At 47.2% G+C, this 261,855-nt stretch overlaps 80 protein-coding genes across 90 annotated transcripts; 36 read left to right on the top strand and 44 right to left on the bottom strand.

Annotated features, from left to right (window-relative positions):
• Positions 1-640: 640 nt before the first annotated feature.
• On the bottom strand, positions 641-4,056 carry ONS95_004935 (uncharacterized protein). Its single transcript, XM_058498321.1, has 3 exons — positions 2,366-4,056; positions 2,015-2,227; positions 641-1,961 (listed from the first exon to the last, which is right to left on the bottom strand). Exons 1-3 carry the CDS (start codon positions 2,624-2,626, stop codon positions 951-953), a joined length of 1,485 nt encoding a protein of 494 aa, XP_058351835.1. The 5' UTR covers positions 2,627-4,056; the 3' UTR covers positions 641-950.
• A 515-nt stretch (positions 4,057-4,571) lies between these two features.
• ONS95_004934 (uncharacterized protein) lies at positions 4,572-5,274 on the top strand (the record flags this gene model as incomplete). The annotated part of the gene is made up of 3 exons (XM_058498320.1): positions 4,572-4,683; positions 4,739-4,815; positions 4,885-5,274. 3 exons carry the CDS (start codon positions 4,572-4,574, stop codon positions 5,272-5,274), a joined length of 579 nt encoding a protein of 192 aa, XP_058351834.1.
• Positions 5,275-6,588: 1,314 nt separating this feature from the next.
• ONS95_004933 (uncharacterized protein) lies at positions 6,589-7,002 on the top strand (the record flags this gene model as incomplete). The annotated part of the gene is made up of 1 exon (XM_058498319.1): positions 6,589-7,002. One exon carries the CDS (start codon positions 6,589-6,591, stop codon positions 7,000-7,002), a length of 414 nt encoding a protein of 137 aa, XP_058351833.1.
• A 212-nt stretch (positions 7,003-7,214) lies between these two features.
• Positions 7,215-7,778, top strand: ONS95_004932 (uncharacterized protein; the record flags this gene model as incomplete). The annotated part of the gene is made up of 1 exon (XM_058498318.1): positions 7,215-7,778. One exon carries the CDS (start codon positions 7,215-7,217, stop codon positions 7,776-7,778), a length of 564 nt encoding a protein of 187 aa, XP_058351832.1.
• Positions 7,779-8,858: 1,080 nt separating this feature from the next.
• ONS95_004931 (uncharacterized protein) lies at positions 8,859-10,476 on the bottom strand. Its single transcript, XM_058498317.1, has 2 exons — positions 10,226-10,476; positions 8,859-10,148 (listed from the first exon to the last, which is right to left on the bottom strand). Exon 2 carries the CDS (start codon positions 10,041-10,043, stop codon positions 8,901-8,903), a length of 1,143 nt encoding a protein of 380 aa, XP_058351831.1. The 5' UTR covers positions 10,044-10,148; positions 10,226-10,476; the 3' UTR covers positions 8,859-8,900.
• A 627-nt stretch (positions 10,477-11,103) lies between these two features.
• On the top strand, positions 11,104-12,390 carry ONS95_004930 (uncharacterized protein; the record flags this gene model as incomplete). The annotated part of the gene is made up of 1 exon (XM_058498316.1): positions 11,104-12,390. The coding sequence occupies one exon, from the start codon at positions 11,104-11,106 to the stop codon at positions 12,388-12,390; it is 1,287 nt and encodes a 428-aa protein (XP_058351830.1).
• Positions 12,391-13,870: 1,480 nt separating this feature from the next.
• On the bottom strand, positions 13,871-16,434 carry IML2_3 (Mitochondrial outer membrane protein iml2; the record flags this gene model as incomplete). Its single annotated transcript, XM_058498315.1, has 6 exons — positions 13,871-14,333; positions 14,381-14,732; positions 14,802-15,015; positions 15,088-15,458; positions 15,509-16,008; positions 16,073-16,434. The coding sequence occupies 6 exons, from the start codon at positions 16,432-16,434 to the stop codon at positions 14,084-14,086; spliced, it is 2,049 nt and encodes a 682-aa protein (XP_058351829.1). The 3' UTR covers positions 13,871-14,083.
• SEM1 (26S proteasome complex subunit) lies at positions 16,077-17,595 on the top strand. The gene is made up of 3 exons (XM_058498314.1): positions 16,077-17,208; positions 17,306-17,408; positions 17,460-17,595. The coding sequence occupies exons 1-3, from the start codon at positions 17,070-17,072 to the stop codon at positions 17,497-17,499; spliced, it is 282 nt and encodes a 93-aa protein (XP_058351828.1). The 5' UTR covers positions 16,077-17,069; the 3' UTR covers positions 17,500-17,595.
• A 24-nt stretch (positions 17,596-17,619) lies between these two features.
• On the bottom strand, positions 17,620-19,201 carry PGK1 (phosphoglycerate kinase). Of its 2 annotated transcripts, XM_058498312.1 has the most exons (4): positions 19,061-19,201; positions 18,569-18,992; positions 17,765-18,523; positions 17,620-17,716 (listed from the first exon to the last, which is right to left on the bottom strand). In XM_058498312.1, exons 1-4 carry the CDS (start codon positions 19,124-19,126, stop codon positions 17,691-17,693), a joined length of 1,275 nt encoding a protein of 424 aa, XP_058351826.1. In that variant the 5' UTR covers positions 19,127-19,201; the 3' UTR covers positions 17,620-17,690. The 2 variants fall into 2 exon arrangements, with proteins under 2 accessions (XP_058351826.1, XP_058351827.1); XM_058498313.1 differs by having other exon boundaries at positions 17,620-18,523.
• On the bottom strand, positions 19,202-21,504 carry ONS95_004926 (uncharacterized protein). 3 transcript variants are annotated; one of them, XM_058498310.1, is made up of 6 exons: positions 20,677-21,504; positions 20,475-20,565; positions 20,048-20,425; positions 19,826-19,992; positions 19,690-19,769; positions 19,202-19,637 (listed from the first exon to the last, which is right to left on the bottom strand). In XM_058498310.1, the coding sequence occupies exons 1-6, from the start codon at positions 20,743-20,745 to the stop codon at positions 19,622-19,624; spliced, it is 801 nt and encodes a 266-aa protein (XP_058351824.1). In that variant the 5' UTR covers positions 20,746-21,504; the 3' UTR covers positions 19,202-19,621. The 3 variants fall into 3 exon arrangements, with proteins under 3 accessions (XP_058351824.1, XP_058351823.1, XP_058351825.1); XM_058498309.1 differs by having other exon boundaries at positions 19,202-19,769; XM_058498311.1 differs by lacking the exon at positions 19,202-19,637 and having other exon boundaries at positions 19,685-19,992.
• On the bottom strand, positions 21,505-24,026 carry ONS95_004925 (uncharacterized protein). Of its 3 annotated transcripts, none has more exons than XM_058498307.1 (6): positions 23,453-24,026; positions 23,110-23,376; positions 23,024-23,054; positions 22,514-22,923; positions 22,117-22,380; positions 21,505-22,004 (listed from the first exon to the last, which is right to left on the bottom strand). In XM_058498307.1, the coding sequence occupies exons 1-6, from the start codon at positions 23,515-23,517 to the stop codon at positions 21,896-21,898; spliced, it is 1,146 nt and encodes a 381-aa protein (XP_058351821.1). In that variant the 5' UTR covers positions 23,518-24,026; the 3' UTR covers positions 21,505-21,895. The 3 variants fall into 3 exon arrangements, with proteins under 3 accessions (XP_058351821.1, XP_058351820.1, XP_058351822.1); XM_058498306.1 differs by having other exon boundaries at positions 22,117-22,923; positions 23,453-23,777; positions 23,838-24,026; XM_058498308.1 differs by having other exon boundaries at positions 21,505-22,380; positions 23,453-23,777; positions 23,838-24,026.
• On the bottom strand, positions 24,027-26,845 carry ONS95_004924 (uncharacterized protein). Its single transcript, XM_058498305.1, has one exon. The coding sequence runs from the start codon at positions 26,577-26,579 to the stop codon at positions 24,852-24,854; it is 1,728 nt and encodes a 575-aa protein (XP_058351819.1). The 5' UTR covers positions 26,580-26,845; the 3' UTR covers positions 24,027-24,851.
• Positions 26,846-32,859: 6,014 nt separating this feature from the next.
• ONS95_004923 (uncharacterized protein) lies at positions 32,860-36,558 on the bottom strand. The gene is made up of 3 exons (XM_058498304.1): positions 35,704-36,558; positions 35,141-35,635; positions 32,860-35,091 (listed from the first exon to the last, which is right to left on the bottom strand). Exons 1-3 carry the CDS (start codon positions 36,382-36,384, stop codon positions 34,453-34,455), a joined length of 1,815 nt encoding a protein of 604 aa, XP_058351818.1. The 5' UTR covers positions 36,385-36,558; the 3' UTR covers positions 32,860-34,452.
• Positions 36,559-40,071, top strand: ONS95_004922 (uncharacterized protein). 2 transcript variants are annotated; one of them, XM_058498302.1, is made up of 4 exons: positions 36,559-38,671; positions 38,720-39,019; positions 39,069-39,724; positions 39,777-40,071. In XM_058498302.1, exons 1-2 carry the CDS (start codon positions 37,165-37,167, stop codon positions 38,929-38,931), a joined length of 1,719 nt encoding a protein of 572 aa, XP_058351816.1. In that variant the 5' UTR covers positions 36,559-37,164; the 3' UTR covers positions 38,932-39,019; positions 39,069-39,724; positions 39,777-40,071. The 2 variants fall into 2 exon arrangements, with proteins under 2 accessions (XP_058351816.1, XP_058351817.1); XM_058498303.1 differs by having other exon boundaries at positions 36,559-38,797; positions 38,847-39,019.
• A 65-nt stretch (positions 40,072-40,136) lies between these two features.
• Positions 40,137-41,326, bottom strand: ONS95_004921 (uncharacterized protein; the record flags this gene model as incomplete). The annotated part of the gene is made up of 4 exons (XM_058498301.1): positions 40,137-40,295; positions 40,427-40,738; positions 40,873-41,090; positions 41,236-41,326. 4 exons carry the CDS (start codon positions 41,324-41,326, stop codon positions 40,137-40,139), a joined length of 780 nt encoding a protein of 259 aa, XP_058351815.1.
• A 482-nt stretch (positions 41,327-41,808) lies between these two features.
• ONS95_004920 (uncharacterized protein) lies at positions 41,809-43,635 on the bottom strand (the record flags this gene model as incomplete). Its single annotated transcript, XM_058498300.1, has 1 exon — positions 41,809-43,635. The coding sequence occupies one exon, from the start codon at positions 43,633-43,635 to the stop codon at positions 41,809-41,811; it is 1,827 nt and encodes a 608-aa protein (XP_058351814.1).
• Positions 43,636-45,027: 1,392 nt separating this feature from the next.
• Positions 45,028-47,597, bottom strand: ONS95_004919 (uncharacterized protein; the record flags this gene model as incomplete). Its single annotated transcript, XM_058498299.1, has 4 exons — positions 45,028-46,015; positions 46,067-46,817; positions 46,887-47,385; positions 47,445-47,597. The coding sequence occupies 4 exons, from the start codon at positions 47,595-47,597 to the stop codon at positions 45,028-45,030; spliced, it is 2,391 nt and encodes a 796-aa protein (XP_058351813.1).
• Positions 47,598-49,261: 1,664 nt separating this feature from the next.
• On the top strand, positions 49,262-53,247 carry ONS95_004918 (uncharacterized protein). The gene is made up of 8 exons (XM_058498298.1): positions 49,262-49,692; positions 49,749-49,765; positions 49,918-50,190; positions 50,243-50,262; positions 50,319-50,419; positions 50,475-50,696; positions 50,754-51,359; positions 51,406-53,247. Exons 3-8 carry the CDS (start codon positions 50,115-50,117, stop codon positions 52,352-52,354), a joined length of 1,974 nt encoding a protein of 657 aa, XP_058351812.1. The 5' UTR covers positions 49,262-49,692; positions 49,749-49,765; positions 49,918-50,114; the 3' UTR covers positions 52,355-53,247.
• ONS95_004917 (uncharacterized protein) lies at positions 52,838-54,738 on the top strand (the record flags this gene model as incomplete). The annotated part of the gene is made up of 3 exons (XM_058498297.1): positions 52,838-53,517; positions 53,577-54,483; positions 54,538-54,738. The coding sequence occupies 3 exons, from the start codon at positions 52,838-52,840 to the stop codon at positions 54,736-54,738; spliced, it is 1,788 nt and encodes a 595-aa protein (XP_058351811.1).
• Positions 54,739-55,453: 715 nt separating this feature from the next.
• Positions 55,454-58,032, top strand: ONS95_004916 (uncharacterized protein; the record flags this gene model as incomplete). The annotated part of the gene is made up of 2 exons (XM_058498296.1): positions 55,454-56,152; positions 56,341-58,032. 2 exons carry the CDS (start codon positions 55,454-55,456, stop codon positions 58,030-58,032), a joined length of 2,391 nt encoding a protein of 796 aa, XP_058351810.1.
• A 312-nt stretch (positions 58,033-58,344) lies between these two features.
• Positions 58,345-59,921, bottom strand: ONS95_004915 (uncharacterized protein; the record flags this gene model as incomplete). Its single annotated transcript, XM_058498295.1, has 3 exons — positions 59,146-59,921; positions 58,678-58,930; positions 58,345-58,598 (listed from the first exon to the last, which is right to left on the bottom strand). The coding sequence occupies exons 1-3, from the start codon at positions 59,335-59,337 to the stop codon at positions 58,345-58,347; spliced, it is 699 nt and encodes a 232-aa protein (XP_058351809.1). The 5' UTR covers positions 59,338-59,921.
• Positions 59,922-61,817: 1,896 nt separating this feature from the next.
• ONS95_004914 (uncharacterized protein) lies at positions 61,818-65,799 on the top strand. Its single transcript, XM_058498294.1, has 3 exons — positions 61,818-61,916; positions 61,968-63,121; positions 63,171-65,799. The coding sequence occupies exons 2-3, from the start codon at positions 62,369-62,371 to the stop codon at positions 65,139-65,141; spliced, it is 2,724 nt and encodes a 907-aa protein (XP_058351808.1). The 5' UTR covers positions 61,818-61,916; positions 61,968-62,368; the 3' UTR covers positions 65,142-65,799.
• ONS95_004913 (uncharacterized protein) lies at positions 65,800-68,138 on the bottom strand. 2 transcript variants are annotated; one of them, XM_058498293.1, is made up of 3 exons: positions 67,771-68,138; positions 67,296-67,721; positions 65,800-67,245 (listed from the first exon to the last, which is right to left on the bottom strand). In XM_058498293.1, the coding sequence occupies exons 1-3, from the start codon at positions 67,825-67,827 to the stop codon at positions 66,070-66,072; spliced, it is 1,659 nt and encodes a 552-aa protein (XP_058351807.1). In that variant the 5' UTR covers positions 67,828-68,138; the 3' UTR covers positions 65,800-66,069. The 2 variants fall into 2 exon arrangements, with proteins under 2 accessions (XP_058351807.1, XP_058351806.1); XM_058498292.1 differs by having other exon boundaries at positions 65,810-67,245; positions 67,296-67,714.
• Positions 68,139-68,265: 127 nt separating this feature from the next.
• PRPF40A (PRP40 pre-mRNA processing factor 40) lies at positions 68,266-71,196 on the top strand. Its single transcript, XM_058498291.1, has 6 exons — positions 68,266-68,472; positions 68,526-68,680; positions 68,733-69,774; positions 69,827-69,943; positions 69,998-70,732; positions 70,938-71,196. Exons 1-6 carry the CDS (start codon positions 68,323-68,325, stop codon positions 71,088-71,090), a joined length of 2,352 nt encoding a protein of 783 aa, XP_058351805.1. The 5' UTR covers positions 68,266-68,322; the 3' UTR covers positions 71,091-71,196.
• A 498-nt stretch (positions 71,197-71,694) lies between these two features.
• On the bottom strand, positions 71,695-74,137 carry RLI1 (Fe-S cluster-binding ribosome biosynthesis protein). Its single transcript, XM_058498290.1, has 7 exons — positions 73,961-74,137; positions 73,854-73,878; positions 73,761-73,772; positions 73,301-73,703; positions 72,990-73,248; positions 71,866-72,937; positions 71,695-71,811 (listed from the first exon to the last, which is right to left on the bottom strand). Exons 1-7 carry the CDS (start codon positions 73,978-73,980, stop codon positions 71,749-71,751), a joined length of 1,854 nt encoding a protein of 617 aa, XP_058351804.1. The 5' UTR covers positions 73,981-74,137; the 3' UTR covers positions 71,695-71,748.
• Positions 74,138-74,366: 229 nt separating this feature from the next.
• Positions 74,367-80,258, top strand: ONS95_004910 (uncharacterized protein). 2 transcript variants are annotated; one of them, XM_058498288.1, is made up of 6 exons: positions 74,367-74,572; positions 75,014-75,435; positions 75,491-75,517; positions 75,569-75,662; positions 75,721-79,636; positions 79,686-80,258. In XM_058498288.1, exons 2-6 carry the CDS (start codon positions 75,055-75,057, stop codon positions 79,861-79,863), a joined length of 4,596 nt encoding a protein of 1,531 aa, XP_058351802.1. In that variant the 5' UTR covers positions 74,367-74,572; positions 75,014-75,054; the 3' UTR covers positions 79,864-80,258. The 2 variants fall into 2 exon arrangements, with proteins under 2 accessions (XP_058351802.1, XP_058351803.1); XM_058498289.1 differs by having other exon boundaries at positions 74,367-75,435.
• Positions 80,259-81,310: 1,052 nt separating this feature from the next.
• Positions 81,311-86,319, bottom strand: ATG11 (oligomeric, coiled-coil, peripheral membrane protein). 3 transcript variants are annotated; one of them, XM_058508718.1, is made up of 4 exons: positions 86,097-86,319; positions 85,934-86,045; positions 81,931-85,884; positions 81,311-81,876 (listed from the first exon to the last, which is right to left on the bottom strand). In XM_058508718.1, exons 1-4 carry the CDS (start codon positions 86,162-86,164, stop codon positions 81,760-81,762), a joined length of 4,251 nt encoding a protein of 1,416 aa, XP_058351801.1. In that variant the 5' UTR covers positions 86,165-86,319; the 3' UTR covers positions 81,311-81,759. The 3 variants fall into 3 exon arrangements, with proteins under 3 accessions (XP_058351801.1, XP_058351799.1, XP_058351800.1); XM_058508716.1 differs by having other exon boundaries at positions 81,311-85,884; XM_058508717.1 differs by having other exon boundaries at positions 81,561-81,876; positions 85,934-86,286.
• A 77-nt stretch (positions 86,320-86,396) lies between these two features.
• On the top strand, positions 86,397-88,847 carry ONS95_004909 (uncharacterized protein). Its single transcript, XM_058498287.1, has 5 exons — positions 86,397-86,613; positions 86,663-86,828; positions 86,876-87,565; positions 87,615-88,025; positions 88,079-88,847. Exons 1-3 carry the CDS (start codon positions 86,448-86,450, stop codon positions 87,249-87,251), a joined length of 708 nt encoding a protein of 235 aa, XP_058351798.1. The 5' UTR covers positions 86,397-86,447; the 3' UTR covers positions 87,252-87,565; positions 87,615-88,025; positions 88,079-88,847.
• Positions 88,848-93,486: 4,639 nt separating this feature from the next.
• On the top strand, positions 93,487-93,969 carry NHP6 (Non-histone chromosomal protein 6; the record flags this gene model as incomplete). The annotated part of the gene is made up of 3 exons (XM_058498286.1): positions 93,487-93,547; positions 93,602-93,697; positions 93,749-93,969. The coding sequence occupies 3 exons, from the start codon at positions 93,487-93,489 to the stop codon at positions 93,967-93,969; spliced, it is 378 nt and encodes a 125-aa protein (XP_058351797.1).
• A 1,597-nt stretch (positions 93,970-95,566) lies between these two features.
• Positions 95,567-97,734, top strand: ONS95_004907 (uncharacterized protein; the record flags this gene model as incomplete). Its single annotated transcript, XM_058498285.1, has 12 exons — positions 95,567-95,822; positions 95,905-95,945; positions 96,002-96,108; positions 96,168-96,247; positions 96,351-96,412; positions 96,472-96,542; positions 96,638-96,712; positions 96,763-96,995; positions 97,073-97,184; positions 97,250-97,377; positions 97,430-97,588; positions 97,640-97,734. The coding sequence occupies 12 exons, from the start codon at positions 95,567-95,569 to the stop codon at positions 97,732-97,734; spliced, it is 1,419 nt and encodes a 472-aa protein (XP_058351796.1).
• A 661-nt stretch (positions 97,735-98,395) lies between these two features.
• DIS3 (exosome catalytic subunit dis3) lies at positions 98,396-101,674 on the top strand. The gene is made up of 2 exons (XM_058498284.1): positions 98,396-98,703; positions 98,762-101,674. The coding sequence occupies exons 1-2, from the start codon at positions 98,508-98,510 to the stop codon at positions 101,548-101,550; spliced, it is 2,985 nt and encodes a 994-aa protein (XP_058351795.1). The 5' UTR covers positions 98,396-98,507; the 3' UTR covers positions 101,551-101,674.
• A 6-nt stretch (positions 101,675-101,680) lies between these two features.
• On the bottom strand, positions 101,681-103,526 carry ONS95_004905 (uncharacterized protein). Its single transcript, XM_058498283.1, has 2 exons — positions 103,460-103,526; positions 101,681-103,409 (listed from the first exon to the last, which is right to left on the bottom strand). Exons 1-2 carry the CDS (start codon positions 103,482-103,484, stop codon positions 101,833-101,835), a joined length of 1,602 nt encoding a protein of 533 aa, XP_058351794.1. The 5' UTR covers positions 103,485-103,526; the 3' UTR covers positions 101,681-101,832.
• A 1,411-nt stretch (positions 103,527-104,937) lies between these two features.
• Positions 104,938-109,687, bottom strand: ONS95_004904 (uncharacterized protein). Its single transcript, XM_058498282.1, has 4 exons — positions 108,900-109,687; positions 108,010-108,759; positions 105,403-107,960; positions 104,938-105,351 (listed from the first exon to the last, which is right to left on the bottom strand). Exons 2-3 carry the CDS (start codon positions 108,295-108,297, stop codon positions 106,233-106,235), a joined length of 2,016 nt encoding a protein of 671 aa, XP_058351793.1. The 5' UTR covers positions 108,298-108,759; positions 108,900-109,687; the 3' UTR covers positions 104,938-105,351; positions 105,403-106,232.
• An 8,360-nt stretch (positions 109,688-118,047) lies between these two features.
• ONS95_004903 (uncharacterized protein) lies at positions 118,048-119,393 on the bottom strand (the record flags this gene model as incomplete). The annotated part of the gene is made up of 6 exons (XM_058498281.1): positions 118,048-118,449; positions 118,586-118,671; positions 118,886-118,995; positions 119,057-119,091; positions 119,148-119,163; positions 119,320-119,393. 6 exons carry the CDS (start codon positions 119,391-119,393, stop codon positions 118,048-118,050), a joined length of 723 nt encoding a protein of 240 aa, XP_058351792.1.
• Positions 119,394-122,447: 3,054 nt separating this feature from the next.
• ONS95_004902 (uncharacterized protein) lies at positions 122,448-123,633 on the top strand (the record flags this gene model as incomplete). The annotated part of the gene is made up of 2 exons (XM_058498280.1): positions 122,448-123,026; positions 123,136-123,633. 2 exons carry the CDS (start codon positions 122,448-122,450, stop codon positions 123,631-123,633), a joined length of 1,077 nt encoding a protein of 358 aa, XP_058351791.1.
• Positions 123,634-125,932: 2,299 nt separating this feature from the next.
• On the top strand, positions 125,933-127,768 carry ONS95_004901 (uncharacterized protein; the record flags this gene model as incomplete). Its single annotated transcript, XM_058498279.1, has 6 exons — positions 125,933-125,995; positions 126,066-126,291; positions 126,405-126,528; positions 126,581-126,791; positions 126,845-127,038; positions 127,084-127,768. The coding sequence occupies 6 exons, from the start codon at positions 125,933-125,935 to the stop codon at positions 127,766-127,768; spliced, it is 1,503 nt and encodes a 500-aa protein (XP_058351790.1).
• A 668-nt stretch (positions 127,769-128,436) lies between these two features.
• Positions 128,437-130,033, bottom strand: ONS95_004900 (uncharacterized protein). Its single transcript, XM_058498278.1, has 2 exons — positions 129,395-130,033; positions 128,437-129,325 (listed from the first exon to the last, which is right to left on the bottom strand). Exons 1-2 carry the CDS (start codon positions 129,972-129,974, stop codon positions 128,844-128,846), a joined length of 1,062 nt encoding a protein of 353 aa, XP_058351789.1. The 5' UTR covers positions 129,975-130,033; the 3' UTR covers positions 128,437-128,843.
• Positions 130,034-131,361: 1,328 nt separating this feature from the next.
• ONS95_004899 (uncharacterized protein) lies at positions 131,362-132,577 on the top strand (the record flags this gene model as incomplete). The annotated part of the gene is made up of 3 exons (XM_058498277.1): positions 131,362-131,567; positions 131,681-131,842; positions 131,913-132,577. Exons 2-3 carry the CDS (start codon positions 131,791-131,793, stop codon positions 132,575-132,577), a joined length of 717 nt encoding a protein of 238 aa, XP_058351788.1. The 5' UTR covers positions 131,362-131,567; positions 131,681-131,790.
• A 236-nt stretch (positions 132,578-132,813) lies between these two features.
• On the bottom strand, positions 132,814-134,547 carry LCB4 (sphinganine kinase lcb4; the record flags this gene model as incomplete). Its single annotated transcript, XM_058498276.1, has 4 exons — positions 132,814-133,146; positions 133,199-134,226; positions 134,285-134,338; positions 134,391-134,547. 4 exons carry the CDS (start codon positions 134,545-134,547, stop codon positions 132,814-132,816), a joined length of 1,572 nt encoding a protein of 523 aa, XP_058351787.1.
• Positions 134,548-136,539: 1,992 nt separating this feature from the next.
• SEC26 (coatomer subunit beta) lies at positions 136,540-139,563 on the bottom strand (the record flags this gene model as incomplete). The annotated part of the gene is made up of 4 exons (XM_058498275.1): positions 136,540-136,688; positions 136,739-138,743; positions 138,789-139,209; positions 139,259-139,563. 4 exons carry the CDS (start codon positions 139,561-139,563, stop codon positions 136,540-136,542), a joined length of 2,880 nt encoding a protein of 959 aa, XP_058351786.1.
• A 390-nt stretch (positions 139,564-139,953) lies between these two features.
• Positions 139,954-141,088, top strand: MNH1 (Protein mago nashi). Its single transcript, XM_058498274.1, has 6 exons — positions 139,954-140,045; positions 140,097-140,134; positions 140,185-140,280; positions 140,343-140,406; positions 140,462-140,549; positions 140,600-141,088. Exons 1-6 carry the CDS (start codon positions 140,008-140,010, stop codon positions 140,738-140,740), a joined length of 465 nt encoding a protein of 154 aa, XP_058351785.1. The 5' UTR covers positions 139,954-140,007; the 3' UTR covers positions 140,741-141,088.
• A 161-nt stretch (positions 141,089-141,249) lies between these two features.
• ONS95_004895 (uncharacterized protein) lies at positions 141,250-142,804 on the top strand. The gene is made up of 4 exons (XM_058498273.1): positions 141,250-141,765; positions 141,824-141,974; positions 142,032-142,389; positions 142,448-142,804. Exons 1-4 carry the CDS (start codon positions 141,382-141,384, stop codon positions 142,512-142,514), a joined length of 960 nt encoding a protein of 319 aa, XP_058351784.1. The 5' UTR covers positions 141,250-141,381; the 3' UTR covers positions 142,515-142,804.
• Positions 142,805-142,989: 185 nt separating this feature from the next.
• Positions 142,990-143,628, top strand: ONS95_004894 (uncharacterized protein; the record flags this gene model as incomplete). Its single annotated transcript, XM_058498272.1, has 2 exons — positions 142,990-143,503; positions 143,558-143,628. The coding sequence occupies 2 exons, from the start codon at positions 142,990-142,992 to the stop codon at positions 143,626-143,628; spliced, it is 585 nt and encodes a 194-aa protein (XP_058351783.1).
• A 151-nt stretch (positions 143,629-143,779) lies between these two features.
• ONS95_004893 (uncharacterized protein) lies at positions 143,780-145,673 on the bottom strand (the record flags this gene model as incomplete). The annotated part of the gene is made up of 5 exons (XM_058498271.1): positions 143,780-144,268; positions 144,330-144,701; positions 144,752-144,781; positions 144,837-145,449; positions 145,558-145,673. The coding sequence occupies 5 exons, from the start codon at positions 145,671-145,673 to the stop codon at positions 143,780-143,782; spliced, it is 1,620 nt and encodes a 539-aa protein (XP_058351782.1).
• Positions 145,674-147,929: 2,256 nt separating this feature from the next.
• ONS95_004892 (uncharacterized protein) lies at positions 147,930-149,023 on the top strand. The gene is made up of 2 exons (XM_058498270.1): positions 147,930-148,027; positions 148,074-149,023. Exon 2 carries the CDS (start codon positions 148,075-148,077, stop codon positions 148,888-148,890), a length of 816 nt encoding a protein of 271 aa, XP_058351781.1. The 5' UTR covers positions 147,930-148,027; position 148,074; the 3' UTR covers positions 148,891-149,023.
• A 206-nt stretch (positions 149,024-149,229) lies between these two features.
• On the bottom strand, positions 149,230-150,301 carry ONS95_004891 (uncharacterized protein; the record flags this gene model as incomplete). Its single annotated transcript, XM_058498269.1, has 3 exons — positions 149,230-149,674; positions 149,825-149,996; positions 150,268-150,301. The coding sequence occupies 3 exons, from the start codon at positions 150,299-150,301 to the stop codon at positions 149,230-149,232; spliced, it is 651 nt and encodes a 216-aa protein (XP_058351780.1).
• Positions 150,302-153,975: 3,674 nt separating this feature from the next.
• On the top strand, positions 153,976-156,611 carry ONS95_004890 (uncharacterized protein; the record flags this gene model as incomplete). Its single annotated transcript, XM_058498268.1, has 7 exons — positions 153,976-154,729; positions 154,779-154,887; positions 154,942-155,015; positions 155,072-155,225; positions 155,290-155,643; positions 155,706-155,950; positions 156,007-156,611. The coding sequence occupies 7 exons, from the start codon at positions 153,976-153,978 to the stop codon at positions 156,609-156,611; spliced, it is 2,295 nt and encodes a 764-aa protein (XP_058351779.1).
• A 439-nt stretch (positions 156,612-157,050) lies between these two features.
• ONS95_004889 (uncharacterized protein) lies at positions 157,051-158,340 on the bottom strand (the record flags this gene model as incomplete). The annotated part of the gene is made up of 1 exon (XM_058498267.1): positions 157,051-158,340. The coding sequence occupies one exon, from the start codon at positions 158,338-158,340 to the stop codon at positions 157,051-157,053; it is 1,290 nt and encodes a 429-aa protein (XP_058351778.1).
• Positions 158,341-159,222: 882 nt separating this feature from the next.
• ONS95_004888 (uncharacterized protein) lies at positions 159,223-162,195 on the top strand (the record flags this gene model as incomplete). The annotated part of the gene is made up of 3 exons (XM_058498266.1): positions 159,223-159,526; positions 159,614-160,130; positions 160,179-162,195. 3 exons carry the CDS (start codon positions 159,223-159,225, stop codon positions 162,193-162,195), a joined length of 2,838 nt encoding a protein of 945 aa, XP_058351777.1.
• A 1,689-nt stretch (positions 162,196-163,884) lies between these two features.
• Positions 163,885-166,147, top strand: ONS95_004887 (uncharacterized protein). Its single transcript, XM_058498265.1, has one exon. The coding sequence runs from the start codon at positions 164,082-164,084 to the stop codon at positions 165,591-165,593; it is 1,512 nt and encodes a 503-aa protein (XP_058351776.1). The 5' UTR covers positions 163,885-164,081; the 3' UTR covers positions 165,594-166,147.
• Positions 166,148-167,177: 1,030 nt separating this feature from the next.
• On the bottom strand, positions 167,178-168,793 carry KES1 (Oxysterol binding protein). Its single transcript, XM_058498264.1, has 2 exons — positions 168,210-168,793; positions 167,178-168,149 (listed from the first exon to the last, which is right to left on the bottom strand). The coding sequence occupies exons 1-2, from the start codon at positions 168,599-168,601 to the stop codon at positions 167,348-167,350; spliced, it is 1,194 nt and encodes a 397-aa protein (XP_058351775.1). The 5' UTR covers positions 168,602-168,793; the 3' UTR covers positions 167,178-167,347.
• A 283-nt stretch (positions 168,794-169,076) lies between these two features.
• On the bottom strand, positions 169,077-171,032 carry FBA1 (Fructose-bisphosphate aldolase 1). Its single transcript, XM_058498263.1, has 7 exons — positions 170,597-171,032; positions 170,435-170,545; positions 170,075-170,377; positions 169,861-170,021; positions 169,555-169,781; positions 169,364-169,450; positions 169,077-169,315 (listed from the first exon to the last, which is right to left on the bottom strand). Exons 1-7 carry the CDS (start codon positions 170,702-170,704, stop codon positions 169,230-169,232), a joined length of 1,083 nt encoding a protein of 360 aa, XP_058351774.1. The 5' UTR covers positions 170,705-171,032; the 3' UTR covers positions 169,077-169,229.
• A 946-nt stretch (positions 171,033-171,978) lies between these two features.
• ONS95_004884 (uncharacterized protein) lies at positions 171,979-172,958 on the bottom strand (the record flags this gene model as incomplete). The annotated part of the gene is made up of 3 exons (XM_058498262.1): positions 171,979-172,383; positions 172,440-172,711; positions 172,769-172,958. 3 exons carry the CDS (start codon positions 172,956-172,958, stop codon positions 171,979-171,981), a joined length of 867 nt encoding a protein of 288 aa, XP_058351773.1.
• A 761-nt stretch (positions 172,959-173,719) lies between these two features.
• On the top strand, positions 173,720-175,720 carry ONS95_004883 (uncharacterized protein; the record flags this gene model as incomplete). The annotated part of the gene is made up of 1 exon (XM_058498261.1): positions 173,720-175,720. One exon carries the CDS (start codon positions 173,720-173,722, stop codon positions 175,718-175,720), a length of 2,001 nt encoding a protein of 666 aa, XP_058351772.1.
• A 2,956-nt stretch (positions 175,721-178,676) lies between these two features.
• On the top strand, positions 178,677-183,085 carry ONS95_004882 (uncharacterized protein). The gene is made up of 2 exons (XM_058498260.1): positions 178,677-179,947; positions 179,998-183,085. The coding sequence occupies exons 1-2, from the start codon at positions 179,255-179,257 to the stop codon at positions 182,329-182,331; spliced, it is 3,027 nt and encodes a 1,008-aa protein (XP_058351771.1). The 5' UTR covers positions 178,677-179,254; the 3' UTR covers positions 182,332-183,085.
• Positions 183,086-185,341: 2,256 nt separating this feature from the next.
• Positions 185,342-185,704, bottom strand: ONS95_004881 (uncharacterized protein; the record flags this gene model as incomplete). The annotated part of the gene is made up of 1 exon (XM_058498259.1): positions 185,342-185,704. The coding sequence occupies one exon, from the start codon at positions 185,702-185,704 to the stop codon at positions 185,342-185,344; it is 363 nt and encodes a 120-aa protein (XP_058351770.1).
• Positions 185,705-189,835: 4,131 nt separating this feature from the next.
• ONS95_004880 (uncharacterized protein) lies at positions 189,836-190,987 on the top strand (the record flags this gene model as incomplete). Its single annotated transcript, XM_058498258.1, has 1 exon — positions 189,836-190,987. One exon carries the CDS (start codon positions 189,836-189,838, stop codon positions 190,985-190,987), a length of 1,152 nt encoding a protein of 383 aa, XP_058351769.1.
• A 2,821-nt stretch (positions 190,988-193,808) lies between these two features.
• Positions 193,809-194,676, bottom strand: ONS95_004879 (uncharacterized protein; the record flags this gene model as incomplete). The annotated part of the gene is made up of 2 exons (XM_058498257.1): positions 193,809-194,302; positions 194,406-194,676. 2 exons carry the CDS (start codon positions 194,674-194,676, stop codon positions 193,809-193,811), a joined length of 765 nt encoding a protein of 254 aa, XP_058351768.1.
• A 1,374-nt stretch (positions 194,677-196,050) lies between these two features.
• ONS95_004878 (uncharacterized protein) lies at positions 196,051-196,509 on the bottom strand (the record flags this gene model as incomplete). The annotated part of the gene is made up of 1 exon (XM_058498256.1): positions 196,051-196,509. One exon carries the CDS (start codon positions 196,507-196,509, stop codon positions 196,051-196,053), a length of 459 nt encoding a protein of 152 aa, XP_058351767.1.
• Positions 196,510-197,435: 926 nt separating this feature from the next.
• Positions 197,436-200,585, top strand: ONS95_004877 (uncharacterized protein). The gene is made up of 5 exons (XM_058498255.1): positions 197,436-198,144; positions 198,215-198,479; positions 198,547-199,072; positions 199,217-199,917; positions 200,002-200,585. Exons 1-4 carry the CDS (start codon positions 197,868-197,870, stop codon positions 199,274-199,276), a joined length of 1,128 nt encoding a protein of 375 aa, XP_058351766.1. The 5' UTR covers positions 197,436-197,867; the 3' UTR covers positions 199,277-199,917; positions 200,002-200,585.
• On the top strand, positions 200,586-201,302 carry ONS95_004876 (uncharacterized protein). The gene has a single exon (XM_058498254.1). The coding sequence runs from the start codon at positions 200,712-200,714 to the stop codon at positions 201,096-201,098; it is 387 nt and encodes a 128-aa protein (XP_058351765.1). The 5' UTR covers positions 200,586-200,711; the 3' UTR covers positions 201,099-201,302.
• ONS95_004875 (uncharacterized protein) lies at positions 201,303-202,852 on the bottom strand. Its single transcript, XM_058498253.1, has 2 exons — positions 202,419-202,852; positions 201,303-202,365 (listed from the first exon to the last, which is right to left on the bottom strand). Exons 1-2 carry the CDS (start codon positions 202,661-202,663, stop codon positions 201,783-201,785), a joined length of 828 nt encoding a protein of 275 aa, XP_058351764.1. The 5' UTR covers positions 202,664-202,852; the 3' UTR covers positions 201,303-201,782.
• Positions 202,853-203,059: 207 nt separating this feature from the next.
• Positions 203,060-205,459, bottom strand: ONS95_004874 (uncharacterized protein; the record flags this gene model as incomplete). Its single annotated transcript, XM_058498252.1, has 9 exons — positions 203,060-203,227; positions 203,283-203,952; positions 204,023-204,180; positions 204,268-204,585; positions 204,643-204,711; positions 204,762-204,811; positions 204,881-204,949; positions 205,035-205,123; positions 205,290-205,459. The coding sequence occupies 9 exons, from the start codon at positions 205,457-205,459 to the stop codon at positions 203,060-203,062; spliced, it is 1,761 nt and encodes a 586-aa protein (XP_058351763.1).
• Positions 205,460-207,011: 1,552 nt separating this feature from the next.
• ONS95_004873 (uncharacterized protein) lies at positions 207,012-207,721 on the bottom strand (the record flags this gene model as incomplete). The annotated part of the gene is made up of 3 exons (XM_058498251.1): positions 207,012-207,128; positions 207,184-207,644; positions 207,706-207,721. The coding sequence occupies 3 exons, from the start codon at positions 207,719-207,721 to the stop codon at positions 207,012-207,014; spliced, it is 594 nt and encodes a 197-aa protein (XP_058351762.1).
• A 1,151-nt stretch (positions 207,722-208,872) lies between these two features.
• On the bottom strand, positions 208,873-209,831 carry ONS95_004872 (uncharacterized protein; the record flags this gene model as incomplete). Its single annotated transcript, XM_058498250.1, has 4 exons — positions 208,873-208,946; positions 209,041-209,360; positions 209,426-209,726; positions 209,780-209,831. The coding sequence occupies 4 exons, from the start codon at positions 209,829-209,831 to the stop codon at positions 208,873-208,875; spliced, it is 747 nt and encodes a 248-aa protein (XP_058351761.1).
• Positions 209,832-210,387: 556 nt separating this feature from the next.
• ONS95_004871 (uncharacterized protein) lies at positions 210,388-211,150 on the bottom strand (the record flags this gene model as incomplete). Its single annotated transcript, XM_058498249.1, has 2 exons — positions 210,388-210,804; positions 210,896-211,150. 2 exons carry the CDS (start codon positions 211,148-211,150, stop codon positions 210,388-210,390), a joined length of 672 nt encoding a protein of 223 aa, XP_058351760.1.
• Positions 211,151-211,729: 579 nt separating this feature from the next.
• DAL81_2 (Fungal specific transcription factor) lies at positions 211,730-215,349 on the bottom strand. Its single transcript, XM_058498248.1, has 2 exons — positions 214,917-215,349; positions 211,730-214,806 (listed from the first exon to the last, which is right to left on the bottom strand). The coding sequence occupies exon 2, from the start codon at positions 213,781-213,783 to the stop codon at positions 211,903-211,905; it is 1,881 nt and encodes a 626-aa protein (XP_058351759.1). The 5' UTR covers positions 213,784-214,806; positions 214,917-215,349; the 3' UTR covers positions 211,730-211,902.
• A 1,717-nt stretch (positions 215,350-217,066) lies between these two features.
• Positions 217,067-219,295, bottom strand: ONS95_004869 (uncharacterized protein; the record flags this gene model as incomplete). The annotated part of the gene is made up of 2 exons (XM_058498247.1): positions 217,067-218,805; positions 218,905-219,295. The coding sequence occupies 2 exons, from the start codon at positions 219,293-219,295 to the stop codon at positions 217,067-217,069; spliced, it is 2,130 nt and encodes a 709-aa protein (XP_058351758.1).
• Positions 219,296-219,829: 534 nt separating this feature from the next.
• On the bottom strand, positions 219,830-220,516 carry ONS95_004868 (uncharacterized protein; the record flags this gene model as incomplete). The annotated part of the gene is made up of 1 exon (XM_058498246.1): positions 219,830-220,516. The coding sequence occupies one exon, from the start codon at positions 220,514-220,516 to the stop codon at positions 219,830-219,832; it is 687 nt and encodes a 228-aa protein (XP_058351757.1).
• An 844-nt stretch (positions 220,517-221,360) lies between these two features.
• On the bottom strand, positions 221,361-221,555 carry ONS95_004867 (uncharacterized protein; the record flags this gene model as incomplete). The annotated part of the gene is made up of 1 exon (XM_058498245.1): positions 221,361-221,555. The coding sequence occupies one exon, from the start codon at positions 221,553-221,555 to the stop codon at positions 221,361-221,363; it is 195 nt and encodes a 64-aa protein (XP_058351756.1).
• A 67-nt stretch (positions 221,556-221,622) lies between these two features.
• Positions 221,623-223,083, top strand: ONS95_004866 (uncharacterized protein; the record flags this gene model as incomplete). Its single annotated transcript, XM_058498244.1, has 1 exon — positions 221,623-223,083. One exon carries the CDS (start codon positions 221,623-221,625, stop codon positions 223,081-223,083), a length of 1,461 nt encoding a protein of 486 aa, XP_058351755.1.
• Positions 223,084-223,217: 134 nt separating this feature from the next.
• Positions 223,218-224,340, bottom strand: ONS95_004865 (uncharacterized protein; the record flags this gene model as incomplete). Its single annotated transcript, XM_058498243.1, has 2 exons — positions 223,218-223,783; positions 223,845-224,340. 2 exons carry the CDS (start codon positions 224,338-224,340, stop codon positions 223,218-223,220), a joined length of 1,062 nt encoding a protein of 353 aa, XP_058351754.1.
• Positions 223,225-227,019, top strand: ONS95_004864 (uncharacterized protein). The gene is made up of 5 exons (XM_058498242.1): positions 223,225-225,171; positions 225,230-225,352; positions 225,398-225,776; positions 225,829-226,471; positions 226,530-227,019. The coding sequence occupies exons 1-5, from the start codon at positions 225,031-225,033 to the stop codon at positions 226,723-226,725; spliced, it is 1,482 nt and encodes a 493-aa protein (XP_058351753.1). The 5' UTR covers positions 223,225-225,030; the 3' UTR covers positions 226,726-227,019.
• A 289-nt stretch (positions 227,020-227,308) lies between these two features.
• Positions 227,309-230,119, bottom strand: ONS95_004863 (uncharacterized protein; the record flags this gene model as incomplete). The annotated part of the gene is made up of 6 exons (XM_058498241.1): positions 227,309-228,084; positions 228,138-228,583; positions 228,648-228,708; positions 228,762-229,153; positions 229,208-229,934; positions 229,993-230,119. 6 exons carry the CDS (start codon positions 230,117-230,119, stop codon positions 227,309-227,311), a joined length of 2,529 nt encoding a protein of 842 aa, XP_058351752.1.
• Positions 230,120-231,061: 942 nt separating this feature from the next.
• Positions 231,062-232,371, bottom strand: ONS95_004862 (uncharacterized protein; the record flags this gene model as incomplete). The annotated part of the gene is made up of 2 exons (XM_058498240.1): positions 231,062-231,361; positions 231,424-232,371. 2 exons carry the CDS (start codon positions 232,369-232,371, stop codon positions 231,062-231,064), a joined length of 1,248 nt encoding a protein of 415 aa, XP_058351751.1.
• Positions 232,372-232,652: 281 nt separating this feature from the next.
• ONS95_004861 (uncharacterized protein) lies at positions 232,653-233,186 on the top strand (the record flags this gene model as incomplete). Its single annotated transcript, XM_058498239.1, has 2 exons — positions 232,653-232,713; positions 232,777-233,186. 2 exons carry the CDS (start codon positions 232,653-232,655, stop codon positions 233,184-233,186), a joined length of 471 nt encoding a protein of 156 aa, XP_058351750.1.
• A 773-nt stretch (positions 233,187-233,959) lies between these two features.
• SIP5 (SNF1-interacting protein) lies at positions 233,960-236,629 on the bottom strand (the record flags this gene model as incomplete). Its single annotated transcript, XM_058498238.1, has 2 exons — positions 233,960-236,200; positions 236,249-236,629. 2 exons carry the CDS (start codon positions 236,627-236,629, stop codon positions 233,960-233,962), a joined length of 2,622 nt encoding a protein of 873 aa, XP_058351749.1.
• Positions 236,630-256,286: 19,657 nt separating this feature from the next.
• On the top strand, positions 256,287-257,937 carry ONS95_004859 (uncharacterized protein). Its single transcript, XM_058498237.1, has 2 exons — positions 256,287-256,391; positions 256,447-257,937. Exon 2 carries the CDS (start codon positions 256,647-256,649, stop codon positions 257,814-257,816), a length of 1,170 nt encoding a protein of 389 aa, XP_058351748.1. The 5' UTR covers positions 256,287-256,391; positions 256,447-256,646; the 3' UTR covers positions 257,817-257,937.
• Positions 257,938-258,520: 583 nt separating this feature from the next.
• On the bottom strand, positions 258,521-259,722 carry ARO4 (3-deoxy-7-phosphoheptulonate synthase; the record flags this gene model as incomplete). Its single annotated transcript, XM_058498236.1, has 3 exons — positions 258,521-258,798; positions 258,852-259,631; positions 259,686-259,722. 3 exons carry the CDS (start codon positions 259,720-259,722, stop codon positions 258,521-258,523), a joined length of 1,095 nt encoding a protein of 364 aa, XP_058351747.1.
• Positions 259,723-260,340: 618 nt separating this feature from the next.
• Positions 260,341-261,276, top strand: ONS95_004857 (uncharacterized protein; the record flags this gene model as incomplete). Its single annotated transcript, XM_058498235.1, has 2 exons — positions 260,341-260,427; positions 260,485-261,276. 2 exons carry the CDS (start codon positions 260,341-260,343, stop codon positions 261,274-261,276), a joined length of 879 nt encoding a protein of 292 aa, XP_058351746.1.
• Between the last annotated feature and the right edge of the window lie 579 nt (positions 261,277-261,855).

Genomic DNA, 261,855 nt, shown 5'->3' with positions numbered 1-261,855 from the left:
CATCAACAATAATGATGCTCTAGCGAGAATTTAAATCTGCAAATTTGGCATGCGAATGACTGGTCTAGGATACCCATCAGTCCTTATTCCTGTTATGGTGTATTTTGTGTTCAAGTTCGGCACTCGCTTAAAAGCCGAGAAATAAACAACCTAACGCCAATGTCAAATTCTCGCATGTAAGCGGAGCAAAAGAGAAAAACGTACGCGTGCCTGGAGAAGAAAATGGACTATTCCTCATAGCATTATGAGAGTTGAAGAGGTCTGAAGCATCAATATTAAGCGTCTGAAAAGACTATACCACCAATCCTCGAAACAGCAGCAGTTAAGTCGCTCAACGAGTCAAATAGGGCGACTTAAATGCCGATTATCATTTCTGCTTATTAATGCCTCTTGGAGCTCTATTTTTATGACGTGTAGGCTTTGCTTAATTGGTAATATGATGTCGCTTATTCGGGTGGTGTTCTTGTTTCCTGTCGTCCCACTAACAGAGAGCCCGCTAGTTGTGCTGAAGTGAATGGTGCTCGGGCGAAGGAGACAGGGACTGCCGATATTCCTTTACTGTCTAGCTTTGAGTTGATATCATTATCAAAATTGGTTGAGCTATCAACCGTCTTTCTTTTCAAAATTTTCAGATGTTTACCAGCAATCTTTGAGGACACATGCTGCCAATGCCAATGGATGATATTCTCTCATTCTTTGGTTTGTCTGCTCAGAACACAGATGTAGAATAGTCCTTCTTTCCTTAAATCCAGCCAGTCTTTCTGTGTAATTCATCGTAACTCGCTCAATCAATATACTGGTATGCTGAACATGATTAACCTGCATCAGTCTTGCTCTATGATGCTTGTATATGCGATGCAGTTTTTGCTCCCTTCTCTTCAGATAGTGCTTCTCTCCCAACACCAGTTCTCTCATCAGAACTTTCCGACTTTGCCTCTTCCGCAGAAACTTCATCCCGATACCTGCTCAACAGCAGGCTCCTCTTTCTGCGGACCTAAATCTCTCCTCCTGATACTCCACCCGCCCTTCCACCCTATCCACCCGGGGTTCCATGGACTCTTTACAAAGCAAATCAGCAACGCTCCGCAAATAAATCCCACACTCGCACTTCCGCTCATCACCCATCCACCTTGCGCATACAATCTATTACCCACCGCAGTGCCCATAAGTTGTCCACAAAACACACAAAGCATGTAAGCTGTGTTGACTCTATTCCGTGCTTTCGGCTCGATGGCGAAGATCCCTGAACGATTGGCAATCTGCGCAGATTGTATGCCAATATCGATGGCGAAGGCCTGAATGATCGGGCCTGCAACGGTGTGTTTCCCCGTATATGTGCCTATGATGGTGCCGATGAGACAATATTTGAGGCCGAGGATGACACTGAAGACGGGCACGAAACGGTCGATGACTGCACGTGAGTAGAATGGTCCTACGCAAATAGCCGCAATACCTATCAGGGCGAAAAGACCGATGATAAGGGAGTCGTAGGAGTATGGTGGTGAGGAGAGGAGGAAGGTAAGTGTTGTCCAGTAGTTGGTGAAGATGCTTGAGGTAAGGAAACCGACTAGACAGGCTTGTACCAGGACGGGATGCTTGAATACCATCTTGACGATGCTGAAGAGCATGCGGAAGTAATTTATGCCTCCAGGATTGGTCGACGGGTAGTCGGGCATGAAGAAGAAGAGGAGGATTAGGATGAGGTATTGGACTCCGAAGGAGAACCAGTAGATACTCCGCCAGGAGGTGTATTGCGTTAATATTCCGGAGAGGAGACGTGCGATGAGCATGCCGAGGAGGAGGCCTGAGACGACGATTGAGAGGGCGGTTGCGCGGCGGTGAGGGGGTGCTAGGTCGCCGACGAGGGGGAGCATCAGTTGTGGAGTCACGGTTGATGTTGCTGTGATAAACGAGATTGCTAGGAAGACGGAGAATGAGTTTGTTAGACATAAGCCTAGCCACTGAGAGTTGTCAATAAAGGTAATATACTAGTGCAAAGTAGAGGAGCTCAAACCATGGTTGCGGTGAAAAATATCAGAATCAAGACAAATGCTCGACGTCTGAATATGTCCCCGAGGGGACACAGGAACAGTAATCCTGCTGCATACCCTCCTTGCATCACCGTCGGAACTTGAGCAGCTTGCTCGTTGGTGACATTGAACTCATCGGCTAAGATATTCAGAATTGGATGGTTGTAGTATAAATTAGCTACAGTGAAAGTTGCTGCCTGCAAATGTAGTTAGCAGGTAGAGCTCAACGGATCCTTCATGTCTGAGTCTCCAGATTCCTGCTAGAAATCCTTATTGTAGCTTCACACGTGTGTTTTCTTGGTTGAGAAGGGTTGCCCAGAAAGTGCCCCACTTACGAATCCAAACAGAAGATTCAAAGCCAGGCTGAATTTAGGAGGTGACTCTGGATCCCATCGACATCGCTTCGGAGTCCAAGAGACAAATTTCCATACTTTGCGAAATTTGTCATTGTCTCTGAGGTGTGCAAATCTCCTCTTCTCGTCATCACTCAGTGCTGATGGGGAGCCATTCAAATCGTCTCCGGCTTTAAGAGATTTTTCGCCGGATTCTGCATTTGCCACAGGAGCTTCGTTAGCAGCGAGCGTGTCCTCGGCCATGGTCTTGGAAGCAATGGACTCCGAAGTTGTCAAGACATTGATGATGCTCTAAAGGTGGGGTAGATATTTGATGCCGGAGAGGCTCTTCCACATTTTCTCGCGCACTTGTTCACATTTGTCCGCGATCATCAGCCGTTCCCCACCATTTGTTGATTTTCGGGTATTGAGTCAAGCCTAAGGCTAGCTTATCGTTAAAGCCGACCAGCGGGCTGAGCCTGAGCCTGAGCAGGAGCGGAAACCAGCGATGGAAGATGGACCCGATCGAAGAGCGGGCCAAAAAGCTTGGCCGCCTGCCTGAAGATGCCCGCCCATAGCGTGTTTCCTCAGAATCTGGATATTTGACTTTTATATTTATATATCCATATCCACCTGAGACGACTGTGAGGTGCGCCCCATGGGTGATCGCTCAGATCAGCTGGCATCGTAGAGACTTGTGAGGTTTCGAAGTCGATATTGGCGAGGGTGTGAAGTCAAGATTTCCTCCATTTCTCGAGTCTCGGGGTTGGAGACCAGAAACGAGGGCTAAGTATATCCATGATACAGCAAATGCCTCGCCTCGCTCGTGACGTTTACTCGGTAAGAAATGCACTAGCACTCCAGACCCGAGTGCTGCCACCCAATGAAAGGGTGGCGGGTTCGACGCTGTTTTTCGTCGTCGTCGTCGTCGTCGTCGTCGTCGTCCTCGTCGTCGTCCTCGTCGTCCTCTGGCCCATTCTAGCTTGGACATCGCCCCCAGTGCCATGCCAGGCCATGCGAGTCCAGAGTCCAGACAGACATGGCGCCAAAAGCACATACTCATCCACATCCACATCCACATTCACATCCACATTCACATCCACAACTCCTGTACTGTACATCCCGACCCCCGTGGCAATCCTGATAAGGGCTTGCTTGCCGTTTTCCACCGTCCAGCAGTCCCCACACGAGTTCGGCTCAGGCTCACGAAGGGAGGCCGAGACGAGATGCAGCAATCTCCTTGGGCAGGGGGCAGGATATTACCTTAACATTGCCCTGGCCCCGTAATAATATCCTCTATCCCTTCAAGAACGGTCCGCACTGCCAGAAAGTCGAGCTCTGAAGAGTGCGCACTCGCAAGCAAGCAAGAAGGTCGAACAATACTGTAGAAGGTGAGGGGAGCTGATGCATCGTCGTACTGTAGTGTAGTGTAGTGTAGTGTAGTGTAGTGTAGTCTCGGGTTGGACGGAAGCACACGCCACGCCACGCCACAGCTAAGTTTACAGTGATTTAAATTTACCTTACCTAGACCTGCCTTGGCTTGGCTACGAGCCTACGACTGAATGTACAGTACTGTTGCAGTATTCATGCATGTCAAGCGCATCCGCAGGTGTTTGAATACGATGCCCTGCCATGCCCTGCCCTGCCCTGCCCTGGTCCAGTAGTACAGTAGCGGTGCTGGACGTGCTACAGACTCTGCTGGCGTGGTGTTGTCTCCAGTCTCCAGTCTCCAGTCTCCAGTAGTAGTAGTTGTCCCAGGCTTGGCCCAGCCCCAGCACCGTGAGAATGGACCCCAGCCGAACAATCTAAGTGAGTGCGCTAGCCTAGTACGGCATAGACCCGCCGGGCCAGCCTATCATTTCTCTCATTCCTTCCTTCAGAGCCCACTAGCGTCTCGTCTTAGCGTTTCGGCCCCTGCAACAGTGCAAGAAGCCTGCGAGGCAGGTGCGTTGCGGTGCGGTGCGGTGCAGGGCCCGCCTCACGATTTATTTACCTTTGCCCTGCCTTAGGTTCCCTTCCCTCATGACCCATTCCACCCCATCTCCTTCCCACATCTTCCGTGAGAGCTTCAGCTTCAGTTTTGTCTCGTCCTCCTCACACACTCAACTCCACCCCACTCCAACATCATCACCTTCATCCCCCCCCCCCCCCCCCCCCCCCCCACTTCAATATCATCAATTGAGTCGCAGTCAATCTCCCGACCGTCAAGATGTTTGTCAAGTCAACTGTCGCCGTTGCGCTGTTCGTCAGCTTCGTTGCTGCACAAAGTACCACGTCCAACTCCACCATCGACCCCGGCACCATCGATCCCACCATGAGATGTGAGGACTTCCCAGTGCTCTTGACTGTGCGATGCATAAACTGACATGTGTGCAGCTCAATGGTGCCTTGGTCAGAAGAACACCTGCGGAACTCTCTGCAGTGGGGATCTCCAAAATAACGACTGCGATGTCGTATGTGTTCCTCTATACTATACTTTCTATCCTTCTCTTCAACCAATTGCTAACAACTGTTCTTCCTAGACCACCCTGACATTCAACTGCACCTGTGGCGCCAACAGCTCCGAGCCAGGTCTCATCTATTACCAGAACACCATGCCAACCTTTATCTGCGAGGAGATCTACAAGCAGTGCATAGCAGCCAATGTCGGTGTTGCGTCTGCTCAGGCAAACTGTGATGCAAACGAGAAGAAGAACTGCGGTCACCTCGATCCTGCCAATTTCACTGCCGAAGTCGTCAGCTCGAGCACAAGTGCCTCCTCCACCCCCACCGGTACTGCCACCCCAGCCGCTTCTGGAACCAATTCTGCTACCAGCTCCTCGACCGCCGCCGCTGCAACCATGATGCCTGCTCAATTCGGTACTGGTGCCATTGCTCTCGGTGTCGCTGCTGCTTTCGGCTACATGCTCTAGGTTGGTTATAGTCAATGGCCTTCCGACTAGCTACGAGAACTGGATCCTTTCCGATAATACGTTCTTGGAGCGTCTGCGGCTGGCTTGTGCATATTGTACTTGTGTTTACAGCGTTCTTTTTTAGCATTGGTGTTGTGGCTCGTCAAACCGCGCTCGTGGCATCTTCTCTGACTTTACACCCGGTGTTTGCGACTGCATACAGATATATGGCGCTGCTACTGAACGGTGGCAGGATTAATGGGACGAGTAGATGATTCATGATTGGTTGGAGATCAAAGGCCGGCGGATGAGGATGGTCTTCGGAGATTTGAGGCTCTGCCAATCGCACAGTTGATTATGATGAACCTAGCATAGGAAATACCATGGTTTCAAATCAGGGCCTACTTGCTACATGACAGTGTGAAGCGAGGTCTGGAGTCTCGACATGAGCGTGCTGACACAATGGAAAAGCGTTGATCATACTAAGTTGGGCAAGTGGGGGATCGACAAGTGGTGCCTGGGACGAAAAAAGAATGTCGAGTGCTCAAACACTCCCTAATGCTTCACAAATTCCATGTCCTAATGGTAACCTTTACGGAGAGTCATTGATGTGCTAGTAAGACTACATTCATTGTGAATATATCCTGGCTCGGCGAAGACCACCAAAGTTCTAGCTGATTGAAGTTCGTTTAGTGTCCTGGTTCGAATTTTGTTCGAGTGAACGCAGCAAAGGTCCTGGTGTTGAAGTGTTCACGCCCCCTTAGTCATCTATGAGCCGTGCAAGTGCACTTAAATGCGCAAAAAAGACGCCGAGGCTTATTTGGATTTCGATTTATTCTGTTGGCCGATATCTGAGTGAACAATCCCAGCTTACAGTCTTGGGTGGAACTCTCAGTGTTCTTCGTTCACATACAAGCTGGAGCTTTCGGGTGGTCGTAGGGTCGTGTCCGCCTCCAGATCTAGCCATCTGCAGCTGGAGCAGGAGGAGGATGAATATTGCTGGTTGCTTAGAACTACTCTCAGGCGGCTCAAGGTGGTGAGATCATTCTTACCTATCCTCTAGAAATCTGGGAGGACCTTTCCAAGTATCCTGCTCAAGCATTTCAAGCGAACTGTGCTGCTTGAGCAGGTGAGCACCATTATTGAGGTCGATCAGCAAAGGTTACTGGTCAACGTGGACCACGCAACAGAGAGTCTCCTCTACGCTGGGATCGAGAACCTCGTCCATGCACCTGCATAGCTACCAGCTGAGTCCGAAAGACATGTCGAATCTCAATTATCAACTACATTTGTCCAGTTCGTTTCTTTGTAGGGCCATTGCTTTCGGATCCCAACATGTCATTGTTGCTTTTAACGACCCACCTCGGGACCCTCGAGGTTCCCAACATTCTCCAATCTTGGCTGGGTGGCACCAAAACATCTAGTGTTATTTACAAGTCAATTACATGTTTCCGCCACCATGGTTTCCGCCCTGACTTTTGGCTCCTGGCGTTCCTGCCAGATGACCACCCACCCACCGATCCCACTGAGACCCGCCTCTTACAATTCTCATATACCCCAGAAGATACCAAGACCTACCACGACCTAATAATCAACATGTCCGAGACGCGAGATACCGACTCAAACGGTGGCCGACTCATCTCTGCAAAGCGACACATCCGCCGTGTCCTCGTCGAGGCTAGGCTCCGCGTCTCTTCCGTCGAGAGAACAGAACATGATGAGATCGATTTTCTGTCTTGGACGTCGTAGAAGATGGCAGTATCGAGAAACCGGACGAGACTACTTACGGCTATTTCCAGATCGAAGTCAGGTCACCAGCATATTATTTCGCTCCTGAGGCATTGTATGAAGTGCGGCTTGCATGTCAGGCATTGACGAATGACTTCTGCCTGCTAGCAGTGTAGACTTCCTCGTTACATGTCCATGTTGAGGACGGCAAGCGCAGTTTCGATGCAGAGGCAATGCGGAGATTGGAGGCATTTATATGGGCTTTTGAACCCCAATTGCAGTCTATACATCCTCCTCATAGGCAGTGGACTTATTATGCCATCAGCTTGCGGGCCTCCGCAAGAAAATCTTGTCACTACCAAGATAAATACGACTGGATTCCTTCCGGGACAACTGGTGCTTTGGATATTTACGATTTTGAAGATATTCTGTGTCTACGCGATCAGGTCATTGATATATCGGGATATCTCAAGAATAGCCATGTGAGTATCTGCGGTATTGCATCTACGGTGATAGATCCTAGCCATGCGAAGAAAACGGTGGAGTGGCGACAGCATAAGGGGACACTTGATGGGGAGCAAGTTGCAAATTGGACATCAATTGCTGTAGGGATTATGTATTTTGTCAGAGACGCTCCAGTGCAGTATTTCATTGACATCATATCTATCGCTCTGTTTGAGACATGGCAGAAAGTTGATGATGGTCGAGACGCCGAGCGAGAAGAAGAAGATGGCCCAATATTCGCCGATGGGCTATTTCCGATCGACAAAGTGCTGAGACTGTTTTTGCCTGATTAACAAGCCGAGTACTATCTCAATAGATGGTATGTTCCCCCGAAGATGCTTCCACAGGACGCAAGAAGCTCAAAGATGGTATGGAATTATGAGAGAGAGCTACATCCTAGATCTGAAGAGTATGAAAGGCGCTACCGCTTTCGTAGGCTTTGGGTAGCTCCATGTGGTCGCCTCATAGTCTCAGGGTGAGGGGAGATTCTCAGAGCGAAGTTGAAAGGACGAATGATGGCGCTACCGAGAGTGGGCATGTGGCAGAAGGATACGTGAGTTAGATTGAACGGGAGTGGAGGGCTTCAATGGAGAAAATGAAAGAGACAGACGAGAACGTGGGGGGAAAATGGATGGCAATGAATATTAATGGACACGCGGTGGTAGTAGCTCTGGGCTGCCGCGTCAGGAACAGGAGTAAAACAAGGACTTGGGCAACATGGCACTTCCCTCAAAACCCCCGGCGAAGACATACGACTCACGACCTATTTCTATCTCACCAATGATAGCTATAGCTACCAGTCCCCATTCCTATTCTTTTCCAAATACAAGAAATGAGAAGTCAAAGATTTCGCCTGCCAAGTCGGAAAGCTCAAAGGTTGCGACAAGAAGCATGGCGAAGCTACTTTAGCGGAATTGAGCGGACAGATCAAGATTCCGGAGGATGGGAGATTAAATTCACTTTTACTTTTGGGGGAGATGGAGTGGATGGAGCTACTTGTGGTTGAACATGACTCCCGGCTGGTATGAATGGTCCGTTGGGGAATAATTTTCGGGGATTTGGAGGATGTGGTCATGAGAGGGACTATGATATAGGGGATATGTCTCCCATCACAGCCGATTGATGTGAGCGGTGGGGATGATGCTGAGGAGTTGGAGTTGTCTTGAAGGTACTGGGGCATGGAGAGTTGTTTTGGAAGCGAATGACAGCCACGGTTTTGCGTTGATGATTTCCGATGTGGACTCAAGCGTCGAGGCGCTGGCAATGTTGACCCACATCATATTCTGAGAGTGTTGTTCGCTTAACACATCTGCTTTAGCTGGAAGTCAACAAACAGATCACTATGTTCTTGGCTTACATGTTCAACCTTGGGATACTCATATGTATAAATATATGATCCCTACTTCATTTCAAACTTATAATGGTGTGAGCATTTTGTCCATGCCCAATTCAATCGAGCAAAGAACCTCCTCCTCATTCGCCATCTCTCTGTCAACCGCAATCTTCTTCGGATAACAGTACGCTAACCACGGCATCCCGAGCTTCTCCAAGACAATTGCTAGTGGGCACTCCTCTACGCTTGTTCCGACATGAGCTCTCAAAAAGTTCGCCAGTTTCGTCTTATCGATACTATCCGCAAACATCATTAGCTGCACACAGAATTTGATCCAGAGCTCCAACTCCTCAAGTTCCAGACTGTCTTTATGCTGTCTGAACTCAACGGTGCGTTTGTACAAGCAAGTGATTGGCCTTTCACCACTGACATCCCCGAGATGATATGCGAGTCTGGTCCCACCTTTTTGGGAAATTGCTGTCCGAGGCTCTGTCATGTGTGCGAAGACTTGAACAGACTTGCCTCTCTGATTCAGAATATCCTCCAGCCCTGCACGAATGTCCAACTTCCCATTCCTCGAATGGCTCCTGGAGAGTTCGGAGTGTCTTTTGAAAGACGGACACATACCTTCATTGTCAATCCTGTGCTTCGGATGAATCGTTTCGATCTGCTCCTCGAACGTCCAAATGGTTGCCAGTAAGTTTTGTACCGCTTCGAACGCGAACCCTTCCATCCCATTGCCAACGTGTACTTGTACTCCGCAGCTCCTATTACACGAGATCCTGTACGTATCTCTCAACACCTGACACACTACCCCAATCTCATGAAAGGCGCTTTCATGCCCATAATAGTACGGCGGAGAGTTTATCTCGATAGGAAGGAAGTGATAACCTTCCAAAGATGGCGCTTTGATAGTGTTGTCATGTTTCACGACCCAGGAGTTCTCGTGACCAGTGGGGAAGGCTTCTCCTATGGACCTTACCGCTATTGCCGGTATTCCAACGGAGAATAGGGTCGAAGCAACGTGTTCGTGGAGATTGGCGACCCAGGAATCATGAGGGCCAGTTACAAACCCGGTTATGCGACGGGGATCGCTGGGGTGAGGATCGATAGAGCCGGATGGGTTGAGAGAGATGGCGATGGCGAATTCGAGTTCGAGGCCAAAAGTCAAGTTAGACTTCTGGGGGTCGGGTGGGCCGTAGAGGTTTACCGGTGTGACACCCATGTTTTGAGGGAGAAGGCGATGTTCTGTTCGGACCAGGTCTGCGTTGTTTCAGGTAATAGCCCGCAAGAGCGCTGTTAGAACTTCCAGAATGGTATATACCTATGACTTGCAAGCTGTGAGAACGTTTTTGAGATAATATAGAGGAGCTAGAAGAGGAAAGAACCCAAGATCCAAACGCATACAGTAAAGATACATGAGCCCCGGGGAAAAGTTTGCCTTATTTGAAGGGAAGCAAACTCCCTTTCCGGATATGCTCGAGCATTAATGGCGTTGTTGAGGATTAATACATCGAGACAAGTCGACAAAGAGTATAACATAGAGCTCTATGTGTGCCAATAAAGAAAGTTAATCAATAATAAGTTAATTGTTTGATTGGACTTTGTTTCTCCTTTGATTTAATGGAAGTAAAACTCGTGGGCTTGCCAGTGACGCCTGCATAGAGAAGAATTGTTTTCATAAAACTCATGCGCCACTGAGTCAAACTACTGTTCTTCTGATTATCTGTATATGAAGCAATCAGGGATCGTCCAAATAAATGGTGTGGCAGATGACATTTAGCGGGGAAAGGTATGCAACAGGCCCAAGCGAGACTCGATACAAGTAAACAGCACAGGGAGTTTGATTCATGCAGGTCATCAACAGAAGCAAGGGCCCCTGCAACGATACATTTCCCAAAAAAATTAAAAAAAATTCCAACGCATGGAAACTTAGTGTGATGGCTAGTGCCTTTATCACAGGTAGCCTTTATGGTAATAGCACCCACACAAAGAACAGGAACAACGTGAATTTGTGAAAGGCTCCAACAATAAAATCATAATAATACACTCAAAGGCTCACACAAAGGGATTAATCAAGAATTATGGAGTAGTTCGTGATGTTTGTCAAAGACTATTATGCTGTTTCTGGATATAACTTGACATAAACTTACAATACGTTGTAAAAACCACGCATCCAGCCGGCAACATCAACACAATTCGCTTCTGTCCATGCTCTACTCTGTCTTCAATTCCTTGGTATAGTACATTTCTGATCCTCCAGCAGCACATTTTCTCCGCGCAGGATGAGTTCCTACAGCGGAACACCCTCGCCTAAGGATAAGCCAGATGGTACTCCAGACTATGAAATCATACCCAGACCAGAACTCACATTTGGCGTAGAACTCGAGTTTGGCATCGCTCTTCTTCCTCGAGGTTACATAGATCCACATCCGGAAGATGCCCGCAAAGTCTACGGTATATTGGAACCTGACCGACCAGAATTCAAACTTGCTGATATTCTCTGCTTAGGGCTCCACGAACCTGAGTGTATCGAAGACGAGATAGAAGAGATTGCACCTATCCAACTACATATCGCAAATACTTTGAGAACACAAGGTGTCTTTATGTGTAGTGATGTAGACGGTGATAAGACGGATTATGACTTGGGTAGTTCATGGCTCGTAAAATCGGATCCCAGTATCAAATTCCCACCTTTGAACTACAAGTTTCGCGATATCGAGGTAGTATCCCCTCCATTCCACTTCTGCAAAGAGGCACTGAACGAAGTGAAAGTTGTTTGCCAGACTTTGCCTACCCACTATCGACTCATCTCAAACACGACATGTTCGACTCATGTTCACGTAGGAAATGGAGTTCAGGGCTTCACAGTAACGCATCTTCGAAGCCTTATGGCTCTACTATGGGCTTTTGAACCTCAACTGGATACCCTGCATCCCCAGCATAGGGTGGGACGGACCAGATATAATGGGTCTCTTCGAGAGCATTCCAAACTGGGACTCAAGCTCCGGGCGAAAGGAATGAAATCGAGAGATGGGTTGCGGCGTATATTTCGAACAGAGGAGATCAACGAAATCGCGGACATACTTAGCGTGCCCAGCTACCAGACACAGATGCCGTACACTATAGCATACAGCATTACCAACCTCATGGAGAAGGGAAGGCCCGACTCATATGAAGACTTCGTTGAAGCGGAACAAACCAAGAAGAAAGTGGAATTTCGCCATCACGAAGGGACATTCGATGCAGAAGCCGTGACGCAGTGGATCAGGCTTTGCGTTCGGCTGGTCGAATTCGCGGAAGAGGTACGACCAGACATGTTGCAAGCCTGGTTGGAAGCATACATCGACACAAACTACAATGTAACACAGATACTCGAAGCTATCAAAGCGCCACAGGCAGCTGAGTATTATGGGAAGAAACTAGCTGAAAGAGCGGCAAGGGGACCGGACACAAGCGAGAGGATCGTCCCTAACTTCCATGTAGACCATCTTGAGGAATCAATGATAAATAATTACCTTCGTGAGCTTGGAGGCTGCTGTCAAGCGCGCGACAAGAGACGATATAATTAGATTATAGATGATTTGTTTAGTAATAGAACTTGACAGTACTGGTATTGAATCGTGCAATCCGACGACAGAATCTGATATGTCCCGCCTTATTCGCTTGCCTTTATTTACATCGATGACAATACCCGCTTAATAGACCCATTTCGACGGAATTTCGCCATAGGATCACATGAATTCCCCAAAAAGATTCAGAACAAGAATTTAAGAACATTACTATACTTAAAAAGGCATTGATAGAACAATCGGAATTGCCAATAGAGGCAAGTAGTTCAGTCTCCAAGCGAAGTTGCACATTTGGGAGTGGTCAAGCTCATTTCGTAAGAAATTCCAGGGAACGATTCCCTTGAAATTGGTAGCACCTGGTAACAATGTAAGCTAAGGACACAAACTCCTCGCATCTCCATCCCTTCTGTTCAATATTTAGGGACATAAGACACATATTAAATCCCGGAAACCACAAGCAAAAGCCCTCTTGCTCGCCACGCCTTTCTAAAATCCATACCTCAGCCACCCCATAACTTCAGTACACTGAATGGCAACCTCCAACGGTGGCTCCTCCGGACACGAAACCTCGTCACTCGGAACCAGACAAGTAATATGCCCACCAGCCTCTGCTGCCTGTCGCGCAGAACGCATCCGACTAACCCGCAGTAGGTCACGTTGGCATCCGTGGTTGTACTCGTCAAATCTGCCACCAGCTGGATTGGTTAACGTAAGGCGTCTGCCGCGCTGGCGAGGAGGGAATTGATTATACAATATATCGTTGATGGTGAAGCGTTGGCGGTGTTGACGAATTGCATCTTCATCATAGGTTGGTCGAACTGCAATTCCAGAACCTGCATGCCTCATGTCGGAAAACGTCCCAACAATCTCTTCGTTTCGCAACTGCGTTGGTGGTGCAGCCTCTTGCCCAGGTATTTCAGCAAACGGACTCTGATTATATATCTCAATCACTGGAGTGTCTTCCGTCAACTGTACAATTCTCGATCAGCTCGAAGGTAAGCTGAATCTTGTGCCTAATGTTTGTAGATTTAGACCAGCTAAGCAGGGTCCGGGATCAGTGTTTTGAGAAGGAGACATGTTTCAGAAGCAGTTCATGATGAATCCTTGACATCGAGAATGGGTTGTTGTCTCTGTTATCTGGCAACACGCGAAAGTGGTAGTGGTGTGGTCGCACATGTTGCAATCTTGTGTGTTTGTTGGAAGAGGCCTGTTGAAGCGCGAGATGAGTCACGTCGCTGACCACAATCTAGGTGAGTGGACAAAATGTATATATATACATGTTGTTGATCACTGTCGCTTTGAAGACCCTTAATTTGATTGATGGTGAAAAGTATGGTGCAAAGGATGGTGCAAAGGATGGTGCAAAGGATGGTGTTGCGTACTCGCCTATTTGCGAGGTAAACAAAGAAATATTACCAGGAAGCTTACGATACAACAGATAAGACAGTTTGAAAGACGACGGAACACTGCATGTCAAAATGTGGAACAAATATCACTTTTTCTTATGGAGTAGAAGATTCCCGTGGCTGCTCTTCAGCACACCTTTCCACGCCACGCAACACCTCGAAGCCCTCCATGAGCAGCCGTCATCATGCGCCTAACTAGATCTCAAGCATATCATAGTTATACCTCTGGGACCTTCATAACTCATGCACCAAAGTAATCTGTCTATATGCACCCCTCGAAGCAAAGTTTAAAACCCCATGATCTTCCTGTGCCTCTCTACAGTAAGTATTGATGTCGTGAGCTTGATGGACATCCGCGAGTCCAACACCCATTCATATGGCCATTTCTGAGTCTTTGTAAGCCATTCCTGGCAGTCAAATACCTTTGATTTATGGTCCGCGCCGTCCAAATCCTTTTCAACCCAAGCCAAAGCAGCCATTTCATAGTGCGCGCTTGGGCATGTCCAGTCATCTTTTAGATTGCCCCTGAATGCGTTTCTGCGGATCATTAGGAACCACAGCTTGTCTAGAAGGGGGGAACTGACTTATCGTGAGGTAATATCTCAGTCGTAAGGATCTGTCGAGCTTCGTCATATCGTCCTAAGTTTCGGATAAGCGCAGCCCGGAGAACCGCCTGGATCGCAGTTTCGTCAAGATCCTCTTTGAACTTTTCTGCGTGGGTTGTCCTGTCCCACGATAAACAATCGAGGGACTGTTGCAGCTGAACATTGTCTTGTTTCTTCATTCCACCCCAGAAGTATACCATTTCCGTCAGTGGACTTGCCCCGATTGCATCGATGAGGTCTACTTTCCAAGTTTTGGATCTCTCTACCCATTTTTGTACTTTGCGAACAATGTATAAATCAAAGGGCAGATTTTGTGCCATGACTTTTTGTTCTGGTTGCATAAACATCAGTATCTATGTCTCGAAAGTTCAATAAATAGCGGCTGTTAGTGTAGACTTACTGCCTGCCATGGTAGGAGCCTTCTTCAGGAACTCGGTTGCTTTCTCTTTGAACGCCTTGGCCGCAGCAGGGTCACTTTCGCGAACGTTGCGGTATGACTCAAGATACGCCACGCCAGTCAAGTAAGCATACAGCGTTGGTGACCAAGTGCTCAACTCTGCTGCTTGTATCCAGCTCCTTGCGGTCAAGTCGTAGTCTTGTGAATACATAGCAGACTGTATTGAAGTAAGTGTTGTTTTTTTGGGAATGAGTTTCATTCAATGAACTGCAGGTCCACCGGTACTTACAAGAGATAGTTCGAAAATGTTGATGAGGGCAATCTGTTTCATCTGGCTGTTGGAGTTTTCGGACAGAATTTTGATAGCAGCACCAAGATTTCTATTGGAAGAGTGCATTCGTGCCTCCTCCATCTTCCATAGCTTTGATTCTGGGTATCTGCGCCGCATGTCTCCCAGAAGAGTATGACACTTGGCTCTTGGATAACCAGAGATGTCATCACTTGCCATTTCGTCCGTAGGAAGAATATCACAGAAGCCGACTAGGCCGTTGTAATATGCAAGGAGTACAATACCAGCGATGGCACTGTTGAAATTATTGAAACGAGCCGCTTGCCAGAGGTACCTAGTCCCCCGTTCTCTATCTCCCTTGAAGCCAACGACTACCAAAACTGGTCAGTGCCTCCCTATTCATAGGACATTCAATACTCACTGTACAAAATTCTATTGAAAACGGGATTCTCAATCATTGAAAAGACAACAAGCAAAATACCGTAACATAGTCTCGTACCCGAATGGATGAAAACATCTGTATGAGATGTGATTCCAACAGATGCCGGATCAATATCCAGAAGTTTGCTCTCAACTCGGGTAGGAATCTGCAACGAACCTGTCGTGGCAGAAGTCTGTGTCCGATGTAATGGCGGGCTTCCTGGACTCCCATTAAGAACAGCAGCACCTGCAATAGCCGCCTTCTCATCATCAGTTGTGGTAGCTCGAAGAGAAGCTCCATCGCTACCACCTGGTAACTTCACATTCTCACGGTCAGCCTCTTTGCGTGAAGCTACAGAGCCCCTCCGAGAAGCAGCTCGTTTCTGCAGATACTTTGACTCGATATCCATGATCCCGTCAAGAGTCATGAAACTCTTCCGTAGTTTGAAAAAGCCCCCCATTGCTCCGGTCACACTCCCAGACAAGACAGCACATATTGCACTCGTCAATTGGGAGACGAAAGATCAGGTCAGTATATACATTATCCAACGTGGAATATGAGGACTTACTGGCATAGCACAAAAGATATTCTGTCCCAGGTGGATATATGTGAGATTGAAATGCTGTGGGAGATTTCTGAGCAGTTTTCATATCCTCCCAAGTCTTATTCTCAGCGGACTGTAGGATAGAAGCCGCATCCTTCATCAACTCCTTTTCAGCAGCCAACATGGAAGATATGAAACTGGATATTCCCCGTCCCAGATGATGGTATGAGGAGTTCTGCTGTTTCAGGATCTTGTCGGCTTCTGCAATGTCATCGTTGAGTAACTTCAACAATGCCTGTTCAACCTGCAATAGATGCCGATCTTCTTCCTCGGCAACCATTGGGGCCGTAGCCTTAGTCGCACCTCTGAACCACCGGCTCATGTTGTACTTGGTATGGCACGTGTGTTGATTCCTTGGGAGATATATTTCCGTAGTCCACCCGGATCAGACGGGAACAATACTCATGGATTTGGGACAATTCAGCCTTTCTAGCTGCACCTTGGTCATAAGATACAATAAGATTACAAGCAGAAGTTTGAAACGGCAGCCTCCGCGGTCGAGGAAGATGTTGAGGAAGGAAATATTTGAACAGTCAGCAACGCGATAGAGCGGCGGCGGCACACTAAACGAGTCAAAAGAGGTGGGATGAATTTGCGTCCGGAGGAATACAGTATCAAAAGAAGACCGATTTCCCCAGAAAAGCAGAACTTCACAAGAAGTAACAGTAAAAGCTAGATCAAATTTCCACTCAGCAAAAGATCCCCACGCCGCCATCGAACAGGCCCCGACGGCGACTTAGATCCATTTTGGTCGCGGCCTAGTGGGGTTTCTTGCTGACTCGTTCGGTTGCAGCATCTCAAGCTCGCTCGCATTCGTTTTCAAGCCGAGCTCTTGACATACAAATCAGCCTCAAACACCACAAGCGCATCACCTTACGAAACCTTCCAAAATCCATATCCACAACTTTCAGCAGTCATCTGTACACATACCGTGCCCTCGTCATACGCGTAATCGATATGTCGGCTGCACCAGCATCAGGCGCTGCGCCGGCCAGCAAGGCTGTTGCCACAGACAAGAGCGACGAGTCAGTAAAGGATAACAAGCCTACTGCTGCGCTGGAGGAGGATGATGAGTTCGAGGATTTCCCAGTTGAGAGTATGTTCATAGTTTCTCCTTGGGATAGCAGAAGAGATGAGTCTGGAGGCCTCGAGCAGAGGTCTGGCTTGGATCGAGACTAATGCTCGTTTGGCAGATTGGACACAAGAAGAGACCGAGGTACCGGGCGACAACACACATCTGTGGGAGGAGAGCTGGGATGACGATGATACGAGCGAGGACTTCTCTGCGCAATTGAAGTAAGCAGCCTCTTGAATAAGTTGTGTTCTACAAGCTAATCATTTGTCTAGGGAGGAGCTTAAGAAGGTTGAGGCGACCAAGAAGCGTTGACGAGATTCGATCATGGGTACGGATATAATGGCTAGATGGAGTTTGGGGCTTTACTAGAGACCACCATAAAAGGGTAGCATACAAATGGCATCACTGGTCTTCCGCATAGGCGTACAGAGTATATGGGATAGTTTCGTTGGGATTGTGATATGAGCTATGTACGAACGTGCACTCATCAACTTTCATTTTCATTATAGGCTGGACTTGCTGGGCCGGTCTTGACTGGAATCAGAGGAAGCCGCTTTGTCTGCATTTGTTTACTTACTCGACAGAGCAGTGACACCTGGGAGTTCCTTGCCTTCGAGCAGCTCGAGAGAAGCTCCACCTCCGGTTGACACATGGCTGAGCTTGTCCTCAACACCGTATTTTGCGGCAACAGTTGCGGTATCACCTCCACCAATGATGACGATCTTGCCATTCTGTGCTGCGTCAACTGCAGCATCGAGGGTAGCCTTGGTTCCCTTCGCAAAAGCATCGAATTCAAAGACTCCTGGAGGACCGTTCCAGAGGATGGTCTTAGCCTTGTTAATAGCATCCTTGTAGAGCTCAATACTCTTAGGACCGCAGTCAAGACCCATCCACCCGTCTGGGATACCCTCCGAATCAGTAGCAGTGCCGGTCTTAGCATCCTTAGCGAAGTTGTCCGCAGTAATGTAGTCGACTGGGAGAACAAGCTCGACATTGTTCTTCTTGGCCTTCTCAACAAGATCCCCGACAGTCTTGCTGCCAGCCTCGTCAAACAGACTGTTTCCAATTTTGACGTTCTCCAAGGTCTTCTTGAATGTGAATGCCATGCCTCCGCAGATGATCAAGCTGTTGACCTTGCCGAGCAAGTTGTCAATTAGCTGGATCTTGTCAGATACCTTAGCCCCTCCGAGGATAGCCAAGAAAGGACGTTGAGGGTTCTCAAGAGCTTTGGCAAAGTACTCGAGCTCCTTCTTCATGAGGAAACCAGAGGCCTTCTGTGGGAGGTCAACTCCGACCATGGAGCTGTGAGCACGATGGGCAGTTCCAAAAGCATCGTCTGCATAGAATTAGCTATTGCCTTTGCCGTGAACGTAAAACTTACTGATGAAAATATCTCCCAAAGCAGTCAAACCTTTTCTGAACTCCTCGACCTTGGACTTATCTGCCTTAACCTTCTTTCCGTCAGCATCCTTAGAGCTTCCCTCCTCCTCGGCGTGGAACCGCAAGTTCTCCAAAAGAACGACTTGTCCGCCACTAGCCTTGTTGACGATATCCTCTACCTCCTTTCCGACGCAGTCGGGTGCGAACTCGACCTTCTTTCCATCCAAGAGCTTCTCGAGCTCTGGAACGACTGGCTTCAGGGAGTATTTGGCTTGCACCTTGCCGTCTGGGCGGCCGAGATGGGACATGAGGACCACGGCCTTTGCGCCATTGTCAATGGCATATTTGATTGTTGGGACGGCTCCGGCAATACGCTGAGTGTTCGTAACTTTCTTATCGGAGTCGAGAGGGACGTTGAAATCGACCTGTATTGCGGAGCAGCTGTCAGTGGCATGCTGATGTCTGTATTTGTTGAAGCAGGGGAGCAACTTACTCTGATCAACACCCGCTTGCCCTTGAGGTCAACATCAGTAATTGAAAGCTTGTTTGAAAGAGACATTTTGGCAATTTTTAACTTTAGAGTCTTCTGAGGTTCTGAAATGAAGTTGGGACTTTGTAGGGGCTTTAATGCCGTTGAGGGGGGATGTGACAAAAAGCAAGAAGGGGTGGGCTGCTGCCCCTCTATCGAATCTTGGTGGGGTGAGTGGCTCTTCCGACGACAAGCACCACCTGGGATCATCCAATGAAATCGATGAGCTGTCCTGGCTGAAGAAACTTCAAGACAACGAGGTATTTATTTACTTCTGTTCTTGAAACTGTTGATATTGCAGTTTTAAAGCAAATTTTTCACTTCAAACGCCTGGCAATATTCCATACTGGTCAAAACAACCCAATTCGCTTCCCAACTCCTCAGGCCCTCATAGCCTGATGCTGGGGTCATAAAATCCTTGTTACTCCCGAATGTCCATCTTAGGTATGCCAAACCTGTTTGGCATTCCCAAGCCATGTTCAGTGTTTCATCTGTAACGCCGTTTCCCAAATGCCTCGTTGTCCTCTATACTCGCCCTGACCTGAACCGAAATCAATCAAAGCAAACGGATATTGGGCGATTGAGGTGCTGACCGAGCATCCAGTGCTTCTTCAGCAGCATTGGATAGAGAGAGATAAGCTGTCCATGCAATACCAACTGTGGATACAAATGGCTGTCATGATAGTCAACATAAACACCATCCTCTGTGAAGAACTAATTTGGACTTACTAGCTGGAACTGGATTGGCATGATGCGGAAGTTGATGATTTGTACAGCGGGCCAGACCATGAAGTTTGCCTTCAAGGTTGGCAGATACATATCACGTAGCTTGTGTGATACTGCTCGGCGCCCTCCGCCTTCTGCAATTGTCATCACAGTGAAGAAAGTCGCGATACCTGGAAACAAAATCAGCATCCCTTGTCTCTGTCCCCCAAAATAGGGACAACATACCAACAGGCGCAAAAATAAGTTGATCGAACGCAACCATCTTGACTGCCGGGCCTAATGCACTTGTCTTCGTGATCGGAAAAGCTCTGGATAAGAATTGGAACCACTTGAACTGCACAGGAGCCATCATAAAGCCGTATGCCATGAATCTCGTCAAACGCTCGAAATCAAATGGTGGCGGTAGGTGTTTGATGTTGGGAATGAGCTCTTGGTCCGTCAGGGGATTCTTCCTGTCCAGCTCGTGGATCTCGATAGCAACAGTGTCATCCTTCGTTATTCCTCCTGGCTTCCGCAGAGCTGAGAGTCGGATTGCGGTGATCGACTGTGCTACGGTATCTGCTATACCCCCCAGTACCGCGTTCGTGATCATCATCGTGAGCACTGCGTTGATGTTAGAATACATCTTCTTTCCGCCATTTCTGAAACATACCTGGACGGTCTGCATAGTAGCTGTTGAACTTGGCTATCAGTCTCGCAACCATGGCGAGTTCTATCAGGAAGATAACGGTGTGTACGAGTGGCTGTTCCCGAGAGTGTCAATCAGCCAATGTGTCGTGCGTGCGAAGCCACGAATGCAGTTGCAACCAGAGCAATGCAAAGGCGAACTCGCACCTCTGAGGGAAATCACTCACCACTCTTCCGTAGATATATTTGCTATTCACGGAGCGCATAAACCGCCTCCTTGGTATTTCTAGGACCATTTTTGCAGGCTTTGTTGGAAGGAGGCGAGGGAGATTGGATCGAAGATGAGCTCAATAAAAGGATGACGACAGTGGTACTGAGCTGCCGATCCGGCTCGTGAGGAGGGTCTCGGACGGGATCGCTGGGCGTGCAAGTTGTACAGGACAGCTCGAGACCGATTCACAGATATGGACGCTTACAGCTGTTATTTGATATCGTGATAAGAACAGCAGAGCAGAGCAGAGCAGAAAGGAAGGAAAGCAAAGCAAAGCAAAACAAAGCAAAGTAAAGCAAAGGGTTGGTGGCGCAAGCCCTTGATGAGAGTGTGGAGAACGCAGCTGTCTCCTTGTCTGGTCTCTCCTTGGGCGGCTCTCGGGAGCCTGATGCGAGGTGCTGATTCTAGCCAATATTGATTGGGCGGAGCCGTCTGTTTTCCAACGACGATCGAGAATCCTTCATGTAACAAACGAGGCACAGTACTTTGGCGGGTGGACGCGATTCTCTATCTGTTTAGTGGCTATTAACCTGTGATATAGGCGCGATGAGTAACAGAACTCAACCTGACGCCAACGTTTGGCTGTTTCAAACTCTCGGCTGGTTTCATTGACAGACGACGAGGATCGAGTGCCTGTGCTTGATTAGGACGATGCCTGCTACTCAAACCCATCCGAGTCATGTGAGAAGTACACGTCAATTTTTATAGCATAAAGTTCGATGTGTAGGGCAAGATATGGATTATTCTCATATATCGAGACCACTCGGAAAATGCGGCTCCGTACAAGTACTACAGAGATGCGTGAACAATCAACTCGCTTCAGTAGATCTACAAAGCCTGGACAATTCAATGCGACTTTCTCTTGCGCTCACTCAGTATTCTTAGGGAATCGTCTGTCACAGGAATAAATCAAATCGAAAATCTCGGTTGTTATTTAGGACTGTTACTTGCATTAGACGCCATCAACAGCATATGTCAACATCTAAGCCAAAATCAGCGTGCTCGCTTAATAGTCTAAGTAGTGCGACCTGAAGACAGTGCGAAAAGGCACTGGCCCATATCAACATGCTGAACTATGTAGCAGCATTTCGAAAAGCCATTTCTTAACTCCTAACGATTTCTGCCCAGGTTTTCTAGTCATCACCAGGACTGTTCCCTGTTAATCCCTGCCCAGATCATCTAAAGATATTGACCGAACTCCTGGAGTATCCCACCATGTTTGGGAAGTTACTATAGTCGGGCGTGAAAAGGATAGCATCATTACAAGCGCTTCCCAACGAGGTACTGTTTCATAAAATTCGTTAGCCTATCCTGCAATTGTGTAGTCCCACTTGAAATCGTATCTCTCTTCCGGCGATTTCAGACAACCAGCAGCCAAGGAAACAAGAAAACTCACTTGTTAAGCCAAGCCGGCTCCCAATAATGCACACCTCTCCCCAGCCCATACGGCACCGCTTTCACGATCTCAATGACCTTCTCCGTCCATGTAATCTGTCCTTGGATGCTGTACGGGATTTTAGGCTCTGAAGACTCCGGGATAGGATTCCATTGGCCATTGCAAACTGCTGGGTAGTCTGTTTCGACGACCTGGAGGGGTTTACGGTATTGCTTTGCGAGGGTATTGAGACTTGTTTTGAGATTGGAGAATGTTGCTGCCGTACTGTAGAAGACTTAGCTTTGCTTCTATGAGGGTATGAGATATTGAATCAGAGTTCACCGATGTCTGATCTGAAGATATGTCGCTGCTACCTGAGATATTGGGTCTTCTAGGACAAAAGAACCGGTATACATACCCATAGAAAGGATAAAACGATACTCCAATAGTATCAAACGCACTTTCAGGAACACCGTTCGCAATAAGCGCTCCATACCACCTCTGCTGCAATGTAATGTTCCATCCGTTGTCGACATGTATCATAACGTCTGGTTTTCTCACACCTGCATGGATCGCATCGTCCACACCGGCTCTCGCAGCTTTATACAGCGTCGCTAGGCTTGAAAAGTTTGCAACCGTAGCAGACCAAGGCTGGATATCGACATCGACGTATCCGATGGGCCAGAGCATGCCGTGCCGGATCTCGTTGCCGAGGGCGACAATGTCGAGGTTGATGCCGGCTTTTTTAAAGGAGATGAGTGTCGATTTGACGTAGGTTCGTAAGGTTGAAGCGAGAGGTCGGAGTGTTTCTGGCCATGCTGCTGGAGGCTTCAAGGAGATTAGCGTTGTAAAAGTCAAGGCCCTCGATCAAGGCGTCGAATTCCTGTGACATGAACCATGGAGATTATAAGTAGAAGAAAATACAAACCGGCTGCTTGTTTGGATCTGCCCAGTAATCGCTGTTCGTAATCCAATTCAGATATCAACTTCGCCAAAACGATACCTGAAACTTACGAAAAGTGAAAATCGAGATATATCTTATACCCCTTCCTCTGGAACCGTTTCGCAAGAGCAATAGTATACTCCAGCCCATTCGTCCCACCAACGGGATTAACCCAGATTCGCAGGCGAACGGTATTCATTCCGCCATCGTCTAAGATATCTTCTACAGGTCTGGTGAGATTGTGCCTGGCTGTATCTTTGAAAGTAGAGCCGCCATCCTCTAGTGTCTTGAGGGAGCTTAGGTCGTGCCCTTTATAGAAAAATGGTTTGTTGTTCGACCTAAAGATTTTAGCATTGAGTCGGTTCAATGTCTGACATGGAATCTGGACATTGGAAGGCAGCATAAGCCACTTACTCGGAAAGAACAGATGCGGCTGAAAAAGCCGGCAGAGCTAGAGCTAGAAGTACGGCAAGGCGCATTTCGAATAACTTTAGGTGGAGCGGTGCTGGGACGCCGGACTGTACAATTAGAAAGGCAATGGCCCAGTCCTGTATTCTTCAGACGGATCAGCGAACAGCAGCTTCTCTTGCTTAAATAGAACCTGATGCTCGGTAGTTGGAGTAGCTCATATCACCAGCATGTTCAAGCAAGCTGCCAGGCACTTAGTTAAAGGGCCTGGTGCGCCTGAGCTCCGAATGACAGCACACCCAGAATATTCCCACCATACAAATTAAGATATCTGGCCAGGCATCAGACTAACGATACGAACCTGCGGGGTCCCGCATTATGGCTAACATACACTGTTGTGGATATCATTTTGTAAATCGCCGCATTTCTTCCGTGAGTCTCGTTGGTATTGGTGCGCATTTAGCTTTTCCAAATAATCGAATGGGGCCATACCACATCTGGCAGGTCGAAATGCCGACTCAATCGCAAATATGTTTGCCGGGAAAGCTGCCAGATCTGCCTGATCCCACGTTCGGCAGATCATCCGAAATGCCATATTCTATTAACGTCTCCATAATACCTGTCATGGCCAGCCTTGGTATTAAAAATGCCGCACAGTCGTACGACGTACACTGCTGAACATATACATAGACTTTGAGGAGAAGAAATCGAGAGTATTATTCCTGTTTCACCCCAACGAGAAAGGAGGAGATATCCTAAGGACCACAACTCCGCCCAGAGTTCAGTAACAAATGAGCCAAGCCACCTGCAAATGCAATGGAATGCAATGCAATGCAGACATGTGTATACCCAAACCCAAACCCCAAAAACACTTTCCAACAAACCTTGCAATGCTCTCAAACAAGCTAAAAGCTCGAATGCCAAATGTGCCGAGTACACGTTATCCTTCCAATGAAGCTAAAATGAAATGGTCAACAGTCCGAAGACGGCCACAGCCTTGGCCCTTACCAGACAGAGCCAGAAGTGAAATGATGTCAAGGAAATAAGAGGTTCCACGTACGACAGCCATTAGAAGCAGAACAGAGGTATATCAACCGCGAAAAACAACAACGAGAAAACGCTGTACTGTACAAGAAAGCAGCAAAGCCGGAGAAGAAAGAAGATCCACCTCGATCAATTACTGGCGCCAACTCCTCTACTGGCTTGATGCAACCAGACGGATACTCGCGGAAACGACAAATTACCATATCCTCCATTATATCCTCCCTCCTGCAGAAGCTGATCACACTTTGTTATTTTGAATGTTCATGATGCCATACACAATACATTTATGTCATGTGTATTTGTACTCATCTCTCGGTCAAGTTCGTAAGACGTAGTGATCGGTAGTTTTCGAGTTTTGTTCTCATTGATAACCCCAATTACCACCAGATCCTCCTGGTGGTTGCTGCCCTGCCCAGCCTTGAGGTCCAGGCTGAGGACCAGATGTGTTTGGTTGCATGAACTGCTGTGAACCTTGGTCAGGCTGGTAAAGGCCACGACCTGGTGCTGGATAGCTCTGGCCCATGCCTTGCATACCTGGATACTGCAAAGCTGGCTGCATCTGAGGGTTGCTTCCAGACTGGCGAAGCTGTGGTGGAGGCTGATGTGGCAATTGTTGAATGTGAGGGGATTGCTGAGAACCATGAGAGGCATATCCAGGGAAATGTTGCGGAGATTGCTGGGGTTGGGAAGGTGGCCACATTTGATTTTGTTGGAAGTTATAAGTGTTTCCTTGTCCAAGTCCGCTTGGTCCGAGTGGGAGGCCTGGTGATCTTCCCATTTGATCCGGTCGCATGGTACTTGGAGGTGCCGTTCTCATCGGGCTCTGGGCTACTGGATTTGGCTGATGCGGAGGCTGTGAATATGATTGAGCTGCTATCATGTGATGAGAAGTTTGCTGAGGCAGACTCGGTTGCTGAACACCAGTCTGCGTGGTGCGTGGGGATTGCAAAGCTTGTGTGGGTGGCAGGCCATCGTTGGTCCCCACTGGTTGTGGTGCAATGTTGGGAGGTGGAGCTTCGTGGCGCTGTCTCCAGCGCTGGTCGAGATACTCACTGCTCCTGTTTCGTTGCAAATTCACCGATTTATTGTACTCAGCAGCATGGTGAGCTTGCGTAAGGAGCTCCTGGGGAGGGCTGGTCTGTGTGCGGTCCTGGTACGCTGGGCCAGTGATCTCCTGGCGGGGCCGTTGAATGTTGCTAAAGTCTCGTTGACGCATGTCAGGCTGCTCCGGTGCCAGCGTGATCATGGGAAGGGGAGCTACTCCGCCTGGAATTCCCATGAGGCCAGGCTGGACAGTTTGTGGTTGGGGATGGACACCGCCAAAATGTCCAGGATTGTTGCTGTAGACTATGTCACCATGGTGGGCTAGCGTCAAAGACGCGCTTGCATTAGCCTCTGCGGCGGCAGCGTCCCTGGCTTTGGCAGCGCCTGGCCTCTTTTCTCCAGCAAGATCTTCTTCGGTGAAGCCTTGCTTCTTGGCTTTGGTCTCCCAGTAGTCATCCCGTACCCTCCGTCCATTGACAATGACTCTGCTTCCAAACTGTCGGAACATGGACCGAGCCGTGACTATAGCAATCTGTCGCGAGCGATAAGAGAATGGTAGGATCTCCTGGTGGATCAGATCCTCCTTCTCCGCCTGAGTAGCAATAATCTTGTACAACGACCTATTCTTGTTGAAAAGCAAGTACGAATCTCGATATCCTAGGACCCTCGCGCACTCAGTGGCTAGCATGAACAGTTTATCTCCTCTATTTGGCACAAAAAATGTCCGGCATCTGTAATCGCGCCCGTCTAGAAGCTGTCCAGTAGCTGTGACCTTCTTCTCGCCCGCCTCATCATATTCTCGCGGGATGTATTCATCTCCTTCCGGTCCCAGCTGGTCAGTTGTATGGTCTCTCACGGTTGGCAGTGCCTTGATGACGGTCTTGGTGGGAGTGGTCTTTGGTGGCGACGCTTGAGTAGGAGTAATGTTCGTTAATTGAGAGGGAAGGGGTACAGTCTGCGACTGAGGGGTTTGCGGGGGAAGCTGTGACAGAGGCATTGAGGATTGTATCGGACTCTCTGGAACACCTGGAGGTCTTGACTTCATCGGCCGCCCTCGTTTTCGCGGCTTTGAGTCACCTAAAATGAAACATCATCAGTAAACTTGTCATAATTTGCAGTCGCACAGCACATGGCAGTCGCAAAGGAATCAGATAGATGTGGAACCCATCAATCACTGGCGACCACATACCGTCATCTCCAACAAGCTGATCGCCTGTATCGTATGTTTCCGGCGAGCGAGAACGCTTGAGGCTCCGCGGGTTCGGGCTGGTATCTGGCGTAATTGTCGCGGTATTGTTCGACAGTTGACCTACATCAGAACCCAGAGTCAGTGGCCATTGATAACTCAACATCATCGCGAGAAACAGTCTGCAACAAAAATCGCAAGCAAGTTGCGATTCCCGGCGAATCGTGCAAGATTATGCGACGAGCATGCGATGTGATGCGCCGCGCTGCGATGCGATAGGAGAGGAGAGAGTAATACCTGAATTCAATACACCGGGGTTGATCGTGCCCAAGCCGTCATTGCCACCGTTTGTTGTTTGCGCCGAGTACATCCCGTCTAACGGACCGCTGCACCGACAAGAGACGTCAAGAGATCTCCTATGCGAGGAGTTTCTGATACTACTCCTCGAGCGCGGTCGCGCCTAGGTAGGTCGAGAGAGCGCTGGCTGGCATAGAACTGGAGCTGGAGCTGCAGCATGCAATGCGCGTGGGCGGAAGGAGGCCTGCCTTGCTTGCACCTACAGTGTGGCCTGCTGCGAGCAGCCGTTGATTGGCGCGAGGGAGAACGGTCGTGTCGGTTGAGTCGAGTCGAGAACCGACCATGAATTGCGGACGAACTGTTCGACAGTCTTGCGAATAGCCGCTGGCGGTTTGTGGGTTGGTTGCAGAGTACAGTCAGGTCGATGTTTGATTGATAGAGTTGCCCCAGACTGCCCAGTCCGCGTGCGGTGCCTAGGTATGATGGGTGGAGTTCCAGCGGCGGGAACAAGGAGGGGCGAGCGGACGACTCGCGACTCGCGAGAGGCTCTGGCAGGCGGCCTAGTGAGGATCGCAGCGCAAACGCAGCGCAGCGCAGCGCAGTAGTTGCAGTACGGTGCAGATGCAGCACGGTGCTGCAGTGGGGACGGTACCGTACGGGAAAATCAGTTCCCTGTCAGCCAGGTTATCTCCTGCAACACAGTTCGACGCGGCGACCGAGGCTGGATGGGAGGGTAGGAGAGGGGAGAGAAGGGCAGGATGGTCTGTTGGAACGAGAACGAGAACGACGCGCAGTAGTATCGACGGTGTACTGTACGTGCTCGGAACGAGATGATTGATCGGTCGCAACGCCGCGAAACACAAGGTGAAAGCTGCCTTGATTGAGTGGCAAAGCCGACAAAATATGGGGAGCGGAGTGTTGCCTCTCGTTCTGTTTCTTGGGAGTCGTTGGCCGCTCCACTGCCTGTGTACCGGATAGGCTGGACACCCGAAGCAATATCAATGGCCAGTGGCCGGCGTAGATGTCCTTCGTCTTTGCACGTTGGCGATATCGAGATCGGTGACCGTGAGAGGCTCGGGAGCTCCAGCGCAAGCAGGCTGAATCCAAGAGGCTTCTTTGCTGACAGACAATAACAAGTGATCCAGGCAAGCCCCGAACTACGACAAGAACCGATTTGACGTTGATCGATGCGATAGATCCCGTTGGTCCCCAAGCCACAGCTCGTTTGTCAACCGGACGTCAGTCAGTAGACTCAGTACTTATGTACCTCGGAGCAAGCAGTACCGTGGGATCTGGGACGGCGAGGGATATGTCTCTACAAGCTTAGTTTCGTTCTTCGAGACACTGTTTTGTAAAGAGCAGATTCGCAACGCGGCTACAGAGCAGAAGCATGCGCCGAGTCTATTCTTGACCTTGCGGGAACTCGGAAGGCTGCCAGTAAGGTCTTCGTATGACCTGAGTGACTGGAAGTAGTCACGACAGACAAATCAAATGTCAATGTCAATGATGAAGAGGCGCTCTCTTGCCCGTGGGATAGGAGGGATCGCTTGGAGTAATAGTACTAAGTGTAATCGAAGAGAGGAGGAGATCAGCCTGCGGACCGCATCCCAGCACGTACAGCTGCTAGTGCAAACAAGATATGAGGGGTCCGAATAGGGCAATAGGGCAATAGGGCAATCGGCGCAATATAAATGTCAGCGAACATTCTGAGGATCCAAAGCGAAAGCGCCCTGACCCGGCGTGGCGTGGCGTGGCCTGGCCTGCCCCGTTCTCTTCTCGGAGAGGAGGAGTAATGGGGAATACTCGGTCGGTCACTTGATATCTCAGTAGCGGCATCGTTTCTGGAAAATATACTGCCCGATGTGGCATAACGTCTCACCCCCCTATTCCGGCCACCCCCCCATTCCGGCCACCTCGCTTAATTGCAATACTTCCTGTTTAAGACTTAATAACTTTATTCAGCGTCAACTTTTATACAAGATATTATAGATTCTGATTCTCCTCCTAATTCTGATTCTTCAGATTTAATTTAACGCTCCCTAGCTACAATTTAAGCCTCTTTAATAGCACAGATTGTTACAAACTTGGAATTTAGACTAGTCTTAACTTTTCTCTTTTTCCTTAGCTTTAATTACTTTAATCTCTCTTCTAGCTCTTTAATCTTTATATTTGCCTTCCTTAATTTGTATTCCTTCTTATTAATCCCTTTTATAACCTTCCTAAAAAGTAAGCGTTATATCGGAAGTTAGTTATATAATATGCTTACTAGAGTACGAATCTATAAGTATAGATCTTTTCATACCTTTAGAGTATATAACTTAATTAAAGTATTAGAAACCTTCAGAGGTTCTATTAGCGTCTCTTAAGGCTTTGAAAGTGTTAGATTTATCGATTTATTACTATTTTCTAATAGTAAAGGGCTTATTAATAGCTTAGCAACAGATACCAGCTATAGACCTATAGTTCTCTACCCTGATTTAATATTAGAAGGTGTAAAACTTTCTTAATATACCTTATAGTAGTAAACAAGAAAATTCCGCTTACCTATTAGTGTAAAATCGATTAAAGAACTTAACTTTTATAGTTCTTTCCGGTAAGCACGCTTAAGTGCAGAGAAAACTATCAAATCGAGAGGTTGTAAGACATATGACATATATATAGGTAAAAATAAGAGGTAGATATTATATTCAAGGCACTTCTAAAGGAATTCTGTAGTCTAGTAGCTCCTATAGCTATCTAGAATAAAGAGTCTTACTGAATAGTCACGTGGTTCTATCTAAGGGATAAACACTTTTTCTAACTACTCTAGAGCCGTAGTATCAGTAGTCTACCTATTTTCAGTAGCTATGAAATACTAATCGTTAAATATTTCCAATTAAGATAGAAACTATTATTATTAGACTAACTTTCCCTTGTAAATTATAAGAGATTTAGTAGAGGCTCTAATTGCAGAGACAGATTCGAGGATTAATATCTAACTATATAAACTAGGCTATTTCTCTTAAATCTTACGCTTTTTAGCGTAGCTTATAATTAGACTATTAAGACTATAACCTTCTATAACACCTATCTCGTTCATATTCTATCGTTAGCTAGGTAGAATAGCTTTAATAGCCGGGATTTCTAATTTTTAGAACTAAGGCTAAATAACTTTAGAATAAGTATTATTAACATATATAGAATCAACGTATATCTACTTTTTAGTCTTAAGAATAGGATTCCGAGCTAAAAATCGTATTATCTAGTGTTTTCCGAGTAGTAAGTGATCCCTTTAGAGAGCTAGAAGCCTCTCTCTAAAAACCCGAATCTATACGTGCGTAACTCTATAGCTAAGAGCCTCTTGATTTAAAATCCAATCGGCTAATTGATTCTCTACTACTATAGGTAATCTTTACAAGTAGCTAGCAGCTTCTTAATATAACTAAGTCGTTACGTTACAGCCTTAAAGAGTAGACCTTAGAATACCCTACTCACATGATACCTTTTATATAAACTTGCTATTTGCTACTTCTTCTAAAGCGCATATAATATTATATTCGGTATATTAAGGCTTTATAATATAAATAAGTTGCATTCTAGATTTCAAGAAAATCGATAAGAGGATTAGAATTTAATTAATTGTTGAAGTTGACAGGTAAGAGTGGCGGTGAGGTTAAGCGAGGTAGCCGGAATAGGGGGGTGGCCGGAATAGGGGGGTGGGACGTTAAACGAGCGAGCGAGCGAGCGAGCGAGACAGACCTCGGGAGGCAAGTAGCAGGGCAGGGCACGGCAGGGCGGGGCGAGGCTGGGCTGGGCTGGATGGATTCCATTATTCGACGTGAAGACTAACCAAACCAAACCAAACCCCGCGACAAGTTCGATGAGCCAGAGCAACTGCACTGCACTGCAATGGACTAGGGAGAGCAAGAGCAGACGAGGAATTTACATGTACCAAGAACCAGCGCGCCCCCGCTGAGCCACTTCCTGCAGTAGCATCCGTTCTTTGGAGACAGCCGGGATCGACCTTCCCTTACTTTACCATACCGATGTCTTTCGGCACGAGCCTGCGGTGCAGATGCACAAGACTTGCTGTGAGTGTGAGGGTGAGAGTGAGCGAGCGATGAACCATTGGGGCGCGCGAAGCGTCCATCCTCAGAAGTAGAAGCAGAAGCAGAAGCAGCAGCAGCACAAGCACGCACGGAACAGGACGGACATGGATCTGCTCAAGGCAGCCGTGCCGAACATCAGATCGCAAGCTGGCTTTGCTCTGGGCTGCCTTCCTGGGCAAGGAGTAATCATGACAAGAGAGCAGGGGACAGGCTTGCAGGGCAAGGATGGAGATGGATGATGTTGACCGGGTGGGCCACAGATGTCGCAACCACCTGGCACCTGGCACCTGGCACCTGGGCACTTGAGCGAGAGACACTCAGAGAGGGCATGGATGAGGGAGTTGGGTTTGTGTTGATGAGCTTCAGCTTTGAGGGGATTGATTGGCTGACTGGCTGATTAGGTAGGTAGGTAGGTAGGTAGGTAGCGTAGCAGGTATTCAGGTTAGGGTCCGGGTAGGTAGGGAGGTAGGGTAGGGTAGGTAGCTGGGGCCCTGGGGGTGGCTCGCAATCATCGCGGGCGGGGGCGGGCGGGCACTGAGCAGCCTGTGGCAGCACCTGCAACTAAATTCCCCTTAGTCCCACCCCCCACCCCACACCACACCATACTTACCACCCGTCCTCCGTCTACTACTACAGTACAGTGACCACCACGACACTATGGCACCATGCCATCCCATCCCATCCTAGCTTCCAGCAGCACAGTAGTAAATTACAGTACAGTAGAATTTCTAGAGCGAGCGCCACGGGCTGGTCATTTTGCAGCTATCATGGCTGGCTAGAGGCGCTATTCAGTGCCGTATCCGGAAAGAAATCGCCATGAGTCGCGGGACTGAGACTGGCTGAGCCTAGCTGGAAGCGAAGCCATATATGAAATGAAATACTGTACAACAACAACAACAACAACAACAACACAGGTACAGTAACTAGGAACTGCGCTCGAGGAGACTGAGGATTTGAGTAGAGTTGTCTTGGAATGTATGGAGGCGGCGATAGCACGCACTCATGCGGATAGGGAGATAACATCATCCTTGGCTGTGCCATGGCGGCCTAGCCCTGCTTGACATGATAACGCGAATGGGTAAGGAAAGCTCGAGCCTGCTACTGGTCCGTTGAAAGGTACTGTCCTGGATTGGACTTTTATCATCTCTATCCAGTCCAGCATCCACTGTATCCAGGTTGTCTTGCTGCCGTGATCGTTGGACACTCCTGACCCGCCATAAAAGGATGACCCACGGTCTTGGGAGACGAGGGAGGATGATGATGGAGGAGATTGTTGATGCTCCTCTGCATCTTTCGCATCTTTCAGAGATCTCATCCGCCTGACCTGCCTGTTCGTTATATTAACCCTGATATACTTCGTGAATATCAAGAATTCCATTGAGAAGACATATGTGTGGCTGGACCCTAAAACCCTCTGCAGATGACTCGCCAGCAGGGGCTAGATCCATCTTCTCTCCCTCTCCTCTCATTGATCAACTAGAGCCGCACTTGCATATCCTCTCAGTCTCTAGCCCATGTGACCGTATGCACGATGTAATGACGGCGGCATTCTCTGGGAATAAGGCCCCTGTAGACTGTTTTCCTGAGGGTGTGGAGCAGCGCCCGTTCTGTCAGATGGCGGAGCGGGGGCTACAGCCCAGGAAGCAAAGACTGCAAAGCCTACGCCTAAAGGGCCAGCTCGGCGCGTAGAAGGCTTGCCAATATGCAGAACATACCCTCTACATCAGCCGTACCGCACCCAGGAAGGAGTTGTAGAAGCACTGCCCACCCACCTGAATCTCTGAATCATTGGATTACTTCCCCAATCGAGTCTGAGCTTCTGAACGATTCCCGTTCTCTTGAGATCCTGTTCATTCCATACCCATACCTGCCGCGGGAGCTATCGAGGCAAGCATGGAGAAAGTTGCAGATGGCCACGGGAGATCTTCTGCATCACCTCCGCACTCACTCACACCTTTCACTTAAGCTATGCTGCCCACCCATCCATGCTTCCAACTTCATTAGTTGCATCGGGAGATGATAAGGAGCTAAGCTATCCTTCGCTTCTCCACATTTCAAGGAAAGTCCTTTCTGAGACATTATGATACGAGATTTGCATTCTCCCTTCGTATCTCGATGATGAGTGAAACAAGTCACTTGTGACTCTTTGGCGCCCGGGATTGACATTAGAGCTATAGAAAACGTCCTGCTTTTGATTATTCATGCATGAGTAGATGGAAAATTCCTTGCTTGGTTACAAACGGTGCAGAGTAAATGTCTCACTGGTGACGAATCGGAGGCTTTTCAGCCAGAATAGACGAGGTCTGGAAGGAATAGGAGACATCGGATGTCATTTTCAATTTGTTGATGTTTGAGGTATGCCTTCAGTTGAGCATGTACTGCATGTCGCAAGTGCACATCAACGATAAAACCTCACCAGATAAGCACCAGCCTTGAAATTCATCATCAAAAGGATACTTTTAGCGAAGTCATTGGTGGAATCTCGACAGGATTTGTCCTGCAGAGTTTTGGCATAAAGTATGACTAAATGTCCGAGAGTGTTCGAGACGACGAGCCGATCCGGTACCAAGATTGAGGTTTGTTTCCATGTAGTCTGTTCGATACGATATGTGGATACCGGGCTTCGACGTCAACCGCATCTTGAAACTTCATCCACATACCCAGGCCTGAATGGTAGTATGGTCATGAGTGGTGGATTGTTCCACAATTTTGCTGGAAACACCTGCAAACTTGCATCTAGATGCCAGTGTTATGCCACTTTCCATTATCACAGGTGGGAACAAATACAGGAACAGATGTCCCTGTTGGCTCAAGATTAGCTGAAAGGTTGTAGCTGCCTCAGCTCATCAATATCCCACGTGAGATACACAATGACTCGGAATAACGGACCGGCCGAGAACCGCAGCTAAGTAAGACGGGATCCTCGGCTTCGACGCGACGAAAAGAACTGAAAGAGAATTCTAAAGAACAGGAGAATATTGATTTCTTCCGTGTCATAACCAGAAGATGGCTTATTTGACGCAACCTTCGAACCAAAACGACAGTCAATATATCGACAACCAAAGGCCACTTTCTCCAAGTTTTTCATGCAAACAAAAGAGTAAACTTGAATAGCTGGATCGTGGAAGTCATGTGGCTCAGACTTGCCTTTACTACTTCATGAGTGCCAGTGCATTATCCAACGGCATCCATTCTGCTGCTTCCAGGTTACTGCTTGCACAGAAACACACGAAAAGCGATAGTAGATGAGCTTCCGCAGGCACACGTAGCATTTCAGTAGTATCTGGTCATCATCATTGCCTGTCTAGAGCCTCGAACAGAGGGATCATGAAATCAGTGTTGTCCCTTTAGTGCTTCCCAACTCCATCTTTGCTGTTCTTGCGCCGAATTGAATCTGGAATGGTCAGACATGGCTGCCAGAGCAATTTGGAACTTACGGCTCTTTTCTTCTCTTTTGCCACAGAGTGCAAACCTAAGTCACAAGCAAGCAGGCGCAAGACTTTTTTTCCAGGCTCAATATTTAGTTCTTGTTTCTCACCGGGTTGTTCTGATTGGAAGCCGCACTTTTTCCATATCGGGCTTTCAACAGCCCACTTAACAAGAGTTTCATCCAGATATGGAAATCGGGCCTCTCGGCCCCAGTGTGATATAACACGATCATCACGACCTAGGTTTCGCTTTCCAAGTCTATCAACATCGAGTTTCAGTTCCTCTAGGAGCCCAATAAAGCCTCTCCTATTGTATGCCGTTGCATGACGAGTGTAACCGCCAAAGAGTTCGTCTGCACCTAGTCCAGAGAGCAGAACACGAGCGGGTGTAGCATATGGGACTGGGGTGGCGTCTAAGCTCGACGTGGCCGTCCCAACACCACGAGCAGCAAAGTACAAAGCATAAGCTATAGAAAGATCCATCTCGGTATTGTGTGGAGAAATGAGACTAATAACTCTTGCCTTGTGCGCGATCGTTTCCGAATATGGCACGTCGACCTCATTTGGTCAGCTGATACCCGCTACAAAGATTGAGCTTCATGCTTACTGCGACAAATCGCCAAGTTCGAGCTGGACATACACACTGCAGTTCTCGAAATGCCTTTCTTCCTGTTTCTCTATCTGGGCAAACCTCGAACGGGGAGACGCCCGACGAGAGCGCCTCCGGAAGAGCAGCCTCAGTGTTACGAGTATCGACCTGCGAATGCTTGTTTGACCCTTTCCTCGGTCTTGCCATACTTTTCGCTGCTTGAACAACTCTTGGATTCTCGAAGGCAACATTTATGAGATCAATGTTCTGGTCGAATGGAAGTATATCGTCTGCCATGCGTGCCAGGACGGTACAATCAAGTCCTCCTGAGAATAGTACAGCCACACGAGCATGAACATCGAGATCATGGTTTAGAGGAAGTGGGATATTCTGAACTCTGAGGTTGAGAGACTCACTTAAGAGATAGCGCAGGTGTCTAACAGAATCAGTTTGACCATCCAGGACAAATTTCTCTTTCGGAACCGCCATATTAAAGACGCCCAAAGACAGTCCCTGAAATGAGTCAGAACGTGGCAGATTTTTAGACTTCCGAGGAGACCGTCTACTGAAGGGATACTTACAGAGACATCGGAATCTGCAGTGGCCCAGTTGTGTTTGTAGGTCGGCGCAATTTTTGTGGACCAGTCCTTGGTCGTAATCTGAGACTCTTCTTGCAGGACGCTTTCGTCACAAGAAAGCCGATAGATTCCGCCGGCTTCAACTTCTTCCCAGGAGCCATTCTCACCTGAGATACTGCACAGTTCAAGAATACTGAGATCAGGGTCATACTTGACAACAAGAGAACGTCGTCCAAGACGATCTCGACCGAAATACAGCTGGCCATGCTTTTTGTCCAGAAAGACAAAAGCAAAGGGCCCTGATATGCTTCGCAACACCTCAAGGATAGCAATAGTACTGTCGGACGCTAGCGTTCTGGAAGAACTTGCTTGAACGAGGAGATTGAACACAGCTTGACCGTCGTTACCTGTAACTGGATCTGGTCCAATCTTCCAAGCCTCGCCGTTCCAGCAAAGCGCTGAACCACTTGATGCATCGACAAACGGCTGAGGCGTGACATGGCCGCCTCTCAATGCCAGCACGGTTGACATGAGCGTGATGCAGTAAGGGGCTGCATCATGAGCATCAATCCGGGAGCGGTGGTCTCCTGTATGATCTGGACCTCTGTTGCAGAGTAAATGCTTCAAATTCTCACTTGGGACGTGGAAGCCTGTTCTCGAGATAACCGCATGAATGCCACACATTTCCGTAGTACTAGGCTGGGGAGACTTCAGTGCTGTTGTGTGGCCATGAGCAAGGCGTATAGGTAGGTAACAGGTCGACCGCGGGCGGTGCTGGAGTGAGGAGGAGAGGAGGCGAGGAGGAGAGGAGGAGAGGAGGAGGAGGAGGCTCGAGGGGAGGACGTCAGTGGAGTGGAGTGGACAAAGGCAGCGGCTCCTCCGCCGTGGCCTGGCGGGAAGAATAAGTACTTTGGAGCTTGGAGCTTGGGGCACTAGCGGCCGCAGCAAGGCGATTGGGTTGGGGTTCACGTGTGGCACGCCTATCTAAGTACCTACCTACCTAAGGTACCTAGGTTTGCACAAAATCAGTGTACTGTAGATAGACTCGTCGTATCACATACAATTAATGCTAGTGACCTTCCCCGTTGCACTGCTCATCCAAGGGCTATTGTGATTGACCCCAGTTTACTGTGCGAGCTTACTCGTACTTGTAGAAGCCCATCTCATCTCCAGTATTCTCTCGCTTCAGAGCAAAGCAATTCGCAAACACACTGCCCAAGATCGTCAAGGCGCGGCAAGCTGCAGAAGACGACCAGACTCGCAGCACCAGCCAGGAAACAGCACCGCAGATTACCAGGTGCCTTATTCATCCCCAATGACTGCGATTTTGCCCTCCGACTAGCTCGAACTCTCCTATGCGTCTTTGTGCAAGAAGCAGCCTAACACCTCTGTGCCCGGACGCAATATACCCCGCCAAAATCACACGTCGAAGCCACACGCCTTTGAAGAGGCGCCCGAGGGTGTATGTCTCCTCCCAGCCAGCCAGCAGAAGCCATCAACAGCAAAGATGAGCATCCAGAGAGGCCACTGTCCGGGGTAGCAGGTGCTTCTGGGCCCGACGAGGTTGGGCAAGAGGCTCAAGACACTGATGGTCTGGATATCTCGAATGCCAATGGCAAGGAAGCTAGTGGCGCAACTTTGTCTGACAGACAAGGCTCTCAAGTCAATATCGAAGGAATCAACAGACGCTCCATAGATGGTAACAAGATCAGCCAGAGGACTAGTGTTGAGTCAAGCGCGTTAGAAGAGGAAACCTCCCAAATCAATGAGGAAGGAAACAGTGTAGGAACGCCACCTATCTACGACCACATGGAATCCTCAACTGCGACTTTAAAGCCCGACATGCTGTCTGGGAACGTTCCTACGATGCAACATCTTTCTCCAGATGATAAGCCGTACCTCGATCCTACCCCCAAAACGCCATATTCGTCTCAGCCCCCCTCGCGCTCACCTTCCAATGCTGCTTCTATACCCCAATACTCCAGGTCGGTGGAACCGCCAGAGAGATCTCCAACAAGATCTGATGCCGGGTTTGACGAGAAAGCATCTACAAGCGGGGACGAGAAAGAGCATAACCCTAGGTCGGAAATACAGACAATAATGGACCAGTTCAGTGAGGAAGGGCAGGGACCTGGGCACGAAGAAGTTATGTCGCCTAGATTGGAGTTCGCTGGACCACTCCTTGGAAGTCCTATCCAGCATCCTCCGCGGAAATCCAGTCTCGAACCCCTGAATGCTAGCATTACTGCTGCCGGGCAGAGCGTGCAAGACCTACGAATATCATCTACTGACCCTGCCAATCAGCAAGATAGAGATCCGACCGACGTTGGACCAGCAGTGCCACCAAAGCCAGGTTCGATCAGTAGTTTTAGGCTTTCGAAGGGTGGGGATGACCGACATCAACATGTAGATTCTCCATTGTCACCTCCTCCACTGCATAGACCCCCACCACCAGAACCGGAGCCAGAACCAGATCTTCCTTTTGACTTTCACCGATTCTTAGAGCAGCTTAGGCATCGAACCGCAGACCCTGTAGCCAAATTTCTACGGTCATTCCTACAGGAATTTGGCAAGAAACAGTGGATGGTTCATGAGCAAGTCAAGATAATAGGGGACTTCCTCTCCTTCATCACAAATAAAATGGCACAATGTGAAGTTTGGCGAGAGGTATCAGATGCGGAATTTGACAATGCTCGGGAAGGTATGGAGAAGCTAGTTATGAACAGGCTATATACGCAGACCTTTTCCCCAGCAATTCCACCGCCACAACCAATTCCTGGCTCCAAGTCAAAGAGGAGGGGAGGTGAGCGTTTGATGGGCCCTGGAAGGAAGGGACAGCATCAAGAAGATGTTGAACGTGATGAGATTCTCGCTCAAAAGGTGAGTATTTATGGCTGGATCAAGGAAGAGCATTTGGACATTCCAGCTGTAGGAGACAGCGGAAAACGATTCTTGATATTGGCTCAGCAAGGCAAGTTACAAGTCTCTCCACATGGGCCAAAAACTGATGCAAGTTCAGAGCTACTCAAGATCAAGACATACCGGGCACCCAGAGACAAAATTATTTGTGTATTGAACTGCTGCAAAGTGATATTTGGTGAGAACCAACTTACCACTTCGTGCTATCACTCGTTAAACTGTCACAGGCCTTCTCAAGCACTCCAGGGCCGATTCATCGGCGGACTCATTCATGCCGCTTCTTATTTATGTTGTGCTCCAAGCCAATCCTGAGCATATGGTGTCCAATGTTCAGTACATCCTACGGTTTAGAAACCAAGATAAGCTTGCTGGAGAAGCAGGGTATTACTTGTCCTCACTGGTAAGCCCTGCTTGGCTGTAAATATAGTATATGAACTAAAGTTGTACAGCTGGGTGCTGTGCAGTTTATCGAGAATCTAGACCGAACAACACTGACTATCTCGGACGAGGAATTCGAGAAGAACGTGGAGGCTGCCGTCTTTGCAATTGCCGAGAAGCACCAAGCCGAAGAGGTCGTTCATCCACCACCAACACAACTATCCGAGAAATCGACATTGAGTCGACCTGAAGTGACGCCACGGCACTCTATGGAAGGCGAATCATCAAATCCTCGGAAATCTACTTCTTCAAACGAGTACGAAAGTGGCGATGGAGGACTGGATGAGAAAGCTGCCATGAGTGGTCTCCTAAGAACAATTCAGCGGCCTCTCTCCTCAATTGGACGAATATTTTCAGAAGAGCCAGGAACGTCTCAAAGTGGACCTGCACGAACACCTCTGCCTGGTAATACTCCTCGAATGACTCCCTCTCCACGAGTCAGCTCAGACATTCCGCAAGGCCTGCCACGAGTGCCAACTACTGGAGACCCTCATCGCAGTCGAATGACTGCGGAAGATGCTGCAGCGAGGCAAGCGAGTGCCGAAGCTGCAGAAGCTTATCGTATCCAGCGAGCCGAACATGCCAATGTCGTGGAGACCTTGGCAGGGATGTTCCCAGATTTGGATAGAGAGATTATCAGTGATGTTGTCACACAAAAGGACGGAAGGTAAGCTCGCGGCTACTGTACACCTGAAGACTCCAATGCTGATTCATCTCAGGGTCGGCCTCGCAGTCGATGCATGTCTCGCACTGAGCTCCTAATTCAGCTACGCCATAAGGAGCGAGCATTCTAGTGCTACCTCAACATAACACTTGGCGGGGGAATCAAGCGTGTTGGTTTTGAGCGTAGCATTGGCGTTTCTGATATCCCATAGCGATCGTTCTGTGTGCTTGATAGGTTCGCGATCCAGGAGACGAGAAGTTCGTAACTAGAGGATATTAACAAGTGTCAAGAAGAGATAGCAAGCATAAATATAACAGCCACAATGAACGTCAAGAGTGGCAGGTCATTCAGGACCGAATTACTATCATTTGACTTCTTTCTCTACATTTGAACTCGGAATTGACCGTGCGGTCCTTCAGGTGAAGAAGGCCTTGTCTTGGAAGGCTATTTCAACGGCTTCGGCCATCTCCCCCAAGGTCTCGAACCTCCAAGTGAAATTCACACCTTCCTTCAAGCTCTTCAGTTTCTCATCCTGCCTATCCCGGTCAATCCACACACTACTCATGCCCATAGTCTGTCCCGATCCAATAAGTTAGCATGCAATTTTTTCTTCCTTTACCTTCTATGCAGCTTGAGAGCAATTCCTCCCAACTGAAATAAGGGGTCATCAGGCAACAAACAAACAAGAAACGCCACGCCCCATACCTTCGCTGGCACACATTCATGCGTCAGACTCTGTGACGTATGCAACACATCCTCCTTTCTCACACCCAACTCCCTCTCCGCTCCCTTCAGCAAGTACTCGAAGTTCTTCAAGTCAGGCTTGTAGCTGCCGATCTGCTGTGCAGTGTACACGGCATCAAAGTCCACGCCCGCCAAAGGACCGGAAACCGTTCTGGCTATGGACGCATCGTCGATGTTGCTAAGAATTACGAGTTTGTAGTATTTCTCAAGGGTTTGCAAGGCAGGAACAGTGTCTGGGAAGGCGGTCCAGGTACCGATTTGAGAGCCGAAGGTCTGAGAGGGTTTGTCAGCGACGGGTTCTGGGGAGGAATCTCGGGATTTCCTAATGATTTTTTTGTCGAAGACTAGTACAGTTTGACAATACTTGTATCACTAGAACCCAAATGACGAGAAAAATGTAGACTCGCCTTAGCCTCTTCAGCAGATGGGACTGCGAGCGAGAGCGACTTGGCGAAGAGCACATAAGCTTGCGAGAGAACCTCGGGGTAAGGAAGTGTAGGATTCTCATGCTGGAGCATCCATTCGAAAGCTTGAAACTCAATGAGCGTATGAGCTCTATCTTGGGTGTATGGCGTTGGGTCTGAGAGCTTTGACAGAAGGGGCAGGAGGCTTTCGAACAATCCCCCTGTAGAATTGTCAGATAGCTCCACAGGACAAGCATTGATGAATCGCACTCTCCAAAAGGAACTTCATCATCTAAACTTGTTGCAGAGAATTCTGACTTGCAACCCAATGGAAGTTGGGCTATACGAGGGATTTGGAGGACTTGCCATGCTCATCGATGAGGGTAGAATAAACGTCGAAAGACAAGAGCTTGAAATCTGTCAGTTGTGCTGGGTCATCATTGCGCACTTTTCCCATCTTAGTCGTTGATAAGTTTCTGAGCCGAGACGGAATAAAGAAGCGGTGCAGTTAAGGAATCAACTACAGCTGATACAGCCAAAAACTTCTGTCGAATGTCTAGAGATGTGAAGTGGCAGTATTTATATCCATTTATTCAATATGACCCTGATCAGCTCGGGTTGCCTCTGGCTCCTTCTGGCTCCCGAGATGCTTCTGTTCTTAAGGCACTTGCCAGGGTGAGAGCTCAACGAGGATATAGGCATAGAATATCACTCATGAATCATTCTCGACAGCATATATAGTAGATTTGTAATTGGTCGATGTCGTCCACGCCCTTTGTACCCCGTCAATGGATGACATTTATCGTCAGGGAGGAAGGGATTGGCTGCGGAGATCATGCAAGTACAAGGTGCAGTTCATACTCAAAGCGACACTGAGTGCAGGATACATTGATTGGCTAGCTGCGACATACAGTAACCAAATCATATCCAAGGGAGCGCTCACTCCACTTCCTCTTCCACCGGCTCAGACTCCTCAGCATCAGCGACATTCAAGTCAGCAATAGAGTCCTCGAGACTAGCATTAGACTTGCCTTTGGCGGACGACTTCGCATTCTTCTTCTTCTTGCGAGTACCACCTGCTTCGCTACCAAGTGGAGCCTCTCTGATCCAGCGGACGATTGCTTGAGCGCGGTCAGTACTGATAGGATATTCCTTCCCATCCTCCTGAGCCCAGCGCTTCGGCAGCTCTCTCCCTTCGGCCTTACGGGCTTCTTCTTCCTGTCGGCGCTGTCTTGCGGCGACTGCGGCGTGGAAACTCGCCTCATCGTGGACTCTGTCGTCTTCCAGAGCCTCCATGATGGCTTGCTGCTTCAGCCGTTCCTTCTTCTCCGCTGGTGTCTCCTTTTGTTGATTTTGAGGGGTCTGACCTGGAAGGGGTGCGGGGGCACAGAGTGATTCCCAAGATTGCTGGAGCTGTATCCAATTATCACTACGGCGTACTACTTCTATCCAATCAGCACGGCTAGGAGAGCGAGCTGCTTGAAAGATGGGGTAGCCATCACAAACTCGTGCTAGGCGAGCTACCATATGAGCGTGACGTTGAAGCTCACGAGCTGAAGTCTGTACGAGACAGTGGCAAAGGAGCAAAGAATGAAGAGCATCTGTCAGAAGTGGATGATATGTCAATGCCTCGTGGCAATCTGTTTGTGCAAGAATTGCTTTAGCTGCTTCGTTCTGAGTGGCTTGCAACTGTTGCTTGGTGGTAAGTGCTGTAGCTGTCTCAGGATATGGCGGAAGATCTGGCGGAGGTGTTGCTGAAAACAACGCCGAGATTTGATGCACAACCGGTGCAGGCAGTGATGGATACTCGGACCGGTTAGGACTGGATTGTTGTCGACTGCGATTGCTGTGTCCATTGTGAGGCACAAGCGCATCCGATAGCTGACCATTACTCAAAGATGAATTGCTCTCCAAATCAAGTCTACTGTGATTCTGATGCTGAGGAATCTTGAAGCCATTCGTATCTTGATTTACCTTTCGAATAAACTCTTCAGTGATTTCGGCTGGAAGACCTGGGGTATAATCGAAATGTGATAAATAGGAGACATAGTCTCTCAAGGCTCTCTTGGCATTGGTCTTGACAATCTTACGAGCATCAAGACGCTTCCGATGTGCCTCTTTTTCTGCTGGGGTCATCTCAGGTGCCTCTGCTGGTTTGGCATTACCATTAGCTTGGCTAGCCTTAACACCGTTGGTGCCATTTCTGGCTGCTCTTGGAGGAAGTGCTTCGCTGACATGCTGACATGCAATGGTTAAATACACGCCAGCTCGGTGAAACAGAAGTTGAGTCTCGAGACTGCTTGGATGATCATCCTCGTCCAACTTGATCTCTTCTTTCCACCTGCTATTGCGCTGTGCCTCGGCCGCTACCTCGCTCGCCAATTGAAGCTGTTGACGTCCAGCTTTATGCTGGTTCTGGTAGTATCTACATACTTGTAAGGCCGCCGTAAGGTCTTGCGCTGCGCCTACAAAATCATCCTTGAAGATCTTGGTAACGGCTCGAGTTCTCAGGATCTCAGGCTCGTTGGGTCTCTCTGCAATGACTTGGTCAAGCGGCTCAAGACTAGTACATTCAGCAAGTTGTCGAGAAGGGATCTTTTCATGGAAAAAATGGACGTATTTGGCATCAGCATCCAGTGGATTTCTTTGTAGAACCAATTGCGCCACATCCTCAAGCGTCGAAGCAGATTGCATGGTAGCAACACTACATGCAATCTCATCAAGGTGGTATGCCTTTGACAACTTCTGTGTAGCCTGTTCTCTCATGCGGTGTTTCCGTTCTCTGCTCAATTTCGCATTGCCTCCTCCGCCACCAAGTCCGAGTCCCAGCGCCGTCCCGCCATTTCCCAGCAATCCATTACCAGCGTTCAAAGAGTTTGTAAGAGATGATGAGGTGACCCCACTCGCAGCGCGCACAGCAAGGTTGGTAGCATCGTCAACTAGCTGTCGGATCTTGAGGAGGTCGAAGAAAACAGCGGGGTCGATTGGACGAGGACGGGGGAGGTTGTAGTTATTGTTTGCAAGACTTTCGAGGACTTCAGGAGGCAATTGAAGCCAGGGCCCATGGAAGGAGGATATATAACGCCAATGTCTAGTATCAAATTAGTCTCTAGAAGCAAGAAATAGTAATGTAATCTGCAATCCCGAAGGTCGTGTATAAATTGCATCAGACTTAGCATGTAGCAGCAACAAGAAACCGAGCGCATATGCAACCAAATGAACAGCCCATGTAGATTCACAGGGTAGTCTGCCTTCACGTAGATCAAAGACGTACTTGTTGCGACAGATTATCAGAGCGGATGTCGAGGGTTGCGATGCCTTCGGCGGCTTGGGAGTTGATTTTGAGGGTGTCGCTGTAGAAATGGGAGGGACTGAAGCTTCCACAGAATCATCATCTGCCTGACTCTTGTTCTTCTTCTTTGCCATTCTTGTTTCAGTACTTCTGTTGAATAGATAAATTGATTTTATGGCGAGGGGTAGTCCATTGTTGTTGTATTAGGTGATTTTGTCCCGAGACAAGCGGCTCAAGAGCTAAAAATTGTGAAAGTGGTTGCATCGGGCAGGGTCCAGTTTGTCCCGCGGTGAATAAGGAACTAGGATCTGGGGAAATGCGAGATATTGCATGATTAACAAAAGTCCCGAGTTTCCATGTTTTCTGTTCATAGTTCTTATGTTCGATCCTGTCTCTCATCCTGTTTTTGTGAGGATCATTGCTCCTGGTCTTGGTGTCTTCAAAACGAGAGGTTATCAGTCAAGGACCTGGACTGTCATGATTCGCAAAGCTATGTTGAATACAATATCATAGCACACCATCTAATATAATTTGACATCAATATCGTTTCAGATATCATGTTCAGCCTCGGATGCACATGCTTCTCAGATCTATGGCTTCGCAGCAACGCCAGTGTTCTTCCCATATAACTCCTATGCTGCCAAGCCCTTCCCATCCTACGTTCCCAAGCAGCATCTGCGAAACGAAACGTAAAAGCCATAACTCCGCCGCAAAACATGCGCTTTTTCTCAGCCAAAGTCGCCAATAATTCTTTGACACAAATTACTCCCGGGCACAGCTTTTCATAAGTGTGTCCTCTCGTCTCACTCCTGAGGCCACACCAACCTAATGGCCCAAAAGGTTAAACCGGATCTCGGCCTTGATTTTCAAATCTTAATGGAATTTTCGTACCCTGCCATGAATTGATCAATTTCTGCCAGACCTTCAGTCTCGAGGCTTTCCATCAATTCAATTTGCTGTTGTTGACTGAGACTTCCATGCCTCATTTCGGTATCGTAACTAGGGTCACCAAACATATGAGATCCAAAATTGTAATGTGTAGACTGCATGAGGTAAGCAGGGTCAGCAATGGCTGGTTGCTGTATTTGTGGCGGCGGAGGTGCGGGCATTTGTTGCTGCTGATTGCCAGCAGTTGGATTCCAAGCATTGGGAAGCCCCTGAGGCTGGGTAAAGTCTGGCGGAAAGTAGCTGAATCGACGGTCCGTTTGCATACTCGAGGGACTAGCAAATATCGAGCCGGAACGGAATGATGGTTGTGGAGGGAAGCTGTTGCCATAGTCAAGATTGCTGACTGGTTCCGGCATTTGGTCGAACACGTAACCAAATTGGGGAGGGGATGATTGGAATTGCTTCTGAGAGTATGCAAATGAGCTTGTGGTGGTGCTGGAATGCTCTGAGGCCGATGGTGAGTTGGCATCTGTAAGGGACGACGGAGATGTCGCTGATAGAGAAGATGGTGCATGTAGGGAATCGTTTGTATCGTAGCTTTTGAGGCACGCTTTTGCCAGTTTCGAGTACAGCTGTGAAGCGGCTCCAGTCCCTGGCCAGCGCTCTCTGCATTTGGAGATGATGTCGAGAGCTATGTCAATGTTTTCTTCTAGCTCCTCCTTTCCATGCATGGCACGAACCTCTGGATAAGAAATCGACCATAGAACTGTATTCACTGCTTGGAAAAGGGTTAAGACAAATATCCAGGTGATATCAACCATCGACGTCTCCATTTGCTTGCTTAGATCTTTGATGTTGGTTGACGCAGCATCATAGCACATAATGGCGGAGCGAACGGACGGTTTTGGGACCTGGGGAGAAGGTCTGAGGAGAGTCACGATCATGGTCCTGTGCCTGCCAATGAACCTGGTCCCAAGCTGTGAGTATAGATCATAGCACGGGAGTAGCAGAGCCTACCAAGGTTTGCTCCAAGATGGACTGGTAGGACAAGCGTCTACCCAGTCCTTGAGCTTTTGTTCCATTTGTGCATACCAAGGATGATCTTCGCTCCTTGGTTCCGGGCGCTTTTTCTGATAAAGTACTCGTCGGATTTCAGCTTGGAGAAGCCTCATGCGTAGGAAATGTATAGCGACAGTTTTTTTCTCAGAAACAGGTCCAGGCAAAATTCCATCAGCAGTGATATACTCGTCGTCAATAGGCTCAAAAAATCCCACGTCAACGTGGTCCTGGCCAGTAGCAAAGGCATTTGGACGGCCCATGCTATGTGCAAGACCAAATTCCATCGAAAGAATAATCCAGGAGAGACGACGTCGCATATCCAGTTGGATCGGATTAACAAGTCCTAAAGATACTCCTTGAGTAATGGTTTTCTCTTCCGTTAATCCAAGTTGCTGGCAAAGCCTAGTTGCCAAGCCTACAACATAGTAGATGGCGGTGCGAGTGGGGGTTAGCAGCGAATAAAGAGCAACCAACACCAAGCACTGAAGTGTTTTGAGGTCCTTTGGGCGAATTACTTCCTCCATGTATGCCATCGCAGCCAGATAGTAACTATCAGCTAGGCCAGCATATTGCGGGTCCAATTTCTGCATAGCGATCGCAAGCACCATTCGAACCACGAAGTTTTTATAAGGATCGGTGTCTCCATCATAGACATCTTGCATGTCCTTTTGCAAGGTTGGCTCGTGCAAAGTAGGCATCAGGTATTGAGCTACAACAAGTAAGACCTCCACTTTTCACAATTGTTCGCCAGAGTGATTACGCTGCAGACTGTACTTACCTTTTTGATTGAACACTTCCAACAGCTTATCCGTCACCAGACGACTAGGTAACGTCAATGCTGGGACAGCACTGATCATCGGGTACGATTTTTTTCGACCAGTTGATGCTTCTGGCGAGGGCAAAGGATTTCGCCTGTAACGGACCTCAGGCACCAGCTCACGGATACTTCTCGAATCTGTATATTTTTTGGCCTCCTCCATAACTAGCCGTGTCATCGCAATACCACTCGATGGCCCCAGAAATCGTGGCGTCTCATCGTCTTCATCCAACCGGACGAGCCCCCCAGGCCGAACAATATCTTCCGTGTTCTTCGGGAAGCCTTCCTCCTCGGTATATTGGCTGAGCTCGTTTTCCAATGCCCTTACCTTGTCTTGAAGTCGTATGACATAGGTTCGAGAAATCTTCTTCCCTTTGGCTGTGTCAAAATACTCGCATATGGCGCCGGCCCGTTCGCAAGGCAGACATCGTGGCAAGTTTGGATCGCATCTTGTTTTCCTCTGCATGGACTTAGTGGCTTGCATTCCCACAGCAACAACTCGATGGATTGGATACGTACCTGGCGACATCGGCAACATGCCGTCAAAGTGTGTGCGATTCGGGGAGAATGATCATCGCTTTCGTGGCTGCTTTCCCTGGCACGTACACTCTTTGCCTCGCGAGCTTTACTGACGGAGCTCTGGGCCTGCCGGATCAAGTCTGCAGCGTCCATCTGCACTATTATACCTCTCTGGGCGAAATGGGAGTGTGTGGTTGGTACGGCGCCTGAGCTCTAAACATCATCGTCGAGGGCAGTCGCTGTGGTGTGTGGCCTTCCCTCTTCAAGATCCCCTGTGCACCTGTTCCGAGAGCAAGAGGGGGAATCAAGTCTGGCGCAGAGCAGCGGCTTCGCTGCATCCAAGGACTGTGACTGTGTTGAACAAGTGCGCTCCGGGTGGATGCCTGAGTTGAGGGTATGCATGTATGTGTATGTCTGTTTCTAAAGATCACCTCCAGTATCTTTCATGGCCGAGGCCGTGTGGAGTACAATACTGTCCTGTACTGTCTTGTCCTGGACCGTACCTACTGTGCAGCACTCCAGTCGTGCAATGCTACCTAAGGTAGGTATGGAGCGTGCAGATGTGGAGAGAAGTGGAATTTGGAAACCTAAAAGCCTTGAGAAGAAACAGCCCCACGCGCCTACGGTGGATTGGACTGGACTGGACTGGCTCGGGTCTGAGGGCTGACGGGACAAGGTCGAGCAGCCTGGAGAAGGGAGCAGAGCAGCTGGTGGTGACCGAGCAGTACGAAGTTCCAGAGGAGAGGAGAGGAGAGGAGGGAAGAGGGGAGAGGAGGGGAGACGGGAGAGAGGAGACGGGAGAGAGGTAGGGGCAGTGAGGACGTGCAGCCAAGCCAAGCCGTGGAAGTTCCCAAACGGTACTCTAAAATTAGGTCTGTGAAGACCAATCATGGAGAACACTCAGCAACAATGGAAGTGGCATCTACTGTATGAGAACCTACCTATAGATGCATACTGAAGACAGACTTAACCCCTACCGACTCGATCCAGGGCTGGATATTGTCAGGGTGCAGTGTATCTTCCAAGGCGCTTCTTGAACTATTGAGGTACCTTACTGAATAGAACTCCGGCGCTGAGATGAGATGAGATGAGATGAATTAGTACAGTACGGAAGTACATAACTGTTCACTACAGTACAAATAATATGCCCACATCAGGATCTGAAACGAACAGGGCGTTGGGGACGCAGAGCAGAGCAGGGCAGGAGGGCAGGGACAACGGAACGAGAAAGATCCCTCAAGGATCCCTAAACTCTTCAAGGAATGATCCCGACCACAAGGGCCGAAGAAGCCACCCTTGTGCCCTGTTGGATTGACGAGTCTTAAGTCTTGAGCGAGAGTGCTCAGCTCAGTACTAGTACTGTACAGTAGCAGTCCAGCGAGTCCAGGTCGGGGTCCAGGTCCGGTACTCTACCTTACTGTAGGTACCTAGTTCCTCTCGTCCCAGTCACCGGTCGAGTGCTTATCAGTGCCCAGGGTGATCAGTGATCACAGACCCTGGGGTACCCCCAAACAGCGCCACTTGGCACAAGTCCTGGGCGGGCGGCTGCTTCTTCTCCCGCTCGCCCCAAAGCCTACGAAGTAAATTACTCCGTCGAGTCCGTCTAGTAGTACAAAAGGTACGAAGGTACCTTGCTGCCTTGGTACCCGATGAGCCGACCTTACAGTACGGCAAGTACTGCTCTGCTCTGCTCTGCTCTGCTCTGCCCGTTGGTTCGTCGATTAAGCGCATCTTCACACCTACCTACCTAGTAATTTACCTACCTTGCCTTGCCTACGCTCCAACTCAGCCTGTGATCCGTTGTGATGCCGATGCCCTTTCCTTTTCCTTTTCCTTTTCCTTTTCCTTTTCCTTATGCTGAATGAGGTGCACATTACATCAAAGAGCCCCCACCTCGACAGTCCAGCACATCAATCTACCTCCGTACTCACGTCCGTCCACAAAACAAAGAGCCTGAGCACTGAGCATCCTGCAACACCCGCGCCATTACTCGTACTCTACAGTACGAGTAGCAATCTCTTCATACCCCACTACCCCGTACGAGGACCTTGACCCCGCTACAGAGCTAAGGCACCTTAGTCAGGCTGGGGCTCCGCTCCCAGATCAATCTTCGGGCGACAACCGGATACTCGAGGCAGCATTCAATCCAGCAGCCTTACTTGACCATATTCCTAGCACTGGTGAACCTCACAATAAAAAACAGGAAGCACTTTGCCCTTCACGAATTTGAGGAGTAAGCCTGCCAATTGTAAGAAAACAATGCGCTACCTGACTGTGAGTAGCAGGACCGCTGACGTTTCACAGGCCCGCCTATCTTTTTGGTGAGTGCTAAAGTCACGCTTTTCTGGACCTCAGACAAGATCTCCTACCTAGGTAGCATACTCAAACGTTTGTCCCTTCTTGCAAGGAGGATAATTGTGAACTGCTAGAGCTAGTGCCGTATGGATGGTGCATGGCTCACTCGTTCTAGCAGCTCGCACAACGTAATCACACGAGGGCTCTGAGTATATCTGCACATGGTCGAACGTTTCACGGTGTCCGACATTGTTACATGGCACCCTGACTGATTCGAGACTATAGTACTGCCAAAGAAGAGAAGATGAATGCTGTGAGCTTAGAAACTTTGCCTAGACAGACCACTTGATCCAAGGACTTGTACTAGTTATAACAATGCATCGTTCTGGAGTCAGTGCTGCGGATACACCGCTGCTGAGAGTCTCCAGGCCAGTCTCGGCTTGTTCAAGATGTAGGTGCTTAAGATACAACTTGAAGTCGCAAATCAGATCTAACTATGGCAGGCCGTGCGGCAAAGATCAAGGCAATTCTCCCACAATTCCCAGTAACGGCGCATACTGTACTGACAACAGCTCAAAGTGTGACGGAAAACTACCGGCTTGTACTGCATGTGAAAAGTCAGGAAGAACAGGAGAATGCTCAAGTGCAAATGATCAGTTTGCGAAAGGAAAAGAGAGAAGGTACACCAGAGTGCCGGCCGTAGGACTTTAGAACGCACAACTAACGAAAAATCAGCTATGTGGCATCACTGGAGTCGCGCGTCGAGAAACTAGAAAGAAGAATCGCCTATGCGCGAAATCGAAAAGCATCAGTAGCGATGCATGATGGTGAGGATCCTGGAGAGGTTCCAGATCGAAAGGATTCGCTTGCAACTATCCGAGCAGCTATACATGGAAAGGCGGCTCGGAGGAGGGAGGCGGCGGACGTTGATGAACTTGTGTCTGATTTTGGCTTTCTGTAAGTCCAAAGTGCTTTTGCTTAACTGTTGATTGAAGAGTTCGCTAACAACCCAAGCTCGGTCAACGCCACCACTCGGGATTTCGAAGCGTCAACAACGAACATGACTTTCGCACGTCTGATCCTTGCTGCCGCAAACAATGATCAAGTGCCGAGCTCTCAACCATTCAATCTGCCTTCGAGGCCAGCAGCCATAGCGCTGGTCCAGTACTATCTGGATAATGTCTTCGCACTCTTTCCTGTGTTCTCCGAAACTGCCTTGTTCAATGCTCTTGATGCCGTCTATCAGGAGAATGGCCGCCAAGTCACCGATTTCGAACACTGGCTCTTGTATATGGTATTTGCTATCGGAGCTACAGGCCAGTCTCGTAGTCATCACGATGCTCTGTATGCTGATGGTGTGCTGTGGGTTGGTCGAGCCTTGCGATACGCTGATCGAGTCCTCATGCCCGGCTACGTCTCTCAGATACAAGCCTTAGTCTTGCTCGTGCAGTATTCCATGCTTGATCCAGCCCATTTCGATAGTTGGCAGCTGATCGGATTTGCGTGCCGGGCAATTGTGGATTTAGGCTTCCACCAGGATCCTCCTAAGGAGCAACAAACAGAGAAGAAAACCCTTGAACTGCGACGTAAAATTTTCTACTGCGTTTATTCACTGGATAGGTATGATTGAATTTCCGACACGATGGATGATGCTAATTGGATACAGGTCCATCAGCATGGTTCATGCCCGATCTTTCTCTTTCACGGATGACTCTACGGCAGTGATGTTGCCCTTGGTCACATCCTCAATGCCTGCCTCAGCGAAGTCACCTACGAACGGACCTCACTCTCTTGAAACAGCTTTCATCTTGTTCCAACTTCGTCAGTTGCAATCGTCCTGGTACCAGGAGCTCTTTCAATCCAGCCGCGACCCGCTTCAGAATTCCTCCACTTACATTTGGCAAATGTGTCAAGAGATGCGAGAGTGGTCGGAATCGTTCCCTGACAGCTTACCACTTGCATTTAAAGAGTTCTTTGACTTGGAACTACTATACAGCTACGTTTACTGCCTTGCTCCATCTTGTCGGGTGCAGACAGTGATTAATTACGGCAAGACCTTGATCTTCGAGTATAGCATTGCATACATGCAAAAGATATTCCCCATCAGCAGGGATCCCATAAATACGGCATTCTATACATACCACGATGCTCTGCGGGTTTATTTCGTGGGTGGCCAGTTCGTATCAGTTCTCCTTGAGAACCAAGATCAGCTTCTGAATGGCGTTCTGCCATTCGCACCGGTACTAGCAGGCGCTCCACCACCTCCCCCACTACCGAACAATGCTGGAATTGACAGTATTGATAGAAGTATCAACTGTGTGACACACATCAAAGAGACTCTCAGGACCTTCGGTCATCGCTGGGAGGATTCGAAAGCGCTACTGTCTAGTTTTGAGCTTCAGGCCGAGCCACTCATAGCTGCTCTGCATCAGAGAAAGCAACACATCGGAGAGATCTCCAGGAATAGCCACAGTCCACCAGTTTATGTATCACAGCCAGGTTTCGATCAGGTGAACACCTTAACCGTTGGAGAGTGGTCAAGCATAGGAAGTGGATTTGGGAGCATGACCACGCTTCAAGGAGGGCATGGCGGAGGACCGCCTCATGTTCCATAGGAAGTTTATCGATGCATTAATAGGTGTCTCAATGTCGGCGCCAAAGCGTTGACAGATTCCTAGGAAGACAGAACCTAGGCACCGGGGTCACTTCATTGCTTCGCCCCCTGATCGCTCCTTCCTTGTGTCCTTGCAGCATTCTTCTCCTATACTATGGAGCTACCATGGCTAGCACCTTCCCAAAGTCATATTATCGGAAAGTAATCGTAGAAGTCCTTCTTTTTCCACGTCAGATTTCTATTTTCCTCTTAGACAACATCCATACATTCACCAGACGTGAATCCTTCAGCCTAAACCTCAATTATCTATGATTTGAATACATCACTAGACAGTAATCAGGCCTATTCTTCTCCTCATCAAGCTCCTTCAAATCGTGACCTTCTTGAAGAGCACCACATCAGTCTTAACAGCAACGTGCGTACCTCTCCTGGATTTCCAATAGGTGTCTCCGACAGTGTATTTACAGCGGATACCGATTTCAAAATGCCTCAGAGGCACAACGTGCGAGAATCTGGTCTCTCACTGGGGAAAACTGTTCTGGCTTTAACGCTACTTGGGCTTGTCGTTGTTTATCATGCCTCTCCGTCGTCTCCTTACAAGATGATTCCGACTCCATCTACCCTGGTTCCCATGCCAAGCTCAATGACTGATCGGCAGAGTAATGGGGTAGTCCTGAAACAGGAACATTCCTCGAGTGGTATAGGAAGATTATTCGTTGATCGTCTTCATCGCCGCCAATGGACCACAGTCATCGAAGCTGAGGGTGTCATTGGAGAAAGAGTCCACAAGACATGTGCCACATCGTCCTCGGACGACAAAAGCCATACGATTAGGTCCCAAATTTGTGGCAAAGACCAGATCCATTATGTTGGTGGGCGTGCTAATACAAAAGACGGCTCAACGTGCGAAGGCAAGTATGGCAAGCGAGATCCTCTGAAGTGGGCTGGACACAGGGGACCCCCTAACAAGTACAACTCTTATACTTCGAAGGATAAATCAGGTGGATCACGTCATTCCAAGCCTGTCCAACAGACTGCAGACAAAAGTCCACACACCAGCATGAACTCTGGCATAGAGAGACCGAAGCCTCCTGCAGATACTCAAAGCTCAGGCAACAGAGCTGTTGAGTCACATCATGCTGGAAACACCCCAGGAAAACCCAGGTACGTTTGTGGACCATAGATCTACAATATCGATCCAGGCTGATATGTACATTTTGGAGCCGGTGGCCCAAGTTGCCCAACAGATCGAACCTGAACAGCCCAGTCGCGAGAACGCCTGGCACCAGAGATATTCGACAGCTCGGAGACAGGAAAGCGCTGCTGGACCACTCTGAATTCACATCCAACGAGAAGCTTCAAAGACGACGGTCAACAGTGTCGCTTTCTTCTAGTAGCAAGCAGATGGAAGCACATCGTGCCGAGCTTGTGCCCAGAAGATTAATATGCAATTGTGGAGTGTACATCTGTACTAACTACCGAAGTATTTGCAAGAAGTGGAAGAAGGTACCCGAAAAGCAGTCATCTGTTGCGAGAGGTTCGGTTGGAACTATCTCCCAGGTACAGGACAAGCACTATATCCCAGCGTATTGGAGAATCAATGACAGCCCAGGCAAAACGACAACGTTGACACCAATTCGTTCCGTTCCCTCCGAAAAAGACATTCAGCAAGTCCAACCAGATCTAAGGAAAAACGACAACACCTACAACAAACCCGCTCATGCTCCTGGGGTAACATTTGCCGATGTTCTTATCCCTAAAAAGTGCAACGCCACGACCGCGACATCACAGCACCAATGTGAATCGACACACCAAGCGACGATCATTTTCTATTCGCTCCTTGGAATATTCCTGACATCCATTCTACTGTTAGTGCTTCTCAAATGCTATATGTGCTTCAGAAAAAGACGCAATGTTGCACGAGCAAAGAACACGAAAGCTCGGTTCTACGATAAAAGTGGTACTTCCACTCGTCCAAGCTTTGCCGGAGATAGTTTGTCTTCGAAACAAGAGAAGACCAGATCCAATGGCGATGATATAAATGGATCTCGTCGCTACATAAACATGGATGGAGTTGACGATGATTGGCCCGAACTCGGGTACAACAAGTGGAACATCTTTAGCCGCAAGGTATGTGAGCCAAACACGCAATAGTTGTGACTGCTATGACTAAGATTCGTGTAGCGGAGATCCCCTAGCCGATTTTCTCCGGTACCTCAGGCTCAAGCACCGCGGATCCCTACTTTGAGGTTACCCAAACCAGTCTTTGCGACGGTTCGCAAAGTTAGCGGGCTGGGTTTGGATGGAATGCTGGCATCCTACAAGAAGGGCTTGAAGGGGAATACCACAGACATAAGCAGGGTTAAGTGGACGTCTACTGTTTGAGAAAGGTTCGCCCCCCTCGTTACAACGTGGAAACTTTTTGGAATGGAGGGTCATGACTTACTATTCCGATGGGTTAGGCTTAAAAAATACGTGGGGTGATAAGAAGCGGCTTTTATTATTACTTGGGCCATAGTCCCATTCATGATGTTGATGACGCTCATTAATCCGAGACTTTTGAGCTTCTGTCAATACGTTATGTTGGTGGTTTAGAATATTCTCCTGCTTTAGGGACTGCCGTGACTTGCTCTGTATGCTTAAGTCTATATGCTCCCTGTCTTTCTCCCTGGAAGACAGATAAAGCAGATTCCTCTTGATCGAAAGCCATCGTTGGCTCCTTTGCTCATCGGATAAGATCTAGTACAATCAGTGGCAGGATAGGACCAAGTGCTCCAGCTTTTAATTTGTCAGAGAGAAGCAACAATGGTACGACTATTAGAATGCGTCCCGATATTATTTGAAATACGACAGGTGAAGTGTACAAACTGGAATCAGCTTGAAGACTGTTGAACCCCTGAAAACATCAAGAAGGATGGTTGAGGTCGGTCGAAATAAGCTCGCCTCGTGACTCTCGCTTCAGTGGTTGCCTGCACAACGGCCAATCAACGTCATCTATCAAATCGTCTTTGTTGCGGACCTCCTAGTCGCTTCACTGGGAAGGATTTCGATTTTCCGTGCTGCCTGCTAACGGTAAGACACATAATGGTAAGTGAATTCGATGGCTGTCCTAGGGTCCTCGTCTCGGCTTACTTGCTGTGCACAGGAGAAAGAAGAGTACTTCAAGCAGCTCTACGCGTTGAACGACAGCTCCGATGATGAAGTAGATGCAAACGACGCCCGAGAATTTTGGAGACAAAGGAGTGAACGTACACCAGGAGTTTTATTCCCAGTATCTTCAGCCTCACGCTCTTCTCAAAGACGGAGTCAGCCATCGCCATCCAGGAAGGCACCCACAATTCAACGGACAACATCGGCGCCAGTTGCGAGTGATCGCGTAGTAAAGGAAACACCAGCTGCACCCCTTCGACGCAAGTCCTCTCTTCTTCGACATGACGTCTCGTTTCAGGATATAGATAGCCGGCTATCTGGAAGTCTCCCACCTAATGATTCTTCAACTTTGAAGCCTGTTCCAGAACGCAGTGCCTCGACTCCGAACATCGGCTCTGTTGTTATGAACAATAGCAAAGGTATCGCAGCCATGCTTGGAAAGAGACCTGGAGAGAGCCTTGCTAAGGGCACTACTAAGAAGAAAGCCTCGAAGGCCGCTGCAATGAAGGGTGCTGTCACGATGGTTGGGAAAGCTGATCGTGTCTTCGATGGGAAGACTATCTACTGGATCCCAGATGACGATATTGATGGCGTTCGTAAGGCGCGCATCGACAAGGCCAGAGAGTATGGGGCTACATGGAGCAAATTTGTAAGTTTTACAGCCCTTGTTCTCAGAATAGGCTCTCTTCTATAGAAGTTGCTCAAGTGGCCACTCTGGTAAGTACCAAACGGAGCGAAGACTTGAGATCTACGCCTAATACTATGTTCAATACTAAGCAAATCTAGCTATATTCCCGGAATTCTATTTACTTCGAAATCTTGCTGACTATAAATCAGTGGACAGCAGATATCACTCATGTCGTCGTTGATAAGAAGTACAGTTACCAACAGGTCATGGATTGGTTTGCTCGGAAAACCAAGTGTAACGAACTACCCAGAGGGGTCATATTGGTCACTGAGCAATGGATTATTGACTGTGCTTCGTTCAAGCGCATTCTTGATCCAGATCAGAGACAGTACATCGTCAAAGGACGTCTGGGAATGTTAGAAAGCAGCTCGATGTCACCATTAAGCTCGCAAAGCTCAGAACAATCTCTCCAATTGAAAGATGCGAAGCCTAGAAAAGGAAAGAATGTTCTTGAAAGCACTCCTTCTCAGAGTCAACCCTCCACGCAAGGCATTGCTAAGCCTCCTAACGATGTTTCCTCACGAGTCTCACTCCTGCAAGATTACCGTCGAGAAACCGAGCTTCCAGCTACTGATACCAACATGGGCAAGCGAGGTGATGTACTTGATGAGTATATTGATCTGATTCGGAAGGTGAAGGATTTGCCTATTGACGACGATGATGATCTTGGAGAGGACGATGAAGATAGCGATCGCCCATCATCCCGAGACGATCCCGAAGAATCTTGTGGCTCAGAAGATGAGCGAGAGTGGAGAAAGCGACAGAAGAACAAGACGAAATATAAGAAGTATCCAGAGGACAAACTTAGCACTTTCACATGCATGTACGGTGGTACTGGAAAGATGAACCAGGACAATCCGAACCGGCATACTATCGACATTCTACAGCAAATGGGCGAATACTACGCTCGAATTGGTGTTCCATGGAAGCCACAAGCTTATCAAAAAGCCATTGGAACTCTGAAGAAGCTAAACGTCAAGATTGACTGCTTTGAAGATGCCATTCGTCTTCCAAACCTCGGGGCCAGAATTTCCAAGAAGATAGAGGAAATCTGCACTACAGGGCATCTGCGGAGACTAGACAATGCTCTTGCTGATCCCACTGATAAGACTCTACAGTTATTCCTCAGAATCTACGGAGTTGGTCTCACTCAAGCACACAAGTGGGTCCAAGCAGGCCACAAGTCCTTGGAAGACCTGCGCGCTCTCCCGGACTTGCAAAAAAATCAACGTATCGGCATTGATCACTACGATGATTTCAATACAAGAATCCCCCGAGATGAAGTCACTGCACTTGGACAAATTGTTAAGAAGGTCGCTCTGGAAATCGACGGCAATGTCGAAGCTATCATAGGAGGGAGCTACAGACGCGGTGCCGACACGTCAGGAGACATTGACTTCATCATCACAAAGCGCAATACCAAATCCAGCTGGGATCTGCTCCACTTCCTCGAAACATTAGTTGCTCGCCTCACACATGATGGCTTCCTAGTCGCTGCCCTCTCAGTCCCAGCATCCACCGGCTCCAAATGGCACGGCGCCTGCGTTCTCCCTGGTAATCCGATCTGGCGACGCATTGACTTCCTGGTCGTTCCGGAGACAGAGTTCGGTGCTGCGCTTCTGTATTTCACGGGTGATGATATATTCAATCGCAGTATTCGCTTGCTGGCTAGTAAGAAGAACATGCGATTGAACCAGAAGGGCTTGTATAAGGATGTTTTACGTACATTTGGCCGCGAGAAGTTGAGCGAGGGAACGCTCATTGGGGGGGCCAATGAGCGAGACATCTTTGATCTTTTGGGTGTGCCGTGGAGACCAGCTCATGAGAGAATTTGCTATTAATAGGGTGCTTGCCTATGGCTGGGGTCGCTGGGTATGGGAGTGGTGTTTGGGCACAGATATGGTATGGACATTGGGACAGGCGTCATGAGCAATGGGAGTCGGACTAGGAACGGCATTAGACATGGGCTGATTCGCATTCTGACTAGGCTGAGGCCAGTCGTGGCGCACATTTAAGGAATACTGCTCACAGAGCCAAAACAAACAATGAATTTGTGCATTGAATCTTTGTTTATCATTGACGTCTAGCTCTGAAAAGCCTTGTGTCTCCCTTCACTCTCCAAGCCTAGTCGACACTCTCTATAATTTCTTAATCTAAGAAACAGGCTGTGGCTCTCTAATCATTAACGTATTATACGCTGCAAAATCACCTCCGCATGGGATCATATCTACCTCTAATACATCAACTTCTCGGAAACCCAACTTGAAGTATACGGGGTAACCTGCTCTCGTGGCTTCGATGTAGCACTTCCGCTTCTCCTGGTCTGCGATGGCCAGAACGTGGTTCAGAAGTCTCGAAGCCAGACCTTTGCGTTGGTAGGAGGGGTCTGTGGCTAGGAGGTGGGCAACTTGGTGGTGTCAGTAGGTCAGAGTTGTCTCTCCCTCTCTTCCAGGAGATTCGAGATTGAGGTAATGGATGCTACATACCATACATATCCGTATCATTCACGTACAGTCCCTTTTTCTCATTCAATCCACCGAAGAAAGCTTCACAAGCTTCTAGGTTAGCACCGAGTGGCCACATTGGGTCAATACCAGTCTTCTCCTTTTCTTGCATCCGCTTCTTTTCCTCGATGGAGCGGGTGGTTTTCTCTTCCTCGGTGAGGGTGTGTGGAAAGCTCCAGCGCAGAAATGCACATATCTTGTTGGTGGAGGTATCGAGGATTTTAAAGGTGTGCATCTGTTGTAGAGTGTTAATGGTAATTTCGCAAGGGATTTATGCAAACGAGGTCTACATTGCCGCTTTTCTTGGTTGGACTTCTGTGTCCAGTAGTGCGATCCAGACATCCTCCCCATAAAGTATAGAATTATGAACTCCTTTGATGATTCGAAGGATTACAATGCAAATATATATATATATATATATATATATCAAAGTCAAAGAGAAGTCCTGACCTCTCGTCTCTCTACAATCAATTTTGTAAAGCGCATCGTCAACCACCTCTTCGTCTCCTCTTTACCGATCTTTTCCCTTGGGAATGCGAATGATGAGAATGCATCTGAGGCGAAAGCTGTCATGTAGACGTCTGCCATTCCTGGCACATCGTCGACTGTCGCAGGTGACAGGACGAACTGATCGTTCGCCATTTCGGGCTCAGATGGTTAAGGAGGAGGGGAACAACTCGCTCGAAGTCGTGAAGAAGGAGTTTGTGGTTTGAAAAATTGATATGGTGAGTTAAGTAGATGTAGTCAGTGGGTAGAAACTACACCGGCGAAAGTCACTGCAGGGTCTCTATATGAGTGCTGAGAAAGGAATGAAGGACGAATCGGCTGACGAAAATCGGTTTGGTCAAAAGCAAAAGTGGATGCCTAGGATTTACTTCAACAACGAAACAAAACGTCATCTTCTCATCGCCCTGTATATTTATACCTAAGCCATCGAGACCCGTTCCGCGGAGTTTAACTCTCAATTTTCAATTGCGAGTTCAACTCCTGGTGCCTGAAGCTATGCCGAGGCGTGAGTCAGTAAAACATGTCGAGCAAGCCGACATTGGCGCACCGGCGAGTCGAATGTGGAAACTATTCGGTAAAGATAGTTCAATCATAGGAATGCAGTCATGCAGTCCGTGGAGTCTCCGGTTGCCAGACATATCCGGGTCCAATCCCATGCTCGACACGTTTCCCGAGCTTCGTCAGAAATTCATTTCCAAGTTGCGACAATTTCTAAAAGATATCAAACCCTATCCACCTCACACATCGTACCTTAGCTTATATTCTAGAGCAACGCCGAATTTGTTCCCGGAGTTCGGAGTTCTTTGGCGATAAGCGAATCTCAGGGGTAGGTTTTTTGTGTCTCAGAGCAATACAAGACAGCGACAAATTTTTTATTAAGACTGCTGTTATCCCAATACAGGAGGATACTTAAGACCATCTTAGGCTGGAGAGAAATGTTGTGACAAATTGCCTATTGGAAATGGGATTCTTGCTTACTCATACGCGAGAAGTTGTGTTGGCATATATATAGGCATATTCAATTCTGATTGAAATCTCATGTTCAACCTGATCAACAATCGATACCTCTCTACAAAACACCCCCCGTCGTGCCCAAGACTTCCGGCATGGGCGAAAGTCATATTTAATGGCACTTCCTATCTTTACTTGGAGAAGTATAACTCTGAGGAGCGAGTGTCTTTTCTATGAGGTGCTTCAGGTCTTCAAGGTGACGAGGAAACATGCCAAACGTTAAAGACATTGATGTGAGAGTGACCTGCAAGTAATAATAACATTGCCATCAAAATTCGAACGAAAGATCTGAAAGAGTTGTACATTTGGATGATTAACGGTCCGCTCGTAATTGAGACATTATTTTTTTACATTGTCTCATCCGATGAATGTCTCGGAGAGATGTGGAACATCATGAGCTTAACCAGTATTCTGCGGATCGGACCATGGCTCTACTAGCGTAGATCGGATTTGGGGAGTGAAGTGAAGCCGACGATGTTTCTGGTGGATAGTGGATAAGGCGAAAGGTGATTGGCCCACTGATAGGTATGTTCCACTCATATGTTCGGTATCCTGATGGGCTTGTGAGATGAAGCTATCTTTCACATTCATATTGCACCACGCCGTCCGACAAGGCCATTCTCGTGTTTGGAAACGTGAAGATGCCGGTGTGTAACAAGGTGGAAGTGACAGATGCAACAGTGAGATTATTGCGAATCTGCGAATGACGAAGCGACACTCCTCAGAAAAGACAAAAGACATCCTCATCAGACATGTAGATCTTGTCTTAGTCTGTGCCCCCATCGCTAATTTTTCGTGGTGAAGGCATTGACAACCATGTGGTCCTGGAGATCCATGACTTCCGGGTTCAAGGAGAGAGCACAGAACTTTTAATCTTCCGGATCCCTGGCCGACGACGGGGAAGTGCATGGCCCTGAGCCTGAGCCCGAATCTGAATCCTGATCCTCAGTTCTCAGTTCGGCTGCCGCGAAAAATACTGTTATCAGCTAGATAGGCATACTGTACGAGTAGGCTTCCAAAAGTTCATGCCTCCTACCGATGTGATTGTGATCTGCCCTTATGCCTTTATCGAACTGGGCTGCTTGAGGACGGGCATTGGACCATTGGTAGAGATGGCGAGCATCTCAGGGGCAGCGGCTGATCCGGCTGACCAGTGACAGTGAAGCATTCTTATGGAAGCTGGGAAGGCGAGGGCGAGGGCGAGTGTCCATCCCGGAAATTTGGTGGTAAGCGACGTGATAGGGTCCCCTGTCTCATCCTACCTACGGAAGTACGAAAGTACCTTACTGTAGGTAGGTAGCCAGCACCGTTGAGCGGAGGTGACTTGTCACTTGGGTGAGTCTAGCTTGAACCGGCCGCACCTTCAGGTCTCAGAGGCGCCGAGCCTGTGAGAAACCGGACTCTGGGGCTTCTGTAAGGGACCTAGATGGCCCCCCTGCCCCCTTCGAAGCCCCCCGTCGCCCCCGAAGCCCCCTAAATCAAGCCCGCCAGTGCTCGGTCCAGGTACCTACAGTAAATTTACCTGCCCACCAGGCTAGCGCCCTGCTGCCCAAGGTTGTCTTGCCTTTTGCCCTCCCCTCCCCTCCCCTCCCCTGCCCTGCCCTGCCCTGCCCTGCCCGGCCAGGCCAGGCCAGGCCAGGCCAGGACATCTCAAAGCAAGCCGAAGCCAAAACCTGCAAGTGCTGGCAGCGCAGCCCTGTACAGTAAGTACAGTAGTACAGTAGTCAGATTTGACTTTTCCTAACTAAATGTAGGCCGACTCTACGCAGTACTCTGTTGGCAGCGCGAGGGTGATTATGTTCTGTTCAGACTGTTCTCCAACGAGCCCGCACATATCTCCTATTATTGTCCAGAATCTCCTTGATCTGGATGTCGCCGTCGTCTTCCATTGCTTGCGTCTACAGTATCAATCTCGTATCTCGCATACATACATCCGTACATAAGATCGACGCGATTGGGACCTCGAAGTCAACATCACCCAAGCTCGTCCTCGGCCACCACATGTGCCGGACTATTCTGGGCCTCAACACCACCGTTACACTTTCTGGTCTAGTGACGACGGCGTACGGTCAGTTGCATCCACCAGTTGCACAACCGCCTGCTCTCTTCCACGCCCATATTTGAGGGCCACTCTCTACCCAGTGCTCGCGGGAAGATGCATCTGCAAACGGGCGGCAGCACGACAACGACCATGGCATACTCAGCAATTCCCCTCCCGGCTTCGCCCACCCTCACGAACCCTGATATGATTCTTCCCTATGGAGAATACGATTCCACCCCCTCACCTCCTCGACGCAAATATCGATCAGAAGCTGCGGGCGGGGATTGGGACGAGAATGGGCAAACCGACATGCATTTCTCAATTGGCCCTCCGCATGCCCATATGGGTCTCATGACCCCAACGACTCCGATAATATATGGCAATGGCACAATGTTGAGTGACATCGGCGAGGTCACTGAGGCAGAGAGTACACCGGGCCGGAGTAAGTTGCCCGGCCCAGCGGAGCGTAGATTGCTCAAAAAACAGCAACTGCAACAAGCGTCAGGAAGTAATACGCCTTTAGGGTCGAGTCCGACGATAGGTTATGCGGCGGTAATGAAACGGGCAAAGACAGGGACTCACCAGAGGAAAATATCTGTCGAATCAACGAGCACGGTCACCTCGGAGGGACAAGCGGCAGAGCTCTTCAAAGATTTTGATGATGGTGTTAGTGTAGATGATAGCGTATTTCAAGGGGACGATGAAGAGAGTGTTGCAGACTCCTATAGCGAGCAAGTAATTGCCTCGGAGACGCAGCGATTAGCTACTACAAATCACAGTGTTGGACAAGATGATGACCGAAATTCAAGCGCGGCTTTGAGCAGGAGGGCAGAACAAATCTTGCTGAACGCAAAGAAGAGATTAAATGTGAGTTGCGATTTTACTGTTGTTTTGGGACAAACTGACACGATTTCAGAACATGGAAGGTAACCTCACTCGTGCGCGAAGCTCTTTGTATACGATCCCTTCTGGGTCCTTATCATCAATTCACAGTAGCAGCCCTTTATCACGATCAACGCCATCTCCCCACGACGAGACAATGGTAACGGCGCTTGGTGTACCACCTTCGAAAATAAGACAATTGCATACCCCTAGAGAATCACCGGCTGCGAGTCCAAGGCATGCAAGGGTTGGTAGCGAAAACTCAGCACTATCTCCTCAACGAGTGGCACCCTTTCCAATTCCGTTCCCAGTTCGATCAGCTAGCGCAGCAGCTCGATATGTAAGAAATGATGGAAGCAAACGGTCACCACCGTTTGTTAAAGCCCCAGAAACACCACGGGAAGATGCCAGGGTGTCATCTCACCCTGGACTTTCAAGCTCCCTGAACAGAAATTCGCCTCCACATGCGCTCTTGGAGCCATTGGGCGAGAACGATGTTCCTGATTTTGAGGCAGACAGAGCCAGCACTAGATCCAGCGTGGACGGCTATCTGACTCCTAACGGGGAGCACCGAGGCTTAACTCGATCAGCATCTTCAATGCAAATGCGGGACCTCAAAGATCAGATGTCTGACTTGAAAGGCAGGCTTTCTGTCTTAAGGGATCGCGCTCGGGATGACACCATGAAACGACGTAGTTTGCAAAGTCTCAGGACGCCAAGTCCCTTCACAGCAGCTGAGCAGTGGTATGCCACCTCTAAGAACTACGGTGAACCGCTCAGTGCTGATGCGGGAATTGCTTCTTCTCCATGGAAAGGGTCACTGAACGGTGACGAGGCAAAGCAGGAAGAGATTGTGCACGCGCTCACGACGGACACACCTCAATATGCAGAATCGGACGTTACCAGCGTCTACGAAGATGTCAATGAGCACAGCTATGCTGTTGAGGTAGACGCAAACAACCACGAGCCTGGAATTCCGGAAGAAGACGAAGCAGCCGTTCCTGCTGAAGAATCACAGAAAGACGAACCTGTGGATGAGTACGAAGACGACTATAGTGAGGACATGGTCGATCATGAAGAAGCCGATGAGTACGAGAGCGATGCATCATTGTACCACGATTCTCTGACTACTCCAATATCGCATGAGGACCGGGAGGATGCGTTTGACTACGAGCATTTCTTTTTGCACAGCGCCATGGGAACCATTAGTCAACAAAGAATGGAGCGACGAGGCAGCACTGGAAGCTTCAGCTCTGAGGGATCTGTGGAGACTGTACAAGGACCGTCAATATCGAGCACAAAATCACCTGCGAGAGCTTCGTTGGGGCATTTCAGATCAGAGAGTACTGATTCCGTGTCTACTGTTGCTACTTTTGAAACAGCAACGGAAGGCAATGGATCAGAAAATGGAGATGAAGATGAGCGGCGTGACACTTTCGCAGTTCAACAAGTGGGAACATTATCAACACCTCGCTCAAATACAGCCACACCTCTCACCGCAAAGCGCTCCACGTTTGGTTCAGACGTCAAAAATTACCAGCCAGTGGACCGACAAGCATCACCAGATCGTCCGAGAAGACCCAGTTCAACCGGCCATGACCAGACTGAGAGAAATGGAAATAATGTCCATCGTCCGTCGATCGGCTCCTTCGAATCTTTCGGGTCAAACGGCACCACGCGAAGCTTCCCCCTGGTCAACAAGCCGAAAACCCAACAACACACAGCTAGCACGCCAGATTTCCGAGCCTCAAAGGAAATCGAGCCTTCGCTTCTAAGTGACTCCATGACATTAACAGATGGTATGAATGGCGAGCGACTCCAGCCGTCACCTGTCCACATGCTAGCTAGGGAGGATCAGATTCTCGTTGAGAGACTCGTGGCAAGTCTCGGCAAATGTGTCCTTGGACTACAAGAATCGGGACGTGCGAGCTACGATGGCAGGGTGTTCAGGCGTCGGTTGGACGCAGCAAGGAGAGTGCTGGAAGGAGATCAGGAACCGGTATAAGTGTTTCTCAAGAGAAGATTCCCAGTCAAACGTATATACGACACTATTCTTTTCTTTTTGTAGGGATATTGGGGACCGGCCAGTGGGTCAGGATCTGGCGTACCGATTTAGCATTTCGATCGATGACGAGAGCATTTCTTTTGTCTTTGGTAGGTCCAGGAGATATTCGACAATAGCACGGCGCATTCGAGGGCTTACCGACATCTCATTATTATGACTGCGCTGTTCAGCACAACACATGTTATTCTTTCGATCGAAATATAGGGACTGAGGCGCATATGGCAGGATTTCGGTGCGCAAAATGCTTGCTTCGTTTCTGGCATGTTTTGGCTTGCTACATATAATTTTTTGTTATGCTTTGATACCCAACTTGCTTTTTTAATTTATACTTAGACCCATGGGTGTATGGGACGGAGAAGGTTTTCCGAGCCTGGGAGGTGAGGAACCGGTACAGGAGAATTGGGGGAAAGGGAGTGGAGGAGCTTTGGATGTGGAAAATACGATATGAATTTAATTGAATGAGAAGGGGATGTGGTGGATTTACTTCGTGGCGGATGACTGTTGCTCGGTCCGTAGCTGAATGATAGTAGATTTCGTGGAGTGGAGATGAAGTCGATATTTAGTAAATGAATATCATTGCACGTACAAGACTTTGGCGATGACTTATTGTACTAATTGATTTTGGTAGAATGCTAATGATGCTATAGAAGAGTTTGATATGGGAAAGCACGCTCTGACTATGCTTGGAGCGTGAAGACGTTCAGGATTCAACATCGCAGATATCGCGGATATCGGGCGGATGGACAAGAATATTGAGTAGGTCAACATGTTCAACACCAAAGCACGAATCATATTCACAAAGGTTATATCTCACAATGGGACTTTGCGTAAAGATCACGCTCGTTCCATTGCAAGACGAATTTGTGCACTATGTCTCCTCTTTTAATGGTGACACAACAATACTCGGCAAGTCTTTGATATCAATATGCTCTTGCGTCCCCAGATCAATGACTCTCACAGCCTCAACGCCCACAATGCCAACCTTCAAAGCCATAAACTTCAGCTCAACATCATAGCAAGCCGAAGGAGCCAATAGTCCCACCCTCGTATCTGTGCTCAGACACACGATCTCCGTATCTTCCACCGCAGAGTTCTTTTGCATAGCGTAGATGATGTTCTCGTCAACAACAGCATCAGCAACTTTTGGGTCTTTTCGTGAGCCGCCGTAGCCTGTAGATGGAGGGCGCGTGATGCGGGTTTCTGTGCGGCGTCGCTTAGGAATGACGAGGAGTGCAAGTTTGCGAGGGCGATCGGACCTATTGACTATGAAGACTGACCAGGTGAAAGGGATACCTGGGTAGACTGGGCTATCGATACCAGGGCCAGTGAAAGTCATTGTAACGCCAAAGTCCGGGATGGAAGAGTTTCGCTGGTGACGAGTAGTAATGTCTATTGATGGGAGGGCATCAGGCCTGCTTACAGCGAGCGAGGAAGCTGTTGCTTCCAAAGTGGAGCCGATGGAGAGTTGGGCTGGGCGATGAGGGCGTTGGATCGGTTGCGTGGGGTTTCCAAAACCTGGATTTACTGGGGGGGTGAAATCTAGGGAGGTGCTCCATTGCATTTTTATGTTTGGTTGGCAGACAGACGAGAGGTTAGCAGTTGCTTGGATGGAGATCTCGAGACTGCGGACTTGGGATCGGTTGGTTGCGTCTAAATCGTCTGGAGAAAGACGGTAGAGGAATGTGATGTCGTCTTGCGGGAGTGACGTTATGGGTAAGGTCATGCATGAAACAGCGTTCAGGTCATCGACATTTCCACCCATGATTTTGAGGTCGACCTTTTCAAGTGTCACTTCGCAGTTGACGAACGGAGTGATATCGACATCGATTGAGGCTATTACTGTTGGGTTGCTGGGCGTGGTGTTCGGCCTAGCATACCTTACTCGGGCATTGATAGCTGGTACGACTTTGATTGACTGCCGCGAGATATTCTTGAGCGGGCGTATCGTGTCTCTGGTAATCTGAGATGTTGGAGCAACTCGAGATACCCTCAGTGCAGACAAGCGGGGTTTGATGCCACCCATAGCTGGGTCATCACTAAAGGCCTAGACTGTGTGAGCAACGGAGTAATAATGATCTCCTGGGTTTGACATACTTCCAATAGATTAATAGCGGACGGAACCTGGCTAGGTAGGTATTCTTCTCTTAAAGTGGAACATTGTACCTGCTGAGCAGGCTTTAAATTTGCTGTTGCCGAGAAAACAATAGATGGATTTTGTAGACGCAGTCTAGGTCTGACTAGGTGTGCTGGCATCTTCCACACGATCAAAATGTGTCCTTCACCAGCATTGGGGTCCGTCTCGTCTGGTCCCTGGACAACAATCAACGGATCCTCACTGTCCTGGACAGAGCCATTGTATATGATTTCCTGGCCAGGTGGGCTAGTGCTGCCATCCACTCTGGAATTGATAACTTGCGCTTCAAGATTTATCACTAGCCTTCCTAGATATGATCGCAGCGTTCTTTCGTCGAAGTATGAAGTTTGAAGAACAACGTAGACGCTGACCGTTTCATCTAGGATCTATGAATGAGTAAGATATATGACTTTGCAAGAGATAGGGATTACTAACCAAAGAATAGAGCTTGCCGTTGTGGAATAGATGCAAGTGGAGAATCGCTCCCCTCATCCAATCGTTCCACCGAACCACTCAAGACCTCCTCGATATTCAGGTTGCTTGCAGCTGGTACTATTGTGTCCAAGATAGAGCTTTCGACAAACTCTAAGCTACCACGAGGCCGGGCCTCCTCGGTATCGAACTCCTCCATCATCTTGTTGGATTAAGGGTACGGAAATCAATTGGTCAGTGCAATTTGGCACCTATAGCGTCGTTTTGCCAGAAATTCCCTCAGCTATTTAATGGTGAAGCAGTGAAGCATGTGACCTGTACCTTCTACATGCTGTTAGGTGAATCAATTTTTGAAGTGATCGAGTAAGCTGCTGGCGCTTGATGGAGTTGAAGTCAACAATTACTCGGAACAACAAAATTCCGGGATCAGCTCGAGAATCGCGCTAGCGAATTTGGAGATCAATCTAGCTCTACTACCTACCTGTTTCCCCCAGACTGCTTCGATTCTCGTCACCACCCTCATTTTGCAAGAATAATATTGCATCACTTCATGCAATGAATGTAACCAATGGTCTCAACGGCCACGCCGTGGCGCCAGTTCTATGGTCAGAGGCCCGAAATGCTGAAGGTCGAGTTTATTATTACAATACAATTACGAAAGCTACGCAATGGACCAAGCCAGAGGAGTTGATGACCCCCGCAGAGGTGAGATCTGTAAAAGGCTCATATAATCATCAAATACTAACATATCAATGTAGCGTGCTCTTGCAAACCAGCCTTGGAAGGAGTATACGGCGGAAGGAGGACGCAAATACTGGTATAACACGGAAACTAAGCAGAGCTCATGGGAGATGCCAGATGTCTATAAGGAAGCTCTTTCCAAAGAAGCTGCTGTACCTACACCCGTTGCACCGTGAGTAGAGCCCTCTCATAATGCGCTGTGGCGTATGCTGATAGTATTCCAGAGCCCCTACATTTGTCGCTGGTGGAGGGTTTTCTGCAGCACAATTTGACAGCCCAAGAGACAGAGAGCCTCTAGGAGAAGCCCGCCAAATTGCGTATGGAAATGATGTTAATGGAAGCCGCGCGCAAGTTTTCGTTCCTGCAAACACTGACCCTGACTACTCTACCTTTGAAGAGGCAGAGGCAGCATTCCTAAAGCTATTGCGCCGGCAAAATGTCGACCCGAATTGGACATGGGAACAAACTATGCGATCCATTATCAAAGACCCCCAATACCGCGCCCTCAAAGATCCGAAAGATCGTAAGACGGCATTCGAGAAGTATGCGGTTGAAGTACGAGCTCAGGAAAAGGATCGAGCAAAGGAGAGAATCGAAAAGCTCCGCAAAGATTTTGCTACTATGCTGAGAAGCCATCCAGAGATCAAGCACTACACCCGCTGGAAGACAGCGCGCCCAATAATCGAAGCAGAGACCATCTTCCGCTCTGCAAAGGATGACGACGAGCGGCGCCAATTATTCGAAGATTATATCATCGAGCTGAAGAAAGCCAATGTCGAGCGAGAAGCCACTTCGCGACGTGCGGCAATGGATGAGCTCGTGGATATTCTGAAGCAACTCGATCTGGAGCCATACACAAGATGGTCGGAGGCACAAGGTATCATCCAATCCAACTCAAGATTCCAAGGTGATCAGAAATTGAAGTCACTCACAAAGTCTGATATGTTGACTGCTTTCGAAAACCACATTAAGTCTCTTGAAAAGGCCTTCAATGATGCTCGCCAACAGGAGAAGAACATGAAGTCTAGGAGGGAGCGCCAGAATCGGGATCGTTTCCTAGCCCTCCTACACGAACTCAAGAACAGTAACAAAATTAAAGCTGGATCAAAGTGGAGTCAAATCCACCCTTTGATTGCCCAGGACGACAGGTATCAAGCCATTCTTGGCCAACCAGGCTCCAAACCAATCGATCTGTTCTGGGACATGGTTGAGGAGGAGGAGCGTGCTCTTCGCAGCACTCGAAATGATGTCTTGGACGTGCTTGATGTAAACATCCCTCACAAATTCCTTGGAACTTACAGGCTAATGGTCATCTCAGGACAAGCGATTTGAGATCCAGACGAAGACTACCTTTGAGGAGTTCCTTGCCTTGATGCAAAATGATCGACGAACTGCTAACATTGATCGAGACGCTTTATCACTGATCTTCGAGCGCGTGAGTCTTACGCCCCTCCACCCGGCAATTTCCTCACGTTCTAATAATCTATAGCTACATGAAAAGGTATCTCGCCGTACTGAAGCTGACAACGTTCAGCTGGAACGTCAGCAGCGTCGTGCTGTTGATGCTCTCAGATCTTTTATCAAGCATCTAGAACCACCTATTCGTATTGATGATACTTTTGAGAGGATTCGACCTAGGGTTGAGAGATCTGAAGAGTATGTTGCACTCCCCTCTGACGAGCTTCGACGCTCTGCATTCGACAAGGTTATCAGGCGCTTGAAGGAGAAGGAAGAAGATGCAGAGAGGGATCGTCTCAAGCGACGAGATCGTACTTCAGTGGACAGACCAACACATCGTGATAGAGACAGAGGTGAGAGATCACATCGTAGAAGAACCCGCAGCCCCGAACCAGATGCCTATGAGGCCGATAGGCGCAAAGCAATTGCCGATCGGGAGAAGAACTATCGAAAGACAAGCGCTGCAGACACTTTACTGTCTCCAGGCCGTCGTGACCGAGGAGAGCGAGATCGCGATCGTGAGCGTGACCGAGACTTTGACCGCGATCTTGACAGACCTCATCGTAGCCGCCGGGAGGAAGCATCCAGTCATTATGATCGAGAGCGGAGGGATCGGGAGAGCGAAAGGGAGAAGCTATATCGAAAGAGAGGAGATCCCAGGGGAAGCATCGATGAGTTGCCGTACGGTGACGAGAGACCGAGTGCAAATCGGCGACGAAGAGCTGATAGTGACGTGGAAAGTGCTGACAGCGCGCGGGTTGCAAAGGTTCGTCGTGTTTCCAATTGTGTCAGCAAGCCATAATGCAATATCTCAGAACTAGGGTGTATCATGGATCGGCTAAGCCCTTTCCCTAATTGATATACCTAAGTCATGGAATCGCTCGTCTTTTGGCACCAGAAAAAAGATGCTATGTCCTTCAACTTAGGGCTGTAATGAGCATTCCTGATTGTGAATCTGACGAGCAAAATAGAGATCGAGAAGAGAGATTACACCCCGTGAGCGAACCCCAATCCCTCCACGTGAACGGCGTCACAGGACTAGGACACCACCGGCTCCTATACCAGTGAAAGAGGAACCGGCTGTTCATTCCGGCAGCGAAGAGGGCGAAATAGAAGAGGAGTGATGAGCGTAATATGAGTAGTGGGAATTCGTATTTAAATCTACTTGTACTGTATGTATCGCGACCACACCATCAAAAACTCTCGAGGCATGATGACTTTGGCAGGCAGGGTTAGTTAGTGAACACGATTCTGGGAGAGCACGTGTTTGCGACCAGGGATGAGAAATCGAGGGTTTGACTTCAAGGTTGTGACTTTTCTCGGTGTGTATTCTACTCTCCTATCAAGTCGTAATATTGGTTATTCTGCGAGCATTTAACCTCGTCGCAAAGAATCTCATGCAATCAATGAATGAATCATCTGAATAAAGTCGTTTCAAAAAATGCCATCGCTCGTTCCGCCATCCTGTTTTCTTTGGGTGTCCACTCATAATACACCTGACGGCAGTTATCCACTTTGCCGTTGCCCCCTCAATCTACCATGATACGCTGCCTACGCGTGATACAATGTTCAAAGAGAAATGTCAGCAAACCATCGTAGGACCAGGACAACAGGGAAATAAACTGCCGTCGCCATCGTTAGCCGTCCGGCTCCTCTTCCTCGGAAGCAGCCTTTTCCTCATCTAATCCCTGACCCGCTTGCCCCTTCTCATTTGATGCTGTTCCTTTGACGCCTGGCAATGCATGATTCGAAGGGAGTATTTGTTCATTTGAGTTGCCGGTTTCAACTAGATTTTGCTGCTGCAGCAGCCGGCTCCTTGGTAGCTGCATCGTCCTCCAAGAAGAACTGAGATATATGTTAGCAAACAACAGATATCTTTCACAAATGGAGAGAACATACATAGTTGCCATTCAACTTTTGCTCTTGGTCCAATTGTGAATTCAACTTGTTGATACGAGGTCTGAAGTTGGTAGGATCACGTCTGAAGGTGACGTCAAGGTTCTTCAAGAACTTGTTGCAACCAGTGAGCAATGACTCTGGTGTGTTAGCACGAGCATTGATTCCAGGTGCACCGTCAAAGACAATAACTCGATCGGCAAGATAGGTAGCCATGATAAAATCGTGCTCAACAACGAAAGCTGTCTTCTTGGAGTGCATGATGAACCTTTTGATAACCCGGGCCGCAATGATACGCTGCTCGGAATCTAGGTAGGCTGAAGGCTCATCGATGAGGTAGATGTCAGCCGGAAGACCAAGAGCAAGGACGATAGCAACGCGTTGCAATTCTCCACCGGAGAGTGTCTTGACTTCTTGATCAATGAACTCATCAAGCTTCAGCGGCTTGACCACATCAGTCTGAAACTGTGGCAGGAGGAAGGCGGTCTTGATCTTCTTGAAAAACAGTTGTCGAACCGTACCCTCAAACTTTGGCGTGATCTTTTGAGGCTTCATGCTGACCTTCATACCTGGGACTTTTTGGTTGCCGTCCGGTTGAATGGCACCAGCGAGGAGTTTACAGAAAGTGGTCTTTCCAGTTCCGTTCTCGCCCATCATAACAATGATCTCGGAATCAGTGAAGTCACCATCCTTGATCTCCAGGTGGAATCCCCCGAGGGTCTTCTCCATAGAGGGGTAGGTGAAAGCACGGGACCGGTCAGCCATAAACTCATCTGCTGCCTCAGCAATTCGGAAAGTGAGAGACTCCTCCCTGAAACGCAAGTTTTCAGTTGGAATGTTGCCATCTAGGAAGATGTTGATACCTTCGCGGACGGAGGCTGGAAGAGTGACAACACCATAGACTGCAGGCTTTCCGTAGAGGACACAGATGAAGTCGGACAGATAATCAAGTACCGAAAGATCGTGCTCAACACAAATAACGTAGTCGTCTGGTCGAAGAAGGGATCGGATGACCTTGGCAGCGCTCAATCGCTGCTTAACATCGAGGTAGGATGAAGGCTCGTCGAACATGTAGCTGCAAATATTTAGTTAGACTTTGCACTTGGGGGACGATCGGCGGAGCTTACACATCAGCTTGCTGCACACAGACAGTTCCAATGGCAAATCTTTGGAGCTCTCCTCCAGAAAGAAGGTTGATATCACGGTCCATGATGTGGTTCAACTCAAGAATGTCTAGTACCTCATCCAAATTGTCCAAACTCGAGTTTGCCTCAATTAAAGTTCGGACGGTCTTGTCGGCGCCTCTGACAGCCTTTGGAATGCGGTCGACATACTGAGGCTTCACGATTGCCTTCAAGTCATCTTCGAGGATTTTGGTGAAGTAATCTGAAACGATATTAGCACGTATGAAAAGCCAAAGATGCTTGCGGGCAAGTACTCTGCAATTCAGAACCACGGAAGTGCTTGATCACATCTTGCCAGTCTGGAGGATTGTCATATCTTCCCAAATTGGGTTTCAGCTTTCCGCTCAAGATCTTAAGAGCCGTACTCTTTCCAATACCGTTGGAACCAACCAGACCCAAAACCTGTCCTGGGCGCGGGGTGGGCAATCGATGGAGCTTGAAGCTGTTGGCCGAGTATCGATGGGTGATCTGGGACTCAAGATTTGTTGGCAGATTGATGATGTTGATGGCACCGAAGGGACATTTCTTCGGGCAGATACCACATCCAATGCAAAGACTCTCCGAAATAAAGGCGATTTTTGATTCTGGAGTGACCTCGATACAGAGACGTCCACTTCGCACAACCGGACAGGATTTCTTGCATTCTTGTCTACATTTCTATTTCGACGCTTAGTTTGTAATTCGTAGTATGTTGAAGACAATAAGAGGCTGTACCTTGGGCTTGCACTATATTGTGAAGGCACTTTGTTAGCATTGGACCTGCTTCATAGCGGGGTTGTGGTGGGGTAGGGCTCGTGGCAATCGTACCTTGTCAGTGCTGATGATGGCAATACTATAATGAATTTTTGTCAGTCTACGGCCTCCAAAGTGCTTCAGCGTCTGCGAGACGATACATCTCTGGGTCTTAGCCGTACCGGGTGAGTTTGTCCGACATCTTGCTGCTTTGGCGCTATGCGCTATGCGCTCGAATTTTGGGATCTCTTTGTGGGATTCGGTTTGAAAGAGGGTGCGTGCTGTTTGGTGACGGGCCAGGCTGTTGCTCCTTTGCAGAGCGGTGTGCGGATAGCCTGCTGGTGGTGGAGAGGCACAACGACGTGTAGCTGGCGACGACTTGTTCCTGTGCAAATTCAAGATTCTCTAAAGACCGTCATTCGAGAGAGTAGGGTAGGTATTTGGGTCGAATGACAAGAGCCAATTTGGTCGTTCCTCATTGGTCCGTCGGCGCACCCAGCACCCCAGCCCCGACCACTAAGCGAGGCTTTGGCTTCGACTGCACTTGCACCGGCCCAACTACTGGACTACTGGTACTGCACCAACTGTCCCGTCCAGCCCAGCCCAGTCCAGTGCCCCGTAGCCCGTAGCCTGTAGTGCCGTACCCTTCACTCGTCAGTCCTGAGCCTCATTCAATGTCACATCTCGAGACCTCCACCACCGCCAAATCCAACGGCCAGCATATTTCCTCATTACTTTCGTTATTCGACTACAATTAACTCTCTGTCTCTCGGGGGGCCACTTTTCACTGGCTTGTAAGTGATTTCCAATTTCTGAACTGTCTCTTGCCCGCAAAGCTGCCCTTCAAGCTGCTGCTCGCCTGCCTTCTCAAGAATACACGTACCGGATGGTATACTTCGAAGAATTCAAACCGGAACGCGGTCCTAACTTGCTCCTGATGTATCTACGACCTCTATAGATGCGATCGACGATTTGCGAAACTTTGTGCGTCCTCGCACATTCCCTAGCATCCCTCAGTCAATCGAAAAGCATCATCAGCCCTATTTCAAATTTATCCCCAAACTCCTCGATATGCGCCGGCGATATTCAGACAATATTTGAAGAAGCCATTGTTATGGTTGATATGGGTTCCGGATCGCCTCCTTGTGCTCTGGGCCGTCTGATGGCTTTTGGGACTCTGGCGTCACAGCAAAAGTCGAGTTTTTGGCATCAAATGCTAACTTCGTCGTCCTCAGCCCCACCGCCGCCGACAACACCCCTCGACAGAACACTTTCAATGTCTTTATCTAATGGGAACGATACTCCGATGGAGGGTCCTGCTCTTACGAACGATGATGCCCCTTACGATAGCACATCAGAGCTCTCTGACGTGGCCAACCCCCCCATAGTCGACGAACTTTCCCCGGCGACCTCCTCGAACCACCAGTCTGAGTTTGGAGCTCAAGACACAGATGCTTCCGATTCTGCTGCAGAGGCCCAAGATGAATCCGATGATGCCGACTTCGACATGGAGGACAGCCCACCAGAAGCTCCCACAACTACTGCACGCGAGGAACGATCCACGTCCACGGAGTCTCGTCGTCCCGCTAAGAGGAAGCTACCGGCAGAAGACGAGCACATATTGGCCAATCCAGAATTGTATGGTCTGCGGAGAAGTGTGAGTTATGTTGGAGGTTGCCAGTGGGGAGAAGTGAACTAATTTCTTCTGCTAGGGTCGCCCTGTCCAACAACGGACCATCGTGAGTATACCACTATGTCAACTGGAAGGTAAATATACTGATTCTCGTCAGATTGAGTCCGATGATGAAAACGATGATGATTCCGAATCTGATGTCGTGCCTGTTCATCGAACCAAGCGAAGGAAACAGGAACGTTCTCAGCCTTGTATGTACTTTCATTGCTGTCCCCTCGCCGGCGCCGATAACTAATTAGCACTTTTCAGCATCGAAACGCGAGACACCAATGCTACGCTCGGCTTCCGTATCCGACTCCGATTCCGATACATATGGAGGCGCGCGAGCTCGAACAGCTACGAAGAAGAATCGTCGTCGCCAGCTAGAATCTGGCAACCTTGCACCTGTGTATCAGGAGAAACGATGGAATAGTCGAAGAGCTGCTCAAGTTACAGCTGGGGCTTATCAAGAAAGTGACGCGGAACTGGAGGACGAGTCTGAGTTGATGACCCCCAACCATTGGCCTGGAGACCAAGTCGAAGACAATACTCCATATATTGACACCGTCCTGAAGCATCGGCTCAAGGACGGTCAGGACATCAACAAAGAAGACTTGGGTCGAGACGACTTTGAATACTTTATCAAGTGGCAGGGCAAGTCTCACTACCATGCAACTTGGGAAACCACCACTTCTTTAACGGGCATGCGCGGCTTCCGTCGACTTGAGAACTATTATCGAAAGATTGTACTCGAAGACATATGGATAGCGCGTGGTACTGATATACCCCCAGAGGAAAGAGAGAAGTGGATGTTAGACCGTGAGCGCGATTCGGATGCTCTTCTTGATTACACCAAAGTCGAGCGTGTCATCGGCACACGAGATGGCGAGGAGGAGACTGAGTACTTCGTCAAGTGGAAAGGCCTCTATTACGAATCCTGTACTTGGGAAGTGTCATCACTCGTCAGTGACATTGCGCAGGATGCTATCGACAAGTTCCTGGACCGTACGTCCCGGACTTTGGTATCCAGCAAGGAGGAAACAAACCCAAATACTCGCGGGCCTCATGTGCCAATTCGAGAGCAGCCACCATACATCAAGAATGGACAACTTCGAGACTTCCAGATTACTGGCCTCAACTTCTTGGCTTACAACTGGTGTAAGAATAAGAATGTCATCCTTGCAGACGAGATGGGATTGGGAAAGACAGTGCAAACAGTATCTTTCATGAACTGGCTCCGACATGATCGGCACCAAGAAGGACCCTTTCTAGTCGTTGTTCCTTTAACAACTATCCCGGCATGGGCGGATACTTTCGAATATTGGTCTCCAGACGTCAACTATGTCATTTACAATGGCAAGGAATCATCTCGAAGCATCATCCGCGAGTATGAGTTGTTCTCTGACGGCAATATCAAGAAGCCCAAATTCAATGTTCTGCTTACATCGTACGAGTATATTCTTACAGATGCGACTATCTTGTCCCAAATCAAATGGCAGTTTATGGCAGTTGATGAAGCACACCGTTTGAAGAACCGAGAATCTCAACTATACCAGAGACTACTCGACTTCAAAGCCCCTAGCCGATTGTTAATTACGGGAACGCCAGTCCAAAATACTCTCGGAGAGTTGTCCGCTCTGATGGACTTTCTCATGCCGGGTGAATTGGACATTGAGGAGGATATGGACTTGACCGAAGAAGCTGCTGGTGAAAAGATCGCTGCCCTCACCAACAAGATCCAACCCTACATTCTGCGCCGTACGAAACAAAAGGTCGAGAATGACTTGCCTCCGAAGAGCGAGAAGATCATTCGAGTTGAGCTGTCCGATGTGCAGTTGGATTACTACAAGAATATTCTTACGAGAAATTACGCTGCACTCAACGAAGGCGGCAAGGGCCAGAAGCAATCCCTTCTGAACATCATGATGGAATTAAAAAAGGCCAGCAATCACCCTTACATGTTTCCCAACGCTGAGGATAAGATTTTGAAAGGAAGTGATCGACGCGAAGACCAGCTGAAGGGATTGATTGCTAGCAGTGGAAAGATGATGCTCCTGGATCAACTCCTTACCAAGCTCAAGCGCGATAATCACCGTGTTTTAATATTCAGCCAAATGGTGCGGATGCTTGATATTCTAGGCGACTACCTGCAACTTCGAGGCTATCAATTCCAACGCCTGGACGGTACCATTGCTGCTGGTCCTCGCCGAATGGCGATTGATCACTTCAATGCCGATAACAGCAACGACTTCTGTTTCCTTCTTTCTACCCGAGCTGGTGGTCTTGGAATCAACCTGATGACCGCTGACACTGTTATCATCTTCGATTCCGATTGGAACCCTCAAGCAGATCTGCAAGCTATGGCTCGTGCCCATCGTATTGGGCAGAAGAAACCTGTCAGTATCTATCGACTGGTCTCGAAAGAGACTGTCGAGGAAGAGGTTCTAGAGCGAGCTCGTAATAAGCTTATGCTCGAATTCATCACAATTCAAAGAGGCGTAACTGACAAAGAAAAGAAGGAACTAAGAGAAAAGGCGGTTAAGGCTGGCAAGATTGATGACCCCAAGTCCTCTGATGACATCTCTAGGATTCTCAAGCGTAGAGGACAGAAGATGTTCGAGCAGTCTGGAAATCAAAAGAAGCTGGAAGAACTCGACATTGACGCAGTACTGGAGAATGCCGAGGAACATAAGACCGAGGTTCCAGAAGGCATGGTTGCTGATGGTGGTGAAGACTTCTTGAAGAGTTTCGAATACACGGATGTTAAGATCGACCTCGAGTGGGATGACATCATCCCCAAAGATCAGCTCGCGGAAATCAAGGCGGACGAGGAGAAACGCAACCACGAAGCATACCTCGCTCGGGTCGTCGAGGAAAATGCGCCTCGCAAAGCCACCAAAAAGAATACTGCTGAGATTGAGAGAGAACAGCGCCTTGCCAAGAAGAGGGAGCGCGACCAAGCAAAGCAGGATGAACTCGATGAGAAGAGAGAGGCACAGGCCAATCGTGCTGATCCTAAGAGAGAATTAAATGAAAAGGAGGCAAGAAATCTGTTCCGAGCATTCCTCCGTTATGGGTCTATTGAGGAACGCAGAGACGAGCTCATAAAAGATGCGCGTCTAGTAGGCCGAGATCTTGACCTTCTTCGAGCAACCATAAAAGCTATCACGGATGAAAGCGATAGAAGATTGAAGGAGGATGCCGCCAGAATCGAAGCTATGGAGCGCGAAACAAACAAGCCTCTCACGAAAAAAGACAAGAAGGCTGTTCTGTTCGATTTTCTTGGGGTGAAAAGACTCAATGCGGAGACCGTTATTGAACGTCCAGGCGAAATGATGATGTTGAAGGAGATCATCAATGCCACCTCAGACTTTAAGAACTTCCGAGTCCCTGACGCATCCAAGGCTGCTCACTATTCCTGTGATTGGGGTGCCAGAGAGGACGGCATGCTACTTGTTGGTATCCACAGACATGGCTATGGTGCGTGGGTTCAAATCAGAGACGATACAGATCTCGGCCTGAAGGATAAGTTCTTCTTGGAAGAGCATCGTGTCGACAAAAAGGAAGAACGAAACAAGGGAGAAGAGAAGGTTGCAAAAGCTCCTGGTGCTGTTCATCTTGTTCGTCGAGCCGACTATCTTCTGTCAGTTTTGAAGGCCAAGTATTCCGACAATCAAGCTGCTAAGCGGGCTGTGGAGAATCACCATCGGAACAACAAGAAGCACGACCGCATCAATGGCCACCGACGCACCGATACCCGCGGCTCTGTTTCTGCGTCACCTGCTCCTTCAGCAAGAAAACCTCATCGTGTCCCCGAGTCTCATCATAGTCGAGACAGAGATAGAGACATCGAATCACGCCGCTATGGTGACTCAAGTACCCCGAAGCCTGATCTCAAAAGAAAGCATAGTGCACCAGAGGATAATCGGCATCATGATCGTCATTCGAAACCTCGAAAGTCCGAGAATGGGCACTCAAAATCCGTCGAAGAGCAAGATTCCATGCTTCGCATGATCTTCAAACCCATCAGGGATAGTTTAAAGCGCGTGCAGTCTGCTACTAAGGATCGCATAAATTCGCAGAAAGAACGTGCCAGTGTCATGAAGGCTGAACTTATAGTGATTGGGAATTTCATTGAGAATTTGGCTCGAGAGGAAGAGGGGAAGAATCTCAAGCAAAGCTTTTGGTAGGTGATTCCTGCAACAATGAAGGGAGCATAGCTAATTAAAACGTAGGGAATATGCTGCTGGCTTTTGGCCTCAACCAGCGGATCCCACGAAAGCTGCTTCTGGGTCGAAATTAGAGGCCATGTATACAAAGATTACTACCACAAAGACTGAAAGCAAGGATGGCAATGGTCTCTCTGCGGCGCCAATCACCAACGGATCAGCTGCTGCAACCATTAAGGGTTAATTTCCTATACGTCGGATTTTTTGGCACCATTGCGTTGGCGTTAATTTGTATTTATTCCCCTCAAAATGGGGACACACTGGGCTGGGACTGCATTGTCGAGCGGCTGGAATCATTGCATCAACCGGGCGTAGCTGTTATCATGCTTTAGAGTGGCGTATCATGCTCTTGGTTGGAGTCTCGGAGGTTTATTGAGCATACGTATGGGGTATTTCTATCAAAAAGTCATGGCTATGACAATATCCATTGGACTAAGAATAAGTCCGGTAGGGCAACGTTGAGATATGTTAACATTGAAAAGCGGTACCTTTGCTTATGACAGGGAGGGAGATACCTATGGAGTCATTCGTCTTATACACAAGCAAATAGGCACCACAACTTATCTACTCTCCTAGATATATCATGGTCCCTACTGCAAACCTTGAGTGAGAAATTACAAATACTGATGAGACTGATTAAATGTTGGATACAGGTACATTGAAGAACTGCTTGGTCCTCAGAGGCCACCATCGCTTCTTCTAGCTCAAAGTGAGCAAAGCTAGTGCATAGTGGCAAATCATTGGCGAGGACCAACTGTCACTTCAAAATTTACAGCTTCCACTAATATGTTCCCGCCTAGTGAGTCGACTTCCAGTTGTTCCCAAGCATGAGAAGAAAACCATAACCACCCTCCATTCTAATTACGCCCTATCATTGCCTCGAATTTCTCCAGTTTCTACATCCAAATACCTTTGTTTGGTTGCACAAATCGCTTTCTACCCACAACATTCACAGCCTCCATAACACTTATGACACTTATGCTACCCTTGGCTCCATCCTTCTCCATCCTTCATCAAGTACCGGTCCAACAAACTCCATGGCTAGCTCGACCAACCTTTTTTTTCGGCCGTTGCAGACCAGTTATGAGAACCATAGCTTGATCACTGCTCCTATTTAGGTACAGGACTATGGCGCACAAGAGGGAACCGATGTTCACTTTGGGGCTTGTGATGCTCTTGCATGGTTTGAGCGAAGCTTCTAGTGAAGGTGAGGTTGACTGACAGACTGGGAAGGTAGGTAAGAAGTGCTTGGAGACGATGATTTGGATTGGCGGAGCCAAGTGGTATTTTTGCTTAGCAATTTAGAATATTGTCCGAGTGACCACAATAGATGACTCCGATGTACGGAAGGACATGATGGAATAAGGGGAAAACAGTGGGATCGGAAGGCTACTGCACTGTAAATTAGCTATCACGCCCAGGTTAGTAAACAAGTATATTTATGATATGAGACTTGGAGGAAGCCTAGAATAAATGATAGAGGCTGAGAAGGGAGACAGAGTACAAGACGGTTCACTAATATCTCACCAGCGACGTAGATTCTTCAAGGATGGACATTAGTCCAATGTGGATTTAAAGCAATTGAGATTGAAATTACTGTGTTTTTTAGAGAGAAGATGTTAGCTACACAACTTCACTGAGAAATTCAACGATGGCCATCCGAGGTGACAGTAGTTTCTAATCCGCTTGGAGAAATTTTGCTCCAAGTAAGCCAATGAGACTATTCAGACCGGCTAGATTATCATGCAGGGTAGCTGATAGTCTACTCCAATACATACGATCAGGTGCAAGCTTGAGGCGTGGGATGTTCTGGATTGCTTCCCTACTTGATCTGTAACTTACCTCGCGGCCAATGCTGCGATCAGAAGAAATCAGTAGCAAATTTGCATTTGTGTTTGTATGGATCTGAATTATAAACTTCTGAAGCAAACAAAGTGGTATCATTCGCAGTGCCAAGAAGCGCAAACACAAGCTATCAACAACTTTCATGCTGCATGATGCCCGTAAACTGTCACATACGCCACCCGCGAAGCCGTGCAACGCCTCCATAATGCAGATACCAAAGCTCTCTATCCAGGCTTTACTTCTTGTTTTTTCCGCTCTCCAGACTCAAGTCCAAAGACCATAAAGAGTCCCATATCATTGATTTCTTAGCAGGGCTTGTTCCAGTGGATGTCACATTTGATTTTGTAATATTCTAAACCCCATCAGCGCTCGTTCAGGGGCCCATCAAGTTGTCAACGCTTCGCACCTCGGGATTGATGAGACCTTTGTCTCCGCTTCCATTACCGTCATGTCGGCTGCTCGGCCTAATCATCTGTGCTTCTGAGCCCTCGTTGGCTGTCTGGGTAGTAGCAGGAGCCTTGAGAGATGCTGTATCCGTAGCTGTGGAGCCCGTCCTGTCAAGTGTGGTGGCCAAAGGGACTGATTTCTTTGAGTTATTGCTACTGCGTCTGCTGTCCAGACTTTTGCTGAGGGTTTTGTTGATTCCATCCATGCCGCTGCTGGATGACTTCTTGCTGCGACGAATGCTACCGGTTGCATCAACGTGTGTGCTTGCTACAGTGCTTTTGCCCAGACCAGGAGTTGACGGTGCACCAGGCTTTTCCTCCGAGGCCTCAATCAGGTACCATCGCAGGCCATCGGAAAGATCAAACGGGTTGTCGTCTTCGAAGGAGTCGCCCCCGTTGCTAGTCAGCGACCTTCGATCAGAGGGCTGCAAGTGAGTTCCCGACATTGATTTGGAGAGATCGACTACTCGATCCTCAATTTTGTGGATTCGGGCCAGAAGCCAATCCCTGGTGCGCAGTTTGTGAGACTCTTGTTCCTTCAAGAAGAAATGAGGGGCCCCGATGTTGAATGCCGCCCAAGCACCAGTAGTCTGGTTGCGTGTTGGCAAGAATAATGCCAGATCGCCCTCTTTAAAGTTCTTGAAAGCAATCTTCTCATGAGCTTCCTTTTGAGCCGCATGGGACTTGTCCCGGTATGCACGAGCATCTTTAGAGTATTTCTTGGCGGTGTACTCCATGTCTTTGACGCGCTTTGTGATCACTTCACAAAAGGCTTCGACGTCAAAGTTGCCAATTGCATGCATGAACGCCTCATACTTCCCGCTCTCAGCCTCTGGGTCATCACTGTTCATCCAATAGAGTAAATCCAGATCTCCACTGTCAGCCATGGACTTTCTAGTGATAGCCCCCGAGATGCTCCGTCTAATTGTCGAACCTGGGTCCGAAGAATCATTCGCATTCGAACGATCAAGTCTTGGTACCCTTTGAATTATCATCGAATCCCCTTCGCGAGTCACAGAGTAACTCAGTCTTTCAAGAAGTCTGCATAATCGATCATTCTGAGAGTAAACTCGGTGAGTGAGATCTTTAGCGCGTGAGCCTCGTGCTTCGAACCTGGTTGTGAGTGTTTCGTGCTTCTCTTGCGCAAAGTGATACTTTTCTTGCACCGATCTCAGCTCTTCCTCAAGGCCACCAAGTCGTGACTGTCGAGCAGCTAGATCCTCGGACATGCTTGTGACCTTTCGTTCTTCCTCCTCCAAGCGAGTTCGAAGGGCCTCCGATCCGGTTTCGCCGTCTGAAATCTTAGTTCTCAAAGTAGATAATTGAAGGCGCTCATCATTCAACTCTGCTTCAAGCGCTGTGAACTTAGCACGCTCCTCGGCCAATCTTTCACGCAAATGTAATGCCTCCGTTTGTTCAGTTGAGAGCTTCGCGTTGACGCTCTCCATCTTCAACTTGATCTCGGCAAGATCTGCTTGAGCAACATCACGATCGGACCTCAAAATGGCAGCATCGCTCTTGACAGAATATAGTTCTGCAACCAGATCTCCGGATAAAGTGACCAAGGTACTTGCCAGCACGCCGAGGTCTCCAGGAACTGCTGAAGTGGGTGAGAGATGCGAGTGCACATCTCCAAGCGTCTTCACCTGCAACTCAACCTCGGCTTCGGCTTTCTCAGCTCGAGTTATAAGACCTCTGTTCTCTTGCCTAAGCTTTTGCAGTTGCTTTTCCAGAGAATCGTTAGTTTCACGCTGCATCTTGGCCTCATCTCTGAGAAAGTCAACCTGGCCCTGGGCTTTTTGCGACTCGGCGATGGCTTCTTTCCGAGCCTTTTCAAGCTCATCCTGCAAGCTACGGACGCGATCGTCAATGGAGGTCCTCTCATTCTCACGAGATCCAAGATATCGATCCATCTCGTCCTCGAGTTCCTCTAGTTTGGCTTTCAAGCGCCTGATCTCGCTTTCAAGAGACATTCGTTCTTCGATAAACTCTCGTTGCTGTGCGTCAAAATTTTCCATGAGATCCTTCTTCAATGAGTTTGCCTCTTCAACTTGTGATTTCATGTCGTCTGCACCTGTCTTGCGAGCAGTAACCTCTCTTTCCAGCCCATCTGCACGTTCCCGCTCAGCAATTAGCTCAGCCTCGAGGGAAAGAAGTTTTTGCTGGAATGCCTTTTCATCAGGGCCTTGGTTGGCAGAAAACCTGCGGGAGGATACTGAAGAGCGCCTCGAAAGGTCATCAACAAGCCGTGGAGATGCGAGCGGGTTGATAACATTTTGGAGGTCAGGGCTGGGGTTTCCAGAAGGAGGAAATATGTTCCCGTTTGAGGGCCTAGTCATTTGTGACTGTCGATGTAACAGGTCTTCAAGCCTTCGAACTCGACTTTCGGCTGTTTTTAGCCTATTCTCGGTTCTTTGTTTATCCTCTTGCAAGACGCGAATGAGATCATCGTCGCCTCTTGTCAAGAGCGTACTTCGTCCAAGCGCTGCCTCATGTATGCTGCCAGCTTTAAAGGCCTTCGCTCGCTTGCTCTGCTGCTTAGTCGGATTGTCGAGTTCCGCAATGATTCTCGTGACGTCTGCTACAACACTGGACTTTGCATCCTGGGATTGTAACATTTCCAAGACTTCCTCAAGGTCTTGCCTACCAACATGAGGCCACTGGTCTTCGGTACCAAGTAACTTGACCTCTAATCCAACGACGTCTCTCTCAGTCTTATCACCCCAAAAGGCAGTCCCCGTAATCTTCTGCCACTTTCTGCGCCGTTTGACTTCTTCATCCTGGAACGAAGCCATCTCATTGGCCAGCGTCGATGAATCTGATCTGACCTTATCGCTCCACTCCTTGCGTCGTATCGCTTCAGCCAAGAAGGAAGCATATGAGACCGGGAGAGAGTTCACTACAGACAACAGGTGGCACGCATCGTAAGCCTCTTCTTCTAAATCCATAGCAGCAAAGGCTGCGTTGGCTTCTGCAACCATGGAAGTCAGAGTCGCGATTTCTCGCATTGCACTTAGAGATTCGGCCGCGATCAAATTCCGTGCTTCTGTAGCATTGAATAAGATGCCATCCATCTCTAGACACCTTTTCGAGAGATTCGGTAAAAAGTTCTTGGTGTGGAGGAGTGCCGACTTGGAAGCTAGCGAGACATTCTTTGGGGTATTTGAATACCCTGAAACATTCTCGTAGTCATTGCTGACCTTCTTTGCTATGGCTTCGATGTCCTCCATCAGCTGGGCTGGCTCGGCAGCTCTGCCGACTAGTGCCTTTTGGACGCCTTGCTCAACGTTCGCATACATATCATCTGCCTTGCTGAAGACTTCATTTACCCTTGCGGATAGGTCTTCACTGTTCTTGGCCAAGCGTGAGGCAACATTTCGTACGAGTTTGCCAGCACTCTTTATCTCGTCAGTATCGACCAAGTCTACCAACGTGTGCCTCTTCTGATTCCTGCGAGGATCATGTCCAGTAATGAACTTAATCATTTCAGTCGTAACAGGTATGGACCGAAGCCGGGACAGAGAATCAATCCAATCTGGTCCCGCCAAATCTTGTTCTTTCTGTACCTCGGCAGCCCAGGTTTGGATGTCCGCATTTTTCTGATCGAGTGCCTTGACGTGCTTATCCAAATTCATTACCGCCGCTTCCACGCCCCTGTGGATGACTTCAACCTCTTCAAAACGTTTCTGTGCCTCTTGTGACATGCTTGAACAATCATCTACCAGTTTCAAAGCCCATGATCTTCGTTGCATGAACAGGTCTCTCCACGCTTGTAAATCATTTTGGTCGGCGATGGTGTCTGGCGGCCTCGAGACATTGTATTTCGGTGGTAAAGCAAGTTCGGATTGCAGCGATTTGGAGGATCCTGGGGAAGAAGGCTGTACTATTCGACGATCGTACACGAAGATTTCTTTCTACTGAAAGTTAGTATTCCCTCGATAAGTAAACAATGTTGTTCCGTACCTCTGTTGATAATCCTTGGAACTTGACCGGTTTTCCAGACGATGTCAGAGTGATCTGATCTTGTATCGCGACTTGACTTTGTTTCGAAACCCAAATCTTGAATGCATCGAGGCTGTTCAAGTGTCAGCAGCTATTTTCGTGCTTCTCAGGAACAGTGACTTACGATGCAAAGGTCCCCGAGTCAACCTCAAGAACTTCGCCTGTATGGGCGAGCAATATTAGGAGTGCCATCCTGCTGCTGCTTCTTCCTGCAGCTATGACAAGCTGCAGAATAGATGGTGGTCGCAGAGGAATTGAAGACGACGCCGGCTCATGACAAGAGATGAAAGATCACAAGGCGATGGGAGTGAGGCGAGGCCGGGGAAGCCTTGTACACGATAGCCGCCACAGTTCACCAGCCACATCATAGTGTAGTCTTACTCATAACGCGTCTTGCCTGACTCGTAACGCGTAGGCAGACAATGAATGTCAATACAAGACAGCGCATATTTCAAGTTCTGATCCATTGACGACTATGGCAAACAACGCATCTCAAGACGGGGCAGATGTTGAGATGAGCGACGCACAAGCCCCACCGCTCATGACGGAGGATGAAAAGCGGATATTGGAAGTCTACGACAGACTTGAAGAACTGCAACTGGAGATCGCTCTACTGAAGGCACAGGGGGTATTATCATCAGGTTGGTGCAGGCTGTATCTTCCCGTTGGAACAAGTTCTCACCTGTCTAGATGAACTATCAGATCCTTCTGAAGAAGACATCTCGGCTGCTGCACAGGAGCTGTTGAAAGCCAAATCCCTCTACTTGCTACGGGGTAATGTCATTGAGAATGTCTTGATCACAAATCCCATCCTCAGGGCTGTCCACGGAAGCAGTAATTCCACAGCTGTCGAACAGTGAGTTGATTCTACAAAGCCGGAGTTGGCTGCTAACCCGGAGTCAGAGACCTGCTTCCTCTGGTTGAGAAACGTGACCAGCTGTCCATCACACTCACCAAGCTAGCAACCCAGGAACGGTCCGTCAGAGATCGATTGACAGAGATTGAAGTAGAGAATGTTGGCCTGGCTCGCAAGAATGCAGAATTAGCAGCGAGAATGCTTGCACTAGCTGATGAAGCAAACGCACAGCGAAAGGAAGACATTGAGGATGTCAAGTTACGGAGTCAGTTTGATGAGCTGGAAAGTGAGATCAAACTCAGTCGGCAGAAATGGAGGATCATGAAGGGAACGGCCAGCGCGACGATTGCGGGGAGTGGAGTTGATTGGACAAGAGATCCGAAACTGAGGGACATTGTGCTGGATAATGATGGATACGAATGATCATGCAGCATGTATGCTTTGCAAGTTGAGCTGGCCCGAAGAAATTGGAAAGCCATCCACCCCTCAACTGTCAAAGGACACGTGGACATGATGCATCAATGAAGCGACGGGAAGCCGTCAGCTCGCTCTGTGGTTCCCAGGATTGGAAAATGGCTTAATCGTAGGGCATGACACTCAAGCCTGTCCACTGTTGCTTTCCTTGTGTATGCCTTCCCGATGAGCAACCTGCAGTCTTGCCTGCGCCTTCAGACACTCTGCCATTGTCCAACCACAGAGTGTCATTTGATACTGCATCACTTAGCAGCAATGACCGCGTAAGCAACTCACGGTCCTGTTACCAGTACATTCTAACAAGTCAATTAGCGCTCGTTCCAATCACCGTGCTCGCAGCAGAGGCTTTTCCTGCCAACCACACCCACCATATCGTGACGACATCAGAAGACCATTGACTGATTATCGCGGTGCCTCATCTTCTTTTGCAGCTACCTTCAAGCCTTCTACAGATCGATTTACAGCTCCACACAATCGGCTTGTGTTCCAAGCCGAAACCAGCCCCCTACAGGTAAATTCTTCAGTGTCGAGAAGACAAGGAAATTGCTGGAGAAAAAGCCAAGTCATGGAGAAGTACGTTTATGGGAAAAGACCGCTCGCTGTTGTTTCAAATCTGGCCAAGAGATCCCAGAGTTCGTTGCAAAGGTCCGTATGACTTTTGGGGAAACTCTTCAGGTCCTTCAGAGTATTACGGATTCAAGAATTCTTAGGTAACATAAAAAGGTGTCGTTATCTTTCAGACAATTCAGAGATACCGATGCTGAGCAAGCGAATAGCACGGCAGCCGTCGAAGACAGTCTGGCTTTGAAGCTCAAATTTTAGAAAGTCAGTTTGAAAAATTCAATGACCGAACGATTCAGTGGAGAGGGAAACGGGCTTGAAGCTGAACGTGGTGATGAGCACAGTTGGCAAGATGTAGATGTGCTGGATATTGTTGAAGACCGCTCATGGTAATTAGGCACAGAATCAGCATACTCAAACAGTCCTTGCTGTCTAGACCTCTAGACTCTGTCCCAAGCCGCTGTCAGTGTAGTCAGAATCCAGCAGTTTCTTATCTGTCCAGCGAGGTCACGGTTGGCGACAGCTGAGGATAAAGAGCTTTGAAATCTTCGGAGTTCCCACGGTAAACGTGTAGCTCTATAATCAAAATGTATTGGTCCATTGTGGCGACCATTCGCTTTTTATGGAGCCGTGCCGTCCCTGCTATCTGAACTTTATACGCCATAGTAAGGTGGCTAGCATTCCGCGTCTTTGGGCCAGCAAGCCTTTCCACCGCCATCCGTCCCCTACAGCGAGACCTCATGGTGCCTCGCGGCGGCCATCGCAATGGGTCTCAGCGCAACACCCCCAGTTATTTACAGGTCCGATATTGGCGACCAATGAGATAAGTTTCCAGTCCGAAGATCCCTTATGAGGTACAGGACACGTGCAACCTTGGTCACCTCCATATCATTGCATTAAATTAGGCTCCAAGCAGTGTGTCTCCACGTCAGATCGATAAGTGCTAGATAACCGCTGAAACTTTAATTTAAATACGGACTGGGCTATTTTGGTCATCTTCCGGGCGCTGTACATGTGACATAGTTGAGTTGCGTCATGTTGCAGGAATTCTTTGGCCATGAGCAAATGATGCCTCCGTAAGCGAGAGCGGAGTAAACACCGCTATCTTCGTGGATTCAATTCATGAAGATGTAGATACAACCAAAAAAAAACATGACACATCTGGCCATAAATTGATTCTATTTTAACCAGAAACCCAAAGAAAGCTGGATACCCCGAGAAATCGAACGGTATGAATGCCCATAATACCCGTCAACACGGCTACAATTTGAAAAGGAACTTCCTGTTAGGGAACCTCTGTCGAGACGAAGAAGGAAGAAGACATACAACGCATCTATAGGTGAAAGCGGAATATCACAAGAAGTTTCCGGTTCCCGTAATATGGGAGACCAGACAGTATACCATATGAGCAATTCTCGAAGTCGCTTTCGGTTTCAAGTAACATGGGGCGATAATATAAAAGTAGCTTGACGTATACGAGCACGAACCATACTTGTTTGTGTGTCTCCACTCAGGCTTTCATTATATAGACCCTTCTACGCTAATATTACATTTGCGTAGTCGTGTACTGAGGATAAAGTGAGCTCCTATTGTATGTGATATAAAATGAAAATCCTATCTAGTAAACTAGAAAAGATATCTCACATCTAATATTGCAGGACAGGATCTGATAATCTCGCTCCATTGCAGGTGTTCTGCATTTAGTCTTTTGCTCCCAATCCCGTCCACCATCTTATCTCCAGGTTTCTGACAAGGCCTGTTAGCTCGTGACGTCTTGCCTCAACGTCATGTCCTCCATCCGTCAACTTGTCCTCAGCCATCTACTGTAAATCTTGAGTAGCGTTATTTCACCCTTCACGAATTCATTGATCTATTCCTTTTATTCTCAGCGTTATTCGCAAGACCTGTCTATCATGCCATCTCCCACCCCATCAGCAAATTATAACCGATCGTTCTTCCGTGCTCAGCCTTGTTAAGTGCACCCAGTGGTTATAGCATCCTCTATCTAGCATATTCAATTTCCCAGTATCAACGTTTGGTCCTGTTATTACCTAGACCCTATGAGACAGGAGTTATTGGTTGTTTTTGCAACTGAATATACGCTTTGCGACCCAGCCCTTGGAGGCCCGTATTTCAGCAGCACAGTTGTACTTTTCGTTACCGAGCCTACCTTCCGCACATGCAACAATGCCTTCGAGCCTCCGTACCCATACACTCTTAAATTGTCTTTAATATGCATAATTAGAGGATCCTAGACATTCCCCATGCTGCTTGTGAGCCAATCCCTCTCAACTACGAACACATTACCTCCAGCTGAAAACATCACTTACAAAGGGAACTCCAATCTTTAATGCTGACACATAGTCGGTCAGTTCTTTGGACAGCGATGATAACCACAGAAGAAGATGGCATCAACTCCTGTGTCGAGATTGCCATGATAAATGAAGGAGATCCTGGAGCAGCCGCGTTCGTAAAACATCGCAGCCAATGATTGTCCCCCTACGTTCATAGCTTGTCGCTGAAGCTCTTAACCTCCGGATTAAGGCCGTACTGGCTCTCATGCCAGCACCAATTCAGAAAGGAACTCCAGATTATGGTCTCTAGACATATACTCGCAGCAACTGGAGACCTCAACACCTTGTCGATAATCTCAGGTTGTATCGCAGTTTTCAGGAGCATCCACTGATGAAATTTGGTGGAATTGCCCTTGATGTGCCGTGAACTTCGTCGTGAACTTCCACTTCGGGCGAGGTGTAAGTCATGTCTTTCCTCCTCAACACGTGTGGGCTTCAACATTCCTCCTGTCAAGTGAGACAAATCGTTGCCTTGGTGGAAGATTCGTCTTGCACAATTCACAGATCATTACCTGTTGATTCGCTGGGCACTCGTGGATCCATTCACTAGGACCGTCAATGGATGATACGTAGCTGCATAGATTCCTGTCTCAATCCGGTGGCTGCGTCGCCGAAATCTCTGTTATGGGCCAGGGTGATCGATTGTTGATGCATCTTGAGATATGGAGCAGGTTCTGATGTGGATGAAGGAAGGGGATGTGGTAAGGACGTAGAGGTCAATAACAGCAAGTGGATCTGGTTGAATGGAAATTTCTGCCTCTCAATTTTGGTTCCAGGAGATGCACTGAGAGACAGCCTGTCAGACTCACCTCTCGATCTCCCGTACACGCCATAACCATTTCTAGATCCTTGCACTGAAATCATTTGGTCGAGGCTACAGATGCCATGATGCCCGTGAAGCTTTACAACATTGGGGTAGAAGGTGTGGTGTCCCCTCGGTTTTCTCCTCCCAGATGTTTGCCATTAAATCCTAGGTACTTCCTGTCTATAAATTAAAGAGCAAGAAAGCAAGATGGTGGATGGAAAGTTATTTTCGGCAGCATCAGATCTCAATACATATGACAGAACTAGAAAAACTTTGCAACAATAGCAGCGTTCGAAAGCGCGTATACTTAGAAACTCAGAGTATCGGAGAAGATCTTAGATTCGGGAGAACAAGAACGTGATCAAATTGTCTTGGGACAACTTCAGTCAGGCATTTCGACATGTTGAAACCGAAATCAAAACGGAGCCGGTTACATCGAGGTGTCTCCTGAGGCAGGATTCAAATCCCTTTGTAGGCAAGAGAAGAGGGGGTGAGATATTTTATCCAAAAGTGAATCTCCTTGAGGTCCCTGGCAATATAATCACCCAAACTTCGTCCGAACTTCATTTCATACCATCCCAAGCCAAGTTCCATCTTCCCAGTCATGTTCAATCAGTTCCAGCTCCACTGCGTTAACACTCTATCTGCCAAGAAGGCCCGGGATCCTGGATGTAAAACAGATCCCCTGAAACCGCCAGGCCCGAAGAGGAAAGGCCCTAGATCGGCTATCTAAGCCGCATGGCACGTGATATCAAAATACTTTCGCTGCATTTAGAGCCTGAAGGGTGTATTTTCAAGCTTCATCCACTTGTGCAATGGAGCTGACGTTGCTTTTTTGAAAAAGCTGGACGTTTTTGTGTCCGTTTGACGGGCTTCCGCGTGACACAGATCGGTAATGAGGATCTGTGCAGTGCCGAAGTGAGCTCAGGCGCGAGAAACTCGTTCCGCGCATGCTTCCACCCACCCACCTCCTGCGAGCTGGCTGCACAGGATCAGCGATCTAGGAAGCGGAGAGAACGCGATGACGACGCGGGCAAAACAGTGCGAGCAAAAGAGGGGAGGGGGACAATGGATGGAGAAATATATATTGCTGTAGCGCAGCATCTGAATGGCAGCATTCCTGTGCGTTCTTGTGCCTCCAGGTTCTCCAAGATACGTAGGTAACGAAGAGCGGATGATATCGCCAAGAGACGTGACTCTGCTTGCTTCTGTCCCCCCTACTTGTCCGCCCTTCATGTCTGTCCTCAACGTCCATCAAGGAGTCCAGGAAAGGTGATGGCATTGGCATGGGCATACCTTACTCCGTTGGTAGGTAGGGTTGGCAGCAGAAAAGTGACCAGACCAGACCAGACCAGCCTCCTCCCTTTGTGTCCCAGTCACAGCCAGCCCAAGCCCATGCAAGCCCAGCCCCAAGCATGGACAGACACCTCGACCTGGGCCATGTACTCGTAAAGCGATGGCTGATGCTGCTAGTCCTCCCATTGTTATGCTCACTGGTGGTGACGGCTTGCCCCAGAGCTGCTGCGGCCAATGAAAGGCGGCCGCTGCGCGTGGTGAGGGGGAAAGGGCGAACGAACGAGCTTAGCCCTGCGGCCCCTGCAGCACAAGCACAAGCACAAGCGAGGCAGGCAAGCAGGCAGGCAGGCAGGCAGGCAGGCAGGCAGGAAGGAAGGAGTGCCCGCCCGCGGTCACTGGTCAGTGGGCACTGGGCAGGCCGTCCCTCGCTCCCTCCCAATTCCCCATCACCCGCCCTCGCCCTCGCCCTCGCCCTCGCCCTCTTCTCTCTGTGCTCGCTCGCTGCGCTCCCTCCCTCTCTTCCCACCCATTTCCTCTCACCACCAAGCTCTCCCTCCCAGCCAAATCGATACATACTGCAAAATACCTACAGTACTGTGAGTCCTCCACTGCCAGCCATATATCACAACATCGCTTCGGCTACTGTCAACTTCAGCTGCGCTTTATTGGCACGAGTTCAGACACAACGACGCGCCATTGCACCGTTTCATTCGTTGATACCGTCGCAATGGCCGTTGTCTTCATGTTGTCGACGCGTTCATCGCCGCGATTCATTTGTCTTGTTGATCAGAAGCACCAGCTAACTCACCTGATCACGCTCCAGGTCAACACTTGACGGTCGCATCCTGATCCAAACCAAAAACAATCCAATGTAAGTCTGATCTTCTGTTTTTGGTGTTCTTCAGCTTCGCAACGACTTCGCGACCAACTTCACCACTTTGCGCCCGCCAGCGCTCTCGCAATTCACCTATGGTCTTCAGCCTTACCTAGCTTGGTAGCTACCAACCAACAAACAAATCCATACCGCATACAAATTCTCGACGATAACTTCCACCCACAACCACCACTTCGAGCAATACCTTACCGCAACCAATTCACCGGTCGCAATATCTGATCGTGCAATTCACTGACATCAATTCTTCAATCAGACCCATCAACAACCCTCACTATGCCTAAGGAGAAGACCACCAAGCGTGCCACCAAGGCCAGAACTGAGAAGAAGAAGAAGGGTAAGCATACTACTTCCTGCCTAATTATGGTGATTTTGCTGACCTTACTGCCAGATCCTAACGCGCCAAAGCGTGGACTTTCGGCTTACATGTTCTTCGCCAACGAGCAACGCGAGAATGTTCGTGACGAGAACCCTGGTATCACCTTCGGTATGTGGTCCCTGGACAGTCATGCTGCTCACTGCTAATGATTGATGATAGGCCAAGTTGGCAAGGTTCTCGGAGAGCGCTGGAAGGCTCTCAACGACAAGCAGCGAACTCCATATGAGGCCAAGGCTGCTCAAGACAAGAAGCGCTATGAGGACGAGAAGGCAAGCTACAACGTAAGTAATGATGAGCCTGTGGGCGTTCGCAAGCGTACTGCAAGAGGTACTAATAAGAACGTCGCACAGGCTGATGCCGAAGAGGAAGAGTCTTCTTAGGCTGTTCAACATCTCTTCTCATATTCGACCACGTTCTCTCGACATCACACACCCCGACAGACACTTTCGGCTCTGGGTTTTCATGGAACATGTTGTCGTTTGAGCCTTGCTTCTGGGTTCTTCATCTTTTTTCTTTCTCTCTCTTTGGGCTGGGGTGTTGCTTCGCACTGGAATCTGGGAACAAGGTGTGCATTTCTTTTGCCATGGAAACGAACGTCGTGATATGACTTTACGGTGCATTTCTCTGGTCGCAGAAGGTGATCAAGGTTCGAGACGATCATTGACGCACTTTTTATGATCTGGACCGCTGACAGTGACCGTGGATCTGTCCATGCACCTCAACGACGTATATCAATGGGGTCTGTGTATTCTAGTTCCTTACCTAACTGTGCCACTATCTGCCTCCCATTCCTGTGAAGTGACTTTTTAATATTTAGTGTGCGATCTAATGTTGATGATACTTGTATCATCAAAGGGCATGCCAGCAACAGGGCAAGGCTGAGACATCAAAACATTTGAGGATGCCTGGATGCCTCATCTGGTTCGACGCGTCTGGAGCAAACACGCTAAAACTGTTGCCTGCCTGTCCATCCGTTGCGAAATAACACATTCTGCTCAATCTATTATTACCATTTCTACGTCCTTAAGCCAGTCTTGAATTAGGAGAGCCCATCTGTTCACCTAGAAACACAAACTGATGCAGCAAGTCCACAACCGTGAGATATTGCTGAGAAGCCCAGTGATCTACGAAAACTTCAGAATTCCGTATGGTCGAGGACTGGATTCTATACCTTCCTACCTGCTGAAGCGAAGAGATGCCCAGCGCATCTGCTTCGTGCCCCGGGTATCGTCTTGGACAAAGACAGCTTGGCCGTGGGAAAGGCCTGAAAAGACGTAAGTCTCGGCCCCCGACATACGCCACGCATATCAAGTGGTATGTTATGTGTGAGACGATACCATTCACAGATTCTGTGGTGGATTTCTTTCGTTTCCTGCTTGTTGGTATCTCATCCATCGCATGATCGCGTCTCCCATCAGGGAGTGGCTAAAACTGCATACGGGAAAGGCTAAGTCAGCACAATCCGAGCAACTCCCATAGTTCTGCGTGGAGGTCTACCAAATTATATCCTCTCTTTAGGGTCAGCCGCGTTGATAGCCTCGCGCGATTCGCCGGGTGCATCTTGAAGGTGCATCGGATGCTTTGCATTCGTGGCTCCACCGAGTCTCCGGTTCTCGCGCGAATGGTTTGGTTCGCGGGACATGCAGGCAAGCATGGTTCTGTATGCACGAGGGGAGGGAAAGCACCGGCTCGCATTGGAAGTTCGAGCAGCTTTGCAGATTGCAGATGCAATTTCTCTACACGGTGGGAAGGAGAAAACCTCTAGCCCGGACACGTCAGAGTCTGGCTGGCGTCCCCCGGATATTTTTCTCAATAATCACCCACCGCAGAGCCTCTGCTTGCCTTTCCTTCCTTGGTCTACGGGGTGTATAGGATCCGGAATTCTTCTCAACAACTCTTCTCCTTTTCGCGGTTTGACGATGCATCGGTCAACGCTTTTTCCAGACGCGCATTGACCTTGATGTCTGCGCTGTACGCATGGAGGAGCTTTTGGGCTGCTGGAGAGAGGCTCAAAGGGCAGACAAAGCCGTGGTCCAGCTCTTGCGAATCCGAGCGGTACTGGATCTGGAGTTCTATGATCATATCACGGCTGTCCTGAGAGAGATCGAATCTACCAGCAGGCTTCTCCGCGACCTTTACGACCTCTTCCCCATCTACCGAAGTCGGGTACCGATTATCATTTATTACCTGGATGTCATTCTCCCTTCTCTTGAGAGGACCATCAAGAACATGAGTAAGTTGGAATGAAATCGGTTCTACAATTTTCACCCCGCAGAAATTATGTCTATTGCAGTTTATTGACATACGGATTTCAGTGGTGTACATTGACAACGATGCCTTTCCCGCACGCACCCAAGTAGGTGGTGATCAAAGTCACATTTTTCTCTACGTACTAATGTGCCGACTACGCAGTGGACATTGACGGTGGAACGGCTCGGCGATCAGGGAGGCATGTCACTACCTACAGTATTTGTGATGTACGTCGAATTTTTGGTGCAAATCGTGAGATTGCTTAGCCGGCAAGTAACTTTCCCACACACCGCTGATTGGACAATGTTGAATCTGACCGGCTTGTCAGCTCCCCCCTCTACGATCCGACGACCTTGGAATTGTTACGTATGAGACATTTGCGATTGCGGCTCTTGCAAGGCATCCCAGGTATGCGCTGAATCTGAAGAGCTGTTTTGTTGCTGCGAGCGAGGAGGATGGTCAATTGAGCACTCAGCGATGGAGCGATCACTCATACCATTTGTTATTGTAGCGCCGCCGTCCCCAGCCATTCCTCACCATGCTCCGATCCAGCCAACGGAGGCCGATCTTGAGGTAAATATTCCTTTCCATCAGTACTATTTACCACGTACTTCAACCTCACATGGCAGAAGCGCCGTCATTGGGCCGAAAAGATATTCGACGACCAACCGCATTCCACTACTGGCTTAAGACACAGACGCGAGTAAGTCAGGCCCCAGATCCACCTGTACGAACACGACCTTCTCAGCCTCGTCTGGGATGGTTGTTGGATTGGCCAATCGAGACTAAGTTCCATAGATCCATGTGCTTTGGGCCGCCAATGGTTGACGTTAAACTGGGCATTACACCCGGCTCGAGCGTACTCTTCAAGTTGTAAGCTGAAGCTCGCCTTGCCAATGTAGAATTGCATGTTGACCTACCAGACCATTTGACAAGAATCGTCTTTCGGTAACTCTCTACTTGCAGCCCGAAGGACCAGACATGACGAGACTTCTCTGTCGATGGCTCGATCGTTACATGAACCCACTCACAGCATGCTACGGCGTTCACGAGCTTTGTGTCCGACGCAAGGGCTCGTCGCTCCAATTTCGTCGTTGGAGTCTTAACAAGATGCATCCCAAGCTATGGATGGCTCTGTTCTTCAAGACGTGGGAAAGCAAGTGACGATTCTGCTATTTCTCTGTTGCATTTGCAGCTTCTCGGTTTTGGATTCGAAACTAATACTAACAACAGAAATGGTTCTCTTCCACTGCGCTTTTGGTGCCTTGAAGTCTCGCTGTCCTCTTACTATCAGTGTCACGTCTGAAGATGTCTGTCTTCCAGGTGAGAAGAGACTTTTCCAAGGGTATGTTCATTTACGTATATGTTATATTCCTTCATGAAGCGATGTTGACTTTGGACGGCTTACAGCAAAATAATCGACGACGGCTTCGAGCATATTCTGACGGTCCTCCAAGATTTGAAATGCGGAGGCATTAGACTCCATGCAGCCGTGAGAAGCGGTGAACTGAGACGTTGTCCTGTGTGGACTGCTTTCAGTAAGTTGTCACTCATGAACGCTCACACCCATCATGCTGATGTAAGGCCCAGTAACACATCAATCCTCATCCCCGCAATGGCTTGACCGCCGAAGCCGTCACCGAATCTGGCTCAGGGACATATATCCCTATGTCTTCTGCCAGAAATACAAGAAGAAGCATCAGATGAAGCGCAATGGGGAATTTGAGTTGTACTTTGTTACCGAGGATGGTACGACTCGCTTCTCATTTCCCCTGTGTCTCTCTTGCTAATAGAAAATAGCTGCAGATGCCTTTCAGGACATGTTCCAAGAGGGCTCTGACACAGGAGGCGGTGACGGAAGAGACATCATCGTAGTCACCCAAGAACGGAGCTGAATCCTGCTATATACGTTTTCGCTCATCGACGCCCACGAAGCTACACTCGGCATGGGTAAACCTTTCGGAAAGCGCTGTCATTTCTATTTTGCAGGAAACGTCGTGGTTCCGCCACTGCTTTCCAGCTTTTGACAACAGACTTTATATCTACTCCGCTTACAGGAGGCTTTTTTGGAGGGAATGTTTTTGTCTTTTGTACGTTCTATTATACCCTTCTTAACTCGTTTTGGCTCGTTTGGGTGAAACTGGATAAGGATATAGCTGCACTTTTGTGATTGGTACTGTAACGGGACATCTCAGTGTGTTTTTAGTAACTACCTTGCATTGCCAATAATTGTTGAACATCAAACTCGGATACGCTGGACTTCGATCGAGTCTTGTCTAACCACCGAAAATGAGGTATTCGCAAGACTTCTTGTTGCTGAGCAATTGGAGACTTCACATGGCTGATTGCCGTGGCTATTCTGGAGTTAACATTGTACTTCAGGCCGTACTTTTTATGAAGGGTCTAAATTTAGGGATTGGCCACCACATTACGAATGTAGCAAATACACCTTTCTGAAGTCTAGCCAATAATCAGATCTGACATGTTCCTTCAATCTATCATGGTCCTTAACAAGGATAGTAATGCCCACTTATTGGAGTAAACACTTTCCAGTGCCGCGGCTGTTTCGCCTCCCCAACAACCGCGTCTAAATTTCAGATCTCCATCTGCAAGCATCTTTTTGCCCCACCATAAAATGCTCACCCAAACAACATAAACACACAACACAATGACGAGTCTCAAAAGATCACTTGCAGCAGATCCTTACGCCTCAAATATATCCAGTAAAGTCTACGTGCGATCTACAAAGAGTGGCAAGGTCCAGAAAATAGTCCGCGAGTTATACCTACGGCAAGATATTCCCTGCTCATCGAAGCTATGTACGAGCTGTCTGGCTACGGCGCCGAGGGATGCTGGTGGTAATTGTAGGTTGGATATCTTTCTCTGTAGCTTCAAGATCTATATACTAACATAACAATCCAGTAACGCCTTTCGTACTCTCTGAAAAGCCTGACGGGACAAAAGTCTACAAACAAGGGCACTACCTCGTCCCTGATACCAATGCACTCCTCAACGCACTCGACCTCTTCGAACAGAACTCCGCCTTTTACGACGTTATAATCCTGCAAACCGTCCTCGAAGAGCTGCGAAATCGCTCCCTACCCCTCTACAACCGGCTCATCGGTCTCACGAAGAGCGAAGAAAAGCGCTTCTATGTCTTCTTCAACGATTTCCGGCTCGAAACATACGTGGTGCGCGAGGTGGGCGAGTCGATCAATGATAGGAATGATCGGGCGGTTAGGAGAGCGGTCAAGTGGTATGGAGAGCACTTGAGGCAAGCTGTTAAGGATGCTGGAGGCAGCGAGAAGAAAGTCCCCGCGGTGGTTATACTAAGTGACGACAAGGAGAATTTGAAGAAGGCGAAGAGGGATGGTATTGATGCCTGCTCGTTAAGCACTTATGTTGAGGGTTTGGAGAATGCAGATCAGTTGCTGGATATGATCAGTGTGGTGAAGGAAGGCCGAGAATTGAGGGATGCGAAGGCGACGGAGAACATCTATGCAGAATACTTCTCGGTCTCAAAGATGCTGACTGGTGTCAAAAATGGAACTCTACATCAGGGTATATTTAATGTCTCGCCGTACAATTACTTGGAAGGATCGATAAATGTTCCGGCTTTCGATAAATCGCTGTTGGTTTTGGGGAGGGAGAATATCAATCGCGCCGTGCAGGGAGATGTTGTGGTTGTGGAGGTACTTCCTAAGGATCAGTGGAAGGAGCCTTCGACAAAGATTATTGAGGAGGACACTGTCAACAAGAATGAAAATGCTGATGCGGAAGATGGAGAGGCTGTGATTACAGAAAAGGAACGGAGAGCGCTGCAGGAAGAGGTTAAGAAGGTTCACAGCAAAACGTCGGAGGGGAAGCCACAGCCTACTGCAAGAGTTGTGGGCGTTGTGAAGAGGAATTGGAGACAGTATGTTGGACATGTCGATGAGTCTTCGGTCAGTCAATCAATCAAACAGAGTCGGAAACAGCAGACTGTGTTCTTGATTCCTATGGATAAGAGGATACCTAAGATCAGAGTCAGAACGAGACAGGCTGGGGAGATTCTTGGCAAGCGGGTTCTGGTCACTATTGATTCCTGGGACAGAGATTCAAGGTATCCAGTCGGCCATTTTGTCCGCTCGTTGGGTGAGCTAGAGACGAAGGGTGCTGAAACAGAGGCTCTCTTACTGGAATATGATGTGCAGTACCGACCATTCCCAAAGACAGTCTTAGACTGTCTACCAAAGGAAGGTCACGATTGGATTGTACCACCTAGTACAGATGATCCTGGATGGAGGGACCGTCGAGATCTTCGTGGCCTACAGATTTGCAGTATCGATCCTATCGGATGCCAGGATATCGACGATGCTCTCCATGCTCGACCACTGCCCAATGGCAATTTCGAAGTTGGAGTACATATCGCAGATGTGTCCCATTTCGTCAAGCCAAACAATGCAATGGATGCCGAAGCAAGTATTCGTGGAACAACCGTCTACTTGGTTGACAAACGTATTGATATGTTGCCAATGCTTCTTGGTACAGATCTTTGCTCTTTGAAGCCTTATGTCGAGAGATATGCCTTTTCAGCCATTTGGGAAATCACCCCCGACGCGGAGATTGTCAAGTCAGACTTCACGAAATCGGTTATCAAATCTCGAGAAGCTTTCAGTTATGAGGCAGCTCAAATCCGGATCGATGATGCTTCAAACAAGGATGAGTTGACGAATGCTATGCGGACTCTCCTGATGCTTTCCAAGAAATTCAAGCAAAAGCGAATGGACGCTGGAGCTCTCAGTCTCTCTTCTCCAGAAGTGAGAGTTGAGACCGAATCTGAGACCTCGGATCCTATCGACATCAAGACCAAGAAGCACCTCGACACGATGTCTCTCGTCGAGGAGTTCATGTTGCTAGCCAACACCAGCGTAGCCGCCAAAATCTACGAGGCCTTCCCACAAACCGCCATGCTCCGCAGTCATGGCGCTCCTCCAAAAACAAATTTCGAAGAGCTCGCCAACCAACTAAAGGTCAAGCGCGGTCTCGAACTACGCACTTCTTCCTCTAAGGAACTAGCAGACTCCCTAGATGCTTGTGTTGATCCCAAGGAGCCCTTCTTCAACACTCTCGTGCGCATCATGGCAACCCGCTGTATGATGTCCGCGGAGTACTTCTGCTCTGGCACACAGGCCTACCCCGAATTCACGCATTACGGTCTTGCGTCTGAGATTTATACGCATTTCACCTCGCCTATCCGCCGCTATGCCGATCTTGTAGCTCACAGACAGCTCGCTGCTGCCATTGAGTACGAACCTCTGGATGCTAGCGTCCGCAGTAAAGGCAAGCTCGAAGCCGTGTGCAAGAATATCAATGTTCGTCATCGCAACGCGCAACAAGCGGGCCGTGCCTCCATCGAGTATTATGTTGGTCAAGCTCTCAAAGGGCGTATCGTTGAAGAGGAGGGCTTCGTCATGAAAGTCTTCTCGAATGGCTTCGTGGTGTTCGTCCCAAGATTCGGTATTGAGAGTTTGATTCGCTTGAGAGATTTGGCGGAGACGGAGCCTGAAAGCACTTTTGATGCTGAAGACTATGTGCTGAGGACTAGTGGGAGTAGAGAGGTTGAGGTGGAGCTTTTTGAGAAGGTTGTTGTTAGGATTAGTGACGTCAAGGAGGAGAGTACAGGGAAGAGAAAAGTCAAGCTTGAGCTTGTCAAGGTCGGTGGAAAATAGGAGGTTGTGCAGCATATAGAGATATCTACCATGAGTACTGTGAAGTAGACTATGATCTGACGCAGGTCTCTTAGATCACTGCTCCTGAAGCCTTGCAATACAATTCACGACGACTATTACGAACAGCTACGTTTTGAAGTGACTGAAAATTGTGCAATTACAGGCAGTACGGACTTCTTACAAGCCAAACTTTTGCCTCCTATCTAACCAGCCCAAGACGCCATAACTCCATCTATGTATCTACGAAATATGGCGAATGCAAGCTACCATCTAACAACGCATTCACTCCTGCATAGCATCATCCACAACCTCTGCTTTGCCATCTCCCCATAACCCTTCAAGTTTGAATTCCGCAGCCCACTCAGTAACAATCTCTTTCTGGTCACCGATCACAGCAGTACCATCGGTAGCATCAGTCACAGCAGGCGCGACAGCTAGGACAGGCGCGTCCATCCAGCCCTGAATACGTCCATCTCTCCAATCAGTAATGACGGTCGTAGCAGCACTGTTCACATTCGGAACTCCACCTTTACCTAGACGTCCTCGCTTGCGGGCAACCTGGATCAAGAAATCGGTTGTGGGATCACCGTTCGTGCGGATCAAAGGTGGGAGACCATAGACATCCATGAGCTTGGTCAACATACCCTGAGAGGCTGAGAGACGCTTTAGTAGTAAAGTGACTGCCGGAACGGGGTCTTCAATTTGCTTGGGTGGAACAGCGTTCAGGAGGACAAGTCTTGCTTGTTCCTCTTTCTTCGAAGATTTAGTTCCATCGCCAGCGCTGGGGAACACGATACCAGGGGAATCAAGCAGCTTCAATTTGCTGTCGATTTTAACTTCGCGGAGAGAAGTGGTAACACCTGCTTCTGCTCCAACTGGACATGCTGCGTTGCCACCTCCCAGGCGGGAAGTTAGGGCATTGATCACGGATGATTTTCCGACGTTGGGGTAGCCGATGACGCCTACTGAGATGGCGCGCTTGAGCTGTTTGGCTGCGGCGAAAGATTTCAGGGCTTTGAAGAGAGTTGCGGATGTGCTTTGCACTGTCAATTGCTTGTGGTTGAAGGTATGTGCGTTTGGGGCTGGGCCAGAGGCGCGAAGAGGAATCGTGGGGAAGTATCGGCGAAGGTGGAGGAGCCAGGATTTGAGGACTGGCGCGGGGATGAGATCGATCTTGTTGAGAATAAGGATGAGTCGTTTCCCACCACTTGCAGCGGCCATGACCATACGTTCGACCTCCTTGGAACGAGTCCCTTCTGGATCGCGGGCATCCAGGACGTAGAGAATGACATCGGCTTGCTCGACGACCTGCTTGAATACCTTGTCGAATGCTTTTCTCGATCCATCTTTTCTTGTAGGCAGGCCTGACAGCTCGACACCTGGCTCGTCATCTTCGGATTCTGATGCGTCGTCCTCGTCCATCTCATCACCGCTCTCGAGATCCTCTTCGTATTCTTGCGCAGCAGCTCGTGCACTAGCAAGTAAAGCGGCCATTGGATTGGCATCCTCGTCGAAATCCTCATCCATATCCTCATCCATGATATCCTCCTCATCTACACCTTCCATCCTGGCCTCGACCTCCCTCTCGACCTGCTCGCCAGTTTTCTCTCCCGTCTTCGTTGCCTTCGCATCTGCTCTGCGCTTCTCTGCATCCTCTGCCTTCCTTCGTCTCCCCTCCTCAATCTCGGCGAGTATCTTATCTTTGTACGGGAATAGATTCGGTATTCCAGGATCTTTCTTCAATTTCGATCGCCATTCTGGGTTCTTCTTTCCAGCTTTGCGGTCTTTCTTTTGCTTCGCAGCTGACGCCTTCTTGATGCTCTCGCGCAGACGAACGGGACGTCTTTTCGACTTTGGCTCTGTAGAATCAATTAGTTTTGTATTTGCGCAGCTTGGGCGGGTAGCATACTGCCTGGTTTGTTAATTCCCGCCATTGTGTTGTGGTGGGATGTATGCTTGTGAGGACGGGAGTTTCCTTATCGATGATAAAATTTATATTTTTTGCCTATCAATCATCTTAGCGTGGGCCAGATCTTGGATTGCCAAGATTTCCTCACGTGTTCTGGGGAAAGTGGGTCTTTGCCGAACTTTAGCCAATCGATGTGCCCAAACATAGAAGTAACAAGAAACGGCTGAAGCTGTGAGAGTTGATAGCTGTCGATGGCCCCAGCTAGTGTATGTTATAAAATTTCTAACTGTTTTTGGAAACTGTGGCAACTTGAAGAACTGGGCATCTGCAGGCTTGGACAGATCACTCTGGAGCCCAGGCCTAAGAACGTGAACTAGCTACTGTACGTTGAGCCAGGAAGGCAGGCACCCCCCGACTCCTGCAAATATTTTGGATGCAGCAGAGAATTTGTGAAATACAAGAAGATGCAAGAAGTTGTAACGATCGACTCATTTGGCGATTATCCATCTCATTATCAATAAGCAGGAAACTAACCCATGTCCCATCCTTCTGCCACCGAGAATCCAGCCTGGAGCCTTTGGTAGCTATTATTTCGCTTTTCGTTTTCTTCTTTAATCTTGAGGTGATACGACAGCTTGAGGGAACTGGAAGTTTCTTTGTGACCTTCTCAGTAATATTGTGGAAGCATTTTTACGTCATCCAATTTTCAATCATCCTGCACCTGTATCGTACGAATGAGGGGGAAATACAGAAAGGTCATCTTTCACACTCGGAGATGATGCGAGTACTGTGATTTCCTGAAGACATGCAGATGCCGAACTCCGCTGTGTTTGTTGCTGCTTCGACGCTGACCGAATAAGCGAAGTGAAAAGAGAAATAAACAGTGTGGGTATATAACCAAATCCGCTCGGTTCGCTAAGATGTGATAAAGAAAACAGAAGTAGGGAGCACATGATTCTTTCAGTCTTGATGTATTAGAGAGTTCGGGAAGACTGATTCTTCATACCTCTCTGACACAAGTGTGAACGCAAGATGGCGTACAGCGAGTTCATTTCACTATTAAATGCGAAGATTCTCTTTATTCAATTTGCCCCAGTTGAACGGTAGTATGGACTTCTTGATTACATCTCAAGTAATCTTAATCATCCTCAGCGTAAGTTGAAAAGAACTCTTCAACTCCTCAACACGGCCAACGAGCAAACAAATCGTTCTCGAATCTCGTGCCGCTAATATAAATCTTCATCGATAGTCTATTCTCTCGATCCATTACTGTAGCTAAGACAGGAGATTGTTGAGCTTTGGAAGATTCAGAGGCGCCGGGAACAAATCTGACATGGCCCGTAAACGGTCTCTTTCATGAAGTAATGATCAGCAGAATGTTCTCACAACACGAAAAGGGTTCCCAAGATTGCTACTATGAGGATCGCTATGCAATCATTATTGTGATTATGAGATAGCAGCAGGCCAAAACCTAGAGATGGAGATTAAAATGAACTTTGAAGGGCAAAAGCAAGCAAATGATCATCCTGCGGGGATCTCGCCTAATTGTTTACGTCCAAATCTCGGATCTTCAGCCCTGGCCAAAATACAAGCCACCAGCCCAACATTCTCGCCGTATCTAGCTCAAAAATTTTCATGCACTGACTAAAACTTCGAAATCATTACATAAAATTGCAAAGCCACAGCAGATATATAATCAATCATACTCTCCCAAGTCGCACCACGCGTATGGAGCACAGCGCAATATGGGGAACGCGGAAAGATGGCTCATTTAATTTAGCGAGGCGTGGATCTCCCGATCTCCCAGCACGCACCGCCGGTACTGGCGCTGGAGCTTCCTTCGCCTTAAGGGAAAGGGGCACGTTCCAATAGTGTCGCCATCGGGTCGTATTCTGTTCCACCTGCATTAGCAGCAACCCTAAATAAGATTATGTGCTTGTCACCTTTTCAGGCAATGTACTTCTGATCTTAAGTGATCTGAGGTATTCTCCATCCTTAGAACTGTAGGAGATTTAATTTAATGTGCCGTGGCTCCGAAATTCTAACCAGGAAGAAGATGAAAGAAGAGAGGAACGGCTCGTGGAACTATTGTCTTGCCTTGCGTGTTTATCTTGTAATAGTGAGAGATAATCTCCGACTGTGTGGAAGTAGAGCGTGTCAGAGCAACTTGAAGCGAGATTCCTAAGGGGATATGTTTTGTCAAGTGATACCTCTGTCAAATGCCTTCGAGGAACTCGATTAAGGACAGAAATACACTATTGACTCAGTAACTTAGCAGAGGGATGATGAGTATTTTAGGACCTTCTATTGTTGAGGCTATACAGACACCCAATGTTCCTTCCCCCAGCATTGAAATGTGAAAGTTACCCAAAACCCATCAACGCGTATTCATTGATCGACACATCCGGTTGCTGCCATTACGCCTGTCTCGAGAAAGTATCAAGACCCCCACAAGCCATCCACCAGCCCGTTCTTTATTGCTTTTGGGTATATATCTCCTTGCTTCTTCTTCCTATTCTCCCCCCCCCCCCCCCCCCCCCCCCCCCCCCCCCCCCCCCCCACCCCACCCCACATAGTTCGTGAACATTGACAGTTGAGACTGCGTCACCATGATTACATTATTTGAGAGACGCCCATATCACAAAGAAAATAAAGCCAAACGCTTGACATGCTACACAAGGTATTGTTGTACAAACAGCAGTAAAGAACCTGCTGAAACTATAGCTCTACAAGAGCAAAAATAAATGAAAACGCCGAATGGCAAGAGCACGCCTCACTTCTCAGAGAAGTCTGCGGCTGTGGTGTGCGAAAATTGAAACGTTTTCTGCTTAGTTGTCGTTGGTGATACACCCAGATAGTGCTGGTTGGACTCTGGGAAGGAGTATTCTGACCCCGACTGGGTGGATAGAGTATACTGAGCTGGCTCGTTTTTGTACCGAGGCGACTCGTGCCCAAACATGAAATTGGGGTTGAATTGCCCGAAGGCAGGAGTAACTGGCTGGCTCATGGAACCGAGATACGATGGCTGTGGCATGTGTATCTCCATTGGAAATGAGTCTTGAGCAGGGGTGTAAAGGGGTTCATCTGGAACATCATATTGCCATGTCTTGTCGGATAAGTCAAGACCATTAGCCCAGTTGTTCGAAGCAGCAGCCAGATGTGCCTGTGGTGTCTCAGGGGGTGATGCCAGGTTTTGGTCTCCGTCCATTGTGGTGAAACATCCAGGGACACCAGCATTAAAGACAAAATTAACACCCCCTTCAATTGGGGATGCAGTTGATCGAGAACTGTCGAATTTGGGGAAAGTCATCTCCCGTTCTCGAGGGGACATGGGAGTTGGAGGAGCCAGGCTCGAGTTCAACGAAGATCCAGCTGTTAGCGACGGGTTGCGAATGTTCTGTTGATTGTACTCGAGGAAGGACCCTGCATCAGCAAAGCCGCCAAGGTTGATAGGAGAACGCTGAGAGGATTCGATGCCAGATTTATAGATGCGGCCACTCAGAACATTTCTGTTGCCGCCGGCAGAAACAATGCGACGCATGGGCGACGAAGCAGGACTTTCATTTCCTCGGCGGAATCCCTCCGCATGAGAAACTGTTCTAGGGCCCATGGAAGGACGTCCTCTCAAGGTGTCGGCAACCAATGCTGCAGGCTTAACTTGGACCTTCTTTCGGCGAGAAGCAATGTCCATTGGAGGGGGCGGAGACTTGAACGCAATTGAAGGTCCTGGTGGTGAAACTGATGACATATCGGACTCTGCAATTTCGTACTTGAAGCCGATTGGAAGGGTTGACTCATGGATGGATTCTGGACTCTGGGTAAAATGCTCGTCGTTTTGCTGGGATGCACCGTCATTTGACTGGGAGGGAAGTAACTGCGAAGGAAAGGTCGTCATCAATTGAGGAATGGAAGCTTCGTGCCTGGAGTTTTGGAAATTGTTGAAAGGCGTTGGAGTGTGATTTGATGGGTCTTCTGGTGATTGAACCTCAACAATTGATTGTGACCGAGATGGATTAATATACAGACTGCTTGAGAAACTCGAAGGGTACGAGTAAGCTTGAGTGTTATTGAAGTGGTCCAGTGAATCGTCCGGAGATGGGAATTGAGCACGGTCAGTGCTCGAGAAGTCATGAATGGACCCGCCGAAAGAAGCCACAGTATCATGCTGATCAACCAAACTATGAAAGTCGTGGTGTCCCTGAGCAGCCTGAGCAGCAGCCATTGTTCGGTGAAGCGATTCCATGCTGGCTATCGACGGGTCAGAGTATTGAGGGTTGCATGGGGCAACAGGAGGTGGAGGCCCATGGACCAAAGAGAACTGTGCTGATGGTTGCTGAATGGGAATGATTTGGCTGTTGTCGCTGTAATATCCACTGCCGTTGTTGAAGAAATCTGGCGATGAGGGTTCCGAGTAGCCCAATGCTTCCTGAGCTTGTCCAGCCTCATAAGCCTCCTGCTTCTTCTCCTGCTTCCTCTTCGCACGTCGATTTTGGAACCAGTTCTACCATTGTTAGTGATGATCCCCTTCAAACCCCTTCGCTAGAACTTACATTTATTCGTGCCAAATCAACACCCATCTCTTCGGCAAATTGACGCTTCGTTTGGGTTGTTGGCTTGGGGTTTTTCTTGAACTCCCGCTCCAAGATGTCCACTTCATCCTTTCCGAGGCGTGGTTTGGTCTCGTTTGCCTTTGCAACGTTTGGCATTGCAATCATCGGTGCAGATTGTGCCATGGCGTACGTCTGATGGGGATCACTGTAATGAGGCATCTGCTCGTGATGGTAGTGAGGGTGCTGGTGGTGGTAGGGCGTCGGCTCGAAGAACTCCATATTTGGCATCGTTCGGAACCAGAGTTGAAGAGTTACGGTCGAATCCACCAGCCAAGAATGCGATCGAGACTCCGCTGTCTGTGAGTGGCCTACTGACCTCAATTGGTCTCCGACGAGGTTGTCCAGAACAAAGACGACTCAACTTATTAATTGAAATCGGGTTAAGGAATATGGCAGATCGGCCGAGACGAGCGAGTGTGAGGGGTCCAAGAATCGAGAGAACAGTCGGGTACGCGGCTCGAGAAGTACGTTCGTATAGCAGACAAAAGATTGAAGTTTATGCGTGGCGTGGCCGTTTTTTGTTGATTCCCTGCAGGTTGGTCGTGTATTATTATATGGTATGGTGGTTGTGGTTTGCTGAACGAGTGATGGTGGTAGGCGTGATTATGATGATGGACAGCCCAGCGATAATTAGTGCAATGCCTCGTCGGAAAGCAGGGCAGGATAGGATGTAAAGAATGAAGGGAGAGACTGTTTGGCAAGAAGAGTTAGAACAGGGCAAGGGCAGAAGACACAAAGAGGGAGGAGAGGAGAGCGCGGAGTTTTGTTGAAGGAACGAGCGAGCGAGCGAGGGAAGGAGGGAAGGAAGGAAGGAAGGGACGAGCACTGACGGTACGGCGGCGGGAAAGCTCGTTGGGTTTGGCGGGCGGCTGACTGACTAGATCTCCTCCTGCGCTGCTCTGCTGTGCTGTGCTGTGCGGTGCGGTGCTGTTGTGCGGTGCTGCGTTGTGTGTGGCTGCTTGTGCGGGAGCCAGGGCGATGAGCAGGGTCGACGCTCTTATCCTGCCGGGAAGAGGTCCCCGTATTTCAGGTGCAGGCAGTGGGGGTTTTATATGACTGCTCCACGAGGAGGTCTGTTCGGGGCGGAGCTCGACCAGAAACGCAGCAAGAGTTGAAGATGTCGAGAGCAGAAGCAGAAGTGCGTAGTGCAGACAAGTGAGGGACGAGTAGAAATGCAAGTAGGAAAAGCAGTAATGTAAGTAAGAAAGAAGCAGCTGCGTCGATTGGGGGTGCTGCGTGAGTGTTTGTATTTCTGTTGCCGACCAGGGGCCTGGAGAGATCTCGACGCTGGCTTCTCGCTTTGCAATGCAGACCGCTGGCGTGGCTTGGCTTGGCCAGCATTGCACACACTGCTGGACTGCTACTCAACTTCTCCTGCTGGTGGTGCTCGGGATTTTGGGATGAGGGGGCCTGGGGCCTGTACTCGTAAGGTGAGGAGGAGTGAGGAGTGAGGAGAGAGGAGAGGAGAGGGGAGAGAGGAGTGTGAACACCGGAGAGCGCGTGGTAACCTTGCAGTCGGTCGCCCCTTCCCTTGACCCTGGCCCTGGCCCTGGCCCTGGCCTTTTGTCGCTGTCTTCCCAGGTTGTTTCTGTTCTGTTCTGTTCTCTGCTGTGTCTCCTTTCTGCCCCTGTAAATACTGGAAGTGGTTGTGAACGGACCTACATCAATTGCCCTTCTCGTCCGCTGTGGTTGGTCAAGACGCTATTACCGCTGTGGGACCCGACGGGGGGGATGTGGAAGTGAGACATCTGAGCATCTCCCAGGCCCTTTGCTCAGCGCTGCAGACCGTGGGCTAAGGGCCTGCTGTTCGCCTCTCCTGCCCCTGCGATGCCCGGCCCTGCCCTGCCCTGGCTTGCTCGCTGGCTGGACAGGGACAAGGACATGGACCTGGACTGCAACACCGCGAACGCCCCTCGACCCCTCTGCCCTCTGCCCTCTGCCCTCTTCTCTCTTGTTTCTCCTCTCCTCCCTCTCCTCTTCCCACTACAGTACTATAGTACTACAGTACGAAAGGGACACTACTTACAGTACAGTACTACTTCGCCTCTGATCGCGCCATGTTAAAGCTTCGAGCTAATTCAACTAGGCTAAGCCCGCACAAGCCAAGCTGCCCAACCCGCACTTGAGGCTTGAGGCTTGAGAGCTCTGAGCAGGCACGCAGGCACGCAGGCACACTACTCACTCTGTTCCTGGCAAGGTTTTGGCCCGTCACGCTCTTCCACCCGCGCTAGCTTGTCATTTCAGCAGCCTTCACTCGCTCCAGCTCCCACTACGGGTTGCAGCAGATGTTCTTAAAATCGTCCCCGACGAATAATAATAATAATAATAATAATAATGGGAGCTGCCAGCAAGACATGCTGTCCTAACTCGGACCTTTGGACAGGCTGGACGCCAGACCAGATCAAATCAAAAACCTCTGCCGTTCAGTAAGAACCTACTGTACTCTCCTCAAGCAGCCGGATCGCCCATCAGCGTTCAACGTTTGTTGGCAGACAGCGGGCGAGCAAGCGCATAGATTGTCATCGTCACTGGCTATCCCAAAGCGAATCGACATCGCTATCGATTCGCGCATCATGATATGATCAGGGCCTATCTTCGCTTCTTCATCCTTAATTTAGGACCCGTGAAACCAATTGCGCATGCACTGCCATTATCAACATGACCAGAACGAGAAGAAGAGAAAGTACTTTGGAGAATGACGGGAAGGTACAAATCATCTTTGTGTGACAATAATGAAGAAGGGAGGTCCTCATCTCAACTCTATTTTTACCATCATTGCCCCTGAAGATGCATATGCGGGTGTGCTGTACCGCCGCACTCGCGGGAACCAATGGGTGATCAGCGCAAAGACTGGAAGTATTTCCATCGCAAAGAATGTCAACTACTAACAATCGACAGGACTGGAGAATACTCGATCGTATCGCCTGGTTTTGCGCAGCACCGTCAGCCATATTGCTCGGGAAAATAATCTGTAAACTGTGATCGCCGAAGGCAGAGCCACAAAGTCCAGCGTCAAAATGTCAAGAATCAAGCAGGCGTCCATCCCTGCCAAAAAGTGGGAAACGCCGTGGTGCTCCCATCATAAGATGTGCAGTTAAGAAAATCCCGTGCCTGTCACTGGGCCGCCAGCGACGGCGCACTGATCAAGTCATGATGACCCCCAAGGCTGGCTCCAAGGAAGCAAGAGTTGTTCCCATCTTATGAGGGGTTTTCCCACGTTTCCATGGAGTCGGTGACAGCCTGGTCCCCGCACTCCACTACCATCACTACAGTACAACCCACTGTTGCTGCCAGCCAGTTCTCTACTCCGTGGGCAACTCAACTTAACTAGCCCTGTCATAGACTGCTCTAGATATTCAGCTGGACGCATGATCGCGAGAAAGACCACATTCGGAAGCGAGAGCCAGAGGGCTGGACCAACCCGACCGAATCTGGCGGAATATGGGGATATGCGCTGACATGTACGCCTATCAGAGGCTTCAGAGTCAGCGGGACACATGCAGAGACTTTTGACATCCAGAAGAGGATCAGTGGGGTTCCAAAAGTGCGTTTTGTTTTGTACTGTATGCTTCAAGTGCGTCAAAACGTTTGACTGCCGATCTAGCCCCGGGCATTTTGATAAGCTCAACGGGAAACGTCCTATATTCCGAGTTGTGACAGCACCGTCTTTGCGACTACGATTACACATGGTGGCTCTTGCCTGCGTGCGTCGAAAATGATGGCGGGAAAGCACTCCGCGAGGCCCTTGAGAGGTGGTTATCGTTTGTCATGAAGTGCTCTACCTTCTCGGGTCGGCTTCACATTGTAATCTCCTCATCTGCGCCGGCGTGCGATTAACTAAGAGTGCAAGCGTGAAAACGAGTCTCATGGTTGAATCATCGCTGGGCCTCTCGCGCGCGCGACTAAGGCCGATCTGACGTGTGCTGTGAATCTGGATTGGGGGCGCGCAACAATTGACGCGGGATAGCGTACCGAGAGACGCCCGGAGCAGATCTCCCAGCACAGTGAACAGAAGTGCAAATCCTGAATCCTAGATCGATGATGATACTGTACTGTACTGTACTGTACTGCTGTAATGATGATGGCGGCAGACGAGATGGTGGTGCAGAGCACTGAACAGAGCAAGGCTCCCTCCGGGAGCGTCAACAGGGATCGACAGGATGGGATGATGGGACGATGGGACGATGGGATGGGATGGGATGGGATGGGATGGGATGCGATGGGATGGGATGGGATGGGGAGGGATGGACCTCGGGACAGCCCTGGCCGGGGACCGCTCGCTCGGATGGCCAATCACCCACCGGCATCACAGCGGTGGACGGGTCGCCAGGTCCCGTCGTAATCGCGCCAATGATGGCCAAGAAGGCGGAAAGGGAGGGGACGTGGTGGAGGTGGAGGGTGGAGGGTGGAGGGTGGAGGTCCTTTTGTGCTGTTTCTGCTTTTTGTGCCTCTGGCGTCTGTTGTGTGGTAGGCTCGTTGGGATGTTGGATGTCCAGAGTCCAGACTGCCACGCCTGTCATGGGCACTGGACAGACAAACACTGGATAGATCAGCAGGACCAGGACCCGGACCCGGACCCGGACCAGGGGTATGGATAGCCCCCTGACAGACAGCTTTCATATCCGTGGCATTGGAAATGAGGCTGGCTTCATTATCTGCTGAGCATCCGGGGAACTCAAGCTTTTGAGAAGATGGCACAGGAAAGAAAAAGAAAGGGAAAGGAAAGAAAAGAAAAGAAAAAAGGGCTTCTGACGCGCGCATTCTTGGGATTGGACTATACTGGACTGGAATGCACGATCACACCTGACTGACATGAAGCACACTTTCTAAGGTAGGGCGGGCTTGAAGGACTGTATCCAGGACTTCTTGTAACTCAGAAGACTTCCAGTCAAGACGATTCAAACCCTCGAACTTCGTATCTAGGCATGCCACCGGCTGCTCTCCTTATCGTAACTTTTCCGGCTCAATAATCATCAATGCTCCCGATCCACCACCACCACGTGCAGCAGGGCAGGGCAAGGAGGCTAGTAATGCTTGGAAAAGGGGAAACGTAAATTAGGTATGTGGTAAAGTAAGGCGAGGGCTACCGTTCTAAACATGCACGCATCAACAACATCAACCAGGGCAACCTCTTCGCCCTTACTCCCTCCCCCCTCAGACCGTGATCTCCTCGATCTCCACAACTTCGTTTCTCGTCTCATCTCTGATCCTACACGGCAGATCGTTCCTGGCAGGCAAGGGACAAATTGGCCTGGCCTGCCTGCCTTTGCACGGACGGCCGGCTTGTTCCTGCATACACCCCTGAAAGAAGCAAAAACATTCCAGTTGTCATTATCTTTCGTACTCTGTCCGAATGTCAAGCTCCAATCGTCATTCAGGCATGAATTTGAACACGGCATAGTTGCTCGACCTTTCTTTAGCTTCGGAGTCCTCCATTCATGAGTCGTACCAAAACCCGCTTTGTTATTGTTTTTCTTAGCCGAAATTTTCTCTTCACGATCCCAGGCACGCGCTCTGGCATCAAATTTAAGATCAGCTCAGGGTGCTTGAGCAATGCGAACAGGGACTTTCTCCACGAAAAACGACGAGTCACCAGCTTCACAAGAGCCGCATTGTTTTCGTAGCGCCACCGTGCCCCTTCGTCAAAATTGCCTGCAAAGGGATGTCGAACCCCTCTCTCATGGGTCCAGGGATAGCATCATCAGTTTTGAGAAGCGAGACTTTGCATCGAACTTGCAATCTATATGATTCTGTCACGTGTTGCTTCACTTATATTGTTATTGTTGGGAGACGAAACGAAACAATTTCCTTTCACGCTTTATTATCTGTATCGTTAATGAATCTATAATTTGCACAGCCTTTGCGCCCTTTCTCTAGACCGGGTACTGCGGAAAGGCTTCTGCCCGATGATCAACCTCAGCGACTTGGCTGATCGCCTGGTTTTGAGGTCATCCGGACCTAGAAATGTATTTTACGAGTTCTTGGCGCAATCGCGAGACGATGATCTGTTTATCTCTTACTCCAAGTAAAGTCGATGATCGCACGATCATCTCTTCGTGCCGTGCGGAATGCAACTCCTCATGGATTGCTAGTTGCGCTTTCAAGGGTCGCGGAAAGTAGCAGACACCAGCCGAAATCATCCGGGAAGCTTGCAGGTGAACGAACAAAATTTCCGGTATCCAGTTCCTCGGAAACCACCTCACGGATGCTCTATGCTGTGCCACTATGCTTTAAAGCAAGTCTTGCATCCAGTGTCCATGCGTCCAACCTCCCACAACAGCAATTGTAACTTACCAGCTGACCTAGGCTACTTGGCTCGATTGCCAGCCAGATTTTGAGTTCGACCGGTTTAGAAATCAGGCTGAGCACAATGAATCCTTTTGATGTTCTTCAGGTACAAATTGAAGCAATCTAAGAGACAGATACACGATCCTTGGCTACACAGCGTGACAACCTCATGTTTAACGAAGTAACTAGGTGCGGCCCGTCCACTGTAACCACATCAACGGCTTCATTGCAAAGAGACTTCCTTTCGGCTTCTCTCTCGTCCTGCCTTACTCAAGCAATGTTCCCCTTCGCGTCTCGGAGAATAGTATATGCAATCGTGCACGAATAGAACATTCGGCGAGGACAAAGTAACCGACATGTCACTTTGTACCTGCAGACGTTGTGTGACCATGGGCTGCTCAAATATGAGGGGATTGCTGCTATATCTGTCATGTGCCACCGTGTTTTCTTCTATGTTTTCTCTCCATTCCTTCTACGGTTCGTCACGTCACAAACATACCGAGATGTAGCACCAGCCCAAACGTTAAATGTGAGTATTATCTTTCCGAATACAAATGTCTCTAACTTCTTATCTTCTCTCCCAGTCACCAAAGTTCTAGCGAAAATACACAAAAGAAATAGACCAGTGTCAACGAAAACTCCTCCAGATCCTTCCACGGAGTCACCGAAGGCGGGCTTTTTGTCACTGACAGGTGAAAAGTGGGCGGTCTAGCGGACAAGTGCAATTCTTAATTTTATTTTGTGACAGAAAACTGTCCTGCAGCTGACTTTGAAGGCGGTAGAAGGAGGGGAGATGTCTCAATTTAATGTGCCGTGGACCTAGCTTTCTCGTCGGGCGCCGTCCAGATCCTCGCTTGGGAAGCTCAACTAGTACGTTGGGGGCAAAGTTTTTCATGGGAATAAGGCCGCGAAGGATGTTATAAAACCCTGGGCCGGTGATTGTGGAAACACAGTTATCAAGTGAAGATACCGACTGAAATCTTTGAGCTTGACACGTTCAAAGGCGACGTAAAACCGATCCCGAATGTCATCAGGCAATAAGTGCAGACGACTGGCTACTTAGACCTACACATGTCGCCAACGCGCTATGCTTTCGCCTGAACTTAGGCAATATCATTGGTATCGTCGATGTAGAGCCTCTTACTGGAGAAGTGCCTGCCAATCGCGTTAGCAAATCCAATCAGTGGGTACAACCGCTTGATGCAGAGTTGCAGCTTTGCTAGAAGATCAATATCAGTCAACACCCAGTGGACTGTCTTCTACCCCACTAGTGCTATCCACAAATCGCAATGGTGCGATGGAAGCAAGTATCATTGTGATTAACCCCTACACATAATCCTAGAATACGAATTTATCAATGTTGCGCCGGAAGAAGGTCTTGGTTCAGCTTTAGGCACTCTGAAAAAAATAAACATGGATAACAGCGCAAAATGTGGCAATCGTGAGATTCAATATTTATTTGAACTTAAACCTACTGAGTGATTGAGTCACTTCTAATAACTGATAACTTAGTACTTACTGTTATGTACCTAACACTATATTGTACCAAGCTTTGCAATAAGGGTCAAGATCCAGAACAATTGATTGAGAAGTATGAATTCTGCTGAATTGAAAAGCTAGGCATCCTGTAGCGGCAATTCAATCTGTGATACCATTCTACAGAGCAGGCATTACAATTGTTATGGGGCACCCGGCACCCAGACAGAACCACTGGTATATCACGCTGAGGTAACGATATAGTTTACAAATATGAGTAGGAACGCTCTACGCTGTCTGGTGTATATAACATTGTCGACTGATTTTGCCGAAAAGATGGTATGTCAATTGTATAATTAAATCCAAGGATAGTCTTGTTGTGATAACAGCTTTATATTAGAGGAGGATTACCAGATCATTTAGTGGAATAAGGGGAACGATTCAAGTGTACAGCGTATGAATACATCAACAAAGTTGCCGAGCAAATGATACACTATGCCGTAGGGCACAGAGCATAGAAAAACATTTGATATATGTTTCGTAGAAAGGTAGCAAGTAATGTTAAGCTGGAGAAGCATTTTCTGCCAATTCATAGAGGGACTGAAGCAGTGAAAGGGTATTAAACGTACCTAGGTAATATGGAGGATGATCGACAACTATGGAGCAGGCTATTGCAGTCAGGTTTGATAACCTCTGTAAGGGCACTGCAAAATCTTCAACTCTATATATCCACTCTTCGCATAAAGGAACATCGCTAACTATTCGAGATGGTTTGAAGCTTGCAACATGGAATGGAAGTACTGGCACCACGTGATCTTCCTTCTCTTCCACTTGTTGAAACTCCATTTAAGTCCCTGAGTGGACAAGTCTGCTTATTTGCATTTGATTAGTTTCCCCCGTGATTTGTCTCGATTCTCAAAGAAAACTTCCTTCCTGTGAATAGGCAGAAGGATAGACACGAGCCAGTGAAACCCTTCCCGCGATGTTCACTTACTCAACTAAAAATCAATAAATGCTGCAGCGAGTCCGCCGCAGGTATTTGAATCCTGTATATACCCCAAATATTTCGATGGTGACATATTGGCACATCTATGAAGCTATTGGCCAAGTCATACTGGAGGATCGATCATGCCTGCTGAACTTTAATGTTTATAGTCAAGGATACGACTTTCACTTGCTGTTCGGGCTATGGTCCACTCTAAGATTGCCATTACATTACCCATCGATAGGCCACGAGCTGATGATGCACTACAATTATCGAATTTATTCCCGCCAAAGTCGTCGGATAAAGTTCGAATCAAAATAAGCCAGAGGCATGATCACCAAGATCAACCATATCAAACCCTTGATTTGACGTCTTGAGCCGCCACAAGTTCACTTGTACCGCTGTACCGGATCATACTCGATCCGCTCGTGGATCGAAACCTCTCATTGCTCTAGCTGTTGAGGCAGCTCCAACTGATCGTCAACCAACCAATTCAAATACCAGACTGATCAATAAATACGAGTCCAAGTTCTCTAAAACAATGCTCAAACCAATCCTCACTCTTCATCCAAGTTCCACAAGGGAAAATTCAGGGTCCACCCGCCGCCTCGCTGCCCGTTAGAAAATATGACGAGTCCTCTTGTCTACTGCACTCCTGGTTGATCATCCCATCCCAACCAACCGGAACCCCACAACGCTACTGCAACATCACGGATTCGCTTGGACGAGCATGCAAAACAAATCCAATACTTCTTTCAAACATCAAAAGCGGAAAATATTGCTTTCTTGAACCCACTTCGGCAGCGCGTCATCTCTGGTGTGTTGCCACTAATTGGTGAAAGTGGTGTGCTGCAATTTTGGTGGCGAGGGGATTGTGGCCAATGAGGGGTTCAGGATGCCTTCCGAGGTGTCGACGAGCAGCCCCAGATCTGGGATATGCGGGAGGAGGGGCCCGAGATGGGACTCGAAAGAATATCAAATAGGAGACGATAAGTGGGTTAAGGCGTTTCTTTGATGGCGGGTCGCTTGCTTGGTGCTTAGTTACTTACGTGCCCGTTACGAGGTTGTTGGGTACGACAAACAGCCTGTGCCAGGATTTCATATGTTGAGATTCCAAGTCAATAAAGTCCATGCTATCTATGCGCCGTCTATCTATTGTTTGTCTATCTGGACAATGCCACTACCAATCTGCACTTTCGGGATTGCCACTATTCTCCTCCAAATCGAGATTAATTGGTTACCAACCCATCCCTGAACTCAAGCTCAACCCCTTTCTCTCCAAAGCCAACAACTTTGACACTGGTCAAGTCTTTGACGATCCAATCCGGTTCTGCGCTGATGACTTGCTCAACTGTATGAGATGTGACCAGACCGAGGACTTTACATCCTGCTGCCTTGCCCGCCTTGATACCCGCGGGACTGTCCTCCAGCACAAGGACTTGACTCGGGTCTGTGGCGCCCAGCTTTTCCATGCCCATCAAATAGCAAGCGGGATCTGGTTTGCCGTTCTCTACATCTTCAGCCACAACGAGGTTTTTAGGTACCGGGAGTTTTAGTACGTTCAGCCAGCCGCTCACGAGAGGGCTAGTCCCAGATGTGACTATTGCCCAAGGAACCTTGTCTGTCTTAATCTTTAGACGAATTAGCCATGACTTTACAGAATGATCATAGCAGTGATTGCTGATAGAAGCGTTATATTCTACTGTGCTCCAGGCTTCTAGAGACTCAGCTCCTACGATATTAGGGGAAGTGAGGTGAGTTGCTGACCTGGTCGAGAAGGGCACGCGCTCCAGGAATTTCAGCGGCATCCTCCCCGTAGTTCTTTGGGAGGAGTCCTTCCATGTGTTTGATGTCTACCTATTGTCAGCTTTGGTAACGTGGCGTTGTTCATTAGTATGAAAAGAGTATGCCAGCAGGGCAAAATAAGCTGAGAGTGTAATCTAGACCATCTCGCTTCGGCGAACTGAAAATAGGGGTAGCAGCAAACTGCGCTTTGAGGTCAAAATCGATGATGGCTTTCATAATCCTTGTGTATATGAAGAAGAGAAGATGGGGAAAAAAACATACATTCCCAGTTCGCCCGCTCGGGGCTCAACACTTTCAATGTGTCGATAGACCTCCTGCCATGAGATGTTTCTAGGATGACTGCTGGATCGACGCCTATCTCTTTTCCGATACTAGCAGTTTACTCATTAGCCAAGAAGTAGCGGGGGAATGGCTAAATTGAGATAAACATACATGTGCCAGTGTTTGATAACTGCATCTGTAGAATCCTGAATTAGACGTGCCAGTTAGTGAAGTATCGCGGCAATCAGGAAAGCATTCCTACTATGATGGTGCCATCCCTATCGACTGTCAGTACACTGTCACCAAAATAAAGAAGAATATGTTGATCTTGGAGATTCTTGCAGGATGGCCAAGAGTGGGTTTTCGAGGAAATCCATATCTTCGTGGCCGGAGAACTGGACGGCATCGTGCAAGTGCGGGGATGAGGTTCTTACATATCAAAAAGAAGTCCTCCCTTGAAGAAGGCCCTTGTCGGGGGGGCATTGAATGTTGGAGATACGGAACCCATGACTCGTTGTCAGTGTAAGATGGACCGGAAGTAGGCGGAGGAGGTTGAATCGAGGAAATAATTGATATCTGCAATTTCGAGGCTATTATATGAAGTCTACCCGATTTAACAATATATAGGCTTGTTGTGTAGCGCGAGGGCTGTCGGAGGCACGTTACTGTGGTGTTCGGAGTGGCCAGATGCGGAAGTTATGCGAAGTGGGAGAAAATCTGTCGAGCCTAGTCTCACGAGATTCTCCAGGCGAATATGCGACGTGCAACAAAACTTTTCGTCGGCAAAACTGCGGACATGGAAACCCACGGCAAGCGAGATCCTAGACTTCAAATTATCATTGCTTCAATTCGCTTTTGAAGATATTCCTATGGCAGGAAGAGTCCGTCTTCATCATCGGTGTATTCTGGACCCTTGTGTGGTCCAGAGCCTTCGCCCCTACTTGGTAGGTAGGGGTTCAAGCGGGCAAACTGCGCTGGCTAGCGCGCCTCGCTTAGCGGTACTTGCGCGCTTACCCGTCTCGATCAGGATCAACCCCTATGCTGACATCCGGATACTGCAACTTCAATTGCATAACGGCTAGCAAAGATAATTCATATCTGCAACGTGTCATTGACTTGAGTCAGTCAAAGACACAATTTTAACATCTCTTAGAGCCTTCTATATAAGCCAGAGTCTTGGAATGCTGAAGTGTTAAATCGCCCACTTGACGGAGACGAGGACGACTGTTTTCACGATACCATGTTTTCTCCTGGGGCAGGTGTCTTGTCCGTACTTGAGTCATATAGTAGTTGTATAGCTATATGCATGTGTTTCAGAGCGATAATAGGTCAGATGAGCAAGACCAAAAAGTAGAAGGTGGATAGCAGGGCACTGACAGAGTCTTGAGTGCCAGATTTTCAGAAAAGAGTCGTAAACCTCAATTTCTCGTATGAAAGCTCGTTTCGCACTACGTCACCTTTTCGTTCCACATTCATTGCTATTCACATTTCATGCTTCGCTATCTTACTTTTCCTCGCATCCCAGCCTTTGTTTTTCAATACAGTTCATCATCTCATGAACCCGAGGGTCAGTGGTGACACTAGTGACTATGCGTCTAAGGCTACACAAAAAGGACAGAGAACTTCAAGTGTGCCGAAGTTTACTACATGAGTTATTTCACACATCAAGGGCTGGTGGGAAGGGTTCAACTCTACTTCGGGACTGCTAAAGCACCCCTGCAAGCCGCCCCTCCGCAATAACCAAGTGATTCCATGGAAACTTGCAGTGGAGAAACTTGTCGAGCAATAGAAATATATTCTTTTCCCAAGAATACAATTTATACACATGATATTGTGTTCATCTTCAGGTAGATGGCCTTGTGCTTTGAGGTCAATGTTTTGCATAGTGGAAATTCCCCAACCATATCCTTTTGAACTCCAGGATGATGTCAAAGTCGACTTGAACTGAGCAGTAGACTTTCTCTCCCATCATAGACTAGTCATAAAATCCTCTTCCACGTACAGCAACAATTTCCATTCGCAACGTTATCCCTAGGAACCTTTGGCAAGGGTGTGGTTTAGTGTCCAAGCAATATCTTCCATCCATGTCACCTCCCCGATTTCGTTGTCTACTTCCTATAAAAGACATTGATTCCTGTTTGAAGTGTTCGGGTTCTGTTGCTTATCATTATGTGTAAATGACAAGATCCAATCATCATAGCCGGGCCTCCTGAATGATTTGATACCCTCCTGTAACGCCCTCACTGATTTGTGAAAGCAGCAAGTGTATTGTCGGCAGGGATAGACAACCCAAAGTAGCTCGCACCATTTGTCAAGTAGAGCAGAAATCGACACAGAAACTCCAGTATAGTATTTACATTTCTCTAAACTACAACTGTTAGTCCGCAGACTTATACAGGGAAAATATAGGTGGCAAGTAGGGGACGAGTAATCACGGTCAGGGTGACGGACCCCTTCTGGAGGCGAACCGGGGACTATTCGGGGAGTGGTATATATTCTCTACCTTAGACACTATTTTGAATACACACTTCTAAACACGTTTGAAACATACTTTTGCACACTACGTATATTCGACATACACTTGTTGTTTGTTTCCCGGTACGATACCAACATTTCCTTTTCTAAGCAATACCCTACTACCCTACTAAGACTGATTTCAAGCCTTACAGGGACATTAATTACGTACTTGAATAGGTTCTACTAGATCTAGTCTTAACCATTGATAACAGGTCTTTACCTCTTATCTTTTCTTCTATTATCTTATCCTAATTGAAAATATTTCAAGTCTAATCTGGTTCTTTATCTAGAGGTTGTAGCCACACAGATATCGAATCATCCTTTTGAGAGAAACGCTTATAGCAGATGTATTAGCTATCTTATTACAGACTATACTTAACTGCATCTGAACACTGACTACTAAGCAACTTAACGACAAAGGTGACTTTTGGAAATCGTTGAAGCGAGGATGAAACAAAATAAAACAGAGAGGACAATGCTCACGTGAGCTGGGCTGGCTGGGGCTGGGCCTACCCGCGCGAAAAGACAAGCTTTCCGGCTCGATTCTCGGGCTGACACGTTCTGAGTCTCCGCTTCTGAGTGGCCGATTCCCTCAACCTCCCCTCGACCTCCCTCCTACCAATCATTCGCAGCACGCGACACTACGAGCACGTCCAGAGGCACCCGGAACGTATATTTTAGTACTGCGGCCAGGATGAAGATTAGCTTTCGAGGTCAGTCGCGGTCGCAGTCGCAGTCGCAGGGGCGGTCGCAATGCCAGGACATCCCACCATGTGAGTGAGTGAGTGAGTGAGTGCGACACTTGAGTTGCCCTGCCCTCCCTTGTTTTCCTACTTCTTGAAGGAGACTGCTCCCATTGCTGTTACTTCCCCAAGAATTCCTTCTTCTTCTGCCTCCCCCTCCATCCTCTCACACGCCAATTGTGGCTTTTTTATCGTCATTTATTCCCGAGCTATTATCATACGTACGTGAAGGAACGGGAAGGACCATCAACAATACCTTAATCGCGCACGAGACCCTTGAGCAGTGCTCCAACGGATACGAGATGCCTCGTCCCCAGCAACCTCCGACACCTGCCTCTTCGACAGAGATCAAGGGCAAGGATGGATCACAATTCTCAACTCTGCAAATGTCTTTCGAACTTCCACCTCCTGCTGTAGCAGGATCCGAGTCCCAACCTTCAAGCGCATCTTCAACGAAGTCCTCCTCAGCCTCCTCATTCCACCCCACCTCTCCGACGTCTCCTGCAATTCCTGCAAGTGAAGTGGTAAAGATTCGTCGCCGTTCCTCTGCCGTACAAGCTTCAGCGACGAAAGATGTCTTTGCTCTGCCACCTCCGCCTACAAGATCGCGAAAGATTATACAGATGAAGCCTCGCGGACAGCAGGAGGAAGAAGAAGCGTACACTGATGCTCAGAAACCTACTGCTGGCAAGGCGGCTGCGACAGCGCCGAAGAAGAAACAACCATCTTCCACGAGTGTTGCTGGCAGAAAGATAGCAAGGAAAACAGCACATAGTCTCATTGAGCGCCGGAGAAGATCCAAGATGAATGAGGAGTTTGGTATCTTGAAGGACATGATACCAGCTTGTACGGGAGAGATGCATAAGCTGGCTATTCTGCAGGTATGTTTTATTTACGATCTAGCTGGTAGACGTCAACTAACACCAACTGTGGGCATCTATCGACTACGTCCGATATCTAGAAGACTGCGTCTCTAAGCTGAAGGCAGAGAATAACCGAACCAATACAACCCCCAATAGCGAGCATTTTGTCCTTCCTACACCCGCGAGTCGAGGTTCTTACGGCAATGCCCGTCAGTACCAGCCATATGAGGAAAACGAGGATGTTGAGATGGAAGGTTCAGTTCAAGCGTCACCAGCTTATTCTACACCAGTCCCGAACTCCAACCGTCCATCGGCATCTCCAGCACTTCTGCCTCAAGATTCCCGCAATCGTCAAGATTCATACTCATCTGTATCAACAGACCACCGTCATTATAGCTTCAGCACATCTAACACAACATCACCAGCTCTTGGTCCAGCGGCCTACGACTACGCTCGTAGTGCTGCTTCCGTCGGATCGGCGTTGACGAGTCCTGCATTGTTGCCACAACGAGATTTGGATCAGGAAGCAACAGCTGCGCTGTTGATGCTCAATACCGATCGTAGAGGAACTCAGGGTAGCCTCAGTGGGCGAGGAATGAGTGTCAAAGATCTTCTCAGTGCTTAAGTTGATGATCGATCATGATTTCCTGTTGCAAACGTAATGTCGGGACATGGGTGATCTATGTCGTTCTTGCGGAGGCTGCCGGGGCTGGGAGGTATATTGAGTATAAACAAATGACTTCTAGGTCTTGTAATGCTGTTCATTCTTGTTGATAAAGCAATACACATGAACATTCAATCCTCAAGACCGGGCAGATCCTGGGAAAGACCCCTCAGCGGGGTCTAGGCTGCTCAGCCCTCTCTGTCTGTAGATCAGACGATTCCGAGCTCTCCGCTGCTCCGTTGTGACAGCTTCTGCAGGAATGAGATGTTCATGCTCGTGCTTACAAAACCCCTAGGAGGATCCATCGAAGCCGCAGAATCATAAGTGGTCACTGCTTGAGACAATGCATGTAAGCAGAAAGCGTTTCAAATCTAGGAATGGCATGCTTGCTCGTACGAGAGCCTCATTATCTGTTTCTTTCTGAATTGTCTTTCCATACATCAAGCACGTGTGGGAAGAGATCTGGGAATAATCTCATCGGGTCCTGAATAGCATTGCCTCTGAAATAATTTCGGTGTTTCTCATCATCTTTTCCCCTTATTTGGCACTTATAAGTTTAGTCAGTAACACTTGAGAGCCGCGAAAGATACTAGCCTTGTCCAATGTCAACTTTCAAGCCCGAGGGCAACAACACAAACACAAAACCAGCACCTAAACACAGCAGCAGCAACAGCCTCCCACTCCGCGCTCTAACTAGAACGGAAATAACAGTAAAGACGCACACCTCTTCTCTCTCCCTTCACAAGTCAGTGCCGGTCAAGGCGACTCGGATATCTTGCCCAAGGCATGCTCTTCGTCATCTAGAATACGGAGGAGGAAGAAAAGGAAGAAAAGGAACATGAATGCGGCTTCTATATCAGGCACAGAAGCTGGACGAACCTCAATGGAAATGCTAACGGGGTGGCAGAAAAGCGAAGGACGACAGATGAGAAGAGACCTATTAGGCTGGGAATCGGGCTTGATCTGGATGTGGAGCTGGGATTGAAGGCAAAGATCAAGGGAAAGGTCACTTTGAGACTGGTGCAGGTATCCCATTCTACCATGTAACCGTGTCCTTCTCGGTTTTCGATGCTTGGAAACAGTTTGGTTCAGAGTGCTAAACGAAAGCCTATCCACAAGCAACAAGTGTTGAGAAAACATCAGAGACAATAAATGCACTACCCGCACATGCGACAGAGAAGCACTTCAAGAGGCTGGGAGAGATAGAAGTTTTCAAGATGTATCTAGTAGGTTCAGGAAATAATCTCTCGAGAGGAGGTGGCTGGACAGAGATGTTTCGGAGGGATTGACTACGGCCGTTGGGGTGGGATCTTGGGATAGGGGATTTTGGGATCGTCGTTAGTGGGGTGGTGTTTGAGGCGGGAGGCTTGGAAGGAGGGGCTGTGGTGGTTCAGGAGTGAGAATGGGAGTGGGATTGAGATTGAGATCGAGGACTAGTGAAAATATGGGCTGGCAGCTTAGGATGAGAAGTACATCATCCTGATGCATGGATATGCTGGGGATCACCACGCTTGAACTAATTGTGCGACGTCGATGTTTTACCACCATGGTTGGATTGGTTGTACAGAACTAGGCCACTGATGCCATCAAAGAGTTGAATCAGTTGCATCGGGTGACGGATGAATAGTGTGTTTGCATGGATTTGCAGTCTCAAGGTATTTCAGAGTAACAGCTCCTCATATCTTACTGGGTCGTTGTCGAATTGGAATAATTGCCATTCGCCCCAGTCCTACGACACGGTTGGCTACTTGGCTGCAAGGGAACACTGGCCGTGGCACATTCATGCCACAGCCCGATGACAAGCCGTTGGCTGTGTGACTTGTCACAAGTCACTCTCTCTTCTCCCAGCTGGAAGAAACTATCTTGTTGACCTTGCTGGTTAATGATAGCGAAATAGTATAACCAGATAAGATACATCTGCCTGCTCTCAAACTTGGACAACTGATCTTGACTTAGATAGTCCACCATCCATTTGAGAGAGGAAAGCACACAATCTAGATGCTATATCCCGCAATGGAACGTAACCACGGTTCCTCATCTTTGCTGATTCAATATCCTCCGCTCCGGTACACAACCTGCTGTCACCAATTTATCCATCCAATGAAGACGACTCACATTTACTTGAAGCCGCCACCTTCAATCTCTTGATCGCCTCCCGCCCCTTACTTATCATAAATAGCCTCCTTTCTGCTTGCTTTCCAATTCGCTCCGTCGTACACTGGTCGAGCTTGACCTTAAACTTGAGGGCAAAAAGATCAAAATGGAACTGCTTCGGGCCACTACTACTGCAGGCAATAGATATGCTTCTACTATTGCAGCCTGTGTGAGCTTTCTCTTCTCAGATACAGGAAAGACTTTCAATTATCGGGTTACATACTTACAGCTGTATTTAGTTCACCCTCTTTCTCGTAGGCGTTACGATATACAGACTTTACATCCATCCTCTCTCCAAGTATCCAGGACCACGTGTCTGGAGCATCACAAGGTTGCCGTCTGCGTACTACTTTGCAATAGGAAAGCTCCCATACAAGATTGCTGAGTTCCACGACCATTATGGGCCGATAGTTCGGATCTCACCAAATGAATTGATATTTAACTTGGAGGATGCTTGGCAAGACAGTGAGCACATTTGTTTTCGAACTAGTCAGCATAATATGACTGTCATGTTAACTCCTCATCATGATCTTCAGCCGTGTAGAAAGGAAATTAAAGCTGACTATAAGTATTTGTAGTTTATGGGAAGCCTGCGTCACGGAATACGCAGCTGCCGAAGGATCCCGATCAGTTCATAGCAAATCCAAATGGACCACGAGGGCTCTTGCTTGAACCAGATGACAATATACATGCACGACACAGGCATGTATTTCTCGAAATGTACGGGGGAAATTTTGCTGACTAACAAACGTAGACGCAATCTTGCCCCCGGCTTCTCAGAGAAGATCCTCCGAGACCAAGAACCACTGATCACAAAATACTTCGATCTTTTGATTCAGAGACTGCGAGAGAATTCTGAAAAGCCAGTGAATCTCGTTGAATACTACGAATTTGCTACTGTGGATATTATCAGCGACTTAGCATTTGGAGAATCGTTTGACTGTCTTGAGAAAACAGAGATTCATGTAAGACAACGAAAGGAGCTCTTCGAGAGTGATTTAACTAATCACCGGATTAGCTCTCCCTGCAGCTCCTCCACCGGGCAGGAAGAGCCATAGCGCTCCTCGGCTTGCTACAGAAGTTCTGGCCACTGGACAAGATCGTATTGACTCTCTTTGCGCGCTATGCTCGAGAAGAAGAGACAAAATTTCGAACGATGATGACGGAGAAGCTCCTCAGACGACTTGAGCTTCCTGATCCTCGTCCAGATATGTAAGTCCATGGAAATATGGTGGGTGCCTCTGCTAACATGAGAAGCATCTGCCATGCACAGAAACGACTCAATACGAAAGAAGGCATGACGTTCAGCGAACTTGCCGAAACAGGGGGGCTCCTCATAGCAGCAGGTGCTGAAACTACAGCCAGTCTCCTTTCCGGAGTTACTTACCATCTACTCATGAATCCATCCATACTTACTAAGCTCAAAGACGAAGTTCGAGGCGCCTTTAGTACAGAATCTGAGATCAACATGATCAGCGTCAACGGCCTCGAATACCTCCTAGCAGTCCTCAATGAAGCTCTACGCATCTTTCCACCCGTTCCAGGCAATCTCAATAGAATCACCCCCAAAGGAGGCTGCATGATTGCTGGTCACTTCCTACCTGAAAAGACATACATAGCCATCAACCACTGGGCTGCCTCACACTCCTCTGCCAACTTCACAAAACCATATGAGTTCATTCCTGAGCGTTGGATGGGAGCTCCAGAATTCAATCAAGATAAACGGAGGGTTGTGAATGCGTTCAGCGTTGGGCCGAGAAATTGCATTGGTAGAAACTTGGCCAATGTTGAGTTGAGAGTGATACTGGCGAGGATGATTTATAATTTTGATATGGAGTTGTGCGAGGAAAGCAGAGGATGGTTGGATGGGAATCGTATCTACTTGCTTTTCGAGGACAAGCCACCATTGATGGTGAAGCTAACTCCAGCTATCAAAGTCTAAGGGCAGGAGTTTGAAATGTTGATTCCTCAGTTATTTGCTCGCTAGGATGACATGACAGGCAATGAGATCCACTAACTTCCCATTAAAACGCATAAATAATGGACCACTATGATTGTCAATGTTCCAGAACATCTAGCACGGGAGCCTCCCTGTCACATCGCAGGCTTTCCACAGCTTCACAAATACTTTATTTACACAAACACCAATCAATCGTGTTATTCAGACTCAACTTCAGTAAGATATTGACCGACCCCAGAAATTATTACATTCGCACAGATAGATGTGACGCGCGTTTGAAGCGAGCGGGAGCAATAACAAACCGAGAAATTAAAAATAGTATGTGTTGGAATCACATTCAAGAACACTTCTGCTGTATTACTCTGCCTTTGAACTAAATGAGAAATGAGTTCAAGAGTTAATCAAAGCCATTCTAGAATACTCCTGTTTATTTGCAAGGTGTAACTAAGTTTGAGCACGTTTTAAAGACTCGACATATCAGCTAAGAGCGCCGCATGATAAAGCTCCTGAGCTTCAGGGAGGAGCCTATCGAAATTATCTTGCTTCTAATACCGGCATTGTATGAAAACTTGATTCTGGTCAAATCAAATTGGTGGATTATTTACAGTTATTGATTCGGAATCTCGGCACCTTAAATTATAGTTGTAACACTTATATTTATTGATATTTTGGAGCTGTCAAAGGTCTGTTTCTCACCTGAGCGGCCTCTTCAGCCTTCAAATTGACCACAGACTAACTGATCTAATCCTGACGCGTGGATCTCATCCACTTCCTGCCTATGGTACAACATGGTCTTCGAATCAAAGATTCATATACAATCTTAAAAAAGTGAAATCTGACGCCATTATTCTGGGTATTGTCTCAAACTCCGGAAACCATCAAGCACATCATATCTCATCGCATTCATCCTGTCATCAAGGAGACCTACCCTTCAACCTAGCACAAGCACGCCATGCTCAGAAGCCACTGTAGATATGCCCACATTGAAAGCACCCGAGTCAAATCCCATCGGGAACTCCCAGATTCCGTGTATCGCGTAAGAATTAGGCTGTTCTATTCACCAGAGATATCCCCGACATTTAGGGGAACCGCAAAGGCACTCTGTCAGACCAGCTCGCTCCTCCTTCGAAAGTTGTTGTAGGGGACGGTCATCCTTCTTGGAGATTCCATCAGTGTAGTCGAAAGTCAATTCTGTATCTTTGTCGACATCCTTCAAGGCAAAAAAGGCAAGTCCGTGGAATGGGGTATTGGCCGAATCAGTTACCACGGCGAAGATCCGAAGGTTAGGGTCGCATGAGTGGTTGATAAAGCGAGTTGGACCTGAATAGAACTCGCCATCGATCTCATAAGGGTCACCGTTGAGTCGAGGATCCGTGCTGTTGTGATTGCTAAACTTGTCCAGGGCGAACAGGTAGACATCCTTGTGTGTCATACTATCGCCAGCTCGCCGACGTCGATGGGCTTCATCTGAGGTGATGAGCTCTCCAACGTAGTTACCAATATACTGACCACGCTTAATATCGTCTGATGAGCGAACTCCTATTATCAGCCAGTCATTAGTCTGGTCAACAATGGCAGTTGAGGCAGGAGGGAAAGGATTATACCTACCCCAGCCACGACCATCCTCAGTGGGGAAGATTTGCAAGCTAATCTTTCTTCCAGCAGTAACAACTCTATTGGCGCAGTTCTCACCACAACCGCACCGGTCGTTGCACTCGTATATTGGCAATCTGGAATCCAACATATGGCCTCGAAGGCATCCCTTACGATTTCCAACAACATGGTAGGCATTGATCTTACCACCATCATGAGCAATATTGGCCATACACTCGCAACCTTCTACCATGCAATTATATTCGTCAATACATGTACAACCCGATAGGAAATTACTCTCCGCGAGTTGAACACCAGGTGTGAGCATAACATCTTCGATGAACTGGAATCCCTTTGGTATCATACGAGTCTCTCCTGGTGCGAAGACAATCGAAACGGCGAACTCCTTGTGTGTTGAAAAGGCCTCGAGTTGGCAATAGTGGCACTTCGCTTCCTCAGCAGCTTGAGCCAGATCCTTCTTTCCGTGGAAGTGAAAGTGGTTATACTGCCGCCGTGCCATGTTTCCAAGGTTTGAAGAAAGGATTGAGGAGGAAATAGAGCTCCCAGAGCTACCCATAGAATGGTTGATGGCCATGGTTGCGATTCTAGTGAGATCGAGGTTAAGAGCGTTGTTTACTACCTATTTTAAGCTAGAATAATAATACCAACGGTGAAGTAAACTACGGAATAAGTAATTTGCCGAACAGATTTTAGCGTGGTCTTATTGGTCGATAGTCACGTGCAATATTCGCATAAGGGCAGTAAAATACCTACCTAGGTACCTTAGGTAATTCAAGGCTTAGAATGAAATAATGTAGTACCTAGAAAAGAACATATCTCAAATTCACGACTTTTTTGTTTGCTTAAGGATTCATATCGATTGCATTTGTATCAATTGCCCTTCACGAAGTGATTTTTGAAGCCCCTTCAATTGTGATTATTAGAAAGCCTCATTGGGCAGCCTAATAATACCATAGACTCTTATTGCAAAGTTCTGTATTCCTTTACTGGCTTAAAGCGTAGATTAATTTCAGATGCATCAAGGTGTATCAATTATGCTGTGGTGCAACATGCAAGGCCCTAGAGCCAATGGTTTCAGCGTATAATATTAGCGATCAAACCCTGGATTAAAAGCTTCCTAGATTTATAAAGATAAGCAGATAGTCTTGAGTATTACAATGGGAAGTGAGTGGTTTGCGGAATCATGTGTGTGATAGCTGCAGTTACAGATTTCGATCACTACCTGTTGGTAATTGGCAACCTCTAGGTTACTTGCTCTTAGAAATACCCTAAGCGAAAAGGTCCTCTTTCAAAGCCACCATTACTTCAACTATCGGCCCTGAACGTCAAGAAAACAGGTCGTTGGTACGACTCGAGTCTGATTGCGACTCTCCTGTGTAATCAATTCTGAATGGCTAGTTAGATGTCTCTATCCAGTATAATGTTTTTTGTGTTAAATAACGTCAATTAGAATTTGTACGCTCTCTCTTTGGCGCGTGAAGGCAGCCTAGACGGTAGACCTGCTTCGTCTCTCAAGCGTACGCTCAGGCTACCCTGTCTCGCCTACTAAGTAGACTATCGTATGGGCATGTCAGGCAGCTTAGCTCACCATTAGAGGGGTTGAACAGACTGAACGGCCATAAGTCGAGTCGCAAACCACCAGAGTGGACAGCTACCGTACACGAGTGCCTTGCTATGGCTAAAATTCTTTCTTCATTAGGGTGCAGTGGCAGTTTTTTCGCTCATCAGCTGACTGCTTGCCCATTCGTAGTCCTTTCAAACCACCTACGCGAAATCTGAAGTTTAATGTACATTGCAAGCTGGTCCTTATATTGCCCTGTGATATTTCTTATTCGATTCTTGTCAATCAAATTGTGGCGGGTACTAAATGTAATTTTGTTATATTCAATTCTATAAACGGCAAGCCGGTCATTCACTTCGAAGCCGAAGCTTCAGAGAAAACCCTCAAGAAAGTGGATCCCAATGGCAGGATCAAATCGGAAAGGGTAAACAGCTCCTCGAACTTTAATTAGCTGTGCGACTTCGATTGCAAAATCCCTCAAAGCAGGTTGTCTTCCCAGGACTAGTTGAAGCTCGCAAAGGCTGCTTCAGAATTATAATAAGCCATCGACCTTACAAAAGTAGAATATCTAGGAAATAGCTCAGGACTCTTAAACTCCGCAGAAAGGTATACAAAGCAACTTGCCCTTTAATTGGCCTGGAAACACTCCCTCCCAGGTGTGGACATGAAAACATGCAAGGCTGTTGCTCAGCCTTCTGCTAATGCAGCCTCGTGCACAGACCAAGCAAAATTATTCCAGCCGTCGCAAAACTTCCAACTCGTTGCCAATCTAATCGGCATCACTTTACAACCCCGCCATCCCCTGCCTCCATCTCTTCTTCTACCAACCATGGCGACAGATATCCAGCAAACGCCTTTCGTCAAGCAGCTTGCTGCCAATGGTATGTTTTCCCACTCATAGTGCAACAACAAAACTATTTTCAAGCACGTAGCTCACAGCATCCATCACAGACCGACCAACCCGCGATGCTGCCCTGGCCTCCCTCCGCACCTACCTCTCTGGACGTCGCGAACTCCCCGCTTTAGAACTGCTCAAGCTCTGGAAAGGTCTATTCTATTGTATGTGGATGTCCGACCGGCCACGCACGCAACAGGCTCTCGCCAACTCGCTCGCCGACCTTGTCTCCGTCCTACCCTACACGAGCGTGATCCCATTCCTCAGAGCATTCTGGCAGACAATGCAGAGGGAGTGGACGAATATTGATGTCTTGAGGATGGAGAAGTTCTTGTTGCTGGTAAGGAGATATCTGGGTGCGACGTTCAAGGTGCTGAAGGAAAGTGGATGGGAGGAGGGGATTGTGAAAATTCATGTGGAGTTGCTGTTGGAGGTGCCGTGTAATGTGACGGATGTCAGGGTTCCTAATGGGATGCGCTTCCATGCTATCGATATTTATGTGGATGAGTTGGAGAGGGTCGGGTTATTGGAGGAGGAAGGGAAAGAGGAGATCCTAGACAGGGTGTTGGAGCCATTGAAGGGATTGCAGAGAGGGAGTCCGACCAAACCAGTCAGAGTGAAGGCTAAAGAGGCTTTGGAGGATGAGCGATTACCTGGGAATGAGAAAGCGGAAGGAGAAACTCCGAAGGAGGATGATGGATGGGGTGGCTTTGAGGATTGAACATCTGCCTGCAAAAGTACTTCACTGATTTCTTCGTCACGCTTTTATGAAAGGTCTCGGCATTGGCAAGGCGTTCAGGTCAAATACATCATTCTACTTTTGCTTCTTTATACAGAATGTACTCCATGCTTACTTAATATCGCGTCAGCGATCCACCTCTTTGGGTATCGAAAGAGAAACAGTTCAGACAAAACGCCCCTATTATCCCAATATGATGAAGAGACTATAAATGAAAATCAGATAGGCCCAGGAGCCTCGTACATATGGCCCGACTTCGAAAGCACTGTGCCAAGTCCTTTGTGAACTTCGGCCTGGAAAGGTTGGAAGGGTACCCTCTCGCCGTCTATACTGATGAACCCATCTTCCTGGTTTTTGGGAATGATACGGTATCCAAGGATTTTGCGGTACCAGACTCCTGGCATGTCGAAGAAGTTGCCGTTTTCGACGGCAAACATCATTTTCATGGCGTGTAAGCGGCTGATGTCGCCGTTAATGCAGACCAGATCCATGAAACCATCGTTAGGTAGCGCAGGCGCGAAAAAGTTGGCATCTGCCGCCATATATGCCATCTAGTATGATCAGTATTTGGCAAAAAGTGGTCAACGGGGATATAAAACTTACATTCCCGCAATAAAAATTTCCCAGTTTGTCATATGGTACCAATTCCCATCCTTCAGGTAGCTTGTCGTTGATGGTTCCATATCTCAAAGGTGGTAAGCTGTCATCGCTGCCACTACCAGTGCTCGCTGAAGCATCATCATCCAAGAGATGGTGTGATCTATACCCCCTTCGCTCACTTGCCGGCTCAAAATTGCTTTGTTCTTTCTTGTAGTGCTCTCTGATAGCCTGCTTATCATCGATAGCCACCTTGATAGCAATGTCACAAGGATACACCATCTTGTTTATCAACCGTACAAGAAACCCGTATGTGAACCTTTGCCCTCCCAAGAATCGCAGATGTTCAGTAGCCAGATCAGACTCTGCTACGATCCCAACAGACTGTGACAGGAAACTCAGTGTTCGAGTGTCTCCTTGAGTGATTGATATTAGATCCAGAGGCGTTGGAATGCCTTTGATGATCGCCAGTGTAGCCAGACTAGGGCTGTCCGTTCCAGTCAAGTTGCAGCTCATGGCGTTTCCACTTCCACCTGGGATGTTGACCACCGCGATCTTGGACAAGGCCTTCTTAGCATCGGCTCTCCGTCCTAAACCATTGAAAACTTCGTGCGGCAGTCCGTCACCAGAAACAGAGGCTATCACATCGAATGCCTCTATATCTAGCTTCTCAGCAATCGAAATGGCTTCCCCTTTGTGTGTTGTCTTTGCCATATCAATTGCACAGTTGGCAGCCTTCAAGAGAGGCTCTGCATCCCGATAGTACCACTTCTCTGCGCTTCCTTTCCCGCTGTGAGGGTTAACCAGCACCTTCACTCGTTTTCTTCGCTGTGACTCGCCGTATGATCGATCTAGAAGCCTGTATATCCACTTATTTACGAATTCGACCATCTGGTATTCCACCGGATACTTCAACGTCGCAGCGCGAACCACTTTCTTCGACACCGGTGACGCATACTGCAGCGTGAGTTCGGAATCCTTCAATTCGGCCCATAGAACGTTATAAAATGGAATCGCGCGAGTGTTGGCAGTGCCTGTAAGCTTATTGTCAGCAAAATAAACATTTCCGGGGCGGATGCTGCGGAGACGGACTCGATGACCAGAGCCCGCAGCAATTATTGCCGGTTCTCTCTTCATTTTCTTCGTCTGCCAGAAGGAATTAGAAAGGATCTCCACTATGTTAAGCTAGAAACCCTACCTAGGACAATGAGAGAGTCGGTCCCCAGAGTGAGAGAGACATTCCGGCCCAGTGCCAAGGTAGCATCCACAGCGAACGAGTTGGCGCGACCTGCATCCTCGAAGGACGTAGCAGGGTCGACAAAAGGGTTGTCGATGGGCTTTGAGGTTGTCGTCATGTCGTTAATGGCCTCGATATCCGAAGCATCCTTGATCGCAGAGGGGGAAATGGTCGTCGTGGTATGTGGGTGCTGTTGTTACAAGTGAGCACAGTAGGTAGGTAGGTAGGTAGGTAGGTAGGAAGTCCAGAGGCGGGAGCGGAGTCTTTTGGTCTGGGTCTGGGGTCTGAGGTGGATGACCGACCAAGTGACGTTCGCCGGCACGCGCTTCCATGACATGCCGAGCTTCGACTGCAGTGCAGCACTCCACTCCACGTCTCGCTCGTCTCGTTTCCCTTTCAGGATGCTGCACCGCCTTCCGCACTCTCAACCGGCACTCAGTCATGCAAGAGGCCTAGGTGTTGATACGGTTGGTGCATCTTGCGATCTGATCAGTGCCGCGGTGAGATAAAAGGGGGCCTTCGTCGAAGTTGGCTACTGCTGGTTGCGAGAGGTAACACGAAAATCCCGTCAAGAATTGGGCCGGGTTCCGTCGTCTACCTCTTGCGAGGAACACATGTGAAATGCTACCTTTGACTCTTGGTTCATGGTCTCTCTATTGCGGGGTAATCACAGTCTTCTTTGGATCCGGTCGACGTAATCATGAGCAGCTACTCTATGTACATTTAGGTTTGTGAATGGGTTTCCTTTCATTGGCGATAGGCTGGAACCGCAGCTGGTGAAAGATCTAAGAAGGTTGTTGCAAAAGCGTCGCTTACCTAATTTCTCAGAATGTAGCACAATAATTTTTATTGAGTGCATTTGTTTGGAAGGCAGGGCATTCCTTGAGGAACTCTTCCTGAGTTACAAGCTTCTCCACGCTTGATCGAGATCTACTCCAGTGATCAAGCACGGAAATAAGCGACGAATGCACCCATGTTTTGAGCCTGCTCGCTTCTGATGAAATAACAACACCCTGTGAAAATTTGACGTCGATATTGATTATATAGCAAATTTTCTTGCACAGTAAAATAGCCTCAGATTCCGTCTATATATGAGACATGCATCTATTTTAGCACGGCCTGTCCCGTGGGAAATCGACATTGAAGCCACACTCTCGTAATACTCGCCAAGGATTCAAGTCCAAGTGTATTTACTATCTGACAAGGAGAGCCTACAGCCTGGCTCCTTGGGAGTGCCATGAGCCTATGACCAGGTACCTCCTACGAAAGCTCTCCCTGGTCTGGAAGAATTCGAATCATGGCGAGATGTTCATGAGCGATAGCTCACCAGAGTATCAGTATGGTAGTCGTATATATTTGTATTCAGGACCAGTCTAGATTGATAGTGACTTCAAGACCCCAGCGACCAATGGGCGAGTCGCAAATTGCCGAATTCTCCAGAGTTATGGAGTGCGTAGGTTGCGTTGTATTTCTGGGCTTCGTAATCGGGGTCGGTGCCGTGCTTGGGCAGGATGGTAGTAACATCGTTGTGCCACTTCCTCACAGGCCATCATTAATGGAGACTCTTGTCCATAATCTTCACTTGGACCGCCACCCCATGATGAACTAGGTGTCTGAATATCCTGGTCGTCGAGATTGTGTGTTTCGAATAGAGGTATATCAGATTCCGCTCGAAAGTCTTGCAGACCTCTCTCAACCTCAAATTTGCGCCGCAACTCAAGACTGCATAGGATAGGATGTCAAATCTCAGTGGGAAGTTTTATGAGATGCTTTGAAAGACTGATGCCAAGTTAGAACAGGCTTCAGCAATCGAGTGGCTCTTCAGCTTCTTGCGGGCGGAACTCAGAATACCACCGGACATTCAAAAATACTTCTTGCAATTCTTCCCTGTGGATCTAGATAACTCCTTTTGCTTTTCAGCGCCACTCAGGAAGATCCACCAAATGCGTGGCTATAACCCGTAACTCGTACCATATTCTACGCCCCACGATCGTGTCCGCTTCGGCCAAAACGTCTCTAGCCTCCGTCTATCATTACGAAGTATACCTGCTCTCGAGGCCAAAACCTGAACCTCTAAATTCAACTTCCATTCACCATGAGTTTGCTCATCTCAAGCAACTTCCCCAACCTTGTTCAAACCTTTAAGCGACCCAAGACTGAGAGCGAGACCTTGTGATCTACTGCGAATACGAACAAATCCAGTCACTGGACCATCCTCTCCCTCCTTTTCGATGCTCAAATTCGCCAGTGCGTCCTCGCCTGTATTGCATTAGTAGATATTCGTGAAGGAAGGGAAGCCAATTATTTACCAAAAACACTTCGAGCATAGAGGTTTGCACTTAAGAACTGGCAATCGCCCTTCAGCGAAGCCTCGGGGGTTAGACAGCTCATATTTGTGCACGCCATAAGTTGTGTGAGGAAATCCCGCAATGACTTGGCCTTGGAGTTGATGTTGACCTTATTCTCCCATTCGAACTCGGTCCACATAGTGCGGAATTGAGTTTCTGTGCAGATTGCAGGTTGGATATAATCCATGATATCGACATGGACATCATTCAAAATGACAACATTGTTCTCGGTAGAGCTGGCACCGTCATAAACAACATTCCCAAAGATAACCCCAGTATCTGTGGAGGAGACTTTGATTGTAGATTGAACATTTTGGAAGTCGTGTGGACCGAGATTTTGAGTAGTTGGTCGTTCGACAACCTTCAGATCGCCCAGAGTAGCGAATTCAACCGAGAGGTTTTGGAGAGTCTCCGTTGTCTGGTTTACTAAGAGAACATCCAGCACAATATCGAATTGGTGGACCTTGACATATGCCTCAGCATAAACTGGGTCTGAGAAGCCGGTCAACTGAACGACTCGGCTAAGTTTTGACGACATATCTTCGACAGCCGAATCTCCGCCTGTAGCTTTTTCAAGATCAAGCTCAATCTCATCAGTACCATCGCCGGCGTTCTTCTTTGCCAATTGCCGAATTGAGACAACATCGTCAACTTGGACTGCAGTCTTAGCTTTCTCAACGGCTTCCTTGGCAGCTCGTTTCTTCTCTTCCACCTGCACCATTGCACGGAAAGCCTTGCGTGTATCATCCAAGAACACGGTCTCGAGATCCTTGTTTTGAGCAAATTCCGCAAGGGATCTGACACAGGTCATGATTCTGTCCACGGAGTCTTCATCAATAGGTGCCTTGACGAACTGCGATTGGCCAACGCGGATAATAGAGATCATGATCAACATGGCTTCGGCGCGTAAGGCATTCGTGCGTGCTTTGTCAGGCGAAATCTCCGAGTGGCGCATGACAAGCTTTGTGAGAGTGGATGAGAGTACGGAAGCGAGGTAATAGTCGCCGTCGAGGATGAGTTGACGAAGAGGTGGTTTTTGTGCTGCCTTGACAGCTTCTAATTTTGCAGCAACTGCCGACTGGCTGGTCAAAGCACTTTCTGTGGCGTAAGTACCATCAGCAAGTACCCTCCTCGAGCCAGTTGGCGCAGTTTTGGAATGTCCGTTGACTTGTTCTGGCTCCTTGGTTGATTCTTGGCCATCCGCAACCTCGTCCAGGAGTCGCTGCTCTGATGCCAAGATTGGAATCTCGCCTAAGCTTGCTCGTATTCTTTTCCAAGCATCTCGAATGTCATTGGCTTCAAGAGAATATTCTCCAACAATCCAAAGGGCACCTCGATAGACCTTTCCGGCTCGTACCTCGCTCAAAGTCGAGACTAAACGCTCGACAATGGAAGGGCGCAATTTGGGAAATTTCTCGACCACCTCCTTCACGAAAGAAATTACATCAACAGCAGAAGTGTTGTTGAAGTCCGCAATGAAATCCATCAAAAGATCTACAACGCTTGCAGCTACCTCGGAAAACTTGATAGCGCATTGATGAATCGAGTGGATGAGCAATTGGCGATACTCATTGTTCTTCTCGAACTCCTGATCCACAGTTTTGGAAAGCTCCTTTTTCAGAAGCAACACAACTTCTTCAACGTTCTTGCTGGAGACCATTTCCATTGCGATTTCCAAGGCCTTCTTTCGCACATCGATGTCCGGACTCGAAAGAACCCGCAGAATTTCCATGATGAGGTCGTCCAAAACACCCTCATTCTTCTGTCTCAGCACATCCACACGATCAAGTACAATCAGCTTGACATTGTTGTCCGCTTCTTTGATGCTCAATTCGATGAACTTTGCGGCGGCAGCTTTTACAGCCACCGGATTGCTCGTCAGTGCAGTCAAGGACGAGGCTGCCTCATAGACCACTGTTGTTGCACCAGCTTCCAAGAGATCAAAAATGAGACGTAAATACCGAGCCTATAATGTCAGTACAAGTTATGGTAAGAGAGAAGATATTCCAACCTTATTCTGCGAGTTCTGAATAGCATCCTTGCGGATGAATTCCAGCTCAACCAATTGTAGAAGTTCGTCTGCATTTGGGATTCCATCGAAAACACTGCTAAGGTATGCCAAAGACTTGTCATGGCTAATACTAACCAAAGCCGCAAATGCATTCCTCTTGCAAGTGTGGTCTGTCTCGGTCTCCAAGAAGGTCGCTATTAACTCTGGTGCGTCGGGCATGAGACTCTCGGAGTGTTGGAATATGGAGGCGACCGCGAACACAGCATTCTTTCGGACATATGCATGTCTATGCTCGAGGCAGGAGCGGGCACACGAGAGGAGTGGTTCGATGAGCTCTGTTTCTCGAAGCTTGCATAGGAAGCGCAAGGTATTACCTCGAATGTATTCGTTGGGGTGCTGAAGGTCGTTCTGAATACCGTTACTACGCAGTTGTCAGTAAAATTAGATACAAGATGTGCTACCATACTTACCACACGAGAATCATCTCTTGCTTCAGCTTCCCACTGGCATCGAGCTTCGGGCATATTTCGTAGTAGAAGTACAATAGTTTCTTGAGAGCCTTGTGCTTTGACGGCATGACGAATCGAATGATGTGCATGAGTAGTTGAGGCATTGGGTCCCCATTCAGCATGATTGTCAAAATGCGCTTCATCGTTTCCACCTTGCTCTCATCAGTTCCCTTTTCCAGCTGCGTCCGCAGCTCGGACATGGTAGGGACATCGGCGGCATTGTCCTGGTGAACCAAACTGTATGAACTCTCCAAGAAAGAAGCCATATTGGCTAGGGATTTGGGGTAATCAGCAGCAGCGTGCTTCGAGTTTTAGTTGAAATAGGTTGACCTAGGTGATATAGGAGTCGGTGGGTGGGAGTTTGTGGGCTGCTGGGAATGCGGCACAGAGTCAAATGGATCGAGACTAGGGGCGAATGGATGGTAGGGAAGAAATTGCCAGAAATCCTTTCGCACAAGGTGAGAGAATCGGTTGAACGTTGCGCATATCAGATCAGCATGGCCGGATTTCAGAACAGTAGCTTTCTGGCGACGACACGCAGAGTGTCCATTCGGGGATTATAGCGTGGGTGCCTGACTTAATTGCGAGGCTGCAAGGCCACCAGCACCCCACCAAACGGAACCAAACTCGCGCTTCACCCAAATCGCTTCCTTCAGCCTCGAGATATCTGCAGTTTGCGAGGAAGCTCCAAATACACTTACATAGTCGACATGGCTGCCTCCAATGAACCGTTCTACATCCGATACTAGTGAGTCTCTCTGAGAGTACTGCCAGAAATATTCTAATAGCCTTTCCACAGTTCGGGACATCAAGGACGACACGGTCATGAATTTCTTGGTGAGCATTGGATAGGGATTTTCCAAGCGCAAGCTTATATATCCGAACAGAATTCGATTTTCGAGTCTTAGGAGATGGAAGAAGTGCGTCTGCGAGATATGCCAACAATTCCAACTACCGCAATGATTCCCTGATTCGGAAAGAGAGTACGTTTACCAACATCCACGATCCTCACATCCGACCGCGACTGATGCAGAGTTGCTTGTAGTGTGCGTCAGCTCTTTGATGGTGGATGAAATCAAGAGGATTATTAAGACTAGCGAGATCATGAAGTAAAGTCTTTTGCGCCAGTAATACGCAAAGTTTAGTTGACTTACAATTGCACAGGGAAGATGACAGCAAATGGCCACAGAAGAACAAGGACGGACGACAAGAGTTGGAAATTCGATTGGGAAGCGAGCATATTTCCTTCGAGGCATGTTGAAACCCCTCCGTGTGCAGCTTTTACTGACACTCCACTTGAAGACCGCCAAAATCGGCTCCCTTGTTGATGTCACAGAGTCTCAGGACCCTGAGGGCTTGCGTGTGTTCTACTACCTCGTCCAAGATCTCAAGGCATTGGTATTCTCTCTGATAGCCTTACACTTCAAGATCAAGCCTATTTGAAGAGCGAATATTGTACGACGAAGAAGGTCATTGTGGCGTACGGCGTTGCTTGTGCACCAAAAAGGGATACCATAGAAATGCGAATGCAAGTCAGTCTGGACAACTGCGGCCATTACTACATCATTTTGTGTATTTTGACGTTCCGAAGGCTTGTGCTGTGGTATTTGTGGCTCATGTACAATACCAATAATCCTGGCTTTGAATGCTTGACAATTCAGCAGGGTTCCATAAGACAAGACACTTACTTTTTCATTTATTGAATCTTCGCTTGTGACGGAGCGTCTGGCTGCAATTCAAGAACGTATTGGTTCTTCAATTAATGGAGATCTATTTATACTCATACTATATCCACTCCGATCTGGTACTCTGGTTGACACCCGGATTACACGCGACTGACGCGGGGAAAAATGGGGTAAGGATGTGCAATTGGCGGCTTGGCGTTCGAGAACCCAGACAAGGTCCTAATCGAGGCCCGCCGCCTCTGTCGTCGTCCATCTCTTCACTATCAATCCGTGATAATGCATTGCGCAACGCCAGCGGTGTCCATGTAACTGCCGGAACAAGTCGTATTCTCTTCACCTCCTGTATTCATTAGACTCATCCCATATCCTTTAAGCCTGGCCGGCGCGGGCGGCGACCAAATGCCCACCCCATCACCGTCCAGCAACGAGACCATCGTTGCAGCGACATCATTACACTCCTCATGCCCACCCGACGATGACAGAGCGAATTGGCGGGTTGCAGATATGGACGTACCTCATGATGAAGCAATCGCTACAGCGCCAGAAGTACTTCAACAGCCAACTCCTCCACCTGCAGAATCGCGGCCAGCCGGTTCAACGGATACGCACATTGCATCACAGCATAACACCAAAGAGATGGATGTCGACGAGGATAATAGTGGGCCAGATATGCTGTCTCCCATGAGTGCAGAGGGAGATAAGCAAGAAGAGAGTGAGCTGCCTGCATTGTCGAATACGGACCTTGGATCTCCTTCTATGGGCTATGATTTTTCAAACATACGAGTATGAGTCCCTTGTTCTGGTGAATTATATGTTCATTCAAATTTAACACCACCTTTAGCTCATCCCCTCCTCGCCTTCTTCTTTTCTGCGCGCCGGAAGCAAGTTCCATGGAACTCAACAATCGGAGCGCCAAGTCTACGATGTGCAGGTCGAGATCAAGCATGTGGATATGAGAGAATCGTTTCTCTGCGGATACTTGCGTATTCAAGGTAAAACAGACACCTTGGACTGGTCAGACGAAGTTGTGCTAAGCTGACATTGTTTAGGATTGACGGAGGATCACCCAACTCTCACTACTTACTTCGAAGGAGAAATAATTGGATCCAAATACAGTTTCCTCACGCAACATCAGGATTGGGGATCCACCGATAAGGTGGACCTACAACATTGGGCCAAGTTCTCGGCCTTCCGACCATTTCACAGTAAGGCCAAGAAAGGCCATTTTCACATCCCGCAACTGGCACAACGAGAGAACATATTCATGAGATGGAAAGAGCATTTCCTCGTCCCAGACCATAGAGTGAGAACGATCAGTGGTGCTAGTTTTGAAGGTTTCTATTACATCTGCTTCAACCAGATACAAGGAACAGTAAGCGGGATATATTTTCACGCCAAAAGCGAGAAGTAAGTCATGTTCACGAGACCAGTGCCCGTTGATCCAAAGACACTAATTGCAACCTAGGTTTCAACAACTAGAGCTGAAGCACGTTGAAGATAGGGGATGTTTCGCAGCAATGGAGTTTCGATGAATGACGATGGCATGAATAGCGTGTGTTGATTTGGAAAATAGTCTGAGGAAAGGCTACTTTCTTAGCAAGAATTAGGGGCTTGTAAATGAGGCATGGCATCTGGGATTAAGGGCGAATGCGTAAGGGCTCCCAAAAGGGGATCTAGCATTCATGGAGTTCGATTTGTTTTTACATCCGTTTGGAGTTATTTTGTATGCACAGTGCAGCTCTTGACTCTGTGAATATTCAAGCCCAAATATTCTGCAAAATATTCGAATCTGAAAAAATATCAGTATATCATCTTGAAGAAACTATTCCGACATATGGCCGGAATTGGTGTTACTCCATTCTGCCTAATAAATTGCAGGAGCACGAGGCATGTGAGAGGTGGATTCGCGTCCCTCGAAGCTAACCTGAGCTCCCCTCTTCAACACCTTACAACGCTTCGCAACGTCAACAATAACACTTTCCACATCTACAACCCACGTCAAGCACAATGGATTTCGCACCCTACCAAGATCAATCACCCGAAACAAATCGAGCCCTCTCACCTCCACCTATCGAAGGCCGACGCTCTTTCTCCCCTCGGCGCTCGTTCTCTCCAGCACTTCCCTCTCCTACCAATGCGCCCAAGGCCACAGCAAACCCATGGCGAGCATCTATAGACGAGACGGTCTCACCACAAGGTTTCGGAAATACTAGTACCGGGGCAGGAGATATTGAGAGCGGTCGGGGGAGACTGAATGAGTTCGAGACAAGTCTTCCTATCCGGCTGGACTTTGAGGCATGTCTGGCATATATACTGCTGCCTCCTGCAGGTGGAGTGCTGCTGCTGGTCATGGAACACAAGAGCGATTATGTTAGATTCCACGCTTGGCAATCTTCGCTGCTTTTCTCGGCCATGTTTGTCCTGCATTTGATATTCTCGTGGTCGTCATTTCTGTCATGGGTCATTTTAATTGCGGATCTGGGAATGATAGGTTACCTGACGATGAGGGCATATCAGGATGGTGAGTCTTCCTCTTGCGGTAAAATTGCTGGAGACAGTGCTAACAATTACACAGCGGATACTCTCGACAGGTGCGAAGTGCCTTTCTTTGGCAGACTTGCGAGCAGTATATTGGACGATGAGTGAGATTCTGGTGGTTGCATTTTACGTTTTGAGATACCCATTCATTGCTTTCTGACATGAGCTGCTACTACTGTACTCGAGATAGACTAATACTTAATCATGATCCAATGGATCATTACATCGGATTCAGCTCCTTCATTCGGAACTCCTTTGTTCAGAAGTATCTCGGCATTGGAGGTGCGTTATTGATGTCCATGGGCCGTGCCATATTGTCACGTCCAGGTTGGGGGAATGGGCGACCCTGCATGGAAGCGTTCGCAAATCGTGGTCTTTCCATTCCAGGATGACCAAAGGTGGGTCTATCAGTTCTCTCTTCCAGGATGTTGTTTAGAGCAGGCCACATTCCGCTCATACCGATGGCTTGCTCATCATCATCGTCCCCGTCCATCTCCTTTCTCAAACTGTCAATTTGCTTCTTCAACTCCTTCCACAGGATATTCCCGCTCAACTCGTCTTCCCGATGCTTGAACTTTGGCTTCTTTTCCTCTGGTCTAGCTACAATGACCAGCAGGGCAGCGACGAAGGCCTCCTTCAAATATGCAAAGCTGAAATCCGCTGTGATATCCGCAACACGAACGGAAAGTTCCTTCGGGAACTCAACCTTCTTGTTGTTGCGGAGCTTGTGCCGCCAGTAATCAGCATACTGTGATCAGTCAGCATGAACTACGAATACCCGAGCTGGCGGAAGTGGGTGTGGTCTGTACCTGGATGCGCTCGTCACGAGACGGGACATCGAAGAAATACTTCCTGTCGAAACGACTCGGACGCTTTGCGATTCCAGGATCAAGTCTTTCAAGATGGTTCGTACTCCCTATCATCAGTATCCCGTGGTTTGACTCGAGGCCATCCACTTCATTCAAGAAGTAACTTCGAACCATTGGGCTAACCAGGGAGTCGACGTCTTCGAAAATAAGAAGACAAGGCGCCATTCGACGAGCCATGACGAAGATTTGGCGAATACCATATTCAGGCCCTGCGTAGCTGTTGAATGTCTTCACATAGAGTGATTCGATGCTGGATTTGGTCCTCTTGGAGATGTCATGCATGAGAGCTTTGGTGGAGATGGTTTTACCATTCTGCGACACTGATTAGCATTTCGAATCAGCTCAGAAATCTGCCGACTCACTCCAGGTGGGCCGTAGAAAATGACACCTCTCTGAATATCCCAAGTCAGCTCCAGACAATCGAATATGCAGCCGAGAATATCAAACCTTCCATGGAACTCCAAACTCAGCATATCGGTCTTCAGCATCAAAGAAGCCAATCACATCGTCGATAATCGTCTCCTTCTTTTCCTTCTCCAGAATAACGTCTTCCCAGTTCGACTTCTGTACGTTCTCCCAGAGCTCTCTATTAGGCTGCCAATATCCTTGGTCAAAGACAAGAACCTCACCGTGTAGCTCCATCTGCCATCGGGCAGCAGCAGCTAGCAAGCCGTCTGCTTTCTTCTGAGCCGAAACCTGGCTCTCAGACTCGTCGACGAGAATGTAGTTGTAAGCTACGGATCCATAGGCGCCATCTTGTCCATTCACAACATAGAGAAGGAAGGCATCGCCCTTGTATACATAGTCGTAGGAAGCAAATGACACGTGCTCGGCGAATGCACCGCCAGTCTCGTCGTTGTATCTTCGAGCTGGTGGGACGAATTGCCGCTCCAACAAAGCCTTGTCAGCATCACGAATGAAGTAAGTGACATCATCACTCGAAGCACCAAATGACAGAAGGTCACTGGTGTAGGTCGGGGCTATGGTAAGGTGGTATTTGGGATGCTGGGTGCGGATGGCAGTAGCAATAACACCCTCCGTGAATTGTCTCTTTCCGGAGCTTTGAGATGTAAGTAATTATGCTTTTAAGCACAAAAGATGAACAAGTCTCGAATTCGATGCCTTGATGCCTCGAAGGTGGTGAACTATAAGAACGATGATGAATTACCTGTTCTTAAAGAACTCATCGGAAACAGACCCTCCCCCTCCTCGGTGAGACGATGATGCTGCGGGGTCGCGAGAACGATGTCCAACATGGACGAAATCATCGAAGGCGGACGACATATTGCTTTGTCAACCGCGGAAATTCAATTGAACAAAGTCCAGACTTTCTCTGAGGCTATTCGGTCACGAATGACAGAATTTGAGAGCTGCAGCAATAGGAATATGGATCAGATGTCGTTGCCTAGACCCCAGCCTCCTCAGCGTCGTACCTCCTCTGCAAACAAGCGGCGCAATGAGACAGCTGACATCACATCCGCCAAGGCATTTTACTTATACGTGACACCAAGTGGAAATGGGCTGTACTGCAGAATGGAACCCTACCGCATATCTGAAAAAGATGCCTTGTGCAACGCACCAACAGAAGTAAACCGACCAAGCAGGCCATGGAGCCCTGTTCTTCACGCGCTCGGGTCTGCTTGCTGCGATTTGGGGCAGACTTTAACCTCACATCCTCTACCATCACTCCCAGAATTGTCGCTGGAGCGATAATTTGGCTCGAGACGCCCCAGTGGAGAGTGCTTATTCTAGCTGCCTCTCTCTTTTCTGGTGCCGTTTTTCTGGCCCGATAAATTTGATTGAAGCTGTCGAATTGTATGAAAATGGCATGATTTTGCTGTGATCAAAGCTTGGAAAATATGTTCAGAAAGAACTTCCTCGAATTATAGGCCGGGCATTTGGAGCTTCAATCATCAATACGTTCAGTTGTAGTTCATCTGAAAAAAATGTGGATTTTGAGTATCAGAAGTTAAAGCACATAGCTCATCCGGCTGTTAAAATGAACGTGGTATGCTTTTTGTGAGGTCATAATAATGCACCGCCTGATATCCGTCGTTATTTTCAGTTTTCCTCATTGTTAATAAAGAAATTTCCTTCCAGCTTTTAATCATTTCTGACACCCTCTTTGCTACTTCCAGCGTCGCCTGTCTACTCTATTTCAAGCATCTCTCTTTGACTTCCATGCTTGGTATCTTCTGACCATTCCTTGGTATGACCAGAGATGAAGTTTCATGTTGCTCATCTCGCGTTAAACCTCTGGCTGCAATGCTCTCTTCGTTTCTTCAAATCGCTGCACGTCATGCTTTCGGTATTTTGCCACGAGGCGGTGCGCATTCAACAGTGATACATCGTTCTAGGTCGCTCAGCCGAAGCGAACTAAAGTTGTAGCTGATACTTGTGACCAGTCAAGAGTTTTTCCGGCGACCTCAAAGTACCCACCCACAATCAATATCTCGGTAATGTCTCTTTAAACTCATGATGTGGTGTGGTTTTTAACGGCTTTGTCGCTTCGCGGTCGACTTCATTTCATTTTCGTCTCATCGCGACAAGTCTCGAAGCTATGCACTTTTGACCCATACCTAAAGAAACACAGTGAAATCTTCAACTTTTAAATCATCTGAAGGAGTATGCGCTGTATCATTGGTTGATAGTGTCTTTCTCCTCCTTCGAGGAGTTTGTTTCTAAGTCTGGTTGGTGCTCCGTCTAAGCGAGCTTTACATTCTCCTTCCTCCATGAATATCTCGTCGGAAAGCAGACAAGTGCTTATTCACCACGGGCGTAACCACCCCGTTTTGGAGTTGAGCTACGAAATTATCGTCTTAGATCGGTTTTCTGAACCTAGCACATTGCTCATGGACAGCGTTTCCAATGCCAAACAAGGGACATTTCATTGTTTTTTCTGCGATTATCTCCTCTCCACCTTCAGGATCAGTTTTCAGCTAATCCCAGTGAAGAATTTATAGTCGTTTCCACCAGAATGACTACTATATTTATTAAGCCGATCATCCAGACACTGCAGAAGTCGTATACCATGCTCTATCTATGTCCGCCTCATTTCTATCCCTGACACATCCTCTTAAAGGGGTCATCAGAAATTCATCCTTGAGCATACATGGCATCAGACCACGTAAGCTTTTGATAACCCCGCGATTTTATCTATCAAGAATCCCCTGGTCCTCCGATCAGCCAAAGTACAAATACGAGTTTCTCAGGGGTATTTAGCCGTCTCATCACCAAACCTCGATATATATCCAAGATACCCGCAAGCGAGCCACAATCTTCTCAAGACCAAACGACCTTCCACGATCCTCACTTCACCAACGATATATATTATCAGCTTGCCTGAGTCGCGTTGTCCCTTTATCCGAGAGATAAGGGGTACGAATCATGGCAGAAAAGCATGTACGGGATATCTGTCTTGGAGGGAGATCCAGGTAGGAGGACGGGGGGACAAATCCTGATGGAGAGATAGACGGCAAAAATGTATTTAGTTTCATCTGGTAAGTGATTGATGGCGAGATAACTGACGGCCCGAGGTAGACAACCAGGTAGTTGTCGTGCCATTAAACGTTACACGAATATGCCAAATGGCTACTTATCCAGGAAGCATCCCATTCGAATCTTAATGGGCAGCATTTGTAAGTTATGGACTTTTGTATCTGAATATCGCTTTCCAACAATCAGCATGGCACCAAATGTATTCTTTCTCTCCACCCTCTTCCTCACCTCACTCTCCGTCGCCGCACCTGCACCCGCCCGGCATGCCGCCGCAATACCACCCTGCTACGAGATCGTAATTACAGCAGGCACGCTCCCGACACCCACGGTATCCCCTCTCTCGCCCCAAACCACGGCCCAAATAATTGCAAGTCGGATCTCAGTTGTGACACCTGCCCCGGAACTCCGTCACCGCCAACTCAAATCGATCACATACGGACCCGGAGGCTGGAGCGTCGATACTCTCCCCACAGAGACCGTAACCAACTACTATTGGGATGGAGAAACTCCATACTCATGGCCTGCCGGAGAACACCCTCCTTGGCTTCCACCAAACGGAGGAACAATCATAAACACTGGCCGCTTGACAGTGACACTCGGTAAGCGAGACGACGGCGAAGGACGCGAGAAAAGACAGTTGAGTCCCATAACTTATGGCCCTGACGGCTGGGGACACAGCGTTCTTCCGGTAGCGACAGAGTCAGGGTGGTGGGGAGAAGGCAAAACATTTACATTCGCGGGACAGACGTTTACGTTGGGTGGGACGGGAGTATTGACTATCACGCTGGGGAAGCCGCCGAGAGACTTGGGAGTCAGGACGATGGGACTGGACGTGGAGGAGAGGCAGGAGTTGAGCTATAACGGGGGGAGTACCAGGGGTGGTGAGGGAGCTGTGACTGCAAGCGAGAGGCCGACGGTCACATATACGGATGTGAACGGCAATGTGAAGACCGTGACAATTGTGGGGACAGATTCTTTGTCTTTCACTCAGCCGCCGTTGTAATCGGATCTCCAGTTTGTCAAGTGCCAGACGCTTTTTGGCGCCACTGGGTAATGATTCAGCAGCTAAGTGCCAGTAGTGAGACGCGAACTTTGTAGTTGGACTGGCAAGTAGATATCTGGAATGGAAAGAATATGGTAAAGCTTTTAGCACGCATGCACTCCTTTTCAGATATGTACAGAGCAGACCAAAGCAAGAATAAGCAATTCGTCCACCCTTGCAGTTCCTCACCACAGTTCCCATCCCATCCCATCCCGAGACCAACCGACTTTGCCAAGTCCCGAATCCAATCGCCGTGACCCAAACAAAGTATTGCCAGCATAAATAGTATAAGAAAAACATCTATTCAGCCTTGCTCTGGCTTCTGGTCTTTCTCTCAGCCCGTCCAGTGGCAGGAACCTTCTTCTCTTTGGCGGGCTTCTTGTCACCGTTTGCCTTAGGGCGACCTGGCTTTTTCTTCTCTTTCTCTCCATTCACGTTTGTTGCCGGGGCTGCAGTTCCATTGCTTGTTTTCTGCTTCTTCGAATCTTCCCCGGATTTGTCTGCTTCGTCCTTCTTCTCATCATTAGCATCGACTTTCTCGTCTGCCTTTCTCTTATCACCAGCTTGAGCTTCCGAGCTCTCGTCCTTCTTTTCTTCTTCTTTCTTCTCTTCGGGCTTCTTCTCCTCAGGCATTTTGTCATCTTTTTTCTCTTCCTCCTGCTGCTTATCTTCTTTCTTCTCGTTGTCTTTCTTGGGCTCTGAGTTTGTGCCATTGGATTGAGGTCCGTGGCTTTCGACATTCAGCCTATACGAACCTTACAGTCAGTTCATCTTCTTATTGGAATATAAAGTTGAAGTCGAAAGAGAATGCGAGCTGCGCCGTGTAAGGTTAATGGTCTGCCAGTGACCTATGCAACAGCGATCAGAATTTCGGCTCAAGAATGGCAGAACTTACTCGCTTGCCTTCTTGACAACATCATTGCCAGGACGCTCAATGTGCACCGCAGGGTTTCCTTCTTCGCCATGCTTGGTGATCTCGTTACCACGGTTAGAGACGACAGTCACATCGCCAGCCTTAACTTCAATAGCAGTTCCGGATGGTTGGCCACTTCCCCAATTCCAGGAAACTAGACCGGGTCGTTAGCCAATGGCTTTGAGTGAAATTGCAGGAGGCACGTTGCATCTCCTTGCAAGACAAAAAAGTGTATGGCTATACTTGCGCAAGCATATAGCTTCGGATTTAGCGAGATAACGCCGATAAATGTGCTTATGGAGCTTGTTTTCCACCTGTCCGCACACCTGGCAGGGACTTGAGGCTTCACAGGAAATACACATGTAGAACTAATATGTAAGAGGCCAATTGAGGTCGTGCAGATAGAAATGAAAGCATCCTCATACCTTTGTCGCCTTCTTGTACTTGGTTCGCAGACATAGTAGGGAGGCTTACACGAACTAGTGAAGCTTTTCAGAAGTAGGAATTGATTCTGTGGATTCAAAGAGGTGGATTCCGCGACTTAAAAATGGTGATTGGAATGGTTGCGCGATGAAAAGTGATGAGTTGCGACTAGAAAGCAGGATGAAGAGGATGAAGTGACGTTCAGAAGAGGAGGTCGCTCCATGACGCTATCCCGGCGAGCGTAATCGAGGTACACAGCAGGGAAGCAGCCGGGCTGAGGTAAGGTCAGGCAAGGCCAGGCCCAATGGGGCGGCAGCGGGCAGCGGAGTGAGCGCGAGCGCGACAGGCGAGATCGAGGCACACTCGCCACAGCTGAAATGTGAGGTGTGGGGAGGTAAGGGGGCAACGGGGCAAGGGCGCGGTCAGCGAATCCCATGTATCCGTGCAAGCAGATTGCGGGGAAGACGCATTCCAGGATTAGAGACTGTACAGTACTGTGCAGTAGGTAGGTATTTATGATCTGCGAAGCACGCACATGAAGCCTCCGAGCTGTCAGCACATCTCTCTGCGGCGTGCCGCGCGAAGCCTTCGTTTCGTTGCCTTTGGACAAGAAAGTATATCCTCACAACTGTTCTTGTTCCCTCTGCCTGGCTGCGCACCGGAGTTGGCGCGCTGCTGATGTTCCGCATGGAGCACAGGTTCCCTGAGCGATTTCGGTACCTGATTTGACATTCCAATTGGTGGATGGGGTTAAAGCGGCTAATGCAGGTCATCACAAAGTGGAGGGCGGCGTGTCGTGAATGAAAAGGGGGCGGTTGGGTAGTGAAGTCAAGATCTTGCTCAAGCGAGAGACTCGTCATCATGGCCGTAAGGTTACGGAGGACTGCAAAGACCAATGAGGCGTATATGTACGGTGAGCTGAAGCTGTTCAGAAATCTCAAACGAAAGGCGGTGTCGATATTTGAGAATGAACTGGTATTGTTTTGGCTTATCGAGAATCATGGAATGCTGGGCCGGAGTTTGTTCGTTCCAAGTTGGACTAGTCTCGCGCATCTAGCACCCTGATCAGTTCGCTGCAGGGCCTTTTGAAAAGTCAGAAAAACCACAAAAGGAAATAGTGAGGGAAATGGTTAAAGAGCTTGTGATTCACACTTTTCAAATCCTCTAAAGCAAGAATAGTTCCCAAGAATCCAGATGTCTGCTTTGTTGCTGTCTCGCAACGTGGGGGTGGACGCTGGTGTTGACAGTTAGCCGAGCCCCTTTTATTATTCTCAGGCGTGTTGTTTTGAAGATTTTGGAAACGATCGCTCAAGTTACAAACGCCACCCAGGCCACCTACTTTTGTTTCACTATGCTGTCGCGAGGGCCATTAATGCAAGTTCCTCGATTTGCCCCTTCTAAAATGGGGCGGGCAAAAGAGCGCGTTTTTGATACAGCTCAAACGGCCATGCCCTGAAACTTTCGAGAGGATTTGAGAGGTTTCGCAGTTGATGGACACGACTGGTCGTACATTCACTGACTGGACAACATCGCAATTGAAATGTTAATACTGAACCTCAGAGCCCTGGCTATCGTATGCGACAAGCATTAAATGCTCATACAATCTCCTAGCAGAACATAAAGCCGCCTACTCTCAAGCCTGTGAAAAATTATAACAACACCGGAGCTATTAAGTGCACACAAAATTCGGATCTTTGAGTACCCAACGCTGTACAATTATGGTATCTTCCTCAATCTCATGGCCGTTGTCCAGTCTATTGTTGGAATAAGGTAGACATACCAAGTTGGTGTGACCGTAACATAGGGTTGCTCTGTCCTTCTGTGCACTTCTTAATGGTTTTCCAGTGCTTAAATATTTTGTAAAGTAACCCCAGTTCCAGACAACCCAGTTGCACTAGATTATTCAGTCCCTTAGCTAAATATGAAACTCTTCCCGATTCTTCTTCTTCTTCTCACCTGTCACAGTCCTGTTGCTCGCGTCGCTGCAACAGCGTGCAACCCATGAATGGCATAAGAGCTGTCAGCGAAACACAACGAATTTTTACAGCTCAGACTACTGTAAAGAATGACTGCTCTAGCTTTTGAAAGCCACTGTATATCCATCTACTACTATATCCACGTGCGTTGGTCATCGTGCCATGTGGAAATAGTTTTCACACCAAATGGTATACATTGTCACCGGTAGAGAACGGGAATGATAGCGGCGCATCATTAATAGCTGGGGCTATATTCGATGGGTTATCAATGGACTCTAACGGGGAGGTCGCATACATTCTAAACCCTGTTGGGGCTTTCAGGCTCAAGGCTACGAGAAGTGGCGACTTCAGGAGCCCTGATCATCACCGTTAGTGCCTGAATGAGATACATGCAAGCAAGGTGAAAGAAGTACTCGCATTCAAACCCTTCCTATCTTCTAGCTATTCTGCCTGGCCTCCTTACTTTCTGGCAATGGCCAGCTCTTTTCACTACGTCGTTCTCAGTTCAAACATTCATTTGGCCTTTGGCCTACACGGTTCGCGTGCTTAAATCTGCGTATGTCAACGGCGTTGGCATATCATATTGTGTTTTCACCGAGCTATTTTGCCTCCAAGGACTTGTAAAGGAGTGGAGATCAGATGGTAAAAATATTGAAGCAAACCCTGCTGCCAAGAACGGTTGTTCTTCGATTACGGGCGACAAAACACACCACGACTTCAATGGGTCGTATGACGAGACAGATGCAGAAAAGCTTACTTAGACCTCCAACTCTCGAGGTATTTCTTAAGAGTGTGACCGTTCATCTTCTTCATTAACATCAACATATTGTTCAAATATAGAAACTCCTTGAGCGCAAGTGAACTCGTGAAAGCAACCCTGTTCTTCCGTACCTTTATCATTTAATAATTGCTTTCGCTATTGCTTTTCAATCTTGATGCCAGACACTCTATCTTTCCTACTTACTCTTCGCAAAGACTTCTGCACTTGCATCATTCTTATCTCTCGACAACTCAAAGCATGATAACCTCTTCGGCAGTGACTTCGAAGTCTTTGATCCAAATCTCCCAAAATATCTGGGAAACAGCTGACCACACGAGCAGACGAGATCCAGGTCAACTCGCTTGCTTACCGAGTATCAAGCTCGACTTTCCGACACCACCAATCGGTTTTTGGATTACGTGCATTAACATCGGATTTCGGTTCTCGGAGTAGGTGTGAATCGAGGGTTGGATGAAGCAGAATATTCAAACCGAGGCTGACAAGATGCTTCGACAAACAAGCTTCATGTTTCAATCGTTATCGCTCCAGTCAAGGCTTTGGATATTGAAAGATTGTCCGGGCAGGCATTCAGGCACCTGTCAGGAATATCATTTTCCACCTTCCCTTTTTGTTTAATAACAAAATGCCAAGACAGCCCATCCCATCTATCAGAACACCCCACCTATGCAGAGCCTCCCATTCTTCGCGAATGAAAGGCAGTTTGTTATCAGCTTGGCACGTCCTCTCTCGTCATCACTGTTCCTTACATACCATCCTCAGTGTTTTCTGAACGGTTCTGGTCAAAGTGCAAAGATGTACAAATATCTGCCGTTCTTAGTTCGATCGAGGTGTCGGCTCCGCCTTTTCCCCCACATACGGCACTATAACTTGTCCTGGGAGCCATTTACGGTACGGTGTTGACAAAGTGTTGAATCAATTGTTGATAAGAGGCCGGGTTTCAAGTGTATTCGGGCATGTTGTGTTGGTGTGAATGCAAGAGGACTTCACCCTATGCCTATCTCAGTAGCGGGCAATCGTGTAAATGTTGGCCGCATGGAGTGAGCCTCCGGATGAGCCGTCAAGAGAAATGGGTAGTATTCCGCACATTTGAGAATGGCTGGATATATAAGATCTGTAGAGCATGGACCACAACTTCTTATTTTTCGTCATTGCCAGCTTCCCGCTATACTTTTAAATTCCTAGGAAGAGTACCAACACTTTTCGGCAACATGGGGTTCCTTTCAATCGCTAGCATTGCTAGCTTGGCAATCGTGGCACTTGCATCTCCTCTCAGCAATGATGCTGGCTTCGGTCACATTCGCTTCCGGTCAACAAAAGCGGTCAACCGGGAATCTCTCCATAATATTCACATCGAGTACATCAAGGCTGACTTCGTTGGCGACTTGTCCGTTCTTTATGGCGACTGCGAATCTTCCACGACAGAGAATCACCATCACTTCATTGGCAGGACCGAGATCAGTGCCGATTCTCGTCCAAAAAGATTTGTCTGGTCGGTCCCAGGAGATGCTTTCAGTGGAGGTTGTATTCATGCGTTCTCTGGCGAGGAACTGATTGGAAGATCTGCTCCAATCACGCTTGGTGCGCCATTGAAGAGAAGACAACTCATTTCTGACGTTGCTGATACGTCTGGACCATGGTTCGATGGAGTTGCTTATATGAAGTCGAAGAATGAGACAAGCGTGTTTGTTGCAGAAGCAAAGAACAAAAGTTAGAATCACTTGAAGCCCAGAGTGTGAGATTGTTAACGCAAAATCAGCAATCGCTATTATTGGAGGGGGCATGTCTGGTCTCCTGACTAGCCATCTCTTGCAGTCTGTCGGTATTGTAAATTGGGAGATCATGGAATCCAGTCAACGTGTTGGAGGGTAAATTTTTCTCATAACTCCCTAAGAGCTTTTCCTAAATTCTGACAACAATAGCCGCATCCGCACCAAGTACCTCAATGGCTCCAAGCCTGGAGACTACCAATACCAGGAGATGGGTCCAATGAGATGTAATATTGGCTTACAGATCCTCCCTCCCTCGAAAAATGTAATTAACATATTCTAGTCCCGGTCAGCTTAACATATGCAGATAGCGGCGAAACACTTGAAATTAAAGACCACGAGATGGTTTTCCAACTTGGCGAAGTCCTAAATGCGATGAACAAGGACAAGCCTGAGCTTGCGGTCAACTTCATCCCATGGATTCAGAGCAGCGCGAAGTATGCCTTTCACATTTCTTCAATATTCCAGCGATGATTAGAACAACAGCTAACCGCAATATAGCACACCCATAAGCTCAAACGGTGTCCGCCTCGCCAACAACCGAATCCCAAGCAAGTCTCAAGTTTCAAAAAATTCGATTCTGGCTGGCGTATCCCAAACTTCCGCCAATGCTACGGAAGAAGCAATTGCTGAAAAGGCCCTGGAAGAATTCGAAGGCTTGGACCGCAACAGGACTAGAGAAATTGCTTCCAATGTTTTCCTTGCTCACAAGCATGCCATCCAAAATGGGCTGTTCGATTTCTCAGTCGCTAATTATCTTCGATACGAGCTTGGTGTCTCTTTGAACGTCACTGATTTTATCGGAGGTGCTGGCGGGGCACCTATGTGGGATTATGATAATGTTTACTTTGCCGCGTAGGTTCACTTGTCCTGTTTCACTCGCTCAGCAGGGCAATACTAACGCTCAATGTCTCTAGGACGACCTGGAGAACAATCGATAAAGGTCTCGAGTCTCTTCCGAAGGCATTCTTGCCTCACGTACAAAATAAAACAACATTCGGGCGCTTTGTCTCTGGACTTACATACATCCCCGAGACCGACAAGATCAGTGTCAATTGGCGAGATGCGGATGACAAATTTTCTATGATGACAAAAAGTGCCGAGTTTGACTATGCCGTAGTCGCGGCTCCATTCTCGAAAGTTAGACTCTGGAGAACTCCTCGTAAGTGGCACTCTCCTGCCGCGATATAGGTGAGCTCTTCCCTGACAGATTTGAAGCTTACTCGTCGCTTCTCTCCCGCGCCATTTCATCGATGCCATATTCTCCCAGCTGTAAACTGAGCCTTCACTACAAAACTCGTTTCTGGGAACATATGGAACCGCCGATCATTGGAGGATGCGGATCAACCGACATCCCTGGTGTAGGATCAGTTTGTTACCCCGCCTACAAGATCAACTCAACTGGCCCAGGTGTCATTCTCGCATCTTACGTCTCAGGCACGCCCGCGATTTCGGTTCAGTCTCTTTCGGAAGAAGATCACGTTGCAATGATCCAGCGCGCCATGGTTGAAGTTCATGGATCCATCGCAGATGAGCAATGGACTGGAAATTATGACAGGCAATGCTGGCAAGTGGATGAACACCAAGCCGGTGCCTGGGCTTCACCTCTTGTAGGCCAGCAGGACTTGTATCTGCCAGCTTACTACAATACGGAGTTCAAGACGGTCTTCATAGGAGAACATACAAGCTACACCCATGCTTGGATCTTTTCGGCACTGGATTCAGCTGTACGCGGGACAGTTCAGGTATTGCTTGATATGGGCCTTGTAGATGAAGCAAAGACTGTGGTGGCTACATGGATGGGCAGATGGATTACTTTGTGATGAAGAGAGTAGTGCTGGGTGGCTGGAACATTGGGGTCGATGACTAATGAGACATGATGTTTACTGCCCCTTTTGACATCTCGCTTAGCTCTGGTTAGAGTGGTACGAGCATGTGCAACCTGAAGTCTAGGTAGTATGTCTAGTACCTGAGCCTTGCTCAAAATGCCCCTAAAAAGTTGTTAGCGGCGATCCGAGCTTGCGCGCTCTATAGATGGCCGGTACACCAATTTCAATGCGTAAACATGACATATGGTTGATCGGCTCCCAACGAACGGAGAGTGGAATCTTGACTCAGGTATTCAGATGATCAGTTTAACGCGTTACCTTTGAAGTACTGGTACTGATTCTGCAGGATATGTACAAAAACGCCCCACATTTCCCCGAATATGCTGATCAACCCCCTTAAACGCCGTTGTAATGCAGTTAGGTAACTTTGAACTCATGTCAGGCCGAGCCTCTCCAACAACTCGAGACTTGATGCCTCGGCTTTGGCCTGCTCAAGCTGCCTCATCTCCTTGATACCTAATTGCTTAGGATAACGAGACCGCAAAAATTCCATTACTTCATCGGCCTCGGTATATCTATGGTACTGGAGCAGAAAATTGGCTGCATCCAGACCAAGCTGGATATTATGGTGATCACTCTCTCTTGCGGGCTTTGATAGGGAAGACTTTTTCTGTCGACTCTTGCTCGCAACAGAGCGGATGTGATCTAGGGCCAGATCTGGATTTGGATTCGTTGGGTGTAACAAGCTTAAATGGGCAAAATATCGTGCCGGGCTCTTTGTTATGACTGGTATCAAGCTGAGAAATGATTCGAAAGCATTCTCGCTTGGTGGTGGCCTGCTAGATTTTGGCATAACAGATGCGCGTATTAAGAACCATCCAGGAGGACCAAGAACCGTAGTAACTTCGGGGGTAGACAAGCCCCCGAGGTAGCCAGCAGCTCTGGACATAGCCATATACGCGGCATCCAGACTCGTAGGACTGCCAGAGTCTGCAGCCTCGGCCCTGACAAGCAACATAAGGGGTCCAACGACCTCCTTTTGAGCTCGTGCGAAGTCTTCGCCAGAGAGAAGGCATAGCTTCGGGAGGTTCTCTAATGACGTCTTCACCCATTTCCAAGCAGCTTCTTGAAGTCCTTCAGCAACCATGTATTCCATCATAATCTTGACGAAAGCATCGTCCTTCAAGAATTCGGTATTGTTTGTTGTGCCACTTGAAACAAGCCACTTCAATACCTTCAGTCCAGCTCCGGAGTCTTTCATTCCATCTCGAACATTTAGAACAGATGACCGTACTATTTGGGCTTTCTTTGCAGTCAAGCAAGCCTTCGCATGACTAGTCGTCATCATACCCTTCGCTACTGCTTGACTGAATATATCCATCGGATCCCGTGAGAAAACAACATTGCTGTTTTTCTTCCCCGGTGAAATATTGAATAAAGGATTTGTCAAGAGTGAGTGCATGTGTCGGGCCGTAGGTGTCTTGTCTTCTGAAAACGACGATCTTCGTGATCGACGTGTTGATAGGTGTTCGTGGAGTACATTTGCGTTACCGTCGGTGCGAAACTGGGGGTGTTCAGTATCGAGTTGTTGTCGGAAGGATGCCGTGAGAAGGTTGAGTAACTGTTTGGATTCGCGAGGACTCAACGGCAGAGGATGATGAATCTTCAGCTTCTTTAAAATAGGCATTGGCCGGAAGAGGAGGGACTGGGAGGGGCGGAACATGGCGGCAGGTTGAAGAGCTGTTTTGATTGAAATAGGTAGTTCTTGCAGATGCAATGCGCACCCTGTTGATATCCACGAGCGCCACTCTGCGAAGCTCGATACTGTACCTCGCGGGGAGTTGCTCAATGGTTTCCTCTCCAATATTCCTCTCCGAGAACGTATCCAAGTTCTTTAGTCCGTACAGCCAATCTGCTTTCTCGACTCCAGTGGCTCGTAGTCTGAACGCTGCAGTCGTTTCTTCGAACCCTCAATGATTCACACCGTGTTCACGGTCCAGCCAAGTCATGTGCTGCTTATCATACGCGTCGCCGTGCTGAATTGGCTTCAGAGCTGCCAGTGTGCTCATGGACTTCGTAAGCTGGCCGCCAGTGTGCAGCGGGAAATGTAAAAGGGCTGGCTTTGTCGTAGGATTGCTCTGAGACCCCTCTTTGGCGTATGGGGAAGCTGTGAGTGTGTGGGGCAGCATTCACGATTTGATCGGGTAGTAGAGAGCATGACTAATCAAAAGCTCGGCATGCTGTTCTTGAGATTGGGACAAAAGGAGTTGTTTTCAACGTGACACAAGACTTCTTGTAGATTTCAGATTTCTCTTCCCCACAAGCTCAAGTTCCTTAATCACTTTCATCACTACAATCATCTCACATATCAATACGTTGTGTTGACGTGCAGCCTCGTGGACAGCACCGTATGACCGCGATTCCACTAGGTCGCCGCTAGTAATTTTGGTGCCTGACGGCCTTTGCTTCGCGAAAGGGCTGAGATCATTCTTCGCATCAACTCAAACCAACCCGACCCCCAAGACCCTCCTAGACTCTCACCACAACCTCTTCCCATCTTCCTTTTTCTGTCTGCTTTTACAAACACACAACCTCACACATTGAAATGTCGGAGGTACAATCTCGACCAGCTGCGCCTCGGGGTAGAGGCTCAGCTCGAGGTGGACGAGGAGGTTTCTCATCCAGAGGGGGCCGCGGTGTTAGAGGTCACGCAACCAACGGAGACAAGGCAGATTCCACAACAACATCAATTGAAGATGATGGCGAAGTTGGCCAGCTGAAGAAGAAGTATGGTAGCAAGGTCACAACCATCAAGGAGATGTTTCCCGATTGGACAGATGAGGACGTCGTATTTGCTCTCCAGGAGACAGATGGAGATCTTGAGACTACGGTTGATCGCATTACTGATGGTATGGCCCCCACGAAAAGGAGTACTTGCTACGAGTATTGCCGTTTGGTCTTCTTTCGAACCGTTTGATGCTGACTTCGTTCTGCAGGCACGATCACTCAATGGGGAGAGGTTTCGAAAGGCAAGAAGGATCGATCCAAGTCCAAGGTCAAAGAGACTTCGACAGTCACATCGTTCGGCGATTCTACCAACCAAGCCAGAGTCTCACGCGGCGGTCGAGCTGGCTTTGATGGTGCTAGAGGAGGCCGTGGTCGTGCTACAGAGCGAGGAGGTAGAGGTGGACGAGGTCGCGCACCCACAAATGGCGTTCGCAAGGAGAACACCATCGAAACTTCTACTCCAACTGTCGAATCAACTGCATGGGAAACAGCTCCATCGGGTGAATCATCCTGGGATATTCCAAAGGCCACTGAGGATAGCTCGGATACCACAAAGCCGGCACAGGATAGTTGGAGCTCAACCGCGACTGGAGCTGCGGCTGCAACTGCCACAGCAGCTGCGAAGGTGACATCGAGCGTCATTCCAGACGGTGTCAAGAAGAGCTGGGCGAGCATTTTTGCACCTGCTCCAACCCCAAAGAAGGCACCAGAGCCAGTCGTTGAGAAGTGTGTTGTCCCTCCATTCCTTTAGTCTTCTGCTAACCATGCTCCAAGGACTGCCGAACCTGCCAAAGTCGAAGAACCTGTCGAAGCCCCTGTACCAGAACCTGAACCGTCGATCGAAGAACCTGCCTCAGTTGAGCCTGTGGAATCTACCCCTGTCGAAGAACCTCTTGCGCCGGAGCCAGAGGTACAAATTCCACCATCAGGAGATAAGTTGACAGAGGATAATCTTGAACAGCTCCCAGACTCTTCGGCCCCTGCCCCTACTGCAACTGTAGCCAGCACTAAAGGTAGCTGGGATCCACGAAGTGCGGCAGCCACTCCATACTCAAACCTACAATCAACCCCACAAGCCATCCGTCCTCCAACTAGTGGTTTCCAAGCTTCTGCATTGAAGGCAACAGGATCATCTGGACGAACTCCCAGCTATCAGCGACGAGTCCTTGATCAAGAGGAAGCTGTCCGCATGCCAGGAAATCGTGAGGTTGAGCGAACTGCTGTCCAATTTGGGGCATTCAACTTGAATGGTTCCGGCGAGGACGATGTTGATGGAGATCGCGAGGAGGCCGAGACCAGAGCTCAACCACCACAACACTCTCCAGTAGCCCCAAGAGCTACTCTCCCCCCTGCCCCTCCTCAGCCAGCTACGGTTCCCGAGAGCGTCCCGACCCCAAAGCAGCCAGCCGGCTTACCAGCAGCTACCCACCCAACCGCTGCACCAGGTCTTCCATCCCCTGCTCCTCATCAAAGCGCTCAAGCTACGGCTCAACAAGGACCTCAAGGAAATGCCCAGTACAGTCAGTATGGTCGATATGGCCAGGCTGGCACACAAGAGTCTTCCTTGCCTCCAAAGCCTTATGACGCATTCAACCAGCAAGCTCCATCGGCCCAAAGTCCTTTCGAAGGCTACCCATCTCAACCATCTCAATCTCAGTCTCAGCCACCATCTGGGGCTTTCTCCTCGGCTCCCAATGAGTTCTCCTCGTACTATACTGCTGATCCTCAGCAGCAACGCAATGCCTACAATAGCTACTACCAGCAACAGTACGGCCAGCAGCAAGGATCTCAAGGCCAAGATGGTCCTGCCTCTCAGCAACGTGGCTATCCAGGATACAATGGTCCACAAGCTGAAAATTCCACGCAGTTCCCCCAGAGCGCTGCACAAACGACCCAGTCTCGCTATGCAACTGCCGGTGAGGGTCAAAACAGCGGCCACACCACTCCAAACCCAGTTGCCCAGAACCAACAACCAGCTGCTTCCCAAGGCGCTCAACCTCAACCAGGCCATCAGCAACAGCCACAGGTGGGTAACTACCCATACGGTCATCCTTACTACCAGAGTCCATACTACGCTGCCGCTGCTTGGAACCAATACCAACAGGGCTACGGCGGTAACTACCCTGGCGGACCATATGGCGCAAAAGGCGGCCACCAACCATATCAAGGCTATGGAATGTCTCCTGCTGCTCCATACGAGCACACTGCATCTCCAGCTGCAGGTGGCTTCGGAGCTTCTTCGCTTCATGGCCGTGACAGTGCCCTTGGAGGTCTTTCTGAATATGGCCGTGCTGGATCAGCTCAAGCGTCCCAAACTCCGCAAGCACTTGGTGGCAGTGGAGCTTTCGGTGGACATGATGCATTCGGCAGGGGTTCTTCCTACCAAGGTCAGGGACAACAGCACTACAACAGCCAACAGGGCGCCCAACCAAGTGCCAGTGATGATCTGAAGCCGTTTGGGGATTCGAAGACTTCCAACGGCCCAAGCCCTTCACTCCAGGCTGGACGACCAGGATCTGCAACAAACGCCAGCTCCGGATCAAGCCTTCCTCCAAGTCAAACTCAGGCAGGTTATGGCGGATACCCAGCTCATCTCCAACAACCCGGGCAAGGTCTTCACGCCAACCAGACTGGCAGTGGATATGGAGGTCTTGGAGGAACCGGTCACCAGGCAGGTGGACAGGGTCATCAAAACAGCCAGTACGGAGGCTACCAAGCTTTCAGCGGCAACTATGGAAACTATGGCAATAGCCAACAGCGCGGTGGATGGGGCGGCAACTACGGACACTAATTGGCCACATTTGTAGCTGCACGTCCTTTGGTACGATGTTGCCGCCTCGTTCAATTGCTGGGGTTGTAATATTTACCAAACCTGTGTTACTACTACAATCAACTTCGTTTTTCTCCTTATTCGTTTTTCTGCTGCATTTCTGCTCGTTTTGTGCGAACTGGGAAACTGGGAACGGGGAAAGAAAGTCAAATGAAACTTGGTCATCACTGGGCGATCTGTAATTGTTTCTCTGGAACTATGCGAAGTCTTTCTCTTTTTACTGCGGTTGCAGGCGGCTGGATGCTTAGGGTCTCTTCAAGACCACTAGCAAGGCAGGCACACTGTATGATGCAACCACCACACTGTTTTCAAATAGTTTTCTATCAAAACCACATTCTCCTTTCTATGTCATCACTTTTCGTCTGTCCAAACAAACCAACTCGCCTCTTATGGGCTGCTCTGTTACTGCTTTGGGGGAATGGACGGATTGAATGGATGGGGAGGGCAAATTGCGAATTCGAGTCCATAACAATGGTACCAAAAGCAATGCATACTTCTTATCTATCTGCGTAACATGATCTGGATGGATAGGTCAATTAAAATCGATTGGAATGAAGTTGATCTGAGACAGTCTCATCGTGTCTTCTGCTGAGTGTGACATTTCTGATGTACTGCCTGCGGCTCTTCTTAAGGTACGTGAGTGACACAACCTCGGTGACAGTCGCGATGCGGCTTGGAGCAAGCAATTAAGCAAAATGCTAAATTCTCGTGTTTCTGATATGGTCTCCAGAAATAAGAGCTCTCCTTGGAAGACGACAGCATTCTCTATCTGCCAACAGCTTCCCAAGCTTGGTAGGTAGCGAAGAGAGAGAATTTAACTGAGATTGGCATCATCATGATCAAGGCTGAAAAACATCATATATCGTCCAAGTTCGCCCTCGCAATCGTACATGCACTTGACGAAGCTTAGTTTCTGTCACCGTATCTCTTGTTAGCAGGCATCAGACTCAGCAGTAAATCACTGAGAAGAATTGGCTTGCTCCAGAGTCTCCCCGTGGAAAAGATCATCCCCGTCAACAAGCTCTGGTGTTGAGAACGTCATCAAGTGTTGCTTTGTTGACTTTTATAAATTGAAACGTCCACCCAAGCAAGCACTGTGGTCCCCAGCGAGATGGTGAATGCGATACCGAGTTGCCGAGAATGAACTTGAGTTGGTTCGATTGAGGTTGGATATGTCACATTGAACAGAGTGTAGATTGTAGCCATGACTTACAGTCTCATGATGAGAAGCCCTGTAAAAGAAGTTCTGCGGTCCAAGCACGCCTACAACAGATTCTGTGGATTTCCAACTTACTAGATGATTCATTTCAAGAATAGTGCACTATCGCAAGTAAGTCCAGAGTGGAGCGTTGAGCTTGATCTGGGCTTTGTGGTCGTGTGATCAACAGAAACCGACCAATGCGAACGACTATTGAGCAATGACATTGGACAGTTCGAAGAGTCGTGGTTGGTCCCCGTGGTCCTCGACTGGTGAGTTGATCGGATAGTTCCGAGTAGCCAATGGGAACACCGAGCCTCGCTGGGCCGGTGCAGATAGTGGACCTAAGGTATAGGTAGGTAAGCTCGGTAAGGTTCAGGCTTAGTGCAGACGATCTGTTGAGCCGCTTGATCTTGCTGACTAAGAAGCCGAGCTCATATTCATACGCGTCTCGCGCAACGCGACTTCCCATCCTCTTCAGACAGCAATCACAACCATCGCAATACAAAAACAACTCAGCAACTCAATTTCAATTTCAGTTTGACGCTCAGACTGGCAATCTCAAACAACAACAGCAGCCACAACCCTCCTCACCTTCGCACTTGCACTTGCACTGGAACCCGCCCGTCTTTTGCAATCACAATCCGCAATGGCAACCATGGAGGCATGGCCAACGCGTCCTAACCGCGGTTGGTTGAACAACAGGCCCAAGGGATTGAAGACTACCGCCGATTTCTTCAGGGAAGCACAAGCAAGAGACCCATATATTCCACCTGCATGGATGCTTCCACCCAAGTTCGAACAACCAAAGCAGGAAACTGTACGTTATGAGCAAAGTGCCGGATACAACGACAACCTGCGACACAGAGAGAGCATAAGATACGGGGAAGTTCTACGACACGAGGAAAGCATACATCAAGAGGAGACCATACTGCCAGAGGATATCCCAGTACAGGAGAAACGCGTACCGAAAGAGGATAGTGCGCCAAATGAGGAAAGCGGATGGGACGTTGACGAAGACTTCACCCACCCCTCTGAGATATCCATGTCGACCAGTCCCAGGATCCGGATCTTCACACGCGCAGTACCGAAGCGGAAGATGAATTTTGTAGAACTGGCTGAGTACTTTGGAAAGACGGATAATTCAAGATTGATGGCGGCGAATAGATGCTGGCCTGAGGAGGGTGAAGAGGAGGACGAAGATGAGGCAGAGGAGGCAGAGGAGGAAGATGACGAGGATAGGAATACCCTACGGAAGCTATCGAGGATTTCGATGTCTCCAAAAGTGGAGAGTATACTGGACATAGCGGCTATTACACCTGAGAGGGCTCCTAAGATTCCAAAGATTTCGCTATCACCGAAAGTGGAGAGGAGATTGGATCTAGCGGAAACAGCGACCAAAAAGTTTCCTCAATTTTCCAGGCCACCAAAAAAGGAGAGTACATTGGACTTGGCGAATACTGGGCCAGAGAAAGTTCCTAAGATTTCCGTCCCACCCAAAGTGGAGAGAACGTTGAATTTGGCGGATACCGCGCCAGAGAGGCTGGAATTAAAGGCGGAGCGGGACAGTACCCTGGATGCTTTTGAGAGTGCTCTATCCACCCAGGAACATAACCCGACCTGTTGCGAGAAATACTACGCCCAGATGACTAAGCTGGATCATGTCAAACATGGGATTCGAGACGTGAAAGAGGGCCTGGGACGACTGATTGAGACTCCCAATGTCCCAAAAACCATTCATGACATAGCATTCGAGGAAAACCGCACTCAAGGACGCTTCGCGGCCTTCGCATTGAACAGATGGATTGGAGTCGTCTGTGCCATTCTCTTCACCCTGTTCCTGCTCGAGTGGCTGCTGTGGGGAATCTATGGCCGCCGCACGGCTTCTAAGAAGGACAACTGGCATCCGCACGATCCATTCTTCGGCCACTGTCTCACTACGAAGTTGAACGAATGGACCTTCAATATTTTCTCTTACTCATGGTATGCCTTCAGGGACTTGGTCGATGGCTACCTTGATCCATACGGAACTCGATTCAGACCAGTGCATCCAAGAACAGCACGTATGGGGGCTAATGACTGGTGGCAAGGAAGGAGTGGGCCTGTCGGCCTCGTTGCACGTATGGATCCAGGTATTATGAGTGACAGGATACAGTATTAAGGAGTCATGCTGATTCAGGATTACGAACGATTTTATGGGGAGTTTGCAACAAAGCGTTGTGCTTGGCGGATGTTGTCATGGTCGGATTGTTCAAAACTGAGACTTTTAAGCACAGAAATGCGGCTTTGGAAGTTTAAAATCGGACGATTACATGGGAGTTATCAGCACAGCCTGGCGTTTATGGGATGATATTGCGGTCGTCACGATTACATTTGGAGTTTTCAGCAGAGCATGATTGTTTTGGATCGAATTATGAGTAAAGAGCAGGACTATACCGCAATGGAGTACAAGAGAAGAACTTGGATACAGAGCACGGCATTGGATTGGGGATTTATATGGCGTTTGTATACAGTGCTGTCTAGCACAGCTACCCGTTGAATCATTTTGAAGTGAAAAACTCGGACTCGATGGAACTGGGCATGGACTTGGGCAAGGATATGGTTGTGGGTATAGCGATTTGGCATAGCACGGATACGGCGTTCTCAAGCATAGATACCCGTTGAGTCACTTTGAAGTGAATAACTCGTGCTCAACAAATGAAACACTTGAACTGCAACTCTCTCCTCTGAACTGTGATCCATATAAGTTCATTGTTGTTTGGTTATATTTGACATTCCAAATTTCTATGGTTGATTATAGATGTAATCAAAATTGGGTTACTCTCCTTGTCGAAAAAAGCTGAGCTCGAATGTACGATAACACCAGCTGTGGGCATGTTTGGTCCACGCCTCGTTAATCGTATTTACAGTGTACACTTCCGATTTTCCAGCCCCAACAGGTTGGATATGGTCCGGTTTCAAGCTAAATACTCTTTGCGAGCTAGTGCTGTAAGATAGCTATGCTGTATCTGGAAAAACGTGCTACTTATTTATCAGACCTGTAGTTTGTGCTTGTCTTGAGCGGCATTCAGCGGGAGGCAGAGCTGACAATATTGGAGTCTCATATGAAAGATAGAGGACGACAATACAGTGCATAGAACGCATAGAGCGCATGCAGCATTGCGTCTGTATCCAGGGAAATGGAGAAGTCAATATCATAACTTGTCCCTCAGAAGTTGAAACCAGTTTCTGCCTTCAGAATTACCAAGTACACAGGCCAAGAGATCTTCAATAGGACATATTAAGGACAAGAGCTGACATGCGACAACGAGATGGGCAGAGCATTTGATGTGGATTCACGATGCCAAACAGGGCCAGAAGATATATTTTCTTGCAGAATAGGCGGATGAAGAGACCAGAAGATGAATATATGTGAGCCGGCGATAATACAAGACTCAACTTCCACATGAAAGCGTTATCTATTCACCGCCTCTTCTACGGTATGGAAGTGTTGCTATTGTACTAGTAAACAAAGAACTGCAGCGAGTAGCGTCTCAACTGTAAAGTCTCGCAATACCAAAGTCAGCGGAACGAGATATTCACATTTGCAAGTGGCTTCTCAAACAAGGGACCAACGCAGATATCGTGGGTTTTCGTGCTCTCAGTAGGTTGTCGAAGGTATGGATGTCGCTGATATGGCGTGTGATACTTTGACTGGGTATCCTATTTTGAGGCCCTGCAATTTCACTAGAATGAGGCGAGATGGTAGCGTGAAAAGAATCGCAATTGCACATTCTATTACCTATGCTTGCCGATTATCTATTAGTACAATGTATTTCGCGTAGAACAAAACAGTCCCATTTCCAAAAGTTTGCTCCACTGCGCCAACGAGCCAATGGCTTTCTCAACTCATCCCGTCTTTCACCCCCACGATGTCTACAGCTCCTTCGCCGGCGCAGCACTCGAAGTCTTCGTGGCCAATGCATTCGCCTTCTCCTCATCAAACCTCCAAATCCCTCCCGTCTTGTCAGCTTCTGGCAAGACACCGATCTGTGGGCCTAATTTCTCCAAGATGGGATCTGTGTCGAGCTTCTTGAAATAGCGTCTCTCCCACTGCCGTCCCTCGGCGGCTTCTTGGCGTCTCAATTCTCTCTGGCTCTCTTCAATTGTTGTCTTCTCAACTCCAGTGGCGTCCATGTCTCCTACAGCGATACCAGCTGCGACCTTTTGCCATGCTCTTCGAGACTCCATGGGGTCTTGCGCCTCGATTGGGGCAATAGTGAGGGGGGTGGTGGGAGAAGCCTCGGCATTGTACGTATCGACAACCTGCTTCTTTCCTTCCGTGATCTCGAACGACTTTGTCCACTGTCCAGTCGCAGTGTAAATAACATCCTTCTCCTTACCAGTAGGGTATAAAGTCGCTGTGAAGCTATTCTTCTTGCCTGACAACCAGCCCTTGCCACTGTAATCAATCTTGGCAGTATAGCCTGAACTGCTGGTAATGTATGTCTTGTCATTCAACTCCACGAATGGTGCGCCAAAAATGAGACCTTCGATGTGCAGGTTTGGTAGGGTGATCAGGTAGGTCTCGTTGAAAGCTGGTATCGTGAAGACTGCATGTCCGATTTGCTTGACGTAGATTGTGCGGGCGAATGACGCCTTTTGCGCATTGTAGCCTTCCAGGTATACGCCGTGCTGCTTATTTGCGATACGGTATGCGGTGACGGGAGGGTGGTGGCTACAGTACATGATTAGCAACTTCGCCTCCTAAGTGATTGGTAGATGTCATATATCATACCTGACTTGCTCTGATACCAACTCTGTTGTACCTGATGCATCTTCCCACTTGCCCAAGAACAGCTCTCCCAGGAAAGGATTCAAGGGCTTCTTCTCATTTCCAAACTTTTCACTACGACTGGCATACTGCTGCTTAAGCGTAGATAAGAACCATTTCAGTACCAGAAGCGCGCGCTTCTGGGGATCCTGCTCTTTCGCAGGTGCAATAAAAAGCGCTGGGTGCTCTGCCCAGTATGAGGAGAACTCGACCAACGAAGTTGAGGAGAGGATAAATGGTGGAGCTGTCAGAGACGACAGATCTCCTGAGAACGAGGCAATCGACTTGAGGAAAGCACTCCAAGACCCCTTGTTCTGGGCAGAAACGCCGCCTCCTTCTTTCTCGCTGGAAGACATAGCTGGATTTGTTCCTTGATGAGGGGTTTGTAAGGTCGATGGGTGGCAGATGAGTAGACTCTTTCGAGCAGAAATGTGGTATTGATCGCTCGATGCTGTTGGTAAAAACTTCTATTTTCAAACAGAGTATCCGGTGAAAGGTTTTGTACTGTAGCGGTGACGTGGGGGAATGGGGAATGGGCAGACCGAATTGAAGCTGGTGCTGGTGCTTGCTGGTCTCCAGCTTAATCTGCTCAGAACAGGTTAGCAGGGGTTCTTGTTGCCCCACGATTGCTGTCGTCATGGCGAATCAACACAGCCACCACCACATGCTCCAGGGCTTGCTCCTACTGATTGGTGCACTTTTACTACTGGTAAAGTCGAAAATCCTCACTCAATCCGCTGCACTCGCCTATTGCACTTGCAACGCTTAACTGTGTTTTCCCATTCAGCATGCCAAGTCACAAAAGATTGAAAATTGACAGCATTCTGAAGTCTCCAGGTTGGTACATTTCGGCATTCTGATTCATTCAACTATACTACGCCATTTTCAGGCAATGCAATCTCATTCCCAAACCCTAGTCAACACCAGACTTATCCTTAATCCATTCACAACGCAAAAAGTTCAACCATCAACCGTGTAAAGAAGCTATAGTTGACCAGCGGTGTTGAAGTCCTTGAGTCCCTCAGCAACACGGGTAGACATGGTCTTCTCTCCCTCACGAACCCAGACACCTGAATGCTATCAGCAATTGCAACGTGAGAAAGACCAGTAGAACTTACGGGGATCGAAGTACTTCTTGTTTGGCTTATCCTCTCCATCAGGGTTGCCGACTTGGGTCATCAAGTAGTCCTTCTTGTTCAAAACGTCTAGATTGATTTCGCAGTCAGTAAGTGTTCATTACAAGCAATCGCACATCCATGTTGTAAAAAAGATACATTGCTAGGAGGAAACACAGATTGGATCAACTCACAGTCTCTGATACCGGTAAGGTAGGCATATTGGAGATCCGTGTCAAGGTTGACCTTGACGACACCATAGCTAATGGCATCCAAGAACTCCTGCTTGGTAGATCCAGATCCACCGTGGAAGACCAAGAAGACTGGCTTGTCCTCCTTGGCTCCAATAGCGTCCTTTACATACTTCTGGTGCTTGCCGAGGAGCTCTGGGTGCAACTTGACGTTTCCGGGCTTGTAGACACTGAAAATTCGGTTAGCACTTATGCTTCACCCTCCCTGGTACCCCAGGCAAAACAGGAACAGTCATATGATGCACCTACCCGTGAACGTTCCCGAAACCAGCGGCAATGGAGAAGTATGGAGAGATAGGGGAGAGGGCCTTGTAGATGGCAAGGATATCCTCTGGCTGGGTGTAAAGAGAGTTGTTGTCGACATCCTCATTGTTGACACCATCCTCCTCACCACCGGTGATGCCGATTTCCTGGTATCGCATTAGACAACTCCTACCACAGCCCGGAAATATCCCAAACTCACCATCTCGAGCCATTGCTTCATTGGGGCAGCACGCTTAAGGTACTCTGCAGTGGTCTTAATGTTCCAGTCAACCTCCTCCTCGCTCAAGTCAATCATGTGGCTGGAGAACAGAGGCTCGCCGTGCTCCTTAAAGTACTTCTCGTCGGCATCCATAAGACCATCCAACCATGGGAGAAGCTTCTTGGCGCAGTGGTCGGTGTGCAAGATAACTGGAATGCCGTAGGCTGGAGCAACGGAGCGGATGTAGTGAGCAGCAGCAATTCCACCGGCGATGGAGGCCTCCTGCTTGCCATTGGCAACACCCTAATAAGTCATGTCAGAACCTCTTCCACACAACTAATAAAACGACTGTATATGTACCTTTCCTGCGAAATAGGCGGCACCACCCTGGGACATCTGGAGGATGATAGGCGATTTGGCATCGCGAGCAGCCTCGAGCGAAGCAACCACGGTGGAGGAGGAGGTGCAGTTCTGCAGAATAATTTAGCGCCCGTTTTGTTCCAGTAAGATCTGACTACTGACAATGGCCGGGATAGCAAAGTTGTGCTCCTGCGCGTAGTTGAAGAGCTTGAGGACATCGTCACCAACAATTACACCGGACTTGCGGCTGAGGACATCGAGAGCACCCATGATGGCGGTTGTCTGTAGTTATTGGGGGTTTCGTTCAGTGGGTGTGTGTTTGCTGTTCGAGGAGTTAGTCAGAAGTTGAAATGTGAGGGAAGAAAGGTTGAGGATCGGGGTGGAGAAGTTGCTTTTTGTAGGACCGATAGATAGACAGGTACCTAGCTAGCTGGTTTGGTGGGGGTGTTTTGGGTTTGCTGTGCATCCTAAAGGTCTGCAGACCTCTTGTTGCAGATCTGCTGTGCACCTCATGAAAAAAAAAATTGGGGGTTGACATACCGGGTGAAGTGTTCTGGCAATGCAATTTTGTTGATTCGTAGACGCAGAAAGGGTCGGATGGAGAGAGGGGAGGGGTTGAGGAGAAAACTAGAGTAGAGAAGTCGAGTGGAGGGGTAGTAGCGTCATGGGCTCGCCTACCATGCCCTGCCCGATGAGCTGCCGGCGAGATTCGGAAGGACGAGCAACTACAGCTGTCATTGCCGTGGATAACTTCAATAATCGGAATAACAGATTGTTTTGCAGCATTCTCGTGAGATCTTCTTAACTCCCAGGTCGCTGGAGAATTCCGTGATAATTGCCTGAGAATTGGCGGGGTGGACCGGCAGAATGCATGTGTTACTGGCTTTCATTTTATTGCCAGCTGCCCGATGCCGGCTGAGGTGTTAAAATCTCAGCCGTTTCTCCTTTCTTGCACTTCCACATCTTATCGAGATGTGGCTCAACGCCAGAAGCTAGCGGTGTGCCCGATATGAGGGAGTAGGTTTGCTCCAGTCAGATACCTGGGCAAAGTCTGGACTCAAGAGAGTTCTTGCAGATAATTGTCTGGACTCGTTTCTCATAGGGCAATTCCCCTTGATGGCTTGCTTTTGCCAGAGCAAGATGTCGAATGGTATTGCTCGAACCTATCTTAAGGCTGTCAAACCCCAAATTCATGTACCGACCAGGGATTGTTCATGCCTTGTGTCGAAGTCACACTCGCTGTTGTCTTCCCCATGTTGAACTGGTCGGATTGAGCATTGAAGTATATTTCTGGATTTCATGTCTGGCCAAGAGGGAACATAGGTAGTAACTTGGCAACTCGAGAGAACAGGAGTATGAGAATCAGTGATGCACGACACGCCTGTTGCGCCAACCATGTGGTTCTAGGAAGTCATCAGCGCTTCAGAACCTAGGACCCTACCTTTGCAATTTCTCCCGTCGTTTCCAGGAACTCCAAACGTGCAATCTTCGTAACATTACATCCTCGCTAGGTATTTGTACAATGTTCATCCGTGCTCATATCTTCAATCCTGGGCACTGACTTGAATCGTCCTCCGTACGGATTCTGGCGCTCCCTCGAGTCTAATATCTATATCGAAAACACCGAGGTGCTTGACCCGGTCTCTGTCCTCCGTCTCTTCCACAAAGGAGATATTCTCGTGGGATAGAACGACTCGTATTCCTTCCTCGTCCTCTGCTAGGATAGCTTTGAGATTGGCAGCAATGTCACTCGTTGATACAGAGCCATATATGCCCCGCTTCTCTGTTCTGCCCGGCCCTGGCTTGTTTCCTTCAGCTGCTGCAGAGATTGCTGAGGATGCAGGTATAGAGGGAGATACTCTCTTGGGTGTTGGTAATGAGATAGGGGTACGGTAGAAATCCAAACTCGATGGTAGGAGGTTCTCGAGGATAGTAGTTGCTTGTTCAGGCTATATCAGAGTCAGTAAGTCGTGCTTGAGCTCTGACAAGCCAGATGATATCTTACGCTGAGTAGGTCCAGCTCGAACTGGGGAATTGGCTCGCTAGGTTGTTCTTCTGTCATTCTGACAATCGGCTCCTCCGGTCGTTCTTGTGTCTGCTTCTCCTGCTTCTTCTCCAGCTTCCTTACTGCCCTGGTCTGAAATGTAGAGTCTCGCTCCACAACAGAATCCTTCTTCAGCCCCAGGTTCTGAAGCTTCTCCATGGTCAAATACTCCGCCATCTTCTTGGGATACCAGATATTGCGCATTACTCCTGAAGTCACAGGGATGACAGCGCCTGTGTACAAATCAGTGAATGTTTCAGGAGCAGAAGGCAACACAGTATCTCAATTACCTCTTCTGCCATAGCCAGGGATATTTTGAAGCAGATGGACCTTGACAGTCTGGATCTTCGCGCTTGCAAGCTTCTTCTTGCCTCGAGCTTGCTGTCTAGCTGGAAAGTGAAAGGCATCCCCAAAGCTAGACGTCATGCGTCGAATGCAAGACATGCATTGCGGAGCTTTGGATACCAAAGGCGACGCCATTGAAAAGGATGTGGTGTTGAACAAACGCGTGCAGCAGCTCGTCGTTGTCCTTGAATGCCTTCAGCTTCGAGGTGTTCCAGAAAAAATGTCTCCATAACTTACCTGTCCGTTCTCAAGCTTCTGATTGGCGCATGAGTGCTAGGGGTGCATACGTACTGTAAATGTCGGTGTCCAGACGCCAAGCACCGAGTTTACGATTGACGATTAGGTAGACGAGGTAGATACGGTACGGCTACGGCCACGGCCCAGAAGACTGCTGCTGCGGACTGCATTGGTGCATTGGTGCATGGCCTGAAGATGGAGCAAGAAGGACGATCCATCATTGGAGGTTCTTGAGAAGAAACATCCACCCAACCCATTCATGGTATTCACAGCTACAACCTAAAGAGCAAGACCCAGCCCAATTCACTTCGCATCCATTTTGCTTCAGTCTTTCCTTTGTCTACGATCTTGGACCTTTGAGATTCCAGCCGACTTCAGTTGATTCCGTCCCGTCTTACTCGCATAAACATCGTCCCCAAGTTTCTTTGGCAGCCTGCTTTCGGGCCGTTCACTGAGAGTACGGTAGCTCGGAATTGCTCTGTGGAGGTCAATTCAAGTCCAGCCTAGGAAGGACCCTGGATTTTGATTCTCCCCTCAACTTCTGTTCAGAACGTACACACGACCAGCGGAGATTACGGCGTGCTAGCCAGATTATAGAGATGATGTGTTAAACAGGCCTTCAGGACCATCATCCTCCTTCTTCCATCATTCCTCTCGTCATGCCGGAGCAGCCGCTCAAGATCGCAAGCTATGCTGCTGGAGCGTCACTGGCTGCCATCACTCTTGTCTACGTCTTTGCCCCGACCTTTTTTATCGACGGGGAGTCCGCGACCAGTAATGCCAGCTCGCGCAAGAAGACCATAGTCGGTCTTTCCAACCCGGCAAACGATTGCTTCATAAATTCAGTCCTCCAAGCGCTGGCAGGACTGGGAGATCTGCGGATTTACCTTATTCGAGAGACGCATAGGAGGAGACTCGATGGACCGGAAGTCTATGCGCACCTGGTGGAGGATCCTGCGAGGAAAAATATGCCAGCCTGGAAAATAGAGGGGTTGCAAGCTGGCGCAGTTACCAAGGGCTTGAAAGATATTCTCAATTCTTTGAACGAGAGGCCCATATACAAGAAGACCATATCTGCAGGACCCTTTGTCGTGGTTCTGGAACAGTCGTTCAAGCAAAGAATAAGTCGGCAGCAGCAGGATGCGCAAGAATTTCTTCAAGTTGTAGCCGAACGTTTGTGTGATGAGTACCACGCGGGACACAGAGCAAGGAAACATGCATATCAGGCACAAAGTGAGGCGAATGTCCATCAATTAGAGGACGGTTCTGTAAAGCAGGATTTAGAGGGCATTTCGTTGCATGATCCGGAAGCCCGGAGTACCCCTCAAATTTTGGTACCTTCAGCATCTTCACAGAATGGAAGCGCCTCAGTATCACAATCCGAAAATGGAGAGAGACGTGAGGCGGCTCCGGAAAAGGAAGAAGGGTTTCCATTGGAAGGCGGCTCCGAATCGCAGATCGAGTGTCTAACTTGTGGCTTCAAGCCAACACCAAGTAAAAGCACATTCTGCTCACTCACACTGAGCGTTCCGCAAGTCAGCTCGACAACACTTAGTACTTGCTTCGATCAGATGTTCAAGACCGAATATATCGAGGATTTCAAGTGTGAGAAATGTCGACTTATCCACGCAATAGATACCTATGAACAAGAGCTCACAAGGTCTACATCTGATAAATTCAAGGCCAAAACACAGATACTAATCGACAAGATCCAACGCGCCATCGATACCAATCCGGAAGAGGAACTCAATGGCGTGGACTTGCCAGATAGAAAATTTGCACCCAAGCGCAAGATCGCTAAGCACACAAGAATCACCGATTTCCCGAAAGTAATGGCTATCCATCTCTCCAGATCTATTTTCGACGCTGGACGATCTACTTTGAAGAACTCCGCAAAAGTCTCCTTTCCGGAAAGGCTACCGCTAGGTGGTCTTGTGAACCAGCACTTCTACAGACTCTCAAGTGTTGTCTGCCACAAAGGCAGCCATCATTCCGGGCACTACGAATCTTTTCGGCGGCAGACCCTTTCAGCTCCTTTCTCAACGCCGAATACCTTCCAGCCAGCAGGTGTTTATAGCAAGCCTCCCACCCCCAACATATCTCAGATGCCAACACCACAGATAAGAGCTGCACAACAACCAGAGGAGCCGGGTACAGACATCAGCACCCTGTCTTCAACTCCCGAATTACTCTCACCATCATCTGCTGCTTCTTCTTCTCCCTCGTTACCATACCTCAATGGTGAAGTCAATGGTGAAGAAATACTCCGCCCCAACGACCGCGCATCGAGCTCAGCGTCAGGCTCAATATCTACATCTACAACTGTCAAAAGCTTCGGTCCAACGTCCGCTCCCCGTGGTTCGGACACAGCCAGTATCCGCTCCATAGCACGCTCCACGCGCTCGGCAATCTCCAGCAAGCTCACCCGCTCAAAAGACTCTTCTTCATCCACCCCGTCACCCACGCCACAAGAGAATGGATCCCGCACAGAGGAGAATTCAGATGCTGCAGCGGCGCAGAAGAGGAGGAAAAGCAAGCATAGCAATCGTTGGTGGAGGATCAGCGACGATAAGGTCAAGGAGAGTAAGACGAGTGATGTTCTAGGCATGCAGAGAGAGGTATACTTGCTATTCTATGAGTTGGAGAGAGATGATTGGTGAGAAGAGGATGGCTAGTGCAAATATTTGAGTACATAGATGGAGGATGCATGTTTTGACGGTGTAGGAAACTTGTCTTGCATTTTCACATTGGACGCGGATGGTTGTACGTTGCATTGGATACATATGACTCGTCCAAGTCATTCGGCTGATGGTCCGTTGGCTTAGTATGATTGTTGAAGGTTGGGTTGCATAGATGGCTTGGGAATAAAAAGAAGCATATACCGGACTTTTCAATGACGCGTAAAATGGCAAGGAATTCAATAGCTTCTAGGACATCTAGGATATGAAGGATTCAAAAGTGCCTTTTTGTCTCGCATGTCTTTTGCTTTACATTGCACTTTTGTGAGACTCTCCTGGCGGAGTTAAAAACTTGCGACGGCCAACCGACAGCCTCCGAGATGCTAGGAGTACACCGCAGGCTGCGCGGTCGAGGAGCCGTTCTTGCAGACGCAGGACCTGGGACAAATCGCGTTGATGGCCTGGGTAACTTCTGTCGAGAGTCGCCGAAGCTGTTCTAGAAGACAGAAGGCGAAGCTCGAAGATCAGCCTAATCTGGTCATTAATTTTTGATTGATACAACTCGCTTGTCCGTAAGCGAGGTGAAAAGGGGTGTCAATAGATCAACAAGACTTGGGATGCGAAGCCTGGTAACCCACCACGAACGCATAACTTCAGAAATCACAGCGCATCTTGTCACGAGCCAATTGGAAAATGCCCTCCTCACTTTCGTCTAGGTAGAACATTTGGCTTTTGGCGTCTACGACCAGGAAATCGATAAGTCAACACCTGTCATTCCACACACCTCGTCTTTCCGACCTACAATGGCACATTAGCCATGATTCATGTCACAAGAGTATTCCACCATCCCACCACCGTCAAGTTCTTCATCTAGATACATCTTTGTTTCACGCAATTAGAAATTACCTCATAACCAGGACTTATTTGAGAGAAGCATCTTTCGTTAATATCCATTAGTCCCACCTCAACTCGCAACATTTTCAAACTGCTTTAGCCATAAACTGTCCCTATGAAGACCGGATGCCCAACGGTCCTGTCGACCAAGTACATGTCGACCTTTTCTCCTTTACACTCCTATGTCTAAATCTAAAATCAGTGCATTATTGGACTTGAGATTGCTCTCTTCTTTTATGTGGTTTGAATTTCAGCATTGAAAGAACGAGCTCCATACTGGGTATAGATATCAGAAGTGACTCTGCAAGTCCACTAAGATGACCAAGTCATCTTGAAATCTGGCATTTTGCCTGTATATCATCCTGGAACTGTTTCGGCTACGCAGTTCAACAAGAGAAACCCTCTCGTGAAGACTTCACACAGTAAGACTCTGATAGACTCTTCTGTAGGGCTAGAATCCAGCGTTGCTGATACATAGAATACAATGATATCGAAATTGTAGTGAAAATACAAGAATTCTATCATTTAACGGTGCACAGGCTTTGATAACAAGCTGGTTGCAGAAGACTGGCTGCAACTCTACCCAGCCGCTGGAAAAACATACACATATTGTTCAAGATAAGACGTCAGTAAGGTAAGTTAAGTAAGACGATTCTGCGAAAGGTATATGGGATAAACATAATATCAAAAGCACATCGCCCAAGATGACACTCCGGAGACATCGCCGATGATGAGCTCCAAGAGCGAGGACAGGCGACTGACGAAAGCCTTTTGACCCGCTTCGCTTCCACCTAGATCAACACCACCGGAAGGTACATTCAAGCATGCAGGTGCCTCCTCGATGTGCGAACGCATCACACAAAGATTGCTGAAGTCACGGCACAAAGAAATGAGCTGTATATTCCGTCGAAGATTATAGGCACGGAAATAAGACAATAATACTTCTCATCAGACGAAACAACGCTTGAGTCTGGAGTAGAGTGATCTCAAAAGAAAAAAAAAAGCGAGAAGCATAACCTAGAGGATATACTTGCTCACCTATTCCTAGACATGCTTGTCCTTGAATGCTTGCTCTTGCTAAATAAAACAACAAACCAATGGAACCTTTTCGGATGACCTCCAAACCTGGTAAGGGCGACAAAGTCAGAAACCCGGGTATCTTGTACCTGGCCTTGGCGCTCCCGGATAACAGATTCAACCATCCTGCTCCTGCGCGATCCTGCCCCGCTGATGATGCATTTATTGTCGTTTCCCCTGAGTCCCCCTCCACTTTTCTGTTGCACAGCCCTAGATGTGGCTTTTGACGAACAGGGTTGACTGGAGCCGGAGAATCTCCCAGTCAGTCACCGAAATACGAGGCAGAAAATAGAAAGTCGCAACCAAGCCAAGTCAGTGGGATCAACAGAAAACAGTACAACATCACTGATGAGTCTCAGTGCAGCGAGAATATGCCCGTCTTTGGAAAAGGATAAATGCCTTGCATTGCATAGAAAGTGCTCGCCAGCCAGCGAACCAACCAACCAACCAACCACTATCAGACCTGTATCGAAACCCAAGTACCATTCGTTCCCAACAGTCAGCGTGATGGTGTGAAGAAATGCAGCGAGAGAGAAAAACTGTACTGAACTTTACTGTAGTACTGTGCTGTAACGGTGGGTGCAGATGCATCCCGCCAAAAGTCCAACCCACCCAAGCCGGCCCAGCTCAGCCAAGCACACAGGTCCCAGTGCAGTGCAGTGCAGTGCAGTGCAGTGCAGTGTAGCCCGTGCAGGCAGGCAGGGTCCCCGTCCCCGAAATAGAGACACACTAATCGAGCTACCCTACTCCGAGCCTTGAGCCTACCTAGTACCTACTGTAGGTACTACTTTCGTACTGTACAGGGACCGGTCTTCGCCGAACGGGCGGCTTCAGCCAGTGACAGGACAGCCGCTCGCGTTCTGAACTTCTGGAAGGGGGTCGCCCCGGTCGCCCTGGTCGCCCTGGTCGCCCTGGTCTCTCCGGCTCTCGCTGGGTCTCATTGGCAGTGAAAACCTTAACCAAGCTCGCCAAGCCAGGGCCCGTCCAAGACTCCAACTCCAACTCCAACAACGATCGCCTGCGCGGCCAGCGTCATTGAGCTTTGCTGGTGCTTCTGCGTGCTTTGCGAGCCAATCGAGATAAACAGCCCACGGCGTCGATGCTGTGCAGAGCTTTCTTTATGATTGTGATCCGATCCGATCCGTGAACTTGAATTCTCTCCCTCTCCTAGAGACTTTTTCTCCTCTTCTTCATCACCATCACCATCGCCGTATCCTGTCGTTTCCTGCTTCTCTTCCTTTCTCTTTTCCGTATTCAGTCGCCTCCCCTATCCGAGGCTGTCTTTGTTGAGGGGCACGCGTGTGACCTTGCACCGCATCCTTGTCGCCTCCCGAGTCCCGACCATATCTAATCAAGGGAGCATAAATCTCGATTCGATCCATATCGGGTCCGTGAATCACGAACAAAGAAATCCTACAGTCATCAATCCCGGCTCGCCGCCAACCCTATCCATTTCTCGAGAAGGCAGAACGAAATTTCTGCAGAAGGTCACAAGTCTACACATTTGTCTGGCCTCTGGCCTGTCATAGCCACTCGCTTTTTAATATGGATGCTCTCAGATTCATCGATTCCCTCGTTCGGAGGCAGGAGGAGTCAGGAGCCCAGAAACTCCTAGATCTCCTCAAAAATCCCTTTTCCGCCCAGGTACAGTCTGCGAGTCCTGGACTTTCGAGTTGCATGCTAACTTTTCCTCAGCTTGCCCAAAATTCCGTCTACGCAAGTTTGGGTACCTCCATTGGCTTCACGCTTCTCCTCGCTGTCGGATTCTCTCTCCTTCGACCCTACAATTCCCTCGTATACGCACCGAAACTCAAAGTAGCAGATGATAGACATGCTCCCCCACCATTGGGAAAGGGCATGTTCTCGTGGGTTGCGCCGATTTTGAAGACAAAGGAGCAGGACTTGATTGGCCTGATTGGTCTGGATGCAGTGGTTTTCCTGCGGATCCTGTTGATGTGTCGAAACATATTTTTGGTTATGACCGTTATTGGATGTGGAATTCTGATCCCGGTCAACCTTGCCAAAGGACAGGCTTTTAAGGATTCGACGACACTTGCGAGAGTGACCCCCGTGAATACGTTCGGAAATGCAAACTGGGGCATGACAATATGTGCATGGATTTTCAACATTATCATGGCTGGTTTCTTATGGTGGAACTACCGGGCAGTTCTCAGATTACGGCGACAATATTATGATAGTCCAGAGTACCGCGCCAGTTTGCATGCCCGAACTTTAATGGTAAGATAACCTGTTAGGCTCGGAAGAATGTTTTGCTAATATAGAATCAGATCAACGATATTCCCAAGGATTTCCGCTCGGATGAAGGCATTGGAAGGTTGATTGATCAAGTGGTACCGACCTCCTCATTCTCGAGAACTGCAATTGCACGAAATGTGAAGGACTTGCCCGATCTTATCGAGCAGCACAGCAAAACAGTTCGATCCCTCGAAAGCTACCTGGCGAAATACCTTAAGAATCCAGATAACATTCCAGCTCGCCGACCAGAATGCAAGCCTTCAAAAGACGATCCGAACTGGGGTACATTCCCAAAAGGGCAAAAGGTGGATGCAATTGAGTATCTTACAGAGCGGATAAAGCAGTTGGAGTTGGAGATCAAGGAAGTCCGTCTCCATGTCGATAATCGGAATCCTCTGTCCTATGGCTTCGCAAGTTACGAGGACATTGATGAGGCTCACAGCATTGCCTATGCAGCTAAGAAGAAGCACCCTCAGGGCACAACTTTGGTCTTGGCCCCACGGCCAAACGATATCATCTGGAAGAACATGCCCTTGTCTAAGTCGCAAAGGCGAACACGAAGAATCATGAACAATGTCTGGGTTACTCTCCTGACACTCGCCTGGATCGCACCCAACGCAATGATCTCGATCTTCGTCATTAGTTTGGCTAATTTGGGCCATGTCTGGCCTGCCTTCCAAACCTCTCTTGAGCGTCATACGAGTTGGTGGGCTATCGTACAGGGTGTGGCGTCACCTGCTATCACGTCCTTGGTCTACCTGGTTTTGCCAATCATCTTCCGTCGTTTTGCAATACGAGCTGGTGACCGAACGAAGACTGCACGAGAGCGCCATGTCGCTGGCAAGCTCTATACTTTTTTCACATTCAACTTCCTGATTGTGTTCTCCATGTTCAGTACGGTCTGGACCTTCGTTTCAACTGTGATCGAAAATACCAATAATGGAACTGATGCTTGGAAAGCAATCCAGGATGCCAACTTTGCACAGGCGCTGTTTATTTCACTCTGCAACATTTCTCCCTTCTGGATCACATGGTTGCTCCAGCGTAACTTGGGTGCCGCGGTTGATCTGGCTCAGTTATGGACCTTGGTTTGGAGTTTCTGTATCCGAAAGTTCTCCAGCCCAACTCCTCGAGAGATGATCGAATTGACGGCTCCACCTGCATTCGATTATGCGTCATATTACAACTACTTCCTGTTCTACAGCACAGTCACCTTATGCTTCGCAACAATCCAGCCTCTTGCCATCCCAGCATGTGCTCTCTATTTCGTGCTCGATGTATATCTTAAGAAGTACCTGCTTCTTTACATCTTTATCACCAAGACCGAATCCGGGGGTATGTTCTGGCGCATGTTTTTCAACAGAATGATCTTCGCTTCCATGCTGTCAACTTTGGTTGTGTTCCTCTCGGTTTGGGTTCATGGAGATGGCGCTCGTATGGAAGCATACGCAGTCATTCCCTTACCATTCCTGATGCTTGCCTTCAAGTGGTTCTGCAAGAAGACCTTCGACGACAAGATCCACTACTACGTATCTCGTACAGCACTGAAGGATCCCGAAGCTGATCGCTCCAAGATTTTCGATGGCAAGAGAGACCGACTTGCAGCTCGATTTGGCCATCCCGCACTTTACAGACCATTAATCACGCCAATGGTCCATGCAAAGGCTCAGAACAAATTGGCATCAATCTATGGTGGCCGTCTTTCCGATGGTAATAACGCATTCAATTCCAGCGAATCAGCGTCCGTGTCAGGATACTCAGACACCTACGCCCTGAATCCCATGCAAGCCGGCCACACGGGAAAGAAAGCACCAGGCGGCGGTGTTCCCGGTTTCGAAATGGTACCCGAGAACAAGCTCGATTTCGCCTATTTCAAAGGCCGCCACGAGTTTGCGGAAGACCATGGAGGATCGGGAGGTATCTATGGAAGAGCAGAAGACATTATCCGCTCCGACACACCCGGTAGCTCAACCATGTTCGGTGACTCCAGACCTGGAACGCCTGGAACTCCAACATTCCCCAATGTTCCAGTCGTTGGAGACAACGGGCGTAAATTCTCGGGCGTGTCATACGACGCTCAGGGTGATATTGGGGCTAGCGGCTATAACCCAGTATATGGGCAGAGACATGACAGCGAGATCAATCTCGTCCACGGAGCTGGCGAAATGCCTGTGTCTACTCCTGGTGCAATGGGTCACTCGAACGTAAGAGATACAAGCCAAGAACGGAGAGCACCTGGATTCCTGGGTGGTGGACCACAAGGCTATGGTAATCTACCACAGCATGAAGAGGATAATGATCCCATGTCATATGATTATTTCCGCACGCGGAGACAAAATGCCGGGTGGCAGGGCTGGACGAACTAAGCCTTCTATTGTGATAAGGCGTGAATCGACAAGTGTAAATAGAAGGGAGCTAGATCGATCAAGCTAGCGGGTGCTAAGACACACGGTGTAAGCATTATGGGCATGGATAAAGGAATCGGTGCATTGGGAATGGAGTTCGAATTGCAGTGGCATTTTACTTGCCTTCTGCCGATTTATTGGGTTGTCAAAGGGAGATTGATTGGTACGCATGCATGGCAAGGCATGGCATGACTTTTAATGAGATACGTTACTTACAAGACCTAATTATAAGTTTCACGACAATACTTTTCCTGCTCTCTTTCGATTTTGCCACTGTCTGCTATTCACTCTAATCTGTGTCGATGTGAATCTCATAGCGTTCTACACAGGAGACTCTAGCTTCGTATATCTATTTGGTATTATCTCTATCTTACCTCTACTCATTGCGTCCTACGCGCACCTTCATACCTCCTTGACTTCTTCCATATCTGTATCTCGATTCTTCGTACTTGGCATTTTCTGTTGTCTCTGAACACTTCTACTGTCTTGGTCTTTCATCCTAATCCTCCTAGTCTGCCCTAGAGTGCCTTCCTCTGTGCATATCCTTTGTCCGTACCTCTTCAAAACATATCCAGTCCCTTCCCACTACCAATATTGGTGTTCAATTGCAGGTGTCTCCTCGCAATGACACAAAATGCCTAGGCAGGAAGAAGCAAGTGGAAGTGGACAAGCATATTCAGCAAGCGGAAGCTGGCATATCAGCAATCATATTATTAGCTAGCTGATCGCCCTGGGACGACAAGAAATCGGGTTTGCCTACCTTTCTTCCAACCTTGTTCCTCCTTTGGCTTCACTGCCAAAGTGTCGCTCTGAGGAATACAACAATAAGACAACCACAGAGACACATCTCTCCCCGTCATGTTTTATACCTAGCCCCAGGCTTTCTTTCAGATCCGTCCTTTAACTTCCAATGTTTCAAGAGTGTCCCAGGACGATATCTCGGCAACTCGGTTCCAACACCGTAAATGTGCATCAATACACAGGTATGTGGAACATGATATACTAGAGCTTTTGACATGCACGAACAAAGCGTTCAAATTCTCGACTTGACCACCGAGTTAGGTGAATAGCGTGGCAGTAAAAAGCGCGGCCACAAGCTTTGTTTACATTACTTCGCTGTGGTGTCCAGTTCTATGCGGGGTGTCATCGCCCAGCTTGAGGGGCCTTTTTGGTTATCATGATATCCTTATGGTATTCTGTGATCTTGCAAACCTGGCAGGACTTCGATATTTCCTCAAGTGTTGAAGTTAAGGTTGACCTCCGGCTACAAACCCATTTCTTCTGAGGGAACATGTGGACTTCACGTGGTCGAGATGAATATAGCGCTAGGAGATGTTTGAGTGCTCATGGCTGTATTAATTGCGTCTCGGACTTCGAGTGAAACTGTGCAAAGGCCAATACTATTAAAAAGCTTTTTCATTTATCTCTTCCAAAACGATTCAATGCACACCAGAAAGAGCAAGTATGCGATTGAACAATCCTAATCAGTGAGCGATAGTACAAACAAATTTCAAAAGATTGTAGAGTCTGGCATCTATCTACTTTGCAGTATCATCAACGCTGAGCTTGACCCGGGATGAGTGGCTCGAGAGACCGGAATGGCCCATCAAGCTGGAGCAGTGCATCAGCGGCAATAACCACAACTTTGAATCACAGTAACTCAAGCTTTACCCGTCAGAGTATTAGGATCTTGGACCATGTTTACTCAACAGCAGACTCTCAGTGTAGCGGCGTTCGAGCCCACGAGCATCGACTCAGGCTCCAGCGCCATAGCTCTTTGACAGCAACGCTGTGACTTCTTCAAGTTGTTGAAGTTTCATTGATAGAACCAAGAGAAATGTATAGATCTTATGATGCATTATCATCGGACTTATCTCAAGGCAATTGAAGGACACATGCTCTAAAATAGGCCGATGAAATTCAGCATGTCTGGAAGAGCAGGAACCCCCAAGAATTCAATCGTCGACTTCGACGATTCAAGGATAAGTTAGAATCTAGACTATGTAACGTATATGCGAAGTGTAGAAAGGAAGATAAATGGAATAATGCCTCGGGTAAAAGTAGCATCTCCCTAAGCCCACGGAAACACTTACACCACATCACACAAGAAATGGCCGCGAAGCAGCACCAGCAGAGACGTACCGAAAATGATTCAAACATGGAAATAAGTACGCCACAAATCCGGGCATACACAGTCCACATCCCACGTCCTGACTTATCACTTTTCCCCAATCGATTTCTTTTCGCCCTGCAACAATACAAATCGATGTGAAAAGTACCGGTACCTATTAGCAAATATCCCACGCCTGACACATAGCACATCTGTATTACAACAGAAGATGCGCTAGGGAGCATAGTTTTCCTTTCCCACATCTTCGTTTGAACTGCTATCAAAACATGCTGATCAGTCCGTATCGACGATGATAGCCAGCATTTGACTTTCTGCACCATGCATGCACGCCCCAGAAGAGACCGTCATTGATAACCGTAATTGTATGGTTGTACTTCGTATGCAGCCCTAAACTCAATTATTGACTTAAGATATCTCATTATGAGATCTTAGGGAGTCGAAACCGAGACGTAATAAGAATTGGCGGCGTGGAGAAATCGGGAGATTTGTGACCAGGGATTTATTCGGATGGTGTGAACTGGAGGGAGTCTCGGCTGTAAGGATGGATGTTGTTGTTGGGAGATGGGTGGCGAGATTTCTCGGTAACCATTTTGAACTCCCTGCATTCCCTGGTTGCACTCAACAAACATGCGACCATTCGCAAAGAGAAGTTCGTGTGGCGCGGATAACGAGCAAAGGCCGAGGATTCGGAGTGATCAGTAAGCAAAGACTCTGGCAAGTACAAAAGCACAGCCAATGCTGAAAGCGACTGACCTCGTGTGATGGATGATATCTCAACAAACTTGTCGGCATCGCCATCACCAGAATGTCATTACAGCCCTCACTAATGTCGTGATAAAGTTACGGAAAATCGAGACCTATTTCTTCCGTCCTGTGAATCTTTGTGGAGGCGAAGTCAGCTCGACGGGCTGTTTTAGGAATTCGGATATCTTGGCTTCGTTGTCGACGGCTCGGGATCCGTTCCTCACAAAACACGTCCACGTTCATTGTCGCGACTGCTCGTCCACCAGCGATGCCGTGCCAGCCGCTCTTCCCTGCCAGTCGGAGTTCCCTTTCACTCGGCAGGGAAGTAACCCATAGCTGTATCTGAGATTGAAGCTGAATCAAGAAGCTCGTATCTCGAGGTGTGATCCCAGCGAGGAAGAAATCGGCGAATGCTCGATACAAGAAAGTAGAGAAACTAACCCCCACGCAGGTCCACATGAGAAGTTCGTGGCTAACGCTTCCCCACAAATTCCAAAAGTGGTACTAGGTGCAGATGGCTTGACAATCTAGTCATGGGCTTCATCCCGAGCATGCATGTCGTGCCACCTTCGGATAAATCAGTCCTATAAAGGGCCACGAATATGAGATGCAGAAATGGGGGACAGAAGAGGTCGCCTTACGCCACGGCCCAGACATCTGAGGCAGATGAGGGTGATGTGTTCCTGCACCAAGGGAAGGAATCCGGATGGTCAATTACAACCAAAAGAAATCCTTCGAGTTATGTAAAGTGGATAACTCTCCGAACTTGGTGCGGGGTATATGGAGTTGGCAAACATCTGAATATGCTGAAGCCAAAAGTTGCGAAAGATGGTCATCTTCGAACAAAAGTTCTAGACCTCGCTCAGCAGCAGTCATCGAGTGAAAACACGGTAACAATGAACGCATAGAACTTCGAAATAGATGTAGTGTCGGAGATGTCCTGCAGATCGAGAGCCAATCTGGGATTGCAAGCATAGTGGTGATGTGTGAAAGAGGGAGGTGGTGCGAGCAATGGCTGACAGCGGGGTAGAAGCCCCTCATGCGGGTCTTTACATGGCAAGGCCCTTGCAAAGACCTACAGTATGATTGACTGCAGCTGATTCGACCCTGCCTTGCAACAGCCCCACTGGCATATAGAGACGAGCACATGCCAAAGAGAGCATCTCAAAGAGGGTGTCATGACACCAGTGTGACCACAGAGCCCTAGATTTCGTCGCGCAGTAAGCGGTCAAATTGAAGGAAAGAGGAGCAAACCTCCGAACTCATCTCAAAAGCATGCTCTTAATAGCCATACTGGTACTTTACTTATCGAGAATCCTTGAACACCCAGTCCAGTGCCTTCCCTAATGACGTCTGGCCTCGGGATAAGTCCAAGCTCAACATTTGGCATGCAAAGGCTAATTTGACTTCACACAAGCGATCTATCACTGCTGCTGCCTGTGATGAAGGCAGGCCTGCGATGAAGACGTCCAGATGCGCCATTGTATTGGACTTCATAAGGCAAAGAAGACAAGATGTCACCAATCTGCTCGGTCCCTCGGTCCCTCGGAATCCAGGCGTCTGAAAGTCCAGAAAAGTCGGCAACGTTGACGGACCAGCAAGTGGTGGCCATGAACGTGGGATGGATCGCTGCGTGGGGGTACAGCAGCACATGGGAGGGACTTTCAGGAACAATAGATCTTGCATCCTCTGGTAACAAGATTCAAGATTCTCTGGCGTGAGGACAGCCATCCGCCGATCTGGAAGGGTTCTTGGACCGCATTATAAGCTTTGTACACTCAACTTCGAAGGTCCAGATCAAGAGAGGATACGACCGTTGTGAGGAATATGTTGGCAAAATTTATTGACCGCTCAACACCCCCACGTCCGTCGGGCTTTTGATTCACTGTTATTTTGATTGCCCTCATGCTGAATATTCCGAAAAAGAACAACATTTCCGGGGATGTTATCGTCACACCGAATAAATTTTGAAGGGCCGAATGACCTCTAAGCTCAGCATACCGCATGCCCGTCTCCAGTATTGACGGATCTGTACTTCGTCCGGTACCTACCACGACATTGCACGGTGGAGTTTGAAGGCGCACGACAGCCTGGGGAAATGGCCAGAGTCATGGGTGGCAGAATTTGCGCATCTCCTTGCCTCGAAGCATCCCTTTGAGGGCAGGGTTGGACGCAAAGCGGGATGGAAAAGTCATGGGGGTGTGCTTGACTGGCTCGCTGTATTTCCAGATCCAGATTGGCCAGGTGGGGAAATCTCCTCTCTGCCTGGTCGGCGGGTCCTTTTCGACAAGTGCTTCCGTACTTTGGATGTGATAAATATGGCATTGTATCGTCCGGTCAATGACGAGAGGCATGATGGACACCAAACCACTCCATAAGTTATGGTGCGCTAACTTACAGCTGCAGTAGTAAGTAGTAATTGCATGTTAAGTTAGTTATGTAAAAGTCGTCCAGTGTGGTTCGCTCTCCCCGCACTGCAGAGCTAGCTGTGATGGTGCCCATTGTTGCACGCTCAGCTCCCGCGACAGAAGAACATTTCGTTTCATGGATCCTCATATTATTGGCATTCGTTTTTCTTTGGCTTGCTCAGCCTTCCCCGCCTGATATGTTCCTCGCCCCATCCTAGTGAAAATATACTTTGCGAGCCTGCCACCAGGATGCTCATGTCCGTTATTGGCTCCACCCCCACGCATCTTTTGACTGTGAAGTTCCAAGGGTCGTATCCCTGGAGAAGCTGGGCTTATCTAAGCCAGTTCAGCATGATCAGCAGGCTTCGAGGCTCCGTCAAGCCCCAACAAGGGCAGGTTGATACTGTAGACCTCGCTTACCACTGAGGGGAAGGTTGTAGTGCACAAGTGAGATCTGAGAGGCAAGGCAGGGAAGCCAGGAAAATGTTATGATGCAGTAGTATAGTATAGTGAAGTGAAGATTGGTTGACGGCTTGATGAGGTTGTGAGCGATGCTGGAAATGCCAGGGCGGCCAGTTGGGCAGGGCCTGCTACTGTAGGCTGCTGGGCTGGGTATGCCGTCCCTGGCGTGGATACACAACCCCGCGAATCGATTTGATTTGGTCATCCAGGGTCAGACGACACCACAGCACAGCACAGCACAGCACAGCACAGCACAGCACATTCTTACCTGAATACTTTCCTTTCACCTCTTTGAACAATCCACCCTCGCCAGAAACTCAACTACGACTGACTCTGCAACTACACCCACTGCACTGCATCTCATCTGCACATCTCTCCTCCTGTCTCTACTCTCAGCAGCTCCACTTCCTCGTTCTATCCAATGATTCCGGCCTATTCAAGTACAACCCACAACTCCTCTCCACACCTTTGCTGAACACGAGGAACGACCGCTCCCTTTGCCGCCCTGCCATTCGCTATGCCGCTATGCTCGGCCAAGTACGGACATAGCTGCAGCGGGCGGTCATGTCAGCTGGTGGTGGAGCGCGGATTTGGATTTGCTGTCGCGGTGAGATGAGATGAGATGAGTTGATATGCCCTTGAGCCTCTTTTCTTTTGCTTTTGCGGCCACCAGCAGACGCCATGGACCCCTCAATGCAACTGCTGCCTCGCGTCCAGAGGCCTGGGAAAAAGCAAAGAGACAGATCACAGCCCCGACATCCCGATGCACACGGGAAGAAAAGGGGCACTTTGCTATTATTGTGCCCATTGGCCTTGAAGGGCATGCATTGAGAAAAGGGGAGTGAGGTCATCAACTGTCACCAACTGTCAAGCCTTAACCAGATGATCGCCTCATAAGATGCCGCAGCCATGATGCAAAACAGTTCTCTACTCCTCCTTGTTGGCCCGTAAAGTATCCAGCAAGCTTGTTCCTTCAGACCACTTTATTACCTGTCAATCGCGACGCTGCTGATGATCAGCTGCTACTTTTTGACGTGAGCCAGCGAATCTGGCCACACTTGTTACTCACCAATTTGGTCTCCATGTCCACTCACTGCAGCAGCTTCGTCCAGCACTAGCAATTGACATAGCTTGGCTGCATTGCAAAATTACCAGCAAAGTGAGTTGGCCGCCCGGCCGTTGAATCCTGGCTGACCTGGATCTGGGAGTTGATAATTGCCACGAGGCCTACGCTGCGTAAAGGTCATCCATGACCGCCGGAACAGGGTAGCAGCTCCACCCCCACACTAACAGAAAGACCATGTTCTAAAACAGCTCCAAGTGCTCTGGTATCCATAGCCGGCTTCACCACATCGGCAACCCGTTGACCTGAATCTTTGCGCCACTCCAGGAACAACAAAATGATACTTAATCCCAGCGATGGACGTCTGTCGTCGACCCAGAAAAAAGGGCATCAGTCTCATCCCCGCTTAAAACATACGCCCCAAGGCCCCTCCTCCCCTCATCAGCTCCGACCCCTCACTACTCCTCTTCGTTCTATTACTACGCGGATCTTCATCGTTCTCCATCAAACACCGATTCATCAAGAGCTAGCTCAAGCCTCATCACCCAACTCGGACCGGCTGGCACTATCTTCCTAGTCCGCCCACTCTTCCTTAGCAAGACACCAACACGAATTCACTTACTTTATACGCCATATCCCCCGCCATATTTAGACATTATGTCTCCTCACAACGACGCTCCTTCACCGGCAGGAAGTTTCACTCAAGCATTCAACATGTCCTTCTGTCCTGGTGCTGGCTCAGGTCTAAGAAACTCAAGTAGTAATACCAATAGTGTTTACTCCGAGTCACCATTAAACGACTCTCAGTACAGCTCGTCGTACAGCAGTACTTCTCTCGACACCGAGGACCATATGTCCCGTCCATTGGTACCCGGGGTCTATGTCCCGACTGTTTGCTTCTTCGATCCCGTTACCGAAGACCTCGATACCGCAACCATTGGCACGCATGCAGTACGTCTTGCCCAAGCGGGTGTGACCGGCCTCACGACACAGGGCTCCAATGGCGAGGCCGTCCACCTCACCCATTCTGAACGCCAGACCGTGACACAAACCACACGTTCTGCCCTGAATGCAGCCGGGTTCTCCCATCTTCCTGTCCTTGTAGGCTGCGGTGCTCAGTCGGTGCGCGAAACGATCCAATACTGTCGTGAAGCATACGCCGCTGGCGGCGACTATGCACTCATCCTGCCTCCGTCGTACTACGCACCCCTCTTCTCCCCCGCATCGGCCAGCGTCATCGAATTCTTCAATGCCGTTGCAGACAAGTCGCCCATCCCGCTAGTCATCTACAACTATCCCGGCGCAGTGTCTGGAATGGATCTCTCATCCGACGTCATCATCCAGCTTTCGGCGCATCCCAACATCGTCGGTGTCAAGCTGACATGCGGCAATACCGGCAAGTTGAACAGAATTGTGGCGGCGACCAAAGGAGCCAAGCCGCACTCGCTCATTTCAACGCCTCCATTCCTGGTTCTGGGAGGAAGTGCAGATTTCACGCTGCAGAGCTTGATTGGCGGTGGTCACGGAATCTTGGCTGGGCTGGCGAATATCGCGCCCAAGGCGTGCATTGAAATCGTGCGTCTGTACCGAGAAGGCAGCCTAGCCGAAGCGCAGAAGTTGCAGGAAGTCGTCGCCCGCGGGGATTGGACCGCCATCCAGGGTGGTATTGTGAGCACGAAAGCTGGCATGGAGTCCTGGCTGGGCTATGGCGGATATGCACGCAGCCCGTTACCGCATCCCAGCAGCAGCGAAAGCGCAAAGTGGAAAGAAGGCTTCAGGGAGCTGGTTGCATTGGAGAAGAGCTTGTGATGTGATGTGATTGGGATTGTGCACGCCGCATGCAGCGTAGGGCTGGCTGGCTAGCGTTATGAGCTGTGCCTGAGTAAATCGAGAATCCCCCGCGTCGGTTGGCATTGATGGAGTACGGACGCGGTTAATGGTTGGAGTGGAAGTGGGGTGGGGGGAGATGGGTGGTTTCCCGACTCCATCAAAAGTCCCCTTTTGCAATAGGATCCTCTGCATTTTGTTTTTCCGGCAGATTTTTGGAGAAAAACGGATGTTGGGATAATGGGGCAAGCCCAGCCCTCGGAAATGCAATTGTCTCATTTAGGATTGTAGTTTCTCGCGTTATCCGGGCGGTGGCATGTCTGAACCCTTTCTTGTCTTTATTGCTTTTCCGTCCTTTGCATCGATGATCACTTTCTATCGAGATGGCGTCCATGCTTACTTGCCTGCCTATCTGCTGCATAAAAGCATTTGTCATCAGCTTCTTGGGGAAAATTATCTTGGATTCAGGGTCCAAAAGCTTATATACCATCTACCTTACCTAGATAGAGAATGAAAGCTTCACAGCGCATATTGCATGATAACATACCTCTATCCGTCCCTCCCCTGCGATATTTCTTACGCTTTCGTCCATTTTGGTTTTTATGCTTGCTCGCTTGGTGTTGTCCCGAGATTTCAAAACGAGGTGAGACGAGGGAAAAAGCAAACATGCAAATCTGGCTGAGATAGAGATAGTGAAGTCTTCCCCCGCTCTGATTACGACTCACTACTACTCTCCTGGCGGCCAATGCTACCCTCCCGTCCCCAAACACGATCCTGTTTCTTATGTGGCGCGCACATATCACCTTTCCCTCCTGGATACCCATGGATTCGTACTCGTCCTGCCGTGTACATCCGAAAATCAATCTCAGATCATGAAGTAGAAGTTGCTCAGGCCACCAGTGACCTTTCATGAAGTCCCAATTGACCTCTGCAGATCATTCTCGACCCCAATCTCGAAGCAAGCACTGGCAAAAACAACAAGAAAACAGGAAGCGAGGTTCATCAGCAAAAACCGAGCTGTGGTTCTGCCCAGCTGCCGCGCGCCAGAAATATGTATCAAATCATCTGTATCTGATTGGGCCACGGTACAATAGCCTCAAACTCAAAAAATGATCCCCGATTACCTTCCCCAAGCCAAACTCAACCCCCCAAAAACTCAAAACTCAAATAAGCGAAATCCTTCATCAAACTTTATTAATCAGCAAGCTGAACAAAAGCAAGTCGGATTATTGTTGAAGAAGAGGAAGAAGAAAATACTGTTCTGTAGCAAGAAAAATCACTACTGCCCGTCAAGTAAATTAGCTTCATGAAACTCTACTTCAAAAAAAGCAATCGGCAAAAGGCACGAGAAAATCACACGAGAGAAATCATGTGTGCTACTAAGGGCTGCAGCAACGCTGATTCATGCTTACTTGGTGGTATGGAGAAGGTGAAAACCAGCGAGCAATATCAGCCATGTCATGCAACTTCTTGAAGTCTATCTGCTCTATCTCAGTAAAGGGACAGGAACTCGAAGCAAAGCGGAGATGTCTCCGTAACGGAGGCTTCTGGCGTGTATTGGGCGATTGGAAAAGTTAGGTTTTGGCTGTCTGATAGTGAGTGATGTCTCGTGGATGGGAAATTGGCAATTGGTGACGATCTTCCCTCTCTCATCGCGTCCCGTGAACCACAATTGATTTTTGCAAATGCCGCTGAAAGTGATCAACAGTGTTTCAGAGATTGCAATCCATATCAGCAAATGCCAGATTTACAAAAAGAAATTAGCTCAAGCGGACGTGCAAGTATTATAGCAGGCAAGGTGAGTCGATTACTGTGCAAGGATTGGTAATGATGATGGGAGAAGTGAGAAGTTGCACTTTGAGGCTGACAATACTGTGAACTTGAAGTTGGGCACAGCTGATGGATGTGACGGGATACATATAAAGAAACCGGGACGAGGTGAGTGCCGAATTCATAAGCGGCGTGACAAAGGTAGAAGGTGAAGAGATGAGCTAAATTGAGAAGATGATAGGTGTATAGAGATATGACGATGTCGCGACAATAGGTCTATGGGTGCGAAGAGGTGAGGAGGTAAAGCAATCGAATTGCTGTCCTTGCCCAAAACAGGGACTAAGCGTGCTCGAGAAATGAGAGCTGAGCGACAATGTGAGATAATAGAAAGACAAAGGCCAGAATGTAAAGCAATAACAGAAAGGTCCCTAGCACCAGGGTCTAAACTCTTGAAAAGTAACGAATGATACACTCGTCTCTTCTTCAAAAAGGTAATTAATTACAAACTAAAATAGCTATACTACTTTAAAAACTAAATAAATCATCGTCATCTCATCTCATCAAATCGGGGTATCAAAAAGTAACATCCCCAGGTCGGCCTTCAAACCTCCTTATACGCATAAAACCATCCATCAATCGCCAACACAACAATAAGAGCAACACTCCCAAAACACTGGCTGCTAGAACATCGTCACCGACGACAACAGAGCCGGCGCCTCTTTCGCCAATATAGCGCGAAAGGGCAAGAGAGGCTTGATGTAGGCGAGCAAAGAAGCAGAAAATCCGGGCGCGAAAGTAAGACAGGACATCTCTCGTAAGGCGTAGCTTGGTTGAAAGTGTTGTGAACGAATCGACACCGAGATACGTATCCAGTATTTCCCTCGGTCCAAGTCCCCAAAGTTCAAAAGTCCAGGCGCGCAACGGATCCATTGTCCAATTGGTCATCTGATCGATCCCTCCCCATCTCTTCCTTCAAGCAGCCCTCATTACACAATACTCCGTCTACTTGTGCCTCTCCCAACCCTCAAACCATCTACAAGAAAACACCAAACACACCAGCAACAACCACCAAACTCAACCCACTAACCCTCATGACATTGGCACCACTCGTCCCCAGAGTTGCAGTCCCGACCTCGGGCTTCGTAGCTGTCGAGCTAGCAGCGGCCAAATTTGAGCTCGAAGGAGCCGTCAGCGTAGCGCTCGAATACTCGGTACTCGAGTTGCTCGCGACCTCGGAGCTAGTCGTAGCATTAAAGTACACATGTGTGGATGGCGCATAAGTAGATTCCAGTTGGGCTTCGCTAGTGGTAGACGCTTGGTAGGAGCTTGGAGAGGACGAAGAGGTGGAGGATGCGCTGCTGGAAGTTAGAGTAGCGACGTTGTAAGTCTTGATTGTGGCGGCAATGATGGTTGCATCTGGCGCACCAAGGCTGGTCGTCACGGATGTATCTTGGACTTCGAAGCTGTAGGTTCCGCAGCTGCTTGCGACGTTGCCTGTTCCGAAGATGGACTTGTCGGGTTTCTGGCCTGAGGAAAATTAGCCTTCTCTTCTCTTCTCGCCACTGCTGATCCAGACTCTTGTCTTCACAATGCGCGCTTGATATGCTTGTTGGTTATGGATGTTACTTACAAGTATCCACCAACAAGCCGAAACTCGTCAAGCAGTCCTTCAACGAGCAATCCCCTACGGATCCAGCAGTAAAGCCCAATGCCACGACAGGCATGTCATAGTACTTCTGCCTGGTGCCGAAATTGCTCCGGGTGAGCTTCTCGCAGAAATCGTTGAAGAGGTACACCATCTTCTGGGCAGCGTACCCGTTTGATGTTGGCGTGCATGATGGGGCCGCGAGAATGGGCGCGATGAAGCTCGCTGTCAGAGCTAGTAGTGTGGTTGGAAGCATCTTGAACGATGTGTGTCTTTCAGTTTCGATAACGAGTGTGTTTGATTGAGATCTGTTTTGTTTGTGGAACAAGTGTTGGTGGTCAGAGCACGATATATCGTCCTGCTACGCGCCTTATGTCGAGTCTCTGGTATTCTGTGTTCTTCCAAAAAAGTCGGACAACATATGCATAGTCTGTTGCGCAAGATATCGGGAGTATGAAGATAATTGACGTCGGTCTGATCTGATCAGTCCTGAAGGAGTGTTGACGATTGCGCGTGGAATGCGATGTGATGCAAGCGGTAAACACGAGCTTGAAGTGCACAGCAGGTCTGTCGCAATGTCGCAATGTCGCAGGGGCTGACCGGTCCCTCGAGATAGAAAATATCCAGATAATCGAATCTCAAGCAAGCAAAGCGAACGAGGAAGAAACCCTGCGCAAAAGCTGGCTTTCTGTCCAAAAAGAGTGACTGCTTTGAGCGAAGGTGAGGCGTGAGGAGATTTGAAGGGGCGGGAGGAGCAAGAAGGGAAGGGGAAAACTCTGTTATGATCCAGCGGGAGCGAGCAGAGAGCAGAGAGCAGAGATCAGAAGAGTGACAGACGGGCGAGACGGGGGTGGGTGCGGCACTGCAGGTGTGTTTCAACTTTCGAGATTGCGGGTGCCGGGGTTGAGCGGCGGGAGTGCTACTCTGGGCCGTTGGGGGCCGTTGGGGGCCGTTGGGGGCCAGGCACCGTCGAATCGCGTCGCGGGCCGACATGGGCGCCACGAAATTGCTGGACATGCTGGACGCTGTGGAGTGTGGAGTGTGGACACTGGACAGCGACAATCCAATCCAATCCAATCCAATCCGACTGCTTGAAAATGAAATGGCCGAGTGCCTGCATTAGCCTCCATGCGACATGAGATGAGCGATTGACTCGTGCCAGATCGACAGCTGTGTACACCACACCTGCAGGCATGGCTGGAGAATAATTTGAAGCATCGTGAGTAAGGTTATCTGCTCGTTCACGAGAACGCGACCCTCTCTTGCAGCGGAGAGATTTTATGTTCTGCTCTGCTCTGCTCTGCTCTGCTCTGCTCTGCTCTGTTCGGTTGTCAGACCCTCATCATCCCCCTCCTCCCCTCCTCCCCCCCCCCCTGAACATTCCATTGTCTGGGGTCGGTCGTTTCATCACGGGTGAGTTTCGCTTGAATGTGGCCAAAGCCTCGTTTGAGTTCAACCAGCAACATCATTTGTGTCGCGCTGTTGCAAAACTGCAAGCCGCGCCGCCTGCTATTCGACTTGCGCATCCCGCACCTCTCACCACAGTAGTAGTCCACAGCTTCAGGGAAAAGTTTTCCAATTCCGCCCGCCAGTGTGGTCAGTCCCGAGAGTTCGAGCGTGACTGTTGGGATCAGCGCGAAAACCAGCCTATTCGTTCCATGTAACGTTCGGAACACACCGCGTCCTCAACTTTTTGTTGAGACTGCTGTGCTTGCACGAGTCTGGAGGGACCTGCGGTGATTCCAATTGAGCGTTCTTTTTCGTCAAAGCCAAAGCCAGCTCCTCGATGTGTTGTCGTTCGTACAGCTTGGATGGCGAGAGACCTTTGATCGGAGCAAAGCTTGCTCAGCGTCTCGCGCAGAAGTAGATTTCGTTCCGTCGTGGCTGAACGCATATGGGAGATGTCTCTTCTGAAGTTGTACTCAAGTCCAAGACCGTGCTTGCTGGCTGACCAGTGCCCAAGATTTCTTTTGACCAGAAGGATGGCAGTATACACAAGCGTGTTGAAAACAGCATCCGAATATTCTGTTGGCTCCATGAGTTGAATATGGGATGAATGTTCCATCTTCGTAAAACATCGGAAGAACATTCCCTATTCTCAATTAGCGAAGTCCACCTACAATGGAAGACAGGCCATACCAGTCGCTGGCTCATTCAAACCTGGCGAGGCACCACACAGTTGCTTCAGACAAGCTTGAATTGTCAAGGGATGTTGTCCAAACGAAAAGAAAAGTAGAATTCGCGAATCGTGGAAAATAATCAGGAGTACGTACAATTCCCCATTGGAGGAATGCGGATAGTGTCCTCCTTGACCCACATCAAGTGCTAGGGAGAGTAGTGTATGCTTGATTTGACATCAAGTTATGGCATCGCGAATGCTCATATCGCTGCATCGTCGTGGTATTTGTCTTTTGAATTATTTTTGGTGTTATTTCGTAGTTCTACTTGGTTGATTTACGTATGTGACAGCAGGGAAAAGGGTACTGGCAGTGGATCTAAGCCAACCTTTATATCGTTGTTGGTGAGTACTGAGCAGCGGTGCTGGAATCTTGATCGATCATCTCTGGGTTGTTTACAGGAAATGACAATATTAACCAGTCAGACAAGTCCTTGCAGTGTCCCATTCTCGCCTTATCAGATGGATCATATTGATGTCGTAGCAGTCAATGTACGTACAGAAGTCAAGTCCGCCATCATTGAATTCTCACCCAAACGGAAGAACACATACTTTTCTGGCGAGAGTGAGGCCTTAAGCCAGCTTCCTGAAACACTCCTGTATAATGGAGAGAACTGCTTGCAATGAAAATGGTGATGGCATCTCCTGAAGTCATCATCATATGATGATGGTCACATGATACGAAGACATCCTCCGCTCATTTTTGCAGAGTAGCACTCAGCATATTCCTGATAGCTGACCACATATGCTTGCTTGATAAATGCTCATTACTTCTGCCCTCATTTCCCCGAGGCTACATTTGGGAGTAAGACGACAAGAAAACTGGGTCGTCATATTGTGGCGGGTACTGCCAAGGCCAGCGCGTCAAAGCACCAGAAAGGGTGCATTTCGACTTCAAGCTTCAGCTTCATCATCCTCTTATTCGATGATTATACTATTGGCTAATCGTCCCTCCGAGGCGACCCCAAATAGGGTTCATAACCCCTAATGGTTTCTTAAACCCGAGTCGCGCTCTGAGATATGCAAGAGGGGCGTCATTTCGTACATTTACATCGCACGCCGAGAACTAAAAGCTGCTGGCTTAGAAATCGATTTCGGCGCCCTGCAGACGACCACCATCTTTCGCAATAAAGTATCATCTCACTTTCCAAGACGCTCGTGCTTTAGAAATCAAATGTCAAAATTCCGGAATATAAAATTGAATCCAGTTCCAGTCCCCAAGGACTTTCCATCATAAACATTAACTCAGCTTCCCTATATTCCTACCTAAGATGGCTCCATCAAACAAAGGGCTCCTCAAGATCGCTCAAGGCAAAAGTCGATTAGCGGATATTCCCATCCCAGATGTACCGGATGATTCTATCTTGGTCAAGACAGTAGCTGTGGCTATAAATCCTACTGATTGGCAAACTCTTGACGAAGCTCCAACCCCGGCCTTTACACATTCGCTTCTCGGTGTCGATGCAGCTGGTATCGTCGTCGAAGTAGGGAAGAGTGTCATCAAGAATATCAAGAAAGGAGACAGAGTTGCTGGATTCTCTCATGGAGGTGTTACTCCCTCCCACGAGATTGAACTCTGTACATCCATGCTCAGTGATAAATACTAATCGAGATACAGCCAACGACCGCAACCCAGTCACAGGCACATTCGCCAATTACATCCTCATGAAAGGCGATCTCACGCTTCGCATTCCTCCTAACATGTCGTTCGAAGATGCAGCCACTACACCTTGTGGTCTCGTAACCGTTGGATTGGGCTTCTATCGACACTTAGAGCTCCCGTTCTTGACTTATCCCGTGGAATCAAAGACTGCTGGCCCGTTTATTTTGATTTATGGCGGATCCTCAGCCACAGGCTCGCTTGCGATTCAGTTCGCGAAATTGTATGTTGAAGAATGTTTGCTTTGAACTATTACTTGATATGAGCTTTTGGCTAATGGTGAGATGTAGATCTGGTCTTACAGTCATCACCACTGCATCTCCACGAAACTTTGATTTTGTGAAAAGCCTCGGTGCTGATCACGTCTTTGACTACGTCGGTCCCCTCACAGCCTCCAAATCAGTTCTCGACTTGCTAACCCAGCTACAGCACAACCCAGAAGTCGGCGCCAAAATCAACTCCCTAACAGCTAATACTCTCCACCTCGTCTTTGACACCATCGCCATCCCCTCCTCATCCACCATCTCCGCACAAGCCCTCTCCACCTCCCCGACCGGCAAACTCCTCTATGTGACCCTGCTCTCCGTCCCTATGTCTCGTCCTGAAGTTGAAAACATCTTCTTTCTTGGTTACACAGCCTCTGGTGAGGAGTTTGACATGGAAGGTGAGGTGTGGCCTGCTTCAAAAGAGGACAATTTGCTGGCGAGGAAGTTCGTCGGGCTTTGTGATAAGCTGTTGAGGGAGGGAAGGATTAAGACGCATCCGGTTAGCAAAAGGGACGGCGGACTGGATGGTATTCTTGGAGGTATGATGGAGGTCAGTATTACCAATATGCCCTTTCGTTGTCGCACTTGAAGCTGGAGGTTAAGTCTCATGGGGTGATACTGGGGTTGGCATCATCCCTGGGCGTGAATTGGAAATATATCGGGATAAAGCTGTGCTGACATATCTTTCAAATAGATGAAGGAAGGTAAAATCAGTGGCCAGAAGCTGGTCTACAGGATCAGTGATGACGAGTAAATGAATTGACTAGGTCTTGTTGGTGGTTGCAGGTACCCAGGCCTGATCCTGTGGTTTCAAAATCAGGACACACAAACGTTTCCCATCCTTGACTTTATTTTCAGAAATCAAAGCCACGAATCAACCGAGTCTCATTGCCATACTTCCAATCTGCCTAGATGGACACCAAATCGTGCTATGGTCTTCGCTGTTGGTATCATCGTCCAACAATTACATGTCAACAAAACTTGCATATACTAGCGATTGATTGTACCAAATCTCAATGCAATGTATCGTGGTCCTTATCTGCGGTCAAAGGAATTTTATCCATGGATCGGCCGGGTCGGATTGTACGAAGGAACACACATTCATTGCATCGACTCGTAATAGAATCCTTCTTCCCTCGCCAAGAAAGAAAGAACATCGCTTACGGTGTTGCCATGCCCATACCACGAAACGACCAAACTGCCGTTGAAATATGCTTTCTGACTACAAACAGACCTGCAGTTTCCTAATCACATCAGAAAAGTAACAGAATCCCTCCAGAACATGAGATAATCCTCAATCTATCCATCCATTCATTCACTGCATCCAACACCCCAGTCGCAAGCCGAGCCTCATAATCCACGTCTCCTTCTCGGCAAGCATGCAATGCAGGTCAGGTAAGCTTATACACCAACATCCAATTACCAAGAAATCTACCTACCTCCCAACCTAATAATAAGCTGACCGTAAATAACCTCCAGCCAGATATCTGTCCATGTCCACAAGAACGAACACGCCCCGCGGCTAGCGGCTAATCTACCCACCTAGCTATTATTATGAATCATAGAATCTGGGTAATATCCGCGTCGCTCGAAACACCCAGTAATGAGACCCAGGAGATGATTTTCTTGGCTGCTTATGAATCACTTTGGCCATAAGTCTTTGCTGAGCTCTGTGCAGCGGGAGGAAGGGAAGAACACTATATCTTCGTCAGCTTACGGTGGGAGAAATTGTGTTTGGCGGGCCCTAATATTGATAATTTTGGGAAAGTATAGTGAGAGTTAATTTAAGTATGTTCTTGATGAAGGCTGTCGTAGTGATTCTTGCAACGATGGAAGGATGACATGGAGATTGTATTTTGAGGGAGGCAGTGGAGGATGCGTGGCTGGGCCGGGCCTCTTTGTTGTATTGTTTACTTGTTCGCTTGCCTCTGTTATTTCTGGAGACACATGACGGATGATGAAGCTGCCGATAGAGGATCGTGCGATAGTTTCTTGACTCGGCTTTGGAGGTGATAGTATATAAATGATGGGTTCGTCCCGTTGAAGAGCCATTCAGTTCATCATCAGCACTTCAAACGATAAAACAGACACTACAACACCTCACTCAATCACTTCTCCATCAAAACACTTTCCTCAATTCCTCTCAACTCACAACAAAAACAAGTAATCAACTCACCAAATCACCAAAAATGCAATTCTCCACTCTCACCATCGCCTTCTTCGCCCTCCTCCCAGCTCTCACCCTCGGCGCACCAGCCGCCTCCCCAGAACCCATTGCCATCGCCGAACCAGAGGCTGCAATCGAAGCCCGCGCCAACACCGTCCGAGTCCAACTCAACGGCCTCTCTGAGCTCGCCGTCCAGCGCGAAGTAGCAACCAACAACGCCATCACGCTCATCTCGGGCCAATTCACTGATGGCTTCATTGCCAACTTGAACGGTCAGAATGGAGTCACTTGTCAGGCTTATTCTGACAAAGCTGCTACCAAGAAAGTTGGTGGCAGATTTGGAAAGGGTGGTGTCAAGTTCAATGGAGGCAAGGCTGTTACTGTTGCGGCTGTTAAGTGCTCCAAGTAGCTGGAATTGCAACTGGGCAGAGCTTGAAAGGGGGTGAAATTGCGGACGTTGCTTTGTGTTTTTGATTTTGTCTTTAGAATTTGTTGGCATTGCGGGCTAGCATAGCATTTTGTTGGTGGACAGCATTGGGACGGGAGGGCGGACTGGTACTGCATTGGGCTGCGTTGCATTTTCACATTCTTTCAATAAATAGACAGCATTGATTGCGACCACCTTTATTCTCCTCTGAAGTGCCATTGGCAACTATGTTTTAAAGTAGAAAGCTAAGGGTCGCTGTCTTCAGATTTCCAATGCCACAGTGTGGCCTGGTACCCGGAGAAGGAGGCAGCAGTATCTAATTGCAAGGGCTTAACCGGAACTGTTAGGCTGCATGTGCAAAAAGATGAATATGTAATCCTTGTAGTGCCATCAAACGTTCAAAAGTACTGGCCCTTGCTGAGGGATGCTGCCGGGGACAAAATGTGGAACCGAAAAATGTTTGTACGAAGAAGATGCTACCCAAAATGTAACGAGCCAGCTCCCGCTTTTCCACATATTGAGATAGAACGAATTTCCGTCACATCACTATACAGTTTCTCTAAAACTTCAAACATAAATCAGCCAGAACTGTAGTGGCGTCAACTCCATATACTCACATCCGCGCCAGTACAAACTAGAACCTCGGTCCAAGAACGCTATTAGCACCTACTGTCCAGGTTCCACCAGGCCCTTGGAGCAAATATGCTTGTGATATTTCCAATCAGCCTTCTGGTGATCCCGTCCGCAATACCGCTGGATCTTGCAAGAGGCGCAAACCGTCAAGCCAGTCGCGCCCTTCACACCACAAGAGGCCACGCCACATACCAAAGCCTCCTCCTGAAACTTCCGCATCATCGTGATCATCTCCGGATCCATGCCATTGATCTGCCCCACCATGCGGTCACACACGTTCCTGATAGTCTTGACATGACTATTCTTATATTCCTTCTTCCATTCCTTCAACTTAGGGATTATTTCCTTGATCCGTGGGTGCAAAGATGGCATCTCAGCCTGGTAAAGAAGCATAGTCGATAGGAATTGAAGGACGCTGCCGAAATCTTCTGCGAATCCGGCGGGGGGGAATGAGCCAAGAGCAGGTCTGACGACATCTCGCATGCCATCGTGGAAGTCAGGAGAGATGATCTTCTCGATCAGGTCGTTAGTGAGGGTGGGGTGTTGGGCGATACGCTTGCAGACGTCGGGATTGCTGGTGAGATAGTTGAGGAGTAGGAGAGCATTCGAGAGGTAGCTAAAGGCTAGACATTACCATTTTTCCGAACTGCAATTGCTCGATAAACTCACTATTGAGGAGAAGACTTGTCTTTGAGACATGGCTCGTCGCTGACTTGATAGGCAATTAAAGCATCGATATATTGAGAAGCAATCTGAGAAACCTGGTGGTTCTGTGCTGACATAGGTTGGTGCTGAAGGGCACCGACGATATTGCCAAGTGGGACTGGGATTCCTGGAGCCAATTCTGGGTAATTAAGGGTGACAAAACCGATAGAATAGAGGTCCAAGCCATTGGGGAAGTTCGGTGGCGCCATGATTGCGATGTTGTTGATTGAAGACTGTGAAGTTGAAGTATCCGAATTATGAAAACCTGCGATTATTTAGGAGGACGCGAGAACAACACGAGGTGTCGTGTCAAAGAGGGGAAATTGACACGCTAACCTTCGCTTAATCTGACCCTAGTTTGTTGTTTTCAGGGGGTGGCTTTCAGGGGTTCAGGAGGGTTTCCAATAGTGTTGAATAAGCAAATAGCCCAGTGACTGCACACGTTATCATTCTCAAGCATCAATCATTACTTTTTGTCATTACTAAAGTTCCAGCGTATCCGCATTATTCCCATATAGTGAATGAGCTGGCATGTCTTCCAATACATCGATCTCTAGTCGCACATAGATGCAGCTAGCAGCACCAAATCCTCCTAATACTGTAGTCTAGGCTTCGGCGTATCCTCCAGCACGACCACTAGTAACGTCTGCATGTACAGTCACTTTTCCATAGCTGGGCAGCTCGGTGATGTCTCCACCCGTGGTGACCAGCTCCTCCTGTACTCTGACGCTCAAGCTAGGTACATGTTCTACTGGGACGACAGTTCCATCAAACTACACGACAGTTAGCATACCAATCTCCGGAGCTTCTCATCGAGAAGTTGATCACCTTTTGGACTCTCCATTGCAGAGCCCTTCTCAAGAACTTTCTCACACCGTGAGCATCATTCGCGTTTCTGCCCAGCTGAGCCAATCCTTCCACCAAACTGACTTCAGAGTATGCGATGACTTCAGGATACGGTTCGCCGCCAAAATGTGGAGGTGGAAACACTGTGAATGATCCAACACAACTCGAGGACACAGGCCAGTCGTTAGGGTCCTCTGGGACTGTGTCTAGAAATACCCGGATGATGAAGCGCTCGCCGCGGAGATCGAACTTTGATACCCTAACTCCAACTGACCATTCGGTCACTTGCTTCTTTGGGACTTGTTTTGTCGATTCCATCTCTGTTCTAGATTTGATACGAGCTCCAGTCGGACCGTAAAGCCTATTGATGGCAGCGGTAACGTTGGCCTTCAATTGTGCTGGTGATTGACTCCAGTCCTGGATCTCAGGGTATGTGTAGCCAAAAGTGCTCGTCAGACGGGCTGATGTGGACGTAAAATAAGGTCCAGCACCTGTTGGAGCAAATGGCGCCAGGGGGGTGGTGAGTGTATCCAGTGTATTTGGCGTCAGTGCATACGTGCCGAATTGGTCGATCTGTGGAGTCACGTAGGTGTTAGGATTGATTGCTTGGTAGAGAGCGAATAGTCTGTCCACATTGGCATGATGGAGCCAGCTAGAGACTACGTTTAGCATGATAGCATTGAGATTCGAATGCTTGTTGATATCAATCATTAACGACTTACAAGATAGGATCGAAAGCAGAATAGCTCAAGATCGACATATGACCACCTGTCAGTCCAATACAGCCATGTACTTGATTATGAACCGCCTCAATGGAAGTACCCTGTGTTGCAGTAGTTCCAAACTCATTGAATGTAGTAGGCTTGACCAAAGCATAGTACTTCAACAGAAGAGTCAGCTCGGACAACTGCGACAATCCATGGACATGGTCTCTGCTTCAGGACTGGAGGAACTAAATCGTACTTACAGTGCTGCCCTTGAGATTACTATTCAGCAATGCGTTGTTTGCACGATTAGGATCAGACGGTGAATTAAGGTAGTCTGGAGCACCTCGCACTGTGTATGGGTATTTCGCCAACCACGCATCTCCAACTACGCCACTATCGGAGGGGAAGTAGGTCGGGTCGAGGGGGAAATTTTGGAAATTATACCGATATAATGGATTTCTGACACTCTGAACTCCTGAGCCTGTCGTAATGGTGATTGTAGGCTGGTTGACGACAGCTGGCATAGTCGGGATGGCCGCCCAGTCCCAGTACGGAATACGGAAATTGTTCGCAGCGGTCTGTTGACAATGTTCTTGGTTAACAAGCTGACTACAAGATTTGGAAGAGAGAAGTACTTGGTAGGTGGCTTGCAGAGCTGGTGGGTATGTTTTGACAAGATCTTGGACAGTGGCACCTATTAATTGCTGCAGAACTGTCAGTCTTTGTCCATTAATGGTGAGAATGAATCGCGTACCTCGTACAAAGCTAGGTAAGGTCGATGCCATGGCAAAAAGAGAACAGAATCTGATTTTAGTCAGTCCCATTTCCGTCGAATTGACGAACCTCCACTGAATTAGTGAATTTGGAACTCACTATGGGTACAGTAACCGGTTGTTGGTGCTCCTGGAGCCTGGGCAGCGTCACCCCAAGGGTAATATGGTCCTGTCCAATGTTAGTCTTGTTATTCAAAGGACACCATTTCTCCAAAGACATCCGGCAGTGTAAGAGAGGATAGTGCTGTACTTACGTCCGTGGATACCAGCAATCTGGAAATAAGAGAGGAAGAAGTCTTCTGACTTATCCTGGAGAGCATTGAGACCTTGTATATATAGAGACCTGTAAATGAAAGCATTAACAGCTGCTGGCACGGTGATTGCGTTTTAAGGTTCCTCGAAATATACTATCTCGCGACCCCAGTTGAAATCAAAGCAATGGTGAAGAGATCTTGTGCACGTAAACACAGAGGAGCATCCACGAGGTGCTGGAGCGGGCAATATCTCACCATGATGGGACGTCCTTCTGAAGGTCAAGGATATTGCGTCGAAATGGTCGTGGGGAGCCTGTTTGTCTCTTGGTACCAGTATGCGTACCATCAACGGCATATGTGGTGGGAATTGCCACTGCGAAACATGACGCAACCAAGGTCAGGATGACAACGAAATGACGAAACATCTTGAAGGTGTCGGAGCAGCTGAGCTTTCAAGGGGTGTTGGGCGTCGTCTATACCTTGATTCCGAACGACTGTGGAGCTGGAGTTGTCGTTTTGGTGTGTCAGGATGTCATCAAACATAAGGAAGATAATTTTTTGCTCTAGTGTGGGTCTCGCTTCCTTTATTTTGACTGTCGTTGAGGGAAACTTCACAACATTCAGCCTTGCAACCGAGGCGACGCCGCCTTATAAAACATGGCGTCTGACATCCTGGATGCAAAGTGGCAGGCAAAGGATTGAAGGATCATGCAAGAGCCACGAGGTTTTTTGTACCCTCATGTAACGATGCGGTGCCGCCGACTTGACAACAGCTTATCCTCCTTACAATCCATATTTGTTTCTTCTCTCCCCTACGTCATATCTCCACCTACATCCATAATTTTCAGACAGATCTTTCCCAGATCATTAACCACAATCGTACCTTCCAGCGCTCGAACGGGCAGCAACGAATGCTTCCAATGTTTCCCAATCCCGCGTTGGTTGCGTTCCATCGTTTGCTGTACCACAGCCTCCAGGGCAACCGGGCCGCATAGCACAACGTGTCCGTGTCGTTCTTATCAGTAGCACGTGTCAGAACCAATACACCGCAAGTATAGTCGATCACATGGATCTCATGCAGAGCAATCCTTGATTACTCTATCGAAGAGGCAACAATCGGAAGTTTAGCACCAGACCGGTTACGTGCATATACGAAGGACTTTCCAATACCCATGATCCGGATTGGTACGACTGATAACAAACGGCTTTGGTGGGAAGCTGGATTTCCCGCGGCCTTTTGGAGCGGTGTGGGTAAACAGTGTGTGGGACGGTTGCAAACGTGGTTAATGGTAGCCAGATATTTGCATCATGGAGATGACACCGGAGTGTTATCAGGCACTTTGATAGGAACTGATTTACTGTAAGCCATGCGGGGTTCTGTTACACAAGAATGATTTCTCAAGCTGACCAACGATATGGGTTATTCTACTTCATGCCGTGCGTTTTCGTCCGAAGATGAGACGAGGGTAGGCAATGCTGTCTGTATAGCCTAGAATTGCAATCATCTCTATCGACATCCGTATGTTCCACCTGTTTTTTTATTTTGTTCTTTGCCATACCAGGTCGGGCCGATCCTAACAATCGTCAGTCATTCCACAGACTGCTTGCTCTTCTCCTTGATCTCCAGGAAAGACCTCATACATAGCCCTAGGTGTAGCTTCCAAACCTCTCAGTCGTTCTACCAACGACCGGAGTCGAGTCCAAATCAAAGCGCAACAAGAAGTTCAGGGCAGGTTCTCAAAAGTACCGTGCCGGATGCAACGCAGCTGTTTCAATATGCTGAAAGCCGTGAGGGATAGTACTAAAGAGAACCCCTCAAAGCAGACATGTAGGATACTGAGCTTCCACCCCAGACCAAGCGCGTGACACAGCTGGCCGAAATCAAGAGCATCATTTGCGATTCCAAGATCCTGGTTGTCACAGGACCATGCCCTGCAGCGAATGAGAAGCGTTGACCTAAAAAGGGTTCATTATCACTTACCGAAGATCGCTCGATGAATCTATGTGCATGCTGAGTAGGATGAAGGCACCAAGCACGATTCCAAATACAACTCCACTGACAACATTGTAGAGTAAGCCATGAATATTGGGTGGCTGTATCGAGCATCAGATTAGTGAAGACAGAGCGATATTCAATTGGAAAACTTACCTTTTTGGACAAGCAGCAAAAGAGGACTAAGAAGTAAAAATTGATTAGAATGTTTGCCCCTGCTACACTGGCGAAGACAGTCCACGGCAGAGCTGACATATGCACTGATCTCTGAACGGACGACAGTGGGCGACCTGGCTTATTTTGTGCAAATCGAAAAGCCTCGACGGAGCTCAAGATCAAATACAGCGACAAAAATGCATTGAGGACTGCAAAAAGTCGAAGAATGAAGTGACTACTCTGGACTATACTTAAAAGCTTGTCGTTGGTCATCTGTCTCTCAGCTTTGGAATTGATGGCTTCTACACCGATACTGTTCTTTGGGCATACAGCTGGAAGTTCTTCCTGAGTGCCAGAACTTTTCTCTGAATCCCCTGGATCATTCTGACGATATTTCCAAATGCGGTTCCCGATATTTTCGGGATAATTCAAACTTCCAGAGGGATCGATATGGGGGTATCCTTCTATAACATCAGTGCCCCAATCTGGTATTCAGTACTTGTTACGGGCATAATAACTCACTTATTGCACCTGACATGTTTACGGCGTATGGCTTTTGGATATATGCGGAGTCCGGACAAGTTCCTCGTGCGGAGCTGCTGTATTACTGGAAAGCGAGAAAAGACTTGATAGCTCGGTAATCGCTAAGCACTCAAAGAGGTGAGTGTTCTGGGACTCTTGGTCTCGAATTTCGTTATGGAATAGTGCTTTGAGCCGGTTATGCTTCAAAGTGAGAATCCTTCCGCAATATGGATCTGCGACACTGGATGACCCATGAATATAACTAAAACTACTTGTTTAGCAAACCAGAAACACTGCAAGTCCAGGGAAATACGCCGGTGGATTATGTTGTCTGTTGTTGGTAGAAGACAAAAGTCCGCAAAATAAATGTGTCCAAGCAAGCAAATCAACCATGTAGGGAGGAGCGATCAGCACTAGATTTCAGTTCCATTTGATGTTTGCAGAATCAGCGATGAACAATAATACCAATTGGTAAGAACGATCTTGCACGCTAACCCACGAATTGACGCACTGCTTCAGTAACGACAAAATTCAAAGGGCCAGAACCCTCCATGGAGCCGCAATATGCCAAACACCATCATGTACTCTCAAAACCTGCTCAGTTCAGCAACTGTCTGAGTGAACAATAACATTGAATCCCTTCTAGAGAAATGTTAGCTTCCAATGCTGAAAAGAGCATCAGAAGTGCATTACAATGATGAATCTCGAGGATTTTGCGTTAAGAAAATGAGAGGAAGGAAGGAAGGAAGGAAAAGAATACAGACCATTCCAGAGGCTTGCTCGCTAACAATATAGCGCAATCATTGCAACTTCCTGCAACTAGCATTAATAATCTCTTGAGCATATGTACCAATGGCGCCTCACAGCGGGCCGACCTCGAAGAGGTATTCCAGCAGTCCTGGTAGCACACATTCAGAATATAGTTCAGGGATTCAAGATCGTCCAAAATAGTGAGGCTTACCCGGGAGTAGAGGAAGGGAAAGCAAATCTAGCCTTGCATTTTCTAGCCAGCTGGCAGGAAGCGAGCCAGTTCCAGATCACACTTCAACAATCCCTATGTCCCCCGAATTTTCAACAACTTTGAGGTCAGATCTGACATATCAAGAAAATGGATATTTCCTCTTGGAAGCGAAAGCCTCTGAAAGTATCATACTACGCAGTCTCTTCTTAAAATTTCTCCACATACGGCCTCAGATCTAGCTCCTGTGTCCACGCGCTTCGATGCTGCGTATGCAAATTCCCTGTTTCGCGAAGTTGTCAGTAAAAGCCATAGGTTTCATTGCTAAGAAGTCCAAATCATTTGGGAAAGAAATCTAGGAGACCTCCAAAACCTACAATAATTCTCTGCAATAGCATCACTATTGATTTTCCCATCCGGCTTCCCATCATTGACCTGAAAATTCTTACTCGACGGAATATCCACCACCCCATCAAAGATCACATGCGCCACATGCACACCTTGTGGCCCGAATTCCCTTGCCAAAGTCTGCCCAATAGCTCTCATGGCGAACTTTCCTGTTGCAAAAGCTGCGAAGTTGGCGCTTGCTTTCAGTGATGCGGTTGCGCCTGTGAGGATCAGCGTAGGTGAGTGCTCGGGCTTGCTTGCTACTGTTTGGAGTAAGAGTGGCATCGCTTGTTGGGCGAAATTAAAGAGTCTGTATGTAGTCCGTGAGCTAAATAGTTCATAAATCAAGATCCTCAACTCCAGAATAGTAATTACCCCAAGCCATTGGCATTATACCCCGCAGCAAACTCCTCAGCCGACAACTCCAGAAACGGTTTTCGAACTAGTTTACCGCCAACATTGTACACAGCAGCAGCGAGTTTCGCATCACCAATGGCATTCTTGATCTTGGCGAATGTGTCGGTCATAGCTGTGGAGGAGCTGGTGTCGGCTGAGAAGCCGTGAGCAGAACCACCTGACTTATTGATCTCCTCCACGATGGACTCGTAGCTAGATGGGGATCGAGAGAGAAGAACGACAGGATATGTCTTAGCGAATTTGAGAGCTACAGAGCGACCTAGATTTATTCATGAGTATGCCGTAAAATGACGAGGATGAAAGGAGACTGACCTGTGCCTGCTCCTACGCCGGCAATGATAGCATAATATTTGCTGCTCGCCATGCTGATTTATTTGACTGGTCACTGATTGTCCAGATTGAGTTGAGGACTTTGTCTCTTGATAAATGCTGAATTTGAAATACATCCAGACACTGAAACGGTGCAGATAGGAATGTAGAAGGCATCACCAACGTCACGTTATGCCGATTACTAATCAATGCACGTCATACACCAGATACAAGTCAGACGAAGTTAAGTTATACTAATTTTAAAGTTATTTAAATAAGATTTAAATCATGAATGTAAAGACTCGCCTATAGACCTTGAAAGTTAAATGTGGTATTTGGATATTCTGGATATTAAGCGTTTCTCTTGCTGTGAAAGTGACTTGAAAGCAAAGTCCACTAATCATTGTTGCGGGCTTCAGAGAACTGATCAGAAGCATTTGAAGAACTTTCGATGCCTCGACAAGAAGTCGATTCAAATGTTCCTTCTGATATGGCAGAGGTGGCTCCACCAGACACTATCGTCTCGAAACTGTTCAAATTGACGGTATCAGCCCATCATCCGAGGTTTGATGAGCTTCCTTCTTCAGCCCATGTTCCAAGGATCAACAACCTCAGACAAAGTTGCTTGCAGCAGTAACAGTCTTGCCCTCTGCAGTTGGCACATTCTTGGTAAATACCACCTTCCCATTCTTCGCCGTAACCCTGACCTGCACCGTCGCACTCCCCGTTCCACTCGCCAACAACCAATAATTATACGTCTGCCTCACGCAGCTCTTCCACGTCTTGCCCTGATCAGCACTAACCTCGAGCTTCGTGATAGCCTGGTTGGCATTGTACACTTGGATGGCGAACCACCATTGTGAGCTGCCGGTTTTCGTCCGGAGTTTGAAGGGTGTGGTGATCGGGCAGGTGATGTAGTCCCATTTGATGGGGATTTCACCGACGGATGGGACAGCGAGGGACGAGAATGCCGTGGGGAAGAGATCGAACGTTTTACCTGCACAGCCGCCGGGACATTCGTCGACGATCTGTTCGTTATCATTGTCAGCTATTTGTATTCTGTTTGCCATAACGTCCTGATCAAGAACCACTTGAAGCGAGGAGACGTTGGAAACATACCATGGCAGTAATCTTCTTCCCACTAGCATTAGTGATAGACACGCAAGCACCACATTGAGCAGCCGTATTCCAGAGATTCAGACCCAAGGCCGTCCTATACACACCCGTCGGGTACGTATACCCATCGAACGAGCAAGCTCCAACAGTACCATCATACCAAGTTGCAATTCCAGACGTAGCTCGCTCAGCTAGGACAGAGCCGTAAGCATAGGGGAGAGCAGTAGCTGCCACGATAAGTGAAGATAAGAAATGCATCTTGAACTAGTGAAGAACGAAGAAACGACTGTGAGAGAACGACTGTAGGGTGGAGAGCGAGAAAAGATATCAATAAACTGGGATCAAGCTGGCTCAAGTACTTTCTCCATCTCTCACGATCTTACACCAACATTTCCCCAATGGATATCATCTCAGAGTCCAGACTCGCATCCTCAACCACAGCATCTCATTCTTTCTTCAGATAGAGTGCTTTCATCCAAACCCTCGGCTTCCGACTACTACTTAGATTGCGAATCCCCGTACCCTTGACGGTTGTTCCCCGGGAGTTGACATATTCAGGGGCTCGCTTCGGAAATTAAGCATATCCAGGAACCTGGGTGATCCGTGGGCGATGTAAATGAACGAATCAAGGGCAGCTGGGTTTTGGTCTCGGCTTGAGCGGGAGGTGCGACTTGTTTGGGAGAGTTTTTAAGCCTCACTTTATTTCTGCCACCGCGAGATAGAGGCAGATGTTGAATGAGGTTGAGAATCGGCAAACGTGATCCTGGATAAAACGTGACCCCCCCTGACCTTGATCTCACATACCAGTAGCACCTTTTGGTGCAGAGGAATATGACCGAGGGGATATCATTGATGATGTGTTTGTATATCGCTATAAATCGGTACGTCTATCATATAATCCCAAAAGCACATTCCCAATCGGTATCCCGCATGCCATGCATTCGCTTTCTATCTCGCTTCAAATGTTCAAAGGACTCATAAACATCATCCAAACCATCCAACAAACATTATCAAAAGCCCTCCTCTCTAGGCCGCGCGCCATAGCTTCCTGATGGCGCAGAGAAGGCTTCATAGCCCCCGGCACTTCCGCTGCTCGAGCTAACACTCGTGCTTGGACTGGCAAGCCCACTCTTCATATTCAGTCCAGTATCCGTATCAACATCCCTGTCGGCATAACTGCCCACACTACCATCGCCTCTATCTCTTGCGGCGCCAATTCCAAAGCCGCCTCCATTAGTGCTATAACCGTAGCCGTAGCCCTCAGCGATACTCCTCTGCCTTTGCGTACCACCAAGATTCTCGCTCTCACTACCCACACGACTCAATGCTGGTTTCTCAGGTAGAGACTTCAGAAGGCCTGTGGAGGTATCCAGCATTCCCATAGCGAACTCCGTTAACTTTGCATTCCCACCACCTTCGGCTCCGCCACCCTTTGAAGATACGCCGAGTGTCCAGCGGTACTCGCCTAGCCTCCTTCTATACCACTCTGCTTCCTCTCTTCCTGGTGCTGTGGCCCAGAGTAAGGAGCCAAAGGTTCCTATCAATGCGAAATTGGTCTTGGAAGCGAAGTACCAGAATGAGCGGAGGTGAGTGGAATTGAGGCGGTTGACGAAGTCCATGGCGGATATGAGACGGGTCTTGGCTGCGCTACGGCAGATGTGAACAATGTAGGGGTCAAGAGCTGGCTTGGTATTTGGTGAAGACGGGGAAGATGGGTTAGTGCCTGTTGAGGATAGAGATCTGATGATACGACGATGGAGGGTTATTTCTGTGGCAAAGTAGGCGAGGTGGAGGAATCCAGTCGAGCAAAGCTTACTACTGTTCGCGGTTGAGGATGAAGAATCCATGCGTAAGACTTGTGGGAGGGCCGCAAACCACTCTTTCAGTTTCAATTGAACTGGCTTGGCTAGTTGGAGCACGAGATGTGTTCCTTGGGGTCCAGCATGAGTGACCGCTGCCATGGCCTGCAGTGTGTAGAACGTGTCGAGAACTTCGGCTAGAATTTGAGACAAAAGAATCATCTGGGTGAAAAGCAGACGACCATGCTCGTATTCAGCGCTCTCCTCGACGTCTGATTCGTCGAATTCGACATCCGGGAAGTCGTTTGGAGAAAGAGGTTGAACAGCCCAATTAGATGCAAATATATGAGATGGACGGCCGTGAACCAGTGACCCCCATTTGTCTTGCATATACAACGCCCACGCAAGACGCTTCCTCAATCCACGCTCCCATGGGGGTATCTTCCAATTAGAGCAATCTAAATGCAATCCCAACTCCTGACCAATGGCTACTAGTTGAGCCGTGGGTGCCCACTGATCTCCTTCAGGTCGCTGGGAAAGAAGTAAGCCGGCTTGTACTGTGGAGAGCTTCGGCCTGTACATTGCGTCTGCCAAGGTTACTCTCGCGAGCCTTTCAAGCTCCTCAATATCTGGCTTGGGGACATTTACGAGCTCTTCGCTGTGATCCCACCAGTTGATTGCCAAGATGTACACCGCGGCCAAAATGGGAGGAGAGAACTCGCGGTATGAGCGATTGTATTTCTCAAAGAACACAACTTTTTGGAGAATAGGAAAATTCGGGTGAATGATCCGGAAATATAATTCGAGAAGTGCCGGTCCGTGAGGTGCAACAATATTCTCAATTGCGTCTGCATCTTCAATTACATGCTCGTACCCTGGTGTATTGTAATCCGGAAGCATGAGAAAAGTGTCCACATCGCTGACTTTCCGCAAAGTACCCCTCGATAAAAGACTCTCATCTTGAGGATCGAACGGCGATAGGTCAATCAGTGATGGCTCGAAGTCGGTGGTAGGACCGATATATTGGCTGTAACGGTCGTTCTGTAGCCCCAGAGTTCGTTTTAAGAGTGTGGGGCCTCCAATATTGGCCATCTCCTCAACGAGCGAGTTTGTTGCACCGTTACTCGAGATACTTGACTCGGTTGGTCGTCTGCGTCTCTCGTCGGCTCTATCCGGCGATCTATAAGGGACGGGAATCAGCGGCTGCCATAGATTATATGTAGCGAGGGATACTGGGTTTAAAGTGGGCTGTGCTGCTACTCCAAAATCAACAGCTGCATAAAACTTGATTGCTTACCTTCTCTTGGCCGAAGACTCTTCTTTTCCTTCCGTGTTGAGTTTTCTTTTCCTCGGCTGCGGACTTTGCACGAAAGTGCAGTCCTGGGTGTGGAATTGGCACAGTACACAGCTTGTCTGCCCCTCGTTGATCACACATCTACTCTTCCTCCTCCGACACGCATCACATGGCCTATCCTTCCGACTTCGAATGTTTGTTCCTGCCTCGGATGCTGTACTGCTCATGCTGGCTGACAGATGAGTCCTACCGTTGGTGTGACTGTTTTTTTGGCTGTTGGGAGTTTCGATAGACTGTTCTGGGCGGGGCCTCCTCGCAGCTATAGCGATGGGCGCCGTCCGGGAGATAGCTATTGGTGCCGACATGGCGTAATGAGGCTCGATTGGAGTGCTGATCCGAACCAGGTACCGGAATTCTGTGCTGAGCCGGTGACCAACTCTGCTATTGGGGGTTGGGCCTGTAGGATGGGGGTCTGTAGCCCAGCTGCAGCTAGGAAGAACTGGATATGTGCTTCGAAGGCTCGGCAGTGTTCCCCTGTCCTCGGAGAAGGGCGAAGGCCTGTAATTGCTGTCCTTAGGGCAAACACGGACGGCGAGATACCTCAGCAGGTCTAGTGTTCCAAAGCGATGGACTACAAGGAGTAAGTCCAACGGGAGATAGAGCTCTGACTGGTCCTTGTACGGCGGGAGATGTTCCCTATCGTCGTTCCTCCCCACTTTCTCAGCAAATATCCAGGTCGGGCAGGCGGCAGAAGCTTATCTGTAGACAGACGAGGTCTACAGGAGGGATGTGTGGGATCAAAGGGCTGTGATGGGTTGAGTCTACAGATATCTTAGCAAGCGTAGAGATAAAAGATAAGGCAAGCCAGGAACCCAGGGCAGCCCGCAACAGGACTGGAGTCTGAGCGCCCAGACCAGTCAAGCCACTGTACCTTTTTATATCTGGCAGTTTTGATAGCAGTTTGTGGAGATGGTTGTCTGTTTTGCCTCGTTCGCTCATTCAGTGACTACTATCACTTTCCCAGGACCCAGCTAAAGATTGAAGGAGAATGAGATGATGGTTGGTTTTTGCCGTCATTGAGCTGGTATTAGATACAGCAGCAGCACGCCAGGGAAACCAGATGGCAAGACAGGGAAGAAGTCCGATGGTATATCACTCAGATCTGCAGAATGCACCGGGGCATCTGATCGGACCAGATCTTCTGGTGGTCTAAGGCCCTAGAAAGCCGTTGACGAGTTTCCTGATGAGGCGTTCGGAGGGTAGGGAGCATGCGTGGGGAAGGGAATGCTGGCAGCTGCGAGCTTCCTTCCGTGTGTTCGTTTTAGAAGAGTGACGAGAGCGAGAGAGAGAGAGAGAGAGAGAGAGCGATAAGCTTGCAGATGGGAGATAGCAGGCAGATGAGGTTGATACGATAGGATAGGACGAGCTAGGTATGATATCAAATAAAGAATAATCGATACACTAATTTGATACACTAGATCCACAGGGCGCGCCATTCCGAATGCTGTAATTTTACTCCAATCAAAATGGAAGGGATGCGTCCCCATACCTACTTAAATTTACCTTACCCTTACCGTCTGTACCTCGCATCTCCAGCATCCAGGACTCCAGGAGAGTCGTCTGCCGGTGATACAGCGTCAGCGGGGCCGGGGCCGGCTGTCTGGGGGCCTAGGGCCCTATCCAGTCCAGTAAAACACAGTGCTATCCTGGGACGACAGGCGACCACAAGGCTCCTTCAGCCTATCCCAGGCTGTGCTCGCCTGTCTTCGCCCCGCCTTGCTTTCTTACTTATCTCGCTTTACCAGTCTCCGGAGTTCCTCAGTACTGCATTATTGCCTCCGTGCTCCTGCTCCTGCTCCCTCGCTTCACCCGTTGGCTCGTGATTTTGACCTTCCCTCGTTTCCGTCAGCCTTTCCATGACACCAGCAAACCCTCACCGTGGCATTTCGGTACGTAATAAATGCCAGGCTCCCCGTCCTACTGGCCCCCTCTGTGCGACTTGGGTAAGGCTCTCTCCAGACCAGGCCGACCCAGTTTGCCCTTGCGAGCGGATTCGCACCACTCATCATCGCGTTCCTTATCGCGACCATGGTCTGCATCCGTCAGTATCTGGAAGGGCGGTCCATCAAACATCCGATTGTGTTCAACATCGTGCATGTCTGGGCTTGCTGGGCTGCGCCTAAAGTCAGGGTGCATGTGGGGTTGCAGATCGATTTCCCACGATAACTACGTATGTGGGAGGCCCTGCGCTCCCTGTAGTGCCCCTGTAGTGCCTTGGAATTGGTAACAGCTTCATTTGCAAGCGACCTGGTTGGCCAGGCGTGGATGAGGCTGGGGCAATGGCATGTGCTTCGTGCATGATCAGAGACAGGGCTAAAAGTGGGAGTTAGGTAATATCAGATTAGGAAAACCATTCTGTTTGGAAATTGTTTGTGTAAAAGCATCTCCGGATTTCTGGGAAGGGCAGGATGGCGGTGAAGGCCCCGCCAGAGGTCTTTGGAGATGGATAGGTACCTTAAATCTGAGAGGCTCGAGAGAGGGAAACGTGACACTGGTGATACTGCCCCGGAGTGAGATGTGGAATCGTATCTAGGCATGTCTTTGACTCTTTATTGGCTTATGTCGTGATCTTTGGGTATGTCTTGAGCATTCTAGAAAGAGCCTAGAAAACAGAACAAAAAGTCAATGCCAATCCAGCAGTTGGTGGCTGATAGACAGGCGGGCCCACGGACTTCGCCTCCGATTCGCTTGTCCCCCTGAATACTGGAGTATCTTGAAACTGAGAAATGACGGAAAGCTTCCAATAGAGTTAAAGAGGCCACTTAGTTGACAGTTACACGATTGCGTGCTGACAACCTTCTGGGCAGAAGCTCAGATCAGAGGGAAAAAATTGATATTCGAACCCTGCATTGCATGTGGCTTGCCATGGACGGAAGCTTAGCTCTCGCTAATCCAGGGGTAATTGGGGGCAGTGACAACATTCGCCAAAATCTTTGTTGACGTCTCCGAGGATAAAGGCAATACCTGAAAAAGAACGCGCCTGCTACATGAAAAAATCCCTAGCATATTCGAGTGTCACTACTATGGTCTCCAGAGATAATCCACCTCACTCTCTCCATCCAAATCATCAAACCACTCCTCCCATCCAGCAACCAACTTCAACAACTCAGCATCAAAGCCTGTCCCAGCCAAGACCGTTACTCCAAACGGCAAAGTAATCATCCTACCCTCCGCCACATCCTCAATCTCATACGTCCCACATGGAATCGAAACACCAACCAAGTCCAGCACATTCCCAAAATGCGCAAACGTACCCAGTCGTCCATTGATCGCAATCGGATCCTCGCCAACCTCTTCAATAGTAGGATGGAATGGTGTCGTAGGAACAATCATTAGTGTGATTTCTTCGACGCCTTCCTCGACATTCTCTCCCAATGTTAAGATGCTCTGGACTTTGCGTATATATTCTGCCTGTTTGTGAAAGTCTTGGAACACATCTACAGCCGTACTCTTTCTTGCTAGGACACCTTCAAAGACTTGGCGTGTGACTGGATGCAGCAGCTGTTTATTCTTCTCGAACCAACCATTAGGGAAGATAGTCATACGTTCTAGGACAAACGAACTGTTGTACAGAAGTTCGTTGGCGGCTTCGAAAGGTGTCCAATCTAAATTGACTAGTTTTCCGCCGTGTTTCTGGATCGCTGTCACTACCTGAGAGAACTGCTTGCGATAGACCGGACTGCATATATCAAGGGCACTGGTAGGTGGAATGCCGAAGCTAAATCGCAATTCGCGCGTTGTCTGCGGAGCTGAGCGTATTTGAGCGGGTAGTTTAGCAAAAAAGTCGCCCTTATCGAAACCCTTACACACAATCCATACTCTTTGGGCATCTGGGATGTTGGTAGTGAGGAAAGAGACGCAATCTTGATGTAAACAAGCAGGAGATACGCCTCGTGCTGAAACAGTTCCTTTGGTTGGCTTAAATCCGACTAAACCATTGAATAGAGCTGGCACGCGTATTGAGCCTGCCGTGTCGCTCCCTAGAGAGAAAGAGACAAGACCTTGGCTTACGGTCACTGCACTTCCACTGCTAGATCCACCAACGATATGTGCTTTGCTGAATGTAGAATGTAGAGTTCCGTATACGCTTCGACAGCCCGTCATGCCAGTGGCTAGTTGCTCCATGTTCGTCTTGCCAATGTAAAGGCCTCCAGCATCAATGCAATGCTGATAGACAGGAGCAGAGGTGGTTGGGGTAAAGGCAAGAGCAGGACATCCAGTTGTGGTAGGAATACCTGCGATGTTGATACTGTCTTTGACGCTGAATGGAACTCCCCATAGGGGCGGTCTGTCCTTTTCGTCTGGCCATCTCCTATAAAGCTCATTCGCAGCTTTCATTACCTCGCTAAGAGGTTGAAGGTAGATCCAAACAGATGGTTGAACAGATTTGTATGCATCGATTCGATCGTAGACCGCTTGCACGACATGTTGAGGCTTGATGCCTGCCTCGTAATCCAGTAGTAAACTCTCGATATTGAGACTCGAGTCCCAACGATCCATATCGGAGTCTTCCCAAGTCTTCAACATTCCCACTTCTTCGTAGATATTTGGTCTTCCATCTGGATCAATCCCGGGCAGAACCATTGATAATCCGTCTAAGGCCACGAAGCCTAGCCGTCGGTAAAGCGACGATGCTGCGATCGTGCTCTCAAGATATACTGGTAGACGGTCTTGTTTGGCTTTCTCGACACCCCAATTACTCAAAATAGTCCCAGCGCCGCGACCTTGATGATTCGGTACCGTGCCAACAAACGTCAGCCCTGAGCAGTGTCAGCGTGGCCATCCAAAGCTCTCCAAGTGCACGTGATGATGATGGAAGAATGTCGCCAGCCTTAAGACTTACAAAAGACAAGACTCACGGTAGCACTTCGCTTCCCAAATAATCCTGTGTTTCATAGCCTCCGCAAGGTCATGATACCGGTCAAGCCATTCATGTTGGCAATCATCTGGCCACGTGATGCCTTCATGCAACGCTGCCTTTCCCTCAGTTGGCAGATCCCACTTCGCGAAAGCGATAACCTGCTCGTTTACCTCAAGCTCTGCATCCTTTACCACTAAGATAGCTTTTGAGTCTTGAGAGTTCTGGATGGCATGGAGTGTTTCCTGGCTGAGGATGGACCGTAGGGCTTTGAGGCTCGCGGAAGTGGGGAATTGTGCATGTAAGAGAGGGTTACCATCGAATGCTTGAAGATGGATTGTTGCTATACGGTCGGCATCTAATGGCGAGGCTGGGAGAAGTTGCAGAACCATTCTTGAATTTCAATAGTGATGTTGATGATGGTTCAATATTGTCGTTGGATTGAGGGGTTTTGCCGAGAGGTATTAGCCGACTGGTAAGATCTTATCCAATTTCTCCACCGCAGTGATATCTGTTGTTTGGTTCTTTTATCAAGCCTCTGACATCAAATATCCTGTGTATTGAACAATCGCATAGATGACACAGCTCCGAAGAATCTGCAAGTACCAAATGATGAATATCTATCTCACATGATTATGATTGCATCTTGATATGCCTGTTGCAACGGGCAAAATTGCCCAGAAACTCTCTCAGTCAGCAGCAGTACTAAGCAGGAGCCTATTTCGTTTGCCATTGTCGAGGTATGCGGATATTGGAAGTCCAAGAAATGCAAACTCGTTTAGAGATCAGGTCGACAAAACAAGCCAGGATTAAACACTAGCTATGGAGAAAGTTCAAGGCGCTCACTGGCCTGGATTGTAATCTGGACGATTTCGTCGAAATTCAGGACCGGCGTTCATTGAACGTCAGGCCATGCATGGCCAGTTTCAAGGAGTCAACCTTCCATGCTCGCCTAAGCCACCTTTTCGGAATGCCTCCAGCTCCCAACACGCATCAACAACATTTTTCATCAATGGCCATTTCCCCAACTCAACACCAACTCGCAAACCGCCCTGAACGGCCGGAATCAGAAACACATCCGCAAACGTAGGCTCATTACCAACGCTATATCTTCCTTTTTCACCTCTGCTGAGAAACTCCTCATATACACCAAAGCCACGCTCATATACATATTTAGCCCACTTCTCGCCATCGCCTCTGAAGTCATCAATGATCTTCTGCCGGATACGAGAGTTCTGCGGCGGTTGAATATCACATGCTACCAGACTTGTGAGTTCTAGTACCCTTGCTCGTTGTGCCACTTGCGACGTTGGTGGTAGGAGAGGCGGAGAAGGAAAATTGGTTTCCAGGAAATCGAGAATGGCTGGGGACTGAGTGATCGCAAGTTTTTCAGGTGATGAGAAGTTATCAGAGGCCTCAACAACTAGAGACGGAAGACTTCCATTAGGATTTATGGCAAGATAGTCTGGTCTACGGTTTTGAGCTTCGGCGATAGATATGCTATGATGAGTCAAGGTAATCCCTTTGAGATACGAGGCAATCCGAATTCGCGCGCTACAGCCGGAGAGAGGTGTGGTGTATAGATGAAGTGTTTTGAAAGCTTGAGAAGCCATATCTGAGGCCCCTTAGAACGCGGAAGAGGTATTTCTGTGTGTAATGTGTCCCTTTGAGACTTTGAACGATCTGACCGAGAAGTCCTTCTTCCAATTTTACATTTCCCCAGGAAAATCAATATAAAGCGCATGGACTGTCCTGTTGGAATCCGGACAGTTGTCGCCCCCAATGAATCGAGATCTGAGTTAGTCAGCTTCGAGCAGTCAAGCTGGAAAAGGACACACTGAGTTTACCGGATGCGAGTTGTACCCTCCGTTGGTTCAATCAGGAATAGTTTGCCACTCAAGGATGCCTGTGACAAAGCTATTCGAGCTTGTTACAAACATCGAGAAAACACCAGCCCTTGAGGTTGCTACCGGTTGTGAAAGTCAATAGTGGTGTTGATGATACCTAGGCTCACAAGAAGTTTACTTTGTGCAGCTTTCATGTGAATAATAATGGTAGTGCATAATGAGTACATTTCCATGCCCTGCGCTGCGCTAGTTGGTAATTAGCGATTACCCCGATGATCAACCATGACATTCTCTTCACACATTCCTCCTCACAGTCACGCATTCACAACTCAACATGGCTGCCAACCTCTATCGTATGCTGCTCCCAACGTCTGCCCAGAATGATGTGTCGAGGCAGCACAAACACCAGACGCTTGCCAAATACGAGATACCGACCAAAAAGGGATGGTGGCTGAATTAGTGCAGGCAATAGCTACTCAGGGGTTCAAGACTTGGCCCTCCCACTTCCCTGAACCACGGTAGGTCCGGTCGTTCTCCTTGAATCACGTATCTTTTCAATTCCTCCCTCAGCGCACGATATCTCTTTGCTCATCGAGCAGTCCCATTCGTTCTACTCATCGGTATGTGACGTTGATCGACGGAGTGGAGTTGTGGTGGAATTTGTCTTGCGACCTCTGGCACCATTCAAAATTCGTAACGCCTCGAACAGTAACTCCAACTTCAACGTGCCTTCGTGCTGTTTACACCATTGCACCAGTCCTGGATCCCCATCACCGCAATCGGGTGACGACATTGATCGGAACATCGCGGTTGTGAAGGAGAGCAAGGCAGTACTTCAGTATCTGGGTCACCACAAGTTTTATTTCAACACGATGGCTTCAAAAGCGCTAGAGATGGATCCGATAGTGCGTTCGGAGGACGATTTCGAGGCAGAACCATTCCTTACCGAGGAAGAGGTCTTGACGGACAGCAAATTCTACCATGCCAGCAACTCTACAGCATCGATACATCCCACTTGCCTACCTCCAAAAGGCCGATTTCTTCGCTTCGCCAGGTGGACAGTGTTTGGTGTTTACCGGCGGATATTCCTCTCAATCGTCATAATCAATATATGGCAAGGCCACCGAATAATTACGATGAAACGGAGGTCGAAATATTCTCCTCTACTTGTCGACATATCGACTGCTGCATCTGCCAATATGCTGCTCGCTATTCTTATGCGTCAGGACTATATCATAAACCTCATTTTCAAAGTTTGTTGGTTCGTCCCATTTTGGGCACCTCTCAGGCTGAGAAGATCATTGGCCAAGATCTACGAGTATGGTGGACTTCATAGCGGTGCAGCAGTCTGTTCAGTATTGTGGTTTACACTACTGGCTGGCATCTTGACATGGGAGTTTGTCACGATCCGAATTGCAGATCCCCTTATCATTCTGTGGTCCTTTGTTGTCGTCGGTGTTCTCTGGACGATGCTGATCACAGCATATCCAACGTTTCGAGCCTCGAGGCATAACACCTTCGAAAATATACATCGATTCGGAGGCTGGGCGGTGCTTGCTATTTTTTGGCCTGAGCTATGGCTATTTACTCGAGCACTTGGCCACCAAGCTGGACCTGCTTCACCTGGAGCAGTGCTTACAAAGCTTCCTGCATTCTGGCTTCTGATGGCGTCTTGCTTCCACGTTGCTTTACCATGGATGCGTCTTCGCCGCCTGAAAATACAGCCGGAACGTTTAGGTGTAGGAGTTCATGCCATTCGAATTCATCTATTTGAGAAAGTTCCCAACTGTGTCGTATATCGTATTGCTGATACGCCACTGAAGGAATGGCATTCGTTCGCGTGTATCCCGGAAAGAGACGGCAATGGAGGCTCTTTGATTGTCTCCAATGCTGGCGACTGGACAAGAAGAGCCATCAACAATCCGAAGAAGTGGTATTACACTCGTGGCATACCTACTGTTGGAGTCCTCTGCATGGCCCAGCTTTTTCGTAAAGTGATTATCGTGACTACTGGATCAGGAATTGGGCCATGCTTGGGAACAATGATGAACATTCCTGCCACGACATGCAGGGTATTGTGGAGCGCACCCGAGCCCAGACACACCTTTGGCGATGAGATTTGTGATCGAGTGCTTGAGGTTGATCCAGAGGCTGTGGTAATCGATACACACGCCGTTGGACGCAAAGACCTGGTCGCCTTGGCGTACAAGTTATATGTCGAAGAGAGAGCAGAGGCAATTTTCTGTGTCAGCAACAAGGCGTTGTCGAAGCACCTGGTCTATGAAATGGAAAGTCGAGGCGTTCCGGCTTTTGGACCGATCTGGGACTCATGAGGTACTTCTTGGTAATTTCGACCCACGAATAACGAACATGTGTATAGGCGTTTTAGATTGGATTGATGATGGAGTTCTGGTAATGCTTCTGAAATTTCTATTGATAGACTAGATTTTTACGCTAACAAGATACATCATGACTTCGTACCATTTGTCCCGTTTGTCCCGTTTGTTTCTCCCTTGTAAAACTTCTCAAACTTGTACTTTTCCTCTCGCTCCCAATATTTATTGAAACCCACACCTTCACAGACCTCAGAATAGCTCAGGATAACGGGAGGAGCACCAATGGTCATGCTCTTCTTCAGGTTCTCCAAAGTTTCGCGAATGCTTCGCAGCTTAGCAGCTACCAATGTCCAAGGATACGCGACAGCACAGAAACCCAGCTCAGCAAGGTCTTTGGCAGACAGGTTTTCAGTCTTTCCTCCCTCGATGATATTTGCGAAAATCGGAGCTCCAACCTCCTTCACAGCCTTGCGCATAGCTTCTTGGTCTGGAATTGCCTCGATAAAGACTGCGTCGACACCGATACGAACGAACTCTTTCGCTCTGGCGATAGCCTCATCCCAACCAAGAATCAGGGAGTCTGTACGAGCAAGAACAAAGATGTCGAGACCTTCATCACGAGCATCACAAGCTGCCTGAATGCGAGCAAAGGCTTCGCCTCTGCCTACAACGGCTTTCCCTTTGGTGTGGCCGCATCCTAATTCGAAGTGTTAACAGGTGTCGCAGGCATAGGCGAAAATAAAAAGGGGCTCGCTTACGCTTCGGCCAAGTCTGATCCTCAATCATAACACCAGCTGCACCAGCCGTAGCGTAACACTCTACGGTCCTCTTGACATTCATAGGACTTCCATATCCAGTATCTCCATCAGCCATGACTGGAACGCTGACTTGGCGAACGACATTCTGGATTGTGTCACACATCTCCTGACAAGCGATGTACCCGGTATCAGGAAGGCCGTATGCGCTTGACACAGGGTAGCCCGCGAGGAAGCACATTGGAAAGCCCGCTTCTTCTACTAAGCGTGAGCTGAGACCGTCGTAAGTGCAGGCATGGGCAAGGATTTTGGTGGGATCGTTATGTGCTTCAATCATCATGGTTCGTAGTCGAGAAGCCTGGATGGAGGGAATGCGGCCGCGGACATTGGGTAGTGAGAGGGTAGTTTGAGTGAGTTGACCAGTCTTTCCGCCTTTGGTTGGGACCGGCGAGTCGAACTTGAAGGGGTATTCCACGGTGTTGACAATTGATTTGGACATATTGATTATGTTTTTTTAGGAGGACTGGGAGTGCAAAAGATTCCTTTCAAGGCAGGAAGACACTTAGAGGCAGGAGGATAGTCGATGACTGACAAGAGATGAGATAGGATTTCGAGGAATTAGAGGCGCTTATATACTGCTTTCAACGAGCATGTATTCAACCAAGCTGGGTCCATAAAGCCAACGCCTCCGCGCAACCCCGCAACCCCGCAAGCCTCCCCGGCGACAATTGCCCTTTGCATCAGTCCTTTTCGGTGCGGGATAAGCTGTTTTTCTTCATTCTAGACTTGCGATCGTCAATGCCTGGCACAAAAATTCTTGAGAGCCAAGCTGCCATGCGTATCAAGCTCCGCCAGGTTCCGAACTTCTCCTGAAGTAGCCGGCGGATAGGGCGGGGAAGCCACGGCAGGCTACGGAACATCCACTGCGTCTGCAAACCCCCATTCTCGACACTCTGCCGCCGCCTCAGTCTGGAATCTGGGGAAATCTGGGGTTGGCCCCAACAAGGAAGTTTGAAGCTAAGCTATCCCATCACTCTGGTGTCTATAAGTTGAGCCAGATCCAGCTCTAGATGAAGATCATTGCAACATCATCAGGTTTGTGTTCGCACGACACCGCGATAATAGTCTGGCGAGCACTATAGCTTTTTCAACGCCTCAACAATAAATACCCTCAAACGTCGCTTCAAAAATGTCCGTTCAACAAGACTGGTCTAATCATAAGATCAACTCACATCAAATCGAGGATGTCGATTCAATGGAGAAAGGCCCCCAAGAACCCATTTCCCAATCCCATGTCCCCGCTGACGTCCAGAAGAGGATCAGACATCAGGTACACAAAGTTCACATTTCCTGTCCACTCATCAAGACTAACCATTATCCTCTGTTAGTTTGATAGGCATGTTTTGCCTCTCGTGTGCTCTCTGTACGTCCTGTCATATCTCGACAGAGGCAACATCGGAAATGCAAAGACAGCTGGGGCACAAGTTGCTTTAGGCCTCGATAGTGTTCAGGTAATTAACCTTCCCCCGATGATTGTTGATCACTGACGAAAATAGTGGACTTGGGTTCTCAATGCATTCTACATCTGCTATGTCTTGTTTGAATGGACCACCCTCTTGTGGAAAATATTCCCGGCTCATATTTACGTCGCGGCTCTATGCGTTTTTTGGGGGTCCGCTGCAATGTGCTCTGGATTCGTCAACAACATGGCTGGGCTTGTAGCTTGCAGAAGTCTCCTCGGTGTTTTCGAGGCTGGCTTTGGCGCCGGAGCTCCATACTACCTCTCCCTCTTCTATCAGAGACGCGAACTCGGTCTCAGAGTCTCTGTGCTCCTTGGAATGTCGCCCTTGGCAAACAGCTTTGCTTCAGCCCTCGCATACGGCATTACCCATATCGAAACATCCTGGGGGTCTTGGAGATATTTGTTCATCATCGGTACGTTTCTTTCTAAATTCACCATATATGATTCGCCTAATATGTGGAGCAGAGGGCATCCCAACCATTGTATTCGCTCCTGTGGTCTACTTCTTCCTCGCCGACTCCCCAGGAACAGCCAAGTTCCTCTCTTCAGAAGACCAGACGACTGCTATTGAGCGACTTCAGACACGAGACACAACCGCCAAAAGTAAGGTCCATTGGAAGCAATTCTTTGCTGGCCTTGCCGACTACCAAAACTATGTTCATACCGCCATACACTTTTGCTGCAACTATTCATTCGCTGGACTGTCCAATTTCCTGCCCACTATCGTAAATGATATGGGCTATACAAGCATCCAAGCACAGGGACTCACTGCACCACCATACTTTGTTGCCTTCCTTTGCTGTGTGGCGGCTGCTTTCACGTCCGACAGATATGGAATGCGTGGTTACATCGTTGCTGGTTTTGCAACTGTGGGCATGGTCGGCTACTTGTTGCTCGTTCTCGTAAAAGATGAGTTTAGCACTGGTCCTAGATATCTTGGTGTTTGGCTTGCATGCTGTGGCGTCTTTCCCGCTCTCGCAATCAACATCACTTGGCTTTTGAACAACCAGGGAGGAGATTCAAAGCGTGGCGCTGGACTTGCGATCCTTGCCATCGTTGGTCAATGCAGTTCATTTGTTAGCTCTGCTGTGTTTCCTAAGACTGCCGGGTGAGTTGGCGAATGCAATAATCGATTTCCACATCCATTAAACTAACATGTTTCTTAGCCCTCGCTATGCCCTTGGCTGCTCCCTTGGTGCTGGATTTACTGGTCTGATTGTCCTTCTCGCTTTGGGGCTCCACCTCAAGCTCAGCGCCGAAAACAGAAAAAGAGATAGGATCCACGGTCCCGTTGACCCGGACGAGCACATCGACGTCAGTGCTCTTGGTGATCAACACCCGAAATTCAGATACTTAACATGATCCATACACCTACGGGATTGATTCGTTGAGTGAAATAAGCTGCACTTATGTCGCGCTCAATCCGCCGTCTAGAAGCTGACATGAGTTGGTACATACTAGGGCTTGCTTGTGGTATTTCTTTCTAGAACTATTTGGTGGGTGTTTTGGTTGAAAGTTTACAGTTATTGACGGACATGAAGATCAAGTGCTGAGCTCGGTCCGGATAACTGGTGCTGTTAGAGTTTTTTTGGGCTTTGACACCTCCATTGGAAGCTGCTTCTTGTATATACAAAAAAAAATTGGTCAGAAAACGGTCTTCGTATCATCCTGGCTTTCTCTATTCCTGTTGGTGAACACCCATTTCAAGGCCCTCTTCTTTCGAGGGGAGATCAATAGTACTCTCTGCGCCTTCCGTTCCGCAATTAGCAGCTGTGATTTGAGATGGATTTCTCTCATCAAAGTTCTAAAATCCCACTTTAATCAGGCACTGTTCACTCATCGTCAACGCTCATACGAAGTTTTGGCTTCCAATTCTATATTCTCCCTCACTTATGGTCTTCGTCCAATGCTCTGCTAATGTATAGCCTTGAATAATGTCATTTCTCTACCTCAACGAAAAGAAATCTAATCCTCCCGCACCCAGACCCCCACCGAAATCCATGATCCCAGCATCAAAGGCGTCAAGAGGGAGACACATCCAGTCATCGCCAAAAGTCTCCAAGCCCATGCCATCCGACCACATTGACATATCACCACCGCCAAAATCATCCAGCATCTGCTGCGGCACCATCTGTCCGAAATTTGGAACGGCATTCATGTTGTCATGGACTTCAAAGTGAGCGCCTCCCTGCTGATGCTGCGTGTCGTTTTCATTCTCACTCCCACTATTCTCAGCCGTCCTTGATCTCCCAACACGGAGAAATCTTTTCCGAAAAGCTTTGACATGCGTCTCTAGGAGAGAAGCATATCGATTGGCAAGATGCAATTCGTCGACCGGGTCAGATCGAAGTGCAATAATGAGTTTCTCAAGAAGATCAAGTGACATCTGCGCTTGCTGACTCCGGGTACCTAAGCCAGTCGCTTTCAACAAGAGAATTGATGCCGATATGATTCTTGAGAGTATTCGCACGGGGCAGAATCTCAAAAGGCCTTCATCGTTCAGCGAGATGACTTTCTCGAGGATCTTACGGCTTCCATCGACAACTTCTTGTATGAATCCCCAATCCACGGAATGCCGCTCGAAGACCGAAGTCATCAGATAACCTTCCTGATTCGGACTCTTGAATGCCCGGTCTACCACAGCTTGTACTGAAAGTGCATTGATATAGGTTCGTGTGAACTGATACTCGATAAACAGCATGTCAAGAAGTCGCTTATCGGCTAAGAAGAGGTCAGCACAAGCAATATGACATGCAGATATATACTCGACCTACCGACAAGATCTTCATATTCCTTGCGCCAGTCTTGAAGCAAATGTCCGAAGTGCTCCAGCGATGTCACGTAGTTTCCGCTACGAAGCAATTGCTTTGTCGTTACAGGAGAATATAGCATATCGCTTGCAGTTTTCATGAGGCGGGTGAGCGCAATCCATCGTGACATCACATTGTGCCACTGCCTTTCGGCTTCCGTCCCAAAAGTTTGCTCTGCAGAATCCGATATGATTCTTGGTATCATAGACGTCCATCCCAGTCGTGATGCTAGTTGGTTGACGTATATGTAGAGCAGTCTTCGAGGCCGAGTCTGCCTTAATTCCACGAACTCCGCGTCCTCTCTTTGTTTTGCAGACTCGAAGGTTTGTGACGACAAATCTCGGTTCTGTAGGCGCTGATCGGAGACACCAAGCTCGTGTGCAAGACTTAGAGCAGATCCAAGCATCATCCTAGTTGTGTTAGTGGCAAATTTGTTACTCATTTGTGCCTGGGTGGATCAATATTTGGACGTACCAGGACATTCTATCGGATCTACGTGCCGCATTTTCTACCTCTTCTAAGGATCCGTTCTGGCCTGGGCGATAGAAATGTCAGTCTGTTTTAAACAGTAAGGCTAGGTTCACCGACCTTTTTCTACTTGATGGCTCATACTACCACCTCTGCTCATGTCACAGTCCCACCCGTCAACATCAGGAGCAAAGTGCAGTGCTCTTGGATGCCATTCCGTCATCAACAGCAAGCTCTCAATAGTTCCAATGGACCTCGTACTAGCATTCGGACCAGAATCCTCCCCGTACATAACTCTCATGAACAAAGTTTTCCAGTATAGCCAGAATTTTCGGTGAATATCATCACTACGAAGCATTCCTCCTTCCCCATGGAGAACATGATAGCGTGAGGAAATGGTCAAGATGGTTGTACAAAGCATTGGCTCCGAGGATATGAGAGCAGGATGATTTTCGTGGTTCGAGAAGTAGTCCAACAAGATTGGTGATAGTGGCGAGAGATTGCGGAAGAACCTTTTTGTCTAAGACTCAGCACTTCCACGGTGGTGCGACTGCATGATTACTTACAGGTCAACATATAGCACAGCTTCTCGTGCTGTTAACCATCCTTCACGAACGAAACGGTACTTCTTCCAGAGCTCAATCATTTCGTTGGAAGGATCTGTAAGAGCCTGAGCCGGCGATGTGACAGTCGAGTGCGGAGTCGGAATTGCATTTGCGTGGCCAGTGGGATTGCTTCCAGTTTCACCATGTGCCAAGGAATTATCGGTGTTGCGTTGCAAGTTTTGCGAAGGTTCAAGAGACTGTCCTCTACTATTGAGAGCAGAGGGGTCCTGTCGCTCCGCAGCTTCAAAAAGCAATGCAAGGGCGTCATTCGGCTTGGATACAAGAGTATGGATAACGTTGTCAGTCAGATTCCGCCTTGAACCAGAAGGATAGCGTCTGCCGCCCGCGTTCTCAGTACTTCTCTGAGAGCGATGGGAGCGATGAGAGTAAGGACTGTTCGCTTGGTTAATCTGACCTTCTCCCGGCGAAGTTCCATTTGCAAAAGGCGAGTCCACAAAATCTCCAGACTCAGAGGCTGCTGGTCCTGCTGAAATATCTCTTAAGACTTCCTCACCATTCATCCCTGCTAGTTGCTGAGCATTCGTCGTAGAGGCGTATTGTGTATGTTCACGAGACTGGAACTTATCCGGAAGTCCTATATCTCGCTTATTTCGCTTCGAGGCGAGAACGCACTGAGACTGGATGCTCTCTCTCTTGCATCGAGCACAAGGCGGAGGTCTCGGATCATCTCAACAGCTTCCTATCAGTATGATCAAGTATTAGAATATGAAAGGAAAATAACTTACCATCACTCCCCCGATCACACTTCGCTTTGCGGATCCGACATGGTTCACATGCTTGATAGACGCGGCGCTTGCGTTTCGACGATGATCCCGCTGGCACTGCTTCCTGAGATGGCGAGCGTTCCGACATCTTGGTTCTTGTACCTGGCCGACTAATTGTTGCGAGGGAAAGTGGCGGAGATGCAGACACGATGGGGCCTTCGACTGTCTACCCTGACAGAGGCGGACAGGGAGCAGTTGATATGCGGGGGAGCGCGGATAAGTCCGGCTCGCTTGACTTGTGTTGTTGGGGGAAGCGGGGAATTGCCCCCTTTTTCTTCACAAAACGCGGGGAGGGCAACCTTGGCTGTTCTGCACCCCGCGATTGTGACTTTGATTACTCGGGGTTGAGAAGCCAAGAGGCTTTGCTGGCTCTAGATGGATCTCTTACTGTCCTAAAACTTCCATGAGAAATAAAATATCTCTGGCTCGCTACCATTATACATTCCTGCTGAACCAGATACTTTCCAACGCTGGTCACATAAGAATATAACAGGTTGTGGGTTGTTGGTTGATGGCTTCTGATGCCTTCTTTGTAATTTCCACTGGCTTCAGTTGTTTATATCGCAATAAACCCGTTCGCTTAGCCCCTGGAGAATGGGGTAAATTTGTGTGAGTGCGCCCAAGCCACACGAGTGAAGCAAAAGTTCCAGAGACAAAATCGCGCAGTAATCTCTCTTCCATGACTTCCAAACGAGTGGAATTATCGCAGTGAACTGTGCTCGAGACAATATATCGATATGCAGCCCAAGTAGACAAGCTTGTGATATCTCAGCGGAAGCTTTCTCAAGAGCTGTGGACCTAAGATCGTGTGATTTCATCAGGTACTGTATCTGACTGATATAGCTGAAGGTCGAGCCAGATCATGTTAGTAATAAACCATATTTTAGACTTTACAAATGACTTGGTACTGATCCCAGACAGCCTGTTGTTGTTTATAACACAAATAATACACAGGATCTCTCCTCTAATTTCCCCATGTTGTCGGCAATACATCCAATCCGCCCCACCCATATACTCTCAACTTGCTATTTCAAAGCTGTGCACGCCTCGATTCATGTCCGGTAATAGGCAATCCCTTCTCCTCAAGTTCTTTCTCAATGACCTTCCATCTGCCCAAGCTTCTCTCCCTGTCAATCGGGGTGATACGCCTTGCGTAGATACTGACATTCGGAAGGGTAACGAGGTCTTCCTTCTGGCTGAGAACCTCGACCAGCTTACGAGGTTTGGGTGGGATGATGAGGAACTTCAGGAGGGCGGAAGCGGTCTTGGACGAGTTGAGGTGGGCGTCTGGAATGCGGATACCGGTTAGTTGCATCATGCGCTTCAGTACCTGACGGATTGTTAGTATCGAGAGCACAATTACGAATATCGAAATATAGATATATGACTTACAGCAAACTTGATCTCAGGGTTCTCAAGTGAAACTTCCAGCCAGGACGATCCCCAGGAAGCAATCAGTTCCTCATAGGTAACTTCCATAGCATTTGCTTGGTGCAAAGGATCCTCAGATGAACGATCAGCATCAACGTCTTCCTCACTCTCAGTAGGGTTCCTTTTCTCTAAAGTATCCTCTGCAGCTGGTTCCGCATCAGGGCGCAGAGGATCAATAGTCGAGCGATCAGCCGCAACATCCTCCTCGGACTCAGTGGGATTCTCATGTTCAGCAGTTTCATCCCCAGCCTGGGTAAGAGACTCCACGATGTCCTCCAGCGGCGGCGCAGCATCCATGAATTTGAGCACCGGCCCAGAAGATGACTGCTCGAAAGTAACATCGAGGGTCAAATCCTGGCCAGGTGCATGATTTGAGAGCTGTCCTAGTGGCAAACCAGCCTCCCGCAGAGCGAAAACCTCGACCATAGCCCTGTGCAACGCCGCCGTGATCTCGTCGTTATCGGTCTTGACATCCATCGGCACGAACGGCGCATACAAATTCTCCGGATCCCAACGATCCTCGCTCCAACCAACTCGCTCTAAACCATCCCAGGTAGACGCAGGTTTGTATCCAGAATACTTCCCAATTTTGGTGGCGCTCCGATGTCTGAGCCTAGCAGCAGCTCTCTCGTCCTTCTCCAGATGCTGTTCCTTGTTCTTTGTCTGATCGAACACGCTTTTATCGCTGTATGGATCTTCCAATCCGGGAGGATTGTCTGTTCCCCATATCTTCCTGCGGAGCTTCTCCGTCAATGTCACTTTGCCGTTCTTCGCGGCTCGGAGAGTTGATGTCGAGAAAGGGGAGGCATGGTGCTTGCACGCTGAGCAGAGGTATGTGGATGGTCCTTGGACTGTCGCTCTCGTGCGGAGAAGGTCAATTGACCTGTCTAATCTGGCTATTCGACGCATGGTGTTGTGCTGTATTGTTGAGTGAGGAATGCCGATGGCGATGTATGGGCGGGCTTAACTTTTTGACAAGGAAGTCAGGCGAGGTCCCGCTAGCGCCGTGTAGGCGGACCAGCTGAGGATGAAGCCATGCGACGACATTATTGCAAGGTCTAAACAATGTTGCCGCAAGAAGTTACTTGATCATACAGATGATGTGTTAAGGTCAAAAGAATATCGAGATTTCTACACTACCATTTTGAACCAGACTCCATTGGAATTGAACCTCATCGGAGCTCGACAACATGAATCACCTCACCACTCTCCTGGCACTATTGCTGCTCATCACATCCAGTATCGCAGCTTGTAAGCTCTCCCGCGGCTCTACTATGCTTATATCAATTCAAAATGGGAGCTAACATTCTCCAGCGCCACCTAGCTTCTGCAAATGCACTTGCTTCACCAATAGCACCATAATCCCGCTCTCGTCCCACACATCCACCAACCCATCCCTCCTCAGAAAGCACCCACAGGGCAACCCACCTGTTCTCAATACCCGCGCCACATCCGCCAGCTGCCTGACCTGTAACAAAGCCTTCTGCCTCTCGCAGCGTCTGCCTATCTGCAAAGACGCTGAGGAGAAAGACGTGCTCACTACGTGCTTCCAGCGCGATAGCAGGAAGGATCAGATTGTGGTCCTTACGTTCATTGCGGGCACGCTGGGCCTACTGGGATGGGCGGCGGTGAGGAAGGTGTTGGAGGGGAGGAAGAGTGAGGGTGTGAGGATCGGTGATGGAAACACGGCGTCGGCGGGGACTTATGCGCCTGTTGGACGGTAGGAAGCTAAGATGGGAGGGGATATAAATCTATTGGTTTTCATGATTGAAGAGACCTTTACTAGAGGGGTCGTGGCTTGCCATGGGCTTTCGTTCGACAAATTTGGCGTGGGCAGAGACGTGGTGAGGCTGAAGGTTTTAAGCTGGTTCCAGAGCCTTTGTCTACCCAGAGCATTTCTACGATTGCTACGAGTGCCGAGCCAAGATAGAGAATTGGGGTATACCTTCATACCAGGCGGCTGGAAGTTCAACTTTACCGACCCCAGAGCTTGAGAACAGCTGGCTCTCTTGTGCGCACTGTCTCCAGTTGAGGTTGGTCGGACATGGCAGAAGGTCGTGGCCACTAGGGGGTTTGTATGATTTGACTTGATGTGTACGATGACAAAGCGGAGCAAACTGTCTTGGTCCTCTGAGTTCTACATGTGATAGTAGTGATGGGTTACAGCCGAATAAGTTGACCACGATAATGATTTACAGGTCAGTGTTCGAGTGATGATCTTCGCATTCTCTATACCTAGCCTATACACACATCGCAAGCCCAGGCAAGCCATCCGCAGCATGAAGATGCAACGTAGAAAACCACCAATGCGCCAGCCTATTTGCCCGTATGAACACATCCCCATGCCCTGACAAAAGAAAGAGGTTCTCCACCAACCTAACGCCAAAGCCAGTACAAGATGCATAACAAGCGGCGCGAGTGCGACTCCTTCTCAAATCCATTCATGCAATCGTATCTCGTTCGTGAAAAGAAACTTGTTCAATTTGTGGTGATTGTCTCATTGGGTTATCTCTCGCGCAGTTGAGTCTGCAGACCAGCCGAGTTGCTTTCCGTCATCATCGCCGTGATCTCTTGCCGCTGGGGTTTCGGGAGTGATCATAACTTCCGGAGTAGTGCGTTCTTGCTCAAGCTGAGCGGGACTGATAGTATCACCATTTGTGTCGGCCGAACCGTTAACTTTCAATGTGGCAACACTCTCCTCCAATGTGCCAGCTGAATTTTGAGCATTAATGTTCTGCCTTGAAGTTTCTCCATCAAGATGTTCAATGTGTCTGGCAGCATCCTCCTTGTCTTCCTTGCTATCCTGGGAAATCATAGTTGCAAGACTTTGGAAATTGAAAAGTGAGTCTGGACCTGCATCCCCACCATCTGTGCTGGTATTGCCTGCTGTTAGATTGACTCCAGAGGCATTGGGCGAGTCGATTGTGGATGAAGAGCCATGAGTATTGAATTCGTTCCGGAGACTGCCAGGTACCGACTCGACAAAAGATGAAGCAGGACTTGAGGCATTGCTCATCTGGCGGAGATGAGAAGGTCTGTCTGGAGCTGTAGGAGAAGCTGAAGATTGATGTGAGTCGTTAATAGCTGCAAGGGTGCTTGTATCGAGATGCCTTGCGCCAGGTATGCCGTAGCCACTTGCTGATCCTGGGAAGTCTATAGGTGCAGAACTGCTGGATGCTGATGGAGCACTTGGAGGACTACGGTCCACACCCTTTCCTTTCGACTCTGGCACCTCGTGATCTTCGAGTGTAACCTCTCTCTGAAGATTGCTTGCACCGCTATTGCCCCTTCGCCTACCAATGCTTAAACTTGGCAAGGACAAGGATAAGGCACTCCCACTAGCAGAACTTGCTCCACTTCCATACACTCTCCTCTCCTTCTTTTCCTTTTTCTTGTCCTCTTTGGCCTTCTTCTTAGCTTCCTTAGCAGCCTCTTTCTCCATTTTCTTCTTCCTCTCTTCTTCAGCAGCAAGACTCTGCCTGATGGCTTCCATCATCATCATCTCCTCGAGATCCTCCATCCTACTCCGATTTCTAGCCCCCCCTGACTCTTGTGCCTCTCTACGCATTAGATGAAGTTGATCTGATACACTGCGTGGGGTAGGTTCATTCGTCGTTGGGGAAGGAGTCGCCGCACCGCTCGTTCCAGGGCTGTTTTCACCGCGGTGACTTCTCCCAAAACGATTCCGTCCGCTGAAGCCAAAGCTTCTTTGATCCACTGTGGCTCCATTTCCTATCAGGTAGGCCGCAGTATGTAAGGCAGTCGCTGCTGCAGACCGTCTGGCCAAGTGGTTTCTGGCACTTTGTAACTTGGTGGACCAATCCGGTCTAACCTTGTCAGTCGTGATGACCGTCGAAGCATTTGCAGATAGCGAAATGGTTCGTCGCCTTTGAGCAGACGGTGACAGTGTTGGGCTTGCCCCAGTAGAATTGATCGAAGTGGATGATGACATGGCTGAAGAAACATTGCCCACAATCTGGTTCGCGTTCGCATATGCGAGACCTCTTCTAAATGGTGGATGTTCATACGTGACACCGAACTCAGGTTGCTGGCAATATGGGCAGCAGGCAGGTTCCGAAACTAGTGCCTCTGAATCAACGTTTGCTTCTGTTGGTGGAGGTGCCGGATTCGAAGGGTCGTGGTGCTCCGGGGGGTGCGGATCAGGCCTCTTGATCTGGACAAAGCATTCCGAGCATATTGGCTGGTCACAGCATCTGGTCTTGTTGAGATACGGAGGATAGTACATGAAGCAGATCGGGCATTCTGCGGAATCTTTGTACAAGTAAACCTCGATGGCCTGCCCGTTTACGTATGGATCCTTAGGAAGCTGAATCTCGCGGGGAACGATTTCAGACGAGGGTGTGTTTTTTGAAGCACTCGTGAGAGAAGCTAAGGTCTTTGATCGAGGACGAAAAGGCGACGACGAATGCGCTGGTGCAGGGGACGGAGAGCTAGGGGAAGACGCATTGGAGAATGCTGGATGTGACGGTGAAAGAGTTGCGGAAGCATCAGAAGCCGTAGAGTGCGACCGTGATGATATAGGAGGCATGAGATTATTGAGATTATGGTTGGAGGGGTTCGCTGATTCCGGAGATAGGGGCCGTGTAAGGTCATCTGAAGGTATCTCATCCGCAGCAGGAATGGGAAGACCTCTGCCAGCAGCAACCAATTGATGTTCAGTCCATTCTTCCTTGAAATCATCCAGTCCTCTCCAAAAGGGAGCCATCCTTCTTTCAATCTGCGAGAAGTTAGTATATGTGAGATACTACCCATTAAACCAACATACCATCAGCTGCCTCACAATCGCCTTATTGAAGTCTTCTGGGCCAGTGTACACGCCCATCGTTACCAGATATCCGCCATCAACATGTTCCTCTTTCAAGCTCCTCTCTCTCTCCTTCACCCTGGCAACTCTCTCCTTTTCCAGCTTACGGGCTTCCCGTTCCTGCTTTGTCTCCCGCCGTTCCGGTACTTCATTCTGAGAGCTGGTTCCAATTCCCAAAAAAGAAAGGTCCGGCCTGCTGCCTCTGCCGGTGCGCGAAGAATACACTGGCGCAGGTCTATCCGCGGGCGATGCTGGCCCACTTACTCCGGCCGAGTCAGTCTGTCGAGCGTTGGCAGAAGAGGATTCGGGACCCCGCGCCTCTCTGGTGTTGTTATTTCCCATGGTGCAAGCTCACGATCCGCAAGGCCTGGATCAACTGAACATTGAGGCCGAGGGTGAAGGCAATAAAGGGGATGTTCGAAGGGTCGAAAGGGAGAAAGCCAGAGGCTGGGTTGGGGTTTGTTCGATTGACGTGGATCGGACCCACGATGAGTGCAATGCAGGCCAACTCGCCAAGACCTTACTCAACGTGGGGTGCTTGTGCTTGCTTGCTGGATGGAGTGTGGATCACACGAGCCTGAAGTTCAAGATGAAGCTGCGGCAAAGAAGGTGTTGCTTTGCTTGTGTGGATTTGCTGGCTTGAAATGTGAAGAATGATCGATCAGTCAGCTGCGAGGTCGGTTTTCGTTGCAAGCGGTCATCCGGGAGAGACGTGCTGCAGCCGTGTTGTTGAACTGGAGTTCGGTGTGGTGTGTTGACTCGAGTCGACCAGCAGCCCGGATTTAGTAAAATAATAGTGCTGCGCTTAGATGCCTTACTTCGGTTGCGCAGGCATGTGAAGGCCGGTAGAGATGAGGACGAGGGAACGGTGAAGAGTTTCAAAAGGTGAAGTTTTCGTTTTCCTCAGAGTCCGAGTATATGAGATGGAAAGTCAAAATATGACGCTCTGCTCTTCAGCGCTGATCGGGAATCGGATACGCGGCCGAGCTATCCAAAACGAGGGGCGATGTGCATAGATAGAGTGAGCTGGAGCTGGAGCTCTCGCCAACCTGAATCTTGTCAAGCAAGTAAACGTTGTGGTGTCCTACTGGCAATGTTGGAGATCCCGATCAGTTCTTGATGGAATTGTTATGTTGTCTTGGGGTGTGTCTTTGTTTGTCGTTTCACGAGTAAACCTTCTTTCACGCCAGCGCGCTGCCCATGTTACAATACAATACTTCTCTGGAACAGAGGCAGCTATTATTATTGGCAGGAGGCAGGAAGCAAGAGGCAGCCAAATTCCAGTGCAGTACCTCTACCTCCCTACTCCCTACTCCCCACTCCCTACCTAGTCAGCGCCTTCCAGGATGACATGTTGGAACAAGCTTTGCCCAACTTCGACCCAATCCTGTTTTGAGATTGGGAGCAACGACCAAGCAGCGTGCCTGGCTCTCCCCTCCACTTTCAACCTGCAAAATCAGCCTGAATTTTCAAGTCATGTCATGTCTTGTCATGTCATGCATGCGGGAGAATTAGGTACAGATATTTGTTAGGCTTAGCCATGGTTGGCCAAGTCACTTCTACAGCATAAGACGCCAGAGGAAGCGTTCCTTGCTTCTCTAGCTCGACTGGCTAACTTCATAACTACCTAACAACCTTTAGACTCAGCGTTGGTACCCGAGCCCTCATGCACAATGGGATACTTTCCAATTGAACTAGGAGGACCCTACAGTATCGTACCCAACTTTGCTTCCGAAACGTACCAGCGGTTTGGCTGGTTGGCGTCCCGCCAAGCTGGTTGTATGCAGTGTCAAAAATCTTGTTGGCTTAGTAGCTTATTTCATTGTGCAATTACTCGGTACCGAGAATTGGACATCAAGTACGAAGTCTAGGTTTGCATTGTGTTGCTATCAATAATGACTATCAGAGCTTATGAGTGTGGTTTTGGCTCGTTCTCTCGTATTATCGATTGGACTGAATCTTGTGGTGTCCAAGGATATTCCAGCTGCAACTTAACCAATAGTTGGCACAGAGGTTGCCTCTGAAAAGGGGTTTCTCCTATTCTAGTTACACCGCTTCACGGCCACTTTGTTGACCGATGGCCCTATGGATGGGAGTTTCAACTAATGTTCTGTACAGTAGGACCGAAAGGCGAGAAATATCTGAGAAGAATATCCCGTCTTCCAAGATGGCTTTCCCGAATTTTTCCTATGCTACAGCCATTGATAGTTTTGTGATAATATTCAGGTACTTGAGGCTGTTCCGAGTACCTGTATATCAATAGTGCTTTGAGTTGTGCTTGATATCCGGATTCGCTTCTGGACATTGAGGCGTCTTCAATGTCTGCAGTCTGCAACGAATTCTGGGCTTCCATCACCCATTAAGAGACAAGGTTCCTAGAGGTACGAAATATTGGAAAACAGGCCAATTACTATTCACATTGGTCTTTCCCAGACCAGGCAGCCTCATACTGAACAGAAATGAGCCGATTCAAAAGCATCGACTGCCTGTCTCGGATACCCCTTTGGAAGAGCTGGTGGCCCCACCCACACACCAGCCACCAAGTCCACCAGCCACGCAAGAGGGGCACACACTCCGCTGATTTGATCGCTGAGAGCGATAAGAGATGCTTAAATCCTTGTCAGGTCCAGATCTACAGGGTTCCTGACCAAAAGACACGCTAGGCATTTCGGGATAGCATCCATAAGGTAAAGAGGGTGGCCACAGATTTCCGAACCCTAGCTTCTGTGGAAAGTCAAAGATTTAGTACTGTCAGGGTTGTGATTTTAATTAATTATATTTTTAATTAATTAATTAATTTTTAATTAATTAATTTTAATTGGACCTTTTAAAAAATTAAATTAATTAATTAATTCTTATAATTAATTAAAATTAATTAATAAATACTAAAAATTAATTAAAATTAATTAAAAAAAATTAATTAAAGTATATACTAATACGATAAAATAGTTATTAGAGACTTATAACCTAATTGAAATTCACTTAAATTCACTTAAATTCACTTAAATTCACTTAAATTTATTAAAAGTTACTTAAAGTTATTAAAGGTATTTAATTATAATAATTATATAGAAGCTTCTAGAACTAAGATTTATCTATATAAGCAGAGTAATTTCCCTTGAAAATTGTAAAATCTTTTATTTTTAGTTAACTACTCTAATCACTTAAAAACATACTACTTTAAAACACACTACTTAAAAACACGCTACTTAAAAATACTATACCTTATAATATACTACTTTATAATATACTACTTTATAATATACTACTTTATAATATACTACTTTATAATATACTACTTTATAATATACTACTTTATAATATACTACTCTATAATATATTACTTTATAGTTATTATAATTTTCAGTTTTTATAAGAGAAATATTATATTAATTAAAAAAATGGAAGGTTTTTCTTAAGATTCTTCTTTTATTATTAATAATAACTCTTCTTTTAATATAGAAGAAGATAATAATACTTCTAATATTAACGAAAATAGTAATATTATTAATATAGAAGAAGATAATAATACTTCTATTATAGAAGATAATAATAATACGTCTAATAATACTATTATAGTAAATAATAAGTATATTAATTCTAAATATAATAAGTCTACTTATACTTTACCTTCTTTAGATAATGAAAAGATTTATATATTTAAAAATAAGCTATTTACTCGTACTTTATTAGATATTGATTATAATAAAGAAAGATAAATTAAAATAGTTTGTTCTTTATGTAAATATAATAATATAACTAAATTAGATGGATTTTAATCTTCTAATTATATTTAACACTATAAAATAAATCATCCTACTATAGCTTATAATATTAAAACAGAAGATAAACTAGAGTTATTAGACTTAAATAAGAATAAACCTAGTAATTTCTTTAATTTATCTAATAAAGACTCTAATAAGCGGATTCGATTAAATACTTTAAATGAGTTTATAGAAGATGAAGCTTTATATAAGATATTAAACTTTATTATTAATAATAATCTCTCTTTTAATATATTAAACTTAGAGTCTTTTAAAGACTTATTAAATTACTATAATAAATCTTCGCTTACTATTAATAAGTGGAAAATAAAGAATATTTTAGATACTACTTATAAAACTTCTATAGATGAGTTTAAATACTCTATTAAAGAGAGTATTAAAGAAAATAATTCTTTTTCTATTACTTTAGACGCTTGGACTTCTAATAATTAAAAGTCTTATTTAGGTATTATTTTAGTTTGGATTAATAAAAAGATTATTTTAAACTATAAACTTATAGGATTTAAGGAGCTATTAGAAAGTTATATAGGCTTATATTTATATAATAACTTTATTAAAATAATTTATAGTTATAATTTATAACTTAAAGATATTAGTTCTATTATAATGTTACGGACCCCTTAGCGCTATAGTTCAGTTAGCACTTATATAATAATAAAACTATTAGTAGTACTATAGGGGTATTAGTACTAATAAGGGAGCGGTGCTATTAATAAGGTAATACTAGCTAGGGAATAATACAGGGTAAGCGAGTAGTACTACTATACACTTACGCTTTAGTAGTAATAGTTACTTAGATTATAGTAGATGATAAGTTATATAATAGATCCTTAGATCCTTAGATCCTTTTATAGGAAAACGGATCTAAGGATCTAAGGATCTAGTATCCTAAGGGATCTAAGGCGAATAAAGGTTCTATATAAGACTAGTATATTTGCTATTAGATAAGAGCTTCGTGCTTAACTTTAAATAGTATTCTAATACTTAGTAACTATCTTCTATCTATATAATATACCTACCTCTTGATTATTAGAGATTAACTATAGCTTTCTATATTTATAGTAAGTAAATACTGGACTATTATACTTTAAGTACTTTCTTATTAGAAGTACTAACTTATAAAGATAATATATCCTCTATTAAAGGATTATTATTAAGTAATAACTTAGCTACTACTAGGACTCTTAATACTAAAAATATACCTAAGATCGCTACTCTGAATCTCTATAGTAGAGACTGATCTAAGCTTAGAGTATATCTTACGTAGGTTAAGCTCTATATAAGCTTTAATAGTTACTAGTTTATTATAGAGATTAATAAAGTCCTTTAGGCTTTATCTTTTCTCCGGGGATCTGCTTTTAATTAGATTAAGACTTTTCTCTTAGACTATATTTAGAACTGAACTAAGGATAGAAGAGTCTTTATAGTAATAACTAAGGAATCCTAGAAGATCTTTATAACTTTTAAAGGTTTTAAGTATAGGATTAACTATATCTTTAGTAATATTAATTAGAACTATACTACTAAACGGAATATCTAGAACCTAAAGTAGATTAGGTTAGTGACTATATATATTACTATTTTCTAGTAATTCACGAATTAGACTAGCTAGAATAATAACGCCCTTTAGGTATAGTACTATAAAGAGTTAAAAGATAGAGTAAAAGATAAGATAGTAAGATTAGATATACTTACTAACTTATAAGAACTTATTAAGATAGCTATTAAGATTAATAACTAAAATTATAAGAGAGCACTTAAAAAGAAAAGCTAATACTACTCCGGAATATATATATACTAAGGAAGGGGAAGTAATAATAAGAAACTGTTCTATCCTTAGGAAATAGAACTTAATATAATATTCCGGAAACTAAGTTATTAAGGGAAGCTATATAGCAGCGGGTTATCTAAGAAAGTTATAAGCAAGTGATAAGAGAAAAAGCTATACTTTAAGTATAACCTCCCTAGTTATATAGCTAGCTCTTATTAATAAAAGAAGTCGTAGATAAATAAGAAATATACTAATATAATAAGATGTAGCTCTTATAACGAACTAACTTAATAACTTACTATAATATATCGATATATAATTATAGATAAGCTCGAGGAAGATTATATTTATACTTAGTTAAGTGACTTTAGTAATAGCGAGCGGGATTCCGCGAGTGTTATAAGTCTGCTTAAGGAGGATATTGTTAGTACGCCTCCTAAGGACTATATATATTAAGATAATAATAGCTCTAAGCCGGATAATAATATAGAGCTAATACTAAGTAATAGTAAGGAAGAAGCCTAGAAGCTAGAGTAGACTCTAGAACTAAGGCTACTTTAACCTGAACTCTTAGGACTAAAAGTAGGTGAAATTTAGGAAGTTACTTAAAGGGAAGAAAGCTTATATTAAGTTAGCTATAATACTTATTACTAGACTAATATAGCTACCGGGGTTACTTATTAAGAACCGGGCCTTATTAGCTTAGGGGGTCTACTATAAGAGGTAAAGTATAAAGTAGTCTACTAAGACTATAAGCGTATTAGATAAAGAATAGCCGGTAGCTAGGAAGGACTAATAACTTTTATATAGTACTTATTACTCTAGAATACCGCTATTCTTAATACTAGTGCGCTACTAGAGGTAAGCGAGAAATAGGAAATCATAGTAGAAAACCGATATAATAAGATATAAGTTCATATTAATAATAATAGTTAATACTATTACGAGATATATAACCTAGTAATATATACTAAACTTAAGATAGGGCTTATATATAAAGTCAGCTTAAGCTATAGTAATTAAAAAGTATAAGAGAGTGTCCTTAACTATAGTGTATATTAAGAGTACTTCTATATATAGTAACTTACTACTATTAGGAATAAGTATCTTATATTAGAAGTTAAAATTAAGGGAGTTAAGCTTTAAGTAATAGTAGATTCTAAAGTATAAGGGAACTTTATATCTCCTACTATTATACTTAAATACTACTTATCAACTAAAGTAAAAGATAAGGGATACTATCTAGTACTAGTAGATAGTAAGATTACCTCTAAGGGACTAATCGAGGTTCAGATTACTCTAGTCTATATAAGTATTACTAAGTACTCCGAAATAATCTAGTTCGATATTATTAGGATTAGAAGGTATAATATTATCCTAAGGTTACTATAGATAGAAAAGTATAACCTTATTATTAATTAGTAGATAGGAAAACTTAAGTTTAATTAATATTAAAACTACTATTATCTACTAGGAATAGAAGTAATAAGTATTCGAGAGGTTAGCGCTACTTCTAAGGAAGAGCTCAGATACTAAGATAAAAGTCTACTAATAAAGGATATACTATTAGTATATAAGAAGTTTATAGTACTATTTAAGGAGAAATAAGGTATTAAAGCCTTACTAAAACACTAGGACTATGATTATTAGATTAAGTTAGAACTAAGTACTAAACTGATATTCTAACTACTTAGGGAATATTTAGTAATAGACTTAATAATAATTAAGTAATATATTAATAAAAACCTAGTAAAGGGATTTATCTAAGAGTCTAAATCTCTATAAGGGAGTAATATTTTATTCGCAGAGAAGAAAGATAAGAGGCGATAAATATATATTAATTACTATTGATTAAATAATACTATAAATAAGGATTATTATATACTACTATTAGCTAAGGAGCTGCGAGATAGACTTGTTAGAGCTAAGATTTTCACTTAGCTTAACTTACGAGGAGTATATAACCTTATTAAGATAGCTAAAGGTAAAGAAGAAAAAATAATATTTCGTACTTATTTTAGTTACTATAAGTATACAGTTATACCCTTTAGCTTAACTAATGTACTAGCTATATTTCAGCGTCTGATTAATAATATTTTATAGCTATACTTAGATATAACGTGTATATACTATTTAGATAATATACTAGTTTACTCTAAATCAGAAGAGTAATATATAAAGGATATTATAGCTATTCTCTAGAGACTAGAAGATACTTACTTATTACTTAAACTAGAAAAGTATAACTTTTATATAGATAAGGTTATCTTCCTAGGCTATATAGTTACTACTATAGGATTAGCTATAGATCCTAAAAAGATTAAAGTAATTATTAAGTAGATAGGGCCTACGAATATTAAGGAAGTATAATTATTCCTTAGGTTTACTAACTTCTATAGGCGATTTATTAAAGACTACTTAAAAATCGCTAAGTTACTTATAAAGTTAACTTATAAGGATAAGGAATTCTACTAGTCCGATAGCGTACGAAAAGTGTTTAAAGTACTTAAAGTAGCTTTTATTATAGAACTAGTACTTACTTCTTTTACCCCTAATAAAGAAATACGTATAAAGATAGACTCTTCGGACTACGCTATTAGAGTTATACTTAGCTAGCCGGGTAAAGATAGAAGATAGTAACTAGTCGCTTACTATTCGCGGAAACTATTACTAGTAGAACTTAATTATAATATATATAATAAGGAGTTACTAGTAATTATAAACGTAGTATATAAATAGAAAGTCTACCTTAAAGGCGCTGCTTACGAGGTATAGATCCTAATAGACTATAAGAATCTTATTTACTTTACGATTACTAAGGAATTAAACTAATAGCAGGTTTATTAATATAAAACACTCTCTACTATTAAGCTTCGACTTTCTTATATTAAGGGAATAGAAAATACTTAAGCTAACGCTCTAAGCTGGAAACTAGAGTACCTTATAAATAAAACCTATAAATCTTATACTATACTACAGAAGGATAGCGATTTATTAGTTATTAATAGCTAATAGCTAGCTATAATAGGATAGCTAGTTATAGAGAAAATCTAGAAAAGCTACGCTAATAACCTAGTTATAACTAAATAGTAATATTAACTAAGCGAAAGGTTCTCTTTCTTTTTAGAAGGAACTCTCTTATTCTAGGGATAAATCTATATACCTACTAGGAATAGGATTAAATTCATTATATACTAATATAAGCTACCCGCTTATAGATACTAGAGGGTAGCTAAGATATTATCTAAGCTATCTAGGGAATACTACTTCCTAAGTATAAGGAAGGTAATTAAAAATATAGTAATATTATATGATATATATATCTGGAATAAGGCTATATACTATACTCCGTATAGACTTATAAAGTCATTAATAATACTACCTCGCTTATAAAAATTAATCGCTTTAGATTTCGTAATTGAGTTATTACTCTTAAGAGATCTAATTATAGGAATTATATATAACTCGATCTATATAATAATAGATAAGTTTACGAAGTATACGTATATAGTACTAGTACTTAGGATATAAGACGCGCTTATAATAGTATAAGTATTCCTTAGAATAATCTTTATAAGCTATAGAATATTAGATAAGATTATCTTAGATAGAGATAAGCTCTTTACTTTAAAGTTCTAGAAAACTCTTATTACGCTCTTAAGAATAAAATAGAAAATATTAACTATATTCTATCCTTAGACTAATATATAAATAGAACGAATTAACTAGATAATAGAGACTTATCTTTAGTATTATATAAACTATAAGTAAGATAACTAGGTATAACTACTTCTACTTGCCTAGTTTATATATAATAGCGCGGATTAAGAGACTATTAGAGTATTACTATTCTACGCGAATTATAGGTATAATCCTATAGTATATAATCTACTAATAACTAGTTAAGAAACCGCGTAGGAGGCTATACTATAGGCAGATAGGCTTAAGTAGCTTTATAAAGAATTATTAGCTGATATTCTCTTTATTATATAGAGATCTATGATCTACTATAATAGAAAGTATAATATAGGACTAATACTTAAGGAGAGGGATAAAGTCTACTTACTTAGAAGAAATATTATAACTAAGTGACTAAGTTATAAATTAGATTATAAGAAGCTAGGACTATTTAGGATTACTAAAGTTAAGGGACTAGTTAATTATTAACTAGCTCTACTAAAGATAATAAATATCTACCTAGTATTCTATATATCTCTCTTCGAACTAGTACTACTAGAAGTATTACTAGCTCTTATTACTGAAATATAACTAATTAATCTAAATACTAAATATAAGGTAGAAGCTATTCTTAACTATTAGTATTTCTATAGTAAACTAAAATATCTAATTAAATAGAAAAGGTACTTATAATTAGAAAACACTTAGGAACTTAAATCTAACTTTTGTTACCTTAAGCTTCTATAGGGATTCTATTAAAGAAATCTAGGTTTACTTAAAAGGAAGGAGACCTAAAGTTAAGGGCCGGGCCCTCGAAGAAGGATACTAAGTAAGCGTTAGGTTTAAAAGTAGGGAACTAAGAAGTAAGATTATCTTTAATAGGCTTAGAGAGAGGCGTTAGAAGGCGAGTAGGAGTTATAGTTTTTCCTATCTTAAACTAATATATAAGTTATTTAGAAGTAAACCTCTTAATATACCCTGAGGTATTATAATTATAATACTTTAAGTAAATATATTTAGAGTATTATTTCGAAATAGATAAATCTAAGAAGTAAGTATAAGAAAAGCTATAGTAGAAGAAATAAGGCTTTATAAGTTATATAGCACGCTTAATATAGAGCGTGAGCTAGATACTTTATTTTTTCTTTATTTAAGCGACACTTAATTTCTTTATAATACTAAATATAATAGATAAGGAAGATAGTTATTAATAACTATTGATATTTCTTAAGGTTATACTTAAGCGTAGGGGACTATACTAAGCTAAGAGAGGGATAGTATTATAGACCCCTTAGTGCTATAGTTCAGTTAGTACCTATATAATAATAAAACTATTAGTAGTACTATAAGGGTATTAGTACTAATAAGGGAGCGGTACTATTAAAAGGGTAGTACTAGCTAGGGAATAATATAGAGTAAGCGAGTAGTACTATTATATACTTATACTTTAGTAGTAATAGTTACCTAGATTATAGTAGATAATAAGTCACGTGATAAATCCCTAGATCCCTGGATCCCCTTATAAGAAAATAGATCTAAGGATCTAAGGATCTAGTATCTTAAGGGATCTAAGGCGAATAAAAATTCTATATAAGTATTACGGACCCCTTGGCGCTACGGTTCAGTTAGCACCTATATGATAATAAAACTATTAGTAGTACTATAGGGGCATTAGTACTAACAAGGGAGTAGTACTATCGATAGGGTAGTACTAGCTAGGGAATAATATAGGACAATTAAGTAGTACTACTATATACTCACGCTTTAGTAGTAATAGTTACTTAGATTATAGTAAATAATAGGTCACGTAATAGATCCCTAGATCCCTAGATCCCTTTATAGGAAAATAGATCTAAGGATCTAAGGATTTAGTATCCTAAGGGATCTAAGGCGAATAAAGGTTCTATATAAGACTAGCACGTCTACTACTAGATAAGAGCTTCGTACTTAACTTTAAATAATATTCTAATACTTAGTAACTATCTTCCTATTTATATAATACACCTACCTCTCGATTATTAGAGATTAACTATAGCTTTCTGTATTTATAGTAAGTAAATACCGGACTATTATACTTTAAGTACCTTCTTATTAGAGGTACTAACTCACGAAGATAATATATCTTCTGTTAAAGAATTATCGAATAACTACTCGGCTCCCGCTAAAGTTTTCAACTTAAAGAATATACCTAAGATCGCTACCTCAGATCTCTATAATAAAGACTAATCTAAGCTTAGAGTATATCTTATATAAGTTAAGCTTTATACGGGCTTTAATAGTTATTAGTTCGCTACGGAAACTAATAAAGTCCTTTAGGCTTTATCCTTTCTCCGGGGATCTACTTTTAACTAGATTAAGACTTTCCTCTTAAACTATATTTAGAACTAAACTAAGGATAGGAGAGTTTCTATAGTAATAACTAAGGAATCCTAGAAGATCTTTATAACTTTCGAGGGTTTCGAGTATAGGATTAACCGCGTCTTTAGTAATATTAATTAGAATTATACTACTGAACGGAATATTTAGAACTTAAAGTAAGTTAAGTTAGTAATTATATATACTACTGCCTTCTAGTAATTCGCGAATTAGATCAGCTAGAATAATAATACCCTTTAGGTATAGTACTATAAGGGGTTAAAGGATAGAGTAAAAGATAAGATAGTAAGATCGGACGCGCCTACTAACTTATAAGAACTTATTGAAATAGCTATTAAGATCGATAACTGAAATTACGAGAGGGCACTTAAGAAAAAAGGCTAATACTACTCCGGAATATATATATACTAAGGAAGAGAGAGTAATAATAAGAAACTATTTTACCCTCGGGAAATAGAACTTAATATAACGTTCCGGAAGCTAAGTTATTAAGGAAAGCCGCGTAATAGCGAGCTATCTAAGAAAGTTATAAGCGAGTAATAAGAAAAGAAGCTATACTTTAAGTATAGCCTCCTTAGTTATATAGCTAGCTCTTATTAATAAAAGAAGTTATAGACAGATAAGAAATATGCTAATGTAATAGGATATGGCTCTTATAATGAACTAATATAATAACTTACTATGATATATTAATATATAACTATAAACGAGCTTAAGGAGAATTATATCTATACCTAGTTAGGTAATTCTAATGATAGTAAGCGAGATTCTATGAGTATCATGAATCAGCTTAAGTAAACTATTATTAGTATACCCCCTAAGGATTATATATATCGAGATAACGATAGCTCTAAGCTAGATAACAATATAGAGCTAATACTAAGTGATAGTAAGGAGGAGGCCTAGGAACCCGATTAGACTTTAGAACTAGGGCTACCTTAACTTGAGCTCTTAGGACTAAGAGTAGGTGAAACTTAGGAAGTTACCTAAAGAGAAGAGAGCTTATATTAGGTTAGCTATAATACTCGCTACTAGACTAATATAGCTACTAGGGTTATTTATTAAGAACTAGGCCTTATCAGCTTAAGGGGTCTACTATAGGGGGTAAGGTATAAAGTAGTCTACCAGGACTATAAGCGTATCAGATAGAGAATAGCTAGTAGCTAGGAAGGACCGACGACCTTTATATAGCACTTACTACTCTAGAATACTATTATTCTTAATACTAGCGCGCTACTAGAGGTAGGCGAGGAATAGGAAATTATAGCTGAGAACTGATATAATAGGATATAGGTCTATATTAATAATAACAGCTAGTACTATTATAAGATATATAACTTAGTAATATATACTGAACTCGGAATAGGGCTTATATATAAGGTTAGCCTAAGCTATAGTAATCGAAGGGTATAGGAAAGTATCCTCGACTATAGTATATATTAGGAATATTTCTATATGTAGTAACTTGCTACTATTAGAGATAAATATCTCACGTTAGAGGTTAAAATTAAGGGAGTTAAGCTTCAGGTGATAGTAGACTCTAAGGTATAAGGGAACTTTATATCTCCTACTATTATACTTAAGTACTACCTATTAACTGAAGTAAAGGATAAGGGATACTATCTAGTACTAGCGGATAGTAAGGTCGCCTCTAATAGACTAATTAAGGTCTAGACTACTCTAGTTTATATAGGTATCGCTAGATACTTCGAAATAATCTAATTTAATATTATTAGGATTAGAAGGCATAATATTATCCTAGGATTACTATAGATAGAAAAGTATAACTCTATTATTAATTAGTAGATAGGAAAACTTAAGTTTAGTTATTACTAAGACTACTATTATCTACTAGGAATAGAAGTAGTAAGTATTTAAGAGGTTAGTACTACCTCTAAGGAAGAGCTCGGATATTAAGATAAGGGTCTACTAATAAAAGATATACTATTAGTATATAAGAAGTTTATAGTACTGTTTAAAGAAGAATAAGGTATCGAGGCCTTACTGAAACACTAGGACTACGATTATTAGATCGAGTTAGAACTAAGTACTAAACTAATATTCTAACTACTTAGGGAATATTCCGTGATAGACTTAATAATAATTAAGTAATATATTAATAAAAACCTAGCGAAAGGATTTATCTGAGAGTCTAAATCTCTATAGGAGAGTAATATCTTATTCGTAGAAAAGAAAGATAGTAGATAATAAATATATATCGACTACTATTAATTAAATAATACTATAAAGAAGGATCGTTATATACTACTATTAGCTAAGAAGCTGCGGGATAGACTTGTTAAAGCTAAGATTTTCACTTAGTTTAACTTACGAGGAGCGTATAACCTCGTTAGGATAGCTGAGAGTAAAGAAGAAAAAATAGTATTTCACACTCGTTTCAGTTACTATAAGTACACGGTTATACCCTTTAGCTTAACTAACGCACTAGCTATATTTTAGCGTCTAATTAATAACGTTTTATAACCTTACTTAGATATAATATATATATGCTATTTGGATGATATACTAGTCTACTTTAAATTAGAGGAGTAATATGTGAAGGACGTTATAGCTATTCTTTAGAGGCTAGAGGACGCCTACTTATTACTTAAACTAGAGAAGTATAACTTCTACGTGGATGAGGTTATCTTCCTAGGCTATATAGTTATTACTATAAGATTAGCTATAGATCCTAAAAAGATTGAAGTAATTATTAAGTAGATAGGGCCTACGAATATTAAGGAAGTATAATTATTCCTCGGGTTTACTAACTTCTATAGGCGATTTATTAAAGACTACTTAAAAATCGCCGGGCTACTTACGGAGTTAACTTATAAGGATAAGGAATTCTATTAGTCTAATAGCGCACGAAAGGCGTTTAAGGTACTTAAAGCGGCTTTTATTGCGGAACTAGTACTTACTTCCTTTACCTCTAATAAAGAAATATATATAGAGATAGATTTTTCGGACTACGCTATTAGAGCTATACTTAGCTAGCTAGGTGAGGACGGAAGATAGTAACTAGTCGCTTACTATTCGCGGAAACTATTACTAGTAGAGCTTAATTACGATATATATAATAAGGAGTTACTAGTAATTATAGACGTAGTACGCGAATAGAAGGTCTACCTCGAGAGCGCTACTTATGAAGTATAGATCTTAATAAACTATAAGAATCTTATTTACTTTATAACTACTAAGGAACTGAACTAACGGTAAGTTCATTAGTATAAAATACTCTTTACTATTAAGCTTCGAATTTCTTATATTAAGGGAACAGAAAATACTTGAGCTGATACTCTAAGCTGGAAACTAGAGTACCTTATAAATAAAACCTATAAATCCTATATTATACTACGGAAGGATAGTGATTTATTAGTTATTAATAGCTAATAGCTAGCCGCGATAGGATAGCTAGTTATAGAGAAAATCTGGAAAGGTTATACTAATAACCCGGTTATAGCTAAATAGTGATACTAACTAAGTGAAGGGTTCTCTTTCTCCTTAGAAGGAACTCTCTTATTTTAGGGATGAATCTATATACTTACTAAGGATAGGATGAAATTTATCACGTACTAGTATAAGCTGCTTACTTATAGATACTAGGGGGTAGCTAAGATACTATCTAAGCTATCTAGGGAATACTACTTCCTAGGTATAAGGAAGGTAGTTAAAGATGTAGTAATATCGTGCGATATATATATCCGGAATAAGGTTATATACTATACTCTATATAAGCTTATAAAGTTACTAATAATACTACCTTGCCTATAGAAATTAATCGCTTTGGATTTCGTGGTTAAGCTACTACTCTTAAAAGATCTAATTATAGGAATTATATATGATTCGATCTATATAATAACGGATAGGTTCACGAAGTATATATATATAGTACTAGTACTTAGGATATAGGACGCGCTTATAATAGCGTAGGTATTTCTTAGGATAATCTTTATAAGCTATAGAATACTAGATAAGATTATCTCAGATAGAGATAAGCTCTTTACTTTAAAGTTCTAGAAAACTCTTATCACGCTCTTAGGAATAAAGTAGAAAATATTAATTATATTCTATCCTTAGACTAATATATAAATAAAACGAATTAACTAGATAATAGAGACTTATCTTTAGTGTTATATGAACTATAAGTAGGACGACTAGGTGTAACTACTCCTACTTGGCTAGTTTATATATAATAGCGCGGATTAAGAGACTATTAGAGTATTACTATTCTACGCGAATTATAGGTATAATCTTATAGTATATAACCTACTAATAGCTGGTTAGGGTACCGTGTAAGAAGCTATACTATAGGCAGGTGAGCTTAAATAGCTTTATAAAGAATTATTAGCTAATATTCTCTTTATCGCGTAAAGATCTATGATCTACTATAATAGAAAGCGTAGTATAGGACTAACGCTTAAGGAGGGGGATAAAGTCTACTTACTTAGAAAGAATATCGTAACTAAACGACTAAGTTATAAATTAGATTATAAAAAGCTAGGACTATTCAGGATTACTAAAGTCAAGGGACTAGTTAATTATTAACTAGCTCTACTAAAGATAATAAATATTTACCTAGTATTCTATATATCTCTCCTTAAACTAGTACCGCTAGGAGTATTACTAGCTCTTATTACTGAAATATAACTGATTAATCCGAACGCTGAATACGAAATAGAGGCTATCCTCGACTATTAGAACTACTATAGTAAAACACGATATCTAATTAAATAGAAAGGGTATTTATAATTAGAAAACACTTAGGAACTTAAATCTAACCTCTACTACCTTAAGCTTCTATAGGGATTCTATTAAAGAAATCCAGGTTTACTTAGAAGGAAGGGGACTTAAGGTTAGGGGCCGGGCCCTTAAAGAAGGACACTAGGTAGGCGTTAGGTTCGAAGGCAGGGAACTAAGAAGTAGGATTATCCTTAATAGGCTTAGAGAGAGGTATTAGAGGGCGAGTAGGGGTTATAGTTTTTCTTATCTTAAACTAATATATAGGTCGTTTAGGAGTGAACCTCTTAATATACCCTAAGGTATTATAATCGTAATACTTTAAGCGAATATACTTAGAGTATTGTTTCGAAATAGATAAATCTAAGAAGTAGGTATAGGAAAAGCTATAGTAGAAGGAATAAGGCTTTATAAGTTATATAGTACGCTTAATACAGAGCGCGAGCTAGATACTCTGTTTTTTCTTTATCTAAGTAATACTCGATTTCTTTATAATATTAGATATAATAAATAAGGAAGATAGTTATTAGTAACTATCGACGTTTCTTAAGGTTATACTTAAGCGTAGGGACTACGCTAAGCTAAGAGGGGGATAGTATTACGGACCCTTTAGCGCTATAGTTCAGTTAGCACCTATATAATAATAAAACTATTAGTAGTACTATAGGGGTATTAGTACTAACGAGGGAGTAGTACTATCGATAGAGTAGTACTAGCTAGGGAATAATATAGGATAATCGAGTAGTACTACTATACACTTACGCTTTAGTAGTAATAGTTACTTAGATTATAGTAGATAATAAGTCACGTAATAGATCCTTGGATCCCTGGATCTCCTTATAGGAAAACGGATCTAAGGATCTAAGGATCTAGTATCCTAAGGGATCTAAGGCGAACAAAGGTTCTATATAAGACTAGTACATCTACTATTAGATAGGAGCTTTATACTTAACTTTAAATAGTATTCTAATACTTAGTAACTATCTTCCTATCTACGTGATATACTTACCTCTTAATTATTAGAGATCAACTGCAGCCTTCTGTATTTATAGCGAGTAAATACCGGACTATTACAATAAGACTAGTATATTTACTATTAGATAAGAGCTTCGTGCTTAACTTTAAATAGTATTCTAATACTTAGTAATTATCTTTTATCTATATAATATACCTACCTCTCGATTATTAGAGATTAACTATAGCTTTCTATATTTACAGCGAGTAAATACCGGACTGTTACATATAAGAGATAATACCTCTAATAATACTACTTTATTAAAATATATTAATAATTAAAACTCTAGTATATATGATATTAAGTGTATAGCTTATATTATTAACTTAATAGTACAAGATATATTAAAGAATTATATTTTTAATTATAAAGCTGAAATAGATCTTTCGGATTTTACTAATAATATTACTAATAATATAAATTCCGACTTAGGTATAATTTAAAAGCTAAGAAAGATTATAACTACTATTAAATATACTTACGAATATTAAGAGCTTTTTAAAGAAGGCTATAATAAATATAAATTATCTAATGATATTCCTAATAATTTTAATATAAAAAAAAATCCCTTTAGATAATACTACTAGGTGGAATTCAACTTATAATATACTTAATATTTCTATTACTCTTAAAAAAGTTATTAATTATATATTTAATAATACTTCTAATAAAGAGTTTAAAACTTATATATTAAGTGATAACGATTGGCTTGTTTTAAGTACGCTAAGAGATATATTTTATATTTTTGTTTATCCTAGTATTAAACTATAAGGATAAGTTTATATTACTATTAATTATAGTTTACTTTATATATATATAATTTTTAATAAACTAGAAACTAAAAAAAATGAGCTAAGAATAAATATTAACTTATTAAGTAGTAGTATAGATATTAATAACTTTATTACTGCTATTGATATAGGGCTAAAAAAGTTAGAAAAATATTTTCTAGCTAAATTAAGCTCTAGCTCTTTAATAACGTATAAGCCTTATATATTAGGCCTTATTTTAGATCCTAGATTTAAGTTAAATTACTTTAAGTCTAGAGGCTTATTATATTTTTATCTAAATATAGAGAATGATATTATTAACTTATTTAAAGAAGAGTATTTATTAGTTAAATTATCTTAAGAATATAATAATAATAGTAATAATAATAATAACTCTAATATTAATACTGAGAATATAGAAGATATAGAGGATAGTGATAATGACTTATTTTTAGCTTCTAATATTAATGAAGAAGAAGAAGAGGAATATATATCTTATTTAAAAGATAAAATATCTAATCCTAAAATTAAGCCTTTAGACTTTTAGGAAATAAATAAAAATAATTATCCTATTTTATATATTTTAGTTAAAAGGTATTTAATAATACTAGCTACTTTAGCTTCTATTAAAAGAACCTTTAGTATAAGTAGTAATATTATTACTAAAAGTAGAAATAATTTAGATCCTAAAGAATTAAAAAAGATTATCTTATTAAAAAGTTGGAAATTAAAGGATATATTAGAGTTAAATAATTCTTTATAAGAAGAAGAGATAGAATAATAATAACTTATTTTTTTTATATATATTATAATATAATTTCTTTATTAAAAAACTTCTTAATTTGCCTTTTTATAACGTTATTATAAAAGATAATAGTATAACTTCTTATAAGCCTTGAGTTTTTATTATTCAAATTCTTTAGATCTTTAATTTTCTATTTTTAGAATTAATTTTTTAATTAATTTTAATTAATTATTAGTTTTCATTAATTTAATTAATTAATCACAGTAGATAGCTTAATTAATTAATTTTAGTATAAGAATTCATTAATTAATTTTAATTAAGGGTGAAATTAAATTAATTAATTAAAATCACAACCCTGAGTACTGTAAATGAACAAAATCTCCAGATTTCAACAGTGAGGGCTCTAAATGTGGCTTATTTTAAAGGCTTCTATTGGAAGACTATTACTCAGTCAACCAATTAGATCTGATTTAGAGTTTACTAAGGCGAAAGTAGCTAAAATCATCAAATCATATCTCTTAGATTAGAGACTAAGTTATAAAGCCTCTAAGCAACAGAATAGCAACAGGCGTCCAACGGGCGTCAAACCCTCGAGGGTTCGGAAATCTGTGGCCACCCTCTTTACTACTTACCCTACCCGAGCCTACCCTTTGCATCCCACACTCGCTCGAGTTATGCAAGCCAGAAGAAAAGCGATACAAACTGAAGTCCCAAGATGAAAAAGAGAGCTTGTGGTCCGCGACCAGGTTCCAATGTTTGAAGAATTTGGCGAGCTGAAGCGAGAAGGCAAAGAGGGGGAGCAGAGATGTACTAAGTTACTGCTGATCGTGACGTCTTTGATGTCTATCGAGGCGAGGGTCTAGAAATTGTCGTGATACTTATATGTTCTATCGCGTAAAAGTGCTGGAGCAAAAGCACGCCATCCAGCTGGGGGTCTCTGGAGATAGCACCATCGACCACGCTTTCCCGCAGCGGGTCAACTTGTCATGACTACCTACTACCACAAGTACATATCTAGCTTCAACGATTGGTAGGTAATTTTCCTCAATAAGGCGGCCAACCGAATGGCTGGAGAAGATTGAGAGTGTCGAGAGTGTCTTCCCCATCCCCTCGTGGCCTTGCCCCCCCCTCCCCCTCAACTCTCTCCCATTACCAAGGTAGGTTAGGGTGTTCTACCAACCTACCCCACCAAGCACCCCACCTCCGGTGACATTTTTTACCTTTGTATGTATTCCAAGGTTTACATCCTCATCTTCCATTTGCAATCTGAACACGCCAGCGCACATCTCGAGTAGCAATCGCAAGCTTCCACATCATCATCATGTTGTAGTTACAGTCCCAGTCGCATGCCTATTCATCTTCGATATCAAACCATTGAGTAACGACACAACTGCTCTGTGAATACCTCACCGCATATCGACACCCCACCAAGCATCCTCTCCCAATCGTCCCTAATACTACACTTCAAATTTATCCAGAATGCCGCCCACCCTGCCGCCCCTCTCAACTATCCTCCCCCCTCTAATCTGCGGCACCGCAACCTTCAACAACCTCTACAATGCCGACGCTGCCCTTGTACCCACGAACGCCATCATAGAGCGCGCACTCGACCTCGGCGTCCGCGCCTTCGACACCTCCCCCTACTACGGACCCTCCGAAGAGCTCCTGGGCAAAGCTCTCTCGACGCCATCCGTCCTGCGAAATCACCCTCGCTCCAGCTACCGCATTGTTACGAAAGTCGGGCGAATCGCCAACGCGGAGTTTGATTATAGTCCTGAGTGGGTGCGGTATTCGATTCAACGGTCGTTGCAGAGGCTGCATACTTCCTACCTCGATGTAGTTTACTGTCATGATGTTGAATTTGTGACGCCGGCTGAGGTGCTTGTCGCTGTCAAGGAGTTGCGCCGGACACGCGATGAGGAGGGAACTATAAAGTACATTGGGATCTCGGGCTACCCGGTTCCCTTGCTCTGCGAGCTTGCGGAACTGGTACTAAGAGAGACGGGCGAGCCGCTGGATGCAGTTATGAGCTATGCAAATTTCACGCTGCAGAACACGACTTTGATGTCTCTGGGCCTTGGAAGGCTGAAGAGGGCTGGCGTAAGCTGCGTGCCCAATGCAAGTATCCTGGGTATGGGGCTCCTGCGCAGCGTGGGTGTTCCCGTGGGAGGCAAGGGCGATTTCCATCCAGCACCAAGGAAGCTGAGGGAGAAGTGCATGGAGGCTGCAAGGTACGTGGAGGAGACAGGTGAGAGGCTGGAGGTTGTCAGTATTCGCTGGGGATTGGATACGTGGTCTCGCGACGCAGCAAGCTTAGGAGGTGTAGGTGGAATAGGAGTCTCAGTCATGGGGGTCAGCAATCTTGAGGAATTGGAAGAGACGATGCGAGTTTGGAACAGTGTTCTGGATGGCCTCCCACTCGCTGGTAGAGAAGCCACAACAGAGAAGAAAGAATGGAGTCTTGCGAGAGCGGCAGAAGTTGCTGAAAAAGCGAAAGCTGTATGGACTATTTTGGGTGAGTGGAAGGATTATACATGGCCCTCTCCTGATGAGGGATATGTCAATGTCAGGGTTGTCAAGGGCGTCGTGGATGAGATTGCGCCTCTGCCACCAGTAAAGGATGGTTCTGCGAAGGATAGTAGGTTGTGAGCATAGCGTGGGGTTGCCGGCTGGTTAGCTGGCTGTTTGGGTTTTGCATAGATAGGCGTCTGGGAGTGAACTGCGTGACTTTCCAAATTAGTATCTTGCAACATTTGACTCTTATATTGTGGTGAGACGCTCTTTCGCTTAGTTGTTGACATTCAAAGTGATTTGAATAGTACATGGGCATGATTGGCTCTGCGAGATGTGTGAAATACTTCAGCTAGGGCCCGTGTCGTTTGTGCACCTTGGACTAGGCCTTGCGAATATTAGAGAATGGTAGCTGATGTATCTGAGCCATAAGTTGCGATATGCTTGACAATACTCAGCTTATTCACTGCTACAATCCTACACTGATTGGGTGCTACACAACTTTCTCCAGGATTGCTATGCTAACATCACGCCGAGGCGCGATCTCTCACTGCTTAGCGTAACTCTGTCTCTCATTTGTATTTTTCTACACTATGCAGTACCTTGTTCTTGATTCGTGTCCTGGATATGCCTTTCAATCCAATGCCCATCCATGGAATTTTGAAAATGAAGCTGATGTTGAAAGAAAGTGACAGCTTAGTGTCCAACCATGTGTCTTATGATTGAAATCTATGACTTCAGATCAAACTTTTGTTTATGAAGAAGCAGAAAACAGGGACGGAGATCCAAACGCCATGCAAAATCAAGGGACATTCATCAAATCATAACATGGAAGCCTCTCATTAGGCGTGACCATTGGAGGAAGAGAGCTTGCGTCGGTCTCGGACAGCTGCTGCAAGGCATTCGAGAACTTGGACAGTCGAATCCCAGTTGATACATGCATCTGTGATGCTGACACCCTTCTTTAGGCCGGATGGTCCTTCTGCTGGTACCTTCTGATTGCCCTCATTGATATTTGATTCGATCATGACACCAATGATGGAAGTCTCCCCGGCACGAAGTTGCTCTGCAATGACGTCCGCGACCTTTGGTTGGTTGCGATGGTCCTTGTTGGAGTTGCCTGCATACATTAGCTACAAGTCCAAGAATCCTATTTTTGAGAATGGGACTCACCATGCGAACAGTCAATCATGATAGCTTGCTTTTGACCCGTCTTTTGCAGCGTCTCCTTCGTGAGCTTAACGCTTTCTGCATCATAGTTTGTGCCCTTGGTACCTCCACGAAGGATAATGAATCCGTGCTCGTTGCCACTTGTTCTTGTAATTGCAGCCAGACCTTGCTTAGTGACACCCATGAAATGATGCTTGGCAGCAGCAGACCCAATAGCATCAATTGCAACCGTCAAGCTTCCATCGGTACCGTTCTTGAATCCAACGGGAAAGGAAAGACCGGAAGCAAGCTCACGATGCAATTGTGACTCGGTGGTTCTCGCTCCGATTGCCCCAAGCGAGATGAGATCTGCGAGGAACTGAGGAGAGATGGTGTCCAGCATTTCAGTAGCAATTGGCATGCCGCTGTTTGTGAGGTCGCAGAAGAGCTGACGACTGATCCGCAGACCTTTGTTGATCTTGAAAGACTCGTCAAGGTCTGGGTCATTGATCAATCCCTTCCATCCGACAGTTGTTCGGGGTTTCTCGAGGTATGCGCGCATTATGATACAGAGGTCACTGGAGAGCTTGTCTGAGAGCGCCTTTAGTCGTGAAGCATATTCGACGGCAGTGGCAGGGTCGTGAAGACTGCAAGGTCCGCAGATAACGAGAAGGCGGTCGTCTTCGCCCATTATGATCTTGACAGCCTCTCTGCGGCCTTGAAGAACAGTTTCTAGAGAGTCTTTTGAGATAGGGACTTCCGACAGGAGCAGATTTGGAGCGATGAGAGGATCCTGCCCCAGGACTAAGAGAAGTGTTAGCAATTTCTCTCAGAGCAGTGAATCATCGCAGGCCTTACTTCTGGTATCATCTGTAACCATGGCGGCGCTGGGCATTTTGAATGGAGAAGATTGACGGTTGGGGTGAGGTTTAGATATGAGGAAAATACAAGAGGATATGGAGTATGTTGTCCTTTACCGTGTGTTGCGTTGTACAGATTTTAAGAGAATTGGCGGGGTCAAATGGAAATTCACACAAGATTTCCAGGTACCCTGTACTTGCTAAGGTGCCAAGGACAACCTTAATTCACGTGATAGCATGTATAGATGTCTGAGGCAAGCACGCCGTCAGGCAGCATTCAGGCCAGGCATATGTCGATGTTCGGTTCACGGGCGCGTGAAGGTCGAGGCCAACGCCAAACTCTGGATACCCCAGTTTCCGAAGTGTGCAGATGTCTCAGACCGACGACCGTGCTTTCACGAGTTTTGAAGCACCGATGAAACCCACCGCTCTATTCTTCCTCAGCTAGGACTGTGACAAACCGCCGAAGATATAATTCCAGGTTCTTCCGGGCTCGTCCCTTGAAATACGTTCGCATCTCAATACACAACAACACCCCTCCTAGACACAACGTCAAGGGGCCTTGCCACCATACCCTCTCCTTAACACGAATTCAGACGAACTCTTTCGGTCACAATTCAGAACTGTGCCATCTCTTACTAGAGAAATCAATCATGTTCTCCCAATCATGGACTTCCCGGAAGCGTAACAGGGAAGACGATGAGGAGACAGTGATGTCTGGCTTCAGCGAGCATCGATCGGTGAGGGTCTCTCGCGACGCGATAATCTTTGATGTCAACAATGCTAACATTGATCAGAAACGACGTATAGCTACCCTTCCTCACCGTCAGTCCCCAAAGATTGCTCGCCACACCTCCCCGACCTTCTCCTGGGGAAGCAACTATACTTCCCAGCCTGCCCCTCCTACCATAACTCCGGCTGACTCGGACTCGGAGGAAGCTGCTGGTTCTGCAGAGCCAAGGTCGTTCTTCTCGCCATACTCTTCTTCCCCAACTACTGCTGGTCTTACGCAGAGTGGTCCACCTTCCCCTTTCTTGGATGGTTTTGAAAGTCAACCAAATGTCGAGTCCACTCAGATGTCCGATGCACCATCTTACACCGAAGACTTCGAAATGACAGACTCGATCCATCTCTCCCCAGGCCCCTTTCAAAGCGACCAGTCTCCTAGCATCTCAGGTCGAATTCCAACTCCGATACATAGCTCATTTGCTCCATTCATACGGGCGGAGAAGGCTTCGGTTCACCGCGAGGGTGACTTCGCAGATGATGAGGCTTTGGTTGATAGGTTTCGTCGTGGCCGAAGACTGCCTAGCCCTATCAGTGAAGGCGAGACAAGTCCAAGTGTTATTGTTGCAGGTTTTGGAGATATGCAGATGGAGGTGGAGTCATCATCGCAGCATGACCCGGACAAAGAGACTCCCACAAAGAAGGGACACACTCGGTCAAAACACAGTCTCAGAAATTGGACTGGATTCGGCTCGGAGCTCAACGGAGGAATGAAGAGAAGCTTCAGCATGGGCTATCGAGCCGATTGTGAGAAGTGTCGGTTGAAGGTTCCTGGCCACTTCAGTCACATCATCACTTACTAAATGCAGACGCTGCATGGACGTTTCTTACGATTAATTTGGGCATTTTAGCAAGGCGTTCGGGGCATGGCAATGCGATGATACAATTACTTTTGGCTTTCTTCATTCATAATGCCACGATATGTACCGAAATAGAGATAGGGCTTTAATCAGCTACATTGCAGTTACGATGAAGCTGGTAAATTCCGGTTCCCTATGTTTACAGAACCTGCACCAGAGCCTCTCATCATTTGTGGAGACCAGATCCTCACGTCTCCTGGCAACCTGTCTACTTTCCCAAACATTCTCCAAGCAGCATAGTGTCTAGTTTTGCATGCCGAATTAGCTGCTTTGAAGATCAGCAACAAAGAAGGAGTACTCGTTTCTTGCGCCATACAATAGCCTGCTCAGTATAATAGTCGGTCCCCCTTTAGTAGATATTGCATTGTGAGACGAGCTACATGTTCTTTCAACGAGTCAGCAAGCTCAAAGGATAAAAACAAAATCCTGGGGATCACCAAGATCTCCATCAACCCCACAGAAAAAAGCAATATTGTACTGCACGAAGTAGGCCTATCCTAGATCTCACATCACAATCCCCGT

This window comes from Cadophora gregata, assembly GCF_030347475.1.
Source record: "Cadophora gregata isolate MNR1 chromosome Unknown scaffold_15, whole genome shotgun sequence".
Classification (NCBI taxonomy): Eukaryota; Fungi; Ascomycota; class Leotiomycetes; order Helotiales; family Ploettnerulaceae; genus Cadophora; species Cadophora gregata.
Note: the sequence above shows the minus strand (reverse complement) of the source record. Positions and strands in the feature narration are given on the sequence as shown.

What these genes read in the sequence shown, in the direction of transcription:
- ONS95_004935 (XM_058498321.1), bottom strand. Translation starts at nt 2,626, where the DNA reads ATGGCCGAGGACACGCTCGCTGCTAACGAAGCTCCTGTGGCAAATGCA. An exon ending in TGAATCTTCTGTTTGGATTC is followed by an intron (nt 2,228 to 2,365) that starts GTAAGTGGGGCA and finishes CTACATTTGCAG; the next exon opens with GCAGCAACTTTCACTGTAGC. An exon ending in TATTTTTCACCGCAACCATG is followed by an intron (nt 1,962 to 2,014) that starts GTTTGAGCTCCT and finishes GACAACTCTCAG; the next exon opens with TGGCTAGGCTTATGTCTAAC.
- ONS95_004931 (XM_058498317.1), bottom strand. Translation starts at nt 10,043, where the DNA reads ATGGGTGTCACACCGGTAAACCTCTACGGCCCACCCGACCCCCAGAAG.
- SEM1 (XM_058498314.1), top strand. Translation starts at nt 17,070, where the DNA reads ATGTCGGCTGCACCAGCATCAGGCGCTGCGCCGGCCAGCAAGGCTGTT. An exon ending in CGAGGATTTCCCAGTTGAGA is followed by an intron (nt 17,209 to 17,305) that starts GTATGTTCATAG and finishes CTCGTTTGGCAG; the next exon opens with ATTGGACACAAGAAGAGACC. An exon ending in GACTTCTCTGCGCAATTGAA is followed by an intron (nt 17,409 to 17,459) that starts GTAAGCAGCCTC and finishes TCATTTGTCTAG; the next exon opens with GGAGGAGCTTAAGAAGGTTG.
- PGK1 (XM_058498312.1), bottom strand. Translation starts at nt 19,126, where the DNA reads ATGTCTCTTTCAAACAAGCTTTCAATTACTGATGTTGACCTCAAGGGC. An exon ending in GCAAGCGGGTGTTGATCAGA is followed by an intron (nt 18,993 to 19,060) that starts GTAAGTTGCTCC and finishes TCCGCAATACAG; the next exon opens with GTCGATTTCAACGTCCCTCT. An exon ending in AGGTGTCACTGCTCTGTCGA is followed by an intron (nt 17,717 to 17,764) that starts GTAAGTAAACAA and finishes ATTCCAGTCAAG; the next exon opens with ACCGGCCCAGCAAGTCCAGC.
- ONS95_004926 (XM_058498309.1), bottom strand. Translation starts at nt 20,745, where the DNA reads ATGGTCCTAGAAATACCAAGGAGGCGGTTTATGCGCTCCGTGAATAGC. An exon ending in CTACTATGCAGACCGTCCAG is followed by an intron (nt 20,426 to 20,474) that starts GTATGTTTCAGA and finishes ACATCAACGCAG; the next exon opens with TGCTCACGATGATGATCACG. An exon ending in TGCCAATCCAGTTCCAGCTA is followed by an intron (nt 19,770 to 19,825) that starts GTAAGTCCAAAT and finishes CTATCATGACAG; the next exon opens with CCATTTGTATCCACAGTTGG.
- ONS95_004925 (XM_058498307.1), bottom strand. Translation starts at nt 23,517, where the DNA reads ATGCGCCTTGCCGTACTTCTAGCTCTAGCTCTGCCGGCTTTTTCAGCC. An exon ending in GCCGCATCTGTTCTTTCCGA is followed by an intron (nt 23,377 to 23,452) that starts GTAAGTGGCTTA and finishes TAAAATCTTTAG; the next exon opens with GTCGAACAACAAACCATTTT. An exon ending in GAGCCGGCTTGGCTTAACAA is followed by an intron (nt 22,005 to 22,116) that starts GTGAGTTTTCTT and finishes TTTATGAAACAG; the next exon opens with TACCTCGTTGGGAAGCGCTT.
- ONS95_004924 (XM_058498305.1), bottom strand. Translation starts at nt 26,579, where the DNA reads ATGAAGTCAAGACCTCCAGGTGTTCCAGAGAGTCCGATACAATCCTCA.
- ONS95_004923 (XM_058498304.1), bottom strand. Translation starts at nt 36,384, where the DNA reads ATGTGTGGCATTCATGCGGTTATCTCGAGAACAGGCTTCCACGTCCCA. An exon ending in CTGCAGATTCCGATGTCTCT is followed by an intron (nt 35,636 to 35,703) that starts GTAAGTATCCCT and finishes GACTCATTTCAG; the next exon opens with GGACTGTCTTTGGGCGTCTT. An exon ending in GAACTTGGCGATTTGTCGCA is followed by an intron (nt 35,092 to 35,140) that starts GTAAGCATGAAG and finishes TGACCAAATGAG; the next exon opens with GTCGACGTGCCATATTCGGA.
- ONS95_004922 (XM_058498303.1), top strand. Translation starts at nt 37,165, where the DNA reads ATGTCTCCTCCCAGCCAGCCAGCAGAAGCCATCAACAGCAAAGATGAG. An exon ending in GGTATTACTTGTCCTCACTG is followed by an intron (nt 39,020 to 39,068) that starts GTAAGCCCTGCT and finishes AAAGTTGTACAG; the next exon opens with CTGGGTGCTGTGCAGTTTAT. An exon ending in GTCACACAAAAGGACGGAAG is followed by an intron (nt 39,725 to 39,776) that starts GTAAGCTCGCGG and finishes GATTCATCTCAG; the next exon opens with GGTCGGCCTCGCAGTCGATG.
- ONS95_004918 (XM_058498298.1), top strand. Translation starts at nt 50,115, where the DNA reads ATGCATCGTTCTGGAGTCAGTGCTGCGGATACACCGCTGCTGAGAGTC. An exon ending in GCCGTGCGGCAAAGATCAAG is followed by an intron (nt 50,263 to 50,318) that starts GCAATTCTCCCA and finishes AACAGCTCAAAG; the next exon opens with TGTGACGGAAAACTACCGGC. An exon ending in GCGAAAGGAAAAGAGAGAAG is followed by an intron (nt 50,420 to 50,474) that starts GTACACCAGAGT and finishes ACGAAAAATCAG; the next exon opens with CTATGTGGCATCACTGGAGT.
- ONS95_004914 (XM_058498294.1), top strand. Translation starts at nt 62,369, where the DNA reads ATGCATCTGCAAACGGGCGGCAGCACGACAACGACCATGGCATACTCA. An exon ending in ACGCAAAGAAGAGATTAAAT is followed by an intron (nt 63,122 to 63,170) that starts GTGAGTTGCGAT and finishes ACACGATTTCAG; the next exon opens with AACATGGAAGGTAACCTCAC.
- ONS95_004913 (XM_058498292.1), bottom strand. Translation starts at nt 67,969, where the DNA reads ATGATGGAGGAGTTCGATACCGAGGAGGCCCGGCCTCGTGGTAGCTTA. An exon ending in ACGGCAAGCTCTATTCTTTG is followed by an intron (nt 67,715 to 67,770) that starts GTTAGTAATCCC and finishes CATAGATCCTAG; the next exon opens with ATGAAACGGTCAGCGTCTAC. An exon ending in CCGCTATTAATCTATTGGAA is followed by an intron (nt 67,246 to 67,295) that starts GTATGTCAAACC and finishes CACACAGTCTAG; the next exon opens with GCCTTTAGTGATGACCCAGC.
- PRPF40A (XM_058498291.1), top strand. Translation starts at nt 68,323, where the DNA reads ATGAATGTAACCAATGGTCTCAACGGCCACGCCGTGGCGCCAGTTCTA. An exon ending in AGTTGATGACCCCCGCAGAG is followed by an intron (nt 68,473 to 68,525) that starts GTGAGATCTGTA and finishes ATATCAATGTAG; the next exon opens with CGTGCTCTTGCAAACCAGCC. An exon ending in TATCACTGATCTTCGAGCGC is followed by an intron (nt 69,944 to 69,997) that starts GTGAGTCTTACG and finishes AATAATCTATAG; the next exon opens with CTACATGAAAAGGTATCTCG.
- RLI1 (XM_058498290.1), bottom strand. Translation starts at nt 73,980, where the DNA reads ATGTCGGACAAACTCACCCG. An exon ending in ATGTCGGACAAACTCACCCG is followed by an intron (nt 73,879 to 73,960) that starts GTACGGCTAAGA and finishes AATTCATTATAG; the next exon opens with TATTGCCATCATCAGCACTG. An exon ending in AAAAGTTGAATGGCAACTAT is followed by an intron (nt 71,812 to 71,865) that starts GTATGTTCTCTC and finishes CATATATCTCAG; the next exon opens with TTCTTCTTGGAGGACGATGC.
- ONS95_004910 (XM_058498289.1), top strand. Translation starts at nt 74,737, where the DNA reads ATGCGATCGACGATTTGCGAAACTTTGTGCGTCCTCGCACATTCCCTA. An exon ending in TGTATGGTCTGCGGAGAAGT is followed by an intron (nt 75,436 to 75,490) that starts GTGAGTTATGTT and finishes TTCTTCTGCTAG; the next exon opens with GGTCGCCCTGTCCAACAACG. An exon ending in CTGTCCAACAACGGACCATC is followed by an intron (nt 75,518 to 75,568) that starts GTGAGTATACCA and finishes GATTCTCGTCAG; the next exon opens with ATTGAGTCCGATGATGAAAA.
- ATG11 (XM_058508718.1), bottom strand. Translation starts at nt 86,164, where the DNA reads ATGGCACTCCTAATATTGCTCGCCCATACAGGCGAAGTTCTTGAGGTT. An exon ending in TCCAAGGATTATCAACAGAG is followed by an intron (nt 85,885 to 85,933) that starts GTACGGAACAAC and finishes AACTTTCAGTAG; the next exon opens with AAAGAAATCTTCGTGTACGA. An exon ending in AAGGTCTCATCAATCCCGAG is followed by an intron (nt 81,877 to 81,930) that starts GTGCGAAGCGTT and finishes GATGGGGTTTAG; the next exon opens with AATATTACAAAATCAAATGT.
- ONS95_004909 (XM_058498287.1), top strand. Translation starts at nt 86,448, where the DNA reads ATGGCAAACAACGCATCTCAAGACGGGGCAGATGTTGAGATGAGCGAC. An exon ending in ACAGGGGGTATTATCATCAG is followed by an intron (nt 86,614 to 86,662) that starts GTTGGTGCAGGC and finishes TCACCTGTCTAG; the next exon opens with ATGAACTATCAGATCCTTCT. An exon ending in AATTCCACAGCTGTCGAACA is followed by an intron (nt 86,829 to 86,875) that starts GTGAGTTGATTC and finishes ACCCGGAGTCAG; the next exon opens with AGACCTGCTTCCTCTGGTTG.
- DIS3 (XM_058498284.1), top strand. Translation starts at nt 98,508, where the DNA reads ATGACGAGTCTCAAAAGATCACTTGCAGCAGATCCTTACGCCTCAAAT. An exon ending in GAGGGATGCTGGTGGTAATT is followed by an intron (nt 98,704 to 98,761) that starts GTAGGTTGGATA and finishes ATAACAATCCAG; the next exon opens with TAACGCCTTTCGTACTCTCT.
- ONS95_004905 (XM_058498283.1), bottom strand. Translation starts at nt 103,484, where the DNA reads ATGGCGGGAATTAACAAACCAGGCA. An exon ending in GGGAATTAACAAACCAGGCA is followed by an intron (nt 103,410 to 103,459) that starts GTATGCTACCCG and finishes TTGATTCTACAG; the next exon opens with AGCCAAAGTCGAAAAGACGT.
- ONS95_004904 (XM_058498282.1), bottom strand. Translation starts at nt 108,297, where the DNA reads ATGCCAAATATGGAGTTCTTCGAGCCGACGCCCTACCACCACCAGCAC. An exon ending in TTGATTTGGCACGAATAAAT is followed by an intron (nt 107,961 to 108,009) that starts GTAAGTTCTAGC and finishes TAACAATGGTAG; the next exon opens with AACTGGTTCCAAAATCGACG.
- ONS95_004900 (XM_058498278.1), bottom strand. Translation starts at nt 129,974, where the DNA reads ATGGCCATCAACCATTCTATGGGTAGCTCTGGGAGCTCTATTTCCTCC. An exon ending in TGAGGATGGTCGTGGCTGGG is followed by an intron (nt 129,326 to 129,394) that starts GTAGGTATAATC and finishes GGCTGATAATAG; the next exon opens with GAGTTCGCTCATCAGACGAT.
- MNH1 (XM_058498274.1), top strand. Translation starts at nt 140,008, where the DNA reads ATGGCTGCCTCCAATGAACCGTTCTACATCCGATACTA. An exon ending in CCGTTCTACATCCGATACTA is followed by an intron (nt 140,046 to 140,096) that starts GTGAGTCTCTCT and finishes GCCTTTCCACAG; the next exon opens with TTCGGGACATCAAGGACGAC. An exon ending in AAGACTAGCGAGATCATGAA is followed by an intron (nt 140,407 to 140,461) that starts GTAAAGTCTTTT and finishes ACAATTGCACAG; the next exon opens with GGAAGATGACAGCAAATGGC.
- ONS95_004895 (XM_058498273.1), top strand. Translation starts at nt 141,382, where the DNA reads ATGCCCACCCCATCACCGTCCAGCAACGAGACCATCGTTGCAGCGACA. An exon ending in ATGATTTTTCAAACATACGA is followed by an intron (nt 141,766 to 141,823) that starts GTATGAGTCCCT and finishes CACCACCTTTAG; the next exon opens with CTCATCCCCTCCTCGCCTTC. An exon ending in TTTCACGCCAAAAGCGAGAA is followed by an intron (nt 142,390 to 142,447) that starts GTAAGTCATGTT and finishes ATTGCAACCTAG; the next exon opens with GTTTCAACAACTAGAGCTGA.
- ONS95_004892 (XM_058498270.1), top strand. Translation starts at nt 148,075, where the DNA reads ATGGCACCAAATGTATTCTTTCTCTCCACCCTCTTCCTCACCTCACTC.
- ONS95_004887 (XM_058498265.1), top strand. Translation starts at nt 164,082, where the DNA reads ATGGCAACCATGGAGGCATGGCCAACGCGTCCTAACCGCGGTTGGTTG.
- KES1 (XM_058498264.1), bottom strand. Translation starts at nt 168,601, where the DNA reads ATGTCTTCCAGCGAGAAAGAAGGAGGCGGCGTTTCTGCCCAGAACAAG. An exon ending in TTGGTATCAGAGCAAGTCAG is followed by an intron (nt 168,150 to 168,209) that starts GTATGATATATG and finishes CATGTACTGTAG; the next exon opens with CCACCACCCTCCCGTCACCG.
- FBA1 (XM_058498263.1), bottom strand. Translation starts at nt 170,704, where the DNA reads ATGGGTGCTCTCGATGTCCTCAGCCGCAAGTCCGGTGTAATTGTTGGT. An exon ending in ACTTTGCTATCCCGGCCATT is followed by an intron (nt 170,546 to 170,596) that starts GTCAGTAGTCAG and finishes ATTATTCTGCAG; the next exon opens with AACTGCACCTCCTCCTCCAC. An exon ending in CCGCCTATTTCGCAGGAAAG is followed by an intron (nt 170,378 to 170,434) that starts GTACATATACAG and finishes ATGACTTATTAG; the next exon opens with GGTGTTGCCAATGGCAAGCA.
- ONS95_004882 (XM_058498260.1), top strand. Translation starts at nt 179,255, where the DNA reads ATGGATGCTCTCAGATTCATCGATTCCCTCGTTCGGAGGCAGGAGGAG. An exon ending in TGCATGCCCGAACTTTAATG is followed by an intron (nt 179,948 to 179,997) that starts GTAAGATAACCT and finishes ATATAGAATCAG; the next exon opens with ATCAACGATATTCCCAAGGA.
- ONS95_004877 (XM_058498255.1), top strand. Translation starts at nt 197,868, where the DNA reads ATGGCTCCATCAAACAAAGGGCTCCTCAAGATCGCTCAAGGCAAAAGT. An exon ending in TGCTGGATTCTCTCATGGAG is followed by an intron (nt 198,145 to 198,214) that starts GTGTTACTCCCT and finishes ATCGAGATACAG; the next exon opens with CCAACGACCGCAACCCAGTC. An exon ending in GCGATTCAGTTCGCGAAATT is followed by an intron (nt 198,480 to 198,546) that starts GTATGTTGAAGA and finishes GGTGAGATGTAG; the next exon opens with ATCTGGTCTTACAGTCATCA.
- ONS95_004876 (XM_058498254.1), top strand. Translation starts at nt 200,712, where the DNA reads ATGCAATTCTCCACTCTCACCATCGCCTTCTTCGCCCTCCTCCCAGCT.
- ONS95_004875 (XM_058498253.1), bottom strand. Translation starts at nt 202,663, where the DNA reads ATGGCGCCACCGAACTTCCCCAATGGCTTGGACCTCTATTCTATCGGT. An exon ending in GACAAGTCTTCTCCTCAATA is followed by an intron (nt 202,366 to 202,418) that starts GTGAGTTTATCG and finishes TCTAGCCTTTAG; the next exon opens with CTACCTCTCGAATGCTCTCC.
- DAL81_2 (XM_058498248.1), bottom strand. Translation starts at nt 213,783, where the DNA reads ATGGCCAATATTGGAGGCCCCACACTCTTAAAACGAACTCTGGGGCTA.
- ONS95_004864 (XM_058498242.1), top strand. Translation starts at nt 225,031, where the DNA reads ATGTCCGTTCAACAAGACTGGTCTAATCATAAGATCAACTCACATCAA. An exon ending in GAGATATTTGTTCATCATCG is followed by an intron (nt 225,777 to 225,828) that starts GTACGTTTCTTT and finishes TATGTGGAGCAG; the next exon opens with AGGGCATCCCAACCATTGTA. An exon ending in GTGTTTCCTAAGACTGCCGG is followed by an intron (nt 226,472 to 226,529) that starts GTGAGTTGGCGA and finishes CATGTTTCTTAG; the next exon opens with CCCTCGCTATGCCCTTGGCT.
- ONS95_004859 (XM_058498237.1), top strand. Translation starts at nt 256,647, where the DNA reads ATGCCGCCCACCCTGCCGCCCCTCTCAACTATCCTCCCCCCTCTAATC.